Source organism: Lepidochelys kempii, chromosome 4, assembly GCF_965140265.1.
Source record: "Lepidochelys kempii isolate rLepKem1 chromosome 4, rLepKem1.hap2, whole genome shotgun sequence".
Lineage (NCBI taxonomy): Eukaryota > Metazoa > Chordata > Testudines > Cheloniidae > Lepidochelys > Lepidochelys kempii.
Genome location: NC_133259.1, coordinates 61,868,547 through 62,151,939, shown reverse-complemented (window position 1 = coordinate 62,151,939; position 283,393 = coordinate 61,868,547). Strand labels below are relative to the sequence as shown.

Below are 283,393 nucleotides of genomic sequence, written 5' to 3'. Positions count from 1 at the left end.
GAAACCTTTTGTAATGATAATCAAGGTGAGCCATTTCCAGCAGTTGACAAGAATGTGTGAGGAACAGTGTGTGTGTGGGGGGGAAATAAACATGGGGAAATAGTTTTACTTTGTGTAATGACACATTCACTCCCAGTCTTTATTCAAGCCTGAGTTAATTGTATCCAGTTTGCAAATTATTTCCAATTCAGCAGTCTCTCGCTGGAGTCTGGTTTTGAAGTTTTTTTGTTGAAGAATTGCCACTTTTAGGTCTGTAATCGAGTGACCAGAGAGATTGAAGTGTTCTCCGACTGGTTTTTCAATGTTATAATTCTTGACATCTGATTTGTGTCCATTTATTCTTTTACATAGAGACTGTCCGGTTTGGCCAATGTACATAGCAGAGGGGCATTGCTGGCACATGATGGCATATGTCACATTGGTAGATGTGCAGGTGAACGAGCCTCTGATAGTGTGGCTGATGTTATTAGGCCCTATGATGGTGTCCCCTGAATAGATATGTGGACACAGTTGGCAACGGGCTTTGTTGTAAGGATAGGTTCCTGGGTTAGTGTTTTTGTTGTGTGGTGTGTGGTTGCTGGTGCATATTTGCTTCAGGTTGGGGGGCTGTCTGTAGGCAAGGACTGGCCTGTCTCACAAGATCTGTGAGAGTGATGGGTCGTCCTTCAGGATAGGTTGTAGATCCTTGATGATGCGTTGGAGAGGTTTTAGTTGGGGGCTGAAGGTAACGGCTAGTGGCGCTCTGTTATTTTCTTTGTTGGGCCTGTTGTGTAGTAGGTGACTTCTGGGTACTCTTGTACATTGGCCAAACTGGACAGACTCCAGCAAGAGACTGCTGAATTGGAATTAATTTGCAAACTGGATACAATTAACTTAGGCTTGAATAAAGACTTGGAGTGGATGTGTCATTACACAAAGTAAAACAATTTCCCCATATTTCTCCCCCCGGTCTCCCTTGCCCCTCTAATGTTCCTCAGATGTTCTTGTCAACTGCTGGAAATGGCCCACCTTGATTATCACTACAAAAGGTTTTCCCCTCCCACGGATCTCCTGCTGGTAATAGCTCAACTTACCTGATCACTATTGTTACAGTGTGTATGGTAACACCCATTGTTTCATGTTCTCTGTGTATATAAAATCTCCCCACTGTATTTTCCACTACATGCATTCGATGAAGTGAGCTGTAGCTCACGAAAGCTCATGCTCAAATAAATTTGTTAGTCTCTAAGGTGCCACAAGTCCTCCTTTTCTTTTTTCCTGGGACAGTTTCTTGAGGTTTTGACACAATCATAAACTGTAAATTTTTATGCATTTTCTTAAGCACCATTGGGGCTTCACAGAATAAAGGAGTATTAATTAAATTAGAGGATCTGGACAAGTTTAGACATGAGACAGGTCTGAAACAAAACCTCCAATCTGATCATTCCAAAATTTTAATGTACCTAGATTTGCATCTGAATTTTGCAGATGGTCCCCATGTTCAAAATTGACCAAACTCATATCACTGATATGAAACCTCCCCTCCCCAAACTTTGAGGTTTTCAAATTCAGATTTGGATTTGAATCTGGACTTTAACTGGGATCTATATCCAATTATCACATGGTTGTTTCATTACATTTACTTTTTGCTTTACCTAAGACCTCTCAACCTGCAAAAGCCTGAATGTGAGGCACAGGGTGTGCAAATAATCCCAAACCACAAAAAAAAGTATTTATGGATGGAATTTTAAATGCTGCAGGGCTGGGAGAAGGATGAGTCCGTGGATTGTTCCCTGCTCCACTACATGCTTCCAGTGTGACCTTGGACAACTCACATAGTCTCACTGTGCCTCGGTTCATCATTTGTGAAATGGGGTTAATAGCACTTCCCTCCCTCACAAGGGTTGTCATGAGGATAAATACATTAAAAGTCGTGTGGTGCTCAGATACTAGGGCAATGGGGGACATTTCAGTAGCTTTCTGCCTTCAGTCTGCCTGTTTCATGATTCGTTATTCCTGATGTGAATAAGTTTCCGCAAGTGAGGGGACACATTTGTGTGGTTCTTTGATAACTTTGAGACTAAACTGAGTGATATGCTTAGACATGAAGAACATTTGACAATATGCTTTAAAGTTGGTTGCTAAAAAGTGCAATCAAGTTTGCTCCAGAAGAGGCAGGTAAAATCCAAGTAGTGATAGGCACCATAGAAAACTGAAGACCGGTATGTAGCTCTCACATTAACTTTGAGAGGTGTTTTTTAATTTGACCCCTCAGTAATTAGTGTGAGTCCTTTCTTGGCTAAGGTTAAATACTTTAAAGTGGAGAACAGCAATCAACTACAGTAGTAAATATATATTCACTCTCAACTATTATGCAAATTGGGATGAAATCTAATACTGCCAAACATGAGTGTGACAAAATACTTTGAGGAGTGCATTAATGATCTGGATGATGGGATGGATTGCACCCTCAGCAAGTTCGCGGATGACACTAAGCTGTGAGGAGAGGTAGATATGCTGGAGGGTAGGGTTAGGGTCCAGAGTGACCTAGACAAATTGGAGGATTGGGCCAAAAGAAATCTGATGAGGTTCAACAAGGACAAGTGCATAGTCCTGAAGTTATGATGGAAGAATCCCAGGCACCGCTACAGGCTGGGAACCGACTGGCTAAATGGCAGTTCTGCAGAAAAGGACCAGGGGATTACAGTGGACGAGAAGCTGGATATGAGTCAACAGTGTGCTCTTGTTGCCAAGAAGGCTAACGGCATATAGTAGGACCATTGCCAGCAGATTGAAGGAAGTGATTATTCCCTTCTATTCGGCATTGGTGAGGCCGCATCTGGAGTACTGCATCCAGTCTTGGGCCCCCAACTACAGAAAGGATGTGGACAAATTGGAGAGAATCCAGCAGAGGGCAACGGAAATTATTAGAGGGCTGCGGCACATGACTTATGAGGAGAGGGTGAGGCAACTGGGCTTATTTAGTCTGCAGAAGAGACGAGTGACGGGGGATTTAATAGCAGCCTCCAACTACCTGAAGTGGGGTTCCAAAGAGGATGGAGCTCGGCTGTACTCAGTGGTGGCAGATGACAGAACAAGGAGCAATGGTCTCAAGTTGCAGTGGTGGAGGTCTAGGTTGGATATTAGGAAAAGCTATTTCACTAGGAGGGTGGTGAAGCACTGGAATGGGTTACCTAGGGAGGTGGTAGAATCTCCATCCCTAGAGGTATTTAAGGCCCAGCTTGACAAAGCCCTGGCTGGGATTATGTAGTTGTGGTGGACCTCTGAGGTCTCTTTCAACCCTAATCGTCTATGATTCTAAGATTCTATAAGTGATCAAATTCCTAAAATACATCCAGACCAACCACTAGAAAATACTGGCCAAATTCATCCCTGCAGTATATATATATATATATATATATATATATATATATATATACTGCTGTTTTTTGCTCCCACTAAAGTCAAGGAAAATTTTGTCACTGATTTCAATGAAACAAAGATCAGTCCTTAACTGAAATTAAATAATGCATCAGAATTGTTTGATTTCTTAGTAGAAGGGGAATTATTTTGTTTAGGAAAACCTTAGTGCAACCCTTATTCCTAGCAAAAAAGAAGTGTAACTAAAAGTCATTCTGCTAAACACATCCATTCTACTTCTCTTGTTGATTTCATGGAGTGATGCAGCTTCTGTTTCACAGGAAATTAAAATACTTTTGTGATGCAGTGATCCAAGCCCAGCATCCGCAAAAAGTCTGTCTAAATTGTTCCTCTTGGTAGTTCTACTGACATAACATGGAATACTGTTAGGAAAACCCGTGTATACGTGGGGGACTGTTCTGCAATTTTTGCACACTGAAAACTCCAATAGACCTCCATAGAAATTCTGAATGTGCAATAAATGCAAGATCTAGGGTAAGTAATAGAACAAGTTTATGGTGCACATCTGTGTCGTTTGCCTTCCTAAACAATTTTAAATCAGTCTTAGTCTTGCATTTTTAGAACTAAATTAAATTAAATCATGCAAAGCTTAGCCGATGAACTTTTCTTTTTGTTTAAAAAAAAAGAAGAAGCAATTTTTATGGAGTGAGACAAAATTACACCAGAATCTCTTACAGAAAAAGAGACTTCTTTGTGCAAACCCAGCTGTTTGGAGCTGTGCCAATGCATGTCCTGTAGGAATGAACCTATTTGTCTAAATAACTGTAAGACTTCATTTTCCATTTCTCAAGCTTGCTTAGGATTACAGAGCTCTTGTAATAGTGTATGGTGAGTCAAATCAGCAACTGCAAAATGAATCCAATAAAGAACCTCCTTGCAATCTTTGTTCTTGCTTTATCAGAACTGATCAGCAAAGATTCTATTCAACAAACATTATAGGCTGTCACCCACAATCAACTAAGATTGGGAGATCTTGTAAAAGCAGTGAGAAAACTGTCCATGCCACTGAGCAATTTTGTATAAATACAGGAGACGTATAGTTCTATTATCAGTTATGCTGCATAACAAAAAATATCTTCAGTATTAATTAAACAAAAGCCTTGTAGAGAAGGATAAGGATGCTCACACTATCTTTATTATCATCATACCACAGAGGGGACATAGTAATAATAATAATGAAGGACAGGATTTACTAGTTGTACTTTTTATATAGAGGAGGAAGGCCTTATATGCTTTTTGGAGTCCGACAACTAACTAGGGTAAAGCAGAACATCTATATAATACAAACTCCCACTGTTTTTTGTTGTTATTTTTTTTATGGATCAGCTGTAGCCATTCCATGGTTAATTTTGAAAATAATGTCAGATATAAGCAAATTTCAACCACTCTAAATGATCCAAAAAGACACTAATCCCGCAAATATTTTATATGCTATGTGTCACCATAAAATAGAGTTTTTCTGGGAAGTTTGGGAAAAATCAGAGAGGAAGATATGGTGTTTCAAAATTTTCCTCGTTGTTCAGGTTTTTAAAGTATTCCTGCCATGTTAAGCTCATCGGGCACCAAATTCACTGTTTGTTTTGGCTTGCTGAGAAGTGTCTTTTAATTTTAGTTGGGAATACAAGGATATAGAGAGCTAGTTGTATGTATACAGGGCAAAGTTTAAAATATAGATAATATAAATGTGTTCATATAGATAAAATATTTATAATACAGTACCACCCTACTCCTGATTCCAGGTTTTCCTCCAGTCCAGGGGGCTGCTGAGCTGAGCCAATGGGGTTTGTGTGTATTTTAGATGTGTGGGGAGTGCAGATGGGGAGATTTGAGACTGGGGTGAATTACTGAAGGACTAAAAGTGAGAATCCTTTGGGGGGAAGGGTGTTTTGGGGAAATAGAACAGTGGGATGGGAGCCGTGGGGATAGATGTCTGGGGAGTATATGGATATGTACTCCCCCATCTCAGAATGGAGGGATTTGAGGAGATTGCAAGAGGGAGTTCATGGAAAGGGACAATAAACTGGCGAGTCAAGAAGAGAAAGATGAAGGGGGCGCAGGAGGCATGTGAAATGGGGACAAAGATCCAGGTTGGGAGTTGAACTGGATGATAAAGAGCAATGATGGATTTTGTAGAAATGGGGAACTGAATGGATGCCCCAGCTGTTCTGTTCAAGGCTTTTCATTACATAGGGATTTTTTAAATATGTAGAATTTTTGTCAAAGAGTGGATTTTTTGTTTTTTGGGGGGTTTTTTTTGCAGTGGAGAGGCGTTCGCTGGACTTCACTGTAATGCATCAATTCTTTTTTTAGTGGAGATATTTTAGTGTGAGTTTAAAAGTGTCTCTCAGTAGCTAAGTGAGACCTGTGACAGACAGAACGGAGCAAGACATGAACTGGTCTGCTTGCAAAGCTGAAAATTCATATTACATGCTGTCATCAAGGCCGTTTGGAACAGCTAGCATCCCTCCCCTACATTTTTTGCCCACAAAATTCTACAGAAGCTATGTGCAGGCACTGAGATTTCAGAGGAGTTGCACTGTGGTAAAATTGGAGGAATCCAATGATAAATCAAACCCCCATCTACAGAGTTGGTGCTTCATGGAAATTTGAAAATCATTGTACAAGATATGCAGAAAATTATAAAGCTATGTTCCCTCCTTCCAGCAAAACACCACTTTTAGTGCTGTAATAACCCATCACACTAAGTACAAGGAAAAATGTGTATATAAATGATCTTATATTATGTAAATCAAATTGTCATTTCACCACCTGTAAATAAAATATATAAATACATTCACTTATAGGGCTGGCTGAAAAAAAATCATTTTGCAAAATATTTAGCAAGTTCAAAATTATTTTTGTTCTTCACTGGTATGAAAAGAAGAACGTCCTCTTTTTTTGAGAGAGAGGGAGAGAGGTGCTCTCCCTTGGTATGTGGGGGACCTACATTCAAATCCTTCCTGTGTTTCTTTCTCTCTCAATGATTTTGACCAGAAATTCCACCTTGAACCTGAGAAACCTTCCCAAAGAAAGCTTCACTGACACCAAAATGTTTCTGGGAAATGTTTCAGTTTTGACAAACTGGAATTTTCTGATGAAAAAAAAATTTGTCCAAAAATTCCCAACCAGCTCTACTCACTTCTAATAATGTATTATTAAAAAGATTACCAGGGCAGAAAGAAAATGTATCTAGGTTTGTTTTGGCAATTTATGTAATGGTATGTACAATATTTTCAGTAAGTAAGGGACAAGGGTAAAGCGTGGAATCCCCTTAATTCCTAATTGGCTTTAATTTTGGTGATGGTGTTGATGGAAAATATACTTTACCATGATAACCTAAAGGTTCCCAAGTGTTTTGTTTGGGTATTTCTTGTGTGTGTGTGTGTCTCTCTCTCCCTTTCTCTTTCTCTCCCCTTCTCCCTCCAGTAGGGTAGTCATGCTTTCAAAGATCTTTCCACAGAGGTGCTTCTTTGGTGCAGACCTTAGCATATCATCAGGAGGTGTGGGGACAGGGTGTGCAGGGAGGTGCTGCTGTTGTCTTCCCTCTCAGGTCCCTGGTGCTGGGTAGGGTTGTCAGGCAAGACTAGGGTGATGGGGACACACTGAGTGCTGGTTGGCTGAAGCCTAATGAGAGGGAGTTACTTAGGGTATGATGAGCCAGAGAGAGAGACTCTGGCTGGGGATCAGGGTTTAGTTTATAGTTCAGGTGGTGAAATGCTATTGCTTCGCTATATAAGCAAGTTGTTTTAATGACCATGAATCATCCGTTGGCTTCCCTTAGCAAAATAAACAAACATGTATTATGAATAATGCTAATATCTCTATTATTATGAAAAGTAGCCTGTATCTCAGAGCCTATGTATAAGAATTTGTCAAGCCAAGCTGTTAAACCAAACCATTTGTTAACTAAAGGGATGGGAGGGTTGTGGGAGTGGGCAAAGATAGACTTAAGTTTTGAAGGAGTCAGTTTAAACTGCTAAGGCCTAAACTACTGACAGATTTACTTGTAACTTCCAAAAAAGAATTTGGTGATGATAAACATTATGTGTACATAATAAAAGGGATTTAATCATTAGAATAGCAAACCACAATATCCTTAACAATGAAACTATTTACCAGTTCCTACATAATACAGTAAATTTCAACAGAGCTGACTCTTTCTAGTTTAATATTTTTGTAAGAGAGAATCTATGGGGTGAAATTCAGACTCCACTGAAGTCAAGAGTCGTTTTTCTATAGACCTCAGTGGGGCCAGGATTTCACCCATGTTGTATAATATAGAGGTGTACTTATAATTGTAATACATTCAATACAAAAGAAAAAATAATTGTTAATTCTATTCAACAGTGCAGTATATTGAAAAAGTGAATAATAAATGGATTCAGTATCCTACTGTATTAGCAAGGATTAGACCATCTAGTGGTAAATCTTCACACTGTGTGATAGAATGAACCTGGTGATATTTTTTCCTCTAAGGATAAGTTAGAAATGTTTTTCCAGTGGAAAAGCGAGCTAACCTTTTCGGCAGTATGTAATTTCCTTGGTACAACCACACAATTCTGTATACTATGAAGAGAGCACAAGTGCCAATTTGCGCTTTTCTTTTAAGTATAACCATACAAATGGAAGAAGTTAAAACAGAAAACGCCCACAAGGGCACACAGAGTCCATTCTGTGATGTGTGTGTGCTGTGTATTAAAAGTTGGATGGAATGGAAAAAGAGAAGTTAAGCAATCCACGTGGTTAATCAATATTAATTCTTTAGAAAAAGGTCCTATATATTCTTGCAAGAAAATTCGTTTGCTAGAGTACTCACAGATAGAGACGGCTGACGTGGTGCAAACACAATTCATTTTAAAAAAGGGAAAAACACTGTGTCAATTTTCAGTATTCCCTCTGGATTTACACCAGTGTAACTGAGGACACAATTTGTGTTTTATTAGTCCAAACTATACAAGTGGTTGCTTTCCTGACAAATAAAACATCCGGGATATGCCTGTTAAACTTGATCGCCGGAAGTGCAATTATGTCAAAAACAAACAGTAAAATTTAGATTTGCAGGGTAACAAGTCTGACAAATCATCATTAAAATATCATTTCTATAGAGCACTGTGGTCCGGGAAGAATTTGGCAATAATACAATTGCAACATTGTTTGAAACTGTGGAGTATTTTTTAAATTAATTTATTCTGACGATGGCTTGATACATCTTACCCTTAATATGTGTGTAGGAGGATTTGAAAATGCAGTCCACATCTGCCATATGGCGTAGTCTTGACTAGAGTCAGACAAGTAATTAAAAAATAGTCTTTCGATATGTTATTCAGAATATATAAGGGCATTCACCAAATCAATTATTGTTGCATTCTTTTGACAGATAATTTATGCAGCTCTATAGCTGGATGAAAAAAGCAAAGCAAACCAAACCAAAAAAGCTACAGATGATAAATAATGAATAAAATATAGATTTGTAGCATTTGACACATATTAATATATATTTGACACATGTTAATGAGCTAGAACTTGCCTTGACTCTTGAGGAAGGCCATGTGTTTTGGCAAGCAACTACAGTACTGTATCTTCTGAGAATAAAAGTAACCTTTACCTAATGATGGTATTGATTTCGTGTTTTCATATGTACTATGCCAAATTCATGGGCCATATCCCCTATATATTTTCATCTTTATTAGTGTAGGTGACAGTGTTAGTATTCAGTATAAGTGTCTAATCCTTTTTTTTTTAATAACATTAAGTTGTTTGCCTCAATTTCATGGCTGTGAGTTCCCAGGTTAACTATATGCTGTGTAATTGCCAAGTCCCCCCACACTTTAAAATCAAGTTATTCATGTGTTCAAGTTTTTCATTTGCTTAAATATTTTCAGGATCAGGCCCTATAAAGCATTACTTTTAACCATTTTTAATTGTGTTGTCTTTTAACTTAATTTAGCATTTCCTTATTCTTGCATTATGTGAAAGGGTAAATAGCAACTGACTTTCACGACACCACACGTTATTTCAGATATGCCTCTTCTATAATGTCCCTTTGTGTTCTTCACCCTAAACTAAAGTTCTAATGCCTTCAATTCCTCTTTCTATGAAGTCCATTCTTGTTGCCCTTCCTGGACTTTTTCTGTTGCTTCTAATTGTTTTGTGGGTGGGATGACCATACCAGCCAGGCTGCCCATATTAGGTGAGGAGAGAGTCTGGGAGCCTTGTGGAGGAGCTGCAGATGGCTGGAAGTGTGCAGCGTTGCGAGCGTATTGTCACAGAGCTCTCCAGTCCATGTGTGGGTATCACACCCTATACCTGTTGTGAACCACTGCTGGGACTACTCATTTGTAACCCTTCTGCCCGTCAGAGTTGGCAGCAACAAGGGCCGGGTTCAATATCTAGGGGTTCCAGTCCAATAACACAATGCAAACCGGCTCGAGCCCCCACCCAGTGACCTGGGACAAATATATACCACCCCCGCTGGGCGCCTCCAAGAGGCAATACTTCCCCTCTCGCAAGCACATAGTCTGAGTGTAGCAAAAGCCTTTTAATAACAGAGAGAAACAATGTGGCATTATGTTGGGGAAACACCACCAACAGGATTCATAACACAACCCATGAGCAAAAACAACCCCACCCCAGGCAAATTGGGGCATGCCCTTTTCCCTTTGGTTCTTGAGTCCAGCAACCCCAAAAGTCCAATGCCCCAAAAGTCTCTGTCCCTGGTCAGGGCAGCCCCAGAGTTCGAAAGTTTATCTGCGGAGCTTTACCTCCCAACCGGGGTGGAAATGGGACGGGGGTAAGAGGCACCTTACATGATCTGAAGCTGACCGCCCCATAGCTCCATAGCGGCGCTACACTCCGCCAGCCGCCCCACAAACTCCTTCGCTCAGCTGCGCTCTGCTCCGCCAGCCGCCCCACGAACTCCTTCGCTCAGCTGCGCTCCGCTCCGCCAGCCGCCCCACAAACTCCTTCACTCAGCTGCGCTCCGCTCCGCCAGCCGCCCCACAAACTTCTTTGCTCAGCTCCACGGCCCACAAGCAGCTCCTGCCATCCACACACTGCTCCGCGTCGAACTGCTTCACCAGCCGTCCCGCAAACTGCTCCACAATATATCTTCAGGCTCCCCCACTACTTAACACAACACTCAGTGATTTCAGCTCTTAGGTGAATTCAGCTTGTAGTAGGGGAACCCCAGTGCTGGTGCACTGTCAGCCCAAAGTGAGCTCAGCAGCCTATAACTAGACTTCTAATGAAATCAAAATTAGCTCTGATATTCCACAGTGGAGAGAGGAGGAAGTGCAATTAGCATGTAAGGCCCTCACCAAGGGGCCCATACCACCAAGTATTACTACTTGTCCCCAGCCTCTCTCCATTCACACAGTTTTGGAACCCATGACCCTTGCCTAGCGAGTGCTACTTAGTTGATGGTGAATCCCTCCATCATAACAAAAGGCCACGTACAGTTCCAAGCACAGTTCCCATAATCAGGGTAATAACAATTTATTCTTCCTGCTCCAATAACAGAGACACTGGGGATCCCACAGCAGCCAAAGTGACCATTTGGGCAGCTATGGTCTCATTCTAGGCGTGGTGGGTGTGCCTATGCAAATGAGATCGGCCCCTGAAGTTCTTTTCCACAACTTGCCACACCTCACCGCCAGATGTCAGGGTGGAGCTCATCCTGACACTGCTTACACATTAAAGATGATGCAATTAGAACTGTGTTTCATCAGAAGCTGAGTCTTTTGAGATGTGAGTCCTCTCTTTTCACTTGCTTTCACCCAGAAGAGGAAGATATGGTCCACTGATTTTAATGGAAGTTAAAGGCAGCAGGACATCCCGACATCATGGGGTACAATGCAGGGAGGAGAGGAACCTCCACAGGGCTTCTCCTCCAGTACAAGTGGTAAGGGAGTAGGTGTGCAAGTATGTGTAGCCTTGTCTGTACCCATCCAATGCACAGGCCACATGGCTGAGCTGGCAAAGCGAGGGAAGTATTAATATTGTGCACCAAATAAAGTCTGGCACGGAGTACTTCTCCCTTACAGCAAGCAGGAAACCTGAGACCAAACTGTGAACAGTCTGGCCCTGGGCACAACTCCATGCTGCTACTTAACTGGGGATGGTGGTAGCTCCACAATTAAGGCCTTAGGTAGTAATAAAATAGAAGTACTATACGATATAGCAAAAATCAGGAATGTAAAGTATAACTGCATCAGACAGCTGTTATGAGGTATGTGACATATCTACATGCATGCAGCTTCAAATTATGGCAGATGAACAGAAACAAAACAATATATCAATCAATCCTCTACTAACTTGGTTTTTCCTGCACAGTTTTTCTGTCTTTTTATACAGCATGAAACAAACCACAATAATAACCAAGAAAGAAGAGGACAGAAATGTTGATGTCCGGAAGGTACAGCTGGGCTATGGCGGGAGGTATCATTTTGATGCTGCTAATGCTATTTCCCAGCTATGTTCCCCATTCAACTACAGCTGTGAGCAGGTGGCAGTGATCAGCCCTTCTCTGGCTAAGTGCGTGTGTACAGCGTGGGGACTGGCCTCTCATAGGATCTGCTGTGTTTTTTCATGCTCAGATGAAAACCTAGTTTTATGATGGCAGACAACCAAAATAGAACTTCACAATAAGACAGTAAAGTGTTTTATTCCAAAGCCGTTGGTGTTTTGCTTTCATTTCATTTACACAATGTACTGTATGACTGAATAAATCTTTAGAAAAGAGGCCAGAAGAGGTAACTTCATTTTTCTCCTGTGTAAGGGGTTGAGGGGAAGGGTAAAGATGTTTTATAGTAACTGGGGCGGGGCGGGGGAAGTACAAGTCTTTTTCTGTTCCTACCACTTTTTTCCTATGGAGAATTGATTTGATTCTTCTCCAAACATTATTTCCTGTACTTACAGAGATAAAATGTTTGTTCCTTATTTCTAATGCATAGAAACACTGTAATGGCTTGCTCACAAGGATGGAAAATGTAAGGAAATTAAGACTAATTAATTCCTTTCTAATCAGAATTTGTTCGTACTGGCTACCCTGGTACAATATATATAGCACACTGGAAAATCCCATTGCACCTAGACAAGTTGGGGAAAAAAAGCTTTCCTAAAAAGAAGCCTAATTTTGAGCAACCTGGGAATAAATTAAATTAAAAAACGGACTATAGAGAAGTTAATTTACTAAAGAGTTTTGGGAGACTAGTTTATACTGTACTCAGCTCACAGGGATTTATTAGCATACTGATGGCTCCCTCTCACTGGCACAAATTCACTGTTGGTTAAGCAGGTGCTATATTCCTTTGAAGTCCATGAAGTTATAGCTATCAGCATCAGCAGCATCAGTGATTATGGCATTTTGAGAGGGGAGTATGCCAATATTAATAATTTAATTGCTATAATTAACTGTATTTATTGGGATTTGATTAAAATGTGGCATCCAAATGACAATTTAAGATGTCTCAGCAGAAAACTTAAAATGTTATCTGGGCAAATTTTGTCAGCATTCACTTTATTCACTACATTCTTGATGCCATATCTACTGCATGTATAAAAAACAACCCAGGAAATCTAAGATCTTGTCTACATGGGAATGATTTACCAGTTATATCAAGTTTCAGAGTAGCAGCCGTGTTAGTCTGTATTCGCAAAAAGAAAAGGAGTACTTGTGGCACCTTAGAGACTAACAAATTTATTTGAGCATAAGCTTTCGTGAGCTACAGCTCACTTCGTCGGATGCATTCAGTGGAAAATACAGTGGGGGGAGATTTATATACACAGAGACCATGAAATAATGGGTGTTACCATACACACTGTAACGAGAGTGATCAGGTCAGGTGAGCTATTACCAGCATGAGAGCTGGGGGGCAAAAAACCTTTTGTAGTGATAATCAAGGTGGGCCATTTCCAGCAGTTGACACCAATGTCTGAGGAACAGCTGTGGGGGGAGGGAAGGGGGGAGATAAACATGGGGAAATAGTTTTACTTTGTGTAATGACCCATCCACTCCCAGTCTTTATTCAAGACAGTCTCTACGTAAAAGTATAAATGGACACAAATCAGACGTCAAGAATTATAACTTTCAAAAACCAGTTGGAGAACACTTCAATCTCTTTGGTCACTCAATTACAGACCTAAAAGTGGCAATTCTTCAACAAAAAAACATCAGAAACAGACTCCAATGAGAGACTGCCGAACTGGAATTAATTTGCAAACTGGATACAATTAATTTAGGCTTGAATAAAGACTGGGAGTGGATGGGTCATTACACAAAGTAAAACTATTTCCCCATGTTTATTCCCCCTCCCCCCACTGTTCCTCAGATGTTCTTGTCAACTGCTGGAAATGGCCCACCTTGATTATCACTACAAAAGGTTCTCCCCCCCCCACTCTCCTGCTGGCAATAGCTCACCTTACCTGATCACTCTCGTTACAGTGTGTATGGTAACACTCATTATTTCATGGTCTCTGTGCATATAAATCTCCCCACTGTATTTTCCACTGCATGCATCCAATGAAGTGAGCTGTAGCTCACGAAAGCTTATGCTCAAATGAATTTGTTAGTCTCTAAGGTGCCACAAGTACTTCTTTTTTTTTTTTTTGCAGTTATATCAATACAGTTATACAGGCAAAAACCCTTCCCAAGCGACATAAGCTAAATCAAGAAAAGGTGCTTTTATACCAGAATTAGAGGGGGTTATGCTGGTATAACTATATTGGTTATACGAAAAACATAGACAAGACCAGAGATTACTGTTTACTTTTACTGTTCTTCCATTTGTCCAGACATTGTTGACATTAAAAAACAAAGGCAGGGAGAAACACTGACATTAGTTGCAACATGATGAAAAAGCAGCTGCTATTATTTATGTTTAATCTATTAACATGACTTAGAGTTATTGTTTGGGAACCTCTCTAAGTAATGAAAAACTTGGCTTGGGTAGCCAGTTCTCTCCCTGTTTTAATTAAAAGGAAAGCTGCCAAAGCTTACCTAAAAACCTCCATGAAAATAATTTCCAGTACTTTACACTGTGCTCACTTCAGCCTTGATTATGTTTTGCCACCGTGTTGCTGGGTTGGAGAGCAATGTCAGCTCTAAATGTACCATTCTCCTTTTGCTTCTTTCCTAGCTATTTTCCCACTCTCTGGGTCCACTTTGAGCCAGAAGACACAATAAACAAGAACTCTAATCTACTCTCTCCTCATTTCCTCCTGCCAAGATTCATTTGGACAGATGATGCCTAACATAAAAATCTTCCTTTCTGTCTCTCATCCCAACCCTAGCTGCTGACCTTACTGAACATCCAATTTCACTTTATACTATAATATTAGAGTCACAGTCATGATTCAAGTCAAGCTAGAAAAAGTTACAATTACTATTTGTACAAAATTGATCTTGATGGAGGAGCCGTTGTGCTATGAGCATTGGAACTTTGTTCTTTTTGCATTTTTTTTTAATAGACTCTAAGCCATGTAACACCAGATACAGCTCCTTTCCCATTTTAATAAGTGTTTATAAATTGTAGGTAAAATGCAGTAACATTCTTAAGATCCTTTTTAATTGATGTAATTGATGTATAGCTTGTCAAATAAATGATGTTTAGCTTGCATGAATTTTGCATTCTCATAGATCCTGATGCAAATAAGGAAGATAGCATGTATGAATGCTAATGCCTTTATAGTGCTTTGATATTAAATAATTTCATTGTAATCTTTAATATTGCAGTTTTATTTAACATCATCATTATTGATGTGGATGAGCATAAAAAATAACACTAATTAAAATGACACTCAGTTGGGAGGAAACACAAATACCTGTGGGGACAAGGAAGAAATACAAAAGAACCTAGACAGATTAGAAACATGGCTGGGATTAAAAAAATGCTTCAGTGTGGAAAAAATGCAGACCAATGAATTAAGAAAAAATAATCTGAAACACGTAGGGTCAAATCTTGGCTCCACAAAAGTCAAAGGGAGTGTTGCCATTGACTTCAATGGAGCCAAGATTTCCTCCATTCATTCAACGGGAGGGAAAATATATCAATCAGCAATGCTGAAATAGACCTAACTGTGATGGAGGATGCCATATTACATATACATTTGCAATGTGATCTGGCTGCTGCAACATGCTTTTTTGCAGATGTAAATATAAATGCTTTGTGTCATGAAAACAGTAGGTAATTGTCTCGCTCTTTATGACACTGGCCGTGGTTCGCTGCTCCAGGCCAATGGGGGCTGCGGGAAGCAGCGCGGGCTGAGCGACGTACCGGCCGCCACTTCCTGCAGCCCCCATTGGCCTAGAGCAGCGAGCCACAGCCAGTGGGAGCTGCGATCGGCCGAACCTGTGGATGCGGCACGTAAACAAACCGGCCCGGCCTGCCAGGGGCTTTCCCTGAACAAGTGGCGTCCCAAGTTTGGGAAACACTGGGCTATAGAAAAGTTTCCCAAGGAAAGTGGTAGACCCCAGTACTTCGCACAATAAAACTAGGCTGCACAATACACTAAAACATGAAGGGAACTATCTGTTTTTGGTAGATAGATGGTGTCACGTTTCCAGGGTTAACTGCACCTCTGCCCCCTTCCTGGTCTCTCTGAGTGCACCCCCTCAGGTGTCAGGCCTTGTGCTTTTACCTATCCTGAAATGGAATTTTGCAATGCTCCGACTCTTAGCCCATGCTCTGGGGGATATTACCCTCTATATCCACCATTCTTACCCATCAGATCTGGCTGAGTTTGGGCATGTGTAGTTCTTCCCTTCAGGAATCTGTGACCAGTGGAATACAGTGACAAAGCAGCTTTCTGAAAACCAAGATGTTGTTTATTTTGGCATAGGAACAAAGCATTTAGAGAAAAATGATTTTACAATGAACATTCTACATGCATGTCTGTCGTACCTAAAGTCTTGACATCCCCTGATGGTAATGTAGGCAGGCCTAAGTTCTTCAGATGCATCCATTCTGGTTCCTATGCTTCACCGTGGTTTTCCTGAACAAATACTGCCCTTTTTAATCAGAGTTCTTTTGAACTTCTTCTTCTTATTCGCTGGCCTTTTCCTATCTTGATTCAAACTAGTTTTGTAGAAAGAACAGAAGTACTTGTGGCACCTTAGAGACTAACAAATTTATTAGAGCATAAGCTACAGCCCACTTCATCGGAAGCATAGAATGGAACATATAGTAAGAAGATATATATGTAAACATACAGAGAAGGTGGAAGTTGCCATACAAACTGTAAAAGGCTAATTAATTTAGATGAGCTATTATCAGCAGGAGAAAAAAACTTTTGTAGTGATAATTAAGATGGCCCATTTAGACAGTTGACAAGAAGGTGTGGGGATGCTTGACATGGGGAAATAGATTCAATATATGTAATGACCCAGCCACTCCCAGTCTCTATTCAAACCCAAGTTAACAGTATCTAGTTTGCATATTAATTCAAGCTCAGCAGTTTCTTGTTGGAGTCTGTTTTTGAAGCTTTTCTGTTGCAAAATTGCCACCCTTAAGTCTTTTACTGAGTGGCCAGAGAGGTTGACGTGTTCTCCTACCGGGTTTTGAATGTTATGATTCCTGATGTCAGGTTTGTGTCCGTTTATTCTTTTGCATAGAGACTGTCTGGTTTGGCCAATGTACATGGCAGAGGGGCATTGCCGAAGACAACCTACAGAAACTGATAGTTCTGGCATTATTCCTTAATTCTTAAGTGTTTGCAGAGAGGTGGCCCTTTTGGGCCATTCTTCTCCTTCCCACTTGTTTTTTTCAGACAGATCTTTGTTGAGTTAAACAAATTTAGTCATATGGAAAACACACCAATAACAGGGCAACATATAGTGTTTATAAATTATCACAGGGCAGCTCAAACTCCATCACAGATGGGATAAATGATCTATTTAGTATTAGCCACCACTAGCTGCTATCATTCTTGAATAGATACAGTGGCTTTAAAACATCAATTTTACCAGTACATTTTCATGTTGTAAGATTGCTCCAAGACATACTAACACCAAAAGATAAAACCTGATGATCAGCAAAATGAAGAAACAAACACTATTCTTTGACATACACCTCACCCACCAACAGGCAGTGACCTATATTTTATTTTTGGCATGCCTTGTTGTTTCCTCAAAAAAATAGGGGTTTGGGGTATAATGGCAGGTGACAAGAATAGTGGGACGGATAGCTGAAGCAATTAGGTGATTAGTGAATATAAATCAGGTTTTAAAAAACAGCAGATCTTTCAGTTTGAACTGTGCAGAGCTGTTTGGAGTGCTTGACTATGTGTTTGCTTTTGATAAAAGTGAAAAGGAGAGAGCTGAACACAGAAATAGTTAAATTAAATTTTAATACAGACCTTTGAAATAAGTGGAAGGTGCTGCCTTCTTTCCAGTGATTGGACAGGCTTGAAATCCCTGCTCAGCCACAAGAAATTGTCAGTTAACTCAGAAACAACAGTGCTATTGTTCAAAGAGCTCCCTTATGACGGTGGAAAGGTTTAGATTTTTAAACCTTTACGGGGCAGAAAATGAGAATCTCACAACATGTCACAGCCCTAAAAAAGATGAATAAAGGATGAGATCTTGGTGATAAATGTAATGGGAATAGTTTGTCACTAACTGGCAGTGGCTGGTACTCCTCCAGAATTTGGTTCACACAGCATCCTGCAAACCTCCCTGTAAATCCAGTCTGGCTTGTGTGCAAATCACAAGCCATACATTTATAACGGTTTGCACTTTTGTGAACACAAAATCCTGTTTTAGTGTTTTCCCAAGCACAACTTTTGGTTTGTTGCAAACTAATAAGCTTTGACAACTCCCACTGCTACAGCCTGATGCCATCACTTTCAATAGCTGTGATGTCAAGATGGTAGAAAGCAAAGAAAAAGCCAGTCCTATACATTTTGAAATACTATAATTAGTAATTGCTTAGGTGGATTCCAGTTCCCATATACATGCAGTCTTCCTCTGACTCAGTCAACCCTTCCACCCACCTTTCTCAGCCTAAAACAATAATTTACATGCTCTACCCCCACTTTCTCCTCTCCAGAGATCAAGTGGCCTGGTCAATCTATTTTGAAGAACTTCCAAAACTATCATAACCCCCCTCTATTCATCAGAACCATTGGTTTGTGAATGTAGCAGTGTCACCATAGTTAAAGTTGTAACTAGGTTATCATTATTAGGCTGATTTTTGGCACACCCTCTACATTCCTTTAAACTGATTCTATGTACTTTGAACTTTGCATGTGTGGTCTATGCTGAAGGGATAATTTTTGGCTTAATCTGAGGTGAATCATAGAACTATTACTGAGTAAACAGTCTTACGGTAATAGATGCATTTCACTTTTTGAAAAGAATTCTAGCACTTATTGATTGTATGTCTCATATAAATGGATTAGCCTAGAAACGTCAAATTTGCTTAACTCAAAAGCCCTTGAAAATGCTCTAGTGCAAAGATTTTTGAGACATTGAGATACTTATTTTTGAAGTTATTCACCTTGGTAATAGGAATGAATAAATACTCTGACCGCTAGAATTTTATACAGTTGGCATATGTGTATAGGTTCTAACATACTTACAAACTACATATGGCTTGTGATGTCTTCAATATGCTGATGACATCCAGTTGTATGTTTCTCTCTCTTTTGATACAGGCAGTACAACTGAGTGCCTTTCCCAGAGTCTGGTGGAGACTGGTGCATGAGAAACAGTGAAGTAATTGAGGCTTAACTCAGGAAAAACTGGACAGATATTGGTAGGTTAGGGACAGCCACTGTAAGCTAGGGCAAAGATTATGTCTACTCCACCAATTGATGGTGTATTTCCACCATATGCATGTTCACACCTAGAATTCTGATTAGATGTCTAATTATCACTGGATGATTATCTTCCTGCAGTAAGGGTAAACCCCGCCTGCTGAAACAGGTAGTGTCTACACTGAAAAGGTACAGCACTTAGGGTAGGAATACTCTAAATTACAAATGTGGTAGGTCTGCCATAAATCCATTAATTTCAAAGGAATTACTCCAGAGTTACACAAACTGTATTCAGAGTAACAGCCGTGTTAGTCTGTATTCGCAAAAAGAAAAGGAGGACTTGTGGCACCTTAGAGACTAACCAATTTATTAGAGCATAAGCTTTCGTGAGCTACAGCTCACTTCTTCAGATGCATATCGTGGAAACTGCAGCAGGCTTTATATATACACAGAGAATATGAAACAATACCTATTCCCACCCCACTGTCCTGCTGGTAATAGCTTATCTAAAGTGATTTCCAGCACAAATCCAGGTTTTCTCACCCTCCACCCCCCCACACAAATTCACTCTCCTGCTGGTGATAGCCCATCCAAAGTGATAACTCTTTACACAATGTGCATGACAATTAAGCTGGGCTATTTCCTGCATAAATCCAGGTTCTCACATCCCCCCCACCCCCATACACACACAAACTCACTCTCCTGCTGGTAATAGCTCATCCAAACTGACCACTCTTCAAGTTAAAATCCAAGTTAAACCAGAACATCTGGGGGGGGGGGGGGTAGGAAAAAACAAGAGGAAACAGGCTACCTTGCATAATGACTTAGCCACTCCAAGTCTCTATTTAAGCCTAAATTAATAGTATCCAATTTGCAAATGAATTCCAATTCAGCAGTTTCTCGCTGGAGTCTGGATTTGAAGTTTTTTTGTTTTAAGATAGCGACCTTCATGTCTGTGATCGCGTGACCAGAGAGATTGAAGTGTTCTCCGACTGGTTTATGAATGTTATAATTCTTGACATCTGATTTGTGTCCATTTATTCTTTTACGTAGAGACTGTCCAGTTTGACCAATGTACATGGCAGAGGGGCATTGCTGGCACATGATGGCATATATCACATTGGTGGATGTGCAGGTGAACGAGCCTCTGATAGTGTGGCTGATGTTATTAGGCCCTGTGATGGTGTCCCCTGAATAGATATGTGGGCACAGTTGGCAACGGGCTTTGTTACAAGGATAAGTTCCTGGGTTAGTGGTTCTGTTGTGTGGTATGTGGTTGTTGGTGAGTATTTGCTTCAGGTTGCGGGGCTGTCTGTAGGCAAGGACTGGCCTGTCTCCCAAGATTTGTGAGAGTGTTGGGTCATCCTTTAGGATAGGTTGTAGATCCTTAATAATGCGTTGGAGGGGTTTTAGTTGGGGGCTGAAGGTGACGGCTAGTGGCGTTCTGTTATTTTCTTTGTTAGGCCTGTCCTGTAGTAGGTAACTTCTGGGAACTCTTCTGGCTCTATCAATCTGTTTCTTTACTTCTGCAGGTGGGTATTGTAGTTGTAAGAAAGCTTGACAGAGATCTTGTAGGTGTTTGTCTCTGTCTGAGGGGTTGGAGCAAATGCGGTTGTATCGCAGAGCTTGGCTGTAGACGATGGATCGTGTGGTGTGGTCAGGGTGAAAGCTGGAGGCATGCAGGTAGGAATAGCGGTCAGTAGGTTTCTGGTATAGGGTGGTGTTTATGTGACCATTGTTTATTAGCACTGTAGTGTCCAGGAAGTGGATCTCTTGTGTGGACTGGACCAGGCTGAGGTTGGTGGTGGGATGGAAATTGTTGAAATCATGGTGGAATTCCTCAAGGGCTTCTTTTCCATGGGTCCAGATGATGAAGATGTCATCAATATAGCGCAAGTAGAGTAGGGGCTTTAGGGGACGAGAGCTGAGGAAGCGTTGTTCTAAATCAGCCATAAAAATGTTGGCATACTGTGGGGCCATGCGGGTACCCATAGCAGTGCCGCTGATCTGAAGGTATACATTGTCCCCAAATGTGAAGTAGTTATGGGAAGGTAGACTGTCCCATCATCACATTTTGCACTGATGAAATCTGCTGTTGCAGAATGGAGAGCAGTGTGTTAGGGGCTGTGGTGAGAGGAGGATTTTTTATGTTAACAAATATTTTTAGAGCAACCCATTACTCAGAATCTAATATTATTCTTACCATGTGATTCCTATTCTTCTTATACACTTTACCATCAATTAGCTATTTCATCATGATGCTACTGTTGGTTAGTCTTCAAGAACAGCGTGAATACCTTTTGATGGTACTTGGGAGAAATTATTTGGGAACACTAATTTCAGTTTGAGAACAAGTCTGGCTGTTGCTCTTGGGTTTTGGTCTGAGGACACAAAGCTGGGACCAGTGAGATAAAAATTTATGATGCTTTCAGAAGGAGATTGGATGTCACTCATCACTGACTTTTTCTAGCTAAAATAATAGGAGGCGTATTTGTGTAAAAAGTGCACTGGGTGCAATGTATGAAGTGAATGATTTATACACAAAACAGACATTAGGTTACACTCTATATCTCTTCACTTCTGGAAGTTACAGAAATAAAAAATATGGGTCACATTTTGCCTTTACACCTGTCTAAACCTCACTGACTGCAATGGGTAGCCATAGATTTGTGTGGGTTTAAGTGAAGGTAGAATCTAGCACAATATTAAAGAGTCTCTCTCTCTTTCTCTCCCTCTCTCACTGATTATCTAGCAAACAATGATTTGAAGGAAAGTACAGATACTTCACTCATCACACTAGTTAAAGCCAATAGTATTTTTTCTTATTTTCTATATTAACATGTTTCTTTATTTCACTTTGTCACTATCTAGGTGCTAATAGGCAATTCTGGGACCTGATTTTCTACCACCAGCATTTTTTGTAGATATTTTTCCTCTGTAGAAGTAATTTTGGGGGCTAGATTTGAAAAATCGTTAAATCAAATTGTAAGCACAAGTGTCAGTGTCAGCCTTAATTAGGGTGAAAATGAAAGTTTTCAAAGCTGTAGCATGTGTTGCACCATCACTTGAAAGTAAAGATCAAAGAAACAACATCTGCCAATCTGCTCTGATCTCCACTCTCTGACTTTCTCATTCCTTTGAGTGTGCCCATCAGATTACTTGTGTTGCTGCTTTTGATTTTTTGTTTAACATTTGTCTGTACAAATGCTAAATTCTTTGATCTATTTTTATTGAGTCCAGGAGGATCTTTAGAATCTCTATCAAGCTTGGTAAATAAAGTGATTTTTTTTTCTTCCATGTTTTGTTGCCTCCTTGCTGCTCTCGGCTAAAGGCAGGAGCCCTTAGAATATCATTGAAAAAGAATTCAAATGCTGAACACCATTATTTTAGAAGGCATTGCACAAATGGCTTTGTTTTTAAAAGATATCATCCTGAAATATGGCTTCTCGTTGCAGCTAGTGTTGTGACTGAAGTGCAGTGGAATGTAAAACCAGCCCAGTTTAAATGTTTTTCATTTTTTAGCTCCTGAAAATGGTTTTGAAGGTATTTGAACTGAAAACATATTTCTTAAAAAATTAAATTCTTGAGGCAAAATTAATCTCTGAGGTAGTTCTTGGATTTGATAGTCTGCTCTCCCTGCATATTTGGATTGTGCTTGTTGATTAAATGTGTGGCCTATAAACAGGAAAAGCTGAGGATTCAAAGTCATGATGTACAGGGTGGACCTGAAGATAATTTTGGCCTTCATCTTTCACTTCCTTTTCCAGCTGGATGTAGGGAAAGGAGAATATTGTTTTAAGTGTAGTCTTTTGCTACTTCTTCCTTCCTGAAAGTAAGTTGGTGATTGGACCCTTTCATGCCCCAGCTGGCCAATTTACGAAGAAAGTCTGACTACCTCTGAAGACATTGACTTTGTGAAGGCTCATTGCAAGGTAGGATGAGGCTCCTTGTAGAGAAGTAATATTATTCCCTATAGCCAACTTTCAGAGACATGTAGAGGTAGGCTTGAACTCATGGCATGGGAGAATGAAATGACATGATCTTTTTATGAATCGATTCTACAGACATGGGTCTCCCTGCAGCCTTGTTCCTAGATTGCAAATCACAACAGATGGTTAGTACGACTTAAACCTCCTCAGTTACATTAAAACATGGTATTCAGCATAACTTTCTTTACTGAATTTTATTGAATCGGACTGTAAAGGATTAATGTGGGAAATATTCTCTTCAATTCTGTGAAAAATTCTGCTGCAGGTGCTACATTTAGTGACGACATATCCTATAATGGCCGTCTATTCTAATCAGAATGATATTACAATTTAATACTGAGGTTGCTAGATCGTCGTCCTTTGACTTGTAACTTAATTCCCGACAGGACTTGTGTTATTTTCCCACATCAATTCACTTCTAAATCTACCCTGATGGGTGGGAATCTTGAGTACTGTTTCCATGACAGTGCTACCTGTGATCTTTAGCATCATTATGCAGTACTAATTCATGTACAAACAAGAACTGAGTTTAAAGAAAAAGCTGTCAAAATTATTAGGACTTAACTGTACAGAGATGACCTGTGTCATCTTCCCTTCCAGTGTCATGGGACTTTGTGTTGTGCTGCAGTAGCTATGGCATGTTTAAAGAAAAAAAGTTTTAAAATATCTACTTATAATTACTGTATGAGTATATGCCTCCTGGCAAATACAGGGCTATATGACTGTTTAAAGCTCTGCCACTGTTTGATAAACAATCTGAGTTATTCCCTTGTGACTTATGCTAGCAGACTCTTTAAAATAAACCACCACAAATTATTATTGCATTGTATTCTACTACAAATGAGTATTAATATGGGGCCACAAAGTATGCAACTCTATCAGTAGTTTTGGAGGCTGTTGTAAACCTACTACTACAATGGGGCTGTTACACTTTGGGGTGACCCCCATTGAGAAAATGTACTACACTGAGGAAATTCATGACCAGATGCACAAATTCAGCTTAGGCAGGGTCACGTGGCAGAAAATAGAGTTGTACTTTTGCCATACTATTTGATCAATTGCTTTTTCAGTTAGCCATTAGCTGAGGCACCGTCAGCATGAAACCTGTGACCTAAAATAGACTCTTCAAGACATTTAGGACAAATGCAGGAGAGCTCAATGGTGGGGGTACATTTTTAAAAGGAGCTCATGGGCCAGAAATCGAGACAAAAATTTACTTGATTATCCAAGAAGATAGCCACTACTTCTCTGGAGGGTCACATAACCCGGTTAACTAAAATATAGCTTCATAGAAGGTAACTGAAGCTTCAGTATGAAGACATTTTTAAAAGGAGCAATAACATTTACAACCTAGAGACTGCAGTTGCTCCTCCAGCTGAAAAAGTGACTCACACTGGAAAATAACACTGTCAGCCTTCTGCTAACAACCGGTATGATTCTGCTACACAAAGGCGTAGCAAGGGTTCAGGGGCCCAGCTGTGGTTCCCCACTGCACAAGTGGACCAGGCAGGGGAACATTGCATTGAGTTTACTTGCTATAATGATAAAAAAAATGGAGATAATGTCCAAAAATCAAAAATGTCAAAGATGTTTTCATTTTGAAGGCTTTAAAAAGGAAAGATTTTTTTCACTTAGTCAATATTTTTCACCAAAAATTGTCAACAACAATTTTTGGTTTAGAATTTTTAAAATTTTCTTACTTTTTCTCCCTTCCCCTTTTTTTCTTTTCCCTTGTCCCTTCTTTCCATTTCGCCACTGAAAAGGGAGAAGAAAAAGGGTGGGGGGAGGAAAACCAAAAATGGAAACTGAGAAAATGGCAACAATTTTCATTTTCCTGTTTCACTGAAAAAATAAAAAATATCAGAAGAATAATTGCGACACTTTCCAATTTTGAAAAAAGACAATGTTTCACTGAGAAATATTTTATTTGAAAAACTGTGACCAGTTCTAGTTGAAGATCCTCATGGGGAGTATTAGGGTCTCAGGACTACAGAGCAAAGGAAGAGAATTCCTTTCTACCTCGCTCTGACTGGAGATACAGTATTTGGGTTTTATGTACTGGATGAAAGGACTTGAGCCTGTATGGAAAATATTTCTCCTAGTGTTGATCACACACAGCACCAATTTCCATGTATACATCAAGAGCAAAATTGGAATCAAGAATAATTCTGCACCACATATAGCTATGGGCTATCCCAACAAAAATTAGTAGTTTACTAAAGCCTATATTGTAGCCTTTATGCTTCAATATAGAAATGAGAAACTAAGGTCAAAATCTGGAACCTATTTTTGGCTGTTATTTCAGTGCAACTGAAAAAATGCTGTATGTTTTTTCCTGCTGGGTAGACATGACAAACTGCCAAGTTCAAGAAAAATGCCTAAAAAAAATGTTGAAATTCAGTTCATATCTATATATTGTATGGTAACCTTGTTAGTGTAATATTGGTATGCACAATTCCAGAGGGGTTTACACTTAGAATCAGATATGGAATACAAATATCGTGTATGAACTAAGAAGATAACAAGGGTCAATTCTGAAGTTGCTCTCAAAAAACTGAGAGGAAAAATGGGTTCTATATTTGAAGTATGCACATGTATCAGTGATTCTACAGTCCTGTGGTAAACTTACAGGCACAGTGGGGCCATTACACCTTTTGAGTGAGGGCATTTACATGCATAATACCATGTATCTTGTACTATCATGTATTATAAGGGTTGCACAGAAATATAAGTCCACATATAGGAGAGCAGGACTGAACCTTAAAATAAGTGTTAAATAAAGTATATATCTATATAAAGTATTTGGTATATATATATATATATATATATATATATATATATATATATATATATATATATATAAAGCACAGTATTTGAATGTCAACAAATAAATGTTCAGATATATGTTCCTGGATTTATGAGGTTTTTAAAGTTTTGATAATCAAGTTGTCTATAAATCATTTTATTTCTACTTTGGGGGGGGGTCATATTTCCCGAGTGTAGCTCATTCCTTAATAGTACTGAGAATCTCATGAAGGTGGCTAATTGGAACCCTTCCAGAGATTGTGTTAGCTTTGCAACCATTGGCTAAATGTCAGAGGGCAAAAAGCTGCAGTGGGGTCAACAGGGCAGAGAGCGGACACAGCAGAACAGAAAACAATGTAACATTTGTGGCTTCACCCCTGAGTCCCCTTTTTTAATGGAGGATTTCTTTTCCATTGAAATGTCTGTGTCAAATTCAGAAATTCTTTTGTTTTTCTTGTTTTCTACTGAAATATGTGTAATGTTCACAGTGCTGATAGTTCCATTCAGAGGGCTGTACTTACAAAAAATGCAGGCTGTTTTCACACAGAGGTCACATTCCTTACTTGAAAACAGTGTGGAGCGTTTAAAAAAAATCCATGTAAAAACGCTTCCCTCCCCATAAATTATCCAACTTTATTTTCCCTGATGTAACTGGAGACATCTGTTACGTGTAACAAGGGCTCATAAATCTGCAAAGAGACAGTGAAAAATGACCATTCCTAGATCTCACACAAGATACATATATCCTTTTCATACCCTGAAAAATGTAAATTTCCCAAACTCAGGGTCACAGCATGTGCAGTGGTCCATGTTGCAGGGAGGCTGAGACCTACAGAGGTACTTTATTGGGTGCAGTCACTTTCCTATCTCAGGATAGCTACTCACATTTTATTAAAAAATCAGTCAGAATAATTGACAGCAGAAGTTATTTTCATATGTTAACGTTAAACAACAGGAAGATCTGAAAATGAGATAATGCAGTGGAGTATTTGTTGTAATAGGCAAATTACTGTCATGGTTTTCTGCTTCCACTTTTCTTTTCACCAAGAATAATGTCTGGAAGAATGTAGCTGGGTAGTGCAAACAGTGTGTATTTGACATTTGTTTATTGGAGCAATATTTTGTTTCTCTGCTATGTAGAGAGATGAGGGACAGAGGGATTGTGCGCGGCAGAATCTTGACCAGACAGTTTTGGAGGTAGGTATACACAAAATCTTTATTTTATTCTTCTAGGTTCAGAGAGTACTTCTATGATTTTTTCTCAAGCACATTTTTGTAGTTATTATTTCTGGTGTCTAACTATTCATATTTAAGCTCGAAAGCTTGTCTATCCCACCAACCGAAGCTGGTGCAATAAAAGATATTACCTGACCCATCTTGTCTCTATAATATCCTTGGATCTGCAAGGCTACAAGAACATTGCATATATATTAATGTGGAGCAGACAGTATTAAGCCATTCAATAAAATGTAAGGGTAAACACTACCTCTGCTAGCACGGGTGGTGATAAAGAAAAAAAGGAATAAGAAGTCATTCTGTAGTATGCAAGCAGTGTTACACATGATATGGCTGCCAAACAGAATCTTGCCACATTGCAAATCATGCACTGACAACTACAGCCTTCTAGTGTGACAAAGCAAACTGCATGGTCAAATGGAGCAGGCATTAAATCAAATATCAGCAACAAGCACTAGATGACACCACATGCTGCTTCTTTTGAACTTGATCCAAAGGCTATCAGTCAACGAGTCAATAGAAAGTTGCCCACTGATTTAGTGAGCTTTGGATCAGGGTCTCTAAAAGGAGTGGAAATATGCACTTTTCCATCCCATGCACAGAGCTGGTCTGAAGCACGGCATTCTGGTCTATGGAGGTAAGATTGCTTTAACGTAAGACATCCGCCAGTGTATCTATGCATGTACTGCTGCCAGTGCCACACGGACTTCGCACTACAGCCAGGTGCTGGCATTAGTAATGATAAATCTTTCTCCACAATTTCCTCATAGTTCACTTTCTCAGAATAATTGGATCAAAAAATGAGCTTCTCATCTTCTAGCTCATTGAGTCTTCTCTCCCTCCTTCCTCCACCTTTTTGACAACTCTATGAGGCTCTCTGTCATCGAACCTTGTCATCGAGTCCTCAGAAGATTATTTTTACTTCTCTCTTATCTTCTTCCTTCACATCCCCAGGCTCTCATCAAGTCCTATTGCTCTTAAACTCCCCAAAACTAAATTCCCCAAAATATCTTCCTCCACCTGCTTAAACTCCAACCTCTCCACCTTTATCAAGATACCTAAAACTTGCATTTCTAGTGTTGTTTTTTTTAAACAGAAGAGCTTCCTCCCCTAAACATCAAATCCTTCTTAAAACATCATAAAAAGTCCACTTATTTTTTGTTGGACTAGGCTTTCTTAAATCCTGCAAGGTTTGCTTCATAATGGCTACATGGACCAGCCTCTGCATCCTGTATTTCTAGGTGCAGGCACTGAACCAAGCAAACCCTTCAGGGTCTCTTCATAGTGAAGTCAATAGATGATCTTAGACTGGGCCTACTGAGGCTTGTTCTGAGCTGAAGCTGTGATGAACTTGAACCCATAAGGAAAACCTTGAGTGTGATTTTGAAGGGCTGCTTTTACCAGAGCCCATGTTAGAGTTGGTGTCATAAATATAAAGGGAAGGGTAAACCCCTTGGAAATCCCTCCTGGCCAGGGGAAAGCTCCTCTCACCTGTAAAGGGTTAAGAAGCTAAAGGTAACCTCGCTGGCACCTGACCAAAATGACCAATGAGAAGACAAGATACTTTCAAAAGCTGGGAGGAGGGAGAGAAACAAAGGGTCTGTGTCTGTCTGTATGCTGGTCTTTGCCAGGGATAGACCAGGAATGGAGCCTTAGAACTTTTAGTAAGTAATCTAGCTAGGTACGTGTTAGATTATGATTTCTTTAAATGGCTGAGAAAAGAATTGTGCTGAATAGAATAACTATTTCTGTCTGTGTATCTTTTTTGTAACTTAAGGTTTTGCCTAGAGGGGTTCTCTATGTTTTTGAATCTAATTACCCTGTAAGATATCTACCATCCTGATTTTACAAGGGGGATTTCTTTATTTCTATTTACTTCTATTTTTATTAAAAGTCTTCTTGTAAGAAAACTGAATGCTTTTTCATTGTTCTCAGATCCAAGGGTTTGGGTCTGTGGTCACCTATGCAAATTGGTGAGGCTTTTTATCCAACATTTCCCAGGAAAGGGGGGTGCAAGTGTTGGGAGGATTGTTCATTGTTCTTAAGATCCAAGGGTCTGGGTCTGTAGTCACCTAGGCAAATTGGTGAGGCTTTTTACCAAATCTTGTCCAGGAAGTGGGGTGCAAGGTTTTGGGAAGTATTTTGGGGGGGAAAGATGCGTCCAAACAGCTCTTCCCCAGTAACCAGTATTAGTTTGGTGGTGGTAGCGGCCAATCCAAGGACGACGGGTGGAATATTTTGTACCTTGGGAAGTTTTGACCTAAGCTGGTAAAGATAAGCTTAGGAGGTTTTTCATGCAGGTCCCCACATCTGTACCCTAGAGTTCAGAGTGGGGGAGGAACCTTGACAGTTGGGTTGATCTCTGCTAAGCTTATTAGCATGCATGTAGGTTCTTTTGGTGTTTTTAATGTTTTCTCTGTAGTGCTTTTACCTTAAGAATAAAATAGGCTTACATAGGAAGTGGTGTGTGTTACCTTATCATGGTGGGCAATCACTCTGTTATTAGTCTCTGAAGAGAAGGCAAGACAGGAATAACACAGTGAAGTCGGGGACCTGTTGAACATGGAAATACCCTGGTCAGAAAGCAGAGAGATACATGCCTCCACCTAAGAAAGGCAACAGACAAGGGAACCAGCAGCTTGAGATTTAGTGCCCTTTCTGTACCATAGAGAGGGAGCACAGGTGTGGTTGCCCTGAATTATGACAATAAATCTCTGTGTTTGAAACAGAAGAGCAGGAAATGTGCAGATGGTATGTGGCTTCTGTTTGTAGTTTATTTCTTATGTCGTGCCTAAAGTGTGCAAGATGGTTTACCGACAAGTTTGAAGATTAAGGACTTGATTAACTGTAGAGGAACCATGACGACCCCCTGGGGAATGCCTCTGATATAGGGGAGTCCTCAGAAGGCATGGCATTGGTATAGAAAATGACTACAAGGCTGTAGGAAAGGGACGATTGGGGTAGTGCCAATAGTGATAGAGAAAGGATGAAGAAAGGAGGGCTTGAGTGAAAATAAATAGGCTCATAAGTGCCCAGGTCCCTTTTTAAAATGGGACTGAAGTGCCTATTTCATTTAGGTGCTTTCAAAAATTTTACCCTTTGTGTTGGTCTTCAGTTCACATACGTTTCGTGGACTCCTTCAAGCTGAACCCACAGCTTAACCTCTATCAACTTCACTTACTAGGTGTGCTTATGCCAGGTAAGAAAGTAATAGCAACGCGTGTTGCAGTGTGTGTTGTGTCTTCTTCTAGTAACTCGTCTACATGGAGGATAGTGGCCTACTACAGTTACCAGCTAACACATTTAGCTTAAGTGATGGAGGGTTCTGCTGTGGCCCTCAAAGCCATGGGTGGAAATCTTGCTAATCAGTTGTGTCATGAGTCTTTACATCATTTACTATACTTCAGTAAAACTGGGCTCTAAAATGCATCTGGTAGAGCCTTTAAATTAATATATATCAATCAGTCCTCATTCTTTATTGACAGAAAAAACTAGAAGCATTTATATTATTAATTGAATAAAAAATTAACTAGAAATTGGGAATCCTGGTAGGACAGAAAAAAAAAAAGACAGACATAAAATATGTTCCAATTTAATTAATAAACATGCAAATAACTATACCAAGAAATCTGTGTAAGGGTGCACTCTCTACCAGCCAAGAGATCTGATGAATAACATGTCTCTTTTTTCTGTGTGAAAAAACACTGTACTAATTCCCAGCACCACAGTAGAATTTCTTACTCTTATGTACCCTTTAAGGCTCATTAGAAGAGGCAGGAAACACACTCTGTGACTATTACTGATGTCAATATCAAGGCCATTGTGCATGTGAATATTGACTGCTGAGTACAGAGAAAGCCATATGATTATTTGGAAAACTAGACTTTTCCAAGTAGGCCACTACTGCCTATTTTGGATGTACAGAGAGATTACCATTCATTCTACCATGAACTGGGAAAACACTATGAAAGTATTTTCAAAACTTAAATAAAAATAAAGAGACCTAGAATCAGAGTTGCTTGGATCAGAAGTAATTTTGTTGACACCCTACCCCCCCATCTAAACCTTCTAAAATATTATAATTTTTTAGATTCTGTAATCAAAAGGAAATTACTTGGAAGCCTTAAAATGAAGAGAAAATTTTTTTTAGAATCGTTCAACAGCACTAGTTATGAAAAGAATCTAAACTGAGCAAAATGTATTTTTCCTTCCATAGCATGGATGAGCCTCAAGAGACTTCCTTCCTGTAAGACTGCCAAGCTCAGCATGATATTCTGAGATGCTGAGGAGCTTTGATTTACGTTTCGTAAGGATGTCACCTTCAACTACTGGGAGATATACTGATGGATTAGTGAGCGAAGGAAAGCTTTGTAGGAGGGCAGGACCTAATAAACAGAAAGTGAGCTAGGAGAGTATAATACTAATTATTGTTGACAGGTAAGCAATGAAAAATCATGTGAAAAAACAACCCTTCCCTATAGGATATCTTGAAGGCTACAAGTCTTTGATTCCTGTCCATCATCTGAGCAGCGATGATGGGCAAGAATTTTTTTTCACACAAAATTTCACACAAATTTTGGACAAGATGGAGGTGGAGGATGTGAGGGTGCCATCTCCTCATGCTCCCTCCTCCACCTTTTCTGCTTCTGGGCCTGTTCCAGAAGGAGAAATTGTGGTTCTGTAACCTCTACAGTTAACAGCATTAATTAGCACCATTCAAAGCAAATAAAAGATAGAGAGCTACTTCTCCTGCTAAAATGGGTTGCAAATGAAAAACTGTATCTGACTGTGTTTCAGAACATATGCACTTTTTTACAAGTTTTGTAAAAAAAAAACCCAAGAAGAAGGTGATATTTACACAGAAAAGTGAGAAATTAATTTTTGCACTGATTTTTCACCTGTTTTAAATTTTTTCTAGTTAAACCTATAAATTCCAAAATAGAAAGTGAAAACCAAGGGCCTTACGCATCAGGTATCACTAATCAAGTAGTGTACTTTGTTATTATTCATACTGATCTGTTGTATTACAGTAGCACTTAGAAGCTCCCTCAAAAGTCCAGGTGTAGGTGTAGGAGCATGTTGCAGGGAGAAGGGAGGGAAAGCAAACGTGGGAGGTGGCAGAGGCCAGACTTGAATCCCAGTACTTATGCCAGCTACAGGGATTCTCATTTGCTGAAGCTGTGGGGAAATCCATTAGCAACCTGTAGGGGGTTCCATACATTAGATTAGCTCTCAGAGCTGTCTGCTTTAGGTGAGAGGCTACTCCGTCTGCAGCAGCACATAATATCGTAGGTGTAAAAGTGGCATAAATACCAATGTAACCCCTTCCTGCCGGGGCTCTGAGTTTTGTGCACAGAAGGTCATCCCATGTTGAAACTGGGAATATTCAAGAAAGACTTGGAAACTGGAAGGCAAAACCATTTCCCTTTTATTGAGGAAACATCTGGAGAACTGGACTGTTTTCAAAGCTACTGCTGGTGATGGTTAACTTCCAAGACAAGGCTACCTGGAAAACAAAGATAGTTGAACTTAAGTACCCAGCTGCAAAATATTGAGTATGATGGGATTAAACAGAATAATCAATCCACGCCCAAAGCTGTATGTTGCAAACTGGGAACACACTGCTTGATTCTTCAGTCTCTTTATTCCTTAAAAAATAGTCATAGTTATGTTTATTCCCCTTGGCCCAATGTGTCCATGTAAACAACTGTTTTAAACAATCAACTTACTCAAGTCTGACATCAGGAATCAACTGATGAGAGTAGAATGTAAGATACAAAATACCAGACTAGAATTAAAAGTCCCCTTTCCCTCTCCCCTCCCCCACAAACAGCCCTGAAGAACAGAAGTCCCAGTGAGTGTTGCACAGCTGCCTCTGCATCTTGGCCTTCTGAATTCTTCTTTTGTAATTTTTATGTGGTACAATAAAGTTTTGCCATCACTGATGTAGGGCTTTATACCATCAATGAAAGTCAACAGCTTGAATTGCATCTACTTGGAAATGAATAGGGATTCAGTGCAGTTGTCTAAGAACTGGTGTAAGATGCTCATTGTGACTAACTGGCAGGTTCATGTGAGTTCTCTTCCTGAGCAGATTCTAGCAATAATCTAGTCTATAGGTCACAAAGGTTTGGATAACTGTAGAAACATCCAAATAAGTGAAAAATAGTAAAAAATGCTTTACCTGAAGTAGGTGTAAGGTATTTTTGGCCCAGGCTTCCATCGGATATTTGAAGAATAGACCAAAATCTAAAAGTGCCCGCAACTTTGAGCCACTTGAACAATGATGGATAAATTTCCCAGTGTGGAAGCATCTCTAATCTACCCTCAAGATAATTATTTTGAAAAAGTAAATTAATGTGGGATTCAGTACTTCTCTAGTAACAAACATGCCAAGGATAATCAGTGGAAAATATTCTTATAGTTTTAAGTGAGAGTAGGATTTGACACCTTCTGCCCCAACAATTACCTTAAAATAAACTTTCCCAAAATCTCTTTAGGAGTGGTAGTAGCCTTACGTGTTATACTAATATATGTAACTGAGTAACAATATAATCAATTATCTAAATATTAAAGGCTAACAGATTAGAAAAATCTTCCTTTTGTGAACTCAACACGTGAGCATTATTGGGCAGACTATATATCCCCACCCCTTGGACACAGATAGGTTAGGGTGGCTGCTAGCTGCATGATATTCTTTTCAACCAAATCCAAAGGGGAAGTACCGTCATTTTCTGGTTCTTCATTTTGTGGTATGCTTACACAATACAATGATAGGTACCATATAAAAGTCTAAGATACTGTAGACAGATAATGATGTACTTTGGAGACTCCTCACAGTGATTTAGGAGTATATGGTAACAGACTGCTTCAAATTGTTACCCTTTGAGGAGAAATTTAGATTACAATTGGAATGCGTAACTGTGTGATACCAAATGTCAATATGGTCTAAAGTAAAGATGGACTGAAGTGTTGGATGGCCACTGAATGACTGTCATAATACTTTTGCTTCATCTCTAAAGTCGTTACCATATTGGGATATGACTTTTGCATGTCTGCATGTCCTAGTTGCAGCTGAGAGTATAAAATGATATGCTTAATATACCCTAATGAAGAGTGTTCTTGTGATATTTCTGGCCCAGACAGAAACACTATTTTCTAAGCAGGACTATTCTCACAAGATTTCCAGCCCAAGTGTGCTTATTTGGATGGTTAAGAGAGATAGGTATCATTGAGGGTGTAATTCAGAGACAGTGGGGTTGCACAGGTGGATATGAGGGTATAATTTGGACTGCAGAAGCTTTATTTCACCTTTTGATGCTAGGCTGAGTCTGCAGACCTGTCAATTATAAAGAAAAGGTAATCTTTTTACTTATAAACTAAGCAGACTTACAGTGGAAATAATTGAGAGGAAATAAACAATTTGGACCTCATGATGACTCTTGTAGAGTCATTTTTCACAGTATAACTGCATTTGAAGGTCTGAACTGAAGGGAAACACCACACTTTTCTGACTAACAAGTTTTTCACTCACAAGTTCACAAAATATGAGGATTTATGGTGCAACTTAAATGTTGGAGTGAGAATTAAAGGTGGACATTCATGTCCTTTATGTTATGCTTTTCTCAAGATAATAGTTATCCTGTGTGGGTTATCTAGTTTTAACATATATAGGCATGGTTTCCAAAACAAACACTATTTGATCCTTAATTTGGAAATCCTTGTAATGCAGTATAAACTGAAATTCTTCCAGCAATTGTGAAGCAACAAGAAAAGCCCCAAATTACGATATTCATTATGGGAATTTTCCAGAATTAATGAGGAAATGTGAGGCTCTGTCTGCAGTTCTGATCCAGCTTGCAGGGGGAAGGGAGGCGGGTGTAGTGACACAATGGCTAGGCACTGCTCCAGCAGGCCATTTCCTAATAAAAAGAGCAGTTATTATGCCATTAACATGATAAACAGCTTGCACCGCATGAGTACAGAACCTGCAAATCTAAGGAAAAGGAAGCAGCACTATCTTGAGTCACATCCCACCTAAGGAAACTTTGCCATCAGTGTGGGTCATAACAGTGTTATGCCCAAAATAGCTTGGACAATTAAAGTCTGCATCAGTGTCACTTTTTCCCCTTGAGTGTTTGCCACATAAAGTAAGGCATTTAAAATGTAAACTTTGGCATTGGAGTGCTGTGAGCTTTCATCTATTCTTGTTTTCTTTGCCCTTGGCAAAGCTTTCATCTTGGCTAGCTCACATCTACACTTGAATGTGGATTAATAGAGAAGAAAATCTGTAGGGACGCTATGGCAGAAATAGTAAGAAATAAGTAAAAAATACCACTTTTCCTATGAAATACTTAGTGTAAAAAAATCTTCCTGTTCATGCTTTAAACTTTTTATGGCTAATATGAAATTCCCATTCTAAAAGGATCAGATATCTGTTAAAAGTTCCCATGTCGGGTATACAGATAATGTTGTGGCTCATTTATATTAGCTTGCATTGCATTTTGAGTTTGACAGTTAAATATTCAACGATCCACCATACAGAATGTTTAGTTAAGAAAGGATAATTTTGCTTGGCCATACGACATGACATATTGGAAAGCAACGTTATCTTCTCAGCTCTGCAAACTTGTCTGTGATTCTAAAATCATCTCACCCTTCGTGCACAGAACTCTCCTTGGCATCAGTGGGTATTCTTCTAGAGCGAGTTGGACATTTGAAATTGACATTCTCCATTTTTTGTCTTGAATACACAAGAAGGCACTTTAGTGATGATAGTGACTCTTGAGGGCTGCTCAAGAAATTGAATGATATAGTAGTGATATCCAGGAGCCAGTACAGTTTTGCCATCTGTCCCAACATTATTATACCATGACCATATGTCAGATAGATCTCACTGTAAATCAAGATGGTACAGAGAGGTGACTTGGAGTTACAAATGACCCCTCTAAATAGGAGGCATTAGTATTTTTAGCTGTCAGGGGAAAAGCATGGAATGAATGTTAAATAGCATTTTTCTGTAAAAAATGTTTAGTTTTTAGCTTCCAGTTTTTCACTGAAAAACTGAAATTTTTTTGCCCAAATGCAAATTTTCTGTAAAAATTTGTTTTGTTTGAAAAGTCATGTTCACTAAAAAATGTTTTAATGAAAAAAAGTAAACCCACTATAATAAATTGTTTTTCTGTGAAATAACAAAACTACTTTTGTATACACTTCCAGTTTCATATACGGTAGCATAATTTTTTGCCAGTAAGAACAATTTCAACATGTCAAGTCAATATGACAGACAGAAGAACTTAAGTTGGCCTTAAAAATTTCTGGACCTGAGTTATTGGAAAGGGGAAATTAGGCCATGAGTTGTCTGTCTCCTCTTTTGTTCTATAGCTGAATAGCAGGAAGGAGGAGGAGTTTTAGCAGGAGAAGAACACATGGCTAGCCCATAGCTCTCATGACATGTGGGGAACCTATGGCAGTGCCTGTTACTTTCAGGTCATTTTGCTCATTTGTGACCACATTATGCCTGCAGTTATTTTTTTTTGTCACCACTCTGGAGAAAAGTCTAGAGTCGTCTGTGGCCTTTGCCTTATTTCCTCATAAGGGAATAGGGTGAATGTTCTTTTTGATAGTGCCAGCCAGTATTTCCCAATAAACTAAATTCAGAACATGGATTGATTTTAAGATGTATTTATGAAATACATAAAATGAAGTAGGTTAGATTTTTTTAAAATCTACCACTGTCCTTATGGCAAAAATCAGTATTGCTAGCTTCTTTGTGAGTTCGGCAATGGTGGCCAGACTGAGTAGGCTGCTCCTGTGCAGGGCTCTCTGTTGGCTAAAAAACGCATCCATGGAACAAGGAATCAATAAAGAAGAAATAGTATTTTTTAAAAAGTTTTATGTCAATCTTTATTTATTTAACATCACAGAGAACCAAACTCGTCTTAATATGACTTTTTTTTCCTTAACTCACTCCACACAAAAAACACACCTCAGTGCTGAAGTGATAGGAGAAATTGTCACTTTGACATTGACCAAGGAGAAATTATACAAGTAATTGATGGTCATCACTCTAAAAACATGCTGGGCTCCAATGGATTTGAACTGAATTCAAAAATCTGTCAAACAAAACTCTTCCAATTGCTCCTTAAGGTGAGTGATTCTTCCAGACATGATTCACAACACCATCCTTACAACCTTGGAAAAACCTGGAAGACTGATAATCATACTGATCAATATCACTTCTGAATCTAGACTGTGAAATAAGTACTTATTTACCAATTGCTAAACCCATTATTCCCTGTAGAGGCCTGTCTGCACAAGGAATAAGCTAGGGAAATGGTACTACCTCAAGTTAGCTAACATGATTTGAAACCCCCTTAGCATCTAGTGATGTGGACACAGGTTAACATGTTACAATCATATTAGCTAGTCATATTGTAACCCAGAAAGAAGCCTAATTTAAAAAGCACCTGATTTCCTAGTTTGTTCTTCAGGTAAACCAGGGATTCTCAAACTGGGGTCATGAGCTCTCGGGGAGTTGCAAGATTATTATGTGGGGGGTTGCGAGCTATCAGCCTCCACCCCAAAGCCCCGCTTTACTTCCAGCATTTATAATAGTGTTAAATATAAAACATATGTTTTAATTTATAAATGGGGTCACACTCACAGGCTTTCTGTGTGAAAAGGGTCACGAATACAAAAGTTTGAGAATCACTGACAGTAACCCTAACCACTGACAGTACTCCCAAACCTTCTCTGCCTCCCCTGATGTTAATTGTTGCTGCTTCCCTGATTTCTGCATGTAAATAGCAGACTCTGAGTCCAGGGGTGGCAGAGCAATAGTAGAAGGGCAGAGGAATTCCGAAGCAGAAAAGGCAAGTACCAAAGGGGCAGGCAGATAGATTCAGGAACAGAGGCTGGGCAATGAAGCCGGATGGTATCGGGAGATCTGGTCCTGGCTGACAAAGGGAGAGGAATGCTCCTCTTTGTTCTCTGGGTTGTCACTGTTGTCATTTAAAGGTGTCTCCACTGAAGTTTCAACAATGTCTAAAGCTCACATTACCCTGAAAGATGGAGTAGGTAGGGGAGGGATGCAGTTCTGCAAAAGAAAACTTACAATGATTACTACTGTTGTACAATGCCTGGATGTCTCATGTTTGGCGTGGCCTATCTGTATGTTCTGACAAAGGCTGCCTTTGTAAAGCCCTTTGATACATTTGCTAGAGTTACTCTGCTTCTATTTATAGGTGACTAAATGAGTGCTTGTCTGAATGCTGAGCTCTGTGGAAGGCAGAGCAAGAGTGCACCTTCTGATCTGTCAATCCCAACACATGCTCTCTGAACCTGGACTTGGATGCAGTGGAGTTGTCAGCAGACAGTGAGCTTTTTCTTGTGCAGAGGGAAACTCAGGTTTGCCATTGTATTTACCTAACCTCCTGGCTCGGTGGCTACTACTCTTGCCACTTTTACTCAGCCATAGTCTGTCCCCACTGTTCTGGGTGAGCATCTGAATTTGATTATTTGCACACAAGGCCACAATTTGCTGCATGTGCGTTGTCCACCCTCCTGAGACCCTCTCAGCCTGTGCTAAGGGACACTGGGGGTTTTCTTTCCATGAACCGTTCCTGGAGATGGTAGAGATTCTGCAGCTGTCCATTTTTCAGGTCTTTGCGTCTATGCTTGAAGTTCTTCACCTCTCTAGAATGGATAGGATATATGTGGGATTAATGAGAATGATGAGGGCTACCATGAGAGAGATGTCTGCTGACTGCCCAATTGACAGTTTCCTCTCTTCATTCATGTTAATCAATCAGATATGGGCAAGGTGGGCCAGAGCTGTGTCTATAAACATACTTTGATTTAATTTACAGCAGGCTGCAGAAGGTCCACTAAGTCTATGCAACTACCTCCCCTGCGGTTAATTTGCGTGCACACAGAACTCAAAAGCTTCCCAGGGAACTTGGCAGCTTGTGTGCATACACTCTATGAGCCCAATTTTCAGTGCAACTGCTTACACGCTAAGGCACTGATCCAACTCCCAGTGAAGCAACTGAAAAGGTTCCCATTCATTTCTATGTCTCTTGGATCAGGCCCTGGGCTCATTTGACCATATGCCTTGTGCATACACAATGACTACCTAACTCACAACTGTATGTGTTCAAAAGTGGCCTTTGACAACTGAGGCCAATACTTCTACATAGTGAAAGAGCAGTATGTAAGATTAGAGTACAAAAGTTGTATCTTCTATTTTAGCTAATTAAAGGAAATATAAATCATTAGGAAACATCTGGCTTTCCAGAATTTGTAGGAAGCTCTTGGTTAACTCCTTCTGCATGACTTCAGAAGAATCTGTTAGCTTGAAATAAATGTTGTACATTAATAATGCAATAAACTTTATTAGGAAAATTATATTTCAAGATAACATTTTGTCAAGTGAAAAATATGCCTGTTGTTTACTTACACTGCAACCTCATTAGGAAAAGCGGTTACTAAATAAACATAATGATACTGAACCGATAACTGTAAAAGTCTGTTCCTAAAATTATACAGTCAAATAGCATAAAAAATACCTGCATGGACTTACAAGTAAAAGCGATTAAAAAAACCCCTTCAAGTTCTGTTCTGTTCTACTGTGTGTTATTAGTGAAGGGACTAATTATGAGTGGTCGGGGGGTGCTGTCATTTTGAGTTATTTAGCCGTGTTGGCAAAACTGAGATTCTAAGCTCTGTAGGAGCAGGCTGAAAAAATATTGGCTCTTTTGGCAAGATAGTTCTCCAACAGCTGAACCAAAGAGACTCCACAGTTGGAGGATTCTGTAGATTCCTATAACATATGTGTCAGACTGCAGGCAGAGCTCAGTTTTCAGATGTTTGCTGCCATCTAATGTCTAAATGTTTTATTGTTTGTTTCCACCTTTATAGATGTGAGTTTAACCAGATTGCTGAACTAGATCATTAGTGAAAGATGATTAGGGACAGATCAGAACACAGTCCCGCAATTGATGCTGCATGGGTGGACAATAAACTGAATTCATCTCCATGTAAACTCAGGGGTCTGCTTGTTTCCAGATCAGGGCTAGGCTGCTTTGTTCTTTGTAGAGTGAAATCTCAGGAAATCTGCAGATCCTGGAGTTTTTGATTTATTGCAAGGCAATAAGAATGAGAAACACTTTTTTGGTATAAACAGGATATTTGCTGATATTTGCTGAAAACAAAATTCAAATGTAATTACTGGAAAAGGCTTAAATGATAGCTGTGTGATTTGGGAATATCTAAATAGTCCTGTTGCCTAAAATAAAATATGAAATGCAAAAATTAAAAATACCACAAAAATATTTATAATTATGGCCAACTTTACTGCTAAAAATACAACTGAGCTCACTCCACAAGTAAGCACTTATCTGAAAATCACACAGCAGCTATTTTTAACTACTTCTCTAAAAAGCTTTAAAATAAATATAAATAAATACAGAACAGTACCATCTATTGACTCAGTGTATATTTGTCTGCTTTCATTTCTCTAATTTCAGGTACTTTGTATTTTTTAGAGGAATATATTTCAAAATTTCTGTCCATCTCCTTTATAAATCCCATGAATTTTAGTGTTCTTGATATCCAATTGTCCTGAGCTTGGGCTGCGAAAAACAATTTAGTTACAAGATCTAAGGTAACATTTTCAAAAATGCCTAAGTCCCACTTTCAAAATGACATAGACACTTAGGAGCCCGAATCTTACTGAAAGTCAAAAATGGGTTCTGTTTCAGGTTCTGTAAGCAAGTGCACTCTCATTGTTATAGACCTAACAGCCCCTGCGCTCCGGCAGCCTCTTTGTGTTCCCTGCTGCTCCTATCTCCCCCTTCCTATCTCCTGCCCCATCGCCCCCTGCATTCCTCCCAGGTCCTACCCGTCCCTCTGCTCATCTTCAGCTCCTGCCCCTCTTCCCCTCTTGTTCCTATCTCCCATTTTCTACCCCGCTCCATCCCTGTCCTCAGTTTCCTAACTTTGTTCCTGCTCCTAATTTCTCCCCCAGCCTGACTTCTAGTCTCCCTGAGCACCTGCCCATCTCCCTGCTCTGCTTCTTTTCCCCTTTCCTCCTTTCTGCATTCATCACCACTCCAAATTCCAGTCACACCATTTGCTCCTTGTCCTACATGCTGCCTGGACTCGATCGGGGCATCACTGAGAGCACAGGAGAGACAGTCTCCCCGCTCTCAATTCTGGTACCACAGTAATTCCTGGCAACCAGAAGTAGGAACTGCAGGGAAAGTGCTGCTCCCCAGGATGGAGTATGTTCAGTCACTCTGTGGGAACAGACCTACAATCTGCGAGTGGATGGAGCATACTCAGTGCAGAAGAATGAAGAATTTAGCTGCCATACTATAACTTGTCTCTAATGAGCGTGTGTGAACTGAAATTTTCTAGACTTATAGCTTAGCCAAATTTGGGCAGTTTTTCATGGAAAGAGTAAAAAACATCCTTGACACCAGGGCAAATTCCCTGGCAAATTTCAAGTCCCTGCTCCAAAACATACAGATGTTAGCGTTGCTCAATTACATGGTTGGTGTAGCAATTATTTTAACATGGGCAAAGCAGTGTGTTTATGGCAAAACAGTTTTTGCTGGAGCTTCTAAAAAAAACTAGTGATGCAATATTTCCATCAGCTCCAGCAATAATTTCTGTGGTGTGAGTAAGACTAGAAAACAAGGCCATACATTCAAACTCGCACATGCTCTACTTTTGAAATGGAAACTATATTCCCTTAACCTTTCCAAGATCTTCAGAGTTCTTTTAACAGAGCAGTCCCTTGCAAAACACTTCTGTTGATTTTGAGTCAGTTCTGACTAGGCCCAGAGGACTGTCATTTATAAATATACTGGGACAGCACATATGTCACCTCACATCAGTGGGTTTAGATTGTAAACAATGTGGGACAAGAACCTTCCTGTGAAGTGACTCACAGTTTTGGGCACTCAGAAACGATTGCTAATCTCAGTGTAAAAGAAGTATCATGGGGAAGGTTTTCTGAAGGGTCTCTATGATGGGTTTGTCTATACTGCAAAGAACACCCCCCTGTGACAGTTTCGGAGCCCAGACGAGGATTTGGGCTACAGCTCTAAAAAGAGCAGTGTAAATGTTCCTGCTTGGGCTGGAGCTCAGTTTCTGAGACCCACCCTCCTTCCCAGGATTCAGAGCCTGAGTAGAAACATCTGCACTATTATTTTTAGTGCCGTTGTATGAATCCCATTAACGTGAGTCTGTGGACTTAGGCTCTGAGACTTACTGCCATAGGTTGGTGGGGTTTTTTTGCAGTGCAGATGTATTCTAAAGTCAGATTGTTCCCAGAAAAAAGGACACCCCCCACCCTTGTACCTGTGCAAACAGCTAGGCACAATTGTAATCCCTTTGCTCCTAAGAAAGCAGGACAGATCCCTCAAAGGGCTGTCTGGCCCCAACGCTGCCTATGCACCAGCTAGTAGAAGGTGCTGCACCCCTGAAGATTCATAGTCCTAGCACGTTCTAACTTCAAACTAGGGCAGCTCTGCGCTGGCTGTTAAGCCTTCAAGGAGTCCATAATACGAAACAACTTTGCATGATGGTGACATTTGTATAATAATGTTTTAACTCATGTCCTAGATGGAGGAAAAATAATGGGAATCATGAAAAATGATGATTATGCAGCTAGGGCAGAGTGGCTGCCACTAAGGTAACTAATCTCACTAAGTAAAAAGTAATTTAAGTAAAATCCAATTTATCCCTATTACACTGGGGTATTAATGCAATTAACACCTTTTTCAATGTTATAGTACACTAATGTCTGTTTATGGTTGGACATTAATTGCTGTTAATTTGGGTCTTAATTTCTGCAAGTCAGATAAAGCTTTTATAGATTAATGATATATAATAATACACCATTTAATACAAAATAGGGATCATATTAGTTTGCATTCATTTGTGAATACCAGTGAAGTTCTCTTTTGTAACATCCAAGGACTATTAACTTTAATTAGTTTAAATTATTAAAAAAGCTTGAAGATAAACATAGCATGTATAAACATGGGTAATCACATAAACAGGCAGGATATTCTACCTGCAAACGTATCTGTAGTATCATTTTGAATGAACAAATTGAGATCATGCAAATGCTGAAGTTGAATCCAGTGCATAAATGCCTGTTTGAATGTTGTTTTGGTTTTGTGCTGGATCCTGGCTTCCAATTAAGCTAGAACATACTGAGAGGAAGTAGAACCTAGTTATAATTATTACATAGGAATCCAAGCACATTACAGCAACTATGCATTCCTGTTTGACACATGTATATTGTGAATATTATGTTTCTGTTCCATCTGTTTACGTCCAAGATTTAGCTATGGGTTTATTTTATTTTATATATTTGCTTTTGATTTATAAACAGTAAAAAATGCCACAGGTTTTGAGCACCTTGTCAGCTGTTTAAAATTGCAAACAAAATACAGTTTAATCAGCTTATCCCATTCCCCTAGCAGCTGCCTATAATGAAATTGTAATGCCCAGACCCCCACTCATCTTCAAATATCCCCTAGTTTTCTTCAAAGGTCAGGTGAAACAAATGTGCCCTGCAGCATTCACTGAAAGTTAATAAAGCTGGGTTACCTGGATGGAGAATGCACTTCTTGCAATTCCCTCTGTCATCCAGAGAAGACTCTAGCATCAGTGCTTCTGCTGATTGCAACTGCCCACTCATGAGGAGAGAGGTAGGCTCTTCCCAGGTCATTTGGGGCTTTATATGTCCATGCCAATGCCTTAAAATCATCTGAAAGCTCACAGGTATTCAGTGCAGTGTCTGATGTTCTTTATAGATGCCCTGCTAACCAAGGCAGATGCTTTCTCCACCACTTCCAGCTTCTGAATTTAGAGTAACAGCCATGTTAGTCTGTATTCGCAAAAAGAAAAGGAGTACTTGTGGCACCTTAGAGACTAACCAATTTATTTGAGCACGAGCTTTTGTGAGCTACAGCTCACTTCATCGGATGCATACCGTGGAAACTGCAGAAGACATTATATACACACAGAGACCATGAAACAATAACTCCTTCCACCCCACTGTCCTGCTGGTAATAGCTTATCTAAAGTGATCATCAAGTTGGGCCATTTCCAGCACAAATCCAGGTTTTCTCACCCTCCACCCCCCCACCCCACAAACTCACTCTCCTGCTGGTAATAGCCCATCCAAAGTGACCACTCTCTTCACAATGACAGGTTTCAGAGGAACAGCCGTGTTAGTCTGTATTCGCAAAAAGAAAAGGAGTACTTGTGGCACCTTAGAGACTAACCAATTTATTTGAGCATGAGCTTTCGTGAGCTACAGCTCACTTCATCAGATGTTTACCGTGGAAACTGCAGCAGACTTTATATACACACAGAAATCATGAAACAATACCTCCTCCCACCCCACTGTCCTGCTGGTAATAGCTTATCCAAAGTGACCACTCTCCCTACAATGTGCATGATAATCAAGGTGGGCCATTTCCAGCACAAATCCAGGCTTTCTCAGCCCCCCACCCCCATACACACACAAACTCACTCTCCTGCTGGTAATAGCTTATCCAAAGTGACCACTCTCCCTACAATGTGCATGGTAATCAAGGTGGGCCATTTCCAGCACAAATCCAGGCTTTCTCACCCCGCGCCCCCCCCCGCTTCCCGGGAACACACACACACACAAACTCGCTCTCCTGCTGGTAATAGCTCATCCAAACTGACCACTCTCAAAGTTTAAATCCAAGTTTAACCAGAACGTCTGCGGGGGGGGGGGGTAGGAAAAAACAAGGGGAAATAGGCTACCTTGCATAATGACTTAGCCACTCCCAGTCTCTATTTAAGCCTAAATCAATAGTATCCAATTTGCAAATGAATTCCAATTCAGCAGTTTCTCGCTGGAGTCTGGATTTGAAGTTTTTTTGTTTTAAGATAGCGACCTTCATGTCTGTGATTGCGTGACCAGAGAGATTGAAGTGTTCTCCGACTGGTTTATGAATGTTATAATTCTTGACATCTGATTTGTGTCCATTTATTCTTTTACATAGAGACTGTCCAGTTTGACCAATGTACATGGCAGGGGGGCATTGCTGGCACATGATGGCATATATCACATTGGTGGATGTGCAAGTGAACGAGCCTCTGACAGTGTAGCTGATGTTATTAGGCCTTGTGATGGTGTCCCCTGAATAGATATGTGGGCACAGTTGGCAACGGGCTTTGTTGCAAGGATAAGTTCCTGGGTTAGTGGTTCTGTTGTGTGGTATGTGGTTGTTGGTGAGTATTTGCTTCAGGTTGCGGGGCTGTCTGTAGGCAAGGACTGGCCTGTCTCCCAAGATTTGTGAGAGTGTTGGGTCATCCTTCAGGATAGGTTGTAGATCCTTAATAATGCGTTGGAGGGGTTTTAGTTGGGGGCTGAAGGTGACGGCCTGGATTTGTGCTGGAAATGGCCCACCTTGATTACCATGCACATTGTAGGGAGAGTGGTCACTTTGGATAAGCTATTACCAGCAGGAGAGTGAGTTTGTGTGTGTGGTTTTTGGAGGGGGGTGAGGGGGTGAGAGAACCTGGATTTGTGCAGGAAATGGCCCACCTTGATTATCATGCACATTGTGAAGAGAGTGGTCACTTTGGATGGGCTATTACCAGCAGGAGAGTGAGTTTGTGTGTGTATGGGGGTGGGGGGGAGAAAACCTGGATTTGTGCTGGAAATGGCCCACCTTGATTATCATGCACATTGTAGGGAGAGTGGTCACTTTGGATAAGCTATTACCAGCAGGAGAGTGAGTTTGTGTGTGTGTGTGTGGGGGGGGGGGGGGCGGAGGGTGAGAAAACCTGGATTTGTGCTGGAAATGGCCCAACTTGATGATCACTTTAGATAAGCTATTACCAGCAGGACAGTGGGGTGGGAGGAGGTATTGTTTCATGGTCTCTGTGTGTATATAATGTCTTCTGCAGTTTCCACGGTATGCTTCCGATGAAGTGAGCTGTTGCTCATGAAAGCTCATGCTCAAATAAATTGGTTAGTCTCTAAGGTGCCACAAGTACTCCTTTTCTTCTGAATTTAGTTATGATTCAGCCACTTGTAGAGCACATTGCAGTGTCTAACCATGAAGTGCCAATGGCACAGATGATGGAAGTAAGATTCATCTCCTAAGGATAAGGCTGCACTGCACTTGTCTGGAGGGATAATAATATTCCTTCCTGACTATTGCATCTACCTGATCTAAATGCAGTGTTTGGTTTAGCCAGACCCCCAACACTTGAGTTGCCAATAAACACTGAATTCCCTCAATCATGGGGATAGAGAGAATTTCTGCCATTTCTTCTGGTTGTTTCTTCCAACCTACTAGCAGCAGTTATCATACCTAGCTCTATGTTAACCTCTTCCAATTCCTCAGCCACAGTATAGAGACCATGCACCCTAGTAGGCAGAGAGAAGAAAAGTCATTCTTAAATCTGTTCCTGTGTTTCTTACGATGTAATCCATTGGGCCATTGCTAGACCTACCATGAGTCTGGCAGTGGTATACAGAGGAATACTGAACGTTAAAATTTTACAATGGATAATTGATTGGCAGTTGGGCCCTTCTTACTATTTCTCCTCCTGTGTCCCTTCACACCTCAGGTATTGTGATTCTTCTTTATATATGTAACCCTTCTGCCCGTCAGAGTTGGCAGCAACAAGGGCCGGGTTCAATATCTAGGGGTTCCATTCCAATAACACAATGCAAACCGGCTCGAGCCCCCACCCAGTGACCTGGGACAAATATATACCACCCCCGCTGGGCGCCTCCAAGAGGCAATACTTCCCCTCTCGCAAGCACATAGTCTGAGTGTAGCAAAAGTCTTTTAATAACAGAGAGAAACAATGTGGCATTATGTTGGGGAAACACCACCAAACGGATTCATAACACAACCCATGAGCAAAACAACCCCACCCCAGGCAAATTGGGGCATGCCCTTTTCCCTTTGGTTCTTGAGTCCAGCAACCCCAAAAGTCCAATGCCCCAAAAGTCTCTGTCCCTGGTCAGGGCAGCCCCAGAGTTCGAAAGTTTATCTGCGGAGCTTTACCTCCCAACCTGGGTGGAAATGGAACGGGGGTAAGAGGCACCTTACGTGATCTGAAGCTGACCGCCCCATAGCGGCGCTCCACTCCGCCAGCCGCCCCACGAACTCCTTCGCTCAGCTGCGCTCCGCTCCGCTCCACCAGCCGCCCCACGAACTCCTTCGCTCAGCTGCGCTCCGCTCCGCTCCACCAGCCGCCCCATGAACTCCTTCGCTCAGCTGCGCTCCGCCAGCCGCCCCACGAACTCCTTCACTCAGCTCCACGGCCCACAAGCAGCTCCTGCCATCCACACACTGCTCCGCGTCAAACTGCTCCACAATATATCTTCAGGCTCCCCCACTACTTAACACAACACTCAGTGATTTCAGCTCTTAGGTGAACTCAGCTTATAGTAGGGGAGCCCCAGTGCTGGGGCACTGTCAGCCCAAAGTGAGCTCAGCAGCCTATAACTAGACTTCTAATGAAATCAAAATTAGCTCTGATATTCCACAGTGGAGAGAGGAGGAAGTGCAATTAGCATGTAAGGCCCTCACCAAGGGGCCCATGCCACCAAGTATTAATACTTGTCCCCAGCCTCTCTCCGTTCACACAGTTTTGGAACCCATGACCCTTGCCTAGCGAGTGCTACTTAGTTGATGGTGAATCCCTCCATCATAACAAAAGGCCACGTACAGTTCCAAGCACAGTTCCCATAAACAGGGTAATAACAATTTATTCTTCCTGCCCCAATAACAGAGACACTGGGGATCCCACAGCAGCCAAAGTGACCATTTGGGCAGCTATGGTCTCATTCTAGGCGTGGTGGGTGTGCCTATGCAAATGAGATCGGCCCCTGAAGTTCTTTTCCACAACTTGCCACACCTCACCACCAGATGTCAGGGTGGAGCTCATCCTGACACTGCTTACATCCTCCCCCCAGCCGAGACTTTGTCGTCCCGACAAATCACACTCCCTTTATACCAACTCATTGGTTTCCTCCAAAGGGCCTCAGGAAGCCCACTTTAGCTTCCACAAGCCTGTGTGCTAAATGTATTGGCTCCTCACTAGTCACCCCAGGTGCATCATAAGTTAACCGTTTCACTGGTCTTATCACCCTGTCTCGTCTATTGAGAATCTCTGTTGCCGAAGTAGGGGGAACATCCTCCTGAGTGACGGATGGAGAGGCTTCCCTGGAGGGTCCCTTGCCTACTGGCGTAGGCCCCTGCACTCCTAGTTCTAATGCTGGAGGGTCCAAGGTGCCCAGGACATCCTCTACCTGTCTGTCCCCATTGTCCAATTACCTGTGTGTGTCATCACAGGGGGGTCTCATCAGCAGCACCGGGGTATCAGAAAGGGGCCTAAATAGTTCCGCCATTGGGTTTAGGGCGGAAGAGGGAAAACTCTCGTTTGGTTCAGCTGATCGAGACTGAAATCTTGTCTCCATCCCAGGATACACCAGGGTTGTGTCTTCCTCCTCAGACTCACTCTCAGATGTGCAGAATAGGGGTAAGTTAGCTGCAGGGGGCCCACTGTCTGTGTTGGATGGCGGCTTTGGTCTAGCACCTCTGTTCTGCCCGGCGGCCCTGCCATGGCCCATCTCACAAGGGGTGCTTACCAATTCCCCCACAGGGAGCAAAAGGTTTCTATGCACCGTCTTTATTTTCCCTGGACCGTCTTCAGGTTTGATCTTGTAGACCGGCAGATCTCCCAGCTTTTCCATCACCAGGTATGGTATTGCCTTCCATCTGTCAGCTATCTTGTGTTTGCCAGCAATACCCAAATTTCGCAGCAGGACTCTGTCCCCCGGCTGGAGCTCCTGCGAACGCACTCTAGCATCATATCGATGTTTGTTGCGGTCTGCGTTCTTCCGAGCCGCAGCGGTAGCTAAGCGATAAGCATCCCGCAGCTTTTCTCTTAGTCGGGATACATATTGCTGATGAGTTTCATAGCTATCTCCATCCTCTGATACACCAAAGCACAAGTCTATGGGTAATCTTGGTTCTCGCCCAAACATCAAGAGATATGGGGTGACTCCCGTAGCTTCGTTCTTTGTGGCATTGTAGGCATGCACCAGAAATGCGACATGCTGGCTTCAGGTTGCCTTCTGCTCTGGTCGCAAAGTTCGCAACATATCTAATAGGGTTCGATTGAACCTCTCTGGCTGAGGATCACCTTGGGGGTGATAAGGCGTTGTCCTAGACTTTTTAATTCCTGCTATCTTCAGCACCTCCTTCAGAAGGTGACTCTCAAAATCCCGCCCCTGATCAGAGTGTATCCGAGCCGGGAATCCATAGACTGAGAAATATTTGTCCCACAATACTCGAGCAACAGTGGTGGCCCTCTGATCACGTGTGGGATATGCTTGTGCATACCGTGTAAAATGGTCAGTCACTACTAGAATGTTTCCAACATTCCTCTTGTCTACCTCTACAGACAAGAAATCAATGCATACCAACTCCAAAGGTTTGTTGCTGGTGATGTTCTTGAGATATGCAGCCCTCGTGGGCAGAGTTTTCCTTTGAACACATCGAGCGCAAGTCTCACATTTCCTGCGAACATCTTCAGCCATTCGGGGCCAATAGAACCTACTACGAATAAGTTCCAGGGTCCTCTCCATCCCTAAATGCCCAAAGTCATCATGCAGGGCCCTCATGGCCAGGGCTCTGTACTTTTTTGGCAGTACTAGTTGTGCTCGTTTTTGTAAAGGGTCAGTGGTCATTCGGTGTAGCACTCCCTGAATCAGTTTTAGTTTGGTCCATTCTCTCAATAGTAGTTTACCCTCCGGGTTAGGTGGGACAACCGCAGCTGGGCTTCGCCCCTCCCTTTTGGCAAGTAGTGTATCACGAATGTCAATATCTTGCCGCTGGGCTTCTTGCCAGTCAGCCGCATTGAGCATGGGCAAAGGAGATTGGTCTAATGCAATATAGTTCACCGAAGCAGAAGGCATGCATTCAGGGGGCAGGCCCAAAGCTTCTGCAACACATCCCTGAAAGCCTTCACGGGCCTCTGGCTCTCGGCGACTCACACTGCAAATAGCTCTCACTCCATCTGTGGGTATCACAGCAACTTCTGGAGCCTGCGGACGCCTGGACAATGCATCTGCATCTACATTGCTTCTCCCTGATCGGTACTGAATGCTGAACTCATAGCTAGCCAAGGCGGCCACCCATCTCTGCCCTGTAGCATCCAGCTTAGCACTTGTTAACACATAAGTCAGTGGATTGTTGTCTGTCCACACCTGGAACTGAGCACCATACAAGTAGTCTCGAAATTTCTCAGTGGTGACCCATTTCAAGGCTAAAAACTCCAGCTTGTGGGTGGGATAGCGAGTTTCACTATCAGACAATCCTCGGCTGGCAAAGGCTATAGGTTTACATTTGCCTTCCACTTCCTGGTACAGGACTGCTCCCAGACCCTCCAAACTGGCATCAGTCTGCAGGATAAATGGTTTGCTTGGGTCAGCAAAAACTAGGACTGGAGCATGAGTTAGGCAAGTAATGATTTCTCGAAAAGCTCTTTCACATCTCTCATCCCACCGTGGCTCAAATGGTGCAAAGGGGCCATTGTGTCTCTGCACAGGAGGCTTTGGGGACCTCCCCTTATTCTTGGACTTAGATTTGTTCTTGCTGGACTGATGTCCCCTGGTAAGATCATTCAGAGGCTTTACAATCGTAGCATAGTTTTTCACAAATCTGCGGTAGTAGCCACTAAATCCAAGGAAGGTCTTGAGTTCTCTGTAGTTACTTGGACGTGGCCATGTAGTGAGTGCTTCTATTTTATCAGGATCAGTACTCACACCTTCTTGGGACACAATGTGACCCACATACTTCACTGAGGTTCTGCAGAACTGGCATTTGTCAATTGAAAGCTTCAGACCATAATCCTCCAACCTATCAAGCACTTTAAGAAGTCTTTCTTCATGCTCCTCTAAGGTTCTTCCAAACACAATCAGGTCATCCAAATAAACTAACACTTGCAGTAAATTCATGTCTCCCACAACTTTCTCCATGAGACGTTGAAAGGTGGCAGGTGCTCCAGAAATCCCTTGGGGCATGCGTTCGAACTGATAAAACCCTAATGGGCAGATGAAGGCTGTCTTCTCCTTATCTTCTTCTCCCAGAGGGATCTGGTAGTATCCACTTCGAAGATCCAACACAGAGAACCACTGGCTTCCCAGCAAACAGTCTAAGGTGTCTTGCACTCGAGGCATAGTGTACTGGTCGACCACAGTACGGCTGTTTAGGGTGCGGTAGTCAATACACATCCGGATTTTCACATTCTTTTTGCGGACTACCACAATGGGTGAGGCGTATGGGCTGCGGGACTCTGTAATGATGCCATTTGCAGCCAGCTCCTGAAGATGATGTCGCACATCTTCCATCTCAGAGAGAGCAATCTTCCTAGATCTCTCCCTGAAAGGTCGAGAGTCATGTAGTCTGATATTGTGCTCTACTCCTTTTGCACATCCCACATCCCACTCATGCAGTGAGAACACCTTGGATCTTTCACAAAGTTTCTTCCTCAGGCGATCTTTCCAGTCCTCGGACACTGGTGAATCTCCAAAGTCAAACTTTGCTGGGTCTATTGTCGGAACTTGAGTTTCACACTGGGGTTTTACAATCGACTCAGGCTCAAAGAGGTCTGCTATCTTTTGTCCTTGCTTCACAAAAATATCATGACTCGTTTCATTAGCAATCAGTATAGTCACCCTTTCCTGGGCTTCAGCAGGTAGGGTTATGACTCCACTGGGGACCAGCACTCCTTCAGGGAGCTCTCCTCCCATCGGCTGCTCTATCATTGCTAACGTCCCTTTGCTGCCTTTCAGACAGGTACTCATGACAAGCACTTCTTGCTCCATCCTTGCAGGCACTACTAAGGGGGTTGTGCCCGCGTACTTCAGTGCCCCAAGCGGTAGCTCAGATGTGTCCCTTTTAGCGCTCTCAATTTTCCTATAGGCTTCAGCACAAAGCGTATGGATCATCAGGGTATTCAGGTATTGGTCCCCAGCCCGCCTTCTGCAGTAATCCGCGAGTACCTTGAAGAGACTGGAGTTGGTCCCTATCAGCACAGACACATCAGAGGTCCCTTTAGGGTCAGGGCATATTAAGGCAGCTGTGTCTACCTCTTCTCTCACCCCAGCAACCTCCTCTGGGAATTCCAGGTGCACTATGACATACCCTTGATAGGGGTATTCATCCATGCTGAGGCCACACAGGCCAAGGCCAGTCAGTGGCTGTATAGGCAGGTGCCTAAGCATCTGTTGGTAGAATGACTGAAATATAATAGTCACTTGAGATCCAGTGTCAAGCACTGCTTTACACTCCACCCCTTCGATCCTCACCATGACCTCTGCTCGAGGCCCTATCAGTCCTGCAGGGATCCCAGCTGGACAGTCTTTTCTGGGGGAATCTTCAAATCCTGCAGACCTGGGGGGTCCCCGTCCCCAGACCCTCTGGCAGCTACCGGATCTGTCACAACTGATCCTCAGCTTTCCATACACTAAGGAGGGGTTTTCTTCATTACGGCACTTGGCAGCACTGTGTCCATCCTGACCACATCGGTAGCAGAAGAATTGACCTTTCCCCCTTCGCCTGGGGGGGATGGTGGCTCTAAGTGCGGGCTTCTCAATCGCCACAGTTTGAGGCTTCTTATTCCTGGAAGTCTTAACTCGGTCAACGGTACTTTGCAGCTCAGCTATCCGTTCCGTCAGGACCTGCATTTGTTGGGCAAGTTCCTCTCTGGTGCTCACCATCAGTACACTGGCCGTTTGCAGTGGTGTTGTGCTGGCTGGCTCCGATGTTTGGGCTTCCCAAAACTCACTGGCAGCCTGCCTTTCTTCCTCCTCTCGGACCTCTTTTATCAGCTGGGAGTAACTTGGGGGATGTTCCCGTCGTTCTCTTAGCCGGAGATGAAGTAGAATCGGGTTCTGATACTGAGTTCCTCTTACAATTTGAGCCAGTCTGGTCTGATCCATCTGCTCAGCAGTCACTGCTCCCCTCATGACAGCTCTCTGAAGCAGTCTCTCCAGTCTCTGTATGTAGGCTGAAGCCTTCTCACCCTTTTGTTGTCGGGAATTAAGGAACTTACAGTAGCTGTCTTCAGGGCCCTCTACGCTCCCAAAGTTGTGTTCAAGGGCCTCTAAGCAGTCCTTCACACTGACCCCAGGGTCAATGAGCTTCAGGGTGCGAATCATATCTAATGCTGGGCCGCCAAGGCTCTCTATAAGGCATCTTCGCTTTTCTGCATCTGGTACGGCCCACTCTTGCAGCATTTCAGTGGTATGCTCTAACCAGGGTTCAAACTCCTCCTCCCCAGCAAATAATCTTAACTTACGACAAGAGTCTGACTCAGCATGGGGCAGCACAACCTTTTCCAATATTTGCCCCAGAGCTTTTGTCCAATCATCAGCCGAGGCTGCAGCCTCTGAGCTAGAAGCTGCTGAGCCAGGGCCCAACAAACCTGACATATTAGCCATTATACAAACAGTAATTTCCTCAAAATATAAGCACAAACAAAAAAAATATATATAAATTGTTTCCCAATGTAGTGGATCACTCAACAGGTGCTTGCGAGGGGTACTGACCCAGGCGATCCCGGACGAGCCCCCCAAAATGTAACCCTTCTGCCCGTCAGAGTTGGCAGCAACAAGGGCCAGGTTCAATATCTAGGGGTTCCATTCCAATAACACAATGCAAACCGGCTCGAGCCCCCACCCAGTGACCTGGGACAAATATATACCACCCCCGCTGGGCGCCTCCAAGAGGCAATACTTCCCCTCTCGCAAGCACATAGTCTGAGTGTAGCAAAAGTCTTTTAATAACAGAGAGAAACAATGTGGCATTATGTTGGGGAAACACCACCAACAGGATTCATAACACAACCCATGAGCAAAAACAACCCCACCCCAGGCAAATTGGGGCATGCCCTTTTCCCTTTGGTTCTTGAGTCCAGCAACCCCAAATCACCCAAAGTCCCAAAAGTCCAATGCCCCAAAAGTCTCTGTCCCTGGTCAGGGCAGCCCCAGAGTTCGAAAGTTTATCTGCGGAGCTTTACCTCCCAACCTGGGTGGAAATGGGACGGGGGTAAGAGGCACCTTACGTGATCTGAAGCTGACCGCCCCATAGCTCCATAGCGGCGCTCCACTCCGCCAGCCGCCCCACAAACTCCTTCGCTCAGCTGCGCTCCGCTCCGCCAGCCGCCCCACGAACTCCTTCGCTCAGCTGCGCTCCGCTCCGCTCCGCTCCACCAGCCGCCCCATGAACTCCTTCGCTCAGCTGCGCTCCTCCAGCCGCCCCACGTCCCACTGCAGCAGCGGCCAGTGGGAGCCATGATCAGCAAAACCTGCGGATGGGGCAGGTAAACAAACTGGCCCAGCCTGCCAGGGGCTTCCCCTGAACAAGCAGTGTCCCAAGTTTGGGAAACACTGCCTTAGTCTCCTTTGAAAATACTACTCATAACATTTGAATCTAATTGTAGACCAGGCTTTCTGGGCTCTATAGTTTCTGGCTCTGCAGAGAGCTTCTTTTTCCACTGTACTCAGGCAAGCGCTTGTGTTGATTGGCAAGTGCTGATGGAACTCCTGGGAGGGTGGAATAAAAGCTGGTTGCTGGTGTCCAGTGTTGAAAATACAGTGGAAGCAGGAATTCAGGAAGCTTGAAGTACAACAAATCAGACCTGATCTTGAAGAAGATGACAGAGAGGCAGGCCCTTAATCATGATTTCTCCTTAAAATCATCCAGAATCACATGATCAACAATTCTCCCTGGCCATAGTGTCTGTGCAACCATTTGCAATAGGGTACAGGTTTCGTCACTTGTTTTTCCAAGTGACGAACGTGACTGAGGAATGATCCAGCTACATTATTTTTGTATCTTGTGAGGGGTCTGTACAAGGAGGTGGTGTCAGAGAAAAGAGGCTGTTCCAAGCAGAGAGCACCGGCAAGGCTCCAGTGATATCATCCCATGTTAGCGGGGAAGCTGTTAAATCAAGTCGATGACAGTCAGTGAGGTACAGAATTGTGAACTTTATTGATCATGTCTGTGGGGCATGAGGATTCACTCTGCAATGACTAATCTTCCAGGGTCCTGTCCCAATGTCACTGGGCTAAGTCTCCAGCCAGGATTCGTCTCTCAGGACTGTCTCTTTGGCTGTTACAGTGTTCTGGGCAGGAATCGGTAAGGGATTTCCTAATTCTAGCTAACATACTCATTTGAATGCTCTGAAACGTGGGGAGGGGAGCTGGCTTTTGTTTAAAAGAGAGAGAAGTGCTGTGAAGATTTCAGACACCGTTGTCTTACTGTGCAGTGTAAAATGGTGTCTTTCTCTTTTGATTACAGTACAGATGATGGAAGCCAGAACATCTCCTTTGGCGCACTAGGGGGCACTGGAGTATTGAAGAAGGAAGGTGCTTTGTAACAGACATTCCAGAAAATAATGAATGTTTCCTGGTATGAAAAGGGAATGGGGGGAGCAGAAGATGGCAGAACAATGACAATTCATTATCATGCTTCTGAATCCTCCTTTATCTTGAGCATTAAAGTTTATATAGCCCTGAGAGCATTTGAATAAACATATGTTTAAACATGCTCTTTAGTCCCCAGACTGAATCTATCTGATTTTTCCTTGTCAGGTGTTTGCATTTTCCTTGAATACTTTTCATTATAAGTATTAATAGGTTAGGCTTGAGATACTGTTGAACATAACACCCACTGAGTTCCACCCACTCCTAATACTGGAATCCGTGGAACTTGGTTTTTCAGCCTCAGCACATCACTTAGCCTCTGCACCCACAATGTGGACCTAATTTAGGTCATTCTTTGTTTAGCACATGGAATTTTTTGTAAAAGTGCAAACAGGTTTCATTGTCTTTATGTCTTCCCCACTCTGTATTCCCAGCCATATCTTTCTGAGTTTATATGGAAATGATATCCAGCTCTCTGCAGTTACAGAAAGAAAATAACAGTCCTCATTAGATGTCGTGACACTTCCCTGTTTCTAAAGGAATGACTCCTCTGCACAGCAGACAGCTCTTAAGGAGGCTGGTTTTAAGGAGGCTGCTCAGTGGATTTTAGAAGATACAGCTCCCCCATGACTTCAGGGCAGTGAACATATTCAATATTTGGAATTGGAAAGACTGATTTTAAAAGGAGAGGGCAACAGAACTGGAGCTCAGGTTCTGAAGCCCAAGGAAGACTAGTGTAAGCCCTGCTAGCCTGAATCTGTCCACTCAGACCGGGAGGCTTGCTCCCAAATTCCAGAAAGGGTGGAAACAACTTGTGACCCATCTGGAGGGCTGAGTCACAGAAGGGGGCAGACCACTGTAGGGCAGGGACAATCTGTCAACAGGTGGTGCCAAGATAGAAGAGTGCCTTCTGCTCCCTTGCCTGACCACTAGGTGGCAGAGGTGGGGAGTGGACCCTTTCTCACACACACACACCCTTGCATCGGCTACCTAATAATGTGGGTGGCAACCTGGGGGAGATATAGTCTCCTCAGAGGTGCCACACCTGCTTCACGCCTGTGGGTGGGATGGGGCAGGGAATGGGTGGAGCCTTGTCTTTGTCCACCCCCCAAAGGCACTGGCAACATAGTGGATCAATGCTCCAGGGCATTTATGCTGCACTAGGTATAGAGATGAGTCAGTGCACTTCCACTTGAAGCAAGGGGAACCCAGGAGTAAAAATCTGCATCCTGGGCTGCTCTTTACATCTTTGCCCAGGGCTCCTGGGAAAGCCCCACGTCACCCCTAAGGAGCTAAAAGAATCTGTGAAAGTGTTTTAAATTGAGAGTGATGCTAAAGTATGTGAAATATATGTATCTGTACCTGGAAGACCGTGTCTAAAGCTTCACAAAATAGAACAAGCTGATCTGATTGTGCCCAGTGCAATTCAGCAGGGAAAACATGTTCACTTGATGTTGCTAGGTTACCAGCCTTATTTACAGATAGTTAGAAGTTTCCAGAGCAGAGACGTCGTCGGAGAAGCTTTGTGAGCAGAAGAAAGAAGGGAGGGGGGAACATCCTAAGGTCGATTTTTTTTTAAACTACATTACATGGTGAGGCCTAGTGTGAAAGAATGGTAAAAGGAGAGGGCAACAAATAACTGGCTATGTTATCACTTTTTCCTGGTCCTGTTTTCCTTCCCCCATCCCACACCGTTCATAACATTTTTAATTTCTTTACACTTCTACTTCCTCCCTGCAGTTGCTTTCCTTCCACTTTGTAATATATTTTTACTCTGTTGACCTATAGGCATGGGAGATGGGTATCATAGGCTGGGGGAGGCTGTGCCTCCCCAAACAGCCAGGCATGGCCCCGCCCATGCTCTGCCCCCAGCCCCTCCTGCTAGTTCCCCTGTCCCTGTGCTGTGGTCCTAGCAAGGGCTCAGGCTGAGACTGGTGCTGGGGCCATGCCGCCCATCCTCCCAATGCTCTGGGGCTGCGGAGGCTGGGGCCGCACCGCCTCCCCTCCCAGTGCTTCAGGGCTCAGGGGGTTGGGGCTGCATCACCCACCCTCCCTGTGCTCCTGTGATGGGTGTGCTAGCCTGGAGGGGGGGGCGCGGCTCTGAGCTTCAGCGGAGTGTGTGCGCATGTACAGAAGGGGTGGGCTTGGGGGCTAGCCTCCCCCAGCCAGCAGTTCACATGCCGCCCATGCCTATGGTCCCTGCTCCATTTTTGTGCTTTATCTCTCTCCATTTTCCTCTCTTGCCTAGCTGCAAGTTCTACCTTATTTCTCGTTCCTCTCTTTCTGTCTATGTTCTCTGTCTCTGCCTGCTTGTATTTCCAGTCCTTTCATCTATCTTTGCTTCCTAAGGTCTACTCTCCTATGCTTCACTGCCCACCAGAGACCTCCTTCCACCCCAGGTCTTGTATTCTCCCCCCATTAACCCTCTCTAGGCTTCAGCATTCATCCTATTCCACCTCTCCACTCTCCCTTCCCTGGTCTTCCCTTGCCATTAAGCTTTTCACAGGCCCCTAAATTCCCTTCCCACTGGGCAAGGAGCTACCATTGCTATAGCCCTCCTATCATAGCTCTCATCTTAGCTTCCCTCAGCTGTAGCTGGAAGCAGGCATGACTTTCAGTTAGCAGCTGGATGGTGGCAGACAGCATGAAAGGTAGCTGTTGGGAGGAGAGATGGCTAGTGGTAATAATGCTTTGCAAAACGGAGAGAGGAAAGAGGTGGATGGCTTGTTGGGTGGCCAGATAGCCTATGGTTTCACTGCAACTGGATCAAAACCTTGATATCCACAAAACCAGGAAGGATACCACAGTGACTCCAAATTGGAACAATCCCAGTAAACAGGGATGTCCCATCATTCTGTTGCTCAGGTCTTTGTTCCAGTGTGGCAAGCAATGATTTTACTGAACAGAAAGCTTTGGACAGCAAAGAGTGACAAACAAATACAATTATTTATGGCACAAAGATTTTTAGTTCCCAGAACCTGGAATTAGAACCTAGAGAATGAATGCATTTGTTTCTCATTTCTATAATCTATGATCCCAATTCACATCCACATCGGTCTGTGCACCAGGTTAAGGAAGCTGACTCAGACTTGCTTTAAACAGTGCAGACAAGGCCAAACAACAGTATAGTTGGGATTATAAATCATTCTCTGTCCTAGTTCTGACCTGTCCAAATTGGTCAGCCAGAACTGAGTATACAATGAGTTTAAACATGGTTCCTTGACTCAGGTCATTGATCAGTGTTTCTAGCGGTGAAAACTGAGAGTAGAATTTGGGCTTTCTTAAAATTGTATGAAAAAAGTTATATTAATATATAACTAAGGATAGAGCTATTTCAAAATGTCTATAGTCAGCTTCTCCATTTCCTTAAATCTTACTGGATACTGAGTGGGTTTTCCCAGGTTCACCCTCATGACTAATCTCTTATTTTTGTTGCTGCATTAATCTGAAAAAAAGACATACCACTTCCCTAAATAAAAACTGCTCAGGCTTGCAAAGGCTAAACAAAGGCTGATTTCTTGCTGCCTACCGACTAATCAGTGAGAAGGGAGAAAGATGCCAGAGCTATTTTTGTGTTTGGAATCAGACTCTATCCTGTGATTCCATTATGTTGGAATAACTCGTTCATCACCCAATCAAACTTGGTCAGTCTAAAAAAGGTTAATTAAAAATGCAGGACAAAGAGTCCCTTTTGTGAGGTACAGTGATTCAGCATCTGGAAAGTTTTGTAATGTTTCTGTTCCCACACAAAATAAAACCATTCAAAGGATGGCAAGCCAACAGGCTGCATATAGTATGGTACAGATGGAGAACTTTGTTTAGATATCATTCTGGTATGAAAGAGGTAATCTGCAAAGAAAGCACCTGTGGCTCACTTTGCACTGCTGCACAGAGGAATGAATAGATATAAGGCACCCTGGGATGAGGTGTACAAAGCCCCACACTGGAGAGGAAGCAGTTAAGGAACCTTTGGGTCAAGGTAGCTCCACCCCATTACACCTGAAATGCATGCACAAGCTGGAGGAGGAGCTTAAAAAGTGACCAGAGTAGCTTACTTGCAAGTAGCTAGTGGAGGTGAATGGATCTATACTCTGAAGCTCTGCAAAAAGAGTACTATGAGAGGCCTAATTGCTGGAGTTTCTGCTTCTTAATGGTCTACCCAACCTGCTGAGGGCAAAGGATGCTGGGCATTTGAAAGGTTGGAGACTTATTATTTGATTTATTTTGTTATGTCTTTGCTGTTTCCTGTTGTGTGGAGAGGCTAGTAGGAAGTGATCCAGGGTGCAGGACTAAACTATGTACCTTTGGGATGTGGATTAGAATCTGCTGGAGAGGGTGTGCTAGGTATCCTCTACCCACCCCCTGACAGGGCTGGTGGTGAAAAACCTATACCTGCTACCAGACAGCCAGGACTATCAAGACCTTGATCAGGGCATCCTGATTCTGGCTTGGTGAAGTTTAACTAGCCTTTGTGGAATGCTTTGGATATGTCTCTGCAATATTTTAGCTTGAGTGTCTCAGCCTGGATCAACAGACTCAGGCTAGCCGGGCTCATACCACTGCCCTAAAAATAGCTGTGTGGGCAGCTCTTTGAAGTCCTGGCTTGAACTGGAGCTCAGGTTCTGAAGCCCAAGGAGTACTAGTGTAAGCCCTGCTAGCCTGAATCTGTCCACTCAGACCGGGAGGCTTGCTCCCAAATTCCAGAAAGGGTGGAAACAACTTGTGACCCATCTGGAGGGCTGAGTCACAGAAGGGGGCAGACCACTGTAGGGCAGGGACAATCTGTCAGCAGGTGGTGCCAAGATAGAAGAGTGCCTTCTGCTCCCTTGCCTGACCACTAGGTGGCAGAAGTGGGGAGTGGACCCTTTCTCACACACACACACCCTTGCATCGGCTACCTAATAATGTGGGTGGCAACCTGGGGGAGATATAGTCTCCTCAGAGGTGCCACACCTGCTTCACGCCTGTGGGTGGGATGGGGCAGGGAATGGGTGGAGCCTTGTCTTTGTCCACCCCCCAAAGGCACTGGCAACATAGTGGATCAATGCTCCAGGGCATTTATGCTGCACTAGGTATAGAGATGAGTCAGTGCACTTCCACTTGAAGCAAGGGGAACCCAGGAGTAAAAATCTGCATCCTGGGCTGCTCTTTACATCTTTGCCCAGGGCTCCTGGGAAAGCCCCACGTCACCCCTAAGGAGCTAAAAGAATCTGTGAAAGTGTTTTAAATTGAGAGTGATGCTAAAGTATGTGAAATATATGTATCTGTACCTGGAAGACCGTGTCTAAAGCTTCACAAAATAGAACAAGCTGATCTGATTGTGCCCAGTGCAATTCAGCAGGGAAAACATGTTCACTTGATGTTGCTAGGTTACCAGCCTTATTTACAGATAGTTAGAAGTTTCCAGAGCAGAGACATCGGAGAAGCTTTGTGAGCAGAAGTAAGAAGGGAGGGGGGAACATCCTATGGTCAATTTTTTTTTTTTAACTACATTACATGGTGAGGCTTAGTGTGAAAGAATGGTGAAGACAGTGAGAAGCAGTGCAACACAGAACTAGAAGTGTCACACTCTAAGTAGTTCAGACTTCAGAAGACATTGTTAGATGAGAGAAATAGGGGGTGGGAGTGAGGCAAAAATAGTGTAAATACTATATGTTGCTTTAATTGATTCATATGTAACCAGCTTTAGCAAGATTCAGCAGCCAGAAAAGGAGAATTGTAGACATGGAGCACAAGAACGCTACACAAATATGCCTGCTAAAGGCAGGGTGTAAATTGGTGTAGCTCCATTATAATCAATGCAGTTGAGCCAATTTACTTCAATTGAAAATTGGGCCCTTTGTCTTTTGCCTGGCATGTGCAAGACGGAAGTGAAATCTGCAGAGAATGAGGGATAGAGACTAAGATCAGGCTTTTTCCCAGAGTGATGATGTATGAGCAGAAGCCTCTTTTAGAAAGGGGCCTAGAGAACTGACAAAGCTGACCCAAAGAGGATTGAAGAAGTGAATGACCACAACCATTTGGTCCTATCATAGAGAAAGTAGCAGGCAGACTAGAAGGATCCACATTTGGGATGTGTGTGCTGTGAGAGACTGGGATGAACTTCTCAATGAGGCTTGTTGGCTGACTCTTCTCTTGCCTTTTCTCAACCTGAAAGTTAAATGTAGTGTTTATGTGGAAGATGTGAACAAAATCACCTTGCCATATTGGAGTTATGCCAGCTTCATACATATTTGCTTTCTGCTTAAAAAATGGCTTCCAGATTTATTTTTCTCTAGATTAATCTTAAGCAACTTGTTTTTCAGATAAAGAAGTCATGTCTTCATCTGCTCATATTTGGGCATGATTGTTCCAGGGGGCACAGTGGATGGACTCCTCTCCCCACACAATGCCACACAACTTTGTGAGGTGTCACTTATAACCCCTAGTCAAGCCAGCTGACTCCGCAGGCCAGGCAATAGGCCACTTTGTAAAAATTGTGTCCTGGGCTAGTGAAACAGCTTGGCTGAAAATAAATTTGTCTCAATTTATGGAATATGACTCCACCAAACACAGATCAGAAAATCTAGTCCTACCAGAACAACACTGATGATTAAAGCTCCTAGAATCAGATTTTCAAAGCCACATACAAGACTTAGACACCTCCTTCTTCTTCTTTAATCCTTTAGGCAGTTTTGAAAATGGCAGCCTTAATACCGAAATATGTGAGCAATAGGGTTTTCTTTGCTTTTTTTCCTATTGTTTCCCAAATGCATATGTAAACATACCTTGAAATGAACAATAGTATAATCTTTTACAATACAGTAGTTGCATACAGTCAGTCTTAATTACTCCATCAGATCTACTATAATTGACTCTAAAATGTTTGCTTGTTTTAACTGGGGGCTAAACTGAGGTAGTTGGGAATAGCACAAATGCTGAAATCTGAGTGTTAAAACCAATCAGAGTGTAGGAATCTGAATACTGACTGGTTACTAAAACCTCCCACATATTGTGAGTCAGATATTGGACTGTGCGTCTGCAATCTGATTGGCTGGGACCATTCAATTTCAGTGTGATACAGTGCTGGAGAATGAGAGAGAGCAAGTAAAAAAAAAAAGTGTGACTAGCCTATTTTACTGGTTTGTCGCTTGCGTGAATTAACATCTGTCATGTAAAAATTTTAGACTCTGTTGCTCGAGAAGCTTGAGTTGTGCTGGAAAGTGGTAGAGCTACAGGAATTGTACCAAATTCTGCTCTGTTAACTCTGCAATTCCATCTGAAATAACTTCCTGGCTTCACTAGAGCTCTCCTGGTGCATGCCCCGTATAACTGAGAACAGAGTTTGGCTTAGTTCATTCAGAGGCACAGAGGAGTGGGAACAACTTTTAACAGGCAGAGCTGGTGCTGCATCTTAAGGCCAGCTGGTGTGCAGTGTGAGCATGGGCCATCACCTGACTGAGCTTAGTGAAGGAATCATTGGGTGAAATTGTATGGCCTGTGTTATGCAGCAGGTCTGACTAGATGATTGTAATAGCCCCTTCTGGCCTTTAAGTCTGAGCTTTCATTTAGAAATCCCCCTTTGGGATTCTAGAGTAATAAAAGCACTAGCATTCTGGGGACTCAAGCCACCAAATCTTGGCTACCTCCTGCAGAAGTGTACTGGGATTTGATCTTGCAAGGTGCTCAGCACTCTGGTCATGAACCACCTGGTTAACTTGAAGCACCTGTCTCATCCCATTTCAGTGGAAATATTCAAGTGCTTAAAGTTGAGCACATGCTTCTGTGCTTTACTGGTCTGGAGATAGAGCGCCTTGCAAGATGAAGCCCTACCTGGTGAAGGCACCTCTTGTGGCCTCTCCTCAGAGCACTCCTTGCAGGGAAATCTGAACAGGCCTTTACTTTTTAGTCAGATTTGTAATTAAAAAAACAATTGTACATGGGAACCAGATAAGGGTGCCACATTGTCAAAGCTCATTAGGTATCCAAAGATGCAAATAGGTTTCTAATGGGGCTTTGAAAAGCACCTAGGTACCTAACAAGTTTTAAAAAATCTGGCCCTAAGTGACTTTGTTGGAGTTTTCAGTGACAGTGGAGATTGATTTGGCTAAACTGTGTTAATACGGAGGTGCCATTTCTCTAGTTTTTAGTTTGATTTGAGTAATCACACAGCAGCTCAGTGACTGAATATGGATGTTTGTGTCAGATATTTGGTTTCTTCTCTAAAGTTTAATGCTTGCTATGAGGTGGTTTGCTTTGGACAAAAGCTCTTGTTCCTGTGCACTGGTGTACGGTGTTTGTTATATCCTATTTATTACAGATGCTCCGTCAAACACTACAATTTAATCGGGTCTATACTCACTATAGCCAATTACCTAACAAGAATACACTTTGCTTTATCAGTCAACAACAAAATCCCATTTGGAATACTAATATCTAGTCCTTTCTTTGTTCCTTTATTCTTTCTTTGAAAAGCCTGAATACATTATACCATTATACATTAGCACCCAGATTTTGATCTCATGTGTAAATCAGGATACAGCCATGGAGGAACTACATTGGTATAAATGAGATCAGATTTGGGCCCAGTTACTCTGGGTTGACACTTTACTAAATGGGGACTAAATCTGGCCTCTTATGTAGTCTGAAACAGAAATACACCACTGTAATTTTATTAATTTATTATCAGCTTTGTAAGGGGTTTTTCCCTGAACATCAAGGACTTATAAGAAATAGAAAGGCATTTGTAATGGTCAGAAATACTGATAGGAAATCTATCTAAAAGTTTTCTGTAGCAATCATCACGGTTGTATTGAAGTTTTGTGGGTCTTTTTTTACAGGTAAATTAAATCTTCGTGGTAAGGCCCAAGAAGACTTCACAGAATGTCCTCCCTGTCTCTCCCATTCCTGGTTACAAGAGACTGCTTGGGGAAGACATCTACTTTTTTTTTTTTTCTTAAACTCACCATTCTGTTATGGTGGAAATGCTTTGTAAAAGAGACAGAACTTCCAAGTTATTTCGAAGGTGGTCAGATTCTGGCTTAGTCTGTTAGTCTCTGGATGTTCCTCTGAATGTCTTGTCCCGGAATGTTTTCCCTCATGGGCTTTGACAGCTGTATTTATTAGGGCTGATAGAAAATTTTTCATCAAAACTAAGCAAACATGTAAAAATATTCATGTTAAGTATCTGCTTTCCTAGGGAAACAATTGCATTCTTTTTGTTAAAAAGCAACATTTTGTTGGATTGGTTGGTTTTTTGTGGTAAGGAAAATATTGAACTCTTTGTTTTGGCTTTGAGCTGAAAAGTTTGGGGTTATTTGGTTTAACCCTCCCCCTAGTATTTTATGACCTTGCTGGGTCATGGTTGGAACCATGGTCATCGATTTTGCTTGGTCCTGATCCATTGATAGCTTAGATGAAGAGGACCCAGGCCTTAAACTGGTAATGGAAGTGGGCTGAGAGCCAATGGAGGCATTGGAGCATATAGATGACATGTCATGGCTTGTCCCATTGAGAATGCAAATAACTTCACGCTGCACCAGCTGGAGTCTCTGCATTGCATCCAGCTTCAGTCCTAGGTGCAGTGAATTCCAATAATGTAGTGTGGCGGTGACAAATGAGTAGATAGCTGTGGACAAATCTTCATCCAGGAGGAAGGGGCAAAATTTCATTATCTGCAGATGAAACCATCTTTGCCATTAATGCTACTTGATCATTATGAGATTAGTGATGAGTTGCATAGGACCCTGAGTCTTTGCACCAATCTACAGAATGTGGAGGCCTCCTACTTGTTCTTTCACAAGCCTGGAAAGTGCAGATCTCTTTTACGGGAGATTATTTCAATATTTTTAAGGGCTTCTTGAGCTGCAATGGCTGTTATGGGGCAAACCCCATCAGGGTGAAGTGTTTCATAAAGTTTGGGCTAATTTTTAGAGTTTCTGCTTCTGCAAGTTTCTTTGTTCAGTACACCTTCACTATAATGAATCTGTTGGGATCCAAACCTTTTCTTCTTTTATTGCCAGGGGTTTGTTATAGCAAAGGGCAATCAAAATGGACCATAAACTGCTGGAGTAAGTTAATGAGGTGGCTTTGGATAAAGGTGTTAGCTTTATTAATAATTATAATAACTAAGGCTACAAGTTGGTCACAGAGGGTGATTTTTAGGTGACCTCCGCACTGTCAGCCCCCACAGCAGCAGGGTTCCAGCTTCAGTGGATAAAAATTGTGCACACATGTGCAACATCCTTTCTCCCTCTCCCCCCCACCCCCCTGCCAACTGTTATTGGGATCCAGGGTCCATTATAGGCAAAAGTTTGTAATAAAGAAGTGTGTTCTAGCGAGAGTGTACTCTATCTAGTTGAACTTTCCTAAGTTCCAATTTACATTGACTGGGAATCTGGACGTTCATGTTTCTGTTTTCTCCAGGAACCCAGCACAGTCAAATTGCAGTAATGGAAGAGAAGAAGAAAAGAGAGCTGCACCTCTCCAAAAATCCACATCGAGTCCCTTAAATATACATATACTATAGTAACAAAGGCTTTTACTCTCATTTTGTATTCAATGTCAAATGGTAACATTGCTGCCCTAATACTGTGCAAGCCACGGGAATAATTTTCCAAGCAAGAGAATCATTTTCCTATTCAGTGCTTTTTCTTTTAAGATTCTTGTTTTGTGTGTGCTACTTTGGAGAAGTAATCAGATGCAAGTAGGCTACTCTTATGTGAACTGGGTTTAAGTAGGGCGACTTCTGAAACTTGGCTTTCAACACAATCTCAGAAAAAAGGAAGGATCCTTAAATTTCATGCAAAGTAATCCTGATGTTTTGTATTATATTATACATGGTATACTGCTAAATTTAACCACAATTCTAAAGAAGAGTCATGTTTTCAAGTGTTTTTTCATAACCTGATTTTAAATTAATAAGCTTCAAAAGACTCCATGGTTTGATTATTTTCTATTCATCACCTAGTTGTTTGTCTGAACCTCTTGGCTTTGTAGTTTGTGCATGCATAAACATAGGGATTGGGGGAACTACTTAAACTTTTTGAATCTCAGAAATAACTTGTTTAAAATTTTGGGTGAAAATTTGGGTCTTATTTCATGTAAATGAGTCCAGCCAAATGTAATTTAAAATATCTCCTGTTTGATTTCCTCTTCAGCAAACTATAATACAAGTAGGATACTGTCCTGTTTTAGGCATAGTAAAACCAAGGTGTGAGCATAAAGATTACTGAATGGCAACACAAAAGAGAAAAACTGTGCCCTGCTTCTTCCCTCCCTCCTACCAGCTGTGAAGCACAGAATAGTGAGACCAAAATGCCTGGATCCAAACTCTTCTGAAGTTAGAATGACTTTTACAGCTGATGTCTATAATAAACTGAACTCAGGCACTTGAAGTCCCTTTGAGCAGGAGGCTGGATTAGATGGCCTCCTGAGGTCTCTTCCAACCCTGATATTCTATGATTCTAAGTCTAGGCCCAGATCTAGATCTGAACTTTGCAGCTCAGACCTATTTCATATGCAGAAGTTGTCCTTTAGAATTTCTCCAGCAGTCATCCTGCCATGTCCCTTATGCTTGATATCCAGAGAGAAAGGTGGTGTATCTCTGATGGTGAGATTCTCAGGGTATATCTACATTGTAATTAAAAACCCGCAGCTGGTCCCTGTCAGCTGACTTGGGCTAAGGAACTGTTTTTTATTGCTGTGTGGATGTTTGGGTTCTGGCTGGAGCCTGAGATCTGGGTCCCTCCCTTTGTGGGGTCTGAGTGTGGGGTCTAGCCAGAGCCTGAACATCTACCTTGCAATTAAAGAGCTCCAGAGCCCAAGTCAGCGGATATGGGTCAGCCATGGGGTTTTAATTGCAGTGTAGACATCTGTACTAGAAATGAGCTAAGTGTTTTTTGTAATGAGTGGTGGTGTGGGGTTTTTTTTTGTTTCCCCCAACACCCCCCCCCTCCCGGAGGGTATTAGAAGGGACATTAAGGTTATGTCTACACTTGGAGCTAGGGGTGTAAATTCCCAGCTCTCATAGACATGCTCATGCTAGCTATCATGGAGGTAGCACACTAAAAATAATAGTGTAGATTTTACATTTGGGGACAATGTATACCTTCAGATCAGCGGCACTGCTATGGGTACCCGCATGGCCCCACAGTATGCCAACATTTTTATGGCTGACTTAGGGGACAAGAGCTGAGGAAGCGTTGTTCTAACGCCCCTACTCTACTTGCGCTATATTGATGACATCTTCATCATCTGGACCTATGGAAAAGAAGCCCTTGAGGAATTCCACCATGATTTCAACAATTTCCATCCCACCATCAACCTCAGCCTGGTCCAGTCCACACAAGAGATGCACTTCCTGGACACTACAGTGCTAATAAACAATGGTCACATAAACACCACCCTATACCGGAAACCTACTGACCGCTATTCCTACCTACATGCCTCCAGCTTTTACCCTGACCACACCACACGATCCATCGTCTACAGCCAAGCTCTGCGATACAACCGCATTTGCTCCAACCCCTCAGACAGAGACAAACACCTACAAGGTCTCTATCAAGCATTCTTACAACTACAATACCCACCTGCGGAAGTGAAGAAACAGATTGATAGAGCCAGAAGAGTTCCCAGAAGTCACCTACTACAGGACAGGCCTAACAAAGAAAATAACAGAACGCCACTAGCCGTCACCTTCAGCCCCCAACTAAAACCCCTCCAACGCATTATTAAGGATCTACAACCTATCCTGAAGGATGACCCAACACTCTCACAAATCTTGGGAAACAGGCCAGTCCTTGCCTACAGACAGCCCAACCTGAAGCAAATACTCACCAACAACCACATACCACACAACAGAACCACTAACCCAGGAACCTATCCTTGCAACAAAGCCTGTTGCCAACTGTGCCCACATATCTATTCAGGGGACACCATCAAAGGGCCTAATAACATCAGCCACACTATCAGAGGCTCGTTCACCTGCACATCCACCAATGTGATATATGCCATCATGTGCCAGCAATGCCCCTCTGCCATGTACATTGGTCAAACTGGACAATCTCTACGTAAAAGAATAAATGAACACAAATCAGATGTCAAGAATTATAACATTCATAAACCAGTCAGAGAACACTTCAATCTCTCTGGTCACGCAATCACAGACATGAAGGTCGCTATCTTACAACAAAAAAACTTCAAATCCAGACTCCAGCGAGAAACTGCTGAATTGGAATTCATTTGCAAATTGGATACTATTAATTTAGGCTTAAATAGAGATTGGGAGTGGCTAAGTCATTATGCAAGGTAGCCTATTTCCCCTTGTTTTTTTTCTACCCCCCCACCCCCCGACGTTCTGGTTAAACTTGGATTTATGCTGGAAATGGCCCACCCTGATTATCATGCACATTGTAAGGAGAGTGGTGAGTTTGGATGAGCTATTACCAGCAGGAGAGTGAGTTTGTGTGTGTGTGTGTGTGGTGGGGGAGGGGGGTGAGAAAACCTGGATTTGTGCTGGAAATGGCCCAACTTGATGATCACTTTGGATAAGCTATTACCAGCAGAAGAGTGGGGTGGGAGGAGGTATTGTTTCATGGTCTCTGTGTATATAATGTCTTCTGCAGTTTCCACAGTATGCATCTGATGAAGTGAGCTGTAGCTCACGAAAGCTCATGCTCAAATAAATTGGTTAGTCTCTAAGGTGCCACAAGTACTCCTTTTCTTTTAGTATAGATACAGTGGCATGGGCAGCAGTTATCAGTGGCACAAGGTAGCTGCCCTAAGAACGTACTGTGGAGTCCAGAGAGTTTGTACTTGGGGTGACTATCCTCTGCCACCACTGCCCAAATGACTACAGCTATATTAACATTTTTAGTCTGCTAGGTCAATGGGAGTGAGTGAGAGTATGTGTATGTAGCTTTCCCCCTGCTGCCAAGTTGGTGCCCTGAAAGTAGACTATTTTTTCTACATATGAAAGCAGTTCCCTCTCTTTATTTGTCTTATCCATCCCTCAAGCCAAAATGTCCACCTGGGCTGTATGCTCACCAACTCCAGTTGCTGTTGTACTTTTGCACAGCTCGGCAATCTACCACTGCCATTTCCCGCTATGCCCTCCAGAGCCAGCACTGTAACACTATAGGGCACAAGATAAACAATGGAAGTTTATCCATTTTATCCCGTGGAAACATTGGTAGAGAGTAGCTGGATTGTTAACCCAGAAGGAAAGCAGAAAAAATATTGCAAGCTTTCCTTTAGCTGAGACACCTGTTAATTCTCCAACAAAGTCTGAAGTAATATTTGTCACAGCCTTGCCCCATCTACCCTCTGGATAGACCCCTGTCTGTGAGTGGACCTCATCTCTGGATCATGTGCTTCTAATAGGCAGCAGGTTTAAAACAAACAGAAGGAAGTATTTCTTCACACAACTCACAGTGTGTGGAACTCATTGCCAGGGAATGTTGTGAAGGCCAAAACTATAATGTGGCCCAAGAAAGAATTAGATCAGTTTATAGAGGATGGGTCCATCAATGGCTATTAGCCAAGATGGTCAGGATGCAACCCCATGCTCTGGGTGTCCCTCGCCTCTGATTGCCAGAAGCTGAGAGTGGATGACAGGGGATGGCTTACTGGATGATTTTCTGTTCATTCACTCTGAAGCACCTGGCACTGGCCACTGTCAGAAGATAGGATACTGGGCTAGATGGACCATTGGTCTGACCCAGGATGGCCGTTTTTATGTTCTTAATGGCCCTCCCCATTGAAAACTCATTTTCCAGAAGGGGAGACATTCAACATCGATGGCTCTGTCATCTTCTCGGACATAGTGTTTCCATTAGGTAGCAAGCCCCTGCTACAAAATGGGTGCTCTAAAGAATCCACAAACGAGGTTGCAATGCAACATGCAGGACACCTCCAAAATGAAGGTTACAGTACAAAGTAGAGCCCCTGAAACAAAAATGAGCTTCACCAAACATGGAGTTCACATTTGACGTAGATATATCCCCACACTGTTTCAACACCCTTTTCCCTGTTGTGGACGTACATTTATCTGAAATATTAATGTTCAAAGAGCTGAAATCATTGACTTTTTATTTTAGCAGGTCTCTAAACATTAGTTTTATTAATCTAACTCTCAGCAGTCAGATTACTCTGTTTGAAAGGTACCCAACTGAGAATGTGCCATACAAGAACTGCTTTGGAAGCAGCACAAGCAATTGCATTTATGGAAGGATGCAAACTGGTCAATGTGACAAGACTAGTATTTAGTTCTGAAGACATGTAAAGTTGCTCCTAATGAGATGCACAATCCATCTTGCACATGCCTCACTGACTATACATACTGCAGGCGGTAGTGTTGTAGCCATGTTTGTCCCAGGATATTACAGAAAGAAGGTGGGTAAGGTAATATCTCTTATTGGACCAGCTTTTTCTGGTGAAAGAGACAAGCTTTCAAGCTAAACAGAACTCTTCTTCAGGTCTGTCTCTCTCATCAACAGAAGTTGGTCCAATAAAAGATATTTTCTCACTCACCTTGTCTCCGCTGCAGGCATGAGCGAGTTTCAAAAGACAATAGAATACATGGCTTGTGTTTATTCTAGTAGGATTTTTGACAACCATCTACACAGCTAAACAAATTAAATGCAATATCTAAAATATATTAAATGTCTTTCTATGCACTTTTTTAAAGCAGAACATTGTCTTGCTAGAGTTGTCTTATATACTCCCCGTAAGATAAAATAACTTATGAGAAGCTAATGAGCCATGTAGGCTCCTAGCAGGACTTGCAACATTTTCTAGCACTAATGTGCCTCATGCTTATTAATGAGGAGAGACTGAGCTATTTTTTTTTAAACAGACCTGAATCTTGTTCTAAAAGTAAAATTTTTGAATGTCCTGCTATTGTGATTGTCATCTTTAATATTTTGAATGGTGACTAACTGTATCTGGCAAATATGGACAGATGGCTGGAGATTATTTCTCTGAAATAGGTTTTTTTTTTTTTTTTGTTTTTTGTTTTTTTTAGAAAGTAATACCCTCTATTAATCCTAGAGGCAACCAAAAAACCTTAATACACAGGGCTTGTCTACACTACGCAGCTTTTAGCGACAAGGCTGTGTTGACACAGCCTTGTCGCTAAAAGTCAGCGTGTGTGAACGCTCTGTTGGTATTTTGTCGGCACTTGTGTTCACACTGCCACTTGCATTGGCAAAACTTTTGTCTTTTGTGGGGGTGGGGGAGCTTTTAAAAGTTGACAATGTCACAGTGTAGACAATATTGTAGCTAATATTGAAAATGAGATTTAAGTGAATACATGAGCTTTCATTCTAAGAAAAACTTAATGCACAGATGCTTACAGATCATTCTAATAAGAATTTGGAGTAGACTGCATTTTTTGCATTACCCCATCCAAAATCCAGCTCTAAACCTAAAGAGCCAGGCAGCCTTTCAGTTCAGTCCTTATGTTTCATAAATTTGAGTCAGATGGAAGCAACTTACTGTAATGAATGGCTAAAATGTCTCTTTCTTCCTGTAGTCTAAGAAAGAGAAAGTGAAGTAACATCTTAATAATTGCATGAGCTTTAAAGCACACTAGCCATTTAAATACAATCAGTGCTAATGAAACACTACTCTACAGTAGGGAAGATGTCAGCACTTCTTTTAGAAAACCACATTTCAAGCAATTGACAGTTATAAATAGCTAGAAAATCCTTCTGGATAGAAAGGGAAGAAGAGGTGTAAGGCTGGTGCTGTATTTTGAAAGTATATGTAGTAGCAGGGACAGACTATTTGAGAATGAAGTGTGATTCTTTGGGTAATAATATAAGGAATAAAAGGTAAAGAAACAGTATGCATCTGCTTTAAGCCATCAGGATTGGAGACACATGACATCAAAAACATAACTGGCTCAAGCCCTGAGCTCAGGTGCAGTGAACAGTGACAGGCCCAGAGTGCCAGTTCTGGCTTTCTTTTCCTTAACACATGCCCCTGGCAGAAGTTAGGCAGGCAGCAAGAAGCCGACTCCAACTTCCCCTATTGGCATAAGCTTAAGGTTTTACAGCTTATATATAGCTTATTGTCATAGAGCCAGATTCTCAACCTGGGTGCAGTTTAGAGCAGCCCTAGATGGCCATAGCCAGCTGGCACAGTTCAGAGCAGCCCTTGAGTTGCTCTAAACTGCAGCATGGCTGAGAATCAGTGAGCTGCAACTGGCCTCATGACAGCATCTTGCTTTCTGCTGCACCTCGCTCATATTTGGAGCAGCAGAGAGTAAGTGGCCCAGTATCGAGAAAGGAAAAGAGCAATAAAATAAAAGGACATTTATAAAAGTCCAAGCGGGGTCCATTCCTCCCCTTCTCCTATGGGAGCAACAGAGCAAATGTAGACTCTGCAACAGTATAGGTGTAGAAGAGGGAATTCATTAGGTATCCTTTCCATTCTCACTCTCCCATTACTCTTATGGTCTTCAACCTACTAACTATCTGTACATATACATACAAACATGTGGTTCTTTTTTTATGTATTGTGACAAAGTTCCTGCTCTACCTTGGTGGGTCTTGCACTTCTTGGTGTATTTGCTTGCCTTGGAGCTTTATGGCAGCCCTCAGCTTGGCCGTTTTTCTGAATTCACAGTCCAGGTCGATGACTCCTGTGTCTGACCAGGAGTTGGGGGGAACCCAAGCCTGCCCTCTACTCTGGGTTCCAGCCCAGGGTCCTGTGGAATGCAGCTGTCTAGAGTGCCTCCTGGAACAGCTGTGTGACAGCTACAACTCCCTGGGCTACTTCCCCATGGCCTCCTCCCAACACCTTCTTTATCCTCACCACAGGACCTTCCTCCTGGTGTCTGATAATGCTTGTACACCTCAGTGCTCCAACAGTCCATGTTCTCACTCTCAGCACCTAGTGCCTCTTGCTCCCAGCTCCTCACACACACCACAAACTGAAGTGAGCTCCTTTTTAAACCCAGGTGCCCTGATTAGCCTGCCTTAATTGATTCTAGCAGATTCTTGATTAGAACATGTGCATCCAATCAGCCTGTCTATCTTAATTGTCTCCAGAAGGTTCATGATTGTTCTGGAACCTTCCCTGTTACCTTACCCAGGGAAAAGGGACCTACTTAACCTGGGGCTAATATATCTGCCTTCGATGAGCAGATTGTTACAGCTTCATGTACTGCTATCTATCGGAGAAATTCTTCTTTGTGCAATCTATCCTTAATAGTAGGTGAGGGGGAAGAAGAGAAGTTACAACTGTTAAAAAACTGTGTGTTGTGGGGAACATTCAGTGGTTCCTAATTGTACAATTTTGTTTGAAACCAAATACTGTTTTTTTTAGCCATCATGGTTGTAGAAATAAATATACAAAAACATGAAAAAAACAAAACAAAAACCTTCCCTGTTACCTTACCCAGGGAAAAGGGACCTACTTAGCCTGGGGCTAATATAGCTCCTGCTTGCTGCCCTCTGGCCTGGGCTTTCCTTGCTGTTTGCCCCTGCTTTCGACTTCCCCCCCCCCGACTGGGCCAGATGCTCTCCCCCCTTCTTCTCCTCCTGCTGCTCCAGCTGGAAACCCCTCCCTGAGGGGGGTGGCCTGCTGACCCGCTCCCCGGAGGGAGGGAGTGGAAGGACCCAGCCCCCAGATCCAGCCGCTTGCTGTTTGTCTGCGGACCCGTCTCCAGTCTAGAGGACTCTTATCACTTGCTCTGGCATTTCTGAAATGGTGTTTCTGCAAAAAAGAAAGCCCAGAACAGACAGAGAAAAAGCTGTCCACCGGAGGAACACCGCCCGGGGAATCTACGAATCGCCATGGAGGGGGCCTAAGACTGAGTGACTTTCGAACTGTGCTCTCGTGTGGGGGGAGGCCTTGACTGTGTCTTAACTGTGTTTGTAGGGACACAGGGGGTGTGGCACAGAGCTGCCCCCAGATCCATCTGTGTCCTCCCAACCCCCACACTACGATCTTCACCCCCCCCACTCCGCCATCTTTGCTGGCTGTTTAACATCTGCCTCTGGACTCAGTTGCTTGCCCTGATTCCACTGTGCGGGCCAGAAGCACCAGCCAACCAAACAGGACTCTCTGGACAAGCGTACGGTGGTTCATGTGTCCCCCACCCTGAATTGTCCACCCCACAGCTTGTCCCTTTCTACCTGACCCCAACTCCTGTTAACCACCTGCCACCGCCCCCGCTGGGGCATCGGCAATGGAGGGCACCAGGGTGACCTCCGCCGCTGCCATGCCCATCACCTCCCCAGACTCTAGGGAAGCCCCCCCCTAGCTGGCGGGAAAGGCCAGGGCACAAAGAAGGGGAAGGGCCCCGCTAAAACCACTGGGCCCTCCATGGCAGGCGCCACCCCCACTGCTGCTAACCTGTTTCTGTTATCAGCCCTCTCCCGTTGGGCTGCAAGGACCCCGCCCTCCGTCACATCTTTTCCTTCCGCCGGCAAGTGCAACTTTTACTGCCGCCGGCGGTGCGTGACGGAGTGGCACCGTTACTGGGTGTACTTTTCCACGGGGGAAGCCCAGTGCTACCTCTGCCAGGTGTCGGGGCATGGCCGGAGGGACTGCCCCTTAGCCCAGCAAGGAGGGGCACCTGGGATCCCCGAGACCCGGCAGGACATCAGCCCCATCATTGCCGATGCCCCTGGCCGCCCGAACCCGCCCCCGCTCCTGTTCGGACCACCACTACTCCCACTCAGGCCCAAAGGGCACCTCCCGTACAACACCCAGACGAGCAGGAGAGCCCCGCCCTCACTGCTGACAATCTAGCGGGGCCTATGGAGGAGGGTGTGGCAGAGATACCACCAGGCATGGGAGAGAGCCTTCCCCAGGGAGAATCCTCCCTCCCTTATGCTGCCCCACCGTTCCCAAACCCCCCAAGTCCCCGAGCCATCACCTTTACCCCCTGACATGACCCCTGCTAACCAGCCCCCAGATGATGCCATGGAGGGCTGGGCCCTAGTCCAAGGGAAGTGAGGCAAGCGGAAGGCTCAAGCTCCGCCTCATCTACCCGAGGTGGAGGCCCCCCGGAAGACCAGGAAGGGGGGCACCGATGCCAAAGCTTCCGCTTTTCCCATGAGTGCATCCCATCCACCGGTATCAGCCGGGAAAGACGTGGCAGCACTGGAGGGTAGTGTCTCCCCTCCACGGGAGACCCTCCCCTCCGAGACCCTTGAGGAAGCCCCTTCTGTCCTGACGCTACCCGAAGGCCCCGTGAACCCTGAGGCAACCGTCGTGGCGGGTGCCAGTGGGGAGAGCCCTGGGGCGGCGGAAAGTGTCCTCTCTTCCATGTTCGAAGAGATTGAGGCCTTAGATCTGACCCCGGTCGCCCAGGGGGAGGATGACCTTTTGCCAGCAAACCTCGATCTGGGCGACCTCACTCCACCCCTCTTTTCCCCATGCTCCCTCCCCTTAACTGCTGCTTCCACTCCCACCTCCGAGGACTCCTCCATCGATCTGGCCACTGATGGCACCCCGCTGATGACCACCGAGCCTACTCAGGTGACAGCCGGTGCCACATGGACGGGACACGAGTCGCCAGAGGCACCCCCTGTTGGTGCGGAGCAATCGACTTCCTTCCTGGGCAGGGGCCCTACAGAAGATAATCCATCTCCTGATGCTGTGGCTGCTAAATCCACCATAGAGCGCGCGCCCAGTGTCACTGAGAGCTCCCTCCCCACCCCCTTAATCCTCGATTCTGATTGGGAGGTGCCACCATCCAGCTGCTTGCCTCCCAAAACCCAGAACCTCGCCTCTGCCCCTGCCCCCGCTCCTACCCCTATCCAATTTACCTCCTGCAATGTCATTGCCGCCCCCGTGGCTGTTTCCTTCCCTTTCCCAACTGATGACCCCCAGGGAGCAGCCTTTGTGTTCTCCTGACCCGACCCATTAGGAGCTGCTATTTTCCCTCCACCGTCCCCTATCGCCCCAGGGCTTGAGGCGGGCCTAGAAGCTCCAGCCCATTAGGCACCCCATCATAGAATCATAGAATCATAGAATATCAGGGTTGGAAGGGACCCCAGAAGGTCATCTAGTCCAACCCCCTGCTTGAAGCAGGACCAATTCCCAGTTAAATCATCCCAGCCAGGGCTTTGTCAAGCCTGACCTTAAAAACCTCTAAGGAAGGAGATTCTACCACCTCCCTAGGTAACGCATTCCAGTGTTTCACCACCCTCTTAGTGAAAAAGTTTTTCCTAATATCCAATCTAAACCTCTCCCACTGCAACTTGAGACCATTACTCCTAGTTCTGTCATCTGCTACCATTGAGAACAGTCTAGAGCCATCCTCTTTGGAACCCCCTTTCAGGTAGGTCCGCATCGAGGGTCCGCACCCTGCTTGTCCGTTTTAGTGGACCACGGGGCTGTACCAAGGACCCCGCCAGGGAACAACCGGGAAACCGTAACCCCACCCCCCCATGAGCTGCGAGGAGAGCTGCGGAAGTTTTTAGAGGATGTCCGTGGCTCCCGCAACAAGGTACAACTTGCCCTCCAGCGATGGAGGACTTTTCTCAAATCCTCCGGGCCACAAGGGCCCTCATGGGGGAAGGTAAAGGGACGGGGAAGCAGGATGCTGCGGCCTACTGGCGGGTCCGCGTCTTCCGTGAACAATTACTCACCTACGGGATGGGTCACGGAATGCTGCGCGGCCTGCTGGGAGATGCGAGTGTCCCTGCCAGTGAGGATCCCCCCCAACCCTCCCCATGACACCTCTCACCATCGCAACGTCGAACACCCAGGGTTATAGGATGGCTCTCCGCAGGTCCCAGGTGCTCTCCTTCCTTCGGGAGGGAGGGTATTCTGTGGTTTTCCTGCAGGAGACCCATACGGATCCGACCGCCGAAGACAGTTGGCGGCTGGAGTGGGGGGACAGGGTCTACTTTAGCCATGCCACGGTTCAACAGGCTGGAGTGGCGACCCTTTTCTCCCCCGACCTACAGCCCAAGGTGCTACGGGTCGCCGAGGCTGTGCCAGGTCGCCTGCTACATCTCCAGGTCCATATGGAGGGGCTTGTGGTTAACCTCGTTAACGTTTATGCCTCGACATCGGGCCCGGAGCGGCTGCAATTCTATCAGCGGGCGTCTGCCTTCCTCGGCACCTTAGATTCTCAGGAGTCCCTGGTCCTGGGAGGGGATTTTAATAGCACCCTTGAGGAGCGGGACCACTCAGGGACCGAGCAGAGCCTGGCCGCCGCGAACACCCTCCGGGAGATAGTCGAACACCACTCCCTAGTGGACATCTGGCGTGACCATCACCCGGATGACACTTCCACGTTCACCTTTGTCTGGGTGGAGGCCCATCAGTCAAGCCACTCCTGGTTGGACCGCATTTATTTATCACGCTTCCATCTCTCACGAGCCCACTCCTCCAGCATTCGGCTGGCCCCATTTTCTGACCATCACCTAGCCACCATGACAGCCTCCCTCTGTGCGGAGAGGCCGGGGCCGGCCTATTGGCATTTTAACAACAGCCTGTTGGAGGATGAGGGCTTCGTGACGTCCTTCCAGGAATTCTGGCTGGCCTGGCGAGGGCAGCGGCATGCCTATCCCTCGGCGCAGCGATGGTGGGACCTGGGGAAGGTGCGCGCCCGGCTTTTTTGCCACGACTACACCCGGGGCACCAGCCGACGGAGAAATGCTGCGATAGAGCAGTTGGAATGGGAGGTCTTAGAGCTGGAGAGGCGTCTGGCCACCAGCCCCGAGTACCCGCTCCTCTGTGGAGCGTGCCGGGAGAAGCGGGAGGAGCTCCGGGCCCTCAAGGACCATCGGGCCCAGGGCACCTTTGTTCGATCCCGCATCCGCCTCCTTCGGGAGATGGATCACGGCTCCCACTTCTTCTATGCTCTGGAGAAAACGAGGGGGACCAAGAAACACGTCACCTGCCTCCTGGCAGAAGACGGCACCCTCCTCACGGAACCGGTGGAGATGTGCGGGAGGGCCTGAGCCTTCTATGCAAGTCTTTTCTCCCCGGATCCGACTGACCCTGGCGCTTGCAGAGTGCTCTGGGAGGAGCTCCCTACGGTCAGCACGAGCGACCGAGACCGGCTAGAGTTGCCTCTCACTCTGGCCGAGTTCTCGGAAGCCCTCTGTTGTATGCCTACTAACAAGTCTCCAGGCATGGACGGGCTGACCGTGGAGTTCTACCGTGTGTTTTGGGACGTCCTTGGCCCAGACCTAGTCACCGTCTGGGCCGAATCTTTGCAGAGCGGGGTCCTCCCTCTTTCGTGCAGGTGAGCCGTGCTCACCTTATTGCCGAAGAAGGGGGACCTCCGCAATTTACGAAATTGGCGTCCCATCTCGCTTCTCAGCATGGACTACAAAATCGTAGCGAAAGCAATCTTGCTGTGGCTAGGGTCTGTGCTGGTGGACCAGACCTACACTGACCCGGACCGCAGTATTTTTGATAACCTATTTTTGGTTCGGGACCTTTTGGAACTCGGGCGTAGAAACGGTCTGTCGTTCGCCCTCCTGTCCTTAGATCAGGAGAAGGCGTTCGATAGGGTGGACCACGGGTACCTCCTGAGCACTCTGCAGGTGTTTGTCTTCGGACCCCAGTTTGTGGGTTTTCTCCGGGCACTGTACGCCTCCGCAGAGCATCTGCTTAAGCTCAACTGGACCCTGACCGAACCGGTCAGCTTCGGGCGAGGAGTACAGGAGGGGTGCCCCCTCTCGGGCCAGCTGTATGCTCTGGTGATTGAGCCCTTCCTCTGCCTCCTCCGCAGGAGGTTGGTAGGATTGGTGCTGCAGGAGCCAGAGCTGCGGCTGGTCCTGTCGGTGTACGCTGATGACGTGCTCCTCGTAGTCCAGGACCCAGGCGACTTGGCGCAGGTGGAGGCTTACCAAGCCATCTATTCAGCAGCCTCCTCTGCCCGGGTCAACTGGGTCAAGAGCTCTGGCTTGGTGGTAGGAGACTGGCGGCAGGCGAGCTCCCTCCCACTCTCGCTTCAGACCATCCGGTGGAGCGCGGGTCCGCTGCTCTACCTCAGTGTTTACCTTTCTGCCATGCATCCCTCTCCACTGGGGAACTGAGAAAATTTAGAGGGCGGGGTGATAGAGCAGCTCTGGAAATGGATGGGACTACTCCGATGTCTCTCCCTTCGTGGGAGAGCGCTGGTGCTTAATCAACTTGTCCTGTCCAAGCTCTGGTACTGGCTCAACACCCTGGTCCCGGCCCTGGGTTTCCTGACCAACCTCCGGACATCGATTCTGGGGTTCTTTTGGTCAGGAATGCACTGGGCCCCTGTAGGGGTTCTTCATCTACCCCTGAAGGAAGGAGGACAGGGCCTGAAGTGCCTGCACACTCAGGTCTGCGTCTTCCACCTCCAGGCCCTACAGAGGCTCCTTTTATGGTGCAGGCAGTTCGGCATGGAGCATACTGGCGCACGCCATCCTTCGCCGCATCCGAGGTCTCTGATATGACCGGCAGCTCTTTTATCTCTGTCCGGGAGGTCTTCCGCTGGACCTCTCCGGGCTGCCGGTCTTCTACCAGGACCTCCTCCAGACTTGGAAACTGTTTTTAACGACCAGGTCCATGGCGGCCACTGAGGTGGCAGATCTCGCGGAGCCCCTGCTACACAACCCCCAGCTCTGTGTGCAGGTGGTGGAGTCCTGCTCGGTGCGCCAGAGCTTGATCCTGGCAGAAGTCATGAGAGTCAGAGACCTCCTGGACTATGACCGGGGAGACTGGCTGGATCCCCTGACGCTCGCTCGGCGCATGGGGCTCTCCAGACCTCGGTACCCCCTGGCGCGTACTTCAGGAGGTGAAGGCCGCTTTGCCGCCCGCTGCTAGAGCTTACCTCGATTGGGTCCTGCTTGAGGGCACGCCCCGCCTACCCTCTACCCCAGGCCCACCAGACCTTACAATTGGACCCCTGCCCCGTAGATCCAATCGACCCCCTCACCCCTTTACGGTGAGCTGGCTGCATGAACTGCAGCCGGTATGCTTCCAAACCGCGCCAAGGAAACATCTATACACACTCGTGCTCCACACCCTTCATGCCCTCACCCTAGTGTCCCGCCCCGACACAAATTGGCGAGACCTTCTGCCACCTTTGGAGGGTGAGCAGCCCCGGTGGGCCAGCTTATATTCCATCTTGGATCTGAGGCCCATCGGGGACATCAGTTGGTGGCTCCTTCATGGAGCTGTGACCACGGGCACATACTTGGTGCGGTTCAACCCCATCCCAGGTACTTGTCCCTTTTGCGGTGGGAAGGAAACCCTGGCACACGTATGTTTGGAGTGCGCCAAGCTGCAGCCCCTGTTCCGGCTCCTCAGAAATCTTTTATTACGTTTTTGGTTGCATTTTTCCCCTCACCTTTTTATTTATGCACTCCCCATCCATGGCCTCACAAAGTTGCGGGATCTCCTAGTTAACCTCCTCCTGGCCCTGGCTAAAATGGCCATCTATAAAACCAGAGAGAGGAGGTTGGCCGATGGAGTTTTCTGTGACTGTGGGGCCATTTTCCGATCCTCGGTCCGTTCACATATCCGGACGGAGTTCCTCTGGGCGGCATCCACCGACTCCCTTGATGCTTTTGAGGAGTGGTGGGCACTGTCCGAGGCTCTCTGCTCGGTGTCCCCATCCAGCTCCCTTTGTTTTGACCCTTTGATTGGGGGAGAGAGTAAGGGACCCCAGCCCCAGCCATTGCTGCTGCGGACACCACCACCTTAAAGGGGTCCTTTCACATGTGGGTGCACATGCCCCCCCTCCCCGGGTTGTCCACCCCACAGCCTGCCCCTTTTGTTGGGTGCTTTCAGAGGAGGGAATTGTTGGTGACACTTGAGCATGGCGCCAGGTAACTCGAGGGGGTGGCAGACCTTGAGAGTCGATGAAGCCCCCTTGCTCTGGGCCCAGGCAAGTTTGAACACTTCCCTCCCCTGAAGTTAATGAGAAAACAATTGTGATTGGTTGCTGTGTTACACATTGCATATGCTGTTGTTTTGTTTTGTAAGTGTGTTATGCAAATAAAAAATACCTTTTTTTGCTTCAAAAAAAATTACTCTCCTATAGCCATCTGGCCTGACCCTGTCACAGTATTTTAATTTTTCTCCTACTGTAGCTACCCCTGCCAATGCTTCAGTTGCTCCTTCATGATGAACTGTGCCCCAGCAGTAAAATCAGTATGTGATGCACCCTAATTCTGATCAGCATCGCTCATCAACTTTTTGGGCTTAAATAGGTAGACTTCTAAAAATGAATACAGGTTTCTGGTGTTCTTTCACAGTTATACTGTATCACACAGTGTTTACACTTTGCCTGCCAAATGTTAGTCTCCAAACATCAAAGATGAAAGGCAAACTGAAATACTTCCCATAAGAACTTTTATTTACTCTTCTGTTGTTAAAGTGGAATTTTTGGTCTGTGTGACAGATGTGATGCTTTGGACATATGGAATATTCCAAGACTATTATATCAACTTTATAAGTGTTTTATGTATCTTTATAGGCTGGATAGTGATTGTATTACTGACTAAGGTCGTTAAGGGCTAATTAATGCAAATCATTAATGCGGGTAACATGTCTGTGGAAGGTTCACTCCCTGGGGGAAATAACATATATGGGTTTCACTTAGTTTAGGCTGCCTGGAAAATAAAGAACAGTGAAGTGTATAAAGCGATCACCTTGATCTGAGAAAAGGGCCACATACTTTCCAAGAAATGACAAATATGAACTTGTGACCAAGAGTGACAGACCCTGTGGAAAGGGTCTGATGTACTTTGAAATCTGCCAGGGTCTCCATGTGGAAGATGGTGACCCATTGTAAGCTAGGCATGCATAGAAACATGTTTTTTTAAGATATATTTTCTCTGTAATGCTTTTGTTCTGAATAAGTAATACTTTGCTTTGTGAAGGCTTCTTGCTCACTGGTTGACACTCTCAGTGCCCTGAGAGCACAGGATGGCAGTTGCTGAACTAAAGTCAGACTTGAGATAGTCACAGTGAACTTCAGGAGTCTGCAGCATAAATCCACCCCTCTCCCCTACAATGTGATTCCTCCCTGAGAGAGGTCTCAGGCTTCTCACCATCACCTAAGTGGAGTACATAAAGGAGACCACAAAGGGGTCAAAAATGCAGTTACCTTGTAACAGTGACTCTCAGTAATTGCTTTATTTTCTTCACAAACATTTACAAATCAAAGCTGGTTACAATATCTCTATTCTTTTGCTATGTTCTGACTGATCTTACGACTCTCCCTCTCCATACCCAAGGAAGACAGTGGGTTGAAGATGAAAAGCAAAATTCCTTTCAGTGAAGAATTCTCTAGGGGCGTGTTTTTCACAAAACCAAGCCTCCTTCAGGAAAATGAAACCAGTCATGCCCCTTTCCCAACCCTGCCATGTGCTAAAGGCCTACCACATCTTCATTTATAAAATCTGTATGCTTTCTTGCCCCAGCTAACCCTTCATGCCAAACACTGATGTAGCTCTTGGTAACATGATTCATCCTCTCCTTTCATACCTGCTTTGAGGAGTAGTGAAATAATTGGTTTCAGAGTAACAGCCGTGTTAGTCTGTATTCGCAACAATGTTGACCTTGTTGGCACCTGAGTTAGCAACTAAAGAGTACATTTACATTTGAGCAGGGAGGTGTGATTCCCAGCTTCTGTAGACATACTCACACTAGCTCTGTTTACGTTCATATGCTAAAAATAGCAGTGTAGGTCTGGGGAGGTACATACTAGAAATAACAGGGGTCTGGGTTGGTATGTACTGGCTAAGCTAGCCTGAGATATCACCCATGCTACCCCAGCTATAATACTATTTTCAGTGCACAAGCTTGAGCAAAGCTAGCATGCATTTATCTACACAAACTGGGAATCACATCTCCCAGTGTAGACATACCCTTATTCATACCTCAAAGCCATTGTTCCAAACTCTCTACAAACTCAGTTAGAGGTTTCTTTATCAGTTACACTTGCTTCACATTTCAAAGATTCTCCCCCCTCCAGCCCCCAGCCATATCAGCTAGAGACATTTTTTTTTAATAACAAAAACTGAGATTCCAGAAAGAACTGTGGGTCTACCTGTGCCTTCCCCAGCTCCCACACTCACTGTACCCAACTGCCTATTCTAGGGAGTCAAGGAGGATTCATTTCAGCATACCCAGTATGGCTGAGTTCTGCAATATTTGGAGTTTTCCTCAAAGCTCCAGATCCTGGAGTCATGGGATCGCATGACAAATCCCAGCTTTCATTAAAAAACAAAAGTCCATTTTTAGCCCCTATGGTTGCAAAGAGAAACTGGAAAACATGACCTAAACAGACTCTAAAGGCACAAACCTAAGGCAAATAAACCCACAAATGTACCTGTTTTTTTATAAAGCCTTTCTATGATGGGGTGAGGGGGATGAGGGCTGACTCTCTACTTCTGAATGCTGGAGATTGGTAATACTGTTAACCACAAGACTGCCATGTACAACATGGGTGTAAAGCCCTACCGTATTAAGATGGCAATATTACACCCATTTAGCATAAGTGTAAATGACTAGGCTGTAAAGAATCAATCCCAGTACTTTCAGTAAGCTACCCCTTCCCGCCATCCGCCCACCCCACCCCCCTTCGAGTCAACTATAGCTTGGGGGGTGGGGTGGGTGGATAATTCTAGAAAAAAGAAATGATTTCTGAATTCTGCCATGCTGAAACAAGAATCTAGCCAATTTCTTGACCTAATGAATCTGGAAGAAATTTCCATGGGTGAATATCTACTTGTTGGCAAGAATTCTTCTTAAGTGCATACAGCTTAAGTGTGGTTGGTACTCATAGAACCAGAAGTTTACATTCCTGCCTAGCCTGTTTAAATACAGACCTTGAAAAGCTCAGACAAAAATTGTGCCCTATAATAATTGATGTAGGCTTTCCCCTTGTGGGAAGCAGCAGACATATTCTCCTAAACAGTGTTCTCATTTATGAAAGGCTACCCATGGATTAAACTCTTTCAGTTATAGAACTTGAAACTGAGGACGTGTCAATTTGGAGAAAGAAGAAAATGAACTAAATAGTGTATCCCAAGACTGCAGGATGCTCTGTGGCAGTTACATCACTCTGATATGCACTGTAATGCTTTTATATTATATTGTAGTCAGATGTGGTTAAATGTGGTGTAAATTTGATTCAGATGTTCAAAGCCCATGTAATAGTCAGACTTGGCTTTAACTAGGTACCAATTTGTAATTCACTTAGGTTTTTTTTAAAAAAGGCATGTAGTGAGTAGACATCAAAGTACATAATGTGGTGCAGAGATAGTTTTCAGAAAATGATCATATCCAGGTCATAGAAAGTCAACACTGAGGTCATTACAATTGAGAGGCAAGAACTAGGGTAAGTTTATAGCACGGTGTACAGGGGATTCTGCAGACAGTTCCCATTAAAGTTAATGAGACTTACACAGATGAATCCCCTTGTACCCACTGTTTAGGGTGACCAGATAGCAAGTGGGAAAAATCAGGACAGTGGGGGGTAATAGGTGCCTAAATAAGACAAAGCCCCAAATATTGGGACTGGCCCTATAAAATCAGGACATCTGGTCACTCTACCACTGTTAGTGAGGTGTTTTTTTTTTTTTATAACCGGTGTCTGGTGCAAATACCAACAAATTGTTAAATGCCATGTTATCATCATATTCTGTGTAGAAACATGAGATATGGGAGAACTAAAATAAAAGCTGTGTTTCCATTCACAGAAAATGACACATTACAAAACTGGGCTAGGAATCATGTGGATTTGCTCACCTTCACTTTGCGGCATAGATAGGAACATAATGTACCATTGAAAGTCTGAGGATAAATTTTTCAAAAGCTCCAATGACTTAGGAGCCAAAATCTCATTGCTTTTGAAAATGGGTCATATGCCCCTGAGCCACTGGTGCTTCTGAAAATTTTACCCTGAAACAACTGCTAATATATTGCACAGAAAATGTTTTGTTTTGTTCTGATTTTATTTTATTTTTTTGGAAAAACACCACACTAACAATTTCCCTCCACTCTTTCTTCACTAGCCCTTCTCAGTTTTCCCTGATTTGTTTCACAAGAACATCCTTTGTCATCCTGAATAGTTTTTCAAAACCAGTTGGATAGTTGCCTCAGTTTGCTTGTTTGCATTTTTCATTACCTGAAAAGCATCTTGCACATTATAAATGCTAATGCAGAGCACTCCACTAAACAGCAAGGCTGTTAGTCAATCTTGGTGGTATGTTAGAGCTCATGTTCTCATAGCTCATATTATCAAGTCTCTCAGCTAAACTGCTGCCCTATGTGGAAGATCCATCAATTAGTAATCACTTGGCCCATATAATTCCTTGTTTTTCAAGTTCAATATGTGGTCAGTCATTTTGCTTAATAAAAAAAAATACTGTTCAGTGTAGAAAGTTTAGAATGGGAAGTTTAGGATATAAAAGGTGATTGAACGTTACGTTGCCTATAACGTGTAACTTGTGCCATGTAACATGGTAATTGTGTCAAGGATGACTTTTAGGACCCAATATACTTACAAAAATAAGTAATTTTGTAACTTTGTATTCACATTTCATTCAGTTTGCACAGCGGTCCGTCTAGACTGTTCAAGGCTTAACTAAAGTCCTCCAGACAGTTTTTTAAAATATACCTATTAAAATGGAGACAGGATCAGAGACACAATGTGCATATGGGATGGATGAAAGCAAACAGTCCTGTAGGGCAACAAAACTATTTAATGCATACCATAATGTAACACTTGTGACGGCAGAGTTATATTACTTGTAATGGGATTAGGAAAAGCAGAATGTTGTCAGAATATTATAAGTATATTAAAGGCTAAATCATGGCATTCAACCCTTGCTCATATAGAGGGGCTCTGTGGAGCAGCACACCCTATGATCTTCTTGTATGATTCCTTCCTGGGTGGCTTGGTGAGCAATGGGACTGCACAGTTGGTGCAGCCTGCTCCCAGCAGTAAGAACTACCCATCTTCCTTGCCTCCTTTGGATTTCACTGCTCCCTTAAGCAAAGGGCACTGCAATTGTTACAGGCTCTTATCCAGGCTGCCCAAGGGAAGATGCTCTTTGGGCTAGTTTCACAAGTGGGCCTTAGGTTCCTGAGTCCAACATTTAGGTGCTACTGGTATGCACCAATCACCTCTCAGCTGCCATCTAGCCCTGTGGATGCCCAAAGTCCCTAGGCTCCTATGTTTCTGCCACTAAAGACCCCTGCATTTCTACTAGTGGGCATGCACAAAGCCACCCAAGTCATGACACTGCCAAGGAGCATGATGCTTAAATCCTGCCTAAGCCCCAGCAGGATACACAAACAAGGGATTCCCCTGCCTATCTTACTTGTGGGGCCTGATCCAGAAAGTATGCTTGAAGCACCCCTAAACCTGCACAAGAGAGAGCCAGGAAAAATAGGTGACAATAGTTTAGTGGTTAGCATACTCACCCAGGAGGTGGAAGACCCAGGTTCAAATCTTCATGCTGCCTGATTTGGAGTATGGACTTGAACCCCATTCTCCTGGGTGAGTGCCGTAAGTCCTGGGCTACAGAGTTGGTCTCTCTGGTTTAATGATTTAAGTATTTTGTTCAAAACTTAATAGATTCAACAGGAGATACTGAAAGACCTACCACAGAATGCTCTCCTCTAGGGTTAGGGGACTTCACCTGGTAAACTTGGGTTTAACGTTCCTGCTCTGAATCACATGTGAACCTGCATTCCCCATATACTGGGTGAGCGTTCTAACCACTGGGCTATTAATTAGAGGGTCAGCACCCCTCCCCCCCTTTTTACTTGAGAAAGTGCAAGCCAGTTAGGTACCTAACCCCAGAACAGGGTTCACAGCTGTGAATCCCAAGTGGAGATCGGCATCTTCCTCCAACCTAGAGTTAGGCACCTAACTGGCTCAGAGGGGTAGGGGTTAGGCCACACTGCTCCCATAGTCATTACATACCAGCTAACTTAGCAAGGAACTGCCTCTGTGTTAGGTGCTTAACTCCCCCATACATTGTACAGGGAGCCTGGGTGCCTAACCTGGGCTTGTGAATTCTACTAGGCAGCAGCATGCTTAAAAGTTAGGCTCTGCAATATACAGCACTGCAATGCTCAGTCCTCCCTGTGAATCTAGGCCTTTGTTTGCAGCTTCTACCACTCACAGGTAACAGCTTTTCACAGTCTGGCACTAAATGCATATCCCCATGGCTCATAATGCTGGAATTTTCTTCCATTCAGTTTTCAATAGGGTACATCAATTGACAATAGCATCCGGCAGGTGAAAACTCAAGGTTTTTTGTTTTGGTGTCTCCTCTCCCTTTCTCTCCCCTCCTCCCACCCCCCCTCCCCCGCACGCTGTTGTTGTTTGTTGGATTTCTTATTTGTATTTATACATTTGATTTGGCTCTTGGAGTTATTTGGATAAATCAAACTAGTTGTGATAAACTGTGTTTAATTTTCCAGTGCCATGGCCCAGATTGTTTAGAAAAGTGTGTGAACATACAGCTGCTGTTATCATATGTGTAGTCGTGTAATTGCACACACAAATGATCCATCTAGCTGGGCATTTGGTTATATAGTTATCACATAGTGTTGAAAACTTGACACAGTTTTATAGCAATCTGGCCACATATGTGAAGGTGCTTGGTGTCCTAAATGAGAATAGGGAACTACAAATTAAGGATCCTATTATGCAGTATTATGAACAAAACAACTAGTGAAATTGGGGAGAGGGGATTGGGTGGTAAAGAATTCAGAACTGGTGTCTAAAATTAATTAATCTTGTTATAAAACTGTAACCTGCTTATGGTAGTAATGGAAACATGAACGCATAGTTTCAGTCACCATCATGCCCTGAATTATGCTCTTTTTAGAGCAGCACTATGACCCACTTTTTAATATAGTAATTAGATCATGACATGGCAGCTGTTTTTGTAAGTTACTGAATAGATTAATTATTTTTCACCTTATCTAAACTTGTACTTTGCCCAGGAAAGAGACTATTAAAAAGTTATCGGAACGGAAGTCAAAGAGCTAGGATTCCTTCGTTCTTTGTTCCTGGTTCTGCCACTGACTCTGTGGTGTAGCCTTGGGAAAGTCACTTAACCTCTGTGTTTATCCTTCAGTAAAAGAGGGGAAATAATGCTTCATTTTCTGACAGGATGTAATGAAGATTGATTGATTAATTCATGTTTAAAAATGAAGACAGGGTTTTTTAGAGAGGAGAAAAATAAAGATGATGATGATGATGATAGTAATTGTAATAAATATTGAATAGGATAGAGAAGACAGGTTGAGCATTTTTATTCACCCTGTCTCATAATTCAAGAACAAAAGGGACACTAAATACAATTGCAAGGTAACACATTTAAAACTGATACTTTTTCACATGTTGTACAGTTATTTCCTTTTACCTTGGGGCAGTGAGTTCCAGAGGCTATCTCTGAGTCCAAGTATTGATCTGTATTTAAAAAATAACCAAACATTTCATGATAAGGAAAACCTCTCAACTGTAGTAATAAGGTTTAAAAATAAATTAAACTCACAGAAAACCAAAATTTGGATGCAACTCTAAATACTCTTCCAAAAACTCTCATGCGTCATGATTTAAACCAATGGGAGGGGGTGGGGGGCATGGGAGGTACCAGGAAGAAACTCTGATGTTTGGATAGATTATTCCATAACTGCCTAGTGCTGAATATTATTTATTTATTTTTGCATCTTCTCTGAAGCATCTGCTATTGGCCATTGGTGGAGAGAGAAAATACTGTCACCCTTGCGTTTCCTGGAGCTCCTTCCTTGTTCAGCACTGTACAAGCAATTAGAGTGTAACTGTAGAGGCAGGGGGTATGTCTAAACAGCGAGCCTCCCAGTCCAGGCTGACAGACTGTGCTAGTACTCTAGAAACAGCTGCGTAGACAGGGCTTTGAAGTTGCAGCTCAGGCTCTGAAGCCTAGGGAGGGAAACAGGCTTACACTAGAATGGTTGGGTACCTCATTAATCTGAAATTGAAATACAACATCTGTTTCTTTCTGGTATGTATTTTCTTTGATTTTTGACCTGAGATACTACAGTGAAATGAGTTTGCCCATTGCAATGAGCACCATCGCAAATGACACCTTTTTGTGGCAGCTTTAGCAGAAAAAAGTTAAGGTTAAATTGGCATCATAAGGGATTTGGCATGGAGATTGCATATATCATATAAAATGTCACGAGGGCAAGAAGTACAACATGGAAAGATCAATGGAGGGAGTAATTGGTGGGAGCATCTGAATATGCTGCAGTGGGTGACTTGCAAAAAACTGTCATAATGTCAGATAACAGGAAATAATTAAGGGTGCTAAGAACAGATCAAAAACCCCAAGTGAAGTTTTTTTGAGAAATGGCTTTGTATTTTTATAAACTGAATCGATTAAGGGCTTGTTTACATGGGGAACCCCTTTATCTGAATAACTATACCAGTATTACCGACATAAGACAAAACATCTGTCCTCCTTGACTAGATGTCTGAAGCTTTAATGCAGACATTTGTACTAAAACTTTTCACTTTCTTGTTTGAAAAAGAACAGAAAAACTTTATGCTAAATGATGTTCTGCTCCTTTCCCCTTTGACTTCAAAGGAACAAGACCCAGTCCTTCACATCACATGCCTTTTTATCAGTCCCCCCACCAGCTGTATTTTTCCACGCAAGTAGCACACACAGGGTCACAGGAAGATTATGGCAGAGCCAAGAACTGAACCCAGATTTATATCCTAGTCTGGCTCCTCCTGAACCAGAAGGCTACTTCACTGGACATAGTGCTTGTGTAACTCTCCATGGGAAACTCCATAGAGTAGAGGATTACTCTGGAGACAAACAGCAAGCACAGAAAGTCCTGTGCTATACACCCCACCCATGGTTTGAGCATAAGGGGACGTGGCCTAAACTTTCCTATGTCCCAGCAATTTTCAGCTACTGTTTTGGGGCTGAGTAGATGTCAGAATGCTACAAATTATGCCAGGGATCAACCTTGCACACAGCAACCCCAGGATCAAGGAAGGGAGAGCAAAGGAAACCTTTGCAGTGCACTACCCTTGCATGCCCCACCCTCCATCATATTTACGGGTGCTCCTTTGGGGTAGCCAAGGCTCTGGCCCCACAGTTCACAATAACTTTACTGTGGTGTATGGGATGAGTACTTTAGAATACTGTCATATTTTCTCTAATGGCAAACTAAATTGAGTGCTGCTATGTTGTGGGATACCAACAATAATGTACCTGTATGTACTATGGTTTAGTCAGTGACTGAGTATCTCTCTCTTTAGTGGAAGCTGGAAGTGTATATTTATTGCCTTTACAGGACAATACTGAATAATGAAAAATGTTGTGTTTAAACCGAAATGATACTTTTACTGTAAAGATGCGCTCAAGTGGGTAATCTAATTTAGCAGTTGCTTACTGAAAGTACCCTTGGGCTAAGAAGGATACTTTCAAGTGAAGGAAAGTGACAGTCTCTGGTCTGGCAACATTTCTGTGTCTAGGGATCTGTATTTCTGTGAGTTATTTGTGGTTTGAGAGTCTACAGCTAACAATGACAAGGAAGCATTTGACTGTCTAGCTTTCCGTAATGCTATAAATAGTGCTGACCAATCCTGGGAAACTGCCTAAAACAAAAATGGCTTGAGATGGAGCTGCATGGAGGGTCACAAAAGTACGTAAAACTACTATAGGTTATTCCCTTTTCCAACCAGGAATAGCTAATAACAGTATCAGGCACCTCCATACTGATATAACTGCATCCATGCTAGGGGTGGACTGTCCTGCTTTAACTATACCCGTATCACACAAATTGTATCAATTTAATGTGTAGACAAGGCCAGATCTGTCTTTAGCATGGTTAGCACAATGAAGCCCTAATCCAGGTTGGAGCCTTGAGGTACTTCTGTAATACTACTACTAAATATATTTGGCTGACTGCCTTAATTAATATTAATTAAATTCCTAACCAGGGCCCAATCCCACTCAGCAGCTCCTCCCATTGGGGTCACTGGACAAGAAAAAACAGGGTAACATTGTGAAACTGACTTCATTAGTGGTTAAGGGCGCTCACTACCTAGCAGAAGGTGATAATCACCTTCCAGATTTGGGCCTCTGTTTCTTGGGTTTCCATGGTGAGGCACTTCCCAGTAGAGCTGGACAACACTTTTCATGAGAATAGTTTTTTTTTTTTTTTTCTGAAAAGTGCAGATTTGGGTTGATTTCAATGAATCTTTCAGTTGGGGAGAGGAGAAAGGAAAAGAAACACTTTACTTTTCATTTCTGAAAGATGCTTTGTTTTGGAACTTCCTTCAATGTCATTAAAAAAAAATTAAATACACTTCTGAACTGAAAGAAAACATTTCATGTAACCCACATTTATGGGTTGTTCTTTTTGTTTGTGGGTTTTTTTGGTGTGTGTGGTGTCTGTTTTGTTTAAATTTAATTTTAAAAAAAATCCTCCTTTTGGGTAAACCTAAAACAATTTTCTTAGTTCAACCACCAAGCTGAAAAAAATCAGCTACTTGCACAGCTCTACACCCCAATGGCTCAGCAGAAACTAGCAGGATATTGTTTTGGGATGCAGACTACATTGCCTTGATTCACAAGACAGCCTGCATCAGTGAGAAGGTGCTAATTGCTAAATGCTTTCCATCACTTTGTTTCTTTTCACTTAATCTGATTTGATTTAAATCTAGTCCCAATCATATTTTAGATGAATATAATCTAAAATATGGAAATTGACTACTCTGAATCAAATATGGTTTGTTTATAAATATTTTTCTAAAGATGGTTTATACTGATTCTATGCAAATGTTATTTAGACTAGGGATTAAATAATCCATTTAAAAAAATCATACATTCTGATATATAATAACTATTAAAACCAGGACATAATAAAAATCAAGGTAAGGTTTGAACTTAGAAATTTACCTACCTCCTAATTCTTGTATGGCCCCTATTTTAGGACCCAGTCTTACAAATCTTTTGCCCTTTACTTTCAGAAAAATAGTCAGGGCTTTTCTCATAATGGTAGCACCAGTGATAATATTCTGCAAGCTCTTGGAAAGGCAACATACCTTTTGAAATGTATATGTTTGTATCCATCAGAGCCTTCTTTTTAGCCCATTTGAATAAAATTGTTCCAAGGAAATTCTCAGACTAGCATAAATGAGGAGGAAAAGGCAGTTTGGTGTCTTCAGGTTACATTGGAAATCTCCACTGCAAGTTACTGTTTGGGCTGTCTACTCAGATGGTGTCTATAGTACTAGACATTTTGGCCCTGATCCTCAAAGGGACTTGAGTGCCTAAGCCTGGCATTCAGACACCTCCAGCAAACAAAAACTGTTCTGACAATAAAGAAAAGGAGTATTTGTGGCACCTTAGAGACTAACAAATTTATTTGAGCATAAGCTTTCGTGAGCTACAGCTCACTTCATCATGAATTGTAGCTCACGAAAGCTTATGCTCAAATAAATTTGTTAGTCTCTAAGGTGCCACAAGTACTCCTTTTCTGTTTGCAAATACAGACTAACACAGCTGCTACTCTGAAACCTGTTCTGACCATATGCACTGCTGCCTCAGGCAGCTATCTAGACCCCTATTTCACATCTATGCTCCAGCAGACACCTCAGATCAGGTAAAAAGACAATCACACACCTATCTTGCCTGTGGCCCCTGGTCCAGTAGGCAAGTTCTGTGCACATCTAATTCCCCACAAAATGGTAGGAGGAGGAGGAAGAGAAGGCACCAGAGGCCTCCTTTATAACCTATAGCCCAGTAGTTAGGGTTCTCACCTGTGATGTGGGAGACCCCTGTTTAATATCTCCCACGGTCTGATGTGAAGGGATTTGAACTATGTTTCTTGCATCTTAAGGGAGTGCTCTAACCACTAGACTATGAAGTCATTCTCACTCTTTCTGGTCCAATTAATACTTAAATATTAAATAACTAAATTAGTTAAAGGGGAGTGACTTCAACAGGATATTTAGAGAGACTCGCATTAGAGTATCCCCTAATCCAGTGGTTAGGGCACCTACCTGAGGAGTGAAAGACCCCTGTTGAAATCTATAGTCCATGTCAGATGGAGGGGAATTGAGCCACTGTGTCCCACATCACAGGTGAGTGCTGTAACCAGTGGGCTAATGATCATAAGAAAGGACACTTCTTTCTCACCCACCAGCTATTTTGTGTGGAGCTGTGTATGCTTTGAACATGCCCATCTGATCAGGCCCTACAGGTAAGATAGAGGGGATGCACCTCTCTGTTTGATCTGATGATCATGCATGGGCTTAGATGTTAGAGAGAGACACCTAAGGTAACTGCCTGCTGTAGCGGTATGCGTGCCTAGAAGCAGAAACTTAGGCACATAGAGAACTTTTACAGTAAAAATTTAGGTTTCAGAGTAACAGCCGTGTTAGTCTGTATTCGCAAAAAGAAAAGGAGTACTTGTGGCACCTTAGAGACTAACCAATTTATTAGAGCATAAGCTTTCGTGAGCTACAGCTCACTTCCTCAGATGCATATCGTGGAAACTGCAGCAGGCTTTATATATACACAGAGAATATGAAACAATACCTCCTCCCACCCCACTGTCCTGCTGGTAATAGCTTATCTAAAGTGATCATCAGGTGGGCCATTTCCAGCACAAATCCAGGTTTTCTCACCCTCCACCCCCCCCCCCCCCCCACAAATTCACTCTCCTGCTGGTGATAGCCCATCCAAAGTGACAACTCTTTACACAATGTGCATGACAATCAAGTTGGGCTATTTCCTGCACAAATCCAGGTTTTCTCACATCCCCCCCACCCCATACACACACAAACTCACTCTCCTGCTGGTAATAGCTCATCCAAACTGACCACTCTTCAAGTTTAAATCCAAGTTAAACCAGAACATCTGGGGGGGGGGGGGGTAGGGAAAAACAAGAGGAAACAGGCTACCTTGCATAATGACTTAGCCACTCCCAGTCTCTATTTAAGCCTAAATTAATAGTATCCAATTTGCAAATGAATTCCAATTCAGCAGTTTCTCGTTGGAGTCTGGATTTGAAGTTTTTTTGTTTTAAGATAGCGACCTTCATGTCTGTGATTGCGTGACCAGAGAGATTGAAGTGTTCTCCGACTGGTTTATGAATGTTATAATTCTTGACATCTGATTTGTGTCCATTTATTCTTTTACGTAGAGACTGTCCAGTTTGACCAATGTACATGGCAGAGGGGCATTGCTGGCACATGATGGCATATATCACATTGGTGGATGTGCAGGTGAATGAGCCTCTGATAGTGTGGCTGATGTTATTAGGCCCTGTGATGGTGTCCCCTGAATAGATATGTGGGCACAATTGGCAACGGGCTTTGTTGCAAGGATAAGTTCCTGGGTTAGTGGTTCTGTTGTGTGGTATGTGGTTGTTGGTGAGTATTTGCTTCAGGTTGCGGGGCTGTCTGTAGGCAAGGACTGGCCTGTCTCCCAAGATTTGTGAGAGTGTTGGGTCATCCTTTAGGATAGGTTGTAGATCCTTAATAATGCGTTGGAGGGGTTTTAGTTGGGGGCTGAAGGTGATGGCTAGTGGCGTTCTGTTATTTTCTTTGTTAGGCCTGTCCTGTAGTAGGTAACTTCTGGGAACTCTTCTGGCTCTATCAATCTGTTTCTTTACTTCTGCAGGTGGGTATTGTAGTTGTAAGAAAGCTTGACAGAGATCTTGTAGGTGTTTGTCTCTGTCTGAGGGGTTGGAGCAAATGCGGTTGTATCGCAGAGCTTGGCTGTAGACGATGGATCGTGTGGTGTGGTCAGGGTGAAAGCTGGAGGCATGCAGGTAGGAATAGCGGTCAGTAGGTTTCCGGTATAGGGTGGTGTTTATGTGACCATTGTTTATTAGCACTGTAGTGTCCAGGAAGTGCATCTCTTGTGTGGACTGGACCAGGCTGAGGTTGGTGGTGGGATGGAAATTGTTGAAATCATGGTGGAATTCCTCAAGGGCTTCTTTTCCATGGGTCCAGATGATGAAGATGTCATCAATATAGCGCAAGTAGAGTAGGGGCTTTAGGGGATGAGAGCTGAGGAAGCGTTGTTCTAAATCAGCCATAAAAATGTTGGCATACTGTGGGGCCATGCGGGTACCCATAGCAGTGCCGCTGATCTGAAGGTATACATTGTCCCCAAATGTGAAGTAGTTATGGGTAAGGACAAAGTCCTTACCAGCAGGAGAGTGAGTTTGTGTGTGTATGGGGTGGGGGGGATGTGAGAAAACCTGGATTTGTGCAGGAAATAGCCCAACTTGATTGTCATGCACATTGTGTAAAGAGTTGTCACTTTGGATGGGCTATCACCAGCAGGAGAGTGAATTTGTGGGGGCGGGGGGTGGAGGGTGAGAAAACCTGGATTTGTGCTGGAAATGGCCCACCTGATGATCACTTTAGATAAGCTATTACCAGCAGGACAGTGGGGTGGGAGGAGGTATTGTTTCATATTCTCTGTGTATATATAAAGCCTGCTGCAGTTTCCACGATATGCATCTGAGGAAGTGAGCTGTAGCTCACGAAAGCTTATGCTCTAATAAATTGGTTAGTCTCTAAGGTGCCACAAGTACTCCTTTTCTTTTAGTAAAAATTTAGTTGCCAAATGAGTTTAGGCTGCCTCAGGTTCAGATGGCAGCTGAATGGGATTTTTGTGGATCTCCATAGCACTTAAATCTTGGGTTCTTGGTGCCTAAGTCCCTTTGTGGATCTAGGCTGGAATCCACAGAAGCCAGCAAACTGAGCCACTTAAGTTAACCAGTAGGAAATGCAGAGGAAGGGGTGAGTCCTAAGCTCCATCCCTCCAAAGGAGTTATGCACCAGTCTTTGCTCAGGATTCTCAGCTGTGAATCCTCTCCTGGAATTAGGTGCCTAAGAAATACTGCTGTTGCTACCACTATCAGAAACCCCCTTGGGGCTGCCACCTGATGAGTCAAGACTACTTCTGCCCCTGCCTTCCTTGTAGCTTGGGACTCCAGAACCCTGCCTGGCTGTGCCAGACATGCTTGCTGGCCACAAACACAGACCCAGGTCTGAACCACAAACCGCAAGCTTAACTGAGAGCAGCTTATAGAAGTGCGCCTGTTTTTAACACTCAGATGCCTAACCCCCAATGGGGTCCAAACCCCAAATAAATCTGTTTTAGCCAGCTGAAGACAAAATGGAGGGGTCTCTCTGGGGTTTAAATAGACTTTCTCTTGTGAGTGGATACCCCTCCCTCTGTATAGAATCCCAGCTACAATGTCCCTGCCAGTCACATGTCCCTGCATGACTCAGAACTACAGGTAGCAGCCATGGTTCACATGCTACCTTGAACATCCTCAAGTAGACTTCTTATGTGGATTGGAGTATTCCAAGATCCATTGTTCCTTAAGTGCTTCTTGATTGGGTACTTAACTTTGCAAATTCCTTTCTAAAGAAGCTGACCAAATGCCTTACAAAGCTTACTTAGAAATCAAGGAAGTATACAGCCAATATTCATAACTTCAAGTACAAAAATGATACATGCATACAAATAGGAGAAATGTATTCAGTAGAACATAACCTTTTTAGAGATATGTTACACGGCATTTGTAGCATATGACATATTCCAGTTATGTCATATATTCACAAGCATATTTCCATAAAGCCTTATGGGGGGCACCCTCACACTTATATTTTTAGCTCATTGTTAGAGCATTCACTTAGGACATAGGGGACTGTGATGTGCTGCCCACCCCAAGCCTGCCCCAAAAGGGTTAATGAAGACTAAGGGGGGCAATTAACCCAACAAGCCACAGGTGAGATGAATCAAGTGGCTAAGTGTTCCCAGAATTTAGTGAGGGAGTGCAGTTAGGGAGGAGTAAGCTGGGCTGTGATTTACAGACAGAAAATTGGAAACTGAAAGGGGGTTGTGGGAAAATTTCGCAGTCCCTCACTGGGAGAAGGGAGGTATATTTGGGCTTGCAAACCCAGAGAGGTGAGGAAGGTAGTAAAGTCTAAGAGAAAACAGGCCTTGACTGCTGGGCAGGGGGGTCCCTGAGTCAGAAGCTGGAGTAGAGGGCAGGCCTGGGTTCTCCTGCCAGTGACTGAGGGAGCTGAACTACATGGTAACAAATGGGAAGACTGCCCAGGATTGCTGAATGAAGACTTTGATACCCTGGAAGAGGACAAGGCAGATAGTGACCTGCTTGGAGGGCTGAGTCATGAAGAGGCAGCAGCAGCAGCAGCTTGTGGAGCAAGAGAGGGGTTGCAGTGCAGATGCAGAGAGTGAGAAGCAAAGCGATGGTGTGCAACTGTAGAAAGGTGTGTTGTCACTCTGGGGAATAACTCATCAGGTCCAGGAGGAGGTGCTAAACTTGTAGTGAGTGAAGTATCCCATCACAAAGATCTGCATTCAGTTCCCTCCTCAGTATTCTGTAAAGAAGGGATTTTAAATTGGGTTTCCCTACCTACTGGGTGATTGCCCTGACCACTGGTTTATAAAGTCATTCTCTCTGCCATGGTGTTCTGGAAGAGTGCCCTAGCCACTAGTTGAAGGGAGAGAGCTATCACCTCTGCCCCTGTGAGGGATTTGCATGCTGAGACAATACTTACCGGATCAAGCCCCACAGGCAAGGTAGGCCAGAGAATGCCTAGGATCCCGCTGGGGCTTCAATATGAAATAGGTGGTAGTGTGTATGCTCACTAGAAGAAACTTAGGCACCTGTGGGACTTTAATGGTAGGAATGTAGGGATTGTCATGGTTAGCTGGGAGATGAGCAGGGGTTTTGACAATCTCAAGTAGCACTCAAGTGCCTAAAGTTGCTGTGGGATGCCGAAACCCTTTTGTGGATTAGCCCTATGGCCTAGAGAGTAGGGGTCTTTCTATAGAGACCTGTAGGTGCATAGGGAAAAGATTAGCTTGAAGCTGCTTGATAATTCCAGCTGGCAGAGGCTTCATGGGGGGAAGGAGTTTCTTGCCAGCATGCATTGGTGAGCAAGGGAAAATAACCAAATGGCCTCACTTGCATTTCAGTTATGAGACGGCTTAGGGCATTTTGGTTAGTTGTTGAGTTTGGTGTAATCAAATGCTATTATCCTGATGGATAACAAAAATCAAGAAAACAGCACCAAATGTGCCTGGGGGAACGGGTCACTGACCAAAACTGTGGTCACCCTCCGCCCCCCCGCCCCAAACTCATTCTCCTGTTGGTAATAGCTCATCTAACGTGACCACTCTCCCTACAATGTACATGATAATCAAGGTGGGCCATTTCCAGCACAAATATCGCTTTGGATGAGCTATTACCAGCAGGAGAGTGAGTTTGTGTGTGTGTGTGGGGGGGGGGGGGGGGCGGAGGGTGAGAAAACCTGGATTTGTGCTGGAAATGGCCCAACTTGATCACTTTAGATAAGCTATTACCAGCAGGAGAGTGGGGTGGGAGGAGTATTGTTTCATGGTCTCTGTGTATATAATGTCTTCTGCAGTTCCCACAGTATGCATCCGATGAAGTGAGCTGTAGCTCACGAAAGCTCATGCTCAAATAAATTGGTTAGTCTCTAAGGTGCCACAAGTACTCCTTTTCTTTTTGCAAATACAGACTAACACGGCTGTTACTCTGAAACCTGACACTATAGTTAGGGGACTGTGAAGCTCTTGTTGTTTTTATGGACAGCGATGTGGAACTAGACAATAAAGCCGAGCTCTTGCAAGCACCTTAAGTACTGGATGGTCACTGAATACCACTGGTGGTCCTTGCTAAATTTCTTCAAACTCACTTTTTTTTATAAAATTTAAATAAAGAAATCTGGTAAGTTGCTCAGAGAGCATAGATATATAATGAGCAGAACTGGAGAAAGAGGGTCAGGTTTCAGGAAGGACCTGGTTTGCGGTGACATCTGGACATCAGGATTGCCAGCTTGTGGCCAGGCTGCAATGGGACAACCATAATCCTCTCAGCATGTAACACGAGCCTCTGCATGCTCAGTTAAGATCTTTTGTATAAATCTGCCTGCCACATCTCTTATTGCTAATGAAGCAGTGATGAACCCAGTATAAATACCTAGATAGAACTCAGTGGAAATTGTGGGCACTTTGCATACAAGGTCCCTATTACAAATTACTTGGACAAAGGACCAAATCTCTTCCTAAAATTTTACATTATTAAGAACTAATTACAAGCAAAATGTTGCCTTGCAAGTAGTATAGGCATTATTGTTCTTGAAATGTTTTGGCACATTACATCAAGACAAACAATGACTGTACTATTTAATATTAGATAATCTGCACCTAGACTAAATTAGTAGTAGTCCAGAACTGCAAAATTACTGCAGAAGTAGCAACAAATTAACATGCTCACCTCCAGTGAATCTGGCTGAGTTCCAAAGTCAAGCGACTGCTAAGCACCGTTTTAAATTTAAATTGCACTTCAGGGCAAGCTTTTTATAAAACAGCCTCAATAACAGGTGTTTACACTTAAAGTACAATTCAGTTTAAAACATTTATTAGACTCAAATTTCCATCCCTTTCAAGTTACCCATCTCACACTAGATATTTTGCAGTAGCTATATTCTGCCACACTTTCTAGGTCTTTGGTCCTATATGTAAGTGAAGTTTCTAAAGGACGAAATATACTGGATTATTTATTGGTCTGATCATTTGGGGCACTGGGTTCCTTCCAGTAGCTGCTGAACACCCTCAGTTCCTACTGAAGTTAGCAGAATCTGAGGGTGCTCAGCCTGCTGAAACACTGGGCTTTATGTCAATGATTTAAAATACTTTCATAGGTAAATTTTCATTAATTTTAACAAAGTGTGCTGCTGAAAGCCTCAAACTGAAAATGTAGTACTCAAGAGTGCTAATGTTAGGAATCCCTATATAATCTAATGATAGTTGATTGATTCATGGATTCCAACATTTTAAAATAACTGTCTCACTAATTTGGAGACTGATAGTGCTGACGCATCAGGAAAGCCATTCTTTTTTGTATTCTGAGTTCAGTTTAAGTTACTTAGAACAGACTGAGGGTATGTCTACACTTCAGGCTGGAGATTTAGCTGTGGTCAGGCTAGCATGCTAAAAACCGCATAGCCAGTGAACATCAGGAGGGAACTCACCACCCCAAGAACATATCTGTGGTCTTAGATGGGTACGTATTTGATGGGATTAGCCCCCACTGCTGCTTGTCACCACAGCTCTGTCCTTTTTCAGAGCTAGTGGAAGGTATGTCTTCAGCTGGATTTATGTCTCCGGCTTGAAGTCTCCACATAGCCAAAGTGGGCTGACTGTACTTGTCAGTCAATTATTCCCACTTATTCCAAAGACTTATTCCAAGACTTATTCGAAAAACATTAGGGAGTTTCAGTCAGAGACACAACAGCAGTGAAAGTATTGAATGGGTATGGGAGTCATTAGAGAAGCCAAATGAGTTACAAAAATATTATTACACTTCATGACTCACAGAGAAACTACACAAGAGGCACAGAAAATTGTTTGTTTTTGGAACAGACTGTCTGGACTTTACAAGAACTAGACAAGCCATTTACAACACACACTTTGCTTCTCTACAAAAGAAAAAGGACACTAAACTATCTAAACTACTACATGCCACAAGGGGCCACAGCAATGGTTCCCTTAACCCACCCAGCAATATTGTTAATCTATCCAACTCTTAGCCCAGCAGAAGAATCTGTCCTATCTCGGGGCCTCTCCTTCTGCCCCTCCACCCCCACGAACATGATACAGTTCTGTGGTGACCTAGAATCCTATTTTCGATGTCTCCAACTCAAGGAATATTTCCAATACACCTCTGAACAACATACTAATCCACAGAGACCTTCCTACCAACACTACAAAAAGAAGGATTCTGGGGGACTCCTCCTGAAGGTCGAAACAACAGACTGGACTTCTACATAGAATGCTTCCGCTGATGTGCACGGGCTGAAATTGTGGAAAAGCAGCATCACTTGCCCCATAACCTCAGCCATGCAAGCAAACAGGAAGCCCTGCAAGCAAACAGAGCCATTCACAGTCAGTTGTCCTGGTTAATGGGAGCCATCAAGATTCCAAACCACTATTAATCGCCCTTACTTTGCATAACTACAATAGGACCCTAGAGTTATATTTCATATTTTTAGTTTCAGATACAAAAGTGATACATTTATACAAATAAGATCATAGAATATCAGGGTTGGAAGGGACCCCAGAAGGTCATCTAGTCCAACCCCCTGCTCAAAGCAGGACCAATTCCCAGTTAAATCATCCCAGCCAGGGCTTTGTCAAGCCTGACCTTAAAAACCTCTAAGGAAGGAGATTCTACCACCTCCCTAGGTAACGCATTCCAGGGTTTCACCACCCTCTTAGTGAAAAAGTTTTTCCTAATATCCAATCTAAACCTCCCCCACTGCAACTTGAGACCATTACTCCTTGTTCTGTCATCTGCTACCATTGAGAACAGTCTAGAGCCATCCTCTTTGGAACCCCCTTTCAGGTAGTTGAAAGCAGCTATCAAATCCCCCCTCATTCTTCTCTTCTGCAGGCTAAACAATCCCAGCTCCCTCAGCCTCTCCTCATAACTCATGTGTTCCAGTCCCCTAATCATTTTTGTTGCCCTTCGCTGGACTCTCTCCAATTTATCCTCATCCTTCTTGAAGTGTGGGGCCCAAAACTGGACACAGTACTCCAGATGAGGCCTCACCAATGTCGAATAGAGGGGAACGATCACGTCCCTCGATCTGCTCGCTATGCCCCTACTTATACATCCCTGCCCCTACTTATACATCCACACTCAGTGGATGACCACACTCAGTGGATTATAAGCTTTGTAATGGTACCTTACAAGAGACCTTTTGCATGAAGCATATTCCAGATAAATTATATTCACGCATTGCCTGCAACAGGATTTTATGAAAATGTGCTAATGTCACAGGGCTGGTGCTGGCTCAACACCTCTAACCCTAGCTCAGAGAGCCCTACCCTTTGCAGCCCTATCACTATCTGGGGGAGGACCAATTCCAACCCCTAGTCCTGATAACCCGACCCTTTCTAAACCTCACCTTAGCCTGGGGACAATGACCATCCCCAGCCCTCATCCAGGGACCTGTACAACTGGTGACATAACTCTTTGTAATCCTAGCACCACTTGGGAAGCCCAATGGGCCCTAACCAAGGGAACTCTTCCTTTTGTAACCCTAACCCTGTTCTGAGGAGCCCTTTCCCTCATAATGTTAGCCCTAGCCTAGGAAGCCCAACGGGTCCCATCCTTAACCCTCGCCTGGAAACCTTACATATTGCGGTGCTAGCACTAACATGGCCAAGCTTAAAGAGCCTAAGCACTACCCTTTGTAACACTAACCCTAGCCTGGGGAAGCTGACCAGCTCCCACCCCCATCCTAGCCCAGGGAGCTCTTCCCTTTATAAATCAAACACTTGCCTGAAGAGCTCAACCAGACCCAGACTTCACACTCGCTGGGGGAGACCAACAGACCCTGGCCCTAACCCTAGCTTAGGGAGCTGTCCCCTTTGTAGCCCTTACCCTAGCCCATGGAGCCCAACCAGCACCAGTCCTAACCTGAGCCCACAGAGACCAACCATTCCCATCCCTACTTGTAGCCTGAGGTTCTCCATTTTGTAATCCACTTTTAACCCTAACCCAGGGAGCCTATCTGGACCAAGTCCTAATCTTAGCCCAAGTAGCCACACAGGCCCCAGCCTTAACCCAATCTACTGACCTTCGCATTTGTAATTCTAACCCTCACAAGGGGAACCTCAGCCTTGGTAACTCTAAGGCTCGTCAGACGAGCCCACCTGGTCCCATCTCTAACTCAGGAAGCCCTCTCCTTTTCAACCCGAAACATAGCTTGGGAAGCTCAACTGGTACTAGCACTGACCATAGACTGAAGAAAACTACACTTTTTGTAATCCTAACCTGTGTAGCCATACTGGCCTCAGCCCAAACCCAACCTCAGGGAGCCCTACCCTTTTTAACAGTAGTCTGGGGAGCCCTACCAGCCCAAACTCTCTGCCAGCAAACTGAACAACGCCTAGCCCAGGGAGTCCTACCCTTTGTAACTCTAACCCTAGATCAGAGACCCCAGCCATAACCTTAGCACGGGCAACACTACCTTTTGTAACACTGACCATAGGCTGGGGAACCTACTGACTCCAAACCCAGCCATGGTCCTGGGAATACGGACCCTGGACTTTAGAAAAGCAGACTTTGACTCCCTCAGGGAACTGATAGGCAGGATCCGCTGGGAGAATAACGTGAGGGGGGAAAGGAGTCCAGGAGAGCTGGCTGTATTTTAAAGAATCTTTATTGAGGTTACAGGGACAAACCATCCCAATGTGTAGAAAGAATAGTAAATATGGCAGGCGACCAGCTTGGCTTAACAGTGAAATCCTTGCTGATCTTAAACACAAAAAAGAAGCTTACAAGAAGTGGAAGATTAGACAAATGACCAGGGAAGAGTATAAAAATATTGCTTGGGCATGCAGGAGTGAAATCAGGAAGGCCAAATCACACCTGGAGTTGCAGCTAGCAAGAGATGTTAAGAATAACAAGAAGGGTTTCTTCAAGTATGTTAACAACAAGAAGAAAGTCAAGGAAAGTGTGGGCCCCTTACTGAATGAGGGAGGCAATCTACTGACAGAGGATGTGGAAAAAGCTAATGTACTCAATGCTTTTTTTGCCTCTGTCTTCACGAACCAGGTCAGCTCCCAGACTGCTGCACTGGGCAGCACAGCATGGGGAGGAGGTGACCAGCCCCCTGTGGAGAAAGAAGTGGTTCAGGACTATTTACAAAAGCTGGACAAGCGCAAGTCCATGGGGCCGGATGCGCTGCATCTGAGAGTGCTAAAGGAGTTGTCGGTTGTGATTGCAGAACCATTGGCCATTATCTTTGAAAACTCATGGCGATCGGGGGAAGTCCTGGACGACTGGAAAAAGGCTAATATAGTGCCCATCTTTAAAAAAGGGAAGGAGGAGGATCCGGGGAACTACAAGCCAGTCAGCCTCACCTCAGTCCCTGGAAAAATCATGGAGCAGGTCCTCAGGGAATCAATTCTGAAGCACTTAGAGGAGAGGAAAGTGATCGGGAATAGTCAGCATGTATTCACCAAGGGCAAGTCATGCCTGACTAATCTAATTGTCTTCTATGATGAGATAACTGGCTCTGTGGATGAGGGGAAAGCAGTGGTTGTGTTGTTCCTTGACTTTAGCAAAGCTTTTGACACTGTCTCCCACAGTATTCTTGCCAGCAAGTTAAAGAAGTATGGGCTGGATGAATGGACTATAAGGTGGATAGGAAGTTGGCTAGATTGTCGGGCTCAACGGGTAGTGATCAATGGCTCCATGTCTAGTTGGCAGCCGGTATCAAGTGGAGTGCCCTAAGGGTCAGTCCTCAGGCCGGTTTTGTTTAATATCTTCATAAATGATCTGGACGATGGTATGGATTGCACCCTCAACAAGTTTGCAGATGACACTAAACTAGGAGGAGAGGTAGATATGCTGGAGGGTAGGGATAGGATACAGAGGGACCTTGACAAATTAGAGGATTGGGCCAAAAGAAGTCTTATGAGGTTCAACAAGGACAAGTGCAGAGTCCTGCACTTAGTATGGAAGAATCCCATGCACCGCTATAGACTAGGGACTGAATGGCTCGGCAGCAGTTCGGCAGAAAAGGACCTAGGGGTTACATTGGACGAGAAGCTGGATATGAGTCAACAGTGTGCCATTGTTGCCAAGAAGGCCAATGGCACTTTGGGCTGTATAAGTAGGGGCATTGCCAGCAGATCGAGGGACGTGATCGTTCCCCTCTATTTGACATTGGTGAGGCCTCATCTGGAGTACTGTGCCCAGTTTTGGGCCCCACACTACAAGAAGGATGTGGAAAAATTGGAAAGAGTCCAGCGGAGAGCAACAAAAATGATTAGGGGGCTGGAACACGTGACTTATGAGGAGAGGCTGAGGGAACTGGGATTGTTTAGTCTGCAGAAGAGCAGAATGAGGGGGGATTTGATAGTTGCTTTCAGCTACCTGAAAGGGGGCTCCAAAGAGGATGGATCTAGACTGTTCTCTGTGGTAGCAGATGACAGAACAAGGAGTAATGGTCTCAAGTTGCAGTGGGGGAGGTTTACGTTGGATATTAGGAAGAACTTTTTCACCAGGAGGGTGGTGAAACACTGGAATGCGTTACCTAGGGAGGTGGTGGAATCTCCGTCCTTAGAAGTTTTGAAGGTCAGGCTTGACAAAGCCCTGGCTGGGATGATTTAGTTGGGGATTGGTCCTGCTTTGAGCAGGGGTTGGACTAGATGACCTCCTGAGGTCCCTTCCAACCCTGATATTCTATGATCCTATGATTCTATGATCACTACCATTTGTAACTGTAAGCCTAGCCTGGTGAGCAGTACTAACCACAGCCCAAACCCTAGCCTGGGGATCACAACTGAGTACAAATCAGTGAAGATACACTGGACCATTATGGCAATGTAATTAGCAAAAGCAGAGACAAGTGAAGAATATAGGCTACATCTATGCTTCAAGCCACTGATGATGATGATTTCCCTTCTCTTTGAAAATTTGAATGCCACCATTTCTCCCTTTTTGGAGCCGCATAAAAATAGTACCTTGGATTGTTTTTTTAAAGTAACTTTAAAAAGTAGCCTTGAAGAGGATCTTCTCAGAATATTCCCAAATTCAAGGTTTCTTATCAAAGATAAGTTGTTAAATCAACCATGCATGCTGCCTTTTCATATCTTATCTCCTGCTATCTTGCAGATGGCAATGTAAGATCTATGCACATTGTTGAATGCAATAGATTAATTTAACTGATAATGCAATGCCCTTTTACTAAATTCCTTTATCTGAACAGAGTAGTTAGATCAATCATTTTGTTAGCCGAAGATGCTGTGTTAAGAATAATGAATTATCCTAACTTTCAGAATGGGAGAGAGGTGTGGGTGTTTGAAAAGTATTTTTCAATATTCTGAACAGCAGGAGAGTTTGCTGACAATTGAAGATTTATGTAAGAAATCAATGTAACCTATAAACAGTCTAACTTTTTACCTAAGGAAGTGACTAAATATTCATTCTCAAGTTAAAGGGGTAGAGGGTACAGTATGATTATACAGTGGCTGCATGATTCCATTGAGACAGGTGTTTAGTGCGTGTTCCCTGTCACTTCTAAGTGAAGGGCTGAGCAGATTTACAAGGCTGATTCCTTTGTGGGAAGGTTTAGTCCTGCCCTGTAACCAGGAGAAAGTTATAAAAGCCTCAGCCTGGAATCCCATGTGACATAATTCCAGATTGCAAAAGTGAATTAGTTGATGCAGCTGGTTTTCAGCCTTGAGCCCAGGGTGCCCTAAGAATGCATGGGCTGGGAAAAAGTATATTTAGGGATTGAGTCAATGCTCATTAAAGTCAAGTGAGATACTCTTGGTGAGGGCTTCTGCACCTTGTACCTCTTACAAATGTGATAGGCCTTTTGGAGCATTTGATCCTCTGTCTTTTTCCAGTGAGGGTCGGAGATAAGTTTTGAAGACCTGAATTCACGGGACAACTGTTGGCATTGTGGATATTTTGTGCGTGGTTTCACCAAGCAAGACACATTTAGGAAAATTGGGGCCACATCCTCAGATGGTGTAAACTACCAAAGCTTTATTGCCTTCATAGGGGCTGTGCTAACCTATATGAGCTTAGACTTGGTGGGTCTTTTGTTTTGTTTTGGTTTATTGTTTGTTTTGTTTTGGTAGCTATTTAGGCATTTTAGGGTAACCATCAGCCTATTTAGGAGCCAAGTGATTTGTTTAGTTAATTCAAGACATTTGGATGATCACTATTGGAAAAAAAAATATGGGTATTAGTGATTTTTATCTAATGCAGCACATTTGGGTTGGTGTGTTATACAAAACACTAAAAACAGATTAAGGTCCTAATTCTCACAGCATAAGTGCCATATACTGTAAATAAATAATATATGATTAAAAGCCCTGTCTGGCCATTTTGTTGTCCCCAAAGCATTTTATTGTCTCATACACGCTGTCTCGTGAACATTACCAATCTGCGAGAACTGTTAGTTATTCAATATTTCCATGATTTCTGATACTTACTGTAAGCTCTGTGATATTGATGTCTGCAAGACAGCCCTGCCAGTTCCAGAACAACAGCCTCTTAGGGTACGTCTACACTATGAAATTAGGTCGAATTTATAGACATCGGTTTTGTAGAAAGCATTTTTATACAGTCGATTGTGTGTGTCCCCACATAAGTGCTCTAAGTGCATGTAGTCGGCGGAGTGTGTCCACAGTACCGAGGCAACCGTCAACTTCTGGAGCGTTGCACTGTGGGTAGCTATCCCACAGTTCCCGCAGTCTCCGCCACCCATTTGAACTCTGGGTAGAAATTCCAGTGCCTGATGGGGCTAAAACATTGTCGCAGGTGGTTCTGGGTACATATCATCAGGCCCTCCTTCCTTCCCTCCTTCCGTGAAAGCAAGGGCAGACAATCGTTTTGCGCCTTTTTTCTTGAGTTACCTGTGCAGACACCATACCACGGCAAGCATGGAGCCCACTCAGCTAACCATCAACGTATGTCTCCTAGGTGCTGGCAAACGCGGAACTGCATTGCTACACATCAGCAGTTTATTGCCTTTTGGCAGCAGACAGTGCAGTATGACTAGTAGCCGTCGTCGATGTAGTCCTGGGTGCTCTTTTAACTGACCTCGATGAGGTCAGGGGCACCTGGGCAAACTTGGGAGTGACTCAGCCAGGTCATTTCCCTTCTAAGTTTTGTCTCATGGCGATTCAGTCCTGCCGGCAGTGCACTGTCTTTTAATCAGCAGCCCGCAGAAGATGATGGCCAGGAGTCATACTGCACCGTCTTCTGCCGAGCACCCAGGAGATGACGATGGCTAGCGATCGTACTGCACAGTCTGCTGCATCTATAAAGATAGATGAAGTGGTTCAAAACAAGAAATAGACCAGATTTGTTTTATATTCATTTTCTCCTCCCTCCCTCCATGAAATCAACGGCCTGCTAAACCCAGTTTTGAGTTGTGTCCTTGAGGTTTTGAGTTCTATCCTTGAGGGGGCCATTCTGTTTCTCGCAAAGCCACCCCCTTTGTTGATTTTAATTCCCTGTAAGCCAACCCTGTAAGCCGTGTCATCAGTCGCCCCTCCCTCCGTCAGGGCAACAGCAGACAATCGTTCTGTGCCTTTTTTCTGTGCAGACGCCATAACACAGTAAGCATGGAGCCCGTTCAGATCACTTTGGCAGTTAGGAGCACATTAAACACCATGTGCATTATCCAGCAGCATATGCAGCACCAGAACCTGGCAAAGCAAAACCGGGCAAGTAGGCGACATCAGCGCGGTGACTAGAGTGATGAGGGTATGGACACAGACTTCTCTGAAAGCATGGGCCCTGGCAATGTATGCATCATGGTGCTAATGAGGCAGGTTCATGTGGTGGAACGCTGATTCTGGGCTCGGGAAACAAGCACAGACTGGTGGGACCGCATAGTGTTGCAGGTCTGGGACGATTCCCAGTGGTTGCAAAACTTTTGCATGCGTAAGGGCACTTTCATGGAACTTTGTGACTTGCTTTCCCCTGCCCTGAGGCGCAAGAGTACCAAGATGAGAGCAGCCCTCACAGTTGAGAAGTGAGTAGCAATAGCCCTGTGGAAGCTTGCAACACCAGACAGCAAGTCAGTCGGGAATCAATTTGGAGTGGGCAAATCTACTGGGGCGGGGCTGCTGTGATGCAAGTAGCCAAAACAATCAAAGATCTGCTGCTATCAAGGGTAGTGACTTTGGGAAATGTGCAGGTCATAGTGGATGGCTTTGCTGCAATGGGATTCCCTAACTGGGGTGTGGCCATAGACGGAACCCATATCCCTATCTTGGCACCGGAGCACCAAGCCGGTGAGTACATGAACCGCAAGGGGTACTTTTCAGTAGTGCTGCAAGCACTGGTGGATCACAAGGGACGTTTCACCAACATCAGCGTGGGATGGCCGGGAAAGGTACATGATGCTCGCATCTTCAGGAACTCTGGTCTGTTTCAAAAGCTGCAGGAAGGGACTTTATTCCCAGACCAGAAAATAACCATTGCGGATGTTGAAATGCATCTGATGAAATGAGCTGTAGCTCACGAAAGCTTATGCTCAGATAAATTTGTTAGTCTCTAAGGTGCCACAAGTAATCCTTTTCTTTTTGCAAAATGCCTATAGTTATCCTTGGGGACCCAGCCTACCCCTTAATGCCATGGCTCATGAAGCCGTACACAGGCACCCTGGACAGTAGTCAGGAGCTGTTCAACTACAGGCTGAGCAAGTGCAGAATGGTGGTAGAATGTGCATTTGGGCATTTAAAAGTGCGCTGGTGCAGTTTACTGACTGGGTTAGACCTCAGCGAAACCAATATTCCCACTGTTATTACTGCTTGCTGTGCGCTCCACAATATCTGTGAGAGTAAGGGGGAGATGTTTATGGCGGGGTGGGAGGTTGAGGCAAATCGCCTGGCTGCTGGTTTCGCACAGCCAGACACCAGGGCAGGTAGAAGAGCACAGGAGGGCATGGTGCGCATCAGAGAAGCTTTGAAAACCAGTTTCATGACTGGCCAGGCTACGGTATGAAAGTTCTGTTTGTTTCTCCTTGATGAAACCCCCCGCCCCTTGGTTCACTCTACTTCCCTGTAAGCTCACCACCCTCCCCTTCTCCCCTTGATCACTGCTTGCAGAGGCAATAAAGTCATTGTTGCTTCACATTCATGCATTCTTTATTTATTCATCACACAAATAGGGGGATAACTGCCAAGGTAGCCCGGGAGGGGTGGTGGAGGAGCGAAGCACCAGGCGGGGTGGTGGAGGAGGGAAGGACAAGGCCACACAGAACTTTAAAAGTTTAAAACTTTAAAACTTATTGAATGCCAGCCTTCTGTTGCCTGGGCAATCCTCTGGGGTGGAGTGGCCGGAGGCCCCCCAACCATGTTCTTGGGTGTTTGGGTGAGGAGGTTGTGGAACTTGGGGAGGAGGGCGGTTGGTTACACAGGGACTGTAGTGGTGGTCTGTGCTCCTGCTGCCTTTCCTCCAGCTCAACCATATGCTGGAGCATATTGGTTTGATCCTCCAGCAACTTCAGCATTGAATCCTGCCTCCTCTCATCACGCTGCCACCACCTTTCAGCTTCAGCCCTCTCTTCAGCCCGCTACCTCTCCTCGCAGTCATTTTGTGCTTTCCTGGACTCTGACATTTTCTGCCTCCACGCATTCGTCTGTGCTCTGTCAGTGTGGGAGGACAGCATGAGCTCAGAGAACATTTCATCGCGATTGCGTTTTTTTCACCTTCTAATCTTTGCTAGCCTTTGGGAAGGAGAAGATCCTGTGATCCTTGAAACACATGCAGTTGTTGGAGAAAAAAAAAAGGGACAATGGTATTTAAAAAGACACATTTTATAGAACAATGGGTATACTCTTTCATGGTAAACCTTGCTGTTAACATTACATACATAGCACCTGTGCTTTTGTTCCAAGGTCACATTTTGCCTCCCCCCAGTGCATGGCTAACCCCTCCCTGGGGCTAACAGCGGGGAACATTTCTGTTTAGCTACAGGCAAACAGCCCAGCAGGAATGGGCACCTCTGAATGTCCCCTTAAGAAAAGCACCCTATTTCAACCAGGTGATCATGAATAATATCACTCTCCTGAGGATAACACAGAGAGATAAAGAACGGATGTTGTTTGAATGCCAGCAAACATACACTGCAATGCTTTGTTCTACAATGATTCCCGAGTACATGCTGCTGGCCTGGAGTGGTAAAGTGTCCTACCATGGTGGATGGAATAAGGCTGCCCTCCCTAGAAACCTTTTGCAAAGGCTTTGGGAGTACATCCAGGAGAGCCGCGAATGCCAGGGCAAATTAATCATTAAACATGCTTGCTTTTAAACCATGTATAGTATTTTAAAAGGTACACTCACCAGAGGTCCCTTCTCTGCCTGGCGGGTCCAGGAGCTAGCCTTGGGTGGGTTCGGGGGGTACTGGCTCCAGGTCCAGGGTGAGAAACCGTTCCTGGCTGTCGGAAAAACCAGTTTCTCCGCTTGCTTGCTGTGAGCTATCTACAACCTCATCATCATCATCTTTCTCATCCCCAAAATCTGTTTCCATGTTGCCTCCATCTCCATTGAAGGAGTCAAACAACACGGCTGGGGTAGTGGTGGCTGAACCCCCTAAAATGGCATTCAGCTCATCATAGAAGCGGCCTGTTTTGGGCTCTGACCCAGAGTGGCCGTTTGCCTCTCTGGTTTTCTGGTAGGCTTAGAATCATAGAATCATAGAATATCAGGGTTGGAAGGGACCCCAGAAGGTCATCTAGTCCAACCCCCTGCTCGAAGCAGGACCAATTCCCAGTTAAATCATCCCAGCCAGGGCTTTGTCAAGCCTGACCTTAAAAACCTCTAAGGAAGGAGATTCTACCACCTCCCTAGGTAACGCATTCCAGGGTTTCACCACCCTCTTAGTGAAAAAGTTTTTCCTAATATCCAATCTAAACCTCCCCCACTGCAACTTGAGACCATTACTCCTCGTTCTGTCATCTGCTACCATTGAGAACAGTCTAGAGCCATCCTCTTTGGAACCCCCTTTCAGGTAGTTGAAAGCAGCTATCAAATCCCCCCTCATTCTTCTCTTCTGCAGATTTAACAATCCCAGCTCCCTCAGCCTCTCCTCATAAGTCATGTGTTCTAGACCCCTAATCATTTTTGTTGCCCTTCGCTGGACTCTCTCCAATTTATCCACATCCTTCTTGTAGTGTGGGGCCCAAAACTGGGCACAGTACTCCAGATGAAGCCTCACCAATGTCGAATAGAGGGGAACGATCACGTCCCTCGATCTGCTCGCTATGCCCCTACTTATACATCCCAAAATGCCATTGGCCTTCTTGGCAACAAGGGCACACTGCTGACTCATATCCAGCTTCTTGTCCACTGTCACCCCTAGGTCCTTTTCTGCAGAACTGCTGCCTAGCCATTCGGTCCCTAGTCTGTAGCGGTGCATGGGATTCTTCCGTTCTAAGTGCAGGACTCTGCACTTATCCTTATTGAACCTCATCAGATTTCTTTTGGCCCAATCCTCCAATTTGTCTAGGTCCTTCTGTATCCTATCCCTCCCCTCCAGCGTATCTACCACTCCTCCCAGTTTAGTATCATCCGCAAATTTGCTGAGAGTGCAATCCACACCATCCTCCAGATCATTTATGAAGATATTGAACAAAACCGGCCCCAGGACCGACCCTTGGGGCACTCCACTTGATACCGGCTGCCAACTAGACATGGAGCCATTGATCACTACCCGTTGAGCCCGACAATCTAGCCAGCTTTCTACCCACCTTATAGTGCATTCATCCAGCCCATACTTCCTTAACTTGCTGATAAGAATACTGTGGGAGACCGTGTCAAAAGCTTTGCCTCAGCTCCTTCAGTTTCAAGCGGCACTGCTTCGGATCCCTGTTATGGCCTCTGTCCTTCATGCCCTGGGAGATTTTGACAAATGTTTTGGCATGTCAAAAACTGGAACAGAGTTCTGATAGCACAGATTCGTCTCCCCATACAGTGATCAGATCCCGTACCTCCCATTCGGTACATGCTGGAACTCTTTTGCGATTCTGGGACTCCATCATGGTCACCTCTGCTGATGAGCTCTGCATGGTCACCTGCAGCTTTCCATGCTGGCCAAACAGGAAATTGAAATTCAAAAGTTTGCGTGCCTTCTTCTGTCTACCTGGCCAGTGCATCTGAGTTGAGAGTGCTGTCCAGAGCAGTCAAAATGGAGCACTCTGGGATAGCTCCCGGAGGCCAATACTGTCTAATTGCTTCCACAGTACTCCAAATTTGACCCGGCAAGGCCAATTTCAGTAGTAATCCCCTTGTCGGGGGTGGAGTAAGGAAATAGATTTTAAGAGCCCTTTAAGTCGAAAAAAAGGGCTTTGTCGTGTGGACGGGTGCAGGGTTAAATCGATTTAATGCTGTTAAATTCGACCTCAACTCCTAGTGTAGACCAGGCTTAGAGAGCAGGAATGCTGTCCTTTGCCTCTGTTTGCCAGAAGCTGGGAATGAACAACAGGGGATGGATCACTTGATTACCTGTTCTGTTCATTCCCTCTGGGGCACCTGGCACTGGCCACTGTTGGAAGACAGGATACTGGGCTAGATGGACCTTTGGTCTGACCCAGTAGGGTTGTTCTTATATTCTTTATAGACTTTTTTGTTTGTTTTCCATTAATTCCCTTTTCCCTTCTTCAAAGAACAATTATAAAAACAAATATATTGTAATCAAATCTCCGGGGGATGGGAAGTAAAGTGAGATAAAACCTCATTAGCCATGGAGTTGTGAATCTAAAAGAAAATAGCTCACCTAGTCAGGGCTTGATTAACTCTCCTGTGAGCCCCAGGGCTATTAGATTTTGTGGGGCCCCTGTATACAAGTCTTTTTCCTGGGAGGGAGTTTGGTATAGGAGGGGGCTGGGGCAGGGGATTGGGGTACAGGAGGAGGTGCGGGGTCTGGGAGGGAGTTTGGGTGCAGGAGGGGGATTCTGATCTGGGGCTGGGGGTTGGGGTGGAGGAGGGGGTACCATAGGTGGCTCCCGGTCAGCAGTGCAGCAGGGCTCAGGCAGGCTGCCTGCCATACCCCCATACTGCTCCCGGAAGTGGCCAGCTGCTAGCACATCTCTGCGGCCCCTGGGGGGAGGACGGGGACAGCATGTCTCCATGTGCTGCCCACAAGTGCCTCCCCTGTAGCTCCCATTGGCCGGGAATCGGCCGATGGGAGCTATGGGGCAGGGGCAGTGTGTGGAGCCACCTACCCCTCTCCCCCAACCAGGGGCCGCAGAGATGTGCTAGCCGACGGCCGCTTCCAGGGGCAGCGTGGGGCCATGGCATGAGCGCCCTGCTGCGCCGCGGGACTTTTAGTGGTTTGGAGTTGGTGATTTATTTTTGTGGGGCCCCCCTTGAGCCAGGGCCCTGAGCTGCAGTCACTAAAACCCCTGCCCAAGTCTGGCCCTGCGCCTAATTAAAACTGAAGCAAATAAGAACTTCTAGAATAACCTCCTCCAAGAAGTCATGTGATTCATTTTTCCTCTTCCCAGGGGGTTGCCATTTTTGCATCCAAGAATTTGGCTGTGTACCTTCTCCCCCTTTAATTCTGCATCCTTCAGCCCATTGCTTGTCATCTAGTGCACAACCTCATTTTCAGCACCTCTTTTTAAACTGTTTAGGCTTTAGGCTTTCGTCAAGGTTACTCCTGAATGTTGCATGTATAGATGGTTTAACTTTATCCCTTGTCTCCATGGTCTGATTTGTCAAAGACAAATGTTACTATTGCTTATTTTGTAAAGCATATATGCTCTCCTATGTTCCAGCTGGCACTCATACAATCATAATAAGTGTTGTTAGAAACAAATCATTTATTGTCAATTCTCCATCCTTTCCTTTTCCTGTCTAACAGTGGACATACAGCATAAGTGTGTGTGTACATATATGTATTTATCTGCATAGATTCTAAGGCCAGAAGAGAACATTGGGATTGTCTGGTCTGACCTCCTGTATAACACAGGCTATAGAACTTCCCCAAAGTCATTCCTAGAGCTATGCCAGGAAGTTAGCTCTGTCATCTCCTGGTGATGACTCGGGAGACCAAGTGAGTTTTGGGTAATAAAAACAGAATCAAAAAGCCATTTTGGCATCCATCTCCAGGGGGAATAAAGAAACCAACACTTTGATTTTTGTAAGGTCTGGATCCTGGCAGGACAGCCAGTCATGCTGGAGAATGCTAACAACTTGGCAAGAGTAAGACATTGTGTTAGGCAAAACCATATCTTGCTATAATTAAGTTTTAGACACTAGAAAGCATGTAATTTTTTTGTTTGCAACCCTTTCATATCTCTCTCACTTGGGCTTAAAAATCACTTAATTCTATGTTCTTTGTTGTACTGTGCAATACTGAGATAGCTCAGGTGGGGTTATACACTCCCCCTTAATACAAGACAACAAGCTGTTGTGTGTACTGGCTTTTTGGAGACAGTGAACTTGATGTTACCTTTGTCAATGTCCAGTCAGAGGATCAGGATGCTGCAGGGGATATGGTCTGGGGGAAACTCAGGACTGGAAGGGTTGTGGGGAATCACCCTGCAAGGAGTAATTGGACTGGTGGAAGCCAAGGTGAGATCACTGTGTTGTGAGCATGCTTCTGGGCTCTGTCAGGGCTCTGATCCAAAGTTGCATAGCACAGAGGCACCCAGGGTTATAGGGCAGGCAATTACTGAACACTTTACTGGTCTGGGGGAATCCCCAAGGCATCACAGGCTGCATGTTTATTTCTCAGTATACCAATGTGTATTCAATTTACAAGTACAGATCTTTCCCCCCCTCCTCCTGCAAATAATGCAGCTCAGCAAATTCAGCCTGGACTCCAAGAACCAGTCTGGGTTCTTTCCATCTTGCACATTAACACCAGTAATAAAAAGCTCTACAAGGCAAATGATACCCTTTTGTTAGACCTGTGGAGCTCTGTTGCTTTCAGTGGGTTTGGCAAAGGTGTGATTAAACCAACTGCAAAATTCTCTTAATGTAGGAGATGGAATGGAATTTGCAGCTCATTCAGTCTTAGCTGTGTTGATTTTGCAAGGGTAGCAGGCAGTATAAAACTTTACACTGAATTGAGCATATATGGCTCTCGATACACAGCAGCAAGGGCATCTGGTGCCACTGATAGTCACTTTCTAGAGTGGAACTGCATTTTAATGTTTTTGTTCTTGTATCCATAAATCATCATCTTAAATTATATTAGAATATTACATAATTCACATCTCCTTATTTAGGATCTCTGCTGACTAGATGTTGGAGTGACTGGCCAGGTCTTTCTCTTTGGTCTCAATTTTTATAGTTGTAGGCTACAGGGCTTTTGCTTTGAGATTCCAGAAAGTTGATTAGTCCAGGCTGTTTATCCATTGGACTCAGACCTGTGAGTTCTGAAGATAAATTCACTATATACATAAATACGATGAATCTTATTGACAAGCTTCAGGAGCTGGATAGGGCCCCAAGATACTACCCCAGGATACTTCAACTCTTATATTTGTTGCAGGGTTTCTACTAGTGTCTAATCCCTATAGTGCCTAGCACACTCTTGGTACTTTAAAAATAGTTATTACTGGCTGTAGCCCCACAAATTCTCCAATCCAGCAATGAGACCCCAAGCCTGGTGGTTTGGTTTGTTTCAGTTGGGCTATCTGCAGGCTCGTGGATCTCATTGCAGGGCTGAGTTGCACATCCCTCAATTAGGAAGGGCTGAGGCCAGAAGGATGTGCATCTTCTTTTAAAGGGCTATCTCTTCTCTTCAGTGATTGTCAGTAACCCCCCCAAACCTTTACAAACATTGTACTGAATTCACAGTGAGAGGTTTTGGTACAAATGTATTCGGCTTATTTTTAAAATGCCTTGCCTTGCCATACAAGAAAATAAATCCGAGCTAATAAAAGGAGAAGCATTTTGCCATATCCCACCTAATGAGCTGATCCAGCTTACCTCTTCTTCCATTCCCAGCAGCTTGTTCCCACTTTTCACAGACCCAGGCAGCAGACCAGCTCCATGAGGTTTACTTGGTGATTTAGTGTGATTGGAAAAATGTAAAACAAGTTGCGCTCCCCAATTGCTGTCTGTACGATAATACCCGTCTCCCAGCCTTTGACGTAAGTGTTTCTATCATTTTATCTTGAGAGAGAAAAGAAAGAGGTGCTAAGTTTTAGGACACAGAATAGAAGGTGAGATGCAGTCACACAAAGAATGTGAGCAAATTCTTTTGTGCATCTTGGTTTATTTTCATACTGCCTTTTGGATGCTGCCAAACTGCCAATGCAGAATTGCTCTCTACAGTATATTCTTGAATACTCTCTTCATTTTAATGTTAAATGACTCAAGTGATGGAGTTTTCTTTGCTCCCGGGGAGGCTTAACAGACTTAATCATAAGAAATTTCCACCCCTTGCCCCCTCAACATTCAGCCTAAAACTTCCTTTGCTCACAACAAAATTATGCATACTCTAACCATCATCAAGTAGAGAAAATGAAATGCTGCAACAAATTATGGCAACCTAGTCCTGGCAAAAAGCTGCAATAACAATAAGCAGTAGTAATATATGTAAAGTGTACTCCTACATCCTGGAGAAAGACTGGCAATGTAGCATAAAAGACAGAGAAGGAGCACAGCTAAAATGAATCCTTATTAGGACTCACAATAATATTGTATTATGTACACAATGTAATTTTTCTGTTTATTCTGTACCTTCAGTGTGACTTCAAAGTAGTTGTCATGGTTAAATATACTTCAATTTTTAAAGTGTGCCTCAGGTCTAGGTGAAGAGGGATTGAAATGTTCATAGCTGAAAGCACTTATCAAATTAACAAAAAACAAGGAGAGAAGGAGGAAAATAATTATTTAAACTAATTTCCTAAACAAGAGCAGCAACATTACTGAGACAGAATAACATACGAAATATAGTCAGTTAAGGAGTGGTTAACTGAGGGTGATGATTTTAAGAGGTGTATGCATGTGAAAATATATGCTGTATGCTATATTATGTGTAGACAAATTGACTAAACTTCAGAAAAGTTTACAGGTCTTTTATGCTTGAATCCCCATCCACCTCTACTTGTAATTACTGCTGTAGTCTTTCTCTCTCGAGTAACCTAGAAGCACTTTGACCCATTCATTCTAGGACGCGTCTACAGCATGATTATTGAACTTCTTTTCACAATATCTAGTGACAAATGCATTTGATTGAGATAGAAACAACTGGAGACTTTGCAGCAAAGGATACTGCTGAGCAATACAGATGTTAGTTGTCTGCACTTCAAGCAGGAAGAAAGCTTGACACCATGATAATCCTCAAGATCTTGCACTGTCACTCAAATCTTGCTGTGGAATGAAGGCTATACGATTTCTTTGGATGATCTTTGAGAGACAGGGTGGGTGAAGTAAAATCTTTTATTAGACCAATTTCTGTCAGTGAAGCAAACAAGCTTTTGAGATTACACAGATCTTCTTGATTTCTTTTTTAAAATACAAAGTGCTGTCATAATACAGTACAGTCTGCAGTAGAAAAATATTTCTTTCTCTGAGGCACAACATTAATTATCACTATCAACATCTTCATCAAAGGTAAAAGAGATGTCACTTATACAAGACTAGAGATGTGATCAGATTCCACTATAATCCATCATTAATTAATGCACTATTATAGTGCTATTATGATAGGGAGATAGTGTGATATCTGTATTACTGTTAAATTAATTTAGTTCTGATTAATATTCTAGAAACAGAATAAGAAAAGGAACCTGGTGATATTTAGGCCAGAAACTACAGGTTACAAAACTGATTTTGATAAATGGTGTAATATGAGGCTGAGAAACTAGGTTAGGTTAATTAGGTTGAGGTCAATGTTTTTTTGCTTGAAATTAAGCATGTAGGTAAGTGTTTGTGGCTGGTAACTGTAGATTCTTTGGTGCATAAGCTTTTGTCCTCATCCTCTATTTTTGCACAGCTCATCACAAAGTGACCCTGATTCTGTTTTGGGTCACTAGGTGCTGCTGTATAATAAATAAATAACAATAAATGTTTCAGTATCCTGCCAATTACCTTGTTTTTCCCCCTTCTGGTGCGAGAACTTACTTCCTGTATTTTTATGTTCTTAACTTCCTAGTCTTATGCCATCTATTTGTGTTTTTCAAACTGTACCTTTTAAAAGGCAGGATTAAAACAAAAATCTTTTCTCCTTTAAAAAAAAAAGAAAAGCTTATTTGCAAAGACCAAGGGCTCAATCATGCAAAGATGCATATGAGACTACATATTTGAGTAAAGTTACTCATGGGCATAAGTGTTTGCAAGATTGAGCCCTTGAAACAAGATTTGATTAAGGTGGCATGTTATCCTGGTAGCTGGAGCAGCAGCTTCTTGATTATTCATTTTTTGTTCTGAAGGAAGCTTAGAGTCCAGTAAAGGGCAAATGGCTGGTCTGCTCAGCATCCTGCCAATGCCAACTGTAGCAGACACGTCAGAATTCTAAAACCACAGGATTTCATTTGTTCTGTTTGTCCCAGTTCAGGGCAACTGCACCTGTGTTTCCCTTTAGTATCCACCAAGAATACCCACTGTCAGGCTTCCAGTTGCCCAGCCATTGCCTTTCTGGGTGGATACTTGCATTTCTCTCCCTTCTGATTTTCCAGGCTGTACCGTTTCCTGTCTTCAGTTTAATTCCCAGCACAGACAGGCTGCCCAAGGCCACCTGCTTACTTTCTCTTCAGAGCTGGTGAACGGGTGTAATTGCTAGTTATACAGTACCAAACAGCACTTCCTATGCAAGCCTGCTTTATTCTTAAAGTAAAAAAGCATTACAGAGAAACATATTAAAAACATTAAAAGAACCTAGACAATTTACTAGATACCACCCCAACCCTAACATGGATTCTGGCAGGAGCAGTTCTTCAATGCCCCACCCAAGGGGAAGTCCTTATGGCTACAAACTCATCACAGGTTCAGCTCCGAACAAGCATGCAGTCTTATGAGACCTCAGAAGGCCCAGTCCTTCCAACCTTTCTCTAAGGATTGGGACCCTCCATGGCCCAAGGCTCCTGTCCATTTGCTAGTTCAGGATAAGGCCTTGAGCCAATTTAAAACAAAGCTATTTATGCCAAAACTCTTTTTTTGTTTGCTTGCTTGCTTGTTTGTTTTTTGTCAGTGATCCTTTGAGAATCCCACTGGAACCAGTATATGCATACCTTTCCAGGGGGCTGGCTTCTCTGGAGATGCCACAATCACCTAATCACGCCCTGCTGCTCTCTGATTTAGTCGTCCCATGAAAATACATATAATAACACATACACAATTGCACATTTAATACAATGGACACCAAAGGTATCAACGCTAATTCAGTAAGGTTTAACTTAATTCAATAACCTTTATCTTCATTCCTTAAGGTTTGTTCAGGAAATTGTCAGTCTGTAATACAAATTCCAAAAGGAGATCACAAAATAACCTTATTATATTATAGATTTATAAGAAACCTTCACTCTCAATGCTTCCATTTAAGCATTTTCACTTTCTTCTTTTATGGTTACTATATCTATATATTTATTATATACACCCACTTTTTTCATATGATTTTGCATTAGCAATAGTATTTTGTCTCTTGTAGAAAGAATCTTGCTGTCTGTATCCATATCGAGAGTGGGGTGGGAGGAGGTATTTTTTCATGCTTTGTGTGTATATAATAAGATCTTCTACACTTTCCACGGTATGCATCCGATGAAGTGAGCTGTAGCTCACGAAAGCTTATGCTCAAATAAATTGGTTAGTCTCTAAGGTGCCACAAGTACTCCTTTTCTTTTTGCATATCTTTCCTGTTTCTTATAAAAACAAGTTGATTTTAAACAATGAAGAAACTGCTACATATTTAATAACGTCCTTTTCTATAACAAGTTGCTTTGTTTTGTGAATATAAAAATTTTAATAATCTACCCTAATTGGATCCATTTTAAATGCAATACAGAATGTTAGAATTAAACAGCTGGCAAACTGTTCAAAACTGAGGGAAACAAGTCACAAGAATCACTTTCATTTTATATGGAATCAAAGTGCCTTTCAAAACACCTTGCATGTACTATAAGATATTCTAATTACATCAGTGTAATAGTTACAGTTGAACTAGCAGTTTCTTTCATGCCCTGACTTCAGGCACTTAAACATATTACACTTTGGATTGAAATGTTTTCTGCTTGTTAAGTTTAAGGTAAATGTCTTGGTAAAATTATGTTTAAGTTATGAAGTTTTTCACATTGGGTGCTTCAAATAATACAATGCAGCAGGAGCAGCTGAAAGATGTATTCTTTGTAAACCAATGTTTAAAACTTCTGTAAAGCAGGTTAGTGCATGGACATGTAGTGTCTGTGACTCCACTACATTCTTAACTGCAGGGCTCTGGATAGATGTGCATGTATTTGGAATGGTAAATATGGAAATAAATGCAGCAATGTTTATTTCATTTCTTAGATATCAGACCGTCCATATGAAGAATGCATTTGAATTTTTTACATCAAAACCCTGGACATACATGCTGCTTATATTCCTTATAAGTTAGTGTGTGTGTGTGGAGCTTGTCTTGCCTATGGCCTGTTCCTCCTCCTATTAAAACCAACAGCAAAATTCCTATTGATTTTGATGGAAGCAGGATTGGGCTTTTATGGTTTTCCTGCAAGCTGGAGCCGTCCCAGGGAGATCAGTCGTACACTTTGAGTAACACTGTTGTAAATCATTTTAGATATATTTCAAAAGAAATCAATGGCAAAAGGCACTTGAGACTTTTTAGGCTGAATGTCAAAAAAAGCTAATAAAACGACCAGCTTTAAATCTGCAAGACAGGAAAAACATCAAAATATAAATGAAAGACCAATAACGACAAACATCATTAATGATTTGGTCATGTTGGAGGTGTTTAAGTATTTGCACTTCATGTATAGAGCATTATTTATGGAGACCTAGTGGAAGTGCTTTGCATGGAAATATTTGAGGCCTAGACCCTTTCCTCCAGGAAGGTAGGGTATTCCTTGTATTGCTTGAGGAAAAACATCTATGTCTAACAAACAGCAGTAAGAGGCTTTAAAGAGAGTCCCATTTATTCTTCCTAAGCCAGAGGGTAGAGGGCCACAGTATAGTTCCTCACTATAGTGAAAGGAAAAGAAGGGCTGCTTTGCACTCCAATAGTATAGGTCCGAAAGTTGTGTCTAATATAATGAGTAAAATGCAGGTGGGAGTGTATACAGACTCATTCTAGCTCTACTCGAGCCAGTGCGCTAAAGTGGTTCTCAACTAGGGGTACACATACCCCTAGGGGTACACCAACTCCTCTAAATATTTGGCTAATTTTACAACAGGCTACGCAAATGTCCTATGCAGGACATGTCTACACTATGGTGCTACAGCTTTAGTGCTGTAGCTGTGCCGTTTGTTGTGTAGACATGTCCCAAAAACCATTGACATGACTTTCAGTGTGAGTAGTGCTAGATTTTAAAAGTTATAGATCGGTACCAGGTTGGCTTTTCAAAAGTACATAGGTCCCTTCCTCCCATCAACTTCAGGGCCTTTTGAAAATTCCACCAGTTGCCTCACTGCATCTTTCGGTCCTAAATAACTTTAAAATTGTGCCCTTAAGGTTTAGCAACCAAGTGACTTACGCTCCTTTAGAAAATGTTACCCACTATCTCTTCTTGTTATCTACAGAATTTTATAATTTGTGCTTTTAAAATACTTGGCTTATTAAGATCATTTAAAAGAAATGTAGGTCTATAGCTCATTAGCAATCCATTTCATTCTCTCTGGTTATTTCTGAAAGAATAGCCTGACAAATGTATTTAAGGTATTTGGATTCTGGGGCTAATAAAAGATTATATCTGAGGACTTATCTGATTGCTGGTATTTCTCAAAAGGTAGGGAATTTTATTCTAAAATAGAGACTTGACAGGGACTCCTTCTCACTCCCATAGAATAGCTTCAAAGCATTGATATTATCTTCTACCAGCCATTAAGTGTTGCCAGCTCTGAATCTGAAAGCATATTGATCTGTTGTCTGTATGCTGCACATGCTGGACAGATCTGTTTTATCTTGAGAATACAGAATCTGATTTCACTTCATTTTCTTGAGACTGGCAGTGCTTCCAAAAAGGGGTAAAACGCCTCACCCTGCCAAGTAATTGGGCTTTCCTAGAACATTTGGCATATAAATAATATATTAAAGAATAGGAATAATTAATCTGCTTTTAATAGTAACAGTATTTCAATTGGTGGGCTGGCTTAAATAATGCTGTTTTTTTCCTACTCCTACACACACTTTGTTCATTCACGCTACTAATGCTCTACAATCATTGTTCCAAGCCAGACTAGTTCATTAGCCATAGCTAATGATTAGGTTAGGCCAAATCTCATCTTCAGGTTTTGGTTGATTTTATTGTTCCATTTTTGGTTATCCACAGTGTAAAAACAGAGTCCCCCTGACAGACAGGGAGTACATATAGAAACAGTTATATCTACAGTAACAAACTCTGTACCTGATTCTGATCTCGCCAGTTCTTTTCAGAATCAAGCCATCTACTTACACTTCAGAGATTTCCAATCTAATTACAGTAGGGTAAACTGCACACTGTGGGCGAGATTGTCACCTTGCTACAGCCCACATATAGGAGCTGTAAAAACACTCAGTGGGGGTTTTCCCTGACACAGGCATTGTGTAAGGTCACTTAAGTAGCCCAACATGGATCTCCCTCCTTTCAAGTCCTGGTTCTTGCAGGGGTGGGTGGGAGGGGGCATGTCAGAGGTGGGCCCAGAGAGCTACAGGCATTCTAGCACTGCCACCTCCTAGGAAATTCAAGGTGGAAGCAGTAACTATAATGGCCTTCTGAACTTGTTGTGCTGGAGCTGGAAAGGTGTAAGAGTAGCTTAAAGCCACTTTTGTCCTCCCTGCCCCAAGGCAGTAAATTCTATTGAAACACAAAACCTCCTTCTGTCTTTTTTCTTTACTTTTTAGATCAGAAGATACAGGCTGCTGCTGCTTCTTCTTCTTTGAAGTTTGCAGGGGAGAAGGCAGAGTGGGGGTGAAGGTAGAAAGACCCCATATGGTGATAGTTGGCAGAATAGGCTGTGGTGGCAATTTTGCAACAGAAAAGCTTCAAAAACAGACTCCAACAAGAACTGCTGAGCTTGATACCATTAACTTGGGTTTGAATAGAGACTGGGAGTGGCGGGGTCATTACACATATGGAATCTATTTCCCCATGTTAAGTATCCTTTCACCTTCTTGTCAACTGTCTAAATGGGCCATCTTGATTATCACTACAAAAATGTTTTGTTTTCTCCTGCTGATAATTGCTCATCTTAACTAATTAGCTTCTCACAGTTTGTATTGTAACTTTCCAACTTATTTCAGAGTAACAGCCGTGTTAGTCTGTATTCGCAAAAAGAAAAGGCGTACTAAGGTTAGTCTCTAAGGCGCCACAAGTACTCCTTTTCTTTTTCCAACTTATCTATATGTATATATATCTTACTATATGTTCCATTCTATGCATCCAATGAAGTGAGCTGTAGCTCACGAAAGCTTATGCTCTAATAAATTGGTTAGTCTCTAATGTGCCACAAGTACTCCTGTTCTTTTTGCGGATACAGACTAACACGGCTGCTACTCTGAAACATGAAGAACTACAGTCTGTCTGAAACCAGCAGACTGAGTAAAGACCCTTTACTGTATATTCATTACTATCAAATCTTGAGTCGTCTCTGCTGAGCAGGACACTGCAGTGTCTGAAAACTCTCTTGTTTTTTCTGCTCTTGCATAACCTTTACAACAGGCGACAGTGTGTCCATGTTCTGGATATTGTCTTATTAAAACAGGTATTTCTAATAAACTGTAAAAATAATCAGAATTTCTACTTAGATTTGCTTTAAATCTAAACCTACTGTAGAACTGACATTTCTCAGATTGTATGCAGTGTCATAGCCATGATGGTCCCAGGATATTAGAGAGACAAGGTGGGTGAGCTAATATCTTTTATTGGACCAACTTCTGTCAGTGAGAGAGACAAGCTTTCGAGCTACACAGAACTCTTCTTCAGGTCTGGGAAATGTACTTCATGTCACAGCTAAATAATAAGGTGCAACAGATTGTTTAGCGTAAGTGGTTAACACATTTCAAGAGACCATTCAAGGTGAAATGGCCCATATCTCCAATCATATGAGGGGAAGATGAGAAAAATCTGGGGGTGGGGTTGGGATGGGGGGGTTTAGTGGATTATAGATTGTTGTAATAAGCCATAAATCTGGCATCTCTGGTCAGTCCATGGCTTTTAGTGTCTAGCATAGTTATGAATTTAAGCTCCCAGGTTTGTCTTTTGAAGATGTGTACAGATTTTCTTTGAGGATGAGGACTGATAGGTCAAATGCAGAGTGATTGCTTTGTGAAAAGTGTTCACCCACAGATGATGTGGTGTTTTTTGTCTTATCATTTTCTTGTGTGAGCTCATTCCAGAGCATAGAGATTGTCTGGTTTCACCCACATAGTTGCTATTGGTGCATTTAGCGCACTGGATGGTGTAATAGGCATGTATAGGATCCATGGATCTTGAAAGGAGTGTTATGGGGGTTATGACCATCACCCACCCCCCCCCCAAAGTTGCTAGTTTTACAGAAATGAACTTAAAATGTTCCTTTAAAAGTGAAATAGTAACTGTAGGCAAAAGATAAGAGATGCAACCTCTTTGAATCACTGCTTGTGTGTTAATTTCTAGTTTCCTTCTGGATTTCTTTTGAAGAATGCAATATACTTCCTGTATTGTGGTTACTCTGGTGACCATTAAAAGGAAACTAAAATATATGTTTAAAAGATATTCTCTCGACTCCAGTGGGGCTCATCACTACTCAGCATTGGTGGTAGCATTTGGACCATGTGCCAGCAAAATTGTTGGGAATTGATGCCCTTTTCAAGGGAGGGGCTTTTTCCCTGTTCCGATATTAGTGTCCTGTCTGTGGACTCAGACTGTAAGAGTTGTAATCTTGTACCACTTGATGAACAGGGAGTACAGAGTGAATAAATGGAATTATTACTAAGTGGTTTTTAATCCTAGATATGTTGACTTTTTATTATTGTATGAGGCTGTTACTGTTCTCTGCTACGATTTAAGAACATCCCACAACAATGTGTTCTACTGTCATTTCAGCTCACGCATGTCTGGGGAAAAAAACCTTTCATTTTGATAAAGACATTGCTTTCCTACTAAAAATCAAGTAATATTTCATGCTAATATATCCAGACTGATTCAATAGCCTAATGAATAGTAAAAAGTGAGATACGTTGACCTAGGTACAGAAGTGACATCAGATCTTTGGAACCTTCAGCCTCTTGTTAGATAAAGGTATTGTGGAGGCAAAGCTCTGTTTCCAAGGCGATAAGGAGAAATGAAACCAACATAATTGGTAAGTGACAGCATTTTAGTGATGGGGATTAGCAGGGCGGTGAAATGTTGTCTAGTATGAAGTGGATTTTGTAGCATTACTTTGACGGGGTGGGGGTGGGGGAAGAGAATAGGTTCATGTCACACTGGGAGGGAGGGAGGGAGGGAGTCCCAGGGCTCGGAGTAGTATAGAAAAAGGCATAATGTCAAAAGAGGCTCAAGAGAAAAAGATAAAGAAGGGACAAGTGAGACCTGTTCATTTGTGAAGATGGTAGGAAATAAGAACAGAGGTTAAGGCAGGGCAGAGGTGTTTTCCCCCCCCTATTTAATTGCTTTATAAAAATCTTAACTTTTCATATGTAAACTGGACACTAAGGTGGTTTCAGGGACTATGGATCTCAAACCCTGGTCCAGAGTACTTTCTGGAGCCATTAAATTCTGAGTTGCCAACAGTTGCTAGAGCTAGAAGCTGAACTCTGACAGAAGACTCATCCTGGGATCTGACTGGCAGAATGCTGGGGGTCTTGATTGGTTCCCTGCTTGTATTACAACTGAGCACAGGAACAGGAAGTTGTCTTGCAACTGGGTTTCCCCTGCTTAGGACAGATTCCCTTGCAGTTCCTTGCTCCTACTGCCTGACTCTGACCACCTGGTAACCTGACCCTGCCTGCTTCCTGACTCTCTTGCTTTGCCTTCTGGTCTGTCTCCTACTCTGACCTGGTATCTGATCTGGCCCTGCTCCCAACTCCCACTCCAACCACTAGGATATAACGCTCACATCCCAGTCATTGCAGCTTGCATGGACCACTTAGGCCACAGGAGTGAGCCCGATGCTGGCAGAATGGAGCTGTCTAGCCTTTTGGGAGCATTGGACACACTTGAGTGGGCTGCCCACTTTTAGGAGTACAACCAAGCCCTGCAGGCCCAGGTCATCCAGCTAACCTTGGGGAGCCAGTTGTTGCACGAGCAAATCAGACAATTGCTTGCCAAAAATGCTGCAGTCGAGACACACCTCTGTTCTCCAATACATCTGCTGGAACGGTTTGATGATGATTGCAGGTGATTCTAGGGTTTTATAAACCAATGCTGCCTCCTGTTCATGATGCAGTCTCAGTCCTACAGAGGCTGCCTAAACCAAGTTCTGACAGGGGCAGAGCACTCCTAGCCTCCTGTGCAGCACAGTTCTGCCACCTTGTGGCTGATTCAAATGGGAATGAGGCAGCACAGCTGTACCGGTTCCGATGGGGCCCGTGAGAAGAAATTTGTAGGTGCCTGTGAGTCTGGATGCCCTCATGTGTCTCACCAACTGTGTAGACAATCCGTTATAAGAATGAAGAGAGGAAAAAGGGGCCGAGCCCCCCTTGGGGAAAGAACAAAGTTGGTGTCAGTGCATGTGTGTGTATGGGTCAAAGCACCTTTTTTACCAACTGAGTACCACTTCTGAGTCCACCTGCAATTACCGGCATTGTCTCCCAAACTAGCCACCTCAGACCTAGTGGAGACGATTCATCAGTCACAGAAGGAAGATAAGCATCACATGGAAAAAACAAGAGCATATGGACCAGCCTCAACAGCAAGGCCACACCTATTCAGTGGGGCAAAAGGTAAGGTTTTCCAGGGAGCATCTCTGCACAGACAGACTGGCTTACCAGTTGGACTTTCGGTTCCTTGGGCCGCTTAAGGTCAATCCAGTCATTTCTGAATTTCAGCAACACCGCTCGCTCGCTCGCTCGCTCTCTCTCTTTCTCTCTCTCTCTCTCTGAAGATTCATCTGATGTTTCATGTATCTCTTTGAAATGTTACATGGAAAACCCTTTCCTTCACAGGACCTGTCCACCTCCTCCACCAGTACTGATACTGGGTGTGATAGTCATCGTCCAGACACCCCCAGGGGAGAACAGGGTCTGAACCCTAGAGAATAAGCAATTGAATCAACTAGTTGTATACAATGTTTTTGTTGTCGTAGTAGTAATAGTATAACTATGTCAAGTAAGGTCTCTTACGAAAGCTTGTAATGTTATAAACTTAATGATCAGTAGGAGATATGGATATAGAATATGGTTATGAACGTATGCATGTATATGTGTAGAAAATTTGTAATTGTAGTGCAACTATAGCATCCCCTCACAACAGTGGGTAAAGTAATCGGGCAGAAAGGGGCATTGAATACCATCTTGGCCTGGGGTACCAATGTGCTTATGGCTGAACCATGCTCAGTGCCACTAGAGAAACTATCTGTTTCATAGTATGTAGGAGCAGACAGGTTGATGTACGTTCGTTGTGCCAAGGAATTCTGCATTACATGTACGTGATGCGGCTGAGCTTCGCTGTAGTTCAAGGTAGCTCCAGTTTTATTTACTTTGCTTGCTCCATCCCATATATTATATGACAGTTCCAATATCTCCTGGTTTAATATCCTCTTCTAAGACTTAGCAGTGTGCTTAATCAACATATGAAATGTGGGCTGGTCATGAATATTAATCAAAGTTGAGCTCTTGTCTCATTGTTTGCTACCAATGAATTGCCACTGGAGCATAGTACATTTGCAGTAACAGTAATAACTGAACTCAGTGACACAGAAACCTAATAGTTTTATAATTTTGACAGTTTTGCTTTTCCGTGCTCGGAGATTGAATTGCAAAAGTGAGATTGGAGACAGAGCTCCTGCTGTGTCCCTTTTAGCTTTCACAAATTATTTTATTTTCTTATGAAATGTTGTAAAATATTTGTAAATGATTCCTCAATAAAAACAACTGCAAAGTGTTGCCAGTTGTGGTGATATGCACAGTGGTAAACTATCAAATTTGAGCATCAAAGGAGGTAATGAGAACAAGCTGAATGACTGTGCTGGCCTAAGTAGGAGAAATCCTGAAAAAATTCTAAATGGCATTTCAATTTGCTGTAACTTTACAACATACTCACCAACATCTGAACCATTTTTCTTCTCTTGCAATTGGATTTTATTCAGTGTAATTGCTATGGGATATCCAGTCCTACCAGGGAGATTAGTGCTGTCACAAATGCTTGAGAATGTGATAATGATAATGATCAGCTACAAATGGGAACTTGGACATCAATTATGGGTATCTTAAAAGCCAGGCATAAGTAAAAATAAGACACCACTTCTGATCATTTTCTTCCTTTAAAGAAAGCCTTTCCCACCTCATTTTGTTTTGAGAGTATAGAACAGTTATTATTGGACTCCAGAATGCTTTGAGAAATTTAATTTTGAAAATACATAGTCTAGGAGATGTTTCACACATCTTACAATCTTGATACACATTTGGTTTGGTAAAGACTGTGCTTGAATTTGGCTAGTGGAGTTGGACTACCTCTTGAACCAGTGTGTCAAATGTGCATCCCATTTGCTATAGCTCATTGATCTTTCAATATTCTCTCACTTAATGTCATTTTAGCATGCTGCAGTGAAGGATGTTAAGCTGCTAAATTCCTAAATTTGTTGCTGAAAAAAAGGCAAGGGACACCAAGGAAAGAGCAGCACAAAGGATGGGAGATCAGGAAAAGAAAAGGGGAGCTGAAAGCACAGGAATCGAAAGGAAAGTGAAAAGGCAGTGATAACTGTTACACTGTCTGAAATGGCTCATGACTGCGCATGCCTACCTCAGGGCAGACTGACAAATGCATGGTGGTGGTATGTTCTATAATTAGATTTCCCCAGCCCAGTAACGACTGTGAACTCCTGGACTACTGTAACAGTCTTTCCGTGCAACCATAGACAGTTCACTTAGGCTCTCCAGTCTATCTTGCCACCCAGGCCAGCTAGACTTAGTGATAAATGATCACTTACACCAAAAATCACAAAATATTCAGGTTGCTCCCAGTCCCAAGAGACCAGTCACTTACCCCAGATCAGTTTGTACCTTAGATCTCACACCAAAGACAATGTTGGTAGCCAATCTTATAGTAAACTAAGTAAGGATTTATTAACTAGGAAAAAATGAGTTATTTACAGGTTAAAGCAGGCAGCATATATGCACAAATTAGTTAAATCTATGTCTCAAAAGGTGACAGATGTAGTAACCGATCAGTGCTGAATGCCTTTTAAGGGCTATGCCAGGTTGACCCTGGGGATCTCTGCTTTTTGATTCTTAGCACTAGCCCTTGTAAGAGTCCAAACAGCAAAGAGGTATTCATGTCAACTGTCTTTATTTCCCTCTTCCAGCATTCAAACCAATGGGATGAGGCCTTCTGTACGTACTTCTGCATGTGCGGATGGGGCAATCAACAAAGCTTTTGTCTTAAAGGCCTGATTAATTTTAATAGCCCTCCTGGAAAGGGGAGGGGAGAGGCACTCTTTCTGTCTGAGTTCAGAGCAGGCATTTGTACTATTATAAAACAAAGATAATGTATCTTGCAGCAGGGAATACAGACATTACAGGTAAGATTAATGCATGCAGCAATTTACAAGCATTTTATAGAATCTGTACACAAAAAACATTATTTCTAGTCTAACACCTATCTTGAACAATACTAACATATAGGTGAGCTGGTCTGGTTTACAGCTATGAATTTGTCAGTGCTCAGCTGATGGCTACAGACTTGGCAAGAGCTGGTACCTGGTTTACCAGCATCATATTAACAATCAAAAGAGATGAAAGTAACAAGCAGTTTTATATTCAGTAAGAAAATGCATACAGCAGAAACCTTCCAGTTAAGGAATGCAATAGGGCTAGAATACTCGTATGTAACGGTTGTATATTTTCGAGGTAGCTCTTTCAAAGGCCATACAGTGAGGAAGTGGCAGAGGCAGGATTAGAACTTTACAGTTCCATTAGATCATGAGGGCTATGTACGTTGTAGGTTTGTTTTTTACTGTGGGGAAAATACATAGAGGCCTCAAATTCATTGTCAGAGTGGCTAAACTTCTATAATGAATTATTAACATTTATCCTGTGATAGTTCTGACTGGCAATGTTGTCTCAAATTTTCACATACTTAGACGGGAAAGGGAAGTGATGTTTGGATAAATTAAACATATTGATAGAGCTTCAAACATTTGCTTCATTATAAGTATCCAGGCCCCTATTCAGGAAAGCACTTAATCACATGGTTACATTTATGCACAGGCTTAAATGCTTTCTTGAATCGAGATACTTTTCTGAATCAAAGCATTTTGGGAGGCCCACACTACTTCCAGTTCATTCCTTCCACTTCAGGTCCTTCCCCAATCCCAACAGAAGCCCTGGCTCTCCCATCTCCCAAAGGACAAAATAGTAGAGATGGTCACATGGGCTAAATCACTGCTGTCACAGAATTGTGTCCTCTCTTCAGACAGCGACCAGAGATGGTAGATCCCAGAACACCCTCTCTTGAGCCTATTGAATGAATATTTAAAATTTAAGATGCTGTGGTACTTCTGCAAATTTTTTTGCCCCAAAGTATATCACAAGATAGTTACATCCTGCAGTATTCAAGACCAGGTCATCTCTCTCTCTCTTCGCTCAAGATTAGTGATTTTCATCATAATGAAAGTATAATGGATATTTTGTGAGGCACTAAATGGTGGGAAGGTGAAAAGTTTTTTTAAATTTTTAAAGAGATGAGTTCATTTGACCTCTGATAGGTTTATAATAGCTTCTACTACACCAAAAGAGGAGGCCTGATCAGGAAGGAAAAGAGCCCGTTTGTGAGGATGACTTACAGTGAGAGAGAGGAGCCATCTCTCTGTTACTTAAACTGAAATTTTTTTGACTTAGAGAAATTGAACACAGAAGCTATCAGAAAATTGGGTAGATGATTCCCTGTGTCATAGGGTTGTTGTGAGGACTTATTAGCTAATGTTGGTACAGCACTTTGAAAACCTAATAGTTTGGTACCGAAATGCAAGTTTTTTGTCAGTGCCTTGTTCTAGTGTTCATACAGTGGTGTGTGGGTGTTCTGAAATTCAAGACTCTACCTTTAAAGAAATTGCCTGACAGCTTGTCATTTATTGAGCATTTTGAAATATGTGCACTTATAACTCCTGATTCACAAGCCAGGTGACAGTGAACTTATTTAATTTAATTTTAATTATTTTTTTTAATTAAAACTTCACACTAATATTATGGAACATAATTAGCAAGGAGGTACATATGTTTTATGTCTGTATTAGGGCATACTAGTGTATACTACTTTCTTTCTCCTACCCCCGCAACCCGGACACATTCTTCTTGTACTCTGAGCATATTCACTCAACTAATTCTCACATTCACTCATGAGAATTAATTTTCAAATACTGGACAATTACAGACATTCACAGATTATAAACTTAACACATGGTCAGCTGTTTTCTTCATTCACCTTTTGTTTTCGTTTATGCTTCTGGAGTGACATGTATATTGAAACCACCATCATGAGGTATGGCGAAGGCTATGGTTGCATCATTGGAAGAACCCTGAAATCAGAGAGACTCAAGACTTGGGCTCTTAGCCTCCACATATGCAGCCTATAGGTGGAAGACATTGCAAACATAAATTACACCCATGAGGCACAAATACAAGAGATCCACAAAGAAGAAATGAAGTTATGAATTACTGTGAATGAAAGGCAAAGAGAAACCATTAGTTGGAAGCTAGAACTGTGTATTGGTCCCTTAGACACCAGTAAGCACCCAGAAGCAACAGCCAATAAACAAGGACATCACCATTAATCAATGTAGACAATGCACTTCCAATATGAATTTGCAAAATGCAAGAATTTGAATGTAGCTGGCCCATAAGGTTCTATGACCGACATTGGCAGTGACAAAAAAGCATGTTCTGGTTGGTCCATCAAAGGTATCTAACGCTAAGCTCATCTATTCAAGGGTGGTGATGCACAAGTTCACAAGAAGCTGACATTAAGAATATTTTGTGACATGAGTTGGCTCATGTGCCAACATCAGTGTTCACTGACTCTGGTGACATGAAGATTGCAAAGGCTAAGTTTAACCTAAGGAATCAGCTGCAGACAGAAGTCTCAGCTAAACATACTTCACAAGAAGTCACCGGCAGAGTCCGTGATGGTTCCACAGTTCTTTGGGTAGTACACTGGCCAGCAAGTGATATCATCATGTATGTCATGAACAGTTTTGTAGTCTACATTGAACATAAACTAGCAGCAGGTGATGTATACCTCATCTTTGACAGGTACAAAGATTTCAAGATAGAGTGTCACAAGATCTAGCAAAGCTACAGAAGCAAGGAGAGTGCATCAGCTGAGTACAGGTACACCGCCACCTCCACAGAAAATTGTATTTATGTTTACTGAAAATAAGAAACAATTGACTGACATCATTTGTACAGAACTCATTCCAGGCAAGAAGTTTCACCACCAACATGCACTGAAGCACAAACTAATCGTCGCAGGCAGAGACAACACAGCTGTTAAAATAACTATGTAGGTGTGGTGTTCAACAAAGAAGATATGGCCCTCACACGAGGAAGCCAAAAAAAATCCTTATACAACAAGTGGTGTTGATTGCAAAAGAGAAACCAATGGGAATATCAGTATTACCAGATGGCACTGACATTTTTCCTACTCTTGCACTATATACTTTGAATGTGACCTAACATCTTTAGTGATTATGGAACCCTGTAATAGACATCCATTTTATTGTAGAGCAACTGTGGAACATTGTACTGGGCTTGTTAGCTGCCCACACACTCTCAGGCTGAGATACAATGTTTTTTTCTATTTTGACCTGGGCAAAGTGTTGATTCTTCAAGCTAGATACTCACCTCTCTCAGTTGGGTGACATCCACGCGGCAATGGTATGCTGGCAACCACGTTCATGGCTGCATGCTATGGACAATCAAATTGTGCCACAATGTCAGAAGCACAGTACAAATTATGGGCAGCAGAAATGGCCAAAGGTACCATGGCAATACCAAAGTTCAACTCCTTATCTCCAACCACTGAAGTATTTATAGAAAATGTAAAATGAGCACATCTCTGTGGGAAAAGTGCTTTGCAGCCAGGTACACCACCCGCTGCAGTATGGATACATATGCAACAGTTCAAAGTCTCTTTCCAAAAACTGGGACACGGACACAGCCCTCCGATCAAGAATAGATCATCAAGCAGGAAATCTTCTAAAACAAAAATATTTATTTAGAAGCGAGTGGTTACAGTAAAAGAGTAGAGAAATAAAATAGGATTACAGTTAAGGGAATAAAGTGGCGCGGCAAATAAAAAAGCAACATTACAGTAAGAATGTCAACTCTATGGCATATAACAATATAATTCACTTAATACTCTATACCTTATAACAATATAATTAAACATTGAACAATACATCAATTAAACATTCAATATTAAACACTTAAGACTAAGCATCTAGTAAACGCTGGCATGGCAGTTGCTAAATGGGTAGGAGGAGATCTCACTCAGACCACAGACATTCAGCTTTATTTAAAATCGAAACCCATATGCTCTAGGATGTTAAAGTAGAAGAAAACTGAACTTACAGAAGCCTTCTTCAAAATCCCTCTGAACGGTCTTACAAGGTCCTTCTGCTCTGTTTAAATTAGGGATCATTGGTAAATTTAGGTAGCGCAGGTTCTCTGGTGAGTTAACCACAAGCTGCTGCTGAGATAAATGCTGCTCTGTGGTGGCAGAGACGGACGCCTGTTGGTAGTTGCTGCGGTGGCCCACTGCTGGCTCGGTGGCAGAAACGGCCATTGCCAGGGGCAACCTTGGAACCCTGGGTGGACTGCTGTTACTGCTGCTGCAAGAGCTGCCTGGGAACGATTCTAGCGAGCCTGGGTTGCACTGCTACTGGGCGGCATGACTAGGATGGAAAAATAATTAGCTATTACAGAAGCGGTTGCTATGGCTTGTGGTACCTCTGTAGTAGTAGCTGCTTTGTGAGCAATGGCCACTAGTGAGCATTGTCTGGGGCTAGCGAGCATTGTCAATGGTTGTGATCATGGGTAGCTAGCTACTCTGCTGCTAAGGCAATAGTTAGCTTTCTTACCCAGTGGTGTGGTTGCTGCAGCTCTGAGTGTCATCTTTCTTCCAGGTGTCCTGTAGGGTTCTGCTCTCCTACAGGTCCCTGTCCCCTACAAAGTTTTATTCTGCTGGATGTTGCCTTTTTATACAATTTGCAGCTTATTAGCGATAATTTATTGTAATTCAGCTTTCAGGGATTTGCATATGCTAATTTGTCACATGTATTAACATGTGACACTCAAGCTCAGCCAATCGGTTTCCAGAGATTATCATATGTTAATTATATGCTACTTAGTCACGTGTCTTAGTAGCTCCTTCATCCTCCTCTCAATGTATGCCTATCGAGTTTTTCAGGTGACCTTTGGATGAACCCTAGCTACTTCCTGTTTGAAAGTTCCATGTATTCCTATGGGCTTCAATGTATCTCTATGGGATTTTGCTGAGTCATTCCTCACAGGAAGTGGAATTTGCCATTGCATCATAAGAAGTGGACTCATTACATCATAGGTAATGGACCCCTATATTAGAAATGGGATTGCCCACTATATTACATCATCCTATAGCCAGCATTACTAGATGTTTCTAATTTAAACTATTCTTAATTTTTATTTAAAGATTTATTCCTAAAACTAATTACTATCCTAAGCATTCCAAAGGGTCCTGATACTATTTCCACTTGTTTTATGTCCAAATTAAGCAGCAATTAGAATTTTTCTGAATTTAAATACTTTCTGAGGTTTTTCTGAAAATTTCCCATTTAAAGTGTTGTAAGGCATTTTGGGTAACGGAGGCAAAATCTCTGGTCACACAGATGGAGTGGAGAACATCTGTGCACTCTGATGCCTGCAGACACCCACCCAATAGCAGTCATAAAACATTTAGCTGCCTCTAATATCCATTTTGTTATGTTCAATATCTTCATTAATGATCTGCAGGATGGCATGGATTGCACCGTCAACAAGTTTGCAGATGACACTAAACTGGGAGGAGTGGTAGATATGCTGGAGGGTAAGGATAGGATACAGAGGGACCTAGACAAATTAGAGGACTGGGCCAAAAGAAATCTGATGGGGTTCAACAAGGACAAGTGCAGAGTCCTGAACTTAGGACGGAAGAATCCCATGCACTGCTACGAACTAGGAATAGAGTGACTATGCAGCAGTTCTGCAGAAAAGGACCTACGAGTTACAGTGGACGAGAAGCTGGATATGAGTCAACAGTGTGCCCTTGTTGCCAAAAAGGCTAACTGCATTTTGGGCTGTATAAGTAGGAGCATTGCCAGCAGATCGAGGGAGGTGATCGTTCCCCTCTATTTGACATTGGTAAGGCCTCATCTGGAGTACTGTGTCCCCACACTACAAGAAGGATGTGGAAAAATTGGAAAGAGTCCATTGGAAGGCAACAAAAATGATTAGGGGACTGGAGCACATGACTTATGAGGAGAGGCTGAGGGAACTGGGATTATTTAGTCTGCAGAAGAGAAGAATGAGGGGGGATTTGATAGCTGCTTTCAGCTACCTGAAAGGGGGTTCCAAAGAGGATGGATCTAGGCTGTTCTCAGAGGTAGCAGATGACAGAATAAGGAGTAATGGTCTCAAGTTATAGTGGGGGAGGTTTAGGTTGGATATTAGGAAAAACTTTTTCACTATGAGAGTGGTGAAGCACTGGAATGGGTTTCCTAGGGAGGTGGTGGAATCACCTTCCTTAGAGGTTTTTAAGGTCAGGCTTGACAAAGTCCTGGCTGGGATGATTTAGTTGGGGATTGGCCCTACACTGAGCAGGGGTTTGGACTAGATGACCTCCTGAGGTCCCTTCCAACCCTGATGTTCGTTGATTCCCCTAGGCAACATATTTTGCCCCTGTAAGCTAGAGCCAGCCTTGAGTGTTGTATCATTTCAGACTTTGATGTTGATATGTATTTTGTTTCTCTTTGTGGCTGTATGAAGCACAGAAAAAGGCTGTTGCACTAAAAATACATTTGTTTGAGCTATCTCTATACTCTGCTGCATTTGTTACTCACATGTAAGAAACAAAGCATCAAAAAAAGTGGCAGCAGGTCTTCATTAAAGGAAAAGAGTTTATTTCATATTTTATTATCTTTCTTCACTTGTCATGAGTGAGGTTGGAAGAAAATGAGAAATGGAAATGAGGGGGCCTAGAGATGGAAGTGAAATAAAGCTCTCTATAATGTATGCTCAGAAAGAAATTACTGTACCACCCACAAACAACACCAGAAAAGGCTAAGACTGAGGCTGATGGATTTTAGGACTTCTTTATAGTTATCAGAGAATTAAAAAAAAAATACAAGAACAAGGGGGCTAAAAAAAGGACTGATGAGCAAATAATGGTGCATTTTTTTGTCTTGTTTTTAAATAACTGATGGATTAAAAAAATCAATATGTCACTCCCATTCTCACAAAGAGAGCAGAGCTGGGTCTGGATCTCAAATTCCACCTTGGATGTTCGGATTCAATATTCAAGAAGCAAATCTGAACATAATTTAGTCAGTATGTATTGACAAGCAATGTTAGAGGATCAACAAGGGTTAATGCAGTGAACTAGATACAACTGAAGTGAGATTTTTTTTTTTGTTTGCAACCAGAGGTTGAGAGATAGAAATGAAGAGTGAAAAGTAATTTATGCCAGAACAAACAGTGTACAAGATGAAATCTTTACATGCAGTGTAAGTAACTTAAGATGGACCAATTGGGAAACTTACATGCTGGGTAAAATTTGGAAAAGCACCTAAGCGCCACATTTTCAAAAGCAACTTAGTGCCTAGTCCCAGATCTGCAAAAGTATTCAGGTACCCAAATGCCTCAAACCACCATTCAGATGCCACTGGCATTCTCATAATCACTGCTCAATTGTTATGTAACTTCCTAAATCCTCATGGCTTTTAATTGCCACTGGTCAGGATTTGCAAAGCTACCTAAACCCTGACACTGCCTTACAGCTAATGAGCTACTTGGAGCCCTAGCTCAAGCCAAACGCTTGGAGGCCCTAAAATGAGATTGGGCCATCATGTCAATATAGGCAATCATGGAAGACCTGATCCTGTCAAACCCTGCATTAGGATGACTGGGTGTGTGGACAGCACAGTGCTGGCACAAAAACATAGGGGCAGGGCGCACAAGGAAATGTAAAGTAAGCATGATGGAAATATTGAGCACGAGTAGGGGAGACCGAGAGAGAGAGAGTTTCAGCTGCTAAGGTATGGTTTCAGCTTGCTGGCTTCTGAGGATCCCTTTCTAGGGGTCTAACTCTTCCAAAGTATCAAATGGGTAGCCTGGGCGCATAACTTGGGAGTGGGGGTTCCACTAAGTAGCAAGTTGCCAAGGGGTTAGGTGTTAAATATTGAATGGAACAATGCCTAAATACCTTAGAGAATCTGAACCCTAGACACTTTTTTGCAAATTTTACCCCATCTCTGAATTTGACCATCCTCTCTTTGCAAAGATATTGCCAACATAATGGAATGGGAGAAAAGCTGGGAACTTTAGGAAGGATGAAGGATTTTAGTCTGACTTTGGATAGAACTTGCTGTTACAATTGCATGATATTGTGGGCATCTTGGAAATGTTTATAGACATTGTAAGCAAGACACAAGAAGTAATTCTTCCATCGACTGAGCACTAACAAGGCCTCAACTGGAGTACTATGTCCAGTTCTGGACTCCATGCTTCAGGAAAGAAGTGGACATATTGGAGAATGGCCAGAGGAGAGCAACAAAAATGATTAAAGGTCTAGAAAATATGAGCTATGAGGAATGATTGACAGCAACGGGTTTATTCAGTGTGGGAGATGGTGGGGGGGGGAATTAATTTTCAAGTATGTAAAAGGTTGTTATAAAGATGAGGGTGATACATTGTTTTCCTTAACCACTGACGACAGGTAAAGAAGTAATGGGCTTAAATTGCAGCAAGGGAGATTTAAGTTAGATATTAGGGAAAAGCTTCTTAACTGTCAGGGTAGTTAAACACTAGAACAAATTACCTAGGGAGGTTGTGGAATCTCCATCACTGGCGGTTTTTAAGAACAGTGTAGGCAAACACCTGTCAGGGGTGTCCAGATAATGCTTAGTCCTGCCTCAGTGCCGGGGACTGGACTAAATGACCTCTTGAGGTCCCCTCCAGTCCTACATTTCTGTGATAGCCCTTCACGAAAGCTCATGCTCAAATAAATTGGTTAGTCTCTAAGGTGCCACAAGTACTCCTTTTCTTCTCTGTGGCAAAGTGATCCTAGAGACATAACAAGAGAAGAGCTTGTACAACATCTGGAGAAATACACTTTGATGATATTTTGCCCGTGGGGTTTCTCAGAGTGGATGTTTAACAAGTTTAGTGGAATTTTTGGGGTGATAGCACAGAAAGCAGGCAGGCATGAAGCAGTGCAGGTAATCAGTTTGTACTAGCTGGTATTGGACACAGTTACACAATAGACTAACTTGTAAGATTAGCAATTATGGCACAGAAGGCAGTGACCATCAATGGATTTGGAACTAATTACATTTAGTAAAATTAAGTAAGTAATTTTATAATTGCTGGAAAAAAAGCATGCCTTTTGTTTCATTGCTGTAGGTTATAATGATAGAAGAAGCTGGGTTGTAGAGGTAGACAACACTGAACTCAGGACTAAAGGGAGCAGTAGGGGGGGCACACTTTTCATTTCACAAATAAAAGAATGACTTACTGTGAGCCTAGGATTCATATTTACAGATGTTAGCAAAGTTTATAGGAAAAGGATCAAACCTAGAAATATCTAGATAGTTTAATAATAGGAATGCCTTAGAAGGCTTGAAGATTCAGTCAAGATGCTTATCTGAAATTCTGGAAATCATGGGAGAACTGACTGTTAGTGTTCCTTATTCCCCATGAACCCTTTACTTACAGATGTCTCCCACCCTGCACTGAAATAGTCAACCATGTCCTCAGCACTGAGTATCCCTTCCCCCAGGCCCTGCAGACGGCCCTCCTCAAAGTTAGGAATCCATGAGTGGAGAGGATGGCTGGAGAATAGGGCTAGGGGAAATCTCAGAAGTGGATAGATCCAAAGTCTTTATTAACTACTGCTGCCCCAGCTTCACTGTGGAACAAATGTTATATGAACTTTTTCAAAGCTCAGAGTTTGGGGTTTGGTTCACTTTATCTGCAACAGAGAGATTAGCATCAATTTTTATTTCATCCTTGCTGGCTTGTTCATCCCTCCTGAGACCATGTGTAAGTGATTTTGTGAATATTAACATGGAGAAGACTAAAATATAAATTTTAGGATTCAAAAATATGCATCTACATTTCCTTTCCAATCTGGTGTATTTCAGAGATCAAAGCTGATGGTTCTCCATTGCTCAACATAAAACTAGTTAGAATTTTCATCTGTGTGGTAATAATTCTTCGATTTAAGGATTAACGTGAATTGATTCCTCTAGCACCATAAGTTTTGTTCCCCCCTCCCAAATTGCTTATTCAGTAATGTTTTTCTTCATAGATCTAGAAAACCTGGATTAAATATTGAAACTTCAACTGTTAGAAAGCAAATTTATCTTTTGCCTTTTGAGTGGAATCAAAATCAGTTTTCATTCTTGTTTCATCGTGAACTTGGGTTCTGATATCTGTCTCAATCAAGTTTTATTTGTTGAATGTAGTGAACTACATTAATAGTAAACTATAGATGAGATGCACATCAAGAAATTAAAAAACTTCTGATTTCCAGACAAATGTACCTGTATCATATTGTACATATTTTGGCAAGGGACAGTAATACAAAATCCTTTAAATATGCAAGGGGCTGAGTTACAGTTGTTGAGGGAACCATAACTTTGAGCTACCTGACTTACTATGTACATCCATTACATCGTACTGATACTGATGGACTTTATTGCATTTAAGAAATAAAACAATAATGGAATTGTGATATTGGGCAGGGACTAAACCTGCACTGGCAAGGTGATGGAATAGATGGCCTAATAGGCTTTCCCAGCTCTAATTTCTGTGATTCAATAACATACTGGATCCAGCTTAGTTTTTTGTTCTTGAACTAATTTTAATTTTTCTTTTTTGGGGAAAAATGCTGGTGTTCCAAATTGACATAACAGGGTACACTCTTTAAAACAAGCTAAGCTGTGTGTCAACTTAAAACTGTTGCCATAGTAACTGGCTGCATATTATATGTGCGGCAGCCTAGTTTAATCAGTCAAATTGTCCCTTGTCAAAAAAAGGAAAAGACAAAACCAGCCACAAAGCCATTTTTGTTTAAAAGGAGCAAGAGAAAAAAAGAAAAGTTTAATAAAAACCAGCCACAGCTCTATTAAATTCTCTTTGCCAAACTGTGAGCTTCTGGTTTGCAAAGGACACTTCATATTCTATTTTCTCATGTAGGGTGTCCAAAAATATGGAAACTTGGTTTTGTTTTGCTCACTGCCTTCAACAATCCTTTTGGGCTGGCTATGGGCCAAAAATAAGAAAAGGCTTATGATATGCTTCCCCCAAAACAGATCTTAATAAGACGTGAAAGTCTAGGCATGTGGTTGCTACTTGCCACGGTTCATGAAATGTGTTTAGTCTCAGTACTGCATGTTATAACTTTGCCATTTTGTGATGGCTTCTAACAAAAATGGCACGTTTCTTGGTTGCAGATGAACTCAACTGACAGTTAAATCAATACTTGCCACCTCGTCTCGTTTGAGAAACTCAGCAATTAGTTGTGGCAAGAGACGGTGCTGTCTAATTAAAAATGAATGTGAGGGCAGGAAAAGCCCTTTTATTATTTAAGGAACATATTTATTTACTTATAAATTGTTTGTGTTTTTGCAGTTTAATTTATTTTCTGTAGCATCCAAACCAGCTGGTAGTCATGTCAGATTGCTATCCATTTTATCCTGAAAGTCTATGACAAATCAAGAAACATTACATCCTCAAAACAATCCAAGGAAAGGAAAAAGAACTATACATATGGCTGACAATCATTATAAAAAGAAAAGGAGGACTTGTGGCACCTTAGAGACTAACCAATTTATCTGAGCATGAGCTTTCGTGAGCTACAGCTCACTTCATTGGAATGCATCCGATGAAGTGAGCTGTAGCGCACAAAAGCTTATGCTCAAATAAATTGGTTAGTCTCTAAGGTGCCACAAGTCCTCCTTTTCTTTTTGCGAATACAGACTAACACGGCTGCTACTTTGAAACCAATCATTATAAAGTCATTTCTAAACATGATGATAATTTATAGTACTTTATATTTATATGGAACTTTACATGTACTACTCCTGAGGGCATTCTGCTCCAAAAAATTAAAAATTCTGTGCACGATATTTTAAAATTCTACACATTTTATTTGTCAATAAATAAATGCAGAGGCTCCAGCATTGCATTGGGGAGCAGAGGCCACTGGCTGCACAAAGGTGGGAGATCATCCTACAGTCCCCCCGACCCCTGGGACACGGACTCAGTGGTGAGGCTTCACCCAACCCTGCCACAGCACAAGGCCTGGGCCTGCACCAGAACCACCCTGAGGCTCTGCCCCTCTGCACCTGGTGCACCAGGTGTGGGGCAGGCAGGCTAAATCAGGCAAGATCCAAGTGTGGAGGGGCTCAGTGTGTGGGGGATCCAGTTGTGGGGTGAGAGGATTCTGTGTGGGACAATCTGGGTGCAGGCAGCTCACCGTGGGGTCTAGGTGTGGTGGGATCTGGATGCACAGAGGCTCATTGGGAGGGTTCCTGCAGGGGGTTCTAGGTGACGGTGGTTGGGGCTCAGCAGAGGGGCCTGGGTGCTGGGGAAGGAGTGGAGCTTGGTGGGGTGGAGGTCTAGGTGCATCTAGTTGGGGGTCAGTAATGTGGAGGTCTGGATGTGGGGCCCCAGGGTTATGCGGGGGGGAGGGGGGGTTGAGGCTCAGCAGGGGGTGGTCTGGGTGCAGGAGTGGGGGTCTGGAAATAGGGGGTCTGGTTGCAGGGGCTTCAGATGCAGGGAATGAGGTCCAATGGTGTGGGGTTTGGGTATGGAGCGTTGCGGGGTTCTGGGTGTACAGGGTGAGGCTTGGAAGGGCTGTCTGGGTATGGGAGGTCCAGATGCACAAGGGTTGGGCAGATGCGGAGCAGCTTCCCACACGGCGTCTCCTCCCCCTGCAGCTGAGGAGCGATGTGGGCAGGAAGCAGGGAAGGATGCTGAGCTTCCTGCAGCTGGGGGAGGTTTCTGGGGGTGGATCTGACAGCCCCAGCCACTCCTTGCAGGGGAAGAAGAAGTCCCATCCTCTCTTGGCTCCAGACCAGCTGGAACTAGCAGCTGATTCCAGCTCAGGGTAAGAGCCACTGGCTGCGGTGTCCCGAGCCACTGGCTGCGGTGTCCCCAGCCCTGCAGTGATTTACCTCTTCACCAGCTGCTCTGGGTGCCTTAAATGATGTACCTGCACTGCTAGGGAGTGGTGCGTGACTGCTCTTGCAGTTTCCCTGTCAGAAAGTCATTTTTCTGCGGGGAAGCAAAAAAATCTCCAGGGGCCATGAATTCTGTGCACATGCAGTGGCGCAGAATTCCCCCCAGGAGTAATGTACAAAGCACTGTACAAACATGACCTAATTAATTCCCACAGATTCCCTAAAAGTTAGGTAAATATTACTAGCTTAACTTTACTAATAAGAGTATTGAGACAGAGAGCTAAAGTGGCTTTCCTCCTGGCTCACAGTCTATCAGTGTTCAAGTCAATTTGCTTGTTCCCACTGGTGCCTCAAGAGCACGGTGATTGGCAGATTAAAAATAGATAGGTTCCTCAGGCCATAGAGCCTCCTTTTTGCCTGAGTGTTCTTATCATTTAACCATTAGAAATGGATACAATTTTCAATCCAAATTATTATGATGATGGCCTTTTTTCTAACAAATTTATAGCAGAAAATTATTTTATTGGCACTTTTCTCTTCTTTTTTACTTATCTTTCTGGTGGGGGTTGAAGGACAGAAAATGACTGTGAACTTAAAAAGTTTCCCAGTAATGCATTTAGAATGTTCCAAAGAAGGATGATACATATCTGAGTAAACAATGGAGAAAATATTTGTGTATGGAAAAAAACCCACTTCCTTCTTCATTCTGCTACATTTTTAAAGACCTGCATTTTTTCTGCTGAGAAAGTTATTAGTTTTTTAATACAAAAAAATATACAGCACAAGATTAATGTGACCACAAAAGGGTCTTTCCTGTACTACTTATCACTGCCACCATGACTTTCATCAGGTGCCTCAACTGAGATTCTCAAAAGCAAACCTAACTATCCACTCCTCCTCTCTACGTGGCAGCCTAAAAATTTTTTTTGTCCATTGTTTATTTTTTGTTCAGTTTGTGTTGTTATATGTCTCTTTAGTTTTTAAATATTGAGAAACCATTTCTGTATTCACTAATATCAGACCTGACCCCATACTCTTCACTCAAAACTCATACTGACTTCATGGGGTGGAGGAGAGGGTGAGTGAGAGAGAGAGTGAGCTGCACAATTGGGCTGAATCCTCTCTGATATTTTTGCAGAATTGTAATTTGCATTTGCAGGGAAAAATAAGTCCTTCTCTCAGGAATTCAGAGAAGTCAAAAATGACCTTTCTGATTACTGTCCCCATCAGATCTCATTCAATAGCTGACATTTATACTCATGGATAACCAGTTGTTCAGAGCTGCAGACTGAAGTTTTAAAGATATCCAAAATCAGAGCTCTGCTTGGTGCCATTGAAGAAGGGGACAAAGGTATCTCTAAGATGCTTTATGCTCCCCGATTCTTTGGGGTGCCTTTACTGAGGCCAGGGGTGCCTGGAACACAGGATGCTCTAGATATGACCCCTTTGTCCCCAACAAGCCTGCTCCTTGGGGGGCCTGGGAAGAATGGGATGAGATAATAGCTTTGAATTTAGAGGTTCATCCTTCTTGTTTAAATCTGGATCACACATTTGTTCTTCTAGCTTTGGTATGTAATCTCTAGCTCCAAATTTTATATTGGTTGGGAACACAGAAGAATACCCCCATCAACATAAAGTTATCCAATATGGTTTCTCCCTGGGAATGCTGGCGCAAGCCTCTCCTTGGGATCAGATGCATTACTACTGTGGCGAAAGGCCACTATATAGTAGAAAGAAAAGGAGTACTTGTGGCACCTTAGAGACTAACAAATTTATTTGAGCATGAGCTTTCGTGAGCTACAGCTCACTTCATTGGAATGCATCACAGTTAGTCTCTAAGGTGCCACAAGTACTCCTTTTCTTTTTGTGAATACAGACTAACACGGCTGCTACTCTGAAACCTGTCATTATATAGTAGAAAGATTATCTAAATATTTGAAGGGGCTAAGATATTATGGTGATAGGCAAAGCATAAGACAATAGATAGAACTGAACAGAACTCTGTCAGAGTATCTCAAGTTTATTCCAGATCACAGGCCTTCTCTGTGTACCCTTATTGCCGGGTCACAGATTCTGCTGGCTAGAAGAATACATATAATTAGATCTTTGAGTATTTAGTATCAGCACAATTGCAAAGTGAATTCAGCTGCAGTATTTTTCTCTTCTTACATTGTTCCCCTTGAGCACTAATTTAATACAGTATTCACAAACATGCTTCTTTTAGGAATGATGTTTATCCATATATTACCATTCTCAGGCTGTGAATGCATAAAATAGTAATATTAATTTCTAATAAACACATATTTGACATTGAAGAGGTAGGCTGTATACAACCAGTAAGCTAACAGTAAAAACTGAAATACTGATGTCCATTAGTATGCAAATGTGGACTCGAATATAACCTTGTTGTTAGAATATTCAAAAATTTTTTTTTGCAAATGAGTAATCATAAAGAAGTCAAAATTATCCCCGGAGAAAATGCTTTATATTGATGTACATAAAATTGAATGTTTTGGAGCTGATGATGAAATTGCTTCCTAGAACTTTATATGATGTAGGAAGATGAATTAAAATTTCTTGTAAAATATAACAGGTGGTCAATCCACCAGGAATGGAGGAAATCCATTTGAGTATATGACTAGGCTAAAATCCCAACAGATGTTTTACTTTCAGAACATCAGACAATTTATGTATATAAATTAGTTTTCCTATTTGTATTATTTTATTTTCAAATATAATTACATTACTTAGCTTTTATTCCACAGTCTGACTTCACTGAGGCTTGTATTCATATTATTTATTATTTCATAAAGAGCATACGCCTCATGAAAGTAAATTCTGTTACAATCAGACCTTGACCTAGATTTCCTGCAGTTCTCAGAAATGATGTTTCTGAAGTCATTAAGAGACTTTGGTGTATAAAGCTGATCTGCTGTGAGAGGCAAGTGAATTCCTGGAATATGAAATGTAGTCAAAGCTCAGCCTGTGAATTCAAAATGGACAAAACTCATCATTCTGCTCTCAAAAGCCATTTTTAGCATGTTCAATAATTACCTCACAGCTGGTTTTAATAAAATGTGCATTGGAAAGGAGTCAGGTTCATGCAATATTTAAATATGCTTAGCTGGAAAATAGTGTCTTATTGCAATCTCACTTTGAAACTGGTAGTAGAAAACAGACATATTATGGTTTTAGTGCAACAGTAGAAAGATCAATTATATATATATATATATATATATGTGCGTGTGTTTTTACCCTAGGCAGTGAAATGTCATACAGACTGAATACCCAAGAAAAACACAGAAGCAGATATAAAATGTCAATGCTAATTTGAAGTAGCAGTTGTCTTCAGGACCCTTAGTAGAAGAATGCATAACGTTATTAAGAGAGTAGATGAAGAAGTCCAATAGGAATAGAGCCTTCTGGAATCCAACCTCAGCAATCAGAGGAAAAGGATTTAATGGAAAAATAATCACCTAATTCTAGGCAATAGTGTTCCCTGTTCATTGCTTCAGAGGAAGGCAAGTCTCTAGCTCTCAAAAATATTGAAAAGCTCAGTTAGCTCTTCGAGTCCACTCATGTCTATACTTTCTTTAGCACAATGCCCAACAATTATAAATCTCTTTATTTCTATGATATCTGACCCAGGAAGTACATTCAATACTTTAGTAGGTTTTTAGCTGAGGTTGGAGCCTGGATGAGATCTGGCTGGATGGGACTCATTCTGGTTAACACTGAGATTTAGAGAAGCAACCACAAATATTCTTCAACTGAAGGAGCATACCCACTGTTTGTTACTCAGCTTTGCAATTTATTGATCATGTTGGATCCTCAGTAATTTCTGAATATCCAAATTGTAGCAGTAACCCATAACTTTGTTTTTAATTTGCACTTGGCAATAAGATTGCAATGTTGTCTATGATGTGACTCATACTACAACTAATTTTTTGTCAGCTCAAAAATGAATTACAAAAATGTGTTCAACATGAGGATGTATCAAAAGATGACTAGAAAATTTCACCTTTGTAAATGCAGATGTTAATTGTTAAACTGTGTTTAAATCAAGGAGACCACTCAAGCTCTGTAATACACACTGGTTTCCAGTTACCTGGTGGATAAAGTTGGAGGTCTTAGTTTTGATCTTTAGGGCCCTAAATGATTTGAGTCCAGATTTCTGTAAAGAACAACACAATTATCACAGGTTTCAGACTGGTAGCCGTGTTAGTCTGTATCAGCAAAAACAACAAGGAGTTCTTGTGGCACCTTAATCTCTAAGGTGCCACAAGGACTGCTCGTTGTTTTTACAATCATTACAGAAACTAACCTGTAGCATGTTGAAGCATGGATGAAACATCCTTGACTCTGGAATTTACTCCTCATTTTAGTCAAAAGGAGCCCAGATTTGTTGATCTCCAGAACATGCTGTTAAATCAGTTAACTGTGAAATTAGCCAATATGATAACAAGTCAGCACATTACTGGCTTTGAGAGAATGGGGTTTCCTAATTGTTCCAGGGCTATTGAGGAGCACACGAGTACATAAGCCACAAAGGTTACTACTCCATTTTTATGCAGGCACTCGTGGACCACAGAGGCATTTTTATGAATGTCAGTGTGGGCTGTACAGGAAAAGTTCACAATCCCAGAATTTTTTTGCCTCTCTGGAGCCTATATTCATGGACAGGTTGGGGCACTATTGCCACCAGATTATATTGACATAAATGGTGTTACTGTCCCCACTGTTGTTCTGGGGGACCCTGAATAACCTACTTTTGCCTTGGCTTATGCAACCCTTCCCTGATTTCAGAGGCCCTAACCAAAATAAAAAAAAGGTTTAATTGTACTCTTAGCAGCTGTAGAATGGCTACTGAATGTGCTTTTGGAAGATTAAAATCACATTGGAGGTGTCTACAAATCCATTTGGATTCCTGTGTCATCAGTCCTGCCCCTGTTAATGGGACTTGCTGTGCTAATCACAACCTTTGTGAAACCAGAGGTGAGTCATTTCCCCCTGAATGGGACCTATGTTCCCTCAGCCAGAAAGTACGGGGTGTACAGAAGTCACGCAGCAAAAGTCGGGGATGCTTTGAGCGCTCCCATTTTGGACTTGCATAGACCAAAGGAAGAGGGGGAATAGTACCTGTACGAATGTGCTTGTGGCGAAAAGTGGCTCATTTTGGGGGGGGGGGGGGCAGTGCTTGGTAGGGGTGTGGGCTTGATTGCTATGCAATGTAAGTCTGAATGACATGATGAATAATGATTTGGTTGTGGGGGAGAAGAGGGCAGAGTAGGTGTATAGATGGCATTTATTGAAATGTTAATTGCTGTACCTAGCTAAACAGAGGAATACTGTTTGCTTACTAATACTTAATTGCTCAAGAACATGTTTTTAGCTTTATTAACTCAAATCATTATTATAGAATGTGATGCAGTGATAGAAATAAATTTTCTTGAAAACATAATCTGCTTTATTTGTAAACGTCTTAAAAAGACAAAAACACTCAGAGTTGGGAAGGCCAGGTGCCATTATAAAACCACATGCAAAGAATAGTTAATACCCAGCACAATCTTTCTACCACTGCATGTCCCCACTCTTTGCCCCTTTTCCCCTCAATTGACAGCAGGGGAGGTGGGTAGAGGTTTCCGTTGAAGAAGGAAGCCTGCATGGAGTGTAGTTGCCCTGTCCAGCTGCTCATGAGCCCTGAATGCTTGGGCCACCCCAACATGGAGATGTCCAAGCTGCTGCTGGGCTGATGGCAGATTGCAGGGTGGTCATGCTGTGGTGGTGGTGATGCAGCAGGAGCCTGGTTCTAATTCACCCTTTCCCACAATGAGACTAACTATCTGGAGTTCCTGCTTCCAGAGAACTTTGCAGCAATCAGCAGCCATGAGAGAATTAACATGATGCAGTGTTAGCTCACACATGGCTTAACTCTGCAGCTTTACTCCACCTGGCACAGTTCTGGGAGAAAACGGACACCACATTCATACTCTGGAGAAATGATTTTGTGACCTGCAGACTGCATGATCCTAACTGCATTGGATTTGGAAGTAGAAGTGGCTCCATAAACACAGGAAGAGTGATTACAAAGTGTCAAATTTCTTGTAACTGAAAAGGAAAACCAGAATGACCTTACCAAACACCTGTGATTTAACTGTTAAAATAACCTTTACAGTTGTTTATGAATGTTTTGAATTCTAAGTCACCATTTTTAACTCCTCATTATGGGGGATACTAGGCTGTGATACAATCCGCCGTTAGTGGCCAAATGCTGGTAGCCAGGGTTTATCATTTTTGCATTTTTTCTTACAGCAGAAATCCCTCCCATTACTGTAATAATAAACTCTAAATTTGAGCCATACACTTACTGGGCTCCAGGGCAACTTCTGTCTCCACTGGAGTTTCTGCAGGCTCATCAGCGGGCTGTTCCTTGTGGGGGCGGGAAGGGAAATCAAACAGCTCTTCCAAATAGGGACCAAGTATTTGCTGTTGATCCTGATCCACAGCCTCCTCTAAGCCTGGTTTCATTAAGAATCACTTTCTGCTCCTTACTGGGAGCCTGCTGCTGGCTCCCATCAGTCCCCATGGTGCATTCAGGGCCCAGCAGGGAACCATCGCTGCTGATCAGGTTGTCATAAAGCATGGTTGGCTCCATCCTGGGTGCGGTGCCCAGAACCTGGTCAAAATTGTCATATAATGGGCATTTCATTGGCAAGTTGCTTGAGGTGCAGTTCTTGTCCCTGATCTTCCAGTACTCGCCCTTCAGCTAAGTACTTAATATGCTCCCTGTACTGATCACCTGTTTGGAAAATTTGCAGAATGGCCAGCCTTTTAGCTATTTGCTGGTACGTGTTGTTATTCCTGGTGCTTTTGCTGAAGTCCACAGTTTTACTTGCCTCACACCAGAGATTCACCAAAATCTGGCTGTGCTTCCATGACTATGAAGTAGCTCACTTAGCAAAAAGGCTTGATCAGTTTGCTCTACGTGGCAAACCCATGTGAGGCTCTCTGATAGCATGCTTCCAGATTGGTGATCGGAAGAGAATGGGTTAATGCTGACCCAAGCTGCTGCTGTTCACCAAACGGGGGGGGGGGGGGGGAGGGCAGCCTCCATTTTCAGTAGAGTGGATTGCCGATTGTTGAAAGAGAGAGGACTAAGTTGTCCTAGGGAATTGTGGGGTACTTGGCTGACTTCTGGGACCTGAGTCAAGCAGAACTGTGCCTACAGTGGAAAACCATAGGGCTCAGACCCTGGGTTCCAGCTTGACTTGAGCTTGGACCCTCTGCTTTGCAAGGTCCTGGGATTCTGGTTCGGAGACCAGGATTAGTGCAATTGCAGTGTAGACGTAAGGGGTGTTAGGTTTGAGGCTGGGTTCAAGCATGGACTTACGTTGCCTGTAGACATGCCTTGTGTCAGAGAAGTTCAAAGAGAAACACTTGAGAGCTCATTATGCCTTCTGGCTAGCTGTTCATTCTGCTACTCGTGAGTTCATGCTGACTGACTGCTCTCTCCAAGTCTCTAAGGTGCCACAAGTACTCGTTTTCCTCTCCAATTATGTATCTGTTAGCCTTGAAGTGATCATAACCTAATGGGTGATAAACTACCACTTACAGCAAAATAAGTTTTTACCCTTTCAATTTATTGTTCATCAGCAGTTTAATCTGTCATGTCGTGCTCATGCCTATAGTCCCATTGATGGTTTTTAAGGTAGCTTTAACTTCATCCCCATCAGGGTGGCCAGTGGTAGTTTTGCATATATATTATTGCATCGATATGGTCCAGGAAACAATATGCGGTTTGGGCTTCTAATTATTTCATAATAAATATCTTCCCTTCAGTTCAAGTGCTGATGAACAATATTATACATAATTAGTAGCATTATATATAATATTCTATTTAACATTGGGTGTAGAATAAATTGAAGGGAGAGGCATATTCTGAAACATATCCTCTCACAACTTTCTTTAACTTTTCTCATGTGGCTTGATTTTTCTTTCATCTGCTACCCACTACCAAACCCATTTTTCTTAGCTGTTGTTTCTCAGTTTAAATCTATTTTTATCTATTGATGAGTCAGTCACTGGTCTCCAGTTTAACACATCCTGTGTTGCTCGGAATGGCCTCAAATCTTTCTCATATGAAGAAGAATAAAAGGACTAGCTAACTGCATTATGACTTTTTTAAATTCTATTCCACACCAAAAGCAAAGCTGGGTGCCATATATTTATTTATTAAGTTCTTCTTGAGTCAGTGATACTTGAATAGAATTTTTTTCTTCTAACACAATTTCTGTCAGGTTTTATACGTGCATGCATCTATACTTGGTTTGCTACTAGTTTGTCTCACCCATAGCTTATATAAATGCTGCAGTTTTTGTTTTCTTGCACTACTTGTTCAGTTCCGCTGCAGCTGAAATAATTAAATTGTCATCTAATTATAGTGGTGCACTCAGATGGCCAGAGTTAAGGTTGTGTCAGCATTTGCATTATAAATCCTTAATATCAAGGGTTTATAACAGCTCAACAATAAAATGTGTTTTGAGCTAAACCTTGGTTTGCAGGTCTCAGGCCAGCATTGAATTCTTTTTAAAGCATACAATTTGAAAATAACTTAGTTTAATTGTTTCAAAAATTAATTGAAAGCTTGCGAACTTGCTGGATTTACTGCTCTGTAGACTACAGTCCTCTATATAACCACTTAACAGGTACAGCAGGAGGAAACTGCATTGTAAGTTTCTCCATGATGCCTGCAACTGGACTCATTCCTGACTTGGAAGAAACAATTGCATAACATGAGGACCACTCAATCTGCATGTAAATTGGCCTTTATTGCCAATTAGTGTCCATTATGGTGGTGGCTTACAAGACCTATTAATGGGACAGGCATTACAATTAACACCCAGGGACTGGACTGAGACCACCAAATCATATTTCACATGCTCTCAGCCATCAAGGAACTATTAGATGGTGATGGAGGCTTCCATTACCAGTCTCATAAGCCCAGTCCCCTAATTATTTTTTAATTTGAAGAATGTGTTAGGAAGAGGAAGGAGGCAGGTAAGGGACTGGAGGCAAAGCAGCCACAGAAATGGATAGATCTAGGTGTTTTTAGAACTGTTGCCTATAATTAAAAAAACTATTTTTTCTGGATTTTTTTTCCAGTTGCATCCTAGATCTCAGCTAAAGTGGAGCCTCAATTTCTCAAGGAAAGAGATGGAAATAACCTCACTGAAATAGATTTTTCAGGTAAGCTAAAACTCTTGATCACATGATACCCCTCCAATCACATGGGGGTAGGCTTCCCACTATGTGTCTTACCAGCTGACCTTGAAAAATCTTCTTGCTATACAGTTAGTAGAAAGCATAAATCAGTTTGGGGTAAGTACAATTTCATCATTAAACATGGTGGGATGCAGTTCAGGCTCTTACTAAGATTGAGCATGTCTTTCAGACAGACATTATGACCTTCAGGCAGAAATCGCTTGGTGCAGTTTTACAGATGGGAAATAGAAGTATGGAGATATTAGGTGATTTGCTCAAGGTCCTGCAGGAAATCTTTGCCAGAACTAAGTATTGAACTTAGACTTCTTGGTAGTACTTTTGTGGCTTGAGTTGAACCATTCAGAGAGCTTCTGATTGCCAAGATGTGAATCCTATTCAGTACAGCAACATACAGCTTTCACATGTGTTGTTGATGAGAGTATTGCATAAAAATCTTAGTTTAAACTAAGTAAAAATATTCATGGGGTCAGCCCTTTTCAAATGTCCATTTTAGAATCAAATTTACATCTGACTGAAATATTTTCTGCTTTTATAAAGTATTTACATTATAATGCAAAATCATGAAAGTATGATTTTATTACATGTTTTATTCTTAAAAATAATCTTCAGTCATTTGTTTTCTTTTGTCCTTCATCTTGGATCTTCAGTCTGTGTTTGGATCTTTGCAAGTTGGGATGTGCCCATGAATCTGAAGAAAGAATATGGGTTCTAAGACTTGTTAGCTGAATTCTTTTTCTTTTCAGTCTTTTGAAAATGAGAAGACCAAATTCTAAATCTTTTCTCTAGTCTGTTAAAGCATATATAGCACTGTTCCCCTTCTAAGCTGTGTGCGTGTGCGTGCGTGCGTGCACAGATCCTAAACCCCGCGCACACGGCAAAACACCGCGTGCACAAAAATGTGCACAGAGGCACAACAATTTGCACAGAAGAAATTTTTTGCACACACAGCCTGCCAAAAATTAGAGGGAACATTGATATATAGTACCATAATAGTATGTCCATAACTTCTGAAATATGATTGGCGAGGCACTTCGCAATCACCGTATAGAGAAGAAAAGCTGTAACCAGGTAGAACTCTGACTGGTTAACTGATCAAATAAAAAATGGTAATGCACCACTATATATTAATCACCTATATGAAGTGTTTTATCAGATGCAAGAAATTCTGGCACTCATTCTTCCAACAAAGTGTATAATGAAAAAAGAAAATGGTATGTCAAAAATCCATCCCTGTATTACAATTGTTACAATATTTAACTAAATCTCATTGCACTCCAAAGACTGTAATTATGATGTTATCCTTGAGCTCTATAAATTGGCATCAATGAAAATCCCTTGGAAGCTTTCCATTCATGGGGTGCTCTTGCATTAGGCATAGCAATTTTCTATCCCTTGCTCATCAAACAGGTTTGCCAGATCAGATGCTTAAACATCTAAGCTCCTCTCCTTGGCACCTCACTCCTGGTTTGCTTAGGTGGCTCCTCACTCAGCAGGCCAGTTTCTGAAAATATTTCTTAGGTGATTAATTCTCCCCATGAATTCCATAGGGAGCTGAGGGGTCATGGAGCTGCCTAATTTAGGACTGAAAATTCCACTAGGTAGTGGGTGAGGCATTGCTGTACTCAGCTGAACGCCACCCAAATCCTTCTAAAAGGTTGGGCCTCCATGGCTAAGGTGATGCAAGGTTCAGCAAAGATTGAATATTGTTTATAAGATCCTTCTGCTTTTTTATCCATTTCTTATAATATACCATGATTATTATTCAGTTAGGAGCTTTGCAAAAGTGGCGCACTTGCTCTCTAGAGAAAAGAGTCAAGCAGATTGCACTTCTTTTGCAGCTTTGGTGTTCATATTAATGATCTACAGTGATAATTTACAGCCAGCTGATTCTGACAGCTTCTGATATTAGAGCTGCTCTCCAGATCTTAGGGTCAATGCTGCTGCTAAGAGACTCTAGAATCATAAGAGGGAAAAACAGCACCACATTATGACATGGGGAATGAATGTGCCATAACTTCTGCATAGAGAAATTGACAATCTTGACTCAGTTCCTCAGGGAACAACTTTTCTCAGAAGACATGGATGAAAGTAAATCAGTTGCACTGGGCCCCTACTCCTTGTAAAAAACCAAAAGGCAAAGTATTGGCTTTTGAAAGCAAACAGGTGTAAATTGTTCAATTCAGATCAACCTGTGATACCTAGAAGTTGAACTAATTTATCTCAGCCATCTGCAAGCACTGGTAAGATCTCCCATTATGTGATCAGCTAAAAGACATTGGGTACACATTTTGTGGGAGAGTGACTGTTTCAGCTTTCTGATTGTCAGGCAGAACTATCTGGAGTCATTTCATACAGGGTTATGTTCTTGATAGCAAATATGAACAAACAAGTCAAGGCAGAAACAATTTTATTTTATCCTGATCCTAAACATCTGGCTACCTAGGTAGACTTTTCAATTCTGTTTTTGCTTTTTTTTAAAAAAAATGTTTTAATCAGACAGACACTTTGGAAAACACAGTATGATTCAACGAACTTTAGAACATATATTTTTCCCTCCACACCCAAGTCTACCAAAACAATAAAGAACCCCATCCAAATAAATGCATCTGAAATCTGAAACCAGTAACATTTTGACTTTTATCTCTTTGTGACCTTCCGAGTACGCCTTTTAAAAAACAAAAAAACCTTGTTTTGAGTTTGACCCTGTTTATACATCCTGCCCAAGCTCCACTTTGCTCCTTTTAAGAAGGTCTTATTTTAATCTAAAATTCACAGGCAACTCTCTTGCTCTTCTTTTTTTTTTTTCCCCAACGTAGAAAAGAATCACTAGGGAACAGATTTTACTGCTAACTTGATGCGTTAAGAGAGAGCTTCCCCCCTTAGATGTCTACCAGTCTCTATCATTAGCATCTGAGTCACTGCCAGTAATTACCTATTTCTTCATCATAGGTCTATTTTGTTCACTTCTGGAAATTTTTTAACCCTATTTTACTTTAAGTACTTTATCTGTTTCTTTTCTTCAGGCCCATTTCATTATTGACATGTTTCTTTTTTACTTAAAATTGTTTCTGCCTTTATTGTCACTAAATTACCTCATGCAAGAGTGTTTCTTTCATTGCATTTTAGTTCTAAGAGCTCTTTCATAGAAGTTCAGGGTCAATAGGTGGGCTTATATAAACAAACTAACATTAGGCCTGGTCCAGCTTTCAGTGAAGTCAATGAGAACTTGCATTGAAATGAGTGGAAGCAAGATTGAGATTACTGGGGTTATCATAATATAATATAACACTTCTGATATCACAGTACTTTAATATAGTTCTATAACAGCATTATACATAGAGCTCAGTTAATGAGTTTCAGTTCACTGGTAATTCCAAAAAGCAAAATAATTCATTTCAGGTACAACAAACCATTTGTTTTGATGAAATTGAAATATTCAGTTTTGATTTTCACAAGTTTAAAACAGCCATTTATTGGTTGTTAATAAAATTAAGGAAACTTTGACACAACCAAAACCACTTCAGATAAAAAAATTCAAAACATTTCATTTTGAATATGACAAATTGAAAGACTTTGATATCTTTTTAGAACAGTTTGGTGAAATAGATACAAACTTACAAATGTTTCGGTGTTGCTGAATCTGCATTTTTATCTGAGAAAGAAAAAACGTGCACAAAAACTTTTGCCCAGCTCTAGTTATAAATTCTTGCGATCGCAGCATCACAGGGCAGGTAAGTAATTTGAGGAGGTTGCCTGTATTTGGGTTGCTTATTACTTCCTTCTTCCCTAGTTTATTTTATAGGTTTGGATCACTATAACAAAACTATCCACACATAGGAACCAGGTATTGTTAGCAAGGGCCATTAATGACTACTGGTGCAGCAGCTTAGCAATATGAACTCAGCAATGTTGTATGTATGCAGTGTTTAATTTCCAGGTTAGATAGTTAACTGGGGTGCTATATAAATACAAAGGATTATATACACTGGGCTTGATCTCCTCTCATTTAAACTGGTTTACTCTAGTGTAATTCCATTGGCTTCATTTGACTTACTTCAAACATAGACCAGAGAAAGTGAGAAGAGAATCTAGCTCACTATGTGCACTGTGACTGAACTAATGCTGCTTTCTTAGCACTGGAACCTTTGCTTTCCTATGTTAGCAATGTAGACTTCCATAATTCTGAGAAGGCTTTTGATTCCATAAGATGTAAACTAACTGAGGGTGAAATTCACCAGGGCCTTAGAGGGCCTTACAAGGGATTTCTGGTGCATTCAAACCATGCAGTGATCTTGCACTGGGTCGTGCAGTAACAGTGAAAGCACAGACATGGGGAGAAGGTTCTGCACTTTCTGTACGCTGCAGAGGAAGTCTACGTGCTGGCCTCAAACACGCCAGTGCATAAGGGGGATTTGAGAGCAGGCTTGAGGGGTAGAGGGTGAGGCTGCAGAGATCCTGCAGAAAACAGAGATACAGAATGGCAGCTGCTGTTGTTCTAGTCAATGGGTTGCAGAGGACAGGAGTGGGGGGAATTAACTTTTCCCATAGCGAATATCCAAACCATTCCACTGGGTCTGCATATACAGCTGAATATAGGTTTTATATACTATTTTAAAAATGGTTGTACTTCTCTCTTAATTTGTTGTGAGTCTTTCCAGGCTGTCATCTTGGTTCTAATTAGATCATTTTGTGTTGCTTCGGGCTTCTGAAACAGACCGTTGGGTTGTGGGCAGCTGCCAGCATGCTGGTATGAAGGATGGTGCTGTCTGTCTGTACCTTCATTACATTCCTTCCAAGAGACATTTCCCAGCTTCTGTCCTTTCCATTCTGTTATCACCAGTGTCAGTTATATGCCTTTGTATGCTCTTGTTCTAACAAGTGTTGTTCATTCCACTCCACCTTCCCACAAACAGGATTAAAGTTCCTCCTTTGGAATTTCACCTGAGGGAAAAGCAAACATATTACTAACATCCCTCATGAGTTTTAGAGGTCCATGCCCATTGAAAGAAAGGATCTTATTTAGAGACAGATCATTGTCAGTCATTTTTATAACTCATAACCTGATAGTTTAAAAATCATACCCTTTTCCCTCCATCATGAGCAAACTAAATAGTGAACATGTCAAAGTCACTTAAGATGCATTCCTGTCAGATCCCTGTATGATAGCTTATTTATTTTATCCTCATTCCAAATATGATTTTAACTGGCCAACTCAAGACTATTATATATAAACTCTATGATATGGGTCTAATTCACACTTACTCTAAGGGTGGTATAAATAACCCTGGTATCATATAAAAGAGTCCTAAAGTGGATATACATTACATCTGTTTTACACTGACAGAATGGTTTAAAGGGGTCTTATTGTAAATGAGAATTGGGTCCTTTAACTTGAAAATGTCTCAAAGTATTTTGATAAAGTCATTGTATTCTATGGGAAATAAAAGTAGAAGCATAAAGTAAGATTTCCCCTTCCCCCTGAGGAGGCCTTAATTTCTACACTTTAGATCAGTCTGTATCACCTCGTATTGTACTATGAAATACTTATCTAAAATATTACCAATTATGGCTTTGTTAAAACCAAATATGAACAAGAAGTTTATCATGGAGACACTTCAATTTAAGGGGGGAGGTAGGAAGACACCTCTTGAGATAGGTGCTGGACTCCAGCTAGCCAAAGTTTTTTTTTTTTTTTTTTTTAAATCCTATTTTAGAATGTATTGAATGTGGTGCATCCTATTTGCCCCATGTTTTGAGTCAGCATAGGATGAATTTACCTAAGATGTCACTCCACTCTATAATTTTCACTAGTTCCATTAGTGGCATCCAATTACAGAGAAGTTCAGATCAAAGTAGGAGTGTATTTGTTCTTTGTGTGTATTCATCTAAAAAGCAGGAGAGAACAGACTATATAAGATCCCTTGGGATTTTCTTATTAAAACAAAAATAGAACTGATATGCACTATTGATCATGCTTGGAATCTTTTCACTTCTCATGGAGTTGAATCATTAGAATTTATGTTGAATTGAAGAACCCAAGGCTGTGAATTTCCCAGCTCAGAGCGATGTATTCGTAACCTCAAAAACTTGTAGTAAAAATTATAACCACAGTTCTTTTTCATGAATACTATTATACAAGATGATAGTGCCATGTTGAAAGGATACTAGTGATTTAAGTGCATGGATGGGAGCCAGGAATTCTGGGATCTGCTTCTGGCTCTTCCAGAGTTTTGCTATGTGAGTTAGACAAGCCACTTAAACTTATGTCCCAGTTTTCCCATTAGTAAAATGGAAATACAACTTGTCTGCCTCATGTGAGTCTTGTGAAGCTTCATTCATTAATGTTTGATGTGGTTTTGGATCCTTTGATGAAAAGCATTAAAAAAAGAACACCCAACAAAGTGCACAAAAGTAACCCCAACCTCGCCGACAGTGGTTTCCAAATGAGTCATCACCACCTCATGGCCAATGGTATCAAAGGTAGAAATCAGAGCTAATAATATCAGTGTGGATATTTGATCTTCATCAGTCACCAAGAGGTCACTGTTTTTCTTCATTTTGTTGTTGTTTTTTAAAATGATGGCTTCGGGCCATAAAGCCCTCAATAGCTTGAGACATATATGTCTCAGAGACCATTTCTCTCTTCATGAGGTGTTGTCATATTTGCAGTCAGTGGAGGCCCCTGAGATGAAGTTCTGTCTGTGTGAAAGAGAGAAGGTATCTAACAGGGTATTCTCCATTAGGAATCTAAGCTTTTGGAACTTCCCCCTGAATCTGGAGCAGCTTGAGTTTTTCATGGCACATTACAAATCCAATCTTTTCTTCCTGGACTATTGGGAATGGAGATGGGTGAAGTAGGCGTCTCTGGTGGTGGTTTGGTTGGTAGTGTTTGTTACATCCATGTTGCTGATAGGGTAGTCCTCTCAGTGGGCCCATTGTTAAGATCTATTATATATTAATTGTATTTCTGTGTGGTTGTCAGGGGTGTCTGGAGCCTGGGATGGATGCCCTGTTATGTAGTTAACATAAATGTCAAACAAATAAATTGTTTTTGTTATAAAGCTGAGCTTGTGAATCTCTTCTAAAACTTGAATGTTGTGGCTGGATGTTTGGCTACTGTTCATAGTCTCTACGGACACATCTTTAAAAGAAAATCAAGAAGTGTTTTCTTCCAATCCCCCTCCTTAGTTTTCTTCACATCTTCCATCTCTGCCCGGTGCTGCTCATTCCTCCCACCCCATCCTTTCCTATCTGCTGCTCTTTCTTTCCTTCTCCTCACACATAGCTCTTGTTCTGTAACATCACCACAGAGGCACCCATCCTGCTTTCCCAGGCCTGATTTGACTCTTCACAATGCTTTATTTCTGAAAAGCGTTTCCAACAGGCCTCTTAAGATTGGGGGGAGAAGGAGCTCAGCTTGGTGCCAGCTCTGACAGATTTTTTTTTTAATTGCTAGTGCTGAACTAACTAAAGCCTTAGCAAAGCGGCAGAGTGCATTTAAAATTGCACATTAAAATTTAAACACTCTGCATAATGTGGAAAGCTTAACAGCTACAGTATGATCTCGTAGTTTATTCAGAAATGAATGGTGTTGCCAAGTGATTGTCAGAAAGTTGGCATAAAATGTCTCTTGTGATCTATTCTAGGATACAGAGAAGAATTAAATAGCGAGAGTAGGATTTTTTTCCCCCTATGCTTCTTAATTCAACAAGTACTAGGGAACTCTGAAAAGGTAGAACTACACTAATGGCTGCTTTTGTTCTCTTCAAAGCTCAGTGCTCTCAGTTTTGCATTATAGTTTTGGTTTCATTGGACCAATCAGTGCTGACACAGGTTAGAGACATGGATAATTCCAGCATGCAATCTTGAGATAATGCGTTGAATTAGGTTAAGTAAAATACATAGCACGAGGCTTTCCACACGGGAGTCCAATTGACTACGGAAATTCCAGGAGGATCTGTGCTGGTCTATTTACTTAACCACTTGTTCCACCTTTCTGTTTCATGGATACATCCCATTCCCTTGTAACTTAGTTGAAAATTCTAACTGTGCTTTTCTCCTCTGAGTAGATACAGGGAATGTCAGAGCACAGCAGAGGCGGTGGATTCATGGAACACAGAATTTTATGTATTCAAGTCTTCATGGTTAGATTGAAGACCATTTGGGCCAAATTGTGGCAACTCTAACATAGGGTGCTCTGTGTGGAAAGAGGATACAGAGTTTCTTTCCCTGTTTTAATGCACCCATGCAGGATGCAACCATAACTTGGGTGCTTGGGCTCTGGAGCATGAGTGCAACTGTCCAATGCTGCTGAAGGCACACACTGCCCCACAGAGGCAGGCTTAGGCCAGGGCCTGGCCATTGCCCTACATGCCATCTAGCAGATATAGAGCTCTACAGGGGAGTATGTGCTACTCCTGAGAAGAAGGATACTAGTCCACATGCTCCTTCCAGTGTACTACCTCTGACTTCCTTAGATTAATGTTTCCATAGGTCACTGATATACTTCATTCCTTTCCCCCAATGTGGTTCCCTTTGGTCCTTGAGAGATTCTGTAAAAGAACACATCTGCCAAACTAGCAAGATAATTCTAATGGGAATTCTCTTTCAAGCAGCAAAATCAAGTGTTCCAAGGAGATTTTGGTATGTTAGCTTTTTTTGTAGGAACTTATATTTATGGTTGTTGGTGGATGGCTTTCAGGGTAGTCAGGATAGCTATTTTTCCACCTTGTATTACACACAAAGTGAGAAAAAATAAGATATAGTTTTATCCCTGTCCTTTATAAAACTACTGGGTAAAAGCTTGTACTGTAAGAACTGTGGCAGTTGCACAAATAATCTGTGCAGTCTTACTCATACAATCAACAAAATAACTGCATGCAAATTAGCTGGAGAGTAAGGTGGGAATTAGTTGAGTTACCGCTAAAATCTCAGTGGTCTAGTACTCTTGCGTGGCATGCATACATGCCTTACTGTAGCTGGAAGCCTGTGCTGTCACTCAGTTGTAATTTGTAAAGTCAAAATTGCTGAGCACTTAAAAATTGGACAATAACAGACCACAGATCCCAGTGATGATTGAACCTGGTGATATTCTAAACAAAAAGAACTCATGGCCATGCTTGTTCCTTGTAGCTGTTTCCATCGCTTAACAATGACTCAACAGACATTCTAGGTTTCAGAGTGACAAACCTGGAATCTTCTTTTGTAGATGATCTTGCACTACTCACTGCCTTTTGAAATGAGATTCTAGCCCAAAAGATGCATCAAGCGGAGGGAGAATTCTTTCAGCTCATACTGGGCCTCAGAAATTGTAGCATAGGCCGGGGACCTGCTGAGGTGGGATGTGGTGTGGCCTGTAGCCAGTAGCACTTGAGGCATTCTTGGCAAAGTTGCGGTCATAACAGGGGCTGGTACAAATATACAAACCACAGTAATAAACAGAATCCAATAACGTGCTAATATTGCACATAAATTATCTACAGTATGATATACTTTTGGTTTTGGATTCAGAAGTGCCTTGATCCACATATGTATTCTTGTATTTCCCCACTCTCCATCTATTTCAAATGTTAATTTACTATATAACTGCTTGTTGCCTGTTAGACTGTGAAGTGTGAAAGACAGCTGAGAACTTCTAAAATGCATTTTAGCTGAAGAGTTTGATTAAATTCAGAGTTGAATGAATAATTTGTAATGAATTGAATGAGTTTATCCTTCTCTTTTGCATGTGGATTATCTGTAGGCTGATTGCAGTTTCTTCAGATTTATTCAATATTTGAGTTAATTTCTCTAATTTTTGTAGTAGATTTTCAATACATACATTGCCGAAAGTTCACTGTGACCATTTAGTAATTAATGTTTGAAATCTGTTGAGTATTGTCTAGTCTCACAAATCACATGATATAGTTTTTCTAATTACAACTTATTGGAACTTTTATCATCAAAAGGAAGGCACATAAACACATAAGAAGGTATTGAGATCAGAAAAGGTGAAATAATTTAAAAACAAGAAGAAAATGGAACCGTAGGAAGAAAGAAAGGGGGAAAGGAGCAACTTCCTAATTTTTTTTAATAAGTGATTTTTTTAATCAAATTATTTTCTGACATGAAAGCTGGATTTTTATAGACTGTGATTAATTGAGAATGCTAAAAATTAATCTGAAAATGAGCATCTATTGCCTCAGGTTGTTTTTCATGACTTATTTATACTGAACAAAATTATAGTCAAATCTGACCTTAAGTCGGCTTATTTTCAGATTTGCATGACAAAAATGACATTCCAGAAATAACTATTCAGAAATGGGCCTGTCTTTCTGAATGTCTCTCTCAAAAATGCTCATTACTTTTATGAATTTAAGGCATGATGTATTCATACTTACATTTGATGAGTGCATATGAAAACAGCATACAGTAAAACAGTCAAAAAACATAATGAGTACTGCAGCATCACTTAACTTTAGGGCTATTTTAAAAAACATGGGTGCTTAACATTAGGTTCCTATGGCCAGACTAAAGTTATTTAGGCATTTAAGGATACTGGTGGGCACCTAGTGGGATTGTTAAAAGTACTTGGATGTCTAAATCCCATTCATTTTAAAATCAGGCCATTTAAAGTCAAGCATGGTTATAAATGTTTTCCTGAACTGGGGCAATAAATGAGTGGTCTGATTTTCCAAAGTTCAGAGCACCCATCAGCTCCCATTGAGGTCCATTTGAGATGCTTCAAGTCAGATAGATATGGCAGGTTTTTGCATCATTGAAAAACTTTATTTTATGTACTATTGTGAAGCGTGATTGTATGTAACCTCTCTAGGGGGAAGATGTATGTAGTGTAGGTGTAGCTGTGTTGGTCCCAGAATGGTAGAGAGATAAGGTGGATGAGGTAATATCTTTTATTGGACTAATTTCTGTTAGGAATGGATCAGTGTTCACATTGTGCTCCCTGTCAGTACCCGGCCCAATCCTACCCGCTGACCAAATTTGGTGATGAATCCCGGTCACGTGCTAACTGAGGCATATTGCGCATATGCTAAGAAGAAAGTGAGAGAGATGAGCTTTTGAGCCACACAGAGCTCTTCTTCAGGTCTGGGAACGGTACTCCAAGCATCACAGAAAAATGCAAGGTGGAACTGGTTGTTTTGCTGTGATGCTGGGAGTACCGTTCCCAGACCTGAAGAAGAGCTCTGTGTGGCTCGAATACTTCTCTTTCACCAAATACAAGATATTACCTCATCCACCTTGTCTCTCTAGGGAAGGGGGCAGGAGATGTGACAGATGTAAGGCCTTGGAGTTCAAAAGACTGTATTGCTAGGCAATTTATGGACATGGGGACAATAAATGTTAAATAGATTTCCTGGGGAATTCCTAGGAAGAAAATACAAATTCCCCATCTCCAATTATTCAAAACCCCAGCCTTTTGGAGTCTCGCCTTTTGTAACAGGCAGTCAGCAGACAAAGGTCCAAGCTGTATAAAGCAATAGCTGATCTGTCCAACCTTTGTTCTAGTTCTGGATCTAAGATGGATGAACTTGTAACTATGGGGAAAACCAAGTTGTGGGTTTTGAGGGACTAAAACCTACCAGAGCCCTAGGTTGGAATTCAGCATGACCCCTGGTAAACTTTTTAGCATGTGTATAGGTTTTTATTTTAATGTTTTCTCTCAAATAGAGCATAAGCTTTTGTGAACTACAGTGCAGCTCAAAAAAGCTTATGCTCAAATAAATTTGTTAGTCTCTAAGGTACTCCTTTTCTTTTTGCGGATACAGACTAACACGGCTGCTACTCTGAAACCACAGTTCAGAAGTGGTACAGACAGATTGTGGCCAATTTGTCACAAACAGCACTTTGAAAATCAGGTCACTTATACATGTGCCTAAATAGGGATTATTTTAGGATCCTGTTTTTTTAAAAACTTGGCTTAGAATCTAGATCCTTTATGTAGAATAAAAAGTAGCAGTCTTTATGCTAAGTAAAAGCATGTGTGGGTAAGAAAAGGATAATTTTTGGGCTTGAAGTGTTTGACAAATCCTGAAGTGTATGTCTGGCAGATCTTGCTTCCCCTGAGTGGGGCAAACCCATTGAAATGTGCATGTGCTTCACTTCACTTTAAGCACATGGGTAATTCTACTTAAGTAAATGGAACAACTCATGTGCTCAAAGTCAAGCACATGCTTGTGTGCTTTGCTGGATCAGGGCATCAGAGGGCTTGTAGGATCTGGACCTCTATGTATAAGGCAAAGACTATAAAAAAAAAAAGGCCTGATTTACAAATAACTGTATACACAGATGCCTTCTTGCTACTTCTAAGCTATTATAGGTTTGTGGCTGCTTTAGCTCAAATTGCAGTAATGGTAGCTAGTAGGCACTTGAAAGCCTAATAGCGCCTCAAAAGGACACAAGTGGAACAAATCCATCTTGATTTGCTCTTTTTTTGGGACAACTTGACACAGACCTTCCACTTAATATAAATATAGGTGCATCAACAGAAGTGATTGTGCTGTAGTGTCTCAGATAGAAAATGATAGTAAATAGCAAGTTGTATTTGAGTCTGGAAGGTAGATATTTGGTTGAATAAAATAATACAACGTATAGGAGAGAACTGTTGTTAATTTCTGTTGAAAAGTGGGGGAAGATATATTTACAAAGTCAAAAGGTCCTGTAGTTCAGTAACTTCAGAACTACCTGCTATACTGTCTTCACAAGTGCAGCATCTTTTGTTGATGAGAAGTTTCAACAGAGGTTTTACAAACCTGCGTTTTTTGAAATAAACTATCAGGAGGGCCATGCTTACTTATTACACCTCCTGAGCCATTTTTGACTGTAGATATACTATATAGCGAGTAATCTGAAGGTAAGAAGGGGCTAGGAGAGCTAGCGAGAAGTGCTAGGGAAGCTCTTGTAAGTTGATTTAAAGAAATATAGTTTTCAAAACAATGACAGTCAAAGAGTACCTGGTTAACCATGGGGGATGATATTAAAAGGTAGTGCATGTATGCACCTTCTTCAGGAGAAGGTGAAAGCTGTGGCTGAACATCTGGATTAAAATTTAGTTAAAAAAAATCTTCTGCCACAAGGGGTATTTTTCCAGACAACAAGGATTTGGTTCTAAATTTTAGGTTGTAGTCCAGAGCTTCTGAGCTCCTTGTAGACAGTCTATGGGCAAACAGAATGGAACTAGTAATCCTTCCTTCAGATACTTCTGCTGCAATTTCCATACATTTTTGTTTCAATTGCACTCTAATAAAGGGCATCCTGTCTTACTCTAGAACAGTTTTAATAAATCATTGTCATTGAGCAACACGATAATAGCTCCCCTAAACTCTAGGGAGTCTGAACACTTTAGACCTAATCTTGCACTATTGATGCCAATGGGACTTTTGCCATTGACTTTAAGTGTAAGATCATAATGGATAGTTCTCTGTAAACATCTGCTCAATGTGCAGCAGCAGTCAAAAAGCTAACAATGTTCTGAACTAGTAGAAAAGGGGTACATAATAGAAAAATATCATAATGCCACTATATGTATATATATAAAAATCCATGTTACACCAACATTTTTAATACTGCATGCAGTTCTGGTCACCCCATCTGAAAATAGGCATATTAGAATTGGAAGAAGTATGGAGAAGAGCAACAAATGATCAGGGGTATGGAACAGCTTCCAAGAGAGGAGAGATTTAAGATGAACAATCTAAGTCTTTTTTAAATAGAGACAACTAAAGTGGGGTATAAGATAGCAGTCTATAAAATCACAAATGGTATGCAGAAAATGTGTAGAGAAGTGTTATTTACCCCTTCACATAACACAAGAACCAGGGATTGCCCAATGAATTGAGTAGGCAGCAGGTTTAAAATGAACATAAGGAAGTACATAAGGAACTTGTTTCCATGGGAAGTTTTGAAGTCCCAAAGTATAACAGGGTTCAAAAGAGAATAAGATAAATTCATGGAGGATAGTTCCATCCAGGGCTATTAGCTAAGATGGTCAGGGAACAACCCCATGCTTTGGGTCTCCCTAAATGTCCAAGTGCCAGAAGCTAGGATTGGACAACAAGGGGTAGATCACTTAATTGTTCTGTTCTGTTCGTTCCTTCTGAAGCACTTGTCATTGGCCATTGTTGGAAGACCGCATACTAGGCTAGATGGACCATTGGTCTGACACAGTATGGCCATTCCTATGTTCTTATCAAGCCCTTTGTTGTGACCCCCTTTCCTAGTATGAACTAAAAGGACATAGGATCAATGAGCCCCAACTTCACTCGGCTATAGAGGTAAGAAGATTCTCTTAACTATAACCAAGGAGCAGGGTAGCAGTTCTCCATAAATAATATTTTATAAATATATATTCAAATTTTGAATTCATGAAATAATACTCAGATTCCTCTACACTAATTGTTAGTGAAATGGAGAATGCAATTCACAATCTTGGTTACTTTTAGGTTCACTGTAGTGTCAGAGGTTTGGATTTCTGTAGAAACGAGGACTGCTGTAGCTGGGAAAGCACATTTAAGTGTAGTGATGGAGCTGCTGTTCACCCACGTGCATAGTGTAGCTGTCAGGAGTGCTTCTTCCTCCGCCCCCCTAACAGACACATTAGCATAATTTTTATGACCAGTGAGGTTGTTTAAAAGCACTAAGAACAGGAAGTACTGGCTGTGCTCTTTAATTAGGAATGTAATATTCTCCATCTGGAGTGACTCATTGCTGCAGTCTGATGTTGGTAGCAAGTCTTCTGTGGAGCTCCAGAAAAAATTTCCCTGAAATAAATGACAATATTGGATTTTTTAAAATAACTTTGATTTTAGTTACATTCTGTCCATTGCCTATTTCGCTTTTGAATGGTCTATTGTAGATTTCTAATCAAAATTTCCTCCTGGAACATATTGTGCTTGTCATCTCCAAAGCCATAATGAAGTGATTTCTATAACTGGCAAAATTCTATAGGCTTGATTCTAGCTCTAGACCTCTGGGATCGCTTTGCCACTTGTCTTGTAAAACCAGTTCCCCTGGATGTGTGTACATTCTCCCTACGTGGATTTTAGAAGATTAGCACTGAGTATGTGCAGCTATTGTATCTGAGACTACACGTGAGCCCTGAACACTCTACATAATGTTATCATTCAGATTCTTGTCAAAAAATCTAAATCTATACTCTTATTAGGTGTTAGCGTGAAGGATACCCAAAAGAAAGGACCATATTAATCAAACAAAAAGTCTATGGTTCTGGGATTTAAGGAAAAAAGATGCATGATTACTGCATGATTCTTTATTTTCAATCATTATAAAAAAAAACCCTTTTCTCCACTTGTCACGAAACTCCTACTTGACATAAAATTCAGCAGCACACATCAAAGGGAGAAGAATTTGTCAGAAAAATAGCAGACAGGTTGATTTTTATGGAAGGAACGTATTTTCATTATAAGAGACACTAGATGGCTTATTGGAACAGTATATCACTGCTTAAGTACGGTCAAGTTGGTAGTTCTCAAAAGTTCTGAGTGTCCTTTAGTGGTTTGCATTAAATAAGCTGGTAATCATGCTATTACTAGACAGAACATATCACATTTGAAAACCTTGTTGTCAGTCTGTCTGGCTGCATATAAAGATAGGAGCTGCTCCAGTGATTTGCTTTGAACAATATATTTGACAAAATTAACCCATTTTTCTCTTTGTGAATTCTGAGAATCTTTCCATTAACTTTAGTGGACTTTGGATCGGGCCTGTAGTTATTTGTGATTGGTCACCTTAGACCCATGCTCTCAAATGGGGAAACGAGGGAAGCTGAACTGAAAACTGGAAATTGAAAAAACACTTTAGGAACTATGGAAGGAGGTAACAAGGTGGAATTACCTGCTTTGGAGCCAGGAAATGTGGCCCAAAATGGTGTACATAATTTTGTCTGGACTAGCCCTTAATTTTGACCTTGTGCTGAAGGCTAGCACCAGGTCAGTCATCACTTAAGTCCCCAAACTCGCCTTCTGCAGTGAGGTGAATTTCATCCTTCAAGAACTCGCGTGGGTAACACTTCTAGGCAGAGGCAACTCAAGACAGTCTTCTACCTGAGGCAAAACTTTATTGGGCACCCTGTGCTCCATATTGGGCATGCACAGATTACAGTGTGTACTGATGGGGACAGGGAATAGTTGTAGCCGTGCATCCACTGATCTCTGAGACTACATTTCCCAGCACTCATTATCAACTATCATTTCCTTCTCCTCTCAGTTTCAATCACTTCTCCCAGGAATCTGTTCCCCTAGGCAGCTGCCTAGTTTGCCTGTAGTTTGAGCATAGTCTGCTTATATAATGAGTGAATCTTCTGTTTAAGGGTATTCAGGCATTTGATTTATGCTTGCTTTAACCACAGGCTTTTACAGAATCAAGTTTTCATTCACAGTCTGTGAAATCTCCCAAGCAGAATTTTAGGTCACAAAGGAAAAGCAGTTGTAATAGCAGGGCACGTGTGATAATTGAGAAAACATTGCTCACTCTTTAACAGATCAATAAGTCCCCTCCCCCACAAATATCGGTCAGTGATAAATGCACAAAGCTGCTTACGCTGAATATCAAATACTTCAATGAAAAAAAATCAATGTCCAGAATACACAGTACTGAGCAGATAAAACAACCTTTCATATCTGTACCATGCTAGTGGTATCAGATGAGAAATAATGAAAATATATCTTGTTTTTATTCGTAGTTCTGTGTTTTATGATGTGTCGCTATGGGCCATTTTTGTTTATCCATCCACTTAAACTGCAGAACATTGACTACACTGAATAAACAGGAATGATGTAAATGAAGAAACAAAATGGTCTTTGAGATTTCTGATTTTCTTTTATGCTGCTGGTGCATGGACTGCTGAAAAGGCTGAGGAGGAAATTAGGTTGAGTATTCAGTCATGAGGGAGAGAGACCCACAGTTATGTCATTTAAATGCAAAGGATGTTGGTGAGAGCTTAGTGAAAATTCAGTAAAGAAGGAGAGGGTTGCAGAGCACCACCTGTCAATGCAATCTGTTAAATATGTGCTCATAAAAAGGATGCAAAAGGTTTGGTTTGCCATCACCTAGGTGTGCGGCTGTTAACACTAGATAATGGAAGAGAGGGCAGATTGTTCTTTCCTACATTTATTATACATTGTTTAATACACATGAAAGCAAGTAAATTGCACAGGCTTTCATTGTTTATTGCACTCTCATGCACAGTGTGCCATGTATTTATGGCACCTATATGTAGGATTTTATGTTGTGATTAAAAATAATACTTTTTGGAGGTGGGGAGAGCTCATTTCTAATTGCACTTATAAAGCTATATATTCGTAACTTTTTATTACTTTGAAAGATTTTTTTTATGCTCTTGGAGTTACTTTTAGACTTTTAGAATTGTATTACAATTCCAAGCAAATGCAGATTGATTATTAAAAATATATCTTCCAAAAGTGTTCTTTCAAAATGAAAAGTTGTATCCAGTCAATTTGGATAGGCTAGTAGTTTGCCATGTGACAACAAAGTAGGAAGCCCTCTGAGAAAAGTCCATATATCCATTTAGAACAAGATTATTCCCTATTTGGTAAAAGCTACATAAAGATGAGAAAATTGAGTTTCAACTTGTAGCATTTCCATCAAGTCCTTCCTTCAAGGAGAGGGGTGGGTGACTTTTCCTCCTCTCATGGAAGGGGAAGGGTCAAAAGCCATCAAACCGACCAAAGTGCTGTGGTAAAATCCTGTGGATTTCAACATAAATATGTAAGGACCAGAGTTGTGGTGTAGAAGTTAATGCCACTGCACTGCTTACTGCTGCCATACTACCATGTCTCATGCCTGAGACCGTCCTCTTAGGGGGAATCTAGTGTAGGGAGGGGGAGCAGCTTGGAACCATAATGCTGAGATGGTCAGATCATTATCCTCTAGAAGGAAATTTTCCCCCCATCTGAAACAGAAGAGTGGGTTTCCCCTCCCATCTGTCCTACCCCAGCATGGCCACCACAGTCATGCAGAGCCTGAATGTGGCTTCTCTGTGAACAGTGGAAGACTGGAGCAGGCTGCAGAGCAACTGATTCTTCTCTTCCGTCATTTCTTCCTCCTCAAGTCCATTTCCACTAGATTTGGCTAGCATTAGCCTTGAAGTTAAGATTCTGAGCCAAATGTTTGAAAGGTTAGAGCTCTTTTTGCCATAAAGTGGACACAAATGTGCATCAACGGTCACTTAACTTGCATGTCATTTGCAAACACAAGAGACTGTGATCTACCTCTGAGGACCAAAACATAGCAAAAAAATACAACTGGTTATAGATTTCTATTGGTATTTTTCAGAAAGCAAATGATTTTTACCAAGTGACCTTGGAGAGTATGAATAACAGACAGCAAATCAGCGCACATTGTTTTCTCATTGTGATTACTACCATCCTACATAAAGGAGAGAATACATAGTTGATGAGACTGCTGGTCACAAAGTTGAAAATCTGGGAAAAAATGCTACTTCACTTAATTTTGTTTCTCTTTCCCCATGAACCTTTTCTGACACAGAATATCTTTTGGAAAAAGTAACTAGATGGAAAAAGTCAGACTTAAAGTACAAATGCCTATGAAAAATAAAGAGATAAGGTGGGTAATCCAGTAGCTTTTATTGGACCAACTTCTGGTCCAGTAAACAATATTACCTCACCCACATTGTCTCTCTAATATCCTGATCAACGCAGCTACAACAACGCTGCAAACAAATATGAAATCTAAAGGTCAGGCATATCCCTTCCAGCAAAAAGAGCAGAGAAGAGGAATGCTTAGAAGAAAATATCCCTTGCTTTTGACCTCCCAAAGCTGTGCAGTAGCATTCCTTGCTGATATGAGGCTGGTTGCAATGGAAAAGAGGGGAAGACATAGATCGCAAAGTACATAGAGGCTGAGGATGCATGGGTTTAGATGGTCTGAACCAAACAGACGACATGCTTTGTGCATATTGCTAATATGGAGCTAAATCCTGGTTCTGTTTAAGTCAATGGTAAAACTCCCATTAACTTCAATTGGGCCAGGATTTCACCCACGGTCTCTCAAAGCTCTTTTCCTTTCCCCTGCAGTGCAAGCATGACTGGCTCCAGAGATGTGTTGTTACTATTAGCTCTCCTCCTGCCCCACATCACCAGCAGCCAACCGTATATAAGCCACCCAGTAGGGGTAACTGCACACAGTTACACTGTCTGTTCTGCTTGTTATGAGAGGGTCAGTAAAGTTTACATATTAACTTTTAACTTAATGGCAGGGTGGGAGGGGGGCAATGTTAGCATGCAAGGATTGGATTTAATTAAGCTGCAAAAACCATTTCCCCCTCTGGAACTAAAGGTTACTGTAATAAAGTTGTGGGGGAGGGGAGGGGAGAGGACTGTAATTGTAATAAAAATGTGGCAATTATTGTTCACTTGTTTAAAATGCACAAACTAAATTTTCATCAAAATCTGTCATTGCTTTTCACTCAATGACCTTTAAGTTTGTCTGAGGTCCATTCAATGTCACTGGCAAAATTTTAAAGATAAGAAAGAATCATGGGGTGAAACAGGGCCAGAAAGGGTTAAGCATCCTGCAGAATAAATTACCCCAATTCAACCTTTAGGGACATATTGGTAGATAATATGTGTTTATGTATGTATTGTTAGAGGTTAACAATGTAATAAACAGTTCCTGTCTACTCTGTATTCTGTTAATTCAGAGATCAAAAGGAGATTATAACATCTGCAAGTACAAAGTTCACCATCTCTACTATGAAATGCATCTCAAAACTATACATGTCTGTTTGTATACATATCTATTAACCAATACTCTCTTTTTTAATAGATTTTTGTTTAGTTTATAAGGATTGGCTGTAAGCGTGTATTTGGGTAAGATCTGAAATATATATTAATTTGGGAGGTGATGTGTCTGATCCTTTGGAATTGGTAGAACTTTCATATTTGACTTTGGTGTCTGGGTGGAAATCCAAGGCTGGGTTGCTATAAGGGAACTGTGTTTTGGCTTCTGGGTAACCAGTAAGGTATTACAGAAGCTGTTTTGAAGCTACCTTGGTGGATCTAAGTACTGGAATGACCACCAGCTGTGGGGATTGTCTGTCCCATTCTTTGCAGTTTACCTTAATTACGTAACCTCAGTGTGGCTCCCCGGGTCCCTGTCACACGTGGATTGAAACAGAGCAAAAGGCCCTGTAATAAAATAGCTGACCCATTTTCAACTGATTTTTATTTTTTTTTGCCCTCTTGTGTGATTTTTTTTTTCCAAAACATAAATAAAATTGCATTCAAAGTAACTAGTGGGAAGACTAGTCAAAAGATACAGAGAGAAACTCTGAAAGTTTGTGTTACTAGGTCCTGTTTCAGGACCACATCCCTATCTAGGAAGAACATTTCAGTACATGCTTCACTTTAAGTATGTTCTTAAGTCTCTTTGACAGGTTGACTTCAATAGGACTTAAACATGTGCTTAAGTGCTTTCTTGAACTAGAGCTTTATATGTTATCTTTTGGATGTTCTATTTACTGTTGGGAATGAAGGCATATTCAAACCAGACAGAGCCTGCTCTGATAAGTCTAACATCTTAGCACAACTAAAATTGCATATGTGCAAGAAAGATGCAGAGTAATCATGTGTGTGAGGAAAACAGAAGATAAAGTAACTCAAAAAACTAGAAAAAAAAGCTTGAGCTAATACACAACCTGTACTTGTTACCCAGGGTTCTTTCAACCCAAAGCTCTTGGTAACTTTTACTCTGTGTGAAGTGGTGTCAGGAGATAAATCAGGGGAGACACGGCCGTCCGACCGATAGGTGGCTGGCACAAACAGGACAACACGAGTGCTTTCACTTAAAGCTAAACTTTATTTAGTATCAAGCACTTACACACATCTGCAACAGGTTAGTAAAACACCCCCAACCCTCAATAATTACCAAAGCTGAGTGTGGCTCTCGAGTGGCACAGCGGCAGCCTGTCTGCCGGCGTGGAACACAAGATGCATCCAGAGGGAGAGTCCAGTCCGAAGAGTCCCACTACCTCAAACTCCCCCCCCCCAACTTATTTTATACATTAGTAACACAGTGCCATGTCCCTTAAAGAAAACTTGTTATGCAAGCAGTTTCAATGGTCAAGCAAGAAGTTTTCTTCTGATTATTGATTAACCAGGTGTGGTTTTTTTTCCCCAGAATTTGCAGCCTTGAGACCCTGTTAGACACATTCCTGAGGGTACATCCTGCTCTTCTAAAATGCATGCATCAGCAACTTCCACACAATTCTTATCAGGAAGGATGTGGGATCAAGCTGCCCTTTCTGCGGCACCAAAAACCCCTCCCCTCCCCCTGCCTTGGTTATGCTAAGCCTGCTGCATGGCCACTTTACTGCCTGCCAACTTGGCTGCTTTTAGCAATATGCAATAGTGGTTTCAGGCACTTTTACTGGTTTGCCAAAATCTCCCCATACAGTCCCCCTCCTTAAAGGTCACCAAACTAAAATCTCCCCATACATACTGACAGGGCAGGAGAACTACCAGGGAAATGAGGAACTAATACATATGTATAAGAAAAGGTAATAAAAAGTTAAATTTAGTCAGCCTAACAAAAGATCAGGGATGCTGGGAACTAACTGGTCAGGAGGACATGTATGGTGTTGTCCCAGAGAGGTTCCCACTTGTAAGTATCTGGTCATTGCTTGCTAGTGTTTTTCCTCACTAATAAGGGTTTGTTAATCCAATCTGCTGAGTGGTGAATTTTAATCCAACATTCACTACCATTCTTCTCACCCACCCACCAAAAAAAAAAAAAAAGACTTCCTCTCCTAATCAGTGTCAATCACTCCTAACCAGCCCTAACTAACCCCGCTTGGATCCATTTCCCTCATCTACATGACCACAAATGCATGGCTTCAATCATGCTATATGTGGGCTGAATAGCAATATATTTGTCATTCTGACTATTTTTAGGAGTGGGCATACTGTTGCTGCCTGCAGGTAGAAGCAGGTAATGGTTGTTGGTTATCTGATGCATTTTCAGTTGTAAAGCTTTTTGTTTAGCAAAGGATTTATATCAATTATATGGCAGTAGTTTGATTAAAAGTTCATTTTTCTTTGAAAATGAGACTTGTGATCCTGGGTCAGGGGAAGTCACCCCTCTGCCAAGCAGTATTAGATTTCTGAGGTCTTGCAGATCAGCTGCCTTGAAGGCAATGTAGCCTAGTAGATAACTCAACAGACTAGGACTCAGAAGAACTGGTTCTATTCCTGGCTCTGCTACTAGTCTGCTGTGTGTGACCTCAGGCAAGTCACTTCCCTCTCTGTGTCTCTTTCCCCATCTGTAAAATGGAGGTGACCTCCTTTGTAAAGTGCTATGAGATCTAAAGACAAAAAGTCCTGTCTAAGAGCTAGGTATTATTATATGGAGAAGAAATTGGCGATGCCAAATCAAATATTTTCCTAGTGTAACTTTTTTTAATTATAAAATGTACATAGTCCTGTATTCTGAAGCAGGGTTAGTAATGAACATTTCACAGGAAACTCTCTTTGGCAGAAACCTTGTCGAAAGCACCTCGGCCATGTCCCAAAACAGTAACTCTCTTGCCTCTGCCTCCCTCCGGGGACTTGCACATGACTGACAGCCAAAGCTGCCATCTTAACAAAACAGTTTCCCTTTTCCTGTTCCAGTCCTTGAGTTTTACAGCTGAGTAACCTCTCTAGCCCCAAGCTCCCTTCAGAGCACATAGTCTGGAACAATGAACCTGAAGTCAGCCCTCCCTTTGGGCATCTGTTTTTTTCCATGCAAAGGAATCTCAAAGCTTTATGTGCACGACCACAGGAGAATGAGTTAACTTACTCAAGCTCCTAATGACTCTCTGGTTGAGGTTACTGTGTGGCAGTGATACACAGTCCTCAGTGGTCAGGAGCTAAATTAGTGATCAACGTTACCCGAAAAAGCCACAGTAGTGTGAATTCATTGTTTCATTTACACTCACTCTCTCTCTAATTTTCTCACAACAAAATGACAGACCAAGTATTCTTATTTTATCAACTACAATTGGCTAATAACATAGTAAAAACATCCTGATTGGTTGTTAATTAAATGACAGTGTTTTGATACCGTGTGCTGCAGGAGACACATTTAAAAAGCCACTTGAGTATGGCAAGCCTCAGTCTGAGTATCACTGCTGTATGGCATTTCAGCTCTTTCTATTCGGACTTTCACCTCAGATGAGGGCATCAATGCCCCCCCAATGGCAATGCTTTTACACTACCCATAAAATCATCCAAAATTTAAGTTTTTTGTTTTTGAACTGAAATTTCTTAAAGTTTTCATTGAAACTCAGGCATAAGAGAAAATGAAAAAGAGGTGTTAAAATCAGGATTTTACTCAGATACATTGATCTTCCTTGGCTCAAATAAGGGAACCAAGTGCCAAAACCCACCATATGAATATTGTTGGGATAATGATAGGCTATATTGTATGGCTGGTTTTTAATCACAACTCCCTAGTGAAACCAACATACGCAGCATGTTTTACTTACTTTGCTCTCACAAATGTTGTGAAAGTGTAAGTTTTTCTTATTAGATGAAAGTCTTCATTTAAAATGAAGCTTGAGAGCTGTTATAATTTAAGCTGTCGTTATAGCTCTGGCTTTAAAGAATTAATGTTTCTTACACAATTTATCAATGCCATTTTTATATGACAAATGCATATGTTATACACAACTGAAGTTCTCTACTGCAGTAAAATTGAAATTGTTTTAGCTTATTCAATTTTAGATTCCTGAAACACCGTTATGATTGTGGGAAACGTAAAATAATGGTTAGGGTGTGCTCCACCATGAACTTGTATCTATGCTTAATTAATATAATAGTCTTAAAGAAGATCTACTTTTCATACTATTGTTTATATTTAATTTAAAGTCAAAACACAAAGCCTGTATCTGAACAGTGAGATGATCTTAAAAAAAAGAGACAATTTAACACATCAGTTGGCTATTTTATTTAAAATGCTCTTATTCTGCTTTGAAAAAAGGAACGGTGGAAATAGTATTTGGGGGTTGAAGGGGGGGCTCTCCATGTTTTTTCTTTCTGAATGATTTGTATATCAAATATGCATTGTTTGATTCCCAGCTTGCAGTGACTGGTGTTTCTTACATGCTTAAAAGTAAGCATGCGCTTAATCACTTTGCTGGATCTGGGCCTTTAGAGGCAAATCTTTTAACTTGCATCCTTACTGATACATCAGGGCTCAGAGTCAAGCTGGATCCTCTCCATCTCATGAATTTGCTCCTCAGTAGCAGGTGTGCAACTCTCCCAGTCATGCTCTCCAATGACAGAGGTAATTGATTGGAACTTTGCAAACAACTCCTTTGATGTACAAGAAAGAACAAAAATGCAGGTCAGTCTCTCTTAGCTGCATTGCCTCTTCAGAGCTAATAGGAGTAAAAAGCAACCAAGCTTATTTTTGTCTCTCAGTTCAGCAGACTCTGACTAAGGAGGTGCCATTTTGACAAAGCCACTTTTCAAAGTAGAACACCACTTTAAAAATTCTCCAAAGATTGCTTTGAGGATTTTCTGTCCTTTCTGAATTTATGTGGCAAACATGCCCACATTGCTGCACAATCACATGGAGCTATTTTAGAGTTGTCAGCCTGGGCCATGCAGCCTAAACCACAGTCCAGTTCAATTTCCCTTGCTGTCAATCAGTTGGGGGAAGAAACCAATACACTCAGATGGAGGCTGAGGAAACACTGACCTTTTTATTTTCGGTGCCTAATTGCCATATATGGCAGTTAACCTGGGCAATTACAGGCTTTGTATCTGGTGAGGAGGAGGAGTTTGGGAGTCACAAAATGTAATGTGGCTGTCTTGGAAGGGGGGACAGGCTTTCTGTCCACATCTACAGCTGATAGAAAAGGAGGACTTGTGGCACCTTAGAGACTAACCCATTTATTTGAGCATGAGTTTTCGTGAGCTACAGCTCACTTCATCGGCTGAATCCTTGACAGGAGAGCCTAGCAGTATCCTGGAATCGCTGAGGGCTTTCTATTATGGGTGCTGAGTTATTTTGGGTTCTGACCTTCTGTTTGGATTCTATCTGCTGGCATCTTGTGATCATTCATTCAAGAATACAGTTCTGTTTAATGTCACAGTGCTTCAGCCAAATTGTTGAATACCCACCACTCAAATAGGCCAACCTCTGGGCTAGTACTACACCTATCGTTAGGAGAATATGAAGTAAATAGGGTAGAGACTAAATAATAATAATCTTGCTTCTGGCCTTGCTTTTAGTTTAAACGGGCTGAATAAGCAGATTGTAATAAGAGATTGTAAGTGAAAGCAAAAGGCTGCACCCCCCTCCTCCCCACGCCTCCAGCTGGTAGCCTTGCCTTTCAGTAACAAGAGAAGATAAGGGGCTAATCGAGCAATGGGTAGATGTAAGGAGGAGACACAAAGTCTGCAAGAAAGTGTCCATGGCCAAAAGTAACCCCACTCCCTATCCCTCCCATCAGGTACAGAAGAGGTGGTCTTATTGACTCCAGACCCCACAGAATGGAACATGACCATATATTGGAAGGGGTGGTACCAGGGAGGGGCACTACAAGTATAATTAAGTTTTCCAAGGAGAGGGAAGAGGGAGCGCCGTCAGCCTGTGGAGCTAGGGGTCAGGAGAAGAAGGGGGTTCTATCAGCATATAGAGAGAACCTGACTGGTGTGAAGGTCTTTGGAATACATTTGCTTGTTTAGCCCTAATAAACCCCTCGAATTGCCTGAAGACTGGACTGTTCTTTTCCAGAGAACTGTGTCTGGGAACTGAGAGGGAGGAGGGAGTTGGAACCCTACCAACACCTATCACTGATATTACTGAAATAATTATTGAGGAGCAACAGTTTAGTCTATCTGCGGTATCTTTAAGGAACAGTTTATTATTTTAAGAAAACACTTATAGTGGATTTACCTACATTTTGACCTACTATCCTTCTTCATCTTTACACTGGCTGCATAAATATTTATAATCAGAGCTGTCCCTTGGGTAGGGTGAATAGGGATGACCACTCTGGGCCCTGTGCTCTGGGGGGCTCTGCGTGTCAATAAAATTGGGACTGTCCCAATAGTTTGTCCTTTTTCCCGCATCCCAACCTATGTACAATCTGGACACCATTTGTCCCGATATTCAGGTGAGGAGGCGGGAGGTGAGGCAGGTGGGCAAGCAGGGTGAGGAGGCAAACGGGGAGGCGAGGGGCAGGCAAGGAGGCGAGCAGATGGCAAGGAGGAGAGCAGCGGGGTGTGTGTGCCCGCCGGATGGATGGTGAGGAGACTAGCGGGAAGGCGAGGAGTGGGCAGGTGGGTGAGGAGGTGAGCGGACAGCGAGAAGGAGAGTGGGGAGGCTGATTTGTCCCAGACCCTGCACCCCACTAGGGCCAGCCCTGTTTATAATGGCACCCATATGTAATCTAAAAGAGCAAACTATGATCATTTAAATCTTATTTCACTTCTTACATTCTGTCCCAATTAAAATATTTAAAAACTATAAAAATATAATGTTCATTACTGATTTATTCAGTTAAATCAAGTGCTATGTCATTAATTTTGTGGTGTGTAAATAAGAAACTATAGAAATATTTTGTAAATGTCAGCAGTTTTAAAATGAACATTTTACTCCAGTTGAAGGAACTTGCTTCTAGGTCAAATACTTTGTGTGAGAATGTGCATTTTTCTTATGGGAGTCAGTTTTTGTATCTATCTAATCTTGCAACTGCATATGCATGTGTTTAATTTTATGTGTCTGAATCCCTCTGTTTACTTCCCAGGTACTGCTCATGTACATACAGCTAAGCACATGCATAAGTTTTGCAGCAATGGGATAATTGGAAGTCTTGAACTGAGTCTTGCCTCAACCATCCTTGGTCTCAGGAACTAAAAAGTGGGTTGAGACAGGAACCTACAAATTGCAGAATAGAAAACTGGATGAAAAAACTTTAACTAAAAATCTAAATAAAAGCAACATGTAAGCTCTGAAATGTAGTCCATTTTTATTTAGGCGCTTTGATATCTATGTAAAAGCATAACATTAGACATAAAATATATTTATTTTTACTGCAGAATCTTTGAGTTTTAACTGCCATGTTCTCTGCTTCAGGGATTAATGGGTATGGAGGGGAGGGGACCATAGAACCACAGAGTTAGAGCGGACCACAAAGGTCATCTACTCTAACCCCCTTGTGAAGATGCAGGATTTGTTGTGTCTAAGCCATCAAGGACAGATGGCTATCCAGCCTCCTTTTGAGAGCCTCTAGGGAAGGCACTTCCACAACCTTCCTTCGGCAGTCTGTTCCATTGTTACAGTTAAGAAGTTTTTCTTGAGATTTAATCTAAATCTACTATGCTGTAGTTTGAACCCATTGCCTCTTGTCCTGTCCTCAGTGGTAAGACAGCAATTTTTCTCCATCTTTCTTTGGGCAGCCATTCAAGTATTTGAAGAATGCTATCAAGTCCCTCTCTCAATCTCCTCTGTTCACAGAATATCAGGGTTGGAAGGGACCTCAGGAGGTCATCTAGTCCAACCCCCTGCTCAAAGCAGGACCAATCCCCAATTTTTGCCCTAGATCCCTAAATGGCCCCTTCAAGGATTGAACTCACAACTCTGGGTTTAGCAGGCCAATGCTCTAACCACTGAGCTATCCCTCTTTTCCAAACTAAACATACCCGGTTCCTTCAGCCTTTGCTTGTATGGCTTGCATTCCATTAATTTGGTCATCTTTGTCACTCACCTCTGGATCCTTTCCAGTTTCTCTATATCCTTTCTATAAATTGGTGACCAAAATTGGACACAGTCTTCTAGCTGAGGCCTAACCAGTGCAGAGTAGTGCAGTTTTATCACTTCCTGTGACTTGCAAGCAATGCCTCTGTTAATACAGCTTAAAATTGCAGTTGCTGGTTTTTGCAACAGCATTACATTGACTTGCTGAGGTTGTGATCAACCAAAACTCCCAAATACTCCTCAGCAGTGCTGTATTCTCACCATTTGTTTTTTCTTCCCTAAGTGTAGCACCTTGCTTTGTCTTTGAATTTCATTTTGCTTTCTATAGGCCAGTTCTCCAATTTATCAATATCAAGGGATCTTGGGTTTGATGGTTCTGAAGTTCCTTTTATTTATCTATCTGTGGTGAGATGTTCACCCCACATCAGACTGGAAGGGGTTAATGAGGCTGAGAACAAGCCAATTAATCAGATAGGCCATAGCTGATGGGATTTAGGTGGCCAAACAGTCCCCTGAATGATGATGGAGCCCAGCTGAGAAAGAACAGGTGGGGCTGGGATGAAGCCAGGAAGTTGGCAACAGAAAGGCCCTGCAAGGAAATAGTCTAGTGTCACTCCTTGGTGGGTGAGGGGGGGGGAAGAGGGGTGTTTTGGGGGAATGGAGTTCAGCAGTCTACAGTTGAGGAGGGAATTTGAGTTGGTACACCCAGATTGGGGAACCAGAAGCTGTAGGAAGGAGTCCAAGGAAACGGTAACAGAGTCTGAGGAAAAGCAGACTACAGTTGCTAGGCAGAGGATCCCTGGACTGGATTAGGGGGCAGGCCCAGGTCCCCCTACCAGTCATGGGGAAAGTAGCATCATCAGCGCAGTGCATTAAAAGATCACCTGTCACCATTGGTATGAAAAGAGTTTGATACCCTGGAAGGGGAAGACTACAGTGACCTGGCTGGTCTTCCAGAGTTGGCCCTCTGTGACTCAGAGTACACTGGGAGCAAGAGAGATGGCAGCATGTGCATCAAGCAGCAGAAGGGGGCATCAGACCTGAGTGAAGGTAATACCCAGATATGGCCATAAGGATTATGGCCCCTTGCAGTGAATGGAGTGCTCTGTGACATTATCCACTTAACTTCTTTTTAACCAGATTGCTATTCTGAAATTTCAGTTGTGTGACTCTTGAAAAACAAGGGTGGGATTCACAAGGATGACTCAGGTGCGTAACCACCACTTTAGGTACCTAAATTCTAACTTTAGATTCTCAAAGCAGCAGCTCAGCTGCTGTCCAAACTCCCTAAGGTGCCTGAATTTCTGCCAGTAGGCATTGCTCAAAGCCACCTCACCCCTGACAACACTGAGCTGCTTCCCATCTAATTCCTGCCCTTACCCATTGGAACTCTCAACTAGGTGCTCCTCTGCTTATCTTGCCTGTGGGCCTGATCTGTTAGGCATGCTCAGAGGTCATTTTAGAGCAAGTCTGGAAGGCATGGTGATGAGCATGGGGTCAGACTCCACATAAAACAGAAAACCCAGCATTTTCAGCCCTCTCTCTAAAGTTCTTATATCTAGCTTCAGAAAGCCAGAAGTAAAAATAGTTTTTTGTTAGTCTTCCATGTCAACCTTTTGCAGAGATGAGTACCCTTCCCCATGGGGTGGGAGGCTTAAGATCCCATATATACATACACTAATTGGGTGAACTAATATTTTGACAAAAGCATAGCTTTCTGCTGGATGTTAATAAAATATTCAGCTGTCATTATGATGAATGCACATACTTTTGTGCACAGATAACAGTATGGAATAAGACAATAGGTTTCTAAATATGAAAGTGGTTTTAGTGGGCACTTAATCTAGCAATATATTGTTTTACAGCATGAAATGAGGAGGGGGTGGGACAACAGGATTAAAGAAATCACTTGATAGTCATTCTTGATGCATGTGGCTACCTGCCTCTTCTCATATCTCTTTCCCTCATCCCATCGGTGTTATGTTATGTAGGGAAAATGAGAGACACAATTAATTAGAGATGAGAAGTATTTTATTACTAGTACGTGACAACTTGCCATTATTCCTGAAGCTAGTGAGAGTATGAAACACAACAGTGCACAGCTGAAACATGGCAGCTGTGCCGCTGCAATGCAGACACTTACTACAGACAGAAGTGTGTTTTTTCCATCGCTGTAGTAAATCCACCTCTCCAAGAGGCTAGGAAGAATTATTCTTCCGTTGACCTAGTGTTGTCTGTCCCGGGGTTTAGGTCAGCTTGTTTACATCATACAGGGCATGAAACTTTTCACAGGCCTGAGCGATGTAGTTAAGTTGACCTAACTTTGTAGTGTAGAACAGCCCTGTCTAAACCCTGCACTAGGCTTTCCTTCTGAGAATGACAATACAGGACCCAGCAGTCAGAACTTCCGGATAGCTCAAGGAAAGAGAGATAAAGAGGAAACTATTTTAAAAGTGACCAACAGCTCATAAAAATAAAAACCAATATTGGTGAAATCCTACCCCCAATGACAATAGGAGTTTTTGCCATAGGAGTGGGATTTCACCCACTGAATTTAAAAATAATGGTGATAGAGCAGCACGCTACCCAGAGGTTGAGGAAATAAGCACGCTCGGAGCTATATTGTGTCATATCTTTAAGCAGAATGCCCAACTGGCCTCTGAAAGGTTTTCTACAGTTTGAAAGATGAGAGGGAAGACTTGGCTGGGATCAATTTGTTTTCTGAATCATTGAGACTGATTAAGACATACTTTTGTATGTCCTACTGTACAACCCTGCTTGTGTACACAATTATTTACCATGTCTTCCCTCACCCAGATAGGATAAAATCAATTTCTTAGAGTGGCCCCCTACTGAGAACTGCTATGAGGCTGCAAAACAGTTTCCGTAATCAGCTCCTGAAGAAGAGCCCTGTCTAGCTTGAAAGCTTGTCTCTCTCACCAGTAGAAGTTGGGCCAATAAAAGCTATTACCTCACCTACCTTGTAGCTCCACTTTTCAGGTGTTCATAACTTTGGAAGACCTTTTGAGCTGATTTTTTCCAGGCTCAGCATCAGTTTCATGGTAACTTATTTGAGAAGTTCACACAAAATATTGTGTCTCCATTTTCATTGAGAAGACAATGGAAACAAATACTGTTGATGAATGCAGGTATGTTGAAATGCGCACACATTATTGGCTGTTCAGTGTATAATATTGTTGCTAGGGATTAAGATACAATGATGAATGTGTTAGAGAAGGGGACTCTTTAAATGTGCATGGTCTTTGTACTAAATACCTGAGTGGGGCATATATGTACTTGTTAAAAAGATACTGTCCAAAAAAAAGTTACTGTGTACTTAGGCTATGTATTAACCAAGTTTCAGTTGCACCAGCTTTCCAACTGATGATCTGCAATCATTCAGGTCAAGTATTTAAGTGAGAGCAGGCAAGAGACTATTTTCATATTCATTGACATGCTGAATATGGTCAGATCATATTACCTCTTCTTGGATGGAAGAGGTCCAGGGAGACAAGTTGTTATGGTTCTCTCTCTACTTCTTGGCTATAATTCTGATCCAAGTGACAGACAGGCTAGAGAGGGGTAGCATTAGCTCACCCACATGAGACAAGAGACCTGTTTAGCTGGATGCTCTTTGAGGCGGGGATCATATTGTTACAGTGTCTAGGACAGTGGGACCTTGATCCCTGGGTAGGGGCTCTACCCTCTACTCTAATATAAATTGATATTAATAATTAGGAGGGCTGGGGTGTTAATTTGTAACATCAAAGGGTGTTAATTATCTGTGGTATTGTAAGATCCAGGGGGTCGTGGGAAAAGTTTGTAGAAGGGAATTTGGTAGTCCTTTGGAGAATAGGAGTATTTTTTTTCAGGTGGTCTTTGGCTTGACCGAGGGAAGGTTCTTATTTGGGAAGCTACCTTCCTTATTTTATTACCTTAGGGTATGCAAAAAGGTTGAAAATGCTGCTGGCTGTATAATGAAGATACGGAGGACCTGCAAAGGATTGGTTGTTGGGGCTTGAGTGCTCAGTCCTTGAGGTAATGTGCACTTTTGCTTTGCCCTGTCTCCTCCTGCCCATTATTTGGCATAAACCAAGACTGAGATGTTTAGTCTCATTTGCATTTATTATTTTTACTTTTGAAAATGTCTATGATCAGTCCTTTTCTTCACACTGTTTAATGCAAGATTAGTGGCTAATTTATCAGTATCTTCTTAAGGATGAGACTCCTGTTTCTGCATGCATAACTGAGGTTGATTTGATGATGAGGCAGGAACAATGCTGGCACATTTGTCTCGAGCTGGGTATCTTACTACAGATTCCATATGTGAGTATGCGGTAATTACCCACTTGCATCTCATACAAGAGCTAAATTTGACTGTTGAGCAGATTAATGGACAGAACTTCGGATTGATTTGCACTGATTTAGAGATCTCCAATCTATTCCTCCATTTGCAAAATAGATGTATCTAATAATCCAATAGATCGGTTTAAAGTGTAAATATCAGTATATGGTTTGGGGCACAAGAGGTTTTAAAGAGAGAAGAACAGTGAGAAAAGAAGGGTATAAAATGACTACCGTCACTGTTAAGTATGTTTGCTAGAAAAAGGATTTGGTGCAATCCTTCTTCCTGCTTGCTTAACTCATTCAGAATAGAATTTACCTTTCTGTGCACAGGTGACTATGGCAGGACTTTCCACATCTGCCAAACTCTCCAGCTCTTGAAAGACAGAAAGAGGGACATTTTACCCTATGCATGGCTGTCTGCGTCCTGGTAGCTGCCTCTTCACACTACAGGGAAGGTTATTGTGGCACATGAGAACTCTGGTAAGAGAGTGGTGACTTGGGGCAGGGTTATAAAATATCACATTGTAGGGGGGTTGATTCCATTGGCTACAGTTACATCCTGATGGTTCTAGGAAAGCAGCAGAGGATGTTGGAGAATCTGGCCGTCAGACCTGGGAGGCAGTGACCATGAGATGGTAGAGTTCAGGATCCTGCCACAGGGAAGAAAGGAGAGCAGCAGAATACGGACCCTGGACTTCAGAAAAGCAGACTTTGACTCCCTCAGGGAACTGATGGGCAGGATCCCATGGGAGAATAACATGACGGGGAAAGGAGTCCAGGAGAGCTGGCTGTATATTAAAGAATCCTTATTGAGGTTACAGGGACAAACCATCCCGATGTCTAGAAAGAATAGTAAATATGGCAGGCGACCAGCTTGGCTTAACAGTGAAATCCTTGCTGATCTTGAACACAAAAAAGAAGCTTACAAGAAGTGGAAGATTAGACAAATGACCAGGGAAGAGTATAAAAATATTGCTTGGGCATGCAGGAGTGAAATCAGGAAGGCCAAATCACACCTGGAGTTGCAGCTAGCAAGAGATGTTAAGAATAACAAGAAGGGTTTCTTCAGGTATGTTAGCAACAAGAAGAAAGTCAAGGAAAGAGTAGGCCCCTTACTGAATGAGGGAGGCAACCTAATGACAGAGGATGTGGAAAAAGCTAATGTACTCAATGCTTTTTTTGCCTCTGTCTTCACGAACAAGGTCAGCTCCCAGACTACTGCACTAGGCAGCACAGAATGGGGAGGAGGTGACCAGCCCTCTGTGGAGAAAGAAGTGGTTCGGGACTATTTAGAAAAGCTGGACGAACACAAGTCCACGGGGCCAGATGCGCTGCATCTGAGAGTGCTAAAGGAGTTGTCGGATGTGATTGCAAAGCCATTGGCCATTATTTTTGAAAACTCATGGCGATCCAGGGAAGTCCCAGACGACTGGAAAAAGGCTAATGTAGTGCCCACCTTTAAAAAAGGGAAGGAGGAGGATTTGGGGAACTACAGGCCAGTCAGCCTCACCTCAGTCCCTGGAAAAATCATGGAGCAGGTCCTCAAGGAATCAATTCTGAAGCACTTAGAGGAGAGGAAAGTGATCACGAACAGTCAGCATGGATTCACCAAGGGCAAGTCATGCCTGACTAATCTAATTGCCTTCTATGACAAGATAACTGGCTCTGTGGATGAGGGGAAAGCGGTGGACGTGTTGTTCCTTGACTTTAGCAAAGCTTTTGACACAGTCTCCCACAGTATTCTTGCCAGCAAGTTAAAGTAGTATGGGCTGGATGAATAGACTATAAGGTGGATAGAAAGTTGGCTAGATTGTCGGGCTCAACGGGTAGTGATCAATGGCTCCATGTCTAGTTGGCAGCCGGTATCAAGTGGAGTGCCCCAAGGGTTGGTCCTCGGGCCAGTTTTGTTCAATATCTTCATAAATGATCTGCAGGATGGTGTGGATTGCACCCTCAGCAAGTTTCCAGATGACACTAAACTGGGAGGAGAGAGAGATACGCTGGAGGGTAGGGACAGGATACAGAGGGCCCTAGACAAATTAGAGGATTGGGCCAAAAGAAATCACCAAGGACAAGTGCAGAGTCCTGCACTTAGGACGGAAGAATCCCATGCACCGCTACAGACTAGGGCCCGAATGGCTCAGCAGCAGTTCGGCACAAAAGGACCTAGGGGTTACAGTGGACGAGAAGCTGGATATGACTCAACAGTGTGCCGTTGTTGCCAAGAAGGCCAGTGGCATTTTGGGCTGTATAAGTAGGGGCATTGCCAGCAGATCGAGGGATGTGGTTGTTTCCCTCTATTGGACATTGGTGAGGCCTCATCTGGAGTACTGTGTCCAGTTTTGGGCCCCACACTACAAGAAGGATGTGGAAAAATTTGAAAACGGCCAGCAGAGGGCAACAAAAATGATTAGGGGACTGGAACACATGACTTATGAGGAGAGGCTGAGGGAACTGGGATTGTTTAGTCTGCAGAAGAGAAGAATGAGGGGGGATTTGATAGCTGCTTTCAACTACCTGAAAGGGGGTTCCAAAGAGGACGGATCTAGACTGTTCTCAGTGGTAGCAGATGACAGAACAAGGAGTAATGGTCTCAAGTTGCAATGGGGGAGGTTTAGGTTGGATATTAGGAAAAACTTTCACTAGGAGGGTGGTGAAACACTGGAATGCGTTACCTAGGGAGGTGGTGGAATCTCCTTCCTTAGATATTTTTAAGGTCAAGCTTGACAAAGCCCTGGCTGGGATGATTTAGTTGGGGATTGGTCCTGCTCTGAGCAGGGGGTTGGACTAGATGACCTCCTGAGTTCCCTTTCAACCCTGATATTCTATGACCTGAAAATGTACAGGTGGCTTAAAGTCCAGTTCCCACTCCCCCTTAGTGTCCTTAGCTTTGTGACATGTGTCCCTTCTGCTCCTCTTTCTACACTGCCTTTCCCCCCGTATGTCTCTTGGCCAATCAGAGATGGGAAAGGAGTCCTTCAGGCATTCAGAGGCTGCCTAAAATCCAGTTACTTTTGCAACAATCAGAAACTTATTCAGCCCCTGATACACTGTCTGAGAACATCAGGCAAAACTAGATTTGCTTTAGTACTATACACTTTCCAAAGTATATGGTTAGTTTTCAACCAAGCGTGTATGAGGAGCTAGAGTTAAGTGCATGTTGCTGATAAAGCCTCGTTTGGCAATCTAAACAGTCTCTTTAAGCTAGACATTTTAGAGAATAACTAGTCTAATACATAGTTATGCTAGAGGTGCAAGACTTTGGTCACAAAAAATAAACGAGAAAAACTGACTTCCTGGAGTAATTGTTTTCTGCAGTGGTTCTGAATTTATTCATGCTGGGAAAGTAACTCTTGATGCTTCTGAGGAATACCACTACATTTTCTTGTGCTTTGGAAGACAGATGGAGGCAATTTTCAGTTACAAGCTGCCAGACATATTCCTCAGGGAGCATCCAAAGCCATGTTTCTGAATGCTAATGTTTTCTTTGTGACCTTTTACGTTGGGAGACATGAGTGGGATATGTGTCCATCCCACAATGTTACGTCTCAGGATGGTGATATGTTTCTTTTATTCCGTCACAACGGTAGACTAACCTTTAAGCTTGAATATATTGATTTTAACTAGCATGAAGACAGCAGAATCTGAAATAGGGGTATGTAGGCCTAAAATTGAATATTTAGGGTCAAGATATAGCCCTACTTTCAAATAAATTTTTAGCTTCAAAATATGTAGCTGCAGTAGACACTGGAGAGAGAACAAATAGTAAGATCAATTGCTTTCAAGAGGTAAATGTCAATATTTTAATGGTAATTATATTGGGAATACTTGAAGTATCAGGGTTATGCTAATTACTTGCAAATAATTTCAACATCTTAATGGCAATAGTATAGGGAATCATACCACAATATCACTCCATCGCTTTCAAACGGTAACTGTATGTTCAAAGGAATAGCTGAAGTTTTAAGCCAGTTTGTCTCCTTTTCACTTATAAAAGAATAATCTGAAGCTTTATCTAAAGTCTGAGTTGTAGTGATTAAAGTTACAGGTTACACATACAGGGCCAGATCATGCCTCATTCTCATGTGGGTATGTGAGCAGGCAGCAAGTTGTAAGATAGTGCAAAAATCTTTCCCTCCCTCCTTTTTGTATATGCTATGCCACTGTTAGGTACAATTGCAATCTCTGTATTCCCTCTATTTGGCCATTGGGGAGCAAAATGCCCGAGAGAAGAACATGGGGACATAATGTTGCCTCCCCATGCACTATCCATTAGAATGAAAGAATGCAGTTTCCCCTATTCTCCCTGCACTGTGGAACTCAGATAAATTGGACCTTCTTGAGCATGATCCTTGCTGGAGCACACGAGTGCAGTTCATACTTAAACTAGTGCCTATTGAGCTCAAATTGGCCCAAAGTTTGTAAACCCTCATTTCACAAATTCCATTATAGCAGCCAACTTGAACATGTACCATAACAGAATGGCCATCTTTCTTTAGGTTCTGTTTTTTCTAACAAAATGTTCTGCACCTCTGTTAGAATGCTCCTTGCTATAAAACAATGGTGCTATCAACCTACCTTGGAGGAGGCACCTACAGTAGAGGTGGGCAGGGGTCACTGAAGGAACAATAACTCACCTGTTTTAAAACAATTAGTCCAGATTATCAATCTGCATCAATACTCAGACTGCAGGGTTGAAGTGCCATTCTCCAATTTAATTTTAAAAAAGTTAGAACATAAAAAAAAAAATCACACTTCTTTTCATTTCTAGTACACATCCAAACACTTCTCAGGCTTGGCTTACACAGTTTTAGTACTGGCATAGCTATTTTGGTTAGGATTGTGATTTGTTTTTACCAATATAATTAAACATTTGAGACTCCTGGTATAGATGCAGTTATATAGGTACCTTATACTGGTACAGTGTATTTCCCTTCTTGAATGTAAAGTATTAAGCACTTTAAAACTGATATAATTGTGTCTACAGAAGGGGGTTTACTGCTTTAACTATACAGAAACCAGGAAGCACCTCACCTGAAACCCTCTCACTTACTCAACTGGCCACATTTATAGGAATGATCTTCCTAAAATAACTAGTCACAGCATTCTCCCTCTCACTTTCCCTCTTTATATCTGCAGATCTTCCCTTTTCCTTAATTAAGCTTTCCCTAGGCACATTGATCCTATATATGGTTATTATTTGACCTATACATGACTTCTCTTGTCTGTTCTTGTCATAACTTTTGAATCTACCACTTTCTCTGTTCTGTATAGAATAATATGGGTGAATATCTTTCTTGGAATAGACAACAGTAGAATCTCCCTCCTGTTCTTACACGGACTCAGGTCTCTTACTTTGGCAGATTCTCTATATGACCCTTTCCCCCATGTGTCTGGTATAGAACTGACAATTGAATGGCAGTCATTGTTTTATATGAATTTTATACATTTTCTAAAATCCCTTGATGCAATGGGCAGATCAGTTTTGTGGAAGCTGCTACACCACTATGAAATCCTTCAGAAATCTGTGAATGATTTGCATATGTCCGTGAAAATATAACATGCCAAGTGACATAACAGTGAACCGACTAAGACATCTGAAGTTACTATGGTCATCAAAAATGTCACCCATACATTTTTTACTGATAGTGGACTGAGTAATGAGACACACAACAGAACAACCAAAGGGGATACAATGGACTTTCACTTAGAAGTTAGAGGACCTTGACTTTGCAGATGGCATCAACTTGCTATCCCATACCAAGAGAAACAAGCAAGCCAAAACAAATTTATCTCTAGATCTATGCACAATTTAGTAGGGTTGAAAATCAACCCAGAGAAAACAAACCATGAGAATCAATAAATGAGAAACACCAATAATGCTTTCTGGGACTGACATAAAAGAGGTCCACATCTCTTTTCAGCATGGTAAGTACAATGGGTGGAATGAACAAAATTATTAAAGCCAGAATAACAAAAGCCAGAGGTGCTCTAAAGCTGATCTGGAGAAAGAAATCTTGCCCTCCACACTAAACTTTTACCAACATTGTAAAGTCAGTCTTCCTATATGGTGCTGGAACCTGAACACTTCAGACCTCACTATCTAAACTCCAGACTTTCATAATCAAGTACTCAATATCAAATGTACAGAAAAAAACTGTTTATGATGCATGTGTAGATCTGAGGCAGTGTCTTGTACTGGTGAAGCTAAGGTGTAAGTCAGGAAGCTGTAAGAATGTGAGAGGAAAACAGAACATATAGGTGGGTGACAGGTCAGCAGCAAGACTGGAGGCAATTGTCTTGGAAGTGGATAATTGGAGTGGAATGAGAAAGGAATCTGATATTCCAATTTGTCCTATACTAAAGTTTAAAAACCAAACAAAAAAAATCCATATTCTGCTGCTCACAACAAATAGAAGTGAAATTGATGGGATTGTTTCTGAAAAGAGGACGCAATGCAAGTAAAGGGGTCTGAATCTAGCCTATAGAAAGTATGTCCTCCTTCCCTTTTCTTTGTAAGCATCCCTTGTACGTCATTTAAAAAAACACAACACCTCAGTATCTAAAACCTGAATAAGGCAAAGTACAGGATTGCAAAACAGCAACAAGGGAGTACAATAGAATTAAAAAAAACCCCACTGTTTAACGTTTCCAAAGTGCTTGTTGCCTTTTTTCTGTTTACTGTTTGACCTGATGACGATACAGATGTGATTTAGCTGGTGTCAATCAAAGAAAAACTGAAATAGCTACAGGCAGGACAAAGGAATAAAATAAAATCAAGAAAGGCTTCAAAGGCAAAAAGTAGGCTTTGAGTTAAGCAGAAAGTTCACCACTGTATAAAATCTTTGCCATCAAATGACACTTCCAGTCTGTAGGCAATATTCTCCATTCTGACCAACACTGTGGCGTATTCCTCTTCAATGCAGATCTTTAATGCATATTCTGCGCTTGTTCCACACATGTGACTTCTATTGGTTGCCGTTAAATCCTACATGCAGACCAAGAAATGACAATGAATGGGGGATGTAAACTGAAACTAATGGGAATCTGAAGTGCCCAAGGAATGCAAGATCAGGCCCTTGTTTCAAAGTCCCACCCCATCTCAATTTATGGTTTAAAGTGGGTGTTGAAATTTATACATATAATTTTTCTAGCTTCAATCTAAGTTGATTGCCTTTAGTCTAAACTAATTTACTTTCTAAATATTACATTAATTAATTGCCAAGTGTATGCCCAGAACTGTATGAAGCACGAATAAAAGCACTGTACCGGCTCCAAACATTAGTCTAAAGGAAGGCAAAGATCAGATAAGGAAGCTGTTAAGGTTCCTTCCCCACTCTGAACTCTAGGGTGCAGATGTGGAGACCTGCATGAAAGACCCCCTAAGCTTATTTCTACCAACTTAGGTTGAAACTTCCCCAAGGCACAAAGTCTTTGCCCTTGGATTAGGTAAAACGCTGCCACCACCAAGTGTTTTAGACAAAACAGGGAAAGGACCACTTGGAGTTCCTATTTCCCCCAAATATCTCCCCAAGCCCTTACACCCCCTTTTTCTAGAGAGGCTTGAGAACAAACAAGATGAGCACAAACCCCTTGGATTTTTAGGACCCAAAAACCCAATCAGATTCTTAAAAAATCAAAACTTTATTAGAAGAACAAAAAAAAAAGGAGATAACAGAACAACTCTGTAAGATCAGAATGGAAGATAATCTTACAGGCAGTCAGATTCAGAACATAGGAATCCCTCTAGGCAAAACCTTAAGTTACAAAAAGACACAAAAACAGGAATACACATTTCCTCCAGCACAGCAAATTTAAAAGCCAAAAAACAAAGAAAACCTAACGCATTTTCTAGCTAGATTACTTACTAACTCTACAGGAGTTGGAGAGCTTGCATCCTTGATCTGTTCCCAGCAAAGGTATCACACACAAAGACAAAAACCTTTTCCCCTCCCATCCAGATTTGAAAGTATCTTGTCCCCTCCTTGCTTATTTTGGGTCAGGTGCCAGCGAGGTTATCTTAGCTTCTTAACCCTTTACAGGTGAAAGGATTTTTCTTCTGGCCAGAAGGGATTTTATAGCAGTGTATACAGAAAGGTGGTTACCCTTCCCTTTATATTTATGAGAGAAGCACTGGGAAATTGAAAGGGTTAGAATCTCTAAAAATCTAAACATGAAATTTTTAATAAATGTGAATGTCAAGGTATTTGTGTGGACATGGGTTAGTGCCTATAGGGCTCCTGAAAGTGGTAGTTTCTCAGGAGAGATTGATAGGGAAGTAACTCCAGGCATGGGGAAGTATGGAAGGTGGTAAGAAAAGGAAATGAACTGAACAGTGAGATAGCCTTCACTGGGAGAGCGAAGATCATTCAGTGGCCTAAAATAACAAACAAGAGCACAGACTTGGGAAGGGCTGAGGAGAGCCTTAAAAGAAAGAATATGAATCTTAAACTTGATCTGGTATGTAGATGAGGCATTTGAATATGGGACGATATTTTACATGGTCAAACTTTGTGTCAAATTGACCCTTTGTGATATTCTGGTGGGTTTCTTTAAAGTTGTTTGTATCTGTGGGTTTCTGGCCTAGCTATTTTAGTTCCCTCCTTTCCCTCTATTTCTGAGGAAATGAGGAAAAAGGTATGGAGATGATTAATAACTGGAATTGAGCTTTAAAGTTTAGAAAGAATTGTATGGGCTTTATCTTGGAAGCCTAAGGCCAATTGCACCCTTTGTAAAACTCATAGGAGGGGGCACAATTTAGGAAATCTTCATGAAGGTCCCCTCTCACAGAGTCATTATCTGATCAGTGATTGGGAGGCAGTGTTTGCCTCCCATTTTAGAGGCCAAGGAACTCTTCCATAAACATCCTGCATCCCAGGAATCAGCAGGAGGCCATGGCTATCTGGGGGGGCGGGGGGGCAGAGGGCAGTGCCTTTTTTAAAAAATTGCTTTGAGACTCTGGCAGTCTCCAGAGACTTCCGTTGGTCATAGCTTCTGTGGGGTTCCTCCTAGAACACTCAACTTTATTGCTCTCATGAGTTTTTTGCTCAGTTTGGTTAAATGTAGCATGCTAGATTATGGCTGTTGTGAAGTTTCTGGGGAAGAGGTAGTCTGAGAAACAATTTGTGCCTAGCCTATTGAGGACTCTGTAAATCAGTACTAGGACCTTAAACTGGATGTACTAGTGCTTGAGGAACCAGTGCAGTCTGTAGCTTTAATGTGCTGTGTTCTTTTCCACTAACGAGGTGGACTGCAGGCTTGTATACCAGTTGAAGCTTTCTTGTGAATCTCTTGCTTAGGCTGAGCTAGGGAGATCTGTAATCCATCTCAGAGGTGATGAACCCATGAGCTATTGTGTCTAGGTCAACAACTGAAAGGACTGAACAAAGAGCTATATTTACTAAGGGACTTAAGTGCCTAATTGCTACTTTAGCCAGGCGTGACCAGATTGAGAATTTAGGGGGCTGGCTGGCTGTGTATCACTTTTTTACATGCCTAATTCTCCCCAAGGAGGGAATCTGGGTGCCTAACTCAGGGCTAAGAATTCCAGGCTAAAAGTTCAGCACTGCAATGGTCAGCACTTGTCCTTTTGGGGATCTAGCCCAAAGCCTTTTAGCTAGTGAGAAATTAAAATGACAGAGGCTCAACACCACAGTTGTACTTGATTAGTTCCATTTATTAAGATTAAATCCAAAATGTTTGACAGGTGTGGCTAAGGCTTAGAGTGAGGTCTGACTGGCAAAACAGAATGTAGCTTTACTGGAGTTCATGAAGGGAACTTTCAGCAGCCATTAGGCCTGTGGAGGCCAGGAACAGGTGTAATGCCTCTAAAGGCTCTGCCAGGAGCAGTTATGCTGGAAGCCCCAGGACACTTGTGAAACACATTATCTGCAGTTCCTCAGCTCAGCCCATGCTTACCAGAAAGCTGGGAAAGCCACGGAAAAACCCTGATACACCGTCACTATGGCTATGGGCAGCACAGGCTGGCTTCCCTTTGTTAAGCTCCCAAACTGAAAGTAGCCAAATCATGGCTGCCTCTTGCATAGCAGTTCCATAGGGAAAGGGGTCCCTGTGCCATCTTTTCCCCTAGTTGATCTATACTCATCTACTATGCGATTAAATCATCATGGTAGCTGATGGTTGCCTAGAGTATCCCTATTTGCTCCATTCAAATCAAATCTTCCCATTATGAATTGTTGCTTTTGTAAACAATGGGACTCTGTGTATTAAAAAGCTGTAGTTTTTCTGGAAAAATAATCAAACTTCATTCACAAAATACAGCTCTATTTCATGCCTGCAGAGAGACCACAGACAATGGTGTCAGGACCATACTGAGGAGAAAACTTCTCATCTCTTTAGATAATTGGCTGTTTTAATAGAACTTACTCTTTCTTCCTTGTAACCATACATGCTAACTGCACAGTGAAATTTCCAGGTAAAGTTAAACCCCATAAACAAATACACGTCAGCTACAGGTAAGAAATCCATATACTCAGAAGAAATGTAGCAGTGGTTAAATAAAAATCAGGGATGGAAGGAAGGAAGTGATCACCCTTAATTTCTTATTGCAGCGGATCAGGTATGAGGCATGATATCGTAAAACACAGTAGTCTTAAACCTTTTTTCTTTACCTTTTTATTTTACATGGAATTTAGCTTCTCTAAAGCCAAACACACTTGTATCTTTTCTATAGCAGAATTTATATATTTTAGTCAAATTTGGTAGGCAACTAAAGCTATATCTAAATAAAAGTGGCCTGGCGGTGCAGAGCACTCACAGATCCCTTTGACTTCATGGGAATCAAGACTGTTCACCGAAAATCAGGCCCTAGTTTAGGCATCTAAATATGGATTTTTGCTAACTATAAGCATCAAGTTTGAAAACTTGGTCTCAGAACTTCTTTCTCTCACTCTCACTGATGTAAAAATGGAGTGAATCCATTCAAATCAGTGGAATATGGTGGTGAGAGCATAATCAGGATTGACACTGATCTATGTACAAATAGTATCCAAAAATGAACCATATTCATTTGAGGGCTTAGCAGAAGCTTCTATATTCACTTGGAGTTAGGGTAGGATAGCTATTGTCTGTTTATGGATTTTTCGCTGGTGCTCATTACTGTAATATTGAAGCACACCATGTAACAGTGGATTTATTCTCATTATCTACATGTTACTCAAGGGGAACTGAGGCTCTGAGATTACACAAAGTCTGTAGCAAAACCCTAAATTCCAGGTCTAGTACATTTTCTGCCATATCATCTTTCCTCTCCCCCTTAACGTGCTGGAAAGGGTGACAAGTTATTGCCCTGAAGAGGGTATTGCCAAGGTTTCTCTTTGACTTAATTGCTATATGTCAAACATGTTGGTGGAGTGACCAGGTGATGCACAGTGGAATCAGTTATAAGAGATGTCTGAGCAATAAACACCCTGAGAAATTAATGGGACTATTTGTGGATTGAGGTGTTTCTCAACTGAATGAGTGACAAAATTTGAATAATTCAAATTACAGTTTTTTGTATTGACGAGTTTGCGTGCCATGTGGGGGAGAGTACTTATAACTACATTTCAGTGGACTTTAATAGTTGATGCCAATGTCTCCACCAATGCATTGAAAGGCATGTCTGTCCTCTGTGGTTTGGCAGATGAATGACACCTGAATGATGACATGGCACAAAGCCTGCTTGTGATATGCCTTCAGCTTTCTTGAGAGGTATTATAAAAGGTGTGACTAACCCGCTATCAGTTCAGGGCAGAAATCTACTAACCCACTTTAACTGTCCAGCTGCTTCTAGCTAAGTGACACTGTCTAGATGTAAACCAAACTTCTCGGGGCTAAGCTCACGCTTTAAAGAGCTTCTTGCACCAAGAATTCAAATAAAATACACTAAAAAGACTACTTCCTGGGGTGGAGTCTTTCCATGCAAAGTATCAAAAAGGTCAAGAGAGATGGAAGCATGAAAAAACTATAAAAAAACCTAGTGTATCCATATGCTAATGCAGGATTGTCCCTCAATGCATACTTACTAGTGTTTGCTACAATCTGCTTTTTAAATGCAGATAGAGATTACATTCTGTTTTTCCAGGATATTCATCCTGTTTATTCTTTTTTCTTAATTTTATCCACTGTGCTTAATTATGCCCTCTTATCCAGCTTAATGGTGCATTTCCTTGCAGAAGCAAGGTTCCTGCAGTCTTTTTTCACAAGGAGCATCTGACCCTTTTCAAAAAAACTCCCAAAGACAGAGTAAGTTTTATAACCCTCTCCTTCTCTGTACTCTTGAAGGGAAAAATAGTTCCCATCTGAGCCTAACCTCTTTCCCTCATGGCTACTTCTTAAACAGACCCTGCAATGAGGGGGGGGATACCATTTTCACCTCCCTGTCCAAGGTTAATGTGTTAATCCCCTCTTAGCCAGATATAGATTTGGGTCTATATACCCCATTACAAACATGCTATATACCATAAGACTGCAAACTACTCTGACGAATTTTACATATGGGTGAAGTAACATACAATATAGACTATTTGATAACTTTGTAATAGACACAACAGGGATTATTTTATTACTCTAGTAAAGAAATAATGTGGAATCTCTCTGTGCACTGAATAGTGTAGGGTAGATTTAAGTCTCACACAAACCTATCAATAGAGACCTAGGTATAACAGTATGAAGTAAACTTTGTCAAAAGAAAACATATGAAAACCCTATCAAAAACCAGATCTGCATATGCAGGTATACAAAAAAAAGAGCCAGTGTAGCCCTTATCACAGAGGTTGGCAACCTGCGTCCCATCAGGGTAATCTGCTGGCGGGCCACCAGACCGCTTGTTTACATTTGTATGTCCACCTGCAGCTCCCAGTGGCCGCTGTACCCGGTCAATGGGAGTTGCACAGTGAACCGTGGCCACTTGGAGCTGCAGGCGGCTGTACAAATGTAAACAAGTGGTCTGGCAGCCTGCCAGCAGATTACCCTGATGGGACGCAGTTTGCCCACCACTGCCTTATTGTGTGCAGAGAGACCTCTTGTCAAGGTTCCTTCCTCACTCTGAACTCTAGGGTACAGATGTGGGGACCGGCATGAAAAACCCCCTAAGCTTATTTTTACCAGCTTAGGTTAAAACTTCACCAAGGTACAAACGATTTTACTTTTTTTCCCTGGACTTTTTTGCTGCCACCACCAAGCGTCTAACAAATATAACAGGGAAAGAGCCCACTTGGAAACGTCTTTCCCCTCAAAATCCCCCCCAAACCCTACACCCCCTTTCCTGGGGAAGACTTGATAAAAATCCTCACCAATTTGCATAGGTGAACACAGACCCAAACCCTTGGATCTTAAGAACAATGAAAAAGCAATCAGGTTCTTAAAAGAAGAATTTTAATTAAAGAAAAAGCAAAAGAATCACCTCTGTAAAATCGGGATGGAAAATACCTTACAGGGTAATCAGATTCAAAATAGAGAATCCCTCTAGGCAAAACCTTAAGTTACAAAAAGACACAAAAACAGGAATATACATTCCATTCAGTACAACTTATTTTATCAGCCATTTAAACAAAACAGAATCTAATGCATATCTAACGAGATTGCTTACTGACTTTTTACAGGAGTTCTGACCTGCATTCCTGCTCTGGTCCCAGCAAAAACACACAGAGAACCCTTTGTTCCCCCCCCCGCCCCAGCTTTGAAAGTATCTGGTCTCCTCATTGGTCATGTGCCAGCGAGGTTGTCTTAGCTTCTTAACCCTTTACAGGTGAAAGGGTTTTTCCTCTGGCCAGGAGGGATTTAAAGGTGTTTACCCTTCCCTTTATATTTATGACACCTCCGGAGTACTCTTCCAAATTATTGCCTTTCTTCTCCTAGGGATCAGAATAGACCCCTTAGGATCTCTAGCTCCATTATACTGATTAAATGCAAAATCGTGTAGGAGAGAGAAACTACCACCTTATAAAACCAATGTACTCAGGCTCACTAGCCCATGGGACTAGGATTTTCAAAAACACTCACTCTTGGCCTAGCACTTCTCCCCTTCAGCAATGGTAGAACTCTCACTGAAGTTGGAGGTAGGTAACCTCTGAGTGCTTTTGAAAATCCCACCCTGGAAATATCCTTTATGTAATTCTTAAATTTATCTCCATAGTCTATCATTTGACTGGTTACCTAGATGTATTTCCTCCAACTTGAAAGATCAGATGCAATGTAGTCATCCCATCAGAAGGTGAGCGTCAAGTAAATCAAAGCATCACAATCCAAGTTTTAGCATTTTTCTTTAAACTGTTGATATAGTGTTTCAAATATTTACTTACGATGCTAATATATAGTCTAAACCACATCGTTACATAACTTTCATCTGAGGTCTGAGCATAGGGCTGGGAGCATGGATTCCTGAGTTTTAATCCTGGTTTAAATACTGTAATTCATACATTAACCTGACCCAAAATCCTGGGTCCAACTTCAACATTCCCTAAACTTTAAAGTTTGGATTGAGATCTGAACTTTGCTGATCAGGCCTATCTCTAGGAGTCAGATATCATTCCTCACTAATTGTAAATAGGGACATAATTGAAATACTCCTAAACACCACCATGGGCAAAATACCTCAAATAAAAGAGTACAGGTCCTCAACATTGGCATAATGAATAACACACTGGTGTAATTCATGAACAAGTGTGATATACAAAAGAGAGAGACTCTTTAAAGCTGGTTATAATATGTTGCATATTGGCACAAATTTATTCTAATTTGTACACCTTATGGCTTGTCAGCTTGCATAGGCTCATTGACGCTGAACTGAACCAAGACTGTATATGATCTATTATAATTCAGGACACTACAGGCAAGAGCATATATGATGAAGTGTTGTCACATCTGGCACACAGTGATAAATATGAAATTAAAGAAATTTACTAATTTTACAGACAGTCTTGTATTATGCTTGCTTGGCTTATATTACTGTACTCCCATACAACAAGTGGCAGCACAATTAATCTTGAGCATCACAGGGTGGTAATTTGTTATGACAGAACTCCATGTGTGCTCGTTAAAGGCAGCTTCCCTTTGATCACTTCAATATTACTTTCGTCCCTTTGTAGTTCTTGTCAAAGAAATGAAGGATTGCACAATGGTATGGAATGCTGCAGTGAATTCTTGAGTAAGCAGTCACTGTTGGTATAGGAGATCTGATGGCGCACATAAGCTTTCATGACCTCCTCTATTACACAGTTTATGTCTGATGGATGGTGAAGAAATTGTATGTTCTGTAAAGTGAGGATTATTAAAGGACAGTTGTGAAGTATAATTAAATTCAAAATGTTTATCACTTTAGTACCTGCAATATCTGAGTAATATAGACAACCATAAAATTTGACAGTAAGTGTCAAACACAGGAAATTACTCATTATTGAAACAGTGTAAAAATGGCTACAACTTATTTTTCCTTTACTTTTTTCCACTTACATTCAATAGAAGCTTTCACTGAAGGATCTCAAACAGAGATTAGTTAACATTAGTACACTGTAACTCTAGGACGTAAGCAAATATTTTCCTACCTATTTTAGAGGTAAAAAAGGTATAAAGAAATACAGAAAGGTTAAATAATTTACTCAGTGTTCCCCAGCAAATTTATGACAAAGTAGGGACCAGACCACAATTCTGAGTTCCGTTCCATACTCTAAGCATTGTAAGCCCTTTAAAAACTGCCATGTACCAATATTTATGCTAATGCCTCACTTTAACTATAGAATATTGATATTACCATGAATATCAGTAACATGGTAAAAGGAAAGTTTTAAAGAACACAACTGTCATGATGGACACACTTAAAAATCAGTACTACTTTGAAAGAGTTTACTATTTCCAGCATTCTTCCTTCTCTCTCTAATGGAGAATGCAGCTAGAAATGGAGGAAACTTAAAAAATAGCACATTTTTTAAAGGCACCTTTTGCTATCTGTCAGCTTGTATGTGATAAATTAGAGCCATGTGATTGCATTCCTCCTGCACCTTTGATTGTTTCACTTGCTTTTTGCCTGCCAATCCATCACCCCATGATTAGTTTTAACATTCAAAATCTCTGATGGAGCAACTTCAAACATATATTTTAATCCATGTAAATTGTGGCTATCAATAAAACACTTTTCCACCAATTGTGATATCCCATCTCCTCAAAAAAAAAACAAAAACACTGGTCTGAGGAAAGTAATGTGCTGTGACATTTGTGGTATGTCATGCAATTCTAGATTTGTGTGCAAGATCGTGCCTTGCATACATAGTGTGTGGAGGATACATTTTGAAGAAAAAATGCCATCCTTTGGGTGTTTAAGGGCCGGACAAAAATCATCGGATAGGTAAAGTCAGACAGGAAGTCCTATTCAGGGCCTGTGTTGCACACTTAGGAGGTGTGCAAATGTCAGAGGCCCAGAACGGGAGATATCCAGCCCATTTCTAATATTGGGTTTAATAATAAATAATAATAATTAATAATGAAAAAGTCATGTTCCTTCAGGGCTACCCATGCAAGATTTATCTTACTGGATATTGGGACACACAGCTTGCTTGTCTAGGCCTGGAAGATGGTGGGATATTCAACTTTTCAAGGTACAACATGTTGATGTAGAAAAAAGAATTTTAGAGTTTAATACATTAGTTATAATGTTCCTCTACCTCCTAGTCCGGTAGGAATTTGGACTCTCAGTAAATAAGAGATCTTAGCCTGGTCAATACTAAGTTAGAGTGGCTGACATACTTATGTGAGTCAGTGGTGTGAAAAATCCCCAATTTTTGAAAACATTTTTTTTAAATATCCGCAAATTCTCTTAAAAACCAAGAGATTTCCTGGATTTTTTTTTTTTTTTTTTAAAAAGTCTGCATGTATGTTTCAGGTACCTAACCTTCTTATGGAAAATGAGTTTTAGATAATCACTTTTAAATTTTAGTCTCCATATTTCAGATAAATTACATTTGCTTTAAGGTATTCCATAATATTTGAGACAGTCTCTGAGTTCAAAATATTCTGCTGACAACTTTGCCTAGCAACACCAGTTGATAAATGTATTCCAGAATGTAAATAGCAGTGACTGAATAAGTGTATGTAAATCTGTTACCCTTCCATTTCTCCTACCAATAACTTAAGCAAAATAAAAGCAAGGTGAGAAATAGAGGGCTAGATTCACAAAGGAACTTAGGCATGGCAATACTGAGTGTCACTACACATTTCTTTTAGAGTCCTAGAAAATCACTGGGTTAGTCACATATGTTCCCAGTACACTGAATTGTGTGTGGGGGTGGGGGGGGAGAAGGGGGAGGAGTGGCACCTCAGAATGGTATTCAGAAAACCCAGTATGTTAAGGTAGCTCCCTGCCTAAGTTAACTAGTGGGATATGCCAAGGTAATAAGTATAACCTAAGCCCCACTTCTCACAGGGAATTCAGCACTTAAATTCATGTGCCAACGAGGTGAATCCTCAGCTTGTGATTCTCAGCTGCAAACCTCCCCTTTGGCCTGTTGCAAAATGGTATAGGCACCTAATGCCAAGAGGACAAAAAACAACAATCCTCTGTCCTCAAACTTTTAACCCAGGTACTTACCTGGGATGTGAGACCCCATGGTTCCAATTCCTCTTCCACCTGAAGGAGGAGATGGGAGTTGAACAATGATCTGGCACCTCTCCGCTGAGTGCCCTACCCACTGGGCTATTCTGATGTGTTGCTCCTGAAATCTGTCTTGCTGAAACTGTTCCATGTGGATAAATAATTTTAAAGTCATTGGAGCAGAAGGAGTCGATCCTGGGTTGCCTACCTCCCAGGTGAGTGCTCTAACCACCAAGCTGCAGACTCCTCCTCAAAACTTACATGCATACATTCTCGCTCTTCTCTTCTCCCCCCGAATGACCAGGGTTCTGACATCCCAGGTGAGTGCCCAAACTACTAAATGTCTTGCTCTCTTTCCCTCCCCCATCCCCACCAGGCTAAAAGTTATAAGGGAAGTCCTCTTCCTGCCTTCTACTGGCTCAATCTGCATGGTAAGGTTTGAGCATGCTTATTGGATTGGGACTCAGGCAATTTGGGTGGACAAATGAGCTGGGGATGAGTATCCAGATACTTTGAGTGAGGCTGCAGTGCACATCCTCAGAGACAAGTGTAGGCACCTAAGGAACTTTTACTTCAAAAGTTTAGGTGTGGAGCACCTACAGGACTTGGGAGGCAGCTGGTGGGGGGGGGGGCGGGGGAGAGTGTTGGGGCCTGGGATTCAGGCACTTATGTCCTTTTGTGAATCTAGTCCCTAGAGCCCAATCTTGCTTCACTTGGACAGTGGTTTATAATGAAGACCCAAAGGAATTTATCGGGAGCAGGATTAAGCCTTTAATGTAAACTGCTGATCATCAGAAATTGGATAAACTTTCACAAATCATACTAATAAAACTGCACTGAAACTTCAAGCTGCTCCATATACAAGAGCATATTGAAGCTGAGGGAACAATATCACAGGAGTAATGACAATGAGATCACTTGGTCAGAAAAACTTATTGCAGTTTGAAAATAGGGTTTTTGATCTCAGTCCTTGAAACACTTCCAATGGGACTATTCAGAGGTATAAAGTGAAGCATGGGCATGTTTCCAGGATTTGGACCAGAGAATGGAAGTGCTCTCTCCAATCTAAACACTTACCTCAACATAGTGTTGGATATGTGAGCCAAAGGCATGACCATCACCTCTCTGGGCCATGTACTTGACTGATGTGAGGGAAACCAGCTACTGGATCCCAGATGTTTTAAGCCTCCAGAGGCTGAACAGAGCACAGACACTCTCCCTACTTTTTGGGCCTCTAAGCACACTCATGCCCCTTCTATCTATCTCCCCCACCTGAGATTTTCAGCCATGCAGTCCAACTGCCCAGTCCCTAGTACCACTGCTGATTCCTTTGACACCACCCCACCCACTCCTAGAAGTCCACCCAAAACCATGAGCCTTTTGAGTTACCTCTGCAAGGGGCATGTGATGAGGTGTAACACAAAGTTTACACAAGACTCAAACACACTATTGCTCATTACTTAGTCACAGGAGAAATACACATCTACTACAAACTTTAAACCCTACATGCATTTCCCTGCTTCTTTCCTCACCACTCCAGAGCATTGTTTGGCTGGGGCAATGGTTGTCTGCAGCTCTCCAACATCTTTCAGGTGCAGTAGCATCCAACTTGTGTGCTAACGTGTGGATCCTTCTTCTCCAGTTTGGCTGGTCTGTCCCCTTCTCCTCTCCTGCCCAAACTTCCTGTATCTCCCCATACCTTTCCCAGGAGTCCTTCTATAACCTCTTGTTTCTCTGTCTTAGTCAGGGAATATTCATTCTTTCCACTTAATTCTCCCAGACAAGAGAAGGAAGTTGTTCCAGCTTGGAGAAGGTAACACCCTTAGCACATAGAATCATAGACGTGTAGGATTGGAAGGCACCTCAAGAGGTCAGCTAGTCCAGTCCACTTCACTCACAGCAGGAGTGAACAATAAACTAGATCCTTCCTGACAGGTGTTTGCATAACCTGTTCTTAAACCTCCAGTGATTGAGATTCCACAACTTCCCTTGACAATTTGTTTTAGTGCTTAACTGCCCTAACAGGAAGTTTTTTCCTAATGTCCAACTTAAACCTCTCTTGCTGCAATTTAAGCCCATTGACTATCCACTGAGCTTAAGGAGAACAATTTTTCACCCTCCAAATATATCTACAGTCCAGTCAAAGCACAGTCATTGAAATTAAGTATTACCCATTGTCCTTAGTGTAGTGCAGCCTTGTTGTAGGTCCTGCCAGCAAATGGTGGATTCCACATTTACATAGGGACATTCAGTGATATAGAAATAACTCATAATATGAACCAGAATTCATAAATTGTACAGACACTTCCCACGTTGTCACACCAGTTTTCCCTTATCTTAATGAAGTGACCATCTAAATCCCAAAGATAAAAAAGCAAATGAAAGGTAATACAACATTGATGGTGTGTATGTGTGGGCTGCTGGCCAGCCCCCTTTATTCAGGGAGATCTCATTGATTTCACTGGCTGGTCACAGAATGCACAAGTAATAGAGGGGGAAAAAAAAATCAGTTATGGCCAAAAAAGTTAAGGTGACAAGAAAGGGGATTCTGACATGAAGAGATGAAAGACCACCAGCTAAAGATGATCAAGTTATGAGTGGGGAAACTAGATCAAAACTGCACTTTAAACTCTGGCTTTTATATTAAAAGCTGGTAACACAAATTTCCCACTCACCTATAGAATACAGAGGGGAACTTGTTACAACGGGCACAAGAGAATGAATTTCTCAACTTTCTGCCATTAGTGTTTTATATCCAATTTTGCCACCTTTGGAAGGTGACATGCAATTTCAGGGGACAAAGAACAGGTATGGACCAAATATTTCACTCCTGTGTCTCCTGAGAAACACACTTAAGATCTGTAGGCAACATTTTGAAACTGATGACACTATTTCTGATGCCAAGTGCCGAAGGCAACACTGACCTGAGGATTCCCAACACATAAGTGTTGCTTTGTATATATTACCTATCTCATGTGATGGAAGGTTTTATAAACACCCATCCCTCACTTTCTAAAGGTGCCAGAGTGAGGAAAATAAAGAGGCACTGAAAAGTATTATGATGCTCCAAACAGTGTGATTATGAAACAGAGTTAACACCCAGCGCGTTACCACTCTCTTACTGTTTCCTGCTTTTCTAACAGCTTCCAGCAGCTCTTCTGTTAAACAGTGGCTCTGAGCACATTAATAAAATATAGATGTTGGGATAGGGGTCTAGGAGAAAGACCTACTATCACAATGCTATCAACAACTGGGTTCTTTGTTCTTGGGGGGTAAAAGCCTAAACAAGGAGAATAAAATAGTTGTAGCCTGGGAAAATATCCTGGCTTTGTTTGCTTAGGTGTTGCTATGCATTTCAGATCTAATACTGGCTGTTTACATTTTTTAAAATAGACTTTTTTCAGTAGCTCAGCAAAATTCTGCATAACTAACTTTTGAGAAAATAAGGTTTAGCTGAAGTGAACATAAAAAGTATTCTAATCATAACCCGTTAAAAACCTACGCTCAAAACAGCAAAATAATGTTTTAAGGTCAGATTTTGCCCCAGGTGGAGGCATGAGTCTGCCCCTGGGGTTATCGCTGTTGGATCAGGGCCAACGTGAATAAGGGTGGCAGAATCTGGCCTTTGGGAAAAGGCAGGAGAAAGAGGGGAGAAGGACCATCATTATCCCGTAAGGACCGATATCTCATGTCTAAGTTCAGAGCTCATTGACACTTAGTCCTTTAACATCCTTCTTGCAAGTTGACCTGTCTGAGCCAGCTGTAGGAGAGCAACGTACTGCAAGTACCACCAGTGACCAGCACTACTTGAAGGCTCAGTAGACTGTTTAGTCAAGTAAACCAACCAAGGAGGTGAAATACGGTGAACATGGGATGATTTACACTTTAAAGGTTAAAGAAAGAGAAGACTTGCATCCAGAAGATGTTGCAGTGCCACAGGTGCCAGAATAAAACGGAGACTGCTGGCTCTGGGTAACAGGCTACAACACAAAATCTCCACAGAACACATTCCAAGGGCACGGCGCAGCACTTAAGTCCTGACTTTCCTGTAAGATGAATTAAGGCTTGTATTCTGCAGCCTGCTCTGTGTGAGTACACACCTGCCCTACAGAATCCCATGTCTTGGGGTCTAAGATCCCAGGCATTGTGCTCATCATCATTGAGGCAGTGAAGGAGGAAAAAAAATCTTTATTTCTGTATTTTTTGTTCGTATTAGCTATATTTTTTTGGAGAGGCTAGAAAGTCCACATTTCAATAGGGCAGCATATGGTGAGGGGCAGAGGGAGTACACTCACAAGGCATTGAGGAGATGCCAGCTTCATTAATATTCTCGCCAATATTATCAAGCAGTAACGAACAGCCTCTGCTGAGAGACAGGTAGTTGTCCAACCACGTGCCACTATTGCCAACAATACATGACATGTTCTATGGTTTGATGCATCTTTATCCCTGAATAAATAATTGCAGGTTGCTTATGGATTCATCTCAAGACACCAGATTATTTAATCACTGCAGACCAAATTCTTTCCACCTCATAACACTCTAATAAAGCCCAAAAGGCAACAGAACTACCAGCATTCAGCTGCATATGGAGGCAGATCAGAGAGGCCATGCAGAGGGCTATATAGACTTTGCAAGCCATCAAGCATGCTTTACCCTGGCTTTCTCCATGGCAATGCACAGGGAAGGATTGGGGAGGAGGTCAGGTCAGCGGATGAGGGGAATGGGGCCAATGTACCTGTGTAATTGAATTATGACAAACCCGCTCAGGTGGGGATAATGCAGCCACTACTGATGCCTGTGGAATACACAGAACTGGCCCTGCTTGCAGGCTAGGAGGTTCTGTAATGAAGTGTGTAGCCTGGGAGCCACAGTCAGAATGCAGAAGGCCAGCCCCATAAGAGATGAAATAAGTTGTACCTCTTTGTTTTAGAGAGAAACAAAGCAGTGTGTTCCCTGTTTAGGGGTTCTTTTTGGTTATTCTGAGTAATAAAATAGTGTTATGTTGCAGTCTGCCATCAACAGTATTTTATGTTTTTGTCTAACTTCTCCATTTGCATACCCTGTAACATAAGAGTATAGAAGAGGCTGTGAAGGCTTGTGTATATGGTCCTATGAGGAGGATTCTGTTGCCCTTGGTTTTCACAGAACTCCCCAGGTGTAATGCATTTAAGTGGTACTAGAATTTGATTGTATGTTTGGGTTTGCCTGACTTTTTTTCCTCCTACCTAAAATGTGTCATTGCCTTTAATTAAACTCTTCTAGGGGTCACAAGCTTGGAAACAGGATGAGATGTTTCCAAAGAGACCTTAAAAATATGGATAATAAAGATTGCATAGCATAAGGCTATAGTGTAACTTCTGCAGTTTGTTGAACACCAGTCGCCTACCTGGCTGCTATTGTCCATCTAACAGGTGGCTACATCTTATTGCTGAACTTGTGTGTATAGTTAGAGAAGGGATTTGGTGTTCTCAAAGATTAATGGTGCTATATAGCTGTAAAGTATCATGCTGTCCTTTATTTCTCTCTGGGCTCCCTTTGATGGCTTTACCCAAAGGATAACGGAACATAATAAAAATATTCAAGTGGTATCTTTATTCATTATTTTTGCACAACTGTTCAATGCAGAGTTATTCTGGACAACTATGCTATGTTTTAAGCATTGGGGTAAATTTATATGTGCATTATTGATATAAATTGTTTATGGTGGCTTCACTTAACTTGGTAAGATGCATTACAATACCTGAACATGATTGAAAGCCATATTTAGTACTTAAGAAATCTTAACAGATTCTCTGCAATACATAACCTGCCTCATTAGTCCATAAAGGCTGTCATTTTTATGAGATAAGATTACAGATTACCTATGAAAAGAAAATAGATTTTTTTTTTAAATCTATTTTTATTGGCTACTGTTCAGAGACCATAGGCAACTAAAAGTATGCTATGGAGTTTTTGCTTCCTTCCTTTGCAAGAAGAAGGATCTTTTACGTGATGTTCAGGCTATTAAAATATTGTGATTCACTAGTTCAACATTATGATGATGTGAAGTTTGTAGTTGTAATGGGAATGCTCTTCCTTTTATGCAGAAAAATAGTTTTGCTTTTGTATTCATGATACTTAAACCATTTTGAACTTTTAGAAGAGCAGGTAGTAAAATATCCAGAGTCACAGAATGACTACTTAATTGTAGCAATAATAGGATGAGGAGGAGATTTCTACTTCTTTATGGGGATTCACTAATACCACCTTCCTAATGCTTTTTTTTTTTTTATTTTAATGATTCACTAACAAAGTGGCTTATGATTAGTAATGGGCATTGATGAAGGCACACATGAGTGCGCTCTCTCATAGTGAAGGGATGGGCATTGATGAAGGCACACATGAGTGCGCTCTCTCATAGTGAAGGGATGGGCATTGATGAAGGCACACATGAGTGCACTCTCTCATAGTGAAGGGGTCTGATAGGTATAAAGTCTCTGATTTACTGCAGAGCCTATTGGGTCTGGTCAGCCCTCTATGGATAGTGCGCTGATCAGACAGTGGTATCAAGCCATAGCAGCTCACCAGCTTATGGAGTGATGTCTGCTGGCTGTTTTCCAGTGCCATATGATGAAGAGCATAAGCTGCTTCATGCTACCTGATTGCTCCATGGTGACAAATTTGAGCCTCCGGAGAATCAGGAGCTCACCCTTTTTATTGCCTTTCTTGCTGGCATATATCACAGATTCCCTGTTCCTGTTTAATAGGGAAACTCCATTCACTATTGTAAATGTATTTTCACATATGTACATGCCAGTTATTTATGCATTGTTTTCTGCTGTACCTCCACCTTGGCATGGCTGGGGAGTTTGGATAACACTAACACTATCCTTCTCCCAATCTAATGGTTTCACTGGAGGCCCAAGATTCCATTGAATTGGCCTTCACTGGATATTAAAGAGCCCATGCCACTGTTTGTAAACATAAGTTTGCTGTGCTGCCCCGGCCTAAATTATTTTACTCTCGGTATTTAACGCAGTGTGTTCTCAGTGAACCTGAGAAAAGTTTTCCTGCAGGGTTAGCTCTGGGGACAGAGAGTCTTGGCTCCCTACCTCCTGGAGCTGCAAGATCAGATTGAATGCCCAGAATCTCTGCCTCTCCAGCAGCAAGGCTGGAAGGCTCTTGTGAATTACATAAGTGAAACTGATAGGAACCTTTTGGGGGCAGGGCAGGGAGCTGATTTCAGTTCTCCAAAAACGAATTTTAAATCCATCCTGTGAAAAGGTTTGTGGCTTCAACATTTCATCCTGATTTGGGATTAAAAAAAATCCCATGGAAGAGGATTCCCTTTTTCCAGCAAGCTCTCACCTCTATCCCCACACCAGCTGATACTACTGCCAATTGCAAGTCTTTTGAACTCAGCCAGATGGCATATACCAGAACTTATACATGGAGGAAGCACAGAGTCCCCACAGTTTAGGGTGACTAGATGTCCCAATTTTATAGGGACAGTTGTGATATATGGGGCTTTGTCTTATATAAGCACCTATCACCCCCCACTCCATCCCGATTTTTCACACTTGCTAGCTGGTCACCCTACCACAGTTCTTGTAGCTCCATATGTCTGTTTGTTGCAGTTTGTTGGCAGGATCAATGCACAGGATAGTAATCTGGGATAACAGAAATGTAGTGGTAATAAGGGTGATGGTCAAAGATTGCTCTTTGTATTCTGGGCCCGGTCATATGACACAGGTGAGCTTTACAAAGTTGTATACCGCTATGTGACAGAGTTACTGATCTCTATCTCCAGTGGCTATTTTATAGTAAAACTTTTTTTTTTTTTTTTTTTTTTAAAGTAGTGCAACTGTCCAGGTTGTTCAGTCAACATTATTTATTGAATACAATTTCCTGACATTTGGTGTGGAGGGGAATGTGGGTGTTGTCAAACAATTTAACCAAAAAAGTCATATTTAAAAGTTGAAAACTTCAATTTTATAGCTACTGAAACACAATTTGGGTGACTTTCCAGTCAAAAAAAATCTTCAAAATTTGTAAATTTGGCAGATTTTGAAACATTCTAGTTATATCATAAACTGACCATTCCTCTAATACTGCACAGTAGCTGTGGCTGATGGTGAGCTCAGAGTAATTTGTGTGCAGATAGCACAAAGCCCAGTAAATGGATGGTAAATTTGAATTCAATAGGGTGGGGGAAGGGCCCTGTCTTGTCTCTGTTAAACTTGTATGTCAAATGGGTAATAATTAAAAGAAAACTAATGGGTGCAAGAGCAGAAAAGGATTTGTAAAAGGCAGTATTGAGAAGCAACTGCTACTCAAAGCATAATAATAATCACAAAGTCTGGATGAAGGGGAGAAGGCACTGGCAGGAGAAGCAGTGCTGAGAAAGGACATAGTCCTTCTCTCAGACATGTGCTGCTCCAATTTAAGTCAGCAGGAGCTACGTGGGCATATGAGAGGACAGGTCTAGATCCAAACGGTGTGTAAAAGCAGCATAGGCAAGTGCAAAACATTAAATGGCAGTAATAGTAGCATCTCATCCACCCACTCTGGATCTGTGGTCAAAAGACTTATGGGTCTGGCTCTGAGCCTCTACCCTCAGGGTTCCAGTTACAACAATATCATCACTAGCTATTACTTTTTGTAGGTTTGTCCCCAGAAAAAGTGGTAACAACACTACTGAATCAGATCACATTGCTGAAATTGGATACACCAGGCAACATGTTGAACAGAATGAAAAAGGAAATTGCCATGAGTTTCCAAAACAATCTCTTAACCAAGATGGAAATGTAGCCTGTTTTCTTTAGAGATGAGTTAGAGATTTGTTTATAATATACATAAACCAAAACATCGTAACTAACTAAGTTTGCCTCCATAGGTTAGGAGACAATGAAGGCAACTTTAATTGTACTAAGAAAAGGAGTACTTGTGGCACCTTAGAGACTAACAAATTTATTTGAGCATAAGCTTTTGTGAGCTACAGCTGACTTCATCGGATGCATTCAGTGGAAAATACAATGGGGAGATTTATATACATAGAGAACATGAAACAATGGGTGTTACCATACACACTGTAATGAGAGTGATCACTTAAGGTGAGCTATTACCAGCAGGAGAGCAGGGGGTAAAAACCTTTTGTAGTGATAATCAAGGTGGGCCATTTCCAGCAGTTGACAAGAATGTCTCAGGAACAGTGGGGAGAGGGAATAAACATGAGGAAATAGTTTTACTTTGTGTAATGACCCATCCACTCCCAGTCTTTATTCAAGCCTAAGTTAATTGTATCCAGTTTGCAAATTAATTCCAATTCAGCAGTCTCTCGTTGGAGTCTGTTTTTGAAGTTTTTTTTGTTGAAGAATTGCAACTTTTAGGTCAGTAATCGAGAGACCAAAGAGATTGAAGTGTTCTCCAACTGGTTTTTGAATGTTATAATTCTTGACATCTGATTTGTGTCCATTTATTCTTTTACATAGAGACTGTCCAGTTTGACCAATGTACATGGCAGAGGGGCATTGCTGGCACAATGATGGCATACATCACATTGGTAGATGTGCAGGGGAACGAGCCTCTGATAGTGTGGCTGATGTGATTAGGCCCTATGGTGATGTCCCCTGAATAGATATGCAGGCACAGTTGGCAACAGCCAAGCTCTACGATACAACTGCATGTGCTCCAACCCCTCAGACAGAGACAAACACCTACCAGATCTCTATCAAGCATCCTTACAACTACAATACCCACCTGCTGAAGTGAAGAAACAGATTGACAGAGCCAGAAGAGTACCCAGAAGTCACCTACTACAGGACAGGCCCAACAAAGAAAACAACAGAACGCCACTAGTCATCACCTTCAGCCCCCAATTAAAACCTCTCCAACGCATCATCAAGGATCTACAACCTATCCTGAAGGACGACCCATCACTCTCACAGATCTTGGGAGACAGGCCAGTCCTTGCTTACAGACAGCCCCCTAAACCTGAAGCAAATACTCACCAGCAACCACACAACAGAACCACTAACCCAGGACCTATCTTTGCAACAAAGCCCATTGCCAACTGTGTCCACATATCTATTCGGTGTGTATGGTACCACCCATTGTTTCATGTTCTCTATGTATATAAATCTCCCCACTGTATTTTCCACTGAATGCATTCGATGAAGTCAGCTGTAGCTCACAAAAGCTTATGCTCAAATAAATTTGTTAGTCTCTAAGGTGCCACAAGTACTCCTTTTCTTTTTGCGAATACAGACTAACATGGCTGCTACTCTGAAACCTTTAATTGTACTGTAAGGCTCTGATCCAGCTCACATTGAAATCAGTGGAACAATTTCCATTGAATTTAATGAAAATTGGATCAAGTCTTAAATGGGCAAAATTCTACTGAATTCAATGGACTTGTACCTCTTTACATGGGTCTATTTTAGGCCCACAATTTATTTACTTGCTTTAATATCTTGTATAGAAAGACAATGGGTTTGATACTTCCGTTGTTTCTATCTTGTTCAGTATCCTGTGACTGCACTTGTGTCAGTAGCCGCTGCTTCAGAGGAAGGTGCATGAAACCCTGCAATGTACAATTATAGAATAAGTTGCCTAGAGGGGGAAGTTTATTCCTAGACCTGGCAACTAGGGCCCAATCCAATTCCTGTGGGGAAAAACTCTCATTGGCTCCTACAGGAGCCGGAAAAAAATGATACACTTTTTTAAATTAAAAATTGAATTTCTTTCAATAGTGTTTGCATTCTACGCGCATTCATGCCCCTGTTCATGGCCGTATACTATATATTTCTGTGAAATAGATTTCTGGTATAAATAATGGGAGAGTGAGAGTGAATCTTGGGAGCAGAAGAATTCTGTGCAAATTAGGCTACCAGTCACATACCAAAATATGACTAATGAATGCTCAAAACAATAGTGGCTATTGAAGCAATCCATATAGTGAAATATCTCTACAAATCATTAGTTCGTTTTTAAAAAGCAAATAAGTAAATATGAAAAAATCCTGTTCCTAGAGAACTTGAATTTAAAAAAACAAAAAACAAAAACTAAATATGCTGGTAGAAGTATTGTTGTGAGTAGTTTACCTAGCGCTAATTTGGATTAATTTGAACTAAACAGCAAGAAGAGAACCTGTAGAAAGTTTTTTAAATGTCTTGGTACATATATGAGAAGTTAGTTCCCAAATCCATACTTCAGTCAGTCTCTGTGGGTTCCTCCCTCCATTGGAGGTAATGTACACTCAGAAATAAAGCACACGTCATGTTGGTTGTATGAACTTGGCATGATACTAAACACCAGCTTGTTTTCAAGTGAAGCAGATCATCTGCTTCCATATCTGATGAAGAACCAAATTCTGCTCTCATGTGCTGATGTAAATCTAGGTGAATATCTGCTAAAGTCAATGAAGACTTATTTACATCAGTAAAAAACTAAGATCAGTCATTAGTATAGTACCTAATGGTACAGTTTTGCCTTTAAAGATGTGTTTTGAACCGAAAAGTGGTTTAGTTTCTCTAACAGACTCTTTTCCTGGCATAGAGGCAGGACAACACCTTTAGCTTGTTTTTTTTACAGGGTTATATTTTACCCTAGTTTCCAGAAACATGAGTATAGATGGTGAGAGGGTTGGTGATAGGATATGGAAACTATAAAGTATGGAAATCAAGCTAGAGATGTTATCCTGACTCAACGCTAGAGAAAGGGACCAATTTTCCTCATCAAGATAAAGCCTGAACTCGTGGCCCAAAAGGTAGTAGGAAGATGTATCACCTCAAAGGAAGCCCTACAAAGTGTTGTTCCTTAATAAGATATCAAGTTTAAAACCAAACTTGTATCTTGGCATATGAGGTTTTTTTTTACTCTTCACCCACTCACTGCATAATGTTCATGTTTAGTAACAGATAAAGCTATGCAAAAAGTAAAGACAGAATCATGAGGCATTTACAGTGCTCTGGCTCAAGTACATTACAATGCATGACTATATTATCAACAAGTAGGAATACTGACCTGCTTACACTTTGTTAAAATGCTTTCTTATACTGCCTATGCATCTCTATTTAAGTTACTACTACATATCTATATTTAACAAGAGAAGTAGGTTTTAAAGATGCTACTGTAAGTATCTTTTACCAGTAAGCAGAAAAATATCCTGCTATGTAAACAATGCACCTGGCAGGATGTGTCTTAATGCATTTTCAGCTATTTATTTCTCTCTTCATTATTTTCATAATCCTGAAAAAGTAGACATGGCCAGTAATTGGATGCTCTACCAAGAACAGGGCACTGAATGCACCTAAAGTAGTTCAGGAACTAAAGTTCTCTCCAGAATAAGGCTAAATTCACCCAGGGAGAAGAGGGCACACCAGGATTGTGGGCCCTGGTGGCAAAAACTGCCATGTCGGTGGGGGTGAATATAGTCCTTCTTGTCATGACGCATTTACCTGTGTAACGGCTTCAGAGCAGTTTTTCACATCCTGCCAATCTATTAAACCCTCATTTGCACTTAGCTCATTTTGCTCCCACACAGGAAAACTATCAGCCTACTGAATGCCTCTGCCTGCACCTGCACATCGAGTGATTCAGATAAAACCAAACACCTCCAGGTGCAGTCACAGAAACCTCTAAAAATAATTAAATTCAGAGCTAAATAGAAACAGCATGTAACAAGTGCAAGGAGTCAAGACATAAAGCCTTTTGGATATTGCTAGCTACATACCTACCATTCCCTGAGAGTCATGGAAACACCTACATCCATGCTTGCTTGGAGTATCTGGCTAGCTATTGAAGAAGCACAAATCAATCACACTATGGTAAAAGTGCCAAGCAATAATGAGTTCAGATGGGCAGCTGCACAACACAGCTGCTGTCACCACTTAAAATCATACCCCCACCCACCCACCAAAAAGGTCACCTTGAGGAGGAGATCACTGCACAGCAATTTTATTCTGATTTACTTGCATGACTATTTGAATATAAGTACTTTCTTCAAGTTTACACTTCACTGCGGGCCAAATAGTTGAATTCAGCTCGAGATGAACAGCAAATGTCCTGGAGAGCTATCATGTTGAACTCTTCAGCACACAAGCTCTCTGAGAGGTGTGTGTGTTTGGAAGAGCTCACCAACCAGGGAATTCATAACAGTTGTTAGAAGAGACTAGGAATCTCTGATCTAAGAGAGCATCTTTGTTTCTCTAAAGTGTTTCCATGGGCTCCAATTACTAAGATGTCCTTAATTGGATATATTTTCAGTTGAATTTAGCACTTGAGAAAGGTGTAAGATTGGCATGCAGCTGCAGTTGCCCTGAAGTGTTACAGAAACCAAAGAGTGAAACTAAATATAAAAAGAATAGGAATACGACTAGTGTCATAACCCAAGATTTGTGAAATGCAAAAAACAAAACCAGTATAAATGGTGGAAAGGATATCATCAAGTTTATAAGCATTCTTAGAAAAAAAAAGAATGTCAGCTACATAGCTGATGGTTCTCAGGATACCCAGGACTGTGAGCTACCTTGTTACGCCTGCCTCCAACATGAGAGAATCTTGCTTGTGTTCAGATGAATGTCAGCTCCCTAATGGCACCAGCTTGTTAGCCACTCAAGCACTCTCCTCTGGGCTCTACCAGCCCTTCCCTTGTAGATTAAGGATCGGTTCACTCCAGTCCCTTTGAAACATTCCGCTGTGAATCCTACACTAACTACTCACAGAAATACCAGGTCTGTGGTCCCCAACGGACCAGTGTGCACACCAGATAGTCAGATTCAGCTCAGGACCAGAACTTGGCTTAACACCACAGCACTGAGACACCCTCCCCCCCCCATTATAAATGAGTTTATCATCAAAGACTAGATATTTGGAGATGAGTAAGAATACTGGAAATATAAGTTTAGTCTCTGAAAAGCATGTTATGATTTTGTTTTATATGTAACCTTAACCTCCTGTCTAAAGTTTCTCACCCAAAGTCTTCTACAGCATTTTCAGCCAACGTTGGCTGAGATCCTGTTTTCATGAAGTAAATACACCGTTTACTGCCTAGGTGCAGGATGAGGGGGTGTTATCTTTGCCTTCAACATATACACTCATCGTTTATTGTCAGTCCTCAGAGACAGGATTACTACCTGTGGCTTGTTTTTCCTGTATGCTGCTTCTATATTGTTGTTACATCTTTGTTAATGTTTGGACTTGATATGTAAATGAGCATGCACTGTGTTAGCTTACAATGCTTAATCTGAGCCTCCAACAGCGGGACACACATTTCATACCTCCTTTCTGGAAGAAAACCTGTTTTTCACCTCTGCTGGTGACTGTCTCGATTCAGACTTTAAAAACATTTTTAGTATGTGTAAATAACTCCTTATACAGTATCTGTGCATACATTTCACAGTGCTACTGATGATCAGTGTCCCCTCAGCTTTCATTTAAAAGCTCATATGAGATTCTTTGGTGAACCAGAATGTACATACTAGAATCAACATATTACTGGAGCCCCCTTGCCAGTGGGCATTGAGTGGTTCTTGGGTAACAACATAGCTCTGATACAGTGCAATGATTAATAACCCACTAAATTAACATAGCATATATATGCTATGTTATCAAGCAACCTTATCTTCAAGCATATGCTGCCTATGATATCTATTGTTTAAAACAATAGATAAATTGTTTAAAAACCAATAGATAAACAATAAATGAAGGGAAAGCCATTGCCAGTGGGATCCTGGGTACCATTGGAGTTGCACAGCCAAAGGACAGGGTAGGAGCCGTCAGAGGTGTTGGCTGGCATGGGTCTCTGTATGGATGGCTTCAGTTTACTGCTGATCACATAAAATCCATGTAGATCCCTGGGGATTCTCCAGGTTTGGCAGCAGGCCCTGCAGCTTGGTCCATGGAGAAAGTAGGGGTGGGGGCAAATCTTACATCTGGCAGAATGACCAGGGAGAACCTCCACAAGGTGAACCCTGCTGAGATTTCTACCAGTTTAATAAGCCCCTGAAAGTTTTAATACAGAAGGGGGTACTCTTGCCTAAAGTGAACTAATGTCTCATCCAATACCATTTAAAGATTATGGCCCATGCCACACATTGCTGTAAAAATGACCTGAGAAAATACTTTAGATAAAGGAAATATTATTGTCTGATTAATATACAAAACAGCATTTTTAGTGTTGACAGTAGTTCCCCGCCCAAAAAGTTCAGTAACATTTTAGCCTTAAAATTGATATTTAAGCAGTTTGGGATATAAATTATTTTCAGAAGCATTTACAAGTGGTAGGCAATGTCCTCAGAGCCATCTTGCAACTTTTCAAAACTATTTTTAGGATTCTTTTGGAATAGTGTCTATTTACAAAGGAAAGCCTAAAATTTATAATTGCAAACTAATAAGGTAAGCTGTGGTTATCATTTTAGCTGAATCAAAACTGGTATGGGAATAAACACGATAGTAGTTTCCAGATGAGATAAATACTTTTTTTTCCTGATATAACAAAAAGTTCCATCTCGGGTGTTTCTGAGATGGTGTGCAGTTTTTGCTGTTTTATATGCCGATATTTATTCTTCAGTTTAAAGAAAGAATGTATTGCTATTCTGGGAAGGCTGAGTCATGTTTTTAAACAGCTGAGGAAAGAAACATTTACACAAATCATGCTTTTTCTCCTTCTAGCCCTGGAGCAGTGTTGCCCAATTATATTGATTACTTAAGAATCCCCAGTTATTACTTTGAGAGTTGACAGGTTCTTGTCCCAAGATGAGGTCCAATATTTAAATTATAATATAGTTGGGAACCCCAATGTGCACAGTTGCTACACACACACACACTCTATAGGAACTCTTTTATATTTACACATATATTGTTTATTAATACATTTAGCACAGTCACAAACACTCCAGCTCCGTAAGGGAGATAGTGGTCATGAGAGTGAGGCATCATTCATACTACTCCTGTCTGAATGACAAGAACCATGCAAACATCCCAACTTGGTCAGGGCAATTCACCTTAAGTCAGAGCTGCTTCTTGCCAAAGACCACAATGGGGAAAGAACAAGCCACAAGTGCTTTGCATATCAACCTGTAATTAAATTAATTGTTTTTCCACTTGGATGCCACATAAAGCATTGAACATAGTGGCTTGAAGAGTTTTATACAGTTCTCTCCCCAGATGAAAGAAGTCACTGGACTTGGTCCATAATATGGATTTAAGTTCAGTGTTGCAATGCATAACTTTAGGTGCCCTGCTGCCTAACAGAATCCACAGCCCTGAGTTAGGTGCCCAGGATCTGTACATAATGCGTAGGGAAAGATAGATGCCTAAGAATGTGATCCACAAAACTCAGCAAGCTGATCAGGCAGTGGCCTGAGCTATCCAGCAGGAAATGCTGAAGGATGGGTCCTAAGCTCAGCCCCTCAAGGGGACTTAAATGCCTGTCTCTACTCAGGATTCAACTTCTCCTGCAGAAGCCTAAGCCCTTTCTCTCAAAAAAGGAGGACAGTGCCCCTCCCCGTATGACCTTTAGCCTAGGGGTTAGAGCACTTATACAGAGGGAGAGATTTCCAGTAGCCCCTCTGCTCGATTTGGAGCATGGATTCAAACCCATGTCTCCCACCTCTCAGGAGCATACCCTAACCACCAGGCTATGGGCTAGTCCAGGGTTTATAAGGGTGGGGCTCTCAATTTCTCCTGTTGAAGATATCCCATTTTGTATGAATAATTAAATATTCATTGGACCAGGGAATTGCACGTGGGTTTCCCATATTCTGGGTGAGTGCTCTAACCACTTGGATAAAGGCTATAAGAGTGGCAGCACCATCACCATTACCCCCTTTGTGCAGTTCTCAATTCATTAGGCAGGCTCTGAGACCCCCTGCAGGATTGGGCCCTGCAGCCCAATACGTGGGAGAAGGCCAGGGCTTAAGTATCAGGACTCAGGTGGCTGTGCACATGCTGAGTAGTAGATTTTTAGGCACCTAAGGGACTTTTGCAGCAGAAGTGTAAGTGCCGAGGTTTTAGGTGCCTACAGGGTTAGGTGGCAGTTGAGCAGGGGTTTTAAAAATCTAAATTTTGTATTTAGGCACAAAAGGGTCAGTTAGGTGCATAAATGCCTTTGTGGATCTAGCCCATTGTGCCTGATTTCCATACTTGGCACAACACTCTTATTCAGACCAGCAAAGCAGAATTGCTTTTGTCTACCAGGAGAGGAGACCTACTCAAGCCGCATAGTGGAACGACATCTTACAACCCTGTTAGTCTTGTAAAGAAATGGACAACGTGTTACACACCATGATCTCCCAGTTCAAATAATGAGTTCATTAATCAGGAGAGAGCTGAGTGTTTGGTTTTCATAAATAAAAGGCCTGCCATCGAAAACACTAATGCTAATTGATTTACAGCGCAAAAAAACCCAAAAAACAAAAACCCCACACTACTGCAGTACATCATTTTGTAATGTCATCTCCTGAATTTAACAATAGCATGATTTCAAAGTCACTGGTAAGTTTAGGCGTGACTTCATGAAATCCACTTTATGATTTGAAGTATAAATCATTTACAATGCCAATTTTTCCCCGCTTTAGTGATAAAATTCTACATGCTGTGATTTATCTCTCACTGATGCTGGTAACATTTTTCACATCAACCTACATCCACTGAGAAAAATGTAAATCCAACATAACCATATTTCAGTAATTTAGATCTTCCCCTTAGTCACTGAAACCTGCTTTTCACTTGAGCACTGTTAAAGTTTTATTGAGTTAAAACTTGAAAGATTACATTTTTATTTAATTTCTAAACTTGAAGAACCCACAGGTATCTATGGAACAATGTTTCCTTAAAAATGCAGAGAGAGGACAGGTCAAGTGGCTAGAGAACAGCATTGCAAACTACAATCAGGGGATCTAGGTCTGGGATTGGCCTGAAATAATTTGGATTATGTTTAAAAGAATATTTTTTTAAAAACAGAAATGAAGTTTTTACGGCATCTACATGCGCATGGAGAATCCAAATTCTTGCAATCAGAGGTCTCAGAACGCATGAGTCCTATAACTTTTTTAGGTGGTAGTGTTGTAGGAATAGGAGTATACTACAGGCCTATCTGTAGTACATCATTTGCTTTGCCTAGAATCAGCTGGAATGGTGACCAGAACACCTACAGAGAATGTTTACAATAAAATTAAGAAATATTCCTCTCTCATCACTGCTCTCAGAGCAGGATCCCTTCAAGTTGAAGACAAAAGAAGCTTTGCTGTTATCTTAAATGGGAGCAGCATTGAGCCATTAGATCCCTTCTTATTTCTGTTTACAGGTTACATACAATAAAACCGTAAGTGCAAAAATGTTTACCTAATTACCAGTTATTTCTGAATATTTCATTTCAATAAATTCTTCTTGACTAAGAGTAGACAGTCTGAAGATAACCTTACTATAGCAGAGTGGCCCAGGACAGAGATGTAAGGGAATTTAATTTCTGCCACTCATATTGCTGAAATAATGTACCGGTACTCATTTACCTTACTTCCACAATGACCCTTTTTTATCTGTAGATATCACCTCTCATAAAGAGGGATGCCATGAGTCAGTGTGGTAAATCTTGACTGGCAGACTCAGTGCAACGAGGGTTGCAGTCACTTATCTGCTCTAACTTTGGGAGGGCAGATATGTTCAGAGATACTCGGCTCCTCATGGACATAGGGCCTGATACAAAAGCCACACTGAAATCAATGGAAATAGTCCAGTACATGTCAATGGACTCTGGTTCAGGCATGTACTCACAATGGCTCTAGCCTTATGGCCAAAGAAACCTTCTATACTTTCCTTGCTATTAGTAATAGTATAAGTGCACAAATCAGATTAGTAAAGACCCATCCATTGACAGCATAGTATATTCTCTTGTCATCAATGATACAAAGATTTTTCAGAAGAAGTAAGTGGAGCTAAGTTTAAATCAGAAAAAAAAATGTACAATTTCGTTCATTTGCATTTAGTGGTAGACATTTTATTCCATAGCGAATAAAAGAGAGTTCTATGTAAGTGGTGCATATGTGTTGTAATGAAACCCTTGTAGAATCTAATCCCAACCAATGTAAGTTAACTAAATATGCACCAGAGAGACTTTCTACCATCCCATATTTTATAGATTAGCCATTACCTATAGTTGGAATGATACAGAAGCTTGCAGTTTCCTCATTTTATGTATAGCAAGAAAATTAATACAGAAAAATAAACTTGCTTTATTTCCAAATGTAATCCCGCTAAACAATTATTACACTAGACCTGACACACAGCACATTTCCTGAAAACTTCTGCACAGCCAACAGACATCAGCCTGCTCAAATCCACATACCTGGTGGGCTTCCTATGCTTGTCAATGTTTCATGCCCCAGAGTACAAGACTATCCTATTACTTACAAGCCAAATACCTATTTTCCTGCCACAGCTTGGATTATATCACTACCAATATTCCTTATCTGATGTTGCCAACAAATGCTTTCAATCTGAACAAAAATTCAGTGGTAGGATCGTAAATGTTGCACAAGAATAAAATAAAATAAAACTTAGTCGTATTAGATAGTGAACTCTCCATAGTCAAGTTAGTGTTAATGAATGCATTTTATATAAATACTGTACTTCGGGTACTGTCAATGGATTTTAATAAAATTCTTGCCCTCTTTTCAGAAGATAGAGATCTGTCCCTCACAACCTTGCTATATATAAAGTGGGCCTGATTCACCAGTTACACCAATTTTACACCATTTAACTCTTGCTTTCTCTGTAGTTACAGGTATAAAACTAGAGTAATAGTGGTGAATCAGACCTAATATATAGTTTATTATAGGCCCAGTTCTGCACCCCATTGCACCTTGTACAGTCATTTTCACTTGAGCAAAGTGAAAAACCCAACCCAATCAGAAATAACCCACTTTGTCCTCAAGTTTCCATAATTGTTAGTGACTACATCACAGGTGGTAGAAGAGGGAGGGGAAATGTCAGAATTGTTCTGACTTTTTTCAAAATTATATGGACACGTTTTTCCAATTCAAGTCATTCTAAGCTATATAAGGTGCAAGGCACTGAAGAATCAAAACACATTTTATATATTACGTGTACATACTTTTCGTTACCTGGAGTAGTTCCACTGAGGTTAATGGGGGCTGCTCACATGCTTAAACGTTAGGCATGTGCTTAGATACTTTGCTGATTCAAGGCCCTTGTTACCCAGTACAGTATAGCTGCAGTATTGAAGTCTTTTTCCTTAAAAAGAAAAAAAAACAGACCCCTTTGGGATTTGAACATGATAGGAACCAAGGAGTGTTCTTTCCTTTTTTTGGTACTGAAATAGTGCATATTGTTTAGATGAACATCTCCACTCCCAAAAAGCCTTAGCTAAGAAACTAGCCTTAGCTAATCTATCATGCCTTGATATATTTCAGTTCATATGGGATATCAGCTGCTAGAGACAGGTTCCCAATATGGGACTATACCATATGTAATAAAAGCAACATGCTCCCTGTAAATTAAAGCATATGAACTGTGGCTTGACTGTCTGAATGATTAACTATTAATATAACTTTGTTATAGCCCAATTCCTAGCTAGTACATCTCAACAGGTGTATGTGGGGTATGAAGGGGTAAGGAATCCTCTCTACACTACAGAGCAGCTCCAGGGAGGCTCCAGCCTAGTAGCTGGAGTAGCCTCTTTATCCCTTGGTGTGGCCCCTGCTACAGGATGGATTGGAAGATCCATATCATAATTCTCTACACTTATCCATGGTCTACCCTCACCCATCACCTGTAAAGATGAGTCAGGGTTCTGTGCTGTGTAGGAGTTGCACATCCTTTGCATGGGGCCCCAAAACAGCAACTCCACCTTCTCTGCAAAGCTAAGCCTTCCACTGCTGCAGAGGAAGGGGCAGGATTTATTCCATAGTGAACCAGAATGATAATACTTACTCATCTTTGTAAAAGTACTTTGAGAGCTACTATATTGTACACAGTATGAATCAACTCCTTTTTACATGTGGCACAGAGAGTTTAAGGGGTTTGCCCAAGATCATACAGAGAAGCAGATGCAGACCTGAACATTGAATCTAGGTCTCCCCCTTTCCAGGCCTCAGAGATGAACAGTTACAGTGAAGAACTTAGATTCTGCACAGCATGTAAAATGGTTTATAAATGTATATTGTGCCATGATAAAAACATTCATTAATACTTATCAGCTATTGATTACCATACATATTGATAGCATAATAGGTTTCTAAATAACTGATGTTTATCTAATGGAAGATGTTAAATATATCTTAAATGTACATTAAGCTTCCCAAAGATACAACTGCAGCAGTCTCAAAGAAAGACTCTGAATCAGGGGATGAGAACAGGAAGAGTAGATGCTGCACTCAGCTTGAGGAAGAGATATCAACTAGATTCTCCTTGTGCAATAATTGTGGGGATCCTCTTACATTTCTGCAACTAGCTAGGAGATTAAATATATACGTGTCAGACATCTATTTTTGCCTGGAAGTTTGCTCAATGGTCCCAAAAGGCCATGTGACGTATAGGCTCAGTACAGTACTTTGCTTCAGGAAGAGAGGGACTGGAACCCAATATTTGAGTGAGCTAATAGTCCAGTTAAGTGTTTCCTCCTAATTTCTCTCCTTTAATATCAAGTCAAAGTCAAGCAACAGTAACAAAATATTAGATATCTATGCAATTAACTCCTCCTTTCATTCTTTTGAACACTGAAGCTGCTCACTTCTGCAGAACTTGAAAGTTGGTATCCGTTTTTTTTTTCAAAGTGTCTTTCATAAGCAGTATTGATTAATGACATTGGTGATCAGATTAAGAAATTATGTAGAAATTATCCATTGCAGTGGATGCAGTAGCAATCGATGCCTGTTAGGTGTTTCCATTTTACGTCATCCTATTTTAAGGATCTCCCCACTATTAGTGTTGGTGAATAGGATGCACCCTAGATTTCCCTCTGAGATTATTAATATTTTTAATGGTCAGCTTGTCAATGCGGAACTGCCCAGGGTGATTTCTAGCTCAGCACACAAAACCAGCAATAATTTCCATCTGGTTTTGCTGCTAGATTGGGTATCTGAGTGGATGATCATTAGACTTTTGTTATGGTCACACCTTACCTTTTCTGATTTGAGGCCACAGATCATCTTCTCTCTAATCAGGGCAAGGGGCCTATCTGAAACCCAACAAATTCAATCAGCTCAGCTGATGACCATTGACTGAATATTAGAGTTTCCCCTCTGCCCATTATGGTAGCCTTAAAACATTCCCTCACTTTGGACCCCTTCGCAAGAGACCAAGATATACAGAAGATCTGTAACAAAAGGACTAGTTTTAAGAGCTGTGTTCTGAGTTTGACCAATTGTGGCAAAAGTAATTAATGAAAACCCTGATCGTAGCTTAGCTGACCTCAAAGAGGTTTTTCTTGTTGATCAGCATCCACAAAGCCCTGAGAAGTGGAATTGTAGGGAAGAGGCAGCCTGATGAAGCCACATTGTCTTTATTTGGGGAGAGAGTCTCAAATATTCCTTGCTGTAAAGATTCTTCCATCAATTTAGCAGGCAAGATCAGATTTTGAATCAGTGGGACGAGGGGTTTTGGTGGAAGCATGTCAAAAGGCAACAAATAAGAGATCATCTCTTCTAGAGTTCCAGTCAGATTTGGCTAGAGAATGGAGACCAATTGTAGCAGAAGCCTTAGAGACCAGAATGACAGTTCTCTTATTTCTGTATTTAAGGTTTGTATCTTTTAAAATTTAAGAATATGGGAGACAACAAAGCAGGACGACAATGAACTCTCCTCTGATCTTTCAATATCATTTGTCTATACAGGTTTATTTGCTAATCTGAGGCTGGCACTTCAAATCATAATACTCACTATAGTGCCATAGAAGGAAAAAGATAATAGATTCACTAAATTAGAGTTTCTGATAAGTCTGTATTAGTCTTGTTCAGAGTAATATAAAAAGCATAACAAACCCTGGGGATATTTTTCTTTGAACTTTTTCTCCTCAGAAAGATAGAGGAAAGACCAAATGATAGACTGCTGTTATTTTAGTTCTCTCTCTCAGAAAATACATTGCTGGTATAAGGAAATCTTTATCTTATTTTACCTCACCTTTCTATAGAGACTTAGTTATTGATTGAATGCACTTTCCAGTTTGCTTGTTCAAACGAAACAAGCAGAAATCAGAGATTCAGGTAACCATCCAAACTTTCAGATGCTTTGCTGACAGACTGGGAATTGTCCACAAAGGGTATTACTTTACCAGTATCACTGGTAAGTATTGGTAAATATCAGTACTGGTAAGACAGTATTGCTGTCCAGAGAAGATTGATTTTTGGATTGCTGTTGGAACCCAATAAATGCCTCATGAACCTATAAATACAATTTCAAACATACTGTGATGAAGTAAATAGACGTCATAATTACCATGCAAGATTAACTGTGAAACCTCATTAGAATACTATTTTGTTCCATTAAGTAAACCAAGCACAGTGGAATCACCATGAGACTTCATGGCAAATCACAAGTCTGCATGATCATTTGCATGCCGAGTATTTGTTTGTGTTAAGCCATTGGAAATGGGCTAAAATTAAGTTTACATAGATTTCATTATGTGGACACACTGGACTGAGTCAACTGGAATTCCTCCTGCAGCATGACTCCTCCACACCTGGGTGATTTGTATCTTAAAATCCAATAATAATCTAACCTAGAAAATTGAGGCTTAACAAATTTACATTACAATGTATTTTTAAATGTTGCTGCACTATTGGATATTTTAAGTTGCATTTCCACTAAGAATAAGGAAATGGCGGGGGGGGGGGGGGGGGAAGAACCAAACGTTACTGCCTTCTTAAGTTTAGAAATTAAGCATACAAGCAGGCAAATACAGACGTTATGGTTGAATGCTAACCTCAACTCTGTGTTTGCAATTAGGCATTTCGGTTTGGGATTAGAGCCTCAGCTAATTAGCCTGCCTCCACTGACTTCAGTGGAGCCAAGCCATAGGTCTAACCCAAGGTCTTTAATTATGTGACATTAAATTACTGTAGAACTTGTGTCTAATAAGTACTTTTAAAAGTAACTATTTTATTCAGTTTAATCAGAGTAACAAGCATGTACCTGTGTGATCTCTGCCTGGGAAAGCAGAGACTCAGTGCTGTAATAAGCCACCAAATATTGAAAGATTCTGTTGACCAACATTGCTCTTTAATCTCTACAAAGAATACAAACTGAATTAAATTACTTTCCGTAGTAATATTTGTAGAATCTTAAAAGAGCAACTATTCCCAAAAGCAATTTGGTCTCGGTTTATAATGTGTTAGATACACAACATGTTTAGAACATTCAAATATATTTATAAGCTTTTCCTATGGAGCCTCCATAATGATACTATTCAGCATGTTTATAGACATTTGCATTTGCAGAGTTCTTACACACACTAGTTACCTACATAAGCTACCTCTCATGGGAGCTGCTAAGTATTATTATTTCCATTTTAGAAATGGAAAAAAGTAGGCAGAAATGTTAGGCAACTTGAGCAGGCTACAAAGGGAATAGGTGTTAGAGCCAGGTTTAGAATTTAAGAATTCCCGGTGCTCAGCCTGAGTCTTAACTTTATTAGACTATGCCTGCCTGCTTCTCACTCATCAACTTACAGGATCAGCTCTGTGAACCATAACCATCTGCTTGTAAATGGATGGCATTTATATACAATTTCCTAAAAATGTTTTTCTATAAATGCCTGATACCTTTATAGTACTGCTATATTAGGAAGAATATTACAGTTTCTAAAGTTAATAAAGTGTTTGAATATTCTTATATGGAGCATCTCAGTTTAACTTCTGTATGTTTACATTATTTAATTTGATTATTCTCAAGGTCATTAATGAATTACAATCATAAATCACACCAGGCAAGGCAGTTATGACTCACTGACCCACTACAGAGTAAAGAAGTTTTATTCTGTATTATAGTTGACTTAAATTGGATGACTTAAAAACAACAGAATTGCTTCCAGGATTTAACCAACCATTTTGAGAGGAGATCCTTTCAAACCATCTTAAAAAGCTTAAATTGTGCATCAGTTAGGTTGATTTAAAACTAGGGCTGTCAAGCGATTAAAAAAATTAATTGCGATTAATCACACTGTTAAACAATAGAATACCATTTATTTAAATACTTTGGATGTTTTCTATATTTTCAAATATATTGATTTCAATTACAACACAGAATACAAAGTATACGGTGCTCACTTTATATTTATTTTTGATTACAAATATTTGCACTGTAAAAAACAAATGGAATAGTATTTTTCAATTCACCTCATACAAGTACTGTAATGCAATCTCTATCACGAGAGCTGAACTTATAAATGTAGAATTGTGTACAAAAAATAACTGCACTCAAAAACAAAACAATGTAAAAAACTTTAGAACCTACAAGTCCACTCAGTTCTACTTCAGCCAATTGCTCAGACAAACAAGTTTGGTTACAATTTGCAGGAGATAATGCTGCCCATGCCTTGTTTACAATGTCACCTGAAAGTGAGAACAGGCATTCACACGGCACTGTTGTAGCTAGCATCACAAGATATTTACGTGCCAGATGCGCTAAAGATTCATATATCCCTTCATGCTTCAACCACCATTCCAGGAGACATCCGTCCATGCTGATGATGGGGTCCTGCTCAATAATGATCCAAAGCAGAGCAGACCGATGCCTGTTCATTTTCATCATCTGAGTCAGTTGCCACCAGCAAAAGGTTGATTTTCTTTTTTGGTGGTTTTGTTCTGTTGCTCTTTTAAGACATCTGAAAGCATATTCCACACCTCATCCCTCTCAAATTTTGGAAGGCACTTCAGATTCATAAACCTTGTATTGAGTGCTGTATCTATCCCTAGAAATCTCACCTTAGTACCTTCTTGGTACCATCCGAGGCTGCTATAACATGAAATATATGGCAGAATGTGGGTAAAACAGAACAGGAGAGATACAATTCTCCACCAAAAAGAAAAGGAGTACTTGTGGCACCTTAGAGACTAACCAATTTATTAGAGCATAAGCTTTCGTGAGCTAGCTCACGAAAGCTTATGCTCTAATAAATTGGTTAGTCTCTAAGGTGCCACAAGTACTCCTTTTCTTTTTGCGAATACAGACTAACACGGCTGTTACTCTGAATTCTCCACCAAGGAGTTCACAAATATAATTAACACTTTTTTTTTAAACAAGCATCATCAGCATGGAAGCATGTCCTCTGGAATGGTGGCCGAAGCATGAAGGGGCATATGAATGTTCAGCATATCTGGCATGTAAATACCTTGCAACGTCGGCTACAAAACTGCCATGCGAATGCCTGTTCTCACTTTCAGGTGACATTGCAAATAAGAAGCAGTCAGCAGTTATCTCCCATAAATGTAAACAAATTTGTTTGTCTTTGCAATTGGCTGAACAAGCAGTAGAACTAAGTGGACTTGTAGGCTCTAAAGTTTTACATTGTTTTTGAGTGCAGTTATATAACAAAAACAAACATTTGTAAGTTATACTTTCATGATAAAAAGATTGCACTACAGTTTTTTGTAATAAAAAATATAAAGTGAGCACTGTACACTGTGTTGCAATAGAAATCAATATATCTGAAAGTGTACAAAAACATTCGAAAATATTTAATCAATTTCAATTGGTATGCCATTGTTTAACAGAGCAATCAATCATGATTAATTTTTTTAATGGCAAATAATTTTTTTTAGTTAATGGCATGAGTTAATGATTAATCAACAGCCCTATTTACAACATTTATGCACCCACTGGTATAATATAACATAGAATACTATGCTTTAGCGCCTCATCATGTCCTAGGCAAATAAATGGTTTACCACCATTGACTGCAAGGGGAAGGGAAATACAGGCAGAACTGTGAAAAATACGGATCTGAAGGTTAGAAGCTCTGCATATGAAAGTGTATGCACGACTTCACTGCTAAATGAAACAGAGCAATTTAAGTTAAGGGTATATATATATTTCAATATTTATCCTGGATAACAATGGGAACAGAAAACCCTCTTTTTGGAATAAAAATCTAGAATTGTTTGTATTGGCTCATAACATTATCATCCCTGAGTCTCTTCAATGGGAAGGAGGAAGCAGATAAGGGAATCAGGATTTTAAGTGAAGTAGGGAGAAAACTAGATTAAACTATATCTTTGCAGGACTAATTTTGTTATTGGGATCATTTTTCTGAGGCTCTCAGATACTAATGTTTTATATAAGATTAATATTAGATTAGGCAGACAGAAAATGAGACTACATACTGCTGGTCTTGATTTAGAGCTTGTCTCCCCAAATGTGTTTATATTTGATTTGAGAAAATTACTTCTGGCTTTATCTTCGACATTGCCACTGTCATTGCATGCGTTTCCAGCAATATTATCATCTTTGGCACTGCATTCCTTTCCCATTGTCACCAGGATTTGTAATTTCATAAAATATCAGTTGGAAAGTGCTTTCCTGAAGCACTTCTCAAAAAACAAACAAAAAATGCCACTTGTTGTAAAAAGAAAATATTTTCTCTGGATCTGGAGAATCTTTCACAGTCCCCTTATTGTTACAGTAAGGAACTATACAGTGACTGTGATAAGGCTATGATTAAAGTGTTATGTAACAAAGTGAAATTACCAGCAGGCTGAGACCCAACGAATTCACTGAAGGGATCGCTTGCACGCTCTCTCAGTTTTTGCCACTAGGCCATGTTTATTCCTTTTATCCCCTTGAAAATACCAAAAAAACCATTCTTCCCCCTCAAGATAATCCTATTCAAAATATCACTGAAACCAGATACATGAATAGCATATTCCCTTGATAGTTGTTACGTAAATGCTACAATAAAATCCTTCCTTATAGTTTTATACTGATAAAATAGTGCCTTTCCTGAGGACAACATGAAGCCTAAATGGGAGTAATTAATTAATTAATGAAATTGGATTTAAAAATTATTTCAGGGGATTTGGATAGAAATGGGGCTCAGATTTTCATTGGGATTTGTGCCAGTTTATAGACAAAGTTCTGTTAATTTGAACATGTACTATATTAATGCCCAAAGACCAGAGTAAGAACAGTATAATAAAAACTGTATAAATACAGTATTCCTTATCATGGTATCACAATTAAGATTTATATACCCTCTGCAGGACTGTGATTATAATCTGAGTTTCATATAAAACTGGAGGTTGGGGAAGGGAAAAGACACTGGAATGTTAAACAAGCACGCTTTATTTATTCAAGTCCTAATCTAAAAAACCATTTTATAGCAATAAGGGAGAATTCTGACAAATCAACAGTTAGTAAGATTCTGCCTCTATATTCATCCTAAATGGCTCAGGAACTGTAAAAGGGATTTCATCCTTAGAATGCGGATTTGAATCCCGCCCATAGCGGTAGTGAACAGAAATGGTTTATTAACTCATTAAATGAATGGCTGATCATATGCCTCTGACAGGCCTCTCTCTTGTGTAGCTAGAAAGGATTTCAGTAATTTCTGAATCTTTCATGAGTGATATATTAACAAAAATGTCATTTGGTTTATGACAAGATTATTATAATCTCAACTAGCCATTCTAACAGGTGGGACATTTACATTGTTCAGGTGTATGCCTCGTATGTATTCTTCATTGCTCTGCTATACTTTGGATCCAATGCCCAAAAACCTATCAGAACTCTGGGGCCTAATTACTGAACTATGCATCGAAGAGACTCGGGGTATTTGTTATAGGCCAGGATTTTCTCTTTCCACTATTTTGAAGGCTTTGTTATAAAAGCCATCACAGCACAGTTTGCCTCTAAGGCTAGGGCTACATTATAAACAAAGGGAGCGATGATTCCCCAGCTCATGTGCATATATACTCCTGAGTATAAATAGCAGCGTAGTTGCAGTAGCAAAGGTAGTGCCAGTGGAGGCATGGTTGAGCCGTGGTTCCACGGCTGCTGCTCGCGTTACCACAGCTACACTGCTATTTACACTTGCTCTGACTCCATGAGAGCTACAGTGGGAATGTGGACATGAGCGGGGGAATCTCACCCCTAGTTTGTAGGGTAGACAGAGCCCAATACACTGCACCTGGGAAGAGGCATTCCCAGAGCAGGGCTAGTGAGAGTCTGTATACTAAAAATAGTAGTGTGGACATTGCTGCAGGGAGGGGAGCTCAGGCTCGCTGCCTTAGTATGATCCCACCTCCCTCCCAGGTCCAAGCTCAAGAGGCTAGCCTGTGCTGCAAGAGCTACGCTGATAGTTTAGCAGGTTAGCTTGAGCAGAGCTAGGAAAAGTCTGTCTATCTGTGCAGAGAATCCCACCTCCCAGCTGCAGTGTAGACATAAACCATATGCCATTGGTATTGGGGTATCTGAGTGGATGTGAATACCTATTATTGTCGTCATCCATGATTTAGATATATAGGGCTCAATCCTTGGCCCCATCATAGCTCCTGACTAGCTAAAAAGCCAGCTGGCAACTCCAGTCACACCCCCTATTAGCTTCCTACTCAGCCCCTGGCATGGGGAACATGCCAGATCTGAGAAGAAGTTTGAACAGAGCACATTGCGCTCTAGCAATCTCTGGTTAGTGAAAGGTCTATTGGGAGCTTTTGCAGCTGGGGTGCAATTCAGAGCATCTGTCAGGGCTGCTATAAGCTACAGTAAAGACTGAATCAGCCCTTGTACAGCCTCCTGAGGGGCTTGGGGGGATACCAGCTACTTTGTAAAGTACCACCTTACGGATACACTCACTCATTGTATGTACAAAATGAGAGATTTTTTTTGAAGATGTGGCCCCATATATTATATTAGGAAAAAATCAGATTATTGCATCCCATGGAATTTTGATAACTGCACATTGCTATGCCAATTCAATAGTATGCTCATTACTTTAAGATTTCCCACACACACACACTTTACAGTATTTCTGATTCTAGTACATTCTCATTATCTTATAAGACCATAAGATGGCCACACTGGGTCAGACCAAAGGTCCATCTAGCCCAGTATCCTGTCTTCTGACAGTGGCCAATGACAGCTGCCCCAGAGGAAATGAGAGAACAGGTAATCATCAAGTGATCCATTCCCTGTTGCTGATTCCCGGCTTTTGGAAACTCGAGGCTAGGGACACCATCCCTACCCATCCCGACTAACAGCCATTGATGGACCTATCCTCCATGAACTTATCTAGTTCTTTTTTGAACCCTGTTATAGTCTTGATCTCACTTGCTTTTTCTATATTCTAGATGTTATTTTCTGAGAGAGAGAGTATATATATATACACACACACACACAGAAAATAATATCTAAAATATATATAAAAATAAAAACATTGTCCTGGGCAAAATGAAAAAGGAATGCAGATCTACTTTAGGCATCTCGGTGATATTTTAGTTTCAGATGTCAACAACAGCTTTGATGTAGCAGACAGAATTTAAGCTCCTGCTGATGCTAGCAGTAAGTCATCACAGCTGTCTTCATTTAGGCTCTTAGCAACCATGCAATAGAGCCTCACAGATGTACCTCCCACAGCTAGCTTATCAAACACTTAGTCAGATGCAGCATGTACTCCTATAGATCAGCCTCCTATGGTTTGCTGCGGTTTGAATTTTTTATGGAGTGGGAAGTGCAGATTTTTGTACGGAGCTGACATGTTTTGATCAGCTGTCTATTCAACAGCTCTGCAAGAGAAAGACATTTTCTGCAATTGTTTCTCATACTCATACTATTTGAGCAGCTACCTCTTATTTTTACCTCCTACGTAATGCATAATGCATGCCCTGCCAACTCCCCCATGTTTTACGGAAGGTATATACATATTCAGTATTTTATCTAGTTACCCTCCAGAGTGCTACAAATATACACATTTGAGTGTTTCTGGAAGATACATGGGATAAATATACCCATCCTCAATATCTCATCCTGGGTATGGCCATAAAGAAATAATGTTAATTATTTCCCTGGGCCCCTCACCTGTCAGAATCCAAATGCTCCCCAGGCTCCCTCCATGACAAACATCTGAAATCACCTTTGCCAAGTGATCCTAGTCCTGCTGACTCCTTCACAAGGCAACAGCGTTCTTTATACAGTACTGCATTGAACTCTGATAACTCATGCCTATCTAAACATAAGTGATGCAGTGTTTCCTCTTTCCCTGCAACGGATACTGTGAATAGGGCCAAACATTCAGGTAGTCTTGCTTCAGCAGGGCTCTGCTTCCTCTACTCTGCAGTACAGTGAGCAGCTGAAGAAAGTAGCACTAGAGGATCAGGAGAAAAACACAAAAGGACCAATGCAAGTCTGGGGAAGTGATGTTCCTTCCCATTCTCCTGTTTCACCCTGTCAGTGTATAGCTCATTAGACCTAAGACTATGTACTAGGAACTTTTGATGTATGTTGTCAAAGAGGCAGTAGATTTTTGAATAAAGAAAATTATTTTAGAGAAAGAGACAGTGGAACGTACATGTGTGTGTGTATACATACACACATATATAGGTGATGTGTTATGATGATGGGTGCAAAACTAACACAACTTCATGTTCCCACAGTACTTAATTAGCCCTAAATCTTGTTGTTCTTATTCTAGGACCAAGATCATATTATACTTAACTGAGTATTAAAGCCATCAAAGCTCTGTTTGTTATCTCCAAAGTACTCATGATTATTACGTTATATTCTCTCAATACGTTTAATAGTTTGAGATTAATTTTCATTAAATTAAGGATGTCCTTCAATCTAAAATTCATATTAAACATGGTACTTTGCCAAGGGAAAAGAATGAATGTTGGGTTTTTGAGAATCGCCTAGGTTAGTAAATATCCCTGAAGATAGTGCGGTAATAATTAATCTGGTTAATTAGATTCTTTCAAAAATCATTAATATGTTTGAAAATGAATGGCTCTGATAACAAATATTAAGCAAACTTGAATAGGAACTGCTACAGTATCATCTCATTTCTCCCAAATATTAATTGATGTGATCTCATTAAAAGTGATTTTTGCCGATAGAGTCAAATTCTGTTCCTGTATATGAAGAGGCTGGATACCTTTTGTCAAATTTTCATTTTGCCTGTTCTTTCTGTATTTTAGCTGAAGATGGCTAGAGGAAATGTTCAAAAGGAAGAAATGCAGAACATAAAAGACAAAACAAGAAATTGAGCAACATTTACAATGGATAATTCATACTAAAATGTAGAATTGTTGTAGGGTTGTATGTTTTGGGAGGGCGGGTCAAAGTGGGGGGAAATGGGTTGTTCCTGAAGATTATATATGTTTGGAAAACTCACTGTTTTTGTTTCAGTTTGTTGATCTTAAGAATTCAAAGAACAATTTAGCATGTTTTTAACTGGATTTCTAATTGTAAATACTTATTTCGTTATAAATATATTGAAGTGAATGCTTACAAATATTTCAAAACGAAGATTCCAATTTTCACACACTCAAATTTTCCAAAACATTCATCTTGTGGGGGCTAATGCAGCCTGCCCAAATGCAGACATTTGTTTCAAAGTTTGAAAAATATTGTGAGCGGCTAGGATAGAAATGATACCATAGCGATGTTTTGTTACAGAGAGAGGAACAAGATTTGGGGAGCTCACACAGAGGGTCGACAGTGCTGTGAAGTATAGCTCTCCTTGTTATAGGGGCACCATAATTTTTTTTTTAAAAGTTTATACAAAATTTATATAATTACATTCAAACTTACACAAATAAAAAGGGTGGGGACTTGAGCTAAAAGGATCAAGTAAAGGTCTGCCTTCCAGCCCATAAGTCACATCCAGCACACAATACAGTAATTGAGATCATGGTGTAGAATGATCTCCGTGCACCTTCATAAACAGGGTTTCCACTTAATGTACAGTCATCTACAGAATGTGGAACTGGGTTCCCTAGACTCTACATATAGGCCAAGATGTGCAGCATTGCATGACCATGGCTGTAAATGAATCCAAGAAATGCGACACAAGTATGATCTGCAGGTGCATGGCAAATATTCCCCCAAACCTCCCCCACCCCCTAACTACTGCAACCCAAGTGTAACCCCAAAATGCAGGGTGCAGACCAATAGATGGGATCTGCTATGTTGGTATCAGGAGTGCATTCTACTCAGCATACCCTACAGCTGCTCATTGCACTCTTGCATGGCCCTGTTCGTACAATATCAGATTATAATCCATCAAGATGCATTGAAGGCACATATCTGTGATATGTGGAATAGTTACTTGTACAAAAACATTTACAGCTGTTATATGGAACTATAGTTCTCAACCTTTTTCATACTGTGGCCCCATTTTACAAGTAGAAGAAAGATTCAGGCCTCCAATCCCATTTAGCCATAAAGAAATGGAGAGTAGTTGTCACTCCCAGGATGAGAGCCTGTGAATTATATAAAAGTTGTCAGCTATTGCTAAAAGGTAACTTGCTTTTTAAAATGCGGTTGTATGCATTTTAAGAAGCACAGCTGCTATCTGGTAAATAGAAGTATATGTTAGCTTAACCTCACTTTTTGACTTACAGGAAGCCATTCAGGAAAAAAAAATCTCTAGTACAATTCTAATGATTTCTGTTGTATTATCTCTGAAATAAAGTTCAGCTTTTGAAACACACTGGTAGCTGAGCAGCTCTTTTAACCAATGGCCCTCAGTTTCATGCTTGAGAAGGTCATTCTAGAATTTCCCCTCTTTTTCTCATCACATCACTGACGATATTTTTTACAAGTTTCCAAAGTCCCAGTCGACTTATACCTTATGGGGCAGAATAAGTAAATTTAATTTATCAGGGGATAGGCAGTTAGTTAAGGTGTACTCTTCCCTACTTTAAAGTGATTTACCAGTAGATTTGGAGCCTTTAGAGAACTAGAAATTTATCGGTTTCTCTCCTCACCATGTTCAGATACCATTTACTTGAAGTACTAAATACAGTAGTGGCTGGTGTCCCAAATAAGTGGTGAAGCTGCATGTGGCAAACTTTTCAAAGTGAAAAGCTGTGATTCAGAGGTCAAGAGTGTCACTGGGAAGCTTTTTGTGAGAGGGATAATGAACGTTGATGGGGAAATGAGAAGAAAAAGGAGTGCCCTCATGCTTCATCCATTCTCTCTAGCTTTCTGAATAAAAAAAAACTGGGACATCTTGGGGTAAGACTCAATGGTAAAAATGGTCTTTATTTCTGATTCTTTCACTGTTCTCTCCTAGTTGCAATCTGTCCCCTCCAATGAAATTCTCACCCCACCATCTCCCCCACAAACCATATACATCACCATTTCCTTCATATCCTCTTCATTCTTACCTACCACCTCAACCCAATCTCCTCCCACTTAAGAACCTCCCAAAGTCCCCTTTGCACCTTCTAACCCAACCCAACCCCAATTATTGGTGGGACTTAGCTCAATAACCAGCCACCAATGAATGACCGTTATAATTACAGAGATGCAAGTGTCAAGATGTCAGAAGTGAGAGGTATGCCAATGGTTACCAATAGAACTGTTTGGTTGGTTGAAGTGTGGGGAAAAACCTAGTATTGATTTAAAAAAAAAAGGAGTACTTGTGGCATCTTAGAGACTAACATCCTCTACAGCAAACAGGGATAGATTTAAATTTGTTAGTCTCTAAGGTGCCACAAGTACTCCTTTTCTTTTTGCAAATACAGACTAACACGGCTGCTACTCTGAAACCAGTATTGATTAAAATTTCTAATTTTGAAAACTAGACATTTGAAAAACAAAAAAAAAATTTGATTAAACATTTCACATTCCAACTCTCCCCCCCCCTTGCTTTTCAACCAATGATTGTCTCAAAACATCCAAAATTTTGAAGTTTGATATTTTTAAAACTGCCGGAAATTACCCCCCACCCCCCATGCGATTTCCCCCCCCCCCCCAACTTTTTTTTTTTTGGACAAGCTATAAATTACAAGGCTACATCTTTATGGAAATACCTCTACCATCTCTGATTTTGTTTGCAATTTCATTTTTTTAATTTACTTTCTACAATATACAAGGAGTTTGGATTGTATTTTATAGAAGTATTTTATAAAGTTAATGCTCCTGATGACTTAATACTAGTCGTTTACTGCATTCTTCCAACTCACCCTAACTGCTAAGCACCCTAAATTCTAGCATACTTCAATGGGAGTTGAGGGCACTCAGGACGTTGCTCAGCCCTGAAGAGGAGGATCTCTCCGAAGCTTGAAAGCAGGTCCCTTCCACCAGAAGAAGTTGGTTAGTTTAACATAGTAATTCCCTACACAGATAAATGGTTACAGAAATCGCTAAGTGACCCAGACACATATGGTATTATAATTTACACAACATAGCATAACGAGCATTGGAATTAGATTGTGTGTTTTATTACAGTCAGATCATTCACTGTAACATCAAAAAAGAAATCTGAGTTTGGTTTTAAAGGAGCACTTCATTGTCAAATGTGAAGGAAAATTCTTCTTTGCATATTTTATTGAAGCAGCAAAATATTCAAGAAGTGTGATCTTCAGGTAGATTTTACTAATATTTTTACCTTCTATAGTGCGATCAATCTGAGGATCTTTATAATATAATGTTTATAAAGCACATTAAGCACCACAACATCACAGAAATTAAAGGTCATAAAAGGTCCATTCTTTTTGGCTCTCTCAACTTTTGGTGGTCCAACTTCAGACATCTGGGGCCTGATTTTCTGAATGTGCCGAGCATTCTCAACTGCAAATTAATTCAATGTTGTGGTTCTTCAGCCTTTCTGAGTGACACCTAGATCTTGTCAACTGAGCACACAAAAAGTGAATGCCTCCAAAATTAATGGACACTTCTGAAAATTTGGCATGACATTCAAAATAATCAGCTATATCATAGCTGTTTTTAATGTTGTAGATTAAACAGCTGAACCAACTCTTTTCCCAGCTGAACCAACTCTTTTCCTATCTTGGCTTTTTAAAGCATCTAAAATGGCTTAGGTGAGATCATTTTTTGAAAGTGTTCACCTAAAAAGACAAAATATGGAAAAAACAGACAATGGAAAATTTGTGAATCAAAAATATAGGGAGCCTGTATATTTTTGCACAGTGGCAACAATTCACAGAGCAAGCAACAATGTAAAAGGGTTTAATAAAGACTCAGTATGAAACTCCAGGCATCTTTTCTTGCTGATAATGTCTAGAAGGTGAAAAACCTTCCCTCACTTAAATATTTTTAGATTTTCATCTGATTGCTGACAGAATTTTCATTAAGAGTTGCCTTGGAGAATAATATAACAACCTTGCCAGGAGCAGTCATAAATAAAGCATCACAACTGCTTACACACGGATGGTGAAACCCAGCAGATATTATTGCCTTGCTAGAATTCAAGACACAGGCAATTACAATTCCTTCATTAGGCTGAAGTTACCTCAATTCATCATCACAATTATTTCCTATTTAAGATTCTGTAATAAAGAAGACGTGCAACAAAATTTTCTTCACACATTTAAGTCTGTATTTTGCATTGTATTGCCAATGCACCAGTATTCAAAAAAACAAAACAATTAAATGTACAAATGATATTTCTTTAAAAAGCAACAATATCTAATACTTGAAAATGACTCAAAAAATGCATATGGTAATTATCCTGTTAAATCCAGGAATAAATTGATTGCAAAGGGTGACAGTTTCATGCTCAGTTAATGTCTGTGTCTATTCTTTTTCTTGTTTTTAATTTGGAGTCAATGATTGTGTCTAATGGTGCTACACACTTTAGGGTTTGATTGTGGGTCTTTGTGCTTCTACAGAAGGCAAAGATATACCCATTTTGCTAAATTTTGAACTTTGAAAGCCACAACACGGACCCATACTTTGTTTTTTGAAACAATGTATTCAGGAGAAATTGTGGGAAAAAACAAAAAAAGAAGAGAATGATCAAGAGAGAAAAATCTAACAAAAAGTAAATACACTAGGCCTAATTCATCCTTAGTGTGAGCCCTCTTAAGTCAGTGTAATTTCAGGAGGGATAAATTTGCTCATCTCCATTTTTGCCTCTCCCGCTAAAGTGCTCCCCAATTTCCCCCCACCCCCACCCCAAGAGATTCAACACCCCACTGATTTTGCCAGATATTCCTATTTAAAAAGATAAGCCATGCAATAAGGCAAGGGAAACCTTACCATGCAATTTAGATGAGCAATCTCAAGGATCATAAAATGAATTCTGAATATTCAAAGGCTGTGAACAGTTCATGAACAGTCTATAGCCCAGATAGATTGTAATGGCTAGCTAATCATAAATGTGTTTGCAGATAATTTGTAAAAAGAAAGAGGGGTCAAATCTGGGGAAAAGGGGAGGAGTAAAGTTCACCAAGAGATATTTGGACATTTCTACTCTGGCCTCTTTATGAAACTAGCATAATCACTTTGCAAGACTCGTCAAGAGAGAGTTGGGAATAATTTTAAAATGAGTAAGTATATCAGTTTGTTTTTTCACTCAGCTTCTTTGTACTCTCTCAGGTAGTACATTCCACTTTAGCTTTTCCCATTAGGAATTCTAGATAGCAGAAGGTCAGACTTCAATTCCGCTTAACAATTTCTGGGACACTTTTTTGTTTTAAAATGAGAATATACACAGGGTATCCTCTCATTCTATTATGTATGTCCTGTGGCTCATGAATACAAGCTGGTATTCTATTGCTAAGTGCTGTTTTGAATAGACTTGTTTTAGTGTAAAAAAGGGAGGGAAGGTACTAAGAGGTAGGTGTTTAAAAAAAAAGTGAAAATCCAGCACATTACAAAAAGGACATTAGTTTACACTCACCCCGGTTCATATATCTGTAATAGATATACAGATGTAACAGACTGCAGTATAGAAAAGACCCAAAAATATTTCCGCCTGGCTTGTGGTCTACCATTGACACTTATGTGATGGGCAGATATATCCTTTAATAAATCAAAATACAGACAGACACACACACCAGCATAATAAAGATTTAGTTGCAGCTATGCATAAAGCAACATGAAATGGAAGACCTTTTCCAAAGGATTTACTAGGTAGTTGCACACGATCTTATCTGGCTCCTGAAATGGTTGAATTTTTTTTTTAAAAAGAATAAAAAAAGGGGAAAAAAAAGTCTCAATCTCTGATCTGCCTACAGAAACAATACTTGACCTAAGCAGAAACTCAGTTGCTATCCAACAGAATATGGAGTTGCTGCATTACAACAATCAAGAGAACAGAAGTGAGGGAGAATACTGTGATTCAAAAAAGAAAAAGTCTGCATGAGCGTAGGCACACTTTACTGGTTTCCCTTACATGACAAAAAGGGAAGCAAAAAATGTCACGTAATATTTAGCACATGCTTTCTATACACATAACATGTGCCAGTGTCATGATAGGCAGTCTCCACCAAACTGCTGATACAGGTTTCACATAATATTTTCAAAATATTCAGCTTTTCCCCTCCCTGCCTTTACATTCCTCGGCAGTCCAAGAAAGAGGAAGGAAATAAATTATGTATGAGGAAACAGGAATCAGAGTTTATTTATGAGGAACAATAGCTTAATTCATAAGGACAGGTTTCAGAGTAGCAGCCGTGTTAGTCTGTATTTGCAAAAAGAAAAGGAGTACTTGTGGCACCTTAAAGACTAAAAGTACTCCTTTTCTTAATTCATAAGGCTGTTCTTACAATGCCCGGTCCCTAGACAATTCTTGCAGTTAGTAATGAGAGTAAGATCCTATCAGGATTTGGCATATAGTCAATACCATAATGCATCCTCTCTTTATCTAAGAAGTGAACCTCTTATAAGAGAGGATTTTGATGCTCAGGCACTTGCTAGTTTTTTTTGTTTTTTTTTTCCCCCCTTTCTCCTGCAGGCAGCTTCCCCTTTTCCTTCCTTGCCTGACTCCCCCAGGATATCAAAGCCCAAATAAATCCCATTCTGTTTATAGCTCAAGCACTCCCCTTTGTGAGCTTTTAAACCTTATATGCAGTGGAGGCCACTTTAATATTGCACTTAGTGCTGTATGTGCCATATATTACTCTTGAAAGGAAGGTTGTTTTTCCTTGGTTTATTCAGTTTTATATGCAACCTCAAAACACGTCTGAGCACAACAGATTTACTTAATGGGTATATGTCCAAACACAAAATACCACTGTATTTTAATGTCTGATGTGAGATTTAACAATTGTATTAATTTATCAAGTATTAATTTAAATAGATGTAATTGCCTATAGAAGTTAATTCCATTTTCTGTAGGAAGCGATGCACAGCAAATATCCCTTAACAAGTTTGCTCTTGAAGCAGACATTCATGTTGAGGTTTCGCTGTACTTCCAGAAACAGTTCTCAATTTCCACAAACCAACAGGGACTTGTGTCAAGAATCAATTAGTCACACGGCCATAAAGTTCTGAATGCAGCAATGGTACTTGTTGCCTAGCAGCAGCTCAGTAAGCAGAGGCTTAACTTCTACTCTTTTAACCTTGACCTAACTAGAGTTTATAGGTTCCCACCCCCCTCCACACTACAGAATTGTGTCTCAGTCTGCAATGACAGGCAAATCACACCTTGCCTTCTTTCTTAGAAGATTATTAAAAACATTCAGAGCAGACTGACAGGGGGTTGGGGGGGGGTGGAACTTTCATAAACCCCACAAGAGGCTTTTAAGGAAACTATAGCCCCAATTCTACAAGGAGAACTGTGTGGGTGCCTGTGTGTGTGGAGCCCCACTGGCTTTTGTAGGTCTGTGCTGTGGCAGGGGTGTACCGTTACATTACAGCTCACAATGAAAGATCTGGGCCTAAGTCACTAAAAGGTGACAGGTAAAGTATTGTAACCAATTTACTGTGCTGGCTGGGTCTCTGCGCGTGGCACATCACAACCAGACCCTAAAGGAAATAATCCTGAGAGGAAGGTCGGGGCGTGGTGCCTGCTTCCTGCCTGCAGAAAAGGGAAAATGTTTTGTGGAGTCAGAAGCAGTAAGAGGGAAGCTGCCTTTGTTCTCTCGTGCAATAATAAATACATGTTTTGTTGTTACTGAGCTCGGGCCTGTGTCATCATTCCCAGGACTCAGCCTGCTGTGCTAAGTAAGAAGGAGGCCACCCAACTATACTGTCATGGATCAGAAATTGGTTAAGAGTTTGACCTCTGTCGGATGTTCAGATTTCTTTATAGAAGTTATTTGTAGGGTTTTTTTAAGTAATTCATAGGAGAAAATGAGAGGATTCTTCAATTATACAAATCCACTGTTAACAACGAGGTCCTTCCAGAGATGCAGTTTTTATGGGCATTAAGAGACTAGAGGGACTAGAGACACCGGCCATAAACAGCAGAGAAATTGTATGACTCTCTAACCCAGAGCCTAGAAGAATAAACCCCATGTTTCTCAAAATTTAAGATCTAGCTGAAGCTTTGTTACAAGTCAGCAGCACATAAAATTTGATAGGATGGTTGGTTTTTGTTTTTCAGTATAGAACATGCAGAATCAGCTCAAGACAAAAATGTGCAAACATAAAATGAAAAGAGAGGTAGTTTGGTCAAATGAACTGTTGGGTGAAATTGCGAGGATGCTACATTAAACTTTTTGCTAAACTATAAAATGGACTAATTCTGAAAATTAGGGCACATAGAGGTATATCTTTTCAGAAAGGAACTTTTGAACAGCAAAATAAAATATATTTTACACATTCCCCCACATCCTACTTTAGTGGATGTTAAGGGCACAACTGTTTTAATAAACTTGCATGTCAAGCGTGTGTTCCAGTCCACTGCCAATCCCTAATAGTCATACCCCTGTGGGATAACACAGGTCACAAAAATCTAGAGCAAAGTGCATGAATGAACTTGAATTGAAAAAACAAACCCTAAATAGTCAAAGCATTAATCTAATTACCAAGTAGCACGAAAACAGTCACCCATAGATTTGCATAGTTAGGAGCTTTCCCCAGTTATTTTGAGGAGAGAAAGCTCTACCTATGCTTCAGCACATAAAACCACTCCACTACCCATATATGGTCCATTGCTTGGGCAACATCAGCTCACTGATGAATAGTCAATCAATGCTGATGCTGAGCAAGACAGAAGTAATGCAGCTGGGCAAGAGGAGAGCACTCTGGGGAGTTTGCAGCCATGATACAGTCTCCTTTGGATGGAGGCACACACCCACCATTGGTCAATTCAGTCTGTAGCTTAGAAGTGCTCCTAGATTCCTCACTGATGCTAAGCACTCACATAGCAACCTCTGAGTAATGCTCTCTCATATCTCTGGTTGGGTAGAGGACTCAGTACCACTGTGGCCAGGTCACTCTTTGGTCACCTCCCATCTGGACTACAATGCAATGTATCTGGGCATGAAGCCTTTAGCTCTTAGGAAATTCCAACTAGTGCAGGATGCTTGTAGGGTACTGTGAGCACATCAGACCTGTCCTCTGCTCTCTACACTTCATGCAGAATATTGAATGAAGTTCAACATCTCAGTCCTTATCTTCAAGGTGCTCAATGGCCTGGGCCCAAGGTATGTAAAAGATTACCTAAAACTCCAGGATGACAACTGTGGTTGACAGCTTTGTTCCTCTGGCACAACAGAGCTCTCTACCATAAGCATAAAGCTGGTTTGTGTGCAGGACAGAGCTTTCTCGGACGCATTATGGATAAAGCGGAACAAACAATCTAAAATACATACTGCGTTGCCCATCATCCACATGTGATCCTGGTAGGTCTGTACACAAGTCTGTCAGTTCTTTGTTCTTAGTACAAATAAATCCCAGAACAACCATCACAACCCCTCCCCCCCTACACAGCAATCATCACCGCACACTATTCTCCCACAGAAGTCAGGAGGAGAGAACACGTACCTGACAGATGTTAGACATGTTGCTAAATGCACTATAGCAAGGCACTCAGATACTACAATGAGGAGCGTGGTACTGTATAGAATAGACATGACTGGCTGGCTCTGCTCAGCAGATTCCAAAAGACTGGAAGAGTGGAAGCTCTAGCCAGCGCCATGCCATCAGGACAGCTACTCTAGGTGCCAAGATTTGGGGCACCAAATCATCCCATTCAGGAGTGCCAAAATCCTTGTATTTCTGCTTTTGGGTGGAGTGGGGTGGGGCACATCAAAAGCTTTTTCCACTCTGGGTGGCAACACATCTAGGACCAGCCCTATCAGGTGTTTTCAAATTGTTCTCTGACATGAGTGCTAAAATTCACTGGGAGGGATTCTTCCCTCCACCACAGGCCCTGTGCCCACTGCACTTGCTTACAGGTCCACAAGAGCCCTGCAGCCAGTTAAGGGAGATTTATGCAGTGTATGCACTGCATAGGACAGCTGTAAAGGTGCTTGGAAGTAGGGCAGGGTGTGAGAAAGAAGTCCCTATAGTGGGGTGAGCTGCTATATAGTGTCTGAGCTGCTTTGGAGTGTGCACTAGCCCCTTGTATGAATACAGAATCCCTGGGGTGGCTTTAAAAACAACCCTAGCCCCTACCTCCCCCTAGAATGTCATTTTTGGAGCTGTGCCTCCCAGAAGTGCAACACTGCATTCCAGTCAGTTTTTTCTATGCATATTATGAACACATAATAAATAGGTCATGAGCATAATCCATTCACACTGCAAATCAAAACCAATGAACATGATGTTTGCAACCAATCTTCTGAGTCAGAGCCAATAGGTGCTTACTGTCCAGAGAGATGCAACACGAACAAAATCAGAACAAACATACCTTTGTGCATGCTTACATGCTGCTCCCTCTTCATGGAATATCCCAGAACTAATCTGTAAAGCAGCAACCCTGCCCTCCTTCAAATCCTCCTCAAGAGCATCTTTTGCTGTGATGTCTGTGCTAATTACCATCTGATAATGGCTAGGCAACTGCCTAGCCATTAAAGATATAAATACACAATATACTGTGCATTAAACAAGATACCATGACTATATGTTCCTGTTACCCTTGTTCTCCCTCTTTCACACCCTCAGTTTGTTTTTACAGCAACTTGTGGTACCTTATTACAACACTGACAGTGAAGATTGTCTAATACTTTCCATTATCAACAACTGTAAACATGATCTTATAATTTTTCCAGACTAACAATTTGGGCTGAAGTTTTTCATGAGGGGTGGTGTGGAACATAGGTTGGAAACAGACCAACTGGATGGCAGACAGTCTGCTTAGGTGGTGCATCGCAGGTGGGCTAGATGGGGGAAGAGGAAGGGAGTCAAGAGGCAGGGGCCCATTGACAAGCTCCAGAGGGCTGGGGTGGGTAGGAAGCAATCCACCTGCAGGACCTACTCAAGATATGCAAGAGAAGAGATGGGCAAGGTTGCCATTCAGTGCAGAGGAGGAAGCTGTTCTGGAGAGGAAGTCAGGAACATGTAGGGAAGGAAGCTGTTGTCATTAGGATCTTTCCCTCAGTTACTGCAGAAGTTGGAAGGTGTGTAATAATGATGCCAGGGGCAGCAGGAAGAGAAATGATGGTTTTATAATTAAGGAAGTTGAATGCCAGCATGGCATTCAACTGGATTCTATTCAAAATAGAAAACGGGATTCTATTCCTGCCTTTGACAGAGTTAATGTGTAGTGCTGTGCAAGTCAATCCAACTTTACACAGATGACCATTAATTGCATGTTTCTCATTTTCTGGATGTCTGACTGGAGTCTCTGATTTGAAGAAGTGTTGAACACTGGAAACTCCAAGCAAACTCAATGGGAGATCTACTCTAAAAACACATCAAATGCTATAAAATACTATATATATTTATTTTGTGGCAGAGCTCCGACCTTGTGCCCATGGATCCCGTGCTTCCAGGTGGTTTATGCTAACTTCAGAGGCTCACTGCAACCCTCCACATAGCCCTTCTCTCTCTAGGGCCAGGGATACAGTGTATGGAGTCCTTTTCATCATAAGCCAGCAATGGAGGTTGGTGAGAGAGTTCCCACAGTCTCTGTTGCTCCTACAGCCTCATGCCAAAACAGTTTAGCCTCCTGTCCTGACAGGGGCCTGTTTTCCCCTCCCAGGAGGTGTTTCTGTAGTGGTGGGCTGGGGGGAACCCAGGCCCGCCCTCTACTCCAGGTTCCGGCCCAGGGACCCTAATGGTAGCAGCTGTTGACAGCCAACCTTTTCCTGCCAGAGTTGCTACATTTCCCTGGGCCACTTCCCCACAGCTCTCCTGCTTTTCCCTTACCTTAGCGCTCCCTTACCAATGACTTGAGGATGTCTTCATTAACCAGCCCTTCAACTACACTTCCGCTCCTCTCTGCCTGACTGGAGTGAGCCCTTTTATATTATCAGAGAGGCTTTAATTAGAGTCAAGTGGTCACATTAGCTTAATGGCCTCACCTGACTCTTTGCAGGTTAATTGTAGTCAGGTGTTCTCATTAGCCTGGAGCAGCCCCTGCTCTAGTCAGTCAGGGAACAGAAAACTGCTAAGCCAGTGGCCAGTATATCTGCCTTCTTCTATACCCAGTTGGCCTGGGTCTATCACACCCACACCCCCAAACCAGGCACTAGGTGTCTTAAATTGGACATGCAACGATAGTGGGTGGTATTGACCTTGACCTCTCAGTACCCCATTTCCTCCTCTGTAAAATGTGGATAATATTATACCTCACAGGGATATTATGAAAATAAATGCTTGTGCATTAATGCATGTGCCTAGGGTTGGGCATATGCATTTGAGAATACATTTAAACAAAAGGATGGAGATAGATAGAACAGCTACCCATTCAATGAGCATTATTTATCCTGTGCTGTGAAGGAAGCAGGGGTCTTGTAGAAAGATTAACATCATGATGTAATTAAAAAAAAAGACTATATCAATCTACATGCACAAAGTTGACAAGATAAGATGCACAGGCAACTTGAATTCTGGCATTTTCTAAATTCAGAGTGCTTGACTTTGCAACTTTTACCTTCTTTTAAAGTAGCTTTTTGGATGTCATCATTTTAGATTGGAAACACTTCAGGGTAGGGACTATCTTTTGCTATCTATTTGAAGAGCACTCAGTACAATAGCGCTCCAATCTGATTGGGGTCTCTACTAACTGCTAATGTAATACAGGCTAAGTTATGAAAGTTAAACTAACTTGTAATTGCACAAGTGAGTAGTAACACTGGCTTTTTTACATTAGGAAAGGCCAGAAAATATATAACCCAACCTGTTGCAACCATAGTCTTGCACTCAACATCACTATAAAAATGATTGCATTTTAAAGCACCATAATTTAAGTTGTGTAACAAACACATACATCCATCTCTGATGTTTTTTACCCAGGGCAAAACCACAATTCACCTTATGAGAGTTGAAAAACTGACATAAGGAGGAAAGATGGTTCAGTGGTTTGGGACTTGGGTTCAAGCCCTTGCTCTTCCACAGACTTCCTGAGTGACCTTGGACAAGTCACTTAATTTCTGTGCCTCAGTTCCCCATCCGTAAAATAGGGGAAATGATTCTCCCTTCTGCAGAGAATAGCTATATTAGAGATGGGGAGGTGGCTCAGATACTAAGGTAATGGAGGTCACAGATGTACCTAAAAAGCTTTAATAAAAAGTTATTTCTTTTTAAAGGAGGTTACAGTTCTGAATATAGTGATCTGGTAGCTAAGGCACATGATTGGGGGATTTGGATTCTGTTCCCAGCCATAAACTCAATGAGGCAAGTCACTTAGCTTTTCTGTTCCTCAGTTTCCCCATCCAAAAATATTGGCATAACCGTGCTTGTTATAGGAGTGTTGTGAGGCTTACTTTATCAGTATATTACCACAGAGCTGGAGATCATTTGGATGGAAGGTGCTATAGGTGCTACAAGATACCATTATAGTTCTCCTGCCACACCTTCGACCTACGGTGTTGACCATAATATTTACTGAACAAGCCACTAAGAATCTCTTTCACCCAGCAGTATATTCTGTGGCATTTATACAATGCCTTGGATTTGTTTTGTCCAATTTTACTCACATAATTTCTGTCTGAGGTATTGCCTATTTCAAAGACATTTTGAAAACATTAGCCTTAAGCAACAGTTGAATGAGAAATACCTTTTGAAATTAAAATAAGACTATTCCTGGCTATGTTCTTTGCGAGACTAGAAACCCAGCTTCCTGGTGCTTTTGCTGAACAGTTTTCATGATAATAGTGAAATCCTTGTTTTCAAACTCTAATAGAAGAATGCATTATATTTGTTTTTAATGCTATACAAGCTGGGTCTCAGGATCAGCTTATCAATGCATTAAAAGCTACACTGTGTGTCTAAAAATGTAGATATTTTAATTTTTCTTTCTTCAATATGATGCAAGATTTTTCCAGCTATTAGAGGACTTTTTTTTTGAAGTGTAAAAAAATGCTGAAAATCTAATTTGCAAAAAATATAAAAGCAGGGAACTTGCAAAGAGGAGACTTTGAACATTCCATTTCATCTCTTTGTAGAACTTTTGTTCTCCTTTCTTCCCGGTTTACACTAGTTTTATATTAAAGGCATTCAGTTTTGCTTCAACAGGACATTTGAGTCAAAAAGTGTGAATTAATGATGAATCAAACATGGTGGGTTCGAGTCCAACTGGTGTTAATTTCAGCTAACTTTGAGAGGGCTTCTGCTTACTAATGAAGCCCAATGTTGGCACTAAGGTGATAAGCTAGCCAGAAATGTCATTCATTTCAAAACTTCTGGGTTCCCAGTAGGCCCTTCCTGCACATTAGTGCTAATTGAGGATTTTGTTGTTCGCTGTGAGAAGGCATTGGAGGAAAAAAAGAGAGGGCTAGCGTGCAGTGGGATGCAAATGATGTTAGCAATGAAAAGGAGCAATTTTATGCTAGCCTGCACAGACAAAGTTTCCCCAACCCCCTTTTCTTTTTAAAGGGAAGAGATTTACATTTTAAGTGAAGCCTGGATGTTAGCAACAGGGTTTCACTATTCATTTCCACTAACGGACCTACCGATACTCTTATCTTCAGGCTAACAACAAGAACAGCAATATTTTACATTTATATGCCACCTTTCAACCTAAAGGGCTTCAGAAGCTATACATGTATTTTCCCTAGAGAAAAACATGGAGGTTCTTTCTCAGTTTTCACTTAGGCAAAAATCACAATGAAATCAATTACATTATTTTACCGTACTCCAGTTTCCTGGCCTCTCTACAGAGTACAGAGGACACATCTTTGCCATAAGAAGCTTGCATTCTCGCCTTTACCCATGACATAACAATAAAGGGAGGAAAACATGCAGGAAAACAGGACATGCTTTATTCAGATTTAAGCCGGTGTACTTATTGATGTTCCATGTATTAGGTGAACTTCTTGCTGGTGGCATAGCAGTTGTGAGATTTTAGTCAGAAGCGATCATCAAATCATTTAATCTGACCTCCAGTGTATCACATGCACACTAAACCCAACAACCAAAATTAAACCAAGTATCATGGGCGGCTGGTAACCCAGCAGTTGGGAGGCTAGCCCCCAGCCCCTCCCCTTGTGCTGAAAGCCCCACCCCTATCTGCTCCCTCCTTTTCCCCCTCCCCCACAGGAACCCAGAGCACCCCCACCACGGCCTCAAGCACTCCCAGCCAACAGTGCTCCTGGCCAGCCCCCATGTGCCAGGCAGCACGGCCCCAGCACGAGCCACCCTGACTCCCTGCGGGAGGCAGGCCAGCCAAGGAAGAGCACTCTGGGAACTGCAGGAGGGGGCCTGACCTGGGGGTGGAGCATGGGCAAGGCCATGCTAGGCTATTAGGGTAGTGTATGCCTTCCCTTGCCTACGATACCCGCCGCCCATGCCAAGTATTATAGCCCAGAGAAGGCTACATTTAGGTGCCTCAGGTAGAGAATGAAGGATACCAATGCCCGGGGCCCTTGGAATGACAGGGAAATGGTTAAGTGAAATATATCCAGATAACCCTGGCAAGTCACCTGCACATTGCAGAGGAAGGCAAATCTCCCCTCCTTAGGTAACTCCCAATCTGACCTGGGGGGAAATTCCTTCCCAAACCCACATACGTTGATTTATTAGACCCTGAGCATATGTGCAAGAACCAACCAAGTGCCAATTCAGAGCACTGGCCCATCCAGTGACCCATCTCCAGCCATGGCCATCTTTGATGCTTCAGAGGAAGGAGATGGGCACAACGCGCACGTTCATGCACAACACAGAGGGAAATTTCATCCTGATCCCTGCAAGTGGCTGGCTCAAACCCTGAAGCATGCGCTTTTAGGAACACAAGATAAACCGGAAGTGAGCCCAAAGACTGCTGAGCCCTGCCCCCTACCATCACCAAGCAACCCCATCATACAATCACATTCAAATTTGTTCACCTCTCTCAAAACTAATAAAGCTGTTTGCCCCACAACTCCATTCCTCTGATAGTTAGAAACCTTCTCCTCATTTCCAGCCTGAACTTGTTCATGGCCAGTTTATACCCATTTGTTGCTGTGCCACCATGCAGCTTAAATAGATCTTCACCCTCCCTGATATTTATTCCCCTGATGTATTTAGAAAACAATCATAACCCCTCAGCCTTCTTTTTGCTAAATTAAAGAAGTCAAGCTCTTCTAGTCTCTTTATATAAAAGATTCCCCTGATCATTCCAGTAGCTCTTCTCTGCACCTGTTCCAGTTTGAACTCATCTTTTTCAAAACATGGGTGACAAGAACCGTACACAATATTCCAAATGAGGTGTGACCAATACCTTGTATTAAGGCCATTGTACATCTCCTGAAAATACCTCGCCTGATACATCCTAGGATCGCATTTGCCTTTTTCCACAGCCACATCACATTGGTGGCTAATTGTCATCCTATGATCAAGAGCAGGAGAGAACATGTTGGTTTGCTCAGAAAGAACCTCCAAGACTCAAATTAAGTTCACTGCCAATTAATATAGTTTACTTAATATTTTTCCTTATAGGCTTTCTAATGCACAGTCTTCAACTCTCTTCTTAAATCCTTTAACCAAGGCCTCAGATTTTGGTAGAAGCATCCTCTGTGAGACAAATTGTTATAAGTGGTATTGTACTTTAAAATACCATAAAATATTTAAATGTAAGCTGCAGTTTTCATTAAAGCAGACGGTATATTTTTAGATGTTTTGAGTTTGTTTTTTTATCCAACTAGTGACATGGATGCAGTTGTGCTTTTCTTATAGTTCAAAGCAAACTATAAGGGCTGCTAATAGGGCTGGAAATTCACAGAAAGTGTACACAACAAATGGATTTGCTTTGCATCAGAGAGCAAGCTTTGAATAAGTTAATTGCCTTCTGGGCCAGTTGGAAACATGTTTAGTGGATTAGATGGTTCATAGGTGGTTAGCAAGGTATTCATTGGTATATTACAGAATCTTACAATAATAATGTTTACAATTTATGTAGCACTGACATTTTCAAAATGCTTCCTTTTATTAGCTATTCATTGTAATACTCCTCTGCGGTGGATATGGGGTAACTATTATTATTCCCATTTTATCTGTGGAGAAAGAGAGAGAGAGAGATAGGCACATGACTTGTCCCATGGTAGAACTAGGATTAAACTGCAGGATTTCCTGACTCCGAGACATGTCTGCTTAGATAAAGCAGACAAAAATCCTGAGATCTCTCCCAATAGCTAACCCACTACCAGATTTCTTTGTACTGTCTACACTGGCAATTTACAGCGCTACAACTTTCTCGCTCAGGGGTGTGAAAAAAACAGTTTCAGCGCTGTAAAGCGCCAGTGTAGACAGTTGTTTGATTGCCAGTGTAGACTAGCCCTAAATCAACTCCTGTGTCAGTCACTGCCTGATCTGAAGCCAGTCCAATAAGCCTTTGTGTTATCAAGATGTGACCGTTTATACCACCTTGAGAACTTTACTTATACAGCACACTGCTTTCCCCTGCCCTTTGTCTTAAGCTGTACGCTCATCCAGATATAGACCTTTATGTTTGTACAGTACTTAACTCATTATGGGCACTTCCAGGAACAAATAACTATATTAAGACCTGACCTGTCATTCCCTGCTCAGGCATAACTACCAGAGAGTTTGGTTTGAACAAAGAGTGCAGGCTCGGGCCCTAAATTTATGTTCATGAACAGTTATTGTTAAACTGTTAACTAACTGCTTATGTCTTACGTATAAGAACAGAGATCTGAGAGATAGCACCAATGAGCAATTATGGCTTGTGATGAACTGATGTTGAGCTTCAGAGTGAACACTGTGGTTACATAGAATGATGGGGCTAAAGAACTATTTGCTATCTCTAAGGGAAGATAGTGAAGAACTAAAAACTTCAGAGTAAGGTAAATTAATTAAAAATGAATAGTCTCTATCGGGAGATTTTGAAAGACTGTTTCCCCCTTCCCACTTTTTTCCTATTAAAAAGGAATAGAGAGGAGAGGGATCGGGCAAGTTGTTACAGTGATGTTTCCAATTTATGTTGGCAGATTCGGGTCACTTAGTTTGTACTGTTATGGCTTTGGTCATCAGCTGACTGGCTGTATAAACTAGCTATAGTACATGAAGGAGTAGAAAAATGAAATTTACTGTGCAGCATATTGAGACAATGACATATCTTTCTGCCATCTGTGAAATAATTTGTTCAAATGGTAAAAAACACTTTGGTAATTTAATTAATTAGCATGACAAGCTGCTGTTTCATACATTATATTCAGTCATGGTTGGAACTGGATTTAATGAGGGCCATTCCCCCAAACCTGGAGTTATAATCAGTACCTTGTAGCATAGACTGATATTAAGGAAATCCAGGGAATTACAGTCAGTCTTGTGGCTATTCAGAATGGACTGTATTTCCCAATACCATTAAATTCTTTGGGGTAAATCATTTCCTAGGTGGATAAAACTGGTATAGGAAGACAGTAAGTTCTCAGATTCATCAGAAACTCAGAGTTGCCATTTAATTGTTTCCTTAGTGGAGAATTCTTTGCCTGGCACACCCAGGATGACCTCTGATTTAGACTCTCAAAACCCAAACATCTCCCTTGAGTTCTATCTTAGATTGTAAGTGCTTTGGAGAAGCAACGGTGTTTTCATATATATGTTTGGAAAGCACCTAGCAGAAATAGTCTGATAATTTAGAAGGAATTACTTAAACCAAGACCAGATGAACAGGGACCACACTGAACATCCCACGCACCAGCACCTTGGTGGCATGCTTTATATAGGAGCCACACTACCATGGAGCACCCCAGTAGCTCTGACTCCTCTCCCGCTTCAGGTTCCACAATGCCTAAGCTAACAATATGTGAGTGAATGTTGATTTATATAAATCAACTTTTGGGTTGGTGGAGGGGGAAATTATGTTGTGGAGGTTGGCTGCCCAGATAGACAACCTCCCCATCCATGGATCTCAAATCCAGTAGGGGGCTTCTGTGGTTTGGGAAGGAGGAGAACTATTCTGAGTGCTCAGCTTTGGTTTTGTGTCACTTTTAAAAAAAAATTATTAAGTGTTTTTACATTTAAATAATCAAATAAGGCATTGTGTCAATCTTTGGAAAGCCTCTTTTTGTCTTTTAGTTACTTAATCATTACCAGATAACTAATTTTCCAACTAATATCCATACTTCTATATTCAAATGGCTTCTTACATTAATAGTTATAAACATCAAATGACCTTGCTATACTGATGCATGCATTTCACTATTTATAATAACTTCCTGATGTTATGAGACTTTCATTTAGATACAAAATATTTGCAAATATTCATCTCAAAAGAATATGACATCTTAAGCATTTAAGGAAACATGAGATTAGATTTAACCAGCACATTGCCCAGCTGTACAAGTTTTCTTTAAAGTTAAATGGATGAACACTCATGTGTTTATAAAATTAACCAAATTTCAGCAGGGAAATTTATAGAATTCCTTAGGTGGTTTTAAACAATGGTTTTTCTATCTATAATTAGGCATGGAAGATCAGCGAGCCTAACCCTGATACAAATTGACTTTTTAATAATTTGTTCCAATATCTTTTCAGGTAAGCACCTAGAGGTTATAATAGGGTTATGAGAAATAGCCAGAATGGATTTGTCAAGAACAAGTCATTCCAAAGCAACCTAATTTCCTTCTTTGACAGGGCTACTGGCCTAGTGGATGGAGGGGAAGCTGTAGATGTGATATATCTTGATTTTACTAAGGCTTTTGACACAGCCTGACAGGACATTCTCATAAGCAAACTAGGAAAATGTAGTCTAGATTAATTTATTATAAGATAGGTGCACAACTGGTTGGAAAAAAAATCAGTAGTTATCAATGGTTTTCTGGGGGTGGGGAAGGTATCTGGGGGCATCGGCAGGGGTCTGTCATTATTTAATATTTTCATTAACGACTTGGATAAGAGTACAGTGGAGAGTATGCTGATAATGTTTGTGGAGGACACCATGCTGGGATGGGTTTGCTAGCATTTTAGAGAACAAGATTAGAATTCAAAATGACCTTGACAAATTGGAGAATTGATCCGAAATAAATAAGATGAAATTCAAAGACAACAAGTGCAAAGTACTGGCAAGAAAACAAAACCAAGCTAAGCAAAAAAAAAAAAAAAACACAAAACAAAAAACAAAACAAAAAATTAACATGCCCCACACACAAATGCACATCTATAACCACCCAGACAACGAATCCACCTTCACTTATGTTTGGAAGGAGGTTGATCAGTTGTGCCGCTCCCACAGTTGGGCTGCATTTATCTTTCACAGCCCCATTCCAACAACTGGCTAGCCTCATTCTCGGACCACCACTTAGTGGTGGTGACAGCCTCAGTCAGCATGCAGAGACCAGGGTGGGTCTATTGACATTTTAATAGCAGCTTGCTGGAGGACGTGGACTTCATGGCATCCTTCCAGGAGTTCTGGCTGGCCTGGTGAGGGCAGAGGTGTGCCTTTTCATCATAGAAGAAGTGGAATGTGGGCTGTCCGCTTCAGGCCCAGGTTGTGGGTTTTCTCCAGGTGCTATACTCCTCCGCACACAGTGTTTAGTTAAGCTCAAATGAACCCTGACCAAACCTGTCAGCTTTGGTCGAGGGGTGCGTCAAGGCTGTCTGCTGTCAGGCCAGCTGTACATCGAGCCCTTCCTCCGGCTCCTCAAAGGCAGTTGACAGGGTTGGTGCTCCATAATCCAGAGTTGTGGGTGGTCATGTCAGCATATGCTGATGACTTACTCCTTGTGGTCCAGGACCTGGGTGACCAGGTGCAGGTAAAGATCTACCAAGCTATTCTCTTGGCAGCCTCCTCTGCCCAGCTCAGCTGGATCAAGAGCTCTGGCCTGATGGCTGGGGAAGGGTGGCAGGTGAACTCCCTCCCACCCACACTTCAGGCCATCCAGTGGAGCATGGGGTCACTACACTATCTGGACATTTACCTTTCCACAACCCATCCTTTCTCACCGGAGGACTGGGAACATTTAGAGGGCCAAGAGGCAGAGCACCTGTGGAGGTGGCCAGAACTGCTGCGGTGCCTTTCCCTGCAGAAGAGGGTACTGGTGCTCAACCAGCTGGTCCTGTCCATGCTCTGGCACTGGCTCAACACCCTGAGCCTGGCCCTGGGTATCCTGGCCCTGCTCCAGAAGTTAGCTTTGGGGTTCTTTTGGCCAGGACTGCACTGGATCTTTGTGGGGGTTCTGAGTCTTCCCCTGGAGAAGGGAGGACAGGGCCTGCTCTGCCTCCACAGTCAGGTCCATGTCTTCCACCTCCAGGCCCTGCAGAGACTCCTTTATGGTGCAGGTCCAGTGTGGAGCATGTTGGTGCATGCCTTCCTCTGCCATTTCCAATGCAGCCAGCAGCCCTTATCTTCATCTGAGGGGTCTTCCTTGAGACCGCTCTGAGCTTCCAGTCTTCTACCAGGACCTCCTCTGGACCTGGAAGCTGGTTTTGGTGATCAGGTTTGTAGCAGTCTCAGAGGGGGTAGATCTCCTTGCAGAGCCCATGCTACACAACCCTCAGTTTGGTGCGCAGGTGGTGGAGTCCTCCTCAGTGCACCAGAGGTTGGTTCTGGCAGGAATCATCAGCATCTGAGACCTCCTGGACTATGACCAGGTGGATTAGGTGGATCCCCTTGTGCTTGCTTAGTGCACAGGCTTTCCACTCCTTATACCCCTGGCATGTACTCCAGGAGGCGAGGACAGCCTTATTGCCCATGTCTCAGGGCTATATTGAACAGGTCCTGCAAGATGGTGTTCCCCAGCTGCCCCTGGCATTTTTCAAAGGGTCCCTTCATCATGAGCGCCCCTTGCCCACTATCTTCACATCCTGAGCCAGCTGCATGATTTGCAGCCAGTTCATTTCCAAACCGCAGCCAAGGGCACATCTGGACATGCTCGTGCTCCATACAGTCCATTTCCTCACCCTCGTGTCCTGCCCTGATACAAAGTGGTGGGACCTCCTGCCATCTGTTGAGGGTGAGGAAACCTGGTGGACCAGTCTGCGTTCCACCTTGGTTCCATGGCCCGCTAGGGATATCAGCTGGTGGCTCCTTCATGGAGCCATGAACACAGGCATGTACTTCCTTCCCTGACACCCTGCCCCTTTTGTGGCATCAGGGAGACCCCAGCGTACACTCCAGACAGACGTGTAAGGTTGCAGCCCCTTTTCCAGCTCCTCCAGGACCTTCCCCTTAGGTTCTGGCTGCACTTTACCCCCACACCTCCTGATCTATGCATACCCTGTCTGTGGCACCACAAAGTTGAGACACCTCCTCATCAACCTCCTCCTGGCACTGACCCTCTATAAAACCTGGAGGAGGATGCTGGACAGAGGTGCTCCGTAACTGTGGGACCTATTTCTGCTCCTCCCTTCAATCATGCAGCCAGGCAGAGTGCCTCTGGGCTATATCCGTTGGCTCCCTAGACACTTTTGAGGAGCAGTGCGTGCTGTCTGGGTTTCTCTGCTCAGTGACCCCCTTTGGTTCCCTGCTTATGGCCCCATGACCTCATGCTACCTAGGTTTCTGCCCCTGGGCACGCACACTGGTGCCTCAGGCCTGGATGCCTGCTTATGTAATGCTTAAGCCTCAGCACAGTCCTCAAAGCAGGTGAACATAGATGTTCATTCACTAACCTCTGGGACTTGATACAGTAAGAGCACTCAGATACCTAACTATATAAAATAATTGGGGGTGAGGAGAAGAGCTAGAGGCTTCTCTTACAACCTTTATCCCAGCGGTTAGACCGCTCACATGGGATGTGGGGAACCTCAGTTCAATTCCTGCCTCCACTTGGTGTGGAGAGAGGATTTGAACAGGGATCTGCCACCTCCCAAGAGAGGTGCCCTAACCACTGCACTGTGGTGGTCAGAGCTCTTGATCTCTCTTTCTGAAGCTGTTCCACTTTGTATTAACTAGTTAAGGGTAATTGGACCAGATGAGTACCCTAACCACTGGACTAAATGTTGTAAGGGAGGCTACCTCTCCCCACTTATGTTTAGTGTGGAGTTAATGATGGCAGCACACACCTCTTACAAGAAAAGGCCTAAGCCATGACCCCTGTGGATGACAAGCAGGGATCAGCAACTCCCTGCAACCTGGAGTTAGGCCCCTAACTTCCTGTAAAGGGCTGGGGAGTGGCTTAGGAAACACCCTTCTCATCAGCATTGGCTAAATTAGACTGTTGCATGCCTAATGCCTAAGCACCTGTGGTCAACTCTGCCCCAGTTTTGAACAGGGCAGGGCAACTGTGCTGTCAATCTCTGTAAACGAGGGTTTTTTTAATGACCCATGATGCAGCTGCAGTCAATTTCAGACTATGTCACAGATCCTTCACAAGTACCCACTGACTTATTTTGACAGCAGGCTCCCTTGACTCATGACAATGCCATCAAATGGCTAGGCACATTGTGTATACATTGGTAGTATCAGGCACCTATTACTCTCCAAGCATTGAATGGGGAGCTTAGGTGCCTAGTCCAGGCTTTGCGAAATCCAATGATTTTCTTTCAAGATGCCTAGAAGTGAGGCATTGAATTGCTAAATGATACAATGCCTGAGTTCCTTTATGTATCCAAGCCATAGACTCAGTTTGAGCACCATTTGAGTTCACCCATCCCTGTTATTGAAACTGATAGCTGCTTGATTTGAATGCTATCTTGTTGCATATCTGTCCACAGACAGAGGGAAGATGTGTCTCCTTGTCAATTCGCTTCTACTAAAAACTACCTAATTCACTGTGCAAAGACAAAGGGAATTTTCTGTCACAAGATGGCTCTCAAAAGGAGCAAGATGTTTAGGAAAAACAGCCAAGGTAGCTTGTCATAAATATAAAGGGAAGGGTAAACCCCTTTAAATCCCTCCTGGCCAGAGGAAAAACCCTTTCACCTGTAAAGGGTTAAGAAGCTAAGACAACCTCGCTGGCACATGACCAATGAGGAGACATGATACTTTCAAAGCGGGGGGGACAAAGGGTTCTCTCTGTCTGTCTGTTTTTGCCGGGACCAGAGCAGGAATGCAGGTCAGAACTCCTGTAAAATCAGTAAGCAATCTAGTTAGATATGCGTTAGATTCTGTTTTGTTTAAATGGCTGATAAAATAAGTTGTGCTGAATGGGATGTATATTCCTGGTTTTGTGTCTTTTTGTAACTTAAGGTTTTGCCTAGAGGGATTCTCTATGTTTTAAATCTGATTACCCTGTAAGGTATTTTCCATCCTGATTTTACAGAGGTGATTCTTTTACTTTTTCTTCAATTAAAATTCTTCTTTTAAGAACCCGATTGCTTTTTCATTGTTCTTAAGATCCAAGGGTTTGGGTCTGTGTTCACTTATGCAAATTGGTGAGGATTTTTATCAAGCCTTCCTAAGCTCCTAAGCTATTAATTTCTTAGGAGAAGGGGAAGGACACATTACCTTTACCCAAAGCCAACCATTTGCAGGCACTTTAGTGATAGCATATCTTTAAGGAAAAGATGTGCAGTGGTTTTAATATTAACTAATTGAAAAACTCATTGGTGATAAGTAACAAGCCTAACATTTATGCTTTTGACTTCAGTGGACATGGTCATATGACAAATCTAAATTACATTTTAATTATATCACACCACCTTTGCACATCAGTTTATTCTTAACAGAAGAGTTGATTGATCATCATTTCTAAAAGATAAGATAACTGGTATTTTTCAACTTGGGAAAACTGCCAGCTAACTACTCATTCATATTCAAGCTTAGCCTGTATTCCTGGTTTAATTCCGAAAGATTAATTATTTCATTCTTTTCTCTTCACATCAGTTTTTTGCCACTGTACCCTTTCAGTCACATCTCCTTCCCCTATGATGCCATATGGTGGTCTATTTTCCACAGGATTATTTGTAAAATTGTTTTTGATGATTTGACTGACAAGTCTATATTTTTTTAGGTTTTGCAGCTCTTCAACTGTCTTCTAGATCGCTCTTGAAATAAACACTTAAGAAATAGTTCTCTCTTAGAACACAGGCAATTTTCAGATCCCACAAATTAATGTTTAGCATTAGGATGCGTTTCCCCCCATATAACTCTGGTGGTTCCAAAAGGCTAATTTGGCATGGCTACTGTAAAATGACATGTATTACACTTTCCCTGAACTTGTGCTGAGTGTCTACAGTTCTCCCTCCCATTGACTTCATCTCACTTATCCTATGACAGATCATACACCTGTATTCACACCCTAGACACTACTATAATAATCTTTGTGCAGAGTATGCCTTGTAATATTTGAAAAGGCAATTTGTTGGTAAGTATTCTCCCGGTACAATGTGTGCCCCAACATAGTTGTAAAGTTACAAGATCTCCCTGTCTGGTGTTATAAAAACCCACCACCACCTACAGCCCTGCCCAAACAGAATTTAGCAAAAACAATAGAATGGTGTGCTCTACTGCTTAAATGCAAATTAAGCTAACAGAGTCAACATGCAGGAAGGAAAGAAAGGAAGTTCATACAGGTGAAAAAACCAGCAGGGAACATCCTTCCACATAGATTGTCTACTAGTCTCCAGCTGGAAATGTTTTTCCAAGAGAGGAACTGAAGCAATAATAAAAAAAAAAAGTAGGGATAAACACTTCAAAGCACCCCTCTCTTCTCCCCTTTGTATTTACTGCCCCTGAAGCAGTTGAAGAATTTGTTGGACTCTGAGGTGGGTCCTTACCTGACATACAGGGTTTGGTCAGTAAGACTGCTGAAGGCAAGTGGTGAGAAACTCTGCTTGAATATGATATAGTTTGTTGATTAGCAAATGTCTTATCTTTATTTTTCTTATAAAGATTTGGAGTGAGTAAGTAATGAAGCATAAAAGTCAAAGAGAACTTTAGTTTAAGTTTATTTTATTGTCTTGTCTAATCCAAGGAGTTTAAATTGAAGTGTCTGGGAAACTCTACTTGGGGGTCACAAGTTGTGTGTATATTATTCTCAAAGGAATAAAAGTCTTGTATTGTCCAGGGAAGAGCTGGATAGAACAGGACATTTCTGGTAGAAAAAAATCTAAGACTGGGTGTGCATTGGGGGCATGGGGTTGTCACCCTGCAGTCTAACCAAATGTGGCTGGCAGGCTGCAGTTACACAGACACTCCGGCTGTGACTTGCATGCTGGAAGGATGTTTGTGAGTAGCCCAGGTGGGAGTTACTTCAACAAGGAATTGTAAGGTACTCAAGGTTGCAGGGTAGGGGTGACAGCTGCTCCTGCAGCATAGAAAAATTAAAGGAATTAAAATTTATTGTTGATTTGTCATCTCACATTCTGTTTTCAGATGGACAGTACAAAACTGATTCAGATCATGCTGGGTTTGATTTTTTGGGAACAGGGACAAGTTGTGAATTTATACACTGAAGTTAAATTAAAAATTGAAATCACCTCTGTAAAATCTGAATTGAATGCCAAAATACTGTTAAGATTATGGGTGTACTTGGAAATAACATGCTTGGAGCTTTCCAAACAGAAAAGAAAACAGCTCCATCCTCAAGGAGCTGACAATCTAATAGCAGACAAAAACAGTCAATTTTAGCCTTTTTTCTTAAAAGCTTCCCATAATTGCTACCAAAAGTGAAGCTCCAATGGAGGACAAGGTATCAGTGGTGGCCAACACTAGCAATCTGTTCCCATAGTTACTTCTACTACTGGAGTCTACTGGTGGTAGCAATAATGTAAATTTTAAAGAGGCCAGTGTGAATAGGTCAAACAACATAGAGTGTGTGTGTTGAGAAAACTTGTACAAATAAGTAGAGTGGTCAGGGTGGTGATTGGCCAGTGGTTTACATCATCTTGCACAGATGGAAATAAATACATAAAGTGCAAAGCAGTGAGGATGCAGGCTCATACTGTTTGTTAAAAACCTATGTCTCAAGGATAAAGAGCAAACTGAAGAAGGGAAGCACTCTTATTGTGTCTGCTGGAACTGCTTGTTTAAAACATTAGCAAGGACAAGAGGGAGTGAGCATTTAATTGCTGTTTTTGAAATGCAGTCTCACAATAGGAATACATTTTTCCCAGAATGCTTTAGAAGGAAGAGAATCCAAAAGTAGTGCATTAATGCAATCATTACTCTTCCACATGAGAGGGAAGGAAAGCAGGCTTGAGGAATTACAAAAATCTGTCTGCTTTCCACAAAGTTTTAACAGATACCAGGATTTTCTATTATAAACCATCTACAGTACTTCTGATAAATGAACCACTGCAGAAGATACAGAAATATCACCTTTCACTGACTATGGCATTCAAAGACTAAGATCATTTTTAATCCATTTGATAAAGAGACTCTCCCCCATTCAGTATAGCCACTAAAGTATAAGGAGCAGAATATCACATCTCACTAGAGCTGCAGGTGAAGTTAAAAATTCTGCTGTATGACAAAACAAGGCTATTAAAATCGTATTTAAGATGGAGGGTGAATAAGGCAAGGAAACAGCATTTCTCTGAAGGATTTATCAATTTCAGGTCTCCCATAAGTATGTTATATATTGACCCAGCCTCAAAAAACAGCTAATTATGTAAATTTTGCAAATGTTTCTCTTCCTAGATCTTGTACTTAGGCTGAAGTACGTAGCAAAGTCTGTTATATTAATTTAGATGGAATAAATAGGCCAAAAAAAAACCCCAAACATAAAACTCAGCCACTGTCCAACATTAAACAGTGTTCAACAAATTCTGGGGTTCAGTATATAATGACTTCAGCCTGCTTAGTAATGCGGCTGAAACAGCATTAAAAGTCTTTTTAACTTTTAATAAAAGATACAGAAAGAGGAAAACAGTTAAAGTATCTGAAGTATTAAGTACAGCTTTCATTTTAACAGCATTTTTTGTTCCCATTAGCTGGAGAGAGTTGTAGAAGAGAAAGCTCCCTAGTTTGACAGTCTCCTAAGTGCGGTTAAAGATGGTGGTAACTGTTTTTCTGGGGAAGAGAGAAGAAGTTAGTTGAAATATGCTGGAGTCATTGTTAAAGGCTAATCCGTTTAATCTCTGGTGGTGTTTGGGATTCAGCTGAAACGATTAAGGGTGGTGATATCATCCAGAACCCTCTTTTGGGCCCAGTCTGGTCAAGACGTCCCTCAGGATTAGGGCAAAGGTGGTCTAGGATCCAGGAGACTGTCGGTGTGGCAACCATGATGGTGAAGCGTGCTCCAGTAGCCTATTTATTTTTAAGACTTGGGGGGGGGATTTTTTCTTTCATGACCCAAGAAGGGAGTGATGGGTGGAGAAGCCCATCCCCTCATTTTTTCCCCACCGATTAGTCTTAATATTTGACACCAATTTTGGTTCATTAATTTTCTTGTTTATCAAGCATGATGTTAACATGGTCTTTGGAGCTATATTAGTAGGCTTTTTTGTTTGGACTAATTTAGTCTGTCACCTTTTCATACCCTTCCCCTCAACATTGTAAGTTAATGTACTTTGTCTTCTGTAAAGAGAATATAAGAGGATAAGAACATTTTATATATCCAACCATCACTTTCCCTTCCACAGATGATTTATCCCCAGGAAATAAATCGTGAGTATCTGGGATGGTGGGATACAGCTAGGGGACAGATGGTCTAGGCAGTATGTTTTTCTTCTTCTACAAAGAAATTCCATATGAAAAGGAGGATAATTGAATGCAGCTTATTCTCTAGAGATCTTAGAGGATTGGATTTCCACAACTTCACAAGGGCTTAGAACCTGACCTCCGTTCATTGTGGTCTCACCACCAAGCCACTCTGCTTGCCCACTGGTCCCGCTACAATGTGACTGAGTGTCATGTGGCTACACTCCAAATGTGATAGAGCATATGGATTATTTTGTTCCTCTCGCTGGGTTTTGATAGAAGAGGGAACCATATGGCCAGTGATGAAATTAGCCATGAAAAGTCAACCTAGTTTCTCAGTGTATCTTCAAGATATATATATATTTTTTAAAATGGACACAAGAACATCCCTGAACAATGAAAGCCAGACCAGAGAAGCATTCTGGAATATGGACACTTCAAAGAGTACACCAACCACTCAACTATTGGAACAATTTACCAAGGGTCATGATGGATTTTAAAAACTGCCAGTGATGGAAAATCAAGATTTTTTTCTTATTATTAAAGGAGATGCTCTAGGAAATACTATGGCCGGTATTATACAGGAGGTCAAACCAGAGGACTGCTGTGGTCCCTTCTGGCTTTGGAATCTATGAACATGAACAGGAAAAACTTTCTGTTTCATTAATGGCAGGTGGGACAGATACACATCACAAACTTATTACCGCTGAAAGAGGCATGAAGATTGCCTTTAAAAGAACTGAAATACTGGATCTGAAAATGGTCCTCCCCCACCTTCGCAATGGGCAGAAGTTTGGTATCTGATCCACTCTAGTTCATCAATATATTTATGTATTAGTCAAATAATGGCTCACTGCAGAAAGTTTCAAATTTCTATACTGTTTTGTAACAAAAACAAAACCACACAATCCAAAGAAAAAAAAACCCAGAATGTTCCTGTAGCCTTCTATCAAGTTGTAAGTAAGATGTTCTGCTTTTACTAAGTCATCAACTGTAGTGACCAACATAGTAATTATTAATAGCAGTAATTCTGAATATTTAATATTCAGTTATTCTAGATAGTTGATACATAAAACTTTCACTGTAAGATACCTTTGTAAATACAGATTGTTCAAAAAACAATTTTGCCTTATGATTTACAGTGAGATTAAATCTAAATGTATTTTTAGAGGGCTTGCTTTTGTCAAGATAGTAGAATTATATTCCAGAAGGAGGTCACTACTGTATCATTGAGATTTATAGGACAATGTTCGTACTTAACTGAACACTGAACACTTTAAAAGTAGCCCAAACATGGAAAAGCAGAAAGGTCTTGAGTATGGGGGAAAAAAAATCATATAGGATAGTATTAAAGAAAAGAGAAAAAACAAGTAGCGTTTCAGACCTTCTCCCCTAGCAGCTGTATAGCAAGGAAACGCTAGATGGAATTTGAGAGTCAGATGAAAAGTATAGCATCCGGCCTTTATTAAAAGCACACACTAATTTACTAGTCTACTACTTTGCCAGTAAAGATTTCCCAAATTAAATCTTGACTGTGTAGAAAGCAGCCACCTGGAGGGTGAGAGCTGTTGGTAGACGGCTGTGTTGTCTCAAAAATGGTATTTTGAAAGCACAGAGGTCCTGGTGATGTCAAGGAACTATGACGTGATCGGAATAACAGAGACTTGGTGGGATAACTCATATGACTGGAGTACTGTCATGGATGGTTATAAACTGTTCAGGAAGGACAGGCAGGGCAGAAAAGGTGGGGGAGTAGCACTGTATGTAAGGGAGCAGTATGACTGCTCAGAGCTCCGGTACGAAACTGCAGAAAAACCTGAGTGTCTCTGGATTAAGTTTAGAAGTGTGTGCAACAAGAGTGATGTAGTGGTGGGAGTCTGCTATAGACCACCGGACCAGGGGGATGAGGTGGATGAGGCTTTCTTCCGGCAGCTCACGGAAGCTACTAGATCGCATGCCCTGATTCTCATGGGTGACTTTAATTTTCCTGATATCTGCTGGGAGAGCAATACAGCGGTGCATAGACAATCCAGGAAGTTTTTGGAAAGCGTAGGGGACAATTTCCTGGCGCAAGTGCTAGAGGAGCCAACTAGGGGGGGTGCTTTTCTTGACCTGCTGCTCACAAACCGGGTAGAATTAGTGGGGGAAGCAAAAGTGGATGGGAATCTGGGAGGCAGTGACCATGAGTTGGTTGAGTTCAGGATCCTGACGCAGGGAACAAAGGTAAGCAGCAGGATACGGACCCTGGACTTCAGGAAAGCAGACTTCGACTCCCTCAGGGAACGGATGGCCAGGATCCCCTGGGGGACTAACTTGAAGGGGAAAGGAGTCCAGGAGAGCTGGCTGTATTTCAAGGAATCCCTGTTGAGGTTACAGGGACAAACCATCCCGATGAGTCGAAAGAATAGTAAATATGGCAGGCGACCAGCTTGGCTTAATGGTGAAATCCTAGCGGATCTTAAACATAAAAAAGAAGCTTACAAGAAGTGGAAGGTTGGACATATGACCAGGGAAGAGTATAAAAATATTGCTCGGGCATGTAGGAATGTCATCAGGAGAGCCAAATCGCACCTGGAGCTGCAGCTAGCCAGAGATGTCAAGAGTAACAAGAAGGGTTTCTTCAGGTATGTTGGCAACAAGAAGAAAGCCAAGGAATGTGTGGGCCCCTTACTGAATGAGGGAGGCAACCTAGTGACAGAGGATGTGGAAAAAGCTAATGTACTCAATGCTTTTTTTGCCTCTGTTTTCACTAACAAGGTCAGCTCCCAGACTGCTGCGCTGGGCATCACAAAATGCGGAAGAGATGGCCAGCCCTCTGTGGAGATAGAGGCGGTTAGGGACTATTTAGAAAAGCTGGACGTGCACAAGTCCATGGGGCCGGACGAGTTGCATCCGAGAGTGCTGAAGGAATTGGCGGCTGTGATTGCAGAGCCACTGGCCATTATCTTTGAAAACTCGTGGCGAACCGGGGAAGTCCCGGATGACTGGAAAAAGGCTAATGTAGTGCCAATCTTTAAAAAAGGGAAGAAGGAAGATCCTGGGAACTACAGGCCAGTCAGCCTCACCTCAGTCCCTGGAAAAATCATGGAGCAGGTCCTCAAAGAATCAATCCTGAAGCACTTGCATGAGAGGAAAGTGATCAGGAACAGCCAGCATGGATTCACCAAGGGAAGGTCATGTCTGACTAATCTAATCGCCTTTTATGATGAGATTACTGGTTCTGTGGATGAAGGGAAAGCAGTGGATGTATTTTTTCTTGACTTTAGCAAAGCTTTTGACACGGTCTCCCATAGTATTCTTGTCAGCAAGTTAAGGAAGTATGGGCTGGATGAATGCACTATAAGGTGGGTAGAAAGCTGGCTAAATTGTCGGGCTCAACGGGTAGTGATCAATGGCTCCATGTCTAGTTGGCAGCCGGTATCAAGTGGAGTGCCCCAAGGGTCGGTCCTGGGGCCGGTTTTATTCAATATCTTCATAAATGATCTGGAGGATGGTGTGGATTGCACTCTCAGCAAATTTGCGGATGATACTAAACTGGGAGGAGTGGTAGATACGCTGGAGGGGAGGGATAGGATACAGAAGGACCTAGACCAATTGGAAGATTGGGCCAAAAGGAATCTGATGAGGTTCAATAAGGATAAGTGCAGGGTCCTGCACTTAGGACGGAAGAACCCAATGCACAGCTACAGACTAGGGACCGAATGGCTAGGCAGCAGTTCTGCAGAAAAGGACCTAGGGGTGACAGTGGACGAGAAGCTGGATATGAGTCAGCAGTGTGCCCTTGTTGCCAAGAAGGCCAATGGCATTTTGGGATGTATAAGTAGGGGCATAGCGAGCAGATCGAGGGACGTGATCGTTCCCCTCTATTCGACATTGGTGAGGCCTCATCTGGAGTACTGTGTCCAGTTTTGGGCCCCACACTTCAAGAAGGATGTGGATAAATTGGAGAGAGTCCAGCGAAGGGCAACAAAAATGATTAGGGGACTGGAACACATGAGTTATGAGGAGAGGCTGAGGGAGCTGGGATTGTTTAGCCTGCAGAAGAGAAGAATGAGGGGGGATTTGATAGCTGCTTTCAACTACCTGAAAGGGGGTTCCAAAGAGGATGGCTCTAGACTGTTCTCAATGGTAGCAGATGACAGAACGAGGAGTAATGGTCTCAAGTTGCAGTGGGGGAGGTTTAGATTGGATATTAGGACAAACTTTTTCACTAAGAGGGTGGTGAAACACTGGAATGCGTTACCTAGGGAGGTGGTAGAATCTCCTTCCTTAGAGGTTTTTAAGGTCAGGCTTGACAAAGCCCTGGCTGGGATGATTTAACTGGGAATTGGTCCTGCTTTGAGCAGGGGGTTGGACTAGATGACCTTCTGGGATCCCTTCCAACCCTGATATTCTATGATTCTATGATTCTATGAATTAATCCCTGCTCCCTGGATCCTGCTCCAGGTGCAGCCCAGGGAGTTAATTGGCCCAACTAACCATCTTAACCCTTTCAGGCTTTGTTTGGGATGGACACTCCATCACAGGGAGATCAGCATAAACACCAGAGAATGTTTTCCTTTACTGGATATGTTTTAGAGGAAAAAGACATTTCCTTCCACCACAAGGGAAATTGCTTTGTCTCTAAAATGACAGATTGTCTCCCATGGAATGGTGATTTTACTCAAGTCACAGGGAAGTGACAGCAGAAAGAAAAGAGAAAAACAAGAAAACGAACACTGCTGGGTAAGTAACTTTTGGAAAACAGGACATTTTATGGATTCATAGATTTTTAGGAACAGAAGGGATCACTGTGATCATGTAGTCTAACCTGCTCCATAACCCAGGTCTCAGGGTTCCCTCCCCACTCTGAACTCTGGGGTACAGATGTGGGGACCCACATGAAAGACCCCCCTAAGCTTATTTCTACCAGCTTAGGTTAAAAACTTTCCCAAGGCACAAATCTTTTCCTTGTCCTTGGACGGTATGCCACCAAGTGATTTAAACAAAGATTCGGGAAAAAGACCACTTTGTGTCCCTATTTCCCCAAAATATTTCCCTTCACCCCCTTTCCTGGGGCAGCATGAGAATAATATACCAACCAATTGCTTTTAATATAAGTACAGCCCAGACCCTTTATTTTTAGGTCACTAAAATTAATCAGGTTCTTAAAAGGAGAACTTTATAATAAAGAAAAATGTAAAAGAATCACACCTGCAAAATCAGGATGAAAGGTAACTTTACAGGGCAATAAAAGGTTTAAAACAGAGGACTCCCCTCTGGACTCAACTTTACAGTTACAAAAAACAGGAATAAAACTACCTCTTACATAGGGAAAATTCACAAACTAAACAAAAGATAATTAATGCATTTTCTTACCTGAAATAATATATTTTAAATTACAGAAAATGTAAGTAAAGGCATCTTTTTAGGAGCTGGTTTACCTGCTTGGTCTCTCTCTTTGTCCTGAGAGGAACCAAACAAAAAGCACAAACAAAACCTCCCCCCCAGATTTGAAAGTATCTTCTTCCCCCATTGGTCCTTCTGGTCATGTGCCAGCTAGGTTAATTTAACTGATTAACCCCTTACAGGTAAGTGATTTTGTACTTCTGGCCAGGAGGGATTTTATGTTACTGCATACATAAAAGTTGTTACCCTTCCCTTTATATTTAAAACAGGCCATCCTTGAATTAATTCCTGCTTCAAGTCCAATAGCTATGGTTTGACTAGACAGATGCTTTTAGAAAAGCATCCAAGTGTTGGAGAATCTTTTATATACACTAACATAAAGGCCTGCCTGAGTTATGAGATGGGGCTCCCTACCTCACTGGCAGCTACACAGGCATAGCTGCTGCACCTGCTGGCTTCAAGTAATAACAACTACCCACGTACATCATTTCTGCCTTCAGCAGATTAAGACTGTTTCTGCCATTAAGACTGTTCCAGCACCACTGTACACAGTAGTTACAGCAGCCCAGACTTGCCTCTGGCCACAGGGGATGGAGTCAGCCTGCCTCTCAGGCACCAGGAGCTGGAGGTGGGAGGCTCCAAGAATATGGGTGAGGGAAAAGAGGAAGAAGGTGCTGCCTTTCAGCCAGGAACCCTTAAGTGGGTTCTGCCCCCAACAATCACATTTCCTGTCTGACTAGAGTGGAGTGTCAGCTAAGGAGGAGAACTGAAGCCTTTTGAAACACCATGTGGAGAAGTGGCAATATTTTTTTATAAATGTATCCCTCAGTGTACATGTGTGATGTTACCCTGCCTGAGCACAGAGTTAGATCAAAAAGCATTATTAAAGAAGCCAGGGAGGGAAAGAAGAACAAATATTGAAAGTTAGCAGCCTAAATACTTTTGTGGATCTGGGCCAAAGCCCATCTGCTATTCCCTTTTTCAGTAGCCTTAAGTGTTCTCTGGATTGTTCAGACTGGCATGAAGCCAAAATACACATCTCTTAAGGGCTTACAGGGAAACAGTACGCAGGACTTGACTCTTCAGAAATGTTAGTGAGTTTCAGAGTTATATACTAGGCCATGTTCTGCTCCCACTTACTGTAGAAGTGAAAAAAATACAATCTTTTAGGGCTAGATTCTGAGAGGCTTACTCCCATCAATGAGTACAATACTCCAGAAGAAGCTGCATTGAAATCAATGGTACTACATGCAGATTAAGGTGCCTTTCAACAGGATTGTTTCCCTCTTTTCAGTGCAAGATCTAGTCTTTACATTTTAAGCTTTTCTGCCTGCATCCAAAGGGACTTAGGAACACAATGCAATCTACAAAGCTTGAGTTAGTCACCTTGGCTCCCTATATAATGAATGGGGAAGAGATTGGTGGATTGTATTCTAAGGCACTGAAACCTGCATGCTATGTGAGGAGTTGCCTAAACTAGCCAACAGGAGATGCTGGCAAGAGAAATATGTCCTAAGATCTGCCCCTCTCACAGAGGTCAGTGCATATGTCTAGGCTCTAGGGAGGCACATATTTCTGATTTGTCTCTACAGCTGGAAATCACTCTCCTGGAATCAGTCAGGCAGCTAAGTCATTATTTGTGAGAATGAGCTAGGCTCATGTCTCATTTCACAGTGTCATGGTTGCAGTGCCAGCATTGGAAAACTTTTATCCCAGTGATCACCTGGGATGTGGAGGATGCAGTTTTAATTCCCCAGCATGCAGAGGGGAAGAGAGGACTTAAATAGGGATTTCTCTCAGGAGAGTGCTCTACTACTGAGCTATGGGATATTCTGATGTGGAACTCCCTCAGTCCCTCCTCTTGAATCTGTTCCACAGTGTATAAATATTAGAGAGCATGATTGGAGTAGGAAGACTGGACCCTGGGTGCCCACCTTCCAGCTGGATGCCATAACCACTGGACTAGAGAGTCACATTCTCCCACTCTGGTGCCCAGTAACCCTTTAAAATTTATCCAATGTGGAACAACTTCAGTAGGTGGAGCTCTCTCAATCAGACATAAGAATATCTCATAGCTTAGTGGTTAGAGCACTTCTAAGAGGTGGGAGACCCCTATTCAAGTCCTCTCTCCCCCTCTACCTCAGGAGGGGAATTAAACTTTGGTCTCTCACATCCCAGGTGAGTGCTCTAAACACCAGTCCAAGAGTTATAAGGGCCCCCCACACACACACTTTTGAGTGGGGTCTGATCTAACAGACATGCTCAGAGACTGCCTTCCAGATCAGGCCCCATACATGCTATAGGCAGGCAAAAGAATAAATAAATCCATCTTGCCTGGCTTTGTGGATTCCTCTCAACTTTAGGTGGGAGATGAGTAGCTGGACACCTGGAATAAGGCAATAGTGCACATGCCCAGAGGCAAAAGCATAGGCCTCTTATGGAGCTTTTATTGCAAAAAAAAAAAAAACATATGTGCCAAGTGAGTTTAGGCACCTGCAGGGTTAGGTGGCACCTGAGCAGGAGTTTTGTGATTGCTGTGGTGCCTAAAAATGGAACTTAGGTGTCTGACCCCCATAATTAAATGCCTAAAAAACCTCTATGGATCTGGGCTTTGAGACAGGAACATTTTATTTCTTTGTCACCTGTGAAGTTCCTCATACAGTTTTTGGTACCATAAAAAAAAAAGTCCCTTTGAACAAAAGTGTTGTCTTTATGGCACAACAAGAAGTAACAAGGTGCTAAATAAGGCATATTTGTGTAAATTCTTTGGCTTCACTAGGATTGTGCTGGAGCACAAAATAGAGAGCAGATTGTCAGGGTTTTTTCTAACTATTAAAGGATTTAAAAGTTCCTTATGTTCTTAAAGTAGAACTACCAAAGCTAGATCACACACAAAAAAACCAGGGACATAACACAGACAGTGGTTACCATTAAAGTCTTGGTCATTCCTGCCCAGTTGCCGCATTAAGTGTTCTTTAATACAGATAATATAGTTAACCTGTTTGCTGCACTATCATATAAAAATAATGACAGTACTTGACATACCAGTTAACACCACAGGAAAGCAGAGCAAAATTCAAATCATGCATTCACTTAATTAAATTTTCTGGTAATCTATCTAGCAGAGTGACTGAACGACCCACAGATCATACAACCTGTCCTGGTTTGCATGCAAACATGCTACAAATCCATACAGTACAGGGGATCAGATCCTTCCAGGCAGACCCTTAAATGAAAGGAGAAATTTGTGCATGTTGCAGGTGACCAATAGCTCTGTAACACTGTACACCCTCCTTATCTGGGACCTCATACTTTATGAAATGGTACTGCTATGAGAAAGAGCAATGAACCAATGCTATTTCAAGTGGAGCATTTAACTACAGCAGGTGATTAAAGTCAAGCCTGACCTCACTTGCACTGGTGCAAATCCCTTGGGTTTCAGTGGAAGGTGTAATGCAGAAGGCCTTTTCCCCAGCTTAACAAGTATTCACTGCTATAGTTGGTCTCCTTTAAGTAGGTTTACTTGTCCCCATACATGAGCACATAACAAACAAAATACGGTTCCTCAGCTCACCATTTGTCCTAAGATTCCACAGCCTCCCCTTGCAGTGGTCCCAGGTAATCCTGCTTCTTGCAGCTTCCCAGTCCTAGCCAGCTCTACTCCCCTTCTGGGACACCAACCTCAGGTTTACCTCACTGAACAGCTGCTCCCTTGTTCTAGGGACCCACTATTAGCTATGTGATTCCACAGCCAGTCCCAATTATGCCTCTTCTTCCTTTTCTTTGACCTTCAAAGCCTTCATAGCCCCAGGTGTTGCCCTGCCCCTTTTAATTAGGCCCTGGTCTACACTAGGACTTTAGGTCGAATTTAGCAGCATTAAATCGATGTAAACCTGCACCCGTCCACACGATGAAGCCTTTATTTCGACTTAAAGGGCTCTTAAAATCGATTTCCTTACTCCACCCCTGACAAGTGGATTAGCGCTTAAATCGGCCTTGCCGGCTCGAATTTGGGGTACTGTGGATACAATTCGACGGTATTGGCCTCCGGGAGCTATCCCAGAGTGCTCCATTGTGATTGCTCTGGACAGCACTCTCAACTGAGATGCACTGGCCAGGTAGACAGGAAAAGAACCGCGAACCTTTGAATCTCATTTCCTGTTTGGCCAGCGTGGCAAGCTGCAGGTGACCATGCAGAGTTCATCAGCAGAGATGACCATGATGGAGTCCCAGAATCGCAAAAGAGCTCCAGCATGGACTGAATGGGAGGTACGGGATCTGATCGCTGTATGGGGAGAGGAATCCGTGCTATCAGAACTCCGTTCCAGTTTTCGAAATGCCAAAACATTTGTCAAAATCTCCCAGGGCATGAAGGACAGAGGCCATAACAGGAACCCGAAGCAGTGCCACACGAAACTGAAGGAGCTGAGGCAAGCCTACCAGAAAACCAGAGAGGCAAACGGCCGCTCCGTGTCAGAGCCCCAAACATGCCGCTTCTATGATGAGCTGCATGCCATTTTAGGGGGTTCAGCCACCACTACCCCAGCCGTGTTGTTTGACTCCTTCAATGGAGATGGAGGCAATACGGAAGCAGGTTTTGGGGACGAGGAAGATGATGATGATGATGAAGTTGTAGATAGCTCACAGCAAGCAAGCGGAGAAACTGGTTTTCCCGACAGCCAGGAACTGTTTCTCACCCTGGACCTGGAGCCAGTACCCCCCGAACCCACCCAAGGCTGCCTCCTGGACCCAGCAGGCGGAGAAGGGACCTCCGGTGAGTGTACCTTTTAAAATACTATACATGGTTTAAAAGCAAGCATGTGAAAGGATTTCTTTGCCCTGGCATTCGCGGCTCTCCTGGATGTACTCCCAAAGCCTTTGCAAAAGGTTTCTGGGGAGGGCAGCCTTATTGCATCCTTCATGGTAGGACACTTTACCACTCCAGGCCAGTAACACGTACTCGGGAATCACTGTACAACAAGTTTCAGAGTAACAGCCGTGTTAGTCTGTATTTGCAAAAAGAAAAGGAGTACTTGTGGCACCTTAGAGACTAATTCATGGTCTCTGTGTAAATAATGTCTTCTGCAGTTTCCACAGTATGCATCTGATGAAGTGAGCTGTAGCTCACGAAAGCTTATGCTCAAATAAATTGGTTAATCTCTAAGGTGCCACAAGTACTGTACAACAAAGCATTGCAGTGTATGTTTGCTGGCATTCAAACAACATCTGTTCTTTATCTCTCTGTGTTATCCTCAGGAGAGTGAGATATAATTCATGGTCACCTGGTTGAAATAGAGTGCTTTTCTTCAGGGGACACTCAGAGGAGCCCATTCCTGCTGGGCTGTTTGCCTGTGGCTAAACAGAAATGTTCCCCGCTGTTAGCCACAGGGAGGGGGGAGGGTTGAGGGGGTAGCCACGTGGTGGGGGGAGGCAAAATGCAACCTTGTAACGAAAGCACATGTGCTATGTATGTAATGTTAACAGCAAGGTTTACCCTGAAAGAGTGTAGCCACTGTTTTATAAAATGTGTCTTTTTAAATACCACTGTCCCTTTTTTTTCTCCACCAGCTGCATGTGTTTCAATGATCACAGGATCTTCTCCTTCCCAGAGGCTAGTGAAGCTTAGAAAGAAAAAAAAACGCACTCGAGATGAAATGTTCTCCGAGCTTACGCTGTCCTCCCACACTGACAGAGCACAGACGAATGCGTGGAGGCAAATAATGTCAGAGTGCAGGAAAGCACAAAATGACCAGGAGGAGAGGTGGGGCTGAAGAGAGTAAGTGGCGGGCTGAAGACAGGGCTGAAGCTCAAATGTGGCGGCAGCGTGATGAGAGGAGGCAGGATTCAATGCTGAGGCTGCTGGAGGACCAAACCAGTATGCTCCAGTGTATGGTTGAGCTGCAGGAAAGGCAGCTGGAGCACAGACTGCCACTACAGCCCCTGTGTAACCAACCGCCCTCCTCCCCAAGTTTCATAGCCTCCACACCCAGACGCCCAAGAACGCGGTGGGAGGGCCACCGGCCAACCAGCCACTCTGCCACAGAGGATTGCCCCCAAAAAAAGAAGGCTGGCATTCAATAAATTTTAAGGTTGTAAACTTTTAAAGTGCTGTGTGGCATTTTCCTTCCCTCCTCCACCACCCCTCCTGGGCTACCTTGCTAGTTATCCCCCTATTTGTGTGATGAATGAATAAAGAATGCATGAATGTGAAGCAACAATGACTTTATTGCCTCTGACAGCGGTGATCGAAGGGAGGAGGGGAGGGTGGTTAGCTTACAGGGAAGTAGAGTGAACCAAGGGGCGGGGGGTTTCATCATGGTGAAACAAACAGAACTTTCACACTGTAGCCTGTCCAGTCATGAAACTGGTTTTCAAAGCTTTTCTGATGCGCACCGCACCCTCCTGTGCTCTTCTAACCGCCCTGGTGTCTGGCTGTGCGAAACCAGCAGCCAGGCGATTTGCCTCAACCTCCCACCCCGCCATAAACGTCTCCCCCTTACTCTCACAGATATGGAGTGCACAGCAGGCAGTAATAATAGTGGGAATATTGGTTTCGCTGAGGTCTAACCGAGTCAGTAAACTTCACCAACACACTTTTAAACATCCAAATGCACATTCTACCACCATTCTGCACTTGCTCAGCCTGTAGTTGAACAGTTCCTGACTACTGTCCAGGCTGCCTGTGTACGGCTTCATGAGCCATGGCATTAAGGGGTAGGCTGGGTCCTCAAGGATACATATAGACATTTCAACATCCCCAACAGTTATTTTCTGGTCTGGGAATAAAGTCCCTTCCTGCAGCTTTTGAAACAGACCAGAGTTCCTGAAGATGTGAGCGTCATGTACCTTTCCTGGCCATCCCACGTTGATGTTGGTGAAACGTCCCTTGTGATCCACCAGAGCTTGCTGCACTATTGAAAAGTACCCCTTGTGGTTTATGTACTCGGCGGCTTGGTGCTCCGGTGCCAAGATAGGGATATGGGTTCCGTCTATGGCCCCACCACAGTTAGGGAATCCCATTGCAGCAAAGCCATCCACTATGACCTGCACATTTCCTAGGGTCACTACCCTTGATATCAGCAGATCTTTGATTGCATGGGCTACTTGCATCACAGCAGCCCCAACAGTAGATTTGCCCACTCCAAATTGATTCCCAACTGACCGGTAGCTGTCTGGCGTTGCAAGCTTCCACAGGGCTATCGCCACTCGCTTCTCAACTGTGAGGGCTGCTCTCATCTTGGTATTCATGCGCCTCAGGGCAGGGGAAAGCAAGTCACAAAGTTCCATGAAAGTGCCCTTACGCATGCGAAAGTTTTGCAGCCACTGGAAATCGTCCCAGACCTGCAACACTATGCGGTCCCTCCAGTCTGTGCTTGTTTCCCGAGCCCAGAATCGGTGTTCCACAGCATGAACCTGCCCCATTAGCACCATGATGCATACATTGGCAGGGCCCATGCTTTCAGAGAAATCTGTGTCCATGTCCTGATCACTCACGTGACCGCGCTGACGTCGCCTCCTTGCCCGGTATCGCTTTGCCAGGTTCTGATGCTGCATATACTGCTGGATAATGCGTGTGGTGTTTAATGTGCTCCTAATTGCCAAAGTGAGCTGAGTGGCCTCCATGCTTGCCTTGGTAGGGCGTCCGTATAGAAAAAAGGCGCGGAACGATTGTCTGCCATTGCTCTGACGGAGGGAGGGGCGACTGACGACACGGCTTACAGGGTTGGCTTCAGGGAGCTAAAATCAACAAAGGGGGTGGCTTTACATCAAGGAGTATTTCAGGCAGGACTTCACGGAGGGTTCCAATAAGAAATGGTGCACCTAAGTTATTGTTCTTATTGGAACAAGGAGGTTAGCCTGGCCTCTGATTGATAAATGGCTAGATTTACCTCGCTGCACCTTCTCTGTGAGTGACTGCAGTGTGACCTAGAGGAATGAGAGTGGAGGCAAATGAGTACAAAACAAATCTGGTCTACTTCTTGTTTTGATCCACTCCATCTATCTTTTACATCTTTGGCTGGCAGCAGATGGTGCAGAAGGACTGCATGCCATCCACATCTCACGGCTGCTCGGCAGAAGATGGTACTGTACGACTACTAGCCATCCTCATCTCTTGCCTGCCCGGCAGAAGATGGTACAATATGACTGCTAGCCATCCTCATCTCTTGCCTGCCCGGCAGAAGATGGTACAGTACTACTGCTAGCAATCCGTATCGCCTGCCTGTTCACCATAAGACGGTTCAATAGGACTGACTGCAGGACTAAAGAGAATGACCTGGTCAAGTCACTCCAAATTTAGTCCCTGCACCCATGTCTGCCCAGGCGCTCCCAGCCGACGTGGCCAGGAGCACCTCGGACACGACAAGGACGGCTACCAGTCGTACTGCACCGTCTGCTGCCAGAAGGCAATGGGTTGCTGCTACTGTGTAGCAATGCTGTACTGCGTCTGCCAGCACCCAGGAGACATACGGTGACGGTTACCTGAGCGGGCTCCATGTTTGCCGTGGTATGGCGTCTATACAGGTAACTCAGGAAAAAAGGCGCGAAACGATTGTCTGCCCTTGCTTTCATGGAGGGAGGGAGGGAAGGGGGGCCTGACGATATGTACCCAGAACCACCCGCGACAATGTTTTAGCCCCATCAGGCATTGGGATCTCAACTCAGAATTCCAATGGGCAGCGGAGACAGCGGGAACTGTGGGATAGCTACCCACAGTGCAACGCTCCGGAAGTCGACTCTAGCCTCGGTACTGTGGAAGCACTCCGCCGAGTTAATGCACTTAGAGCATTTTCTGTGGGGACACACACACTCGAATATATAAAACCGATTTCTAAAAAACCGACTTCTGTAAATTCGACCTTATTCCGTAGTGTAGACATACCCTAGCTCAATTGGGCCCTTCTGTTCTGACACAGGGGAGCTGGGCCTGGTCTGCCCACTGGAACTAGCTACCTTGTGACAGACCCATATAATTGAGAGCAGAATTGACCCCAATGTGAATAATACACATACTGTAAAGAACTTCACAGGGTCTCAGTCTCTAGCTCTCTATATCAGGGATTCTCAAACAAGGTTATTACATTGGGGGTTGCAAGCTGTCAGCCTCCACCCCAAAACCTGCTTTTCATCCATCATTTATAATGGTGTTAAATATATTACAAAGTGTTTTTAATTTATAATGGGGATCGCACTCAGAGGTTTGCTGCGTGAAAGGGGTCACCAGTACAAAAGTTTGAGAACCACTGCTCTATATGTACTGCCAGAGCACCTTCCTCTTCTATGCCTGACACTCTTAAGATGGTCATGGTAGCTTTTCAAGAACAGCAGTAGGAAACTGACTCTCTGAGCAAACATTGATCTCTGATCATTGGACCTAGTCTCCCTTTTGAGACAATGATGCAGAAATAAATGGCTGTGCTTCTCAGGAAGTTATGTAAGCTTGCTTTCCCCCACAATTACCTTAGGCTTCACAAATTCTCTTCCAAATTTCTGAAAAGTCACTGCTTCAGGGAGCTGGGCTGGGAATTGTGGTATGGTACCCAAGGGGCATTGCAACTGCACTGCTTGAGCTGCATGTTTGTGTGTAGTTAGGGCAGAATTGCACACAAAACAGGATGACTAGTTTGAATGCATTGTACTGTTATTTGCATTGGTTCAATCATCCCAACTCAATGAGCAATAAGTCTGTTCTCTACTGTAGACACTCCTAGAAAAGACTGTAGACAAATACTAACCTGGTATTAAAGAGTGGTTAAACACGTTTAAAAGGGAAGTGTTTAGGGCACAGAATATGCCATTTGGCCCACAGGTGCACGCAAAAGGTTAAACTAAAGAGATGATGAAAAAGGACATGTTGGAAACAAAATACTTTGGACAGTTTATTCCTTTCCTGTTCCCATTCCTTCTGTTTATTCCTTGCCAGAGGTGACACAGTGATTAGCTAGTGTTAATCATTGCTGACACTGTCCAGGCTATCCTATAAGGAAACACTTTTCTTAGAGAGTAGTGAGAAGACAGAAATAAGAAGGGAGAGCTGAATAATAATAATTACAAAAAGAATTAAAGTGAATATCACTGATATTACTAATATCTGTTCTAGACTGATAGAATTTTATTTACTATAAATAATATAATTTGAAGGTTATATAGGAACAGAACAAATAATTTTCACAAGTACATTGCAAATAAGAAAACCATGAGGATTTGTGGTATTATTTTAACAGTATACATGGCATCACACATTAAGGAGCTTTGCACAAGGCAAATCCTCACAAAAATCATCTGAAAACACTTCAGACCAAACAAACCTGAAAGTTTTCACATATATACAAGATAAGATTTACATATTTAAGAGATCTGTACTCCCATTTAAGCATCTGCCAATGCTTTCATATACTGGCAGATATCATATCTGAGTCTAAAAAATACATGACTCATTGAACAATCTTGATGTATGTGTTCTCACACTGATGTATGAGAAATTTTATGCATGTAATTCCATTACTGTTACTGGGAGTTACCTCTGTACATTTTCTGCTTCAATAGGAAAAAAAGGTACACAAATATTTTTATTTGAGTACTTCTTAGTTCTGACAAAATGAAAAATATCTTGAGGCCTCATAACAATATAAAAATGACCCTACTGTATCAGACCAATGGTCCAGGACAGTATCCGGTCTTCCAACAGTGGCCAGTGCCAGTTGCTTCAGAGGGAATGAACAAAACAAGGCAATTATCAAGTCATCCATCCCGCCATTCACTCCCAGCTTCTGGCCGTTAGAGGCTTAGGATACCTGGAGCACGGGGTTGCATCTTGACTAACAGCCATTGATGGACCATAAACGTATCTAATTCTTTTTTGAACTTTTTATATTTTTGGCCTTCACAGCACCCCATGGCAATGAGTTCCACAGGCTGAGGGTGTTGTGTGAAGTAGTGCTTTCTTTTGTTTATTTTAAACCTGCTGCCTATTGATTTCATTAGGTGACCCCGCTTCTTATGTTAGGAGGAGGAGTAAATAACACTTCCTTATTCACTTTCTCCACACCAGTATGATTTTATAGACGACTATCATATCCCCCATTAGCAGTCTCTTTTCCAAGCTGACCAGTTCCAGTATTTTTAATCTCTCATATGGAAGCTGTTCCACACCCCTAATCATTTTTGTTGCTCTTCTCTGTACCTTTTCCAATTCTAATATATCTTTTTTGAGATGGGGTAAACAAAACTGCATGCAGTTTCAAGCTGGGGGTGTAACATGGATTTAGACAGTGGCATTATGATATTTTCTATCTTACTATTATTTATCCCTCTCTTCCAAAACATGTAAACCCCATTGTGAGACTGGGAAGAGAAGGAGCCAATGCACTGGTGCATAGGGGAGCCTAGATACCTCTTTCACACTAAGAAGTGACTCTCTCTGCCGGCGATGCCTTTCCAATGCAGAGGGAAGCACTGGGGCAGGCCAAAGGGGAAAGAATTTAGAGAGGCCTGAATGACTCAGCTCCAGGATCAAAGGGTTTACTCACGTCTTTAACACCACCCTCATTCAGATACAATGAGCTGTGCTCTCACACTGCTGAGAAATGAGCCTGAACTCTTTTTCATTCTTCTTCTTCTTTTGAAATCCATTTGGAAAAAAGTACACAACATCCTTGCATTTCAACAGTAACATAGAATTTGGCCAGAAAAAATATTGAAGAATTGATACCCAGTAAAAGAAACTCAGACTGAAAAAATATTTTTCAGCATGCCTGAGTAACCCTGGCCATGTCTCCTTTTATTGCATAACACATTTGCACTTTGACACCATCTATCAAGTAATGGATACAAAAGGGACACTTAAAATTCTACTTAAAACAACAGAAATAGGCATGGCGTGGATTGTGTTTTTCCTAAATGGAATGTGCAAATATTTATCAATCTGGAGAGGAGGAATAAATTCAATTTTTAATATTAATGCTAAAAACATAATTGATTTATCAGAAGAAACTAATTCCAAATCATCAGGTAATCCCAATGCAAGAATGTTATATTGCCTGAAGTTGTTTCACAATAACTCTTCTTCAGGAGTATAAAGAAGCATTGAGCCAGATCCACAGCTGCAGTAAGGGTAAGGATAATTAATCTATACTGATACTATTTTTTTTCCCCTTTCATTTTAGTAATAGCGTAGACATGCACATTTCAAATTTTAAGAGCTAGTTACAATGATGTTAATTATGTAATGTTATCCTCACATAAGTACACAAATACAAGCCTCATTCAGTGCATTAACTAGCTGGGTTTTTTCCCCTCTAAGTATTTCTAAAATACTCTTGGTTCTCACCTAGCACTTAGTTACTTTCTAAGAGGAGTTTGTGAACTGTGTTTGACCGGTGAATACATGCAAATGAAAAAGCTGATTTATTCTGACTGAATAACATGCCACATTAAATTATGAAAGTGAGATGGTGTAGAGAAAGGTTTATTCAAGTCAACCTGTGTGCTCATAGTTGGAATTTGTAGGGAACTGCTGGGGGGGGAAGGGAGGGGAGAAAAGAATTTCACTTCAAGGTTTATGCTCAGAAAATAAACAGCCTGAAGCTGATCTGGCCATAGTTTGAAGGCTTTCCGTCTTCTGTGACATAAGCTATCCTGTGAAGTCAGGACACTATGCTAAATCTTTGAATTTTTAGTGCCACTTTCCCATAAGGTTAGGACAGTTGTCTGTTTGTTTGTCCTATAAATCCTTAAAAATCTTGTACGTGTTTAATGGATGATTTTTTAAAAAAAAGTTATTGTTTGTATTATTTAAAAAAGTTATTTTTCAAATTTTATTTTTTTCAAAATAAATGCAGTTAATAGATCAACCAAATGAATTTTCCTTCCTATCATTTTAAATTGTTTTAAAATAAAGATTAATCTGAAAGATAAAATAGGTAACAAACTTATACTTTGTCCCAAAAATTAATTCAGTTTCACAACCTTACTTTATAATTAGTCTTTGGTGGAGCCTGAAAACTAAGGTATATTTTACACAGATTGCTTTCATCTTTGTATGTATTATGATAGTGGGGCGTTTATAATTTACAATACAGTATGTTTGAACTGTATTTTCAGAATTTTTATATTTTCATAATAGGTCTGAGGAGTGAAACTTGGATGACAAGTTTGAAATTGAGTGATATGCATGTTTTATGCATAGATTGTATTACAGCAAAGATAAATCCTCAGTACCTGAAAATTGGTTTTCTGCCACAATCTGAGGCTTTGGGAAAAAGCTTTTCTGTCAGCAGGTGTTACAAGGAATCATTGAATTAGTGTGGAATACACCTACTAGATCATTCATTTCATTTCCATTTTCTAGAGGTTTATACAGTCTAGTTTTAAAATTCCCAGTCAGAGGGGTTTTACTTTGGACACTATTCTACTTAATTTTTTTGATAGTCAACCTAAATTTTCTTTAATGTAGCTCCCTAAACAATTTCTGTCCAGTTTTGGTGTTTACACTGTTTTAGTATTTGTACATTCTACTTTGTGAGATATCCCCATTTTCATTGCCTTCTCTTTAAAGAATTATGCCTCTTATCTACTGCTACCTTCTGCAGCAGTCTCTCAGTTTCAATCTGTCAGAGTTGCTCAGGATTTGTGTGTGTGTGGGAGGGGGGTTCTTTTTGAGCTTTTCTGTTGAAGTTAACATTGAAATTTGTATCCTCATGTTCCCTTTTGATATTCTGAGGGCATTTCTTTTCATTTGACAGGGTAACAAATCCGAGCAAACTTTTTCATACATTTTCTTCAAATCTGGAGTGAGGCCTGACATCATCAATGTGTCATCTGCTCCAGAAGTCTATAAGTAGCCTATAAATAGCTATATGGGGAAATAAATTTGACAGCAGAGGGATATTCAAATAAAAAAAAACATAACAAGACTCAATGGCTGGAAATTGGGCCTAGACAAATTCAGACAAGAAATAAGGGGCAATGGTTTACAGTGAGGGGTTTTATCCACTAGAACAATTTACCAAGGTTTGCGGTGGATTCTCCATCACTGGAGATTTTTTAATCAAGATGAGATGTTTTAAGATACTCTAATTCTAACAGGAATTAATTCAGGGAAGTCCTATGGCCTGTATTATGCAGGAGATCAGATTAGATTCACATGATTGTCCTTTCAGTCTT

At 41.9% G+C, this 283,393-nt stretch overlaps 1 long non-coding RNA gene across 1 annotated transcript; it reads left to right on the top strand.

Moving 5' to 3' along the window:
• Positions 1 to 59,794: 59,794 nt before the first annotated feature.
• LOC140909977 (uncharacterized) lies at positions 59,795 to 235,163 on the top strand. The gene is made up of 3 exons (XR_012158396.1): positions 59,795 to 59,923; positions 153,130 to 153,213; positions 235,048 to 235,163. It is a non-coding gene; the product is annotated as an uncharacterized lncRNA (long non-coding RNA).
• Positions 235,164 to 283,393: the final 48,230 nt, after the last annotated feature.